The sequence below is a fragment of the Chaetodon trifascialis genome, chromosome 4 (assembly GCF_039877785.1).
Source record: "Chaetodon trifascialis isolate fChaTrf1 chromosome 4, fChaTrf1.hap1, whole genome shotgun sequence".
Lineage (NCBI taxonomy): Eukaryota > Metazoa > Chordata > Actinopteri > Chaetodontiformes > Chaetodontidae > Chaetodon > Chaetodon trifascialis.
Window position 1 is genome coordinate 7,501,159 of NC_092059.1, and position 283,948 is coordinate 7,785,106.

Sequence of the window (283,948 nt, forward strand, 5' to 3'; positions counted from 1 at the left end):
AAATCTTCTTGCAAGGTGTCAATACAGGCGCAAAAATCGACAGCTGACTAAAAATAAGAAGCCTCCTCTCGTCTGAAATCAAGGACTCATCAGAATTTCAGGTGTTGAATCTCGTAGTCGTCATTGTCAGCAGTTTGACAGGCACGGCAGCAGAAACTAAAGAGGGCCGGGCTGAGCGAAAGGCAAACTTTTGCTCTTGTTTTTTAATATTAAGTGTACAACATGTACTGCCTGTATTTGTTTATGTCTTGACGACACTTGTTTTTACTTTGAGAGGATCTAATTAGTTTTTTTTTTTTGGTTGTTGTTCTATTATATTTAATTTCACGCTGAGATTTCAGGTGAGCGTTCTAAAATGCCCTTTTTTTTTGTTTTCTCTCACCTTGCCGGTTTTTATATGTTGTGTGAAAAGAAAATTACATCGGTGTTTCTGCGTGCTGCAGCAACCACCATCTGCCGCCTCTGAGACACAAGCTCACCCAAAGTCAGTTTCCTCTGACTTGTTTGTATCATTGCTGTCACAATGATTCGACGAGTCACGCACTTCCTCACAACATACGCAGCAAATTTAACCGAGCTGTGCTCCTGCTGTCGCCGTTTAGACGGAGCGCAATCAAACAGTCACAGCTGCACGCACTCAGAGGTGTAGCTGCGCCCCCAGCACTCCCATTCTTATCTCTGCTGAGCTCAAAAGGCTTCGGCCGTGAGCTGCGAGCGAGCGGGGTGACCCGGTCACAATTAGGATCGGTGGCTGAGGCTGAGAAGAGGCCGGCTGGATGTGAAGACGTTCGCTGCTCTCCCCTCAGGCGAGGTGCTCGCCGCTGAGCCGAGAGACAGCTGGCAGCAACCTCTGGAAAGTCACTAATCTTAATAATTAAGACTCACAATTATAAAGCTTCGTCACTGTCTGTCTGCCTGCCCTCAGGGCTCCCAGCAGAAAGACCGCAGCGGGGAGGAGATGAAAAAGGGGGAGCCGAGAGCAAAGACGGACACTTCTGAGAGTGAGGATCAATGTGTTTGAAAGCTGGAAAGTGCGAAGAAGAAGTTGTGTGCTTTTGCATGAATTCAATGCTGAAAGCGTTACTGTGGGAGCGCAGCAGAGATGCAGCGAGAAAGCTTTGCACCTTCAAAAAACAGCAGAAACTCCCCAGAGGACGTGCCCATGAGCAAGTTTCCCCCTTACAGAGGCAGCACGCACGCACGCGCGCACGCACAGCCCTGGGTTGACCATCACCATCACAAACACATCTTTTATGTGCTGTTTATTTTATTTCAGGCTGTTTGGTCACAGAAGAAGCTCAAACTTCTCAAACTTTGTTGGTGGAAAATCCATTCAGTGTGTGTTTTTCTGTGGTGTGCTAATAATCTCTGCAGAGGCAAAGAAAAACGACAGAGCAGCAGATTAAACATCAGTTCGAGGGGTGGATTTTTTCTAACCTTAACAAATGTGGGTAGATTTTTGTCTGTTTTGCAGCCCAAATTCACTTCCTGACATCATTTTTTAGAGAGTTTTCTCATGCTGTCACACTGCTGAATCTCCACACAGCTATAATTACACTGTCTGCGGGCATCAGTTCTGATTTGAATTACTGTGAGAGGGGCTTCTGTCTGCCTTTTCATTCATCCACCAGTGCTCAATCCATTTTCACGGACAGAAAAAAAAGAGGCTGACATCTAAGAAACGACGGGGGTTTGACGGCTGTGACAGTTCTCCGGGCCTCCCGTCTGTCACCCTAAACCTTCCACTGGCTGTCCGTCAACCTAACCCTTCCCTTGTCATCACAGCTCAGTGGGTCTGCAGATAATGCAACTTGTTAATTAGGCATGCAGCAGATTAATTAAACTGATACGGAGGTGTAGGTTCACTATTCTTCTCCGTGTGGAGGAGTGTTGTCATTGCCAAGGTGAGAAGAGACAAACAAAGGCAGCAAATTAATGTGCACAGGACGGGATTTTCTCACCTCATGTGGCTTTATATAACCTCATGCTGCTTTAATGTTCTTTTTCTAAGATGTTAAAGGCTGAGCTCTCTCTTTCACCAATAAAAAGCTGGTTAAACTGATATTTAATTGTGCCCATGCTCCAAAAGACACTGACGGAGAAAAGAATGTCCACTGAGGAAGATGAATGAACTGTGCTAAAGTGAGAAAAAGCAGAACAAGACGGAGAACTATGAGGGATAAAAGCGCCGGTGTCAGTGTTTGGGACGTAATCCCAGCAGCTCCCGACCTCAACTGCTGGCTTTAAAAAACACCAATTTAACTCAGCAGTAAAAGGGGAAGGAAAAGAGAGCAAAGCGCTCGTTCTATCCGTCTCAATCCCCGCTTTAAAGCAGGACACGCGCCAGCAGCGGGCGCAGGTGTGAACAGCTGTGAGCGCCGTGGGACCCGGCCTGCCCCAGAAATGAGACGCCTTAATCTCTGCTGACCCTCACCGTCATCATCCGCTGGGACTCCAGCCGCTGTCAACATCCTCCATCATCAACACGCACGCACACACACACGCATGAGATCTCAACATCTCCGTCTCGTCTTCCTCACATTGATCCTCGCCCTGCTTTGATTTATGATCATGATCATTAGGCTCTCCTGGTTTTCATGCCTGTTCTTCAGCTCGTTCTGGTTTACAGAGCTGTTGCTGCTGCACACTGCAAAAAAATCTACATTTTAACAAGTGTTTTAATCTAATATTTAAAGGCTGCTGTAAGAAAAGCGATGCTTGCTGTGACCAACCCACGGAGAACCTCTGCGGCTCCCCTCAGCGTGAGGAACTGTGTTATTCTTCTTGCTGTTTTTGCTTCCGGCCAATAGCTTAAATGCTTTGGTGCAGCCTCTGCTCACATCAGGGTTGTTTCCAGCCACAGCAAACAGCAGATAGACAAAATTAGCCATTAGCTGGTGAACATGGTGAAGCATTTAGCAGCTAAAGGGCCCAAAAACAGAGCTAAACGTTAGCTAAAAGTCCAGGTTAAACGTTGGACTTGATGACACATGGATGCTAACGTTGCTGCAGGTCTTCTGGATGTAACAGTAAGTAGGTGTTTGCTAACATGTTCACCACAACAGCCTTATAAGGTGATATGTAAATGTAAAAACAGCCCCAAAAACTATCAATTAATGCAAAGTTTAAGCTTTTAAGAATCCAAAATTACCGTTTTCTGTCATCCAGTGTGACGACGGCACACCAAACTCACAGTGGAAAGAACAGAAGGCAAGAACTATCTCACTACAACTGCACAATCAATTTCACTTTAAGACGAAGTTTTGAAAGGCTGAACGTAAAATTCAGACTCTTCTTTAAGGACACAGTGTACCCAAACCCTGCGCAGAGACTTGTTATATCTTGTGCTTGCTGACACATATGAGGAGGCTCCTGGATCTACATACATAACCCGCTCCGTCCCTCACTGTTCCTCTCACGCCTGGCGTGATTTCGCCTCATCGGACCAGAGGGGTGAAACTTCGTTGTGCTGCGTCACCTTCATTAATTCACGGCACGCATTGTTCGGGCGACACATGAGAAAAGGCAAAGCAAACGTGGGATTGCTGAGCGGAGTTGAGACAAATCAAAGGTTCAGATTAACCCTTGACAATGACGGCGGTGGATGTCTGACACAAGAGCAGCTTGAGGTTCGACACTTCTGAAAAGTGACAGGTGTGTGATATGATGCGACGAAGCTGAACTGATATGCGGTGTGTTTTTCATTTTCCTCTGGGGGGGTTTAGCATCTGATCTAAAGTAACTGTCTCACACTGACAAGAAGATACAACGCTAACAATCAAATAATTCAATTACGACTGCCTCTGATTCAAAGAAAGTGAATTAAACCTGCTCCAGAATAACTCGCTTTAAGTCAAGCACAAATCTTACAAAGGGTAAACCAAAAGCAGCAGAGTCAAGAAATCAACACTGAATATTTGTAAAAAATAATGTGTGTTCAACAGACAAAAGGCTCAAGTCAACAACATGGATGTGTCCCTCGACACGTCTGATTTTGATACGGCGTTTTCAATGATGTCGTCCCTATTAATAGTTTGTACTAAACCTCTTCTCTCAGAAGAATGTTCAGTGTGGATCTCAAAGGTATTTTCTTTTCAAAAACAGGTCAGCGTAGCCCCATGTTTCAGGTCATCGTTGAGCTCGGAGGGGGAGTAACTGGGTCGAGTTAGAGGGCGGGCGAGAGACAGACGGCGTAAGACGGGGAAGGGAAGCGGAGGAAGGAAAGTAAAAAGAGTACAAAGGGATTCTGTTATTGTCCCGGTGAGGCCTGGCAGCACGTTGGCAGGCCTCGGAGTTGACTATGATACAGGCTGACTCGGAGAGCCAGGGGTGGAGCTGAGGGCGGTGCGGGGGGGGCCTGGGCAGAGAGTTCTGGGCTGTAAGGTGTGAGGTGTTATCAGAGGAGGGGACGACAGGGAGACAGGCAAACTGCAGTTGGCAGCAGAGGAGAAAAGGAAAGGTGGTGGGGGGTTTTTTTTGGTTCAGAAGCGGGCGTGGTTGTGGCCCTGGCCCGGCTCTCCTCCGTGGTGCCCTCCCTCTCGGTGGCCGTGCCTCTTGTGCTTCCTGCGCTCCCTCCTGCCCTTGTGGTGGTGGCGCCGGTAGCGGTGGGCTCGTCGGGCTGGCGGAGCAAACAGAGCGGAAGAGAGAGACGGTGAAACGGGAGAAAAGGGCAGACGATTTATTAAAGAAGCAAGTCAGACACAGAACAAGATGAAAGGCGAGAGCGGAAAACTGATGTAAGAGCGAGATGAACCGCTGACAAGCATCAGAAGCGCTCAGACAGATAGTCAGAGGGAGGTGAAAGCAGGTAAGAGGCGAGGGAAAAGGGATCAAAAAGCAGGAAGGTCAAAACCACATGTTCCATCTGTAGAGGGTTTAACTGTTTCCACCACACTGAGGGAATCTGTTTTATCTCACATCCAGTCAACTGGGCGCCTTTAGCGAGAGCACACTGAGCTAGCCTCCCACTCACAGCCTCAGCATAAGCTTGTTCCTGAGGTGTGCTGCCAAATTAGGTTGCTCCGTCCTTTCTGCAAGTGCCAACAAAGAAATGTTGTCTGCAATGAATGATAACGACACTGTAACGCCGAGCCGTAAAAACAACTCCGTCCAAAGATAAAGAGTCGTCGGAAAAATAATTCTTATCACTTTGAGCAGGGGTTGCATTATTTCAGCATTTCATCATCACTGTCACTGAGTGGAAGGAAATACAAGGTGCAGTTTGCTGATTATTTATATATATCAGCACTTTATATCTCCTCTGAGGAGGGAAGAAATTATGCTGAAAAGTTCCGACATCTATTCTGTCTGTTCTGTCATAGTCGGAGTGAGTCCTCTAAAGGTAATCAAATAAATAAAGTTTATTCTAAGGCTCAAAGGAGATAAGGTGCATGAAAGTTGCACAAAAAAAGCCTAGTTATCACGATGCTGGAAGCCAAACGGCTCTAAAATAAGAGGCTTCAACGATGAATGAAAGACTGCAGCGACACTGTCGTCATTTCACTCCATCTGAAAACCTCTGAGGGACGATATTATATTTATACATATATATAAAGCTTTTTTTTGCAGGTGTTTTATTCTTTAGGCACTAAAGAGGCACTGTGTGATGTGAAGAATAAAATTTTACTTTGGTAGAACATTTTTAGTTTTTAGCCAACATCCTTAATATCGAATAAACGGTCAAGCCAAAAAAAATGTTTTGAAAAGCAAAAAAAAAAAATAAAAAAAAAAAATCCCACCTCCAGCATGAAACACTTCAAAGGAGACCCGACCACTTCTAAGTAAGCCCAGGCGATTTTTAATTCAGTCTGCAACCACAGTAATCTTTTTGCTTGCAATTATTAATAATGAGAGCAGAGATGGCGAGCCTGAATGCGCGTGGTGACAGGAGCTCCCGAGGGCGCTTAATGTAGGAGGCTCGTCTTACGGACCTGTGGTGGTGTGCATGCTAAAAATAAGAAAATGCAAATGTGAAAATGACCTAACAAATAGAAATACTGCTCTGAGTCTTGTAGTCTGCCTGCTGCTCTGTGCAGAATCCTGCTGTGTAAAACTCACATTTTATGCAGATGATTTTAGGCCGGTCCCACTTGCCGTTGGCACGACACTTAGCAGTGGGCACGTGGCGCTGCAGGAAGCCATCGGCGCACTGGTAGCGCACCACAGAGTGGATGTCGTAGTGGGAACGCTTCCGACCAATCAGGAAGGCATTATCCACGGTGGGTGGGGCTCCGCAAAGCACTGCAGAGTGAAGGAAAGACACAGAACAAGAGAGAACATTAATCAGAGCGTCCACTCTTATTTCTGTTCATATCCTCGTGTGTGAAGGTCCATATTTAATAAATCATCAGTGTGCTTGATTAAAACAGATAAAAGTACGGTGGCTGAGAGGGATCAGCGCACTGCAACTTCAGAAAACACGTGCAAAGAGACGAAACACAAGCAAAGCATCAACCACGCGCACACAACACAACCACACACAGAAGCACGCTGTGTAGAGCTTTGTGTTGTGTGTATGTGCAGCGTGTTGTGTGTATTTGGTCGTGTTGTGTGTATGTACAGCATGTTTTGCGTGTTTGGTTGAGTTATGTGTATTTGCAGTGTGCTTGTGTATTTGGCTGTGTTGTGTGTATCTGAGTTGTGTGTATGTGCAAAATGTTTGTGTGTTTGGCTGTGTTGTGTGTATTTGGTTGAGTTGTGTGTATTTTGTTGTGTGTATTTGGTTGTGTTGTGTGTATGTGCAGCGTGTTGTGTGTATTTGGTCGTGTTGTGTGTATGTACAGCATGTTTTGCGTGTTTGGTTGAGTTATGTGTATTTGCAGTGTGCTTGTGTATTTGGCTGTGTTGTGTGTATCTGAGTTGTGTGTATGTGCAAAATGTTTGTGTGTTTGGCTGTGTTGTGTGTATTTGGTTGAGTTGTGTGTATTTTGTTGTGTGTATTTGGTTGTGTTGTGTGTATGTGCAGCGTGTTTGTGTATTTGGTTGTGTTGTGTGTATGTGCAGCATGTTTGTGTGCTTGGCCGTGTTGTGTGTGTGTGCAGCATGTTTGTATGTTTAATTGAGTTGTGTGTATTTCCAGCGTGCTTGTGTGTTTGGCTGTGTTGTGTGTGTTTGGTTGAATTGTGTGTATGTGCAGCGTGTTTGTGTGTTTGGTTGTTGTGTGTATGTGCAGCGTGTTTGTGTATTTGGCTGTGTTGTGTGTGTTTGGTTGAGTTGTGTGTATATGCAGCGTGTTTGTGTGTTTGGTTAGGTTGTGTGTATTTGGTTGAGTTGTGTGTCTGTATGTGTTTCCTCAAGCTGCAGTCTGTTGAACTCTCTCAGCCACTGTATTAAAAGCCCCTCATGCTTCCCACATTCGCCGTTCACTCTGACTTGTGAAGGCGTTCGCGTTTAAAAAACACCCCACAGCACAAACATCAAAATGTGAATGTAGCGTCTGCAGGACGGCGTGTCCGTCCAAGGCTGCGAGCGAGTGGGCAGCTGTCAGAGTAACACAGCGTTTCAGACACAGAAAGAGTCGAAGCAGAATCAGAAAAATGTTTACACGAGCTGAGATGGAGAGAGGACTGACACTCCGGTCGGAGACTGACAGCACAGACGACCCTCAAGGAGACACTCAGACAACTTCACACATTTACTTTACTCTCCTGTCAGGGGTTGCTGGTGTCCTTGGAGGCAGCAGGTGGATGTGTGGCACATAATGTGAAATCATGGAAAAGTTTGAGAGAGTTTTTGATACACGATAATGTCCGATATAAAGTAGCTACATGGACAATATCCCTTTTATTAGCCGTTACAGTGCAGAGCTGCCGAGCCCATTGTCAGGCAGGCAGAGGTGGAGGAAGCTCTCACCGGTTCAATGCACCGCTAGAGAGATCTCCACCGAGAGCTGTGACACTGAAGGACTATCTACGCAATCTCCAGTGCGGCAGCCCCCAAACTGTTTCTATCAACTTTATCAAAAGCAAAACTGGTGACAAAAGCAGCCAAGTTGAATTAGCAAGTGAATTGCATGTTTCTTTTCATGCGTTTCCCACACGTTTCTGTCGTTTCTGTGAGTCTGCTGCCACATTCACAGGGAACGCAAGAGAAAGAGACGTTTCTGTGCGTTTTGGATTTGACTGATGAACAGTTTTGTCTTCTCTTCCTTCTTGAAAAGTTTACACTCCTCACGTCCTTCTTGTTAAATAAATTACACTGTGACCTGAAGCTTGGTGGCCTTGCTAGCATCAGAGCGCTCTTCTTTTTTGATGGTTGCAAAATGATTCAAATCATTTTTCACTGCAGACATTTTGACTTGCAGGAAAAGCACCGGTGGAACTGATAATGCCAACGATGGTTCCACTATCACAACGCAACGCAGCAATTAATCAAGTTAGCTACACCTGTGTTAGCCAGTGTGACGTCTGCGTGGGAAAAAGAGTTTATTCGACTCCACTTTGACTCCACATTTTCCAGCCTGGTGAAGCGATGGCTCTGCAACTCCCAGAGGTGTCCACCCTCAAGTGTAGGAACCACAGCTGGAGTGGAATACCCATTGGTTTGGGGAGCAATATCACTCTACCATGCGGTCTTTACGCAGTTTTTAGCTGCATCATCTATTAAAACTGAGTACTGTATGTGTTGTGAAAAACAATAACCTATGAAGCACTTAGCAGCAACAAAATAAAGCTTTTTATACGAAACACATCACAGACAAGTCACAATAGCCTGAAGGGTTAAAAGTTGTGATACTAACTGTATTTTGCCAAAAACTACCATTGATTCCACCCTTGGATGTGATTTATACACTTCAGTGCTAAAAGCGCTCATAAGAAGACATAATCAGCCATCAGAGAATGTTTACAATCCCTCTTAATTCCCTTGTCCTTGTCTTAATACCTCTTAAATTCTTAATAAGGGGAAGCAATGTCATTAACTCTGGTGAAAGGTTTAATGCCACATTTACAGTTTAATGTGTTGTGGAAGGAGGGGGCAAGAAGCTCTTACCACCTCACTTGAGACGACGACTGACTCAACACAAATGGAAGGCTAAGAGGTAGCTTTCCATTGGGCCTCACCTATGTTCACTGTTGAATGATTTCTCACAGTGGGGGCAAGCGAAGGCAGAATGTAGTGAAGTAAGGATGAAAGAAAATGTCACTAAGCTCAGAAAAAGCAAATGGAGCTGTGAGTTTTATGGGAGACAGTTTAAGTGAGAAAAGGTCTTTTGTAGAATAAAGCCTGAAGGACGTAAAGGGCCGCTACCGGGAGCGGAACAAGGTTTCTCCGAAAAAGCCCATAAAAATGTACTTTTCAAAATACTCCAAAGCTGCTTCTCAATCCTTTAAGCTGTGACTTAAATCTTTAAAATACAAGTATGGATTTCTTGGTAAACCACTGATTTTTTAAGACTGTAAACATTTAGCCACTGCTGCCGCCTCTGTGTGAGTCTGATAGCAGATGAGTCATAAACACACTGTGAGACATAAAGCAAAAGTTTGCTTACACGATGTGATCGGCTCACAGAAGCGATGCAGCTGCATAATGTTTACGGACTCTGCTGCTGTGGGTTGGTTTCTGTGTACAGGTCTGAAATTCCCAGTACTCTCAAGATGTTTAAAGCTGCAAAAATCTGTTTCTGTATAGATTCAAGCAATGGATGAAGTGATTACCGGCACTCCACAGCTCCACTTGGCTCTGCGAAGCATTTTTGCATCTTTCAGCTCGTTGTTTTGGTTTTATGTCGTGCAATTTTACTGCTCAAATAAACACGTTGCAGCTAGCAGTTAAAGTTAGCAACTAGCTAGCTAACATATTGGAGAATTTAGCAGCTAAAGAGACAGATGTTTCGCTCAGGAGCAGGTGGAGACCAAAAACAGAGCCAGAAGAAAGCAAATATTGGACTTTTTGTTGAGGGGCTCAAGACGCTACTTCAAACAATTGCCAAGATTACTGTGTGTGTTCTAGATGGAGATATAGGCAAGTGTTTGCTAACATGCTGGATATCAACTTAATGAGGTGAAAATATGTCTCTTTATGTTTACACCTTGTTCTGCTGCCCCAAAGTAGCCAAAGAAGCACTTTTACCCACCGTTACCTGGACAGGTATGCTGGAGTGAGTAGACACATTGTGTTTGGAACGCTGATGAGCAAAAACTCATTCAGCTCATTCAAAGTGTCCGGACCAAAACGTGGGAGAAGAAAAGGGAAGAAATCGAGAAATTTGGGTGAAGAGCTGGAAAACAAGTGAGCTGGAGAAGAAAGACAGAGGATGAGGAGAAAAGAGAGGAAGCTGAATAGGAGAGGTGATTAACTTTGGCAGATTCCTGATATTCAAAATCGAGAATAAATAATTTGTGTGGCTATATGTAAAGCTCACAGAAGGCAAAGGTGTTTTAATTTCCAAACGGGTATTTTGGTTTAGCCAACATTAGAGGCTCAGAGGCGGTTACTCCCGCCTGCAGGCTGCATCCGGTATGCGTGCTTCAGCTGCATACTTGACAACAGGATGTTTCTAGAGGTGTTTTCTGTCACTGTGTGCCTGCGTCTGTGTGGCAGGGGGTAGTCAGTGTGAGTTAGTGGCATGGGGAGCGCTGCAGACAGTTAGATGCTGCTTCCTCTCAGCACTCCTCCATGGCCTCAAAGCATCCGCACACCTACTGCCAATCCTGTTAGAACGAATCAGAGAGGCATGAAGGTGCGTGTGCGAAGAGCTGCTGGGAGCGAGTCTCACGTGGAAACAGTAGATGCGGACTGATTCAGTCGTGTTTATTAGATAACAAACTGCAGCGGTTGTTTGTGCGATTGCGTGCTGACAGCCACCAGAGAGAAAATGGTTTAGACCACGCTGAGTATTGAGTGCTATCGAATGCTGTGAATCCAAAAAATGTGGGCATTAGGCTACAGAGAGGATGACAGAAGTGAGATGTACAGTTGGATTTTTCAAACTTTGCAACCCAACTGGCCTTTTCACAGCAAACATTTCAGACTGCAACAGCATTTAAAAACCCCAACAGCATTATCGATGACTCAGTTCCAATTAGGAGTGTCAGTAAACACTGAGCCAACGTGCACAACATCAGAGCCACGTAAGTAGCGCACCTCATTCAGCTGCAGCCATTATTAAAAGAATAGTTCAACATTTCGTGGAATAACCTTATTTGCTTTAGATGAGAAGATCGATACCACTCTCATGCTTAATTTAGTAGAACGGCTGGAAACAGGGGGAATCGCTGCAGAATAAACAACAATTTGTGGCTTTAAAAGAAATGATGGAGTGGCATTGATAAAGCACTTATCTGTGCATCCAACACCTCTGCATAACAACTCCACAGTGACGGCTCAGGGAAGTCAGACTCATGGCTGCCGTTCGCCAAGAAATGGTAAAAGCATGCACCTCGCCATAGATTCACTTGTTAAAATTATTATTTTTGCGCATCTGTTTGTGTGCAGTAAGACTAATAAGACTTGGCATTTTAATTAGTGAGTTTTACAGGTGCTCAGGTGGATTTTTGAAAAGCGTCAGGCCAACTGTTTCCTCCGTCTGTCAAACTTTAGAATAATAAAAATACCACCAGCACCACCACCACTACTACTACAACCACTAATGATAATAAATTCATTATAGCACGTTTCATGCAAAGATGCGGCTCAAAAGTGCTTAAAAAAGAGTTTGATCACAATTCGATAAAACATTAACAGTGATGCCAGCAAACTCTCCACAAGAAAGTGAATAAACATAGAATTTCCCTAAATGTCAACTTGTTTTTTAATTAGCTGCTCCTGTGTTTAGCAAAAATTTCCTCCCATGCAGTGAATTTAAATTGCTGCAGAAAATGCAGGCGAGAAGCGGAGTGCAGTGAGAGAGGAGCTCCTCCGAGGCCTGGTGGGTCATGGACTTCTGCTGTGTCCCTGCAACACACCTCCCTGTGGAGGATGTAACTATCTGTAGCAGCAATGTCAACAAAACGATAAGACAGGGTCCTGTGAGGAGGCCTGTGGCTGCTCGGGTGGGGCTGGTGAGGAGGACCTGCACCTTCTCCTTCCTGTCTGTCTGGCACTAAACACAAATCGATCTGTTAATACGCAAAATGTTTGCAGCCATCTGGCCTTCATCACTCACTACGTTTACATGCAGTCAGTATTCGGGTTATGGTCAATATTCCGGTTTCTGAAACATTCGGAATAACCTGTTTACGTGCGTAATCAATTGGGATATCCCGATCAAAACAGCGACACACAGACAACGTGGTGACGCACGGAGAACGTCATGACGCAATGCGCGTCATTTCAGCTTCTCCTTCCTGTATCCATGAACAACAACAACAATAGCAGCTCGGCGGATAATGAACAGCCCGGGGCTGGTGCTGACCCACCACCAGTGCTTGACACTATTCTGTCTCACTTTCTTCATTAATGGAAGGCGAGAACATGAAGAAATAAGATATGGAGCCGGAGCCGTGCCATCCATATCCATGCTCCCTGCACTCAAAAGACCAAGATTCCTAGCGAATAGAACACGCGCAGAACACAAATTAATGTTCCGTTCGATGGGGATATTCCGTATACATGACCAAATATTCAGGTTAGAAAAGGAGTAACCCAGGGGTCATATTCGGGTTTTTAAAAGGGTTACTGGTGTTTACATGGCTGTGCGCAACCAGGTTATTGCTGATATTCCGGTTATGAAAGAGTTACTTGACTGCAGGTAAACCTACTTAAAGGTCCCAGCTAAGTTAGCAGGTGAATGAAATTGGCAATCACTGTGACTCCACCCAGAATGGAGAAGCATTAAAAACTGGAGCAAAACTGTTGCACTTTTTATTTTGTCCCCATTGAATAAAGGTGTTCGTCGTTTGTTTTGGTTTTTCATCCCTCAGCATTTCTTTCATTTTCTCATTACGTATAATTATACACATCATGGCCGCGACCTGTCGGTCATCACATGGCTTCATAGTGACGTCCCTGTTCTTTCAGTATGTGTGGAGATTACAGGTGCAACTGCTTTCCTTATCAAGGCTGATTACCATAGTTGTTTAGTAGAGTTTTATACTTTTTGATGCTTCTTATTTGAGACTGTTTCTGTTTTCTGTTTGAAACCGCAAAGAGTTTTAATGTATAGCAATGATTCACTTTGAGGTTACTGCACTTCCACTTTGGGTGGAGTCACAGTGTTTGATGGTCATGCTGACCAGCCTGTTGATTGGCAGTTTCATTTACCTGTTAACTTACCTGGCACCCTTCAGTAGGGGTGGTATCCCTGATGAAGGCCAGATGGCTGAACATGTTTTGTGTGCTGCCAGACAGATGAGTGAGTGCACTTTTTAAACAGCACATAGCTCAGCGTGACTCTCTCCCCTTTCTAAATGTACCTTTTCAACTCAGACACACAAATACCCTCCTTCCCCTGTGGCTTCCTCACACACAGGTGAACCTGTCTTTCCCCCACAGCCCTCTCTGCACAAAAATGTCAATTATTCAGGGGATTGTGCATAACAGCACCAGCTGGAACGGACACAGCTGCATGTGCACAGAAAGGACTGCAAACATCCACACTGTACGCAGTCGCTGGTAATTTCTAATTTTCAAAATACATTTCAGCAGCGACAGTTTCACTCTGCACAGTGTGCATCCAACAGTGATGACATTACACGGCAATGGACACATCATCTACTAAAGGCACTGACAACAGTCTACCATTTCCCAAAGCACTGTGAGAGCGCGCTGAGCATGTCATGCGAAATTAGATTTCCTACCTCTGTACATAATAACGCATCAAAAATACTGGAATAATTTCATAACACACGTCCTGTCGTGGGTAAATTCCCTCTCTTCATCGCTGGAAGAGCTCAGAGGCAGAAGACTCTCTCGTCACTATAATCCAAATGTAAATGTATAACTTGATGTGCACCAAAGTTTTCAGTTAAATCTATTTTTTCTTCCTTTATCCTTGTTCATACAATACTGATCCAGCAATCAAATACTGCTCCTGAATGCTGAAACCTGCTATAAAATATATCGCTCATCAATAACAAAGGGCAAAAGTCACAAAAGTATATATTCTTTCTTGGGAACGTTGTGTATTTTGAAGGGCCCGCAGACTTCACGTCATGTTTTAATGATAATATTTGTAGATAAAATCATTGCAACACGGTGCATCATTTGGAGGAGTCAGTGTGGATTTATTTTACAACTTTACACACATGTTTAGCTGGCTCAGTGGCTCAAGGTAAAGATTGTTGGCCAGAATTTGGAGGAAATCAGAGGTGGGGCCAAATGTGTGACTGATCTGTCTCATCAGATAAACCGTCTCACCTCTTTTCAGCTACATAAATAAAATGATCACCATCTGTACGACATGCCGCCCTGACTGGCCCCTGAATGATGATTCAACTTAAATATACATTTGACCGCCTGTGAAGGTCACCATGAACAAATAGGGGGCAGCAACTGTCACTCACTGGACTCTGTGCTGAAGCTACCTTTGGCTGCCGCTATTAGCTACCGTTAGCTATTTAGCTCAGTTTGTGATGCAGGTAGTGGCCCTATCAGCTGACTGGAGTCTGCCCGGGGGATTGATGGTGTTTACGTCGCGGCCAACCTGAACACGGCAGGATCGGGACGGAAGACAGCCTCTGAGACCAGAGGAGGCCAGTTTAATGACAGGGAAAACAATACGGAGGTGATTTACAGCGGCTCCAGCCAGGACTCTGACTCCAAGGACGGTGAAGACACAGCAGGCCATTAATTGACCAAAGCAGAGTTGGTGAGTGTTGTGACAGTAGGCAGGTCTATTTTGTTTCTGTCCACTCTGACCAAAGTTTTGGTTTTGACAGTGAGTTAACAAGGCAATTCAGCTCGTCTTAGCTCAGGTAAAGGGTTTAGACAGTGCTTGGTTGTATTTCTCTGTTTAAGAAGGAAAATAGGTTTCAGATTTCCTTTCTTGACATTCATAAAAAAGCTCTTGAGGTATAAAGTGGTAATGCAAGACAGGACGAGCTAGCTGGTTAGCATGCTAACTTCAGTAGATATCTCTGCAACACAATGCAGAAGTTTTTGACACATAAGGATCAAAACTATTTCCTCACATTTTGTTGATAATGTTGGTAATTTTTTGAACGTTTTAAACTAAAATTCCTCCCACATCTACATTTAACACTTTAAAGTGTCTGATATGCTCACATGGCGCCGTTAACACCTAAGCAGGCCCAGGGGCCGTCGATGAGCAGACTAACAGATCACGTGAGGTGCGACTGTGAGCATTAGAAACCAGGCGGAGAATAATCAGCATGGAGCTGACAGACTCCACTGATAGGACAAGACATAACATGGGGTAACTGAGCGAGGAAGAGGCTGACGGGGGAAGAGGGGGGAAGATGAAAAGATGCTGGTGATTGTAACTGACTGATTAAGGTCAGAGGTGGGCTGGATGCTGGGGACTTGTGACAGTGTGCATGAGAGGTGGTGCAACACCTTGCTTGTGAGGGAAATACCTTTCCTTTCATACTGTACAAGAGGTGGGTGTTTCTGGTTGGCTTTAGAGGCACATTCTCTGTGCTTGTGACAAATCATCTGTTAAAGGACAAATAATTTGCTTAAGTTGTGACCATCAGTGAGGCTTTTATGTTAAGGTTCATCCAGCAATCAGCGATGAAGAGGGACGATAAAGGAAGCTGTTTCATTTAGTTCTACAAGGGAGTCAAACACACCCAGCAGGGCCACCATCATTGCTTAAGGTCACAGAGCTGACCATGAATCCCCTTATTTCCTGTCAAGTTCTTCATCACGACCTACATTTTGTACAGTCACTCCAAACACGTCTCAAAAGGTGTGTGCTCACCTCTGTTTCTGCACTGCAGTCTTGTGGGATCTGATACAGAGATTTCAGTCTTAAGTTTGCACGTAGGAGTAACTGTGAAGGATTTTTGCTTTGGTCTTTCATTTCTTCCCAAGATGCAACTTTTAGCAGTTTGCTAAAGACGGGTTAAGACCTACAGCTACAGCTGAAAGCGTGTCCTCTTCACAGCCACCGGCAGCATCTTGTCTCTCCACCTCACTATTAATATGTCTTTCTTCTTGCCATTGGTCTTGAGTCTGACCTGTATGCAAATGTCTGGCAAAAATAAGCTCTAATAAGCTCTCAGAGGAGAAGGTGGTGGCCTAACTTTGGCGACAAGAAGGGGCGGCTGCAGCAGGGGACACGGAGCGGAGGTATGCTGGAGCTTAACCAACCAATAAGTTGGCTCACCTCGTTTGTTTCCTGGACGTGAAGCAGAAAGTACTTTCTGTCTCAAGTCGCAGCTCACTTCACGGAAACAGAGCATTCGGCAGAGGAGGAAACGGAGCCGTGACACGGGGAGCACGTGGAGAACTTTTCAAAGTCGAGCCAGAGGATGATGGGAGACGGAAGGAGTGCTGGTGAGCGGTGAATGTGGAGTGCGTGGACTGAGTGAAGAGGTTCAGTGCTAATCTCTTCCGCTGCGCAGAGACGTGTATAATGTAAAGTGTGACATACCCGGGAAGTTGAGAATCCCCTGAAGGTACACGCTGTCAGTCTCTGAGGTTTTACAGAAATAGGCTGCAACGCTTGTGAGCTGCTTTACATAAAAAACAGGTTTAAGAACATTTTCATATATCTCATGATTCTCCTCATAGCAGCACAGCAGGGTTGTTTCTCCTTTACTCTTTTTTCCCAGTCTCACTCCTTCTGTCCGATTCCTCGCCGCCTCACGCTTTAAGTGTCTCTCACTCCTCGCAGCCTCCTCCTCTTTCTCAGCGTTCCTCTTTTACATTCTGCTACTCTCTGCCTCCTTACCTCTCTGTCAGTCATCTTAATCACCTGTTGAAGCTGCAGCACACTCCATGCCACTCTCTCCTCTCCTCCATCCATCCATCCATCCATCCATCCATCCATCCATCCATCCATCCATCCATCCATCCATCCATCCATCCATCCACCTCGCTGTTCTCACCTGTTCCCTTCTTGCAGACGTAGGGCAGATTGTAGTTGCAGGGCACATCATTCCACTTGGCGTTCTCGTGAGCAATCATCACCACGCAGTCTTCTCCTCCAGCAAAGAAGTTGTCGGGCTGGTTTTCACGCCAGTTCTCATATTGCTGCACACACACAAAGCACTTATTAGGAAAACCTAAAAAAACATCCAATTAAACAGAATTTTCTTGACATCAGACACAAATGGTGTACTTCTTTTATTATGATCAATTCTGTGCAACATTTATGTTTGGATGTGATGTTTTTTGTTCTGTTTTTCTGAAGGAACACGAGAACACAACTCTTGCTGGTCGTAAAAAAAAACAGTGAGGTGCATGCTGACGATACGATGAAGCCGTATCGCACAAAACAAAAGAAGTCATGAAAATCTAAAGGCAGAGGTAAGAGTAAAGATATTTTCTTGGGATCCCGATGAAAAGCAAATTTGCGTATTTATATTTCTTTTTCAGCAAACAGCTGGTTCCTCACCAAGTCCATCTTGTCGGTCCACTGGAAGTCATCCTCCACTGTACGATCATTCAACCCGATCCAGGTGTTGTCGTGGCTCAGACCTGAGTAAAAGGTGAAGAACAGAGGAAATTAATATGGGGAACACACACACACACACACACACACACACACACACACACACACACACACACACACACACACACACACACACACACACACAAAAAAAAAACAGGCAGAAAAGCAGTCCAAGAAATAGCACCTAAGAACACATTACTTTCTCATAATACAACCTTCTTCTTATTATTATTAGAAAACTCTGTGGGTCCAGAGACTTTGTATGAAAGTGATTTAACACTTTGCTGGCACCAAAGGAAGTATCTTTTTAAGGGCTTTGGTCAGGTTTCCATTCAAACGCAGCCTGATTTTTAACCAAATTTCCAGCTATTTGCAAAGGAAAATGTGAAATGATGCACATTTCCACTCACTGCTGTTATATATATCATTTGGTGCATCAATGTAAACAGTTGGTGGCGCTAACTCTCCAGTCAGATGCCATTAAAACATCACAGAATCAAAAGAACACCAGTCAGACTTCAAACATACAACAAGTGTACGTCCTCATTTATCCGCTAAGTTTGTTTCCATTGCACTTTGCCACATTTTGCTGTTATCGATTTTCATTTTTCTTCCCCTCCTCAGCCACGTATAAAAATATTTTTTTTCCAATATTTCGACTGTTTTTCCTTACACCTCTGGGTTCTTGTGGGAAAATTGAAAATGTGCATAAAAACAGATCAATGGAAGCACACAGTTCAAGATATTGAATTCTCTACATGAAACCATTGTATATAGTGTACGCCGCATTGCTCTGTGGGTGCGGGCTGAAAGCAACTACGTGTGAAAAACAGGGGTTTAACTCTCTTTAATGCATTAGAAATACGTGCACTCATGCTAACACACATCCAGTAAAAGTATCCGTGAAGTAGTATTTCCTGACTTTTAGATCCTACTATGGGTCAAGCTGTAAAAATGCTGGATCTTAGACTTTTTTCATCACTCCATCCGTGCCCAGTAAAAACCTCCACCTGTTGGACTCCACACCCCCGGTTTGTCTCCACACAGCACAGCTCTGAGATCTCCCCTCTCTGGCTTCAGCTGAACAGTAATGAAGATACGCTCTTTCCGTCTCTGATGCACTGGTGATGAGATTTTTGTTTGTGGGAACGGAAATTTCACTAATGGTGTTTTGGGTTAATCGCATTTGCATGTTTGGGGGCGTCCGTGTGCACGGTTGTACAGGCACGTGCACGTGCATGCACACATGTAATGGAATTTCAATCACGGTGTATGTGATTAACATCATTACCAGGACCATTAATTTTCCTAATGGCTCTGATCCCCTTATTGCAGGGGTGGAGACGTCCATTTTCGAGGCAATTAAACACACTTTTTGGTAACCATGAGCGTGTAGAAGAAAGATGGATGCTAGATGGATGACACCGATCTGGCATCTGTCCGAGACAGAAGGTGGATCCAATATTACAGGGGCATGCTGCTGGCGATCTTGGCTTACGCATGTGGCTGTGGAGCACGGCCAGGGGGCGAAAAGCTAAGAATGAGGAGGTGAAGGTTTTTGAGACACCAAAGAAAGACTGTATGACACATGACAATTTCCCATCTTTTGCACACAAATCAAAAAGAATCCAAATTAAATCAAGTGTCATTTTTGTCTTGACACTGGTTCTATTCAATCCAGCTTCAACATATTGACACCTGCATTTTCCTTAAGTGGAAGCAAATGGAGTTACCTCACCCGCTGCAGGGAGTTTTCACCTGTTCCAAGACAAATCACATCCTTAGAAAGAATATTATGGTATATTAAATGCTCTGTCACGGACACTTATGTCAGAGCCTACATGCACCACCATTTCATTGCAACAAATGGTGATACACATTTATTTGGCTGAACAGACACAACTCCTGAGGGTGTTTTTCAACGGGGAACGCAATAAACCCCTTTAAGGGCTGTTCAGAGCCGAACCATACAGACATTCATCACTGAGTTATGGAATGCACATAACGCAAGAGCTGCCGCTGCCAAGAATGGTAATAATAAGGTAGAAGAGTAGATATCAATCAACAGCCGGGAAAATCAGCACGCAGCAGGATGGCAGAGTGATAGCTGGTTAGCCTATAAAGGCTAAGTAATTGTTATTTAAATTGATTGGTGACCTGTTTAAATGTGATTGGTGGCTGTGAGAGTCACCAGGTATTTCTTGAGTTACAGAGCTGAGAAGTAGGAAGAGCCGCTGACGCCATAAATATTTCACTTGCAATTTCCATTTGAAAGCCTCCTCTTATATCCTCGACAGTCACAAAGAACGCGAGTCTCCTGGATAGTTTTACAGTTCTGTAGGTTGCTGATCAGTTCTGCTTATTTCACCTTTGTTCCTGAGAAATCCGGTTTTGTTTTTGTCAGTTTGGTATGGCGGCTGGCTCTAAATGCCAAAGTACCCATGAGCCTCAGCTGCAGTTGCTAATGAGAAAAAGCTAATCAGAAATGAAAGTGTAGCAAATTCATGCATTTGTTGTTGCAATGGGAAGCAAAAAACTTGGAGCCAAATTATGGACCCAGGATCTGAAATTGAAGTGATTTGAAGTGCAGAATCAGGTTCTTACAATGCATAATCATTAGTGTCAGTTCACCCAGCTCGCCAGTGGCAAAGCAGGAAAATCCAAGACTGGATATTTCTTACCAAAAGCGTCATAGTTGACTTCTCCCCTTACATTTTTACAACTATGTGCACAGACATTTTAATCAAAGAACCAGAGGTTTTATATCTCTCTTGCTAATCTGTTTTTAGCCATACTAGCATCATGGCTCCCTGGACGACAGTGTTCACTGCTGACTGGACAACCTCAACAACATATATTGCTATGAAAATTGTTGCAGACATTCATGTTTACCTCGGGATCAGGTCAAAATGTAGCTTGTCCAGTGTGTGAAAACATAATGACATTTTCATCATCCTCAGCTGTACTTTGTGTTTAGCACCATCATCACATGCTAAACTAAGATGGTGAACACGGTAAGCATTTTACCCTCAAAACATTAAAGTTCTAGCATTGTGAGCGTGTTGCCCTGATAGCATTAGCATTTAGCTTAAAGAACCACCAGCTGTTAGTCCAGCCATACAAAGCTGCTCATACGGCTGTTTACTGAAGATTCAGCTGGGAGATTTTTATGCCCATCGAGCCGTGGAAGCGCTCCAACTAGCACTTACCCAACGCTGCAGAAAACAAACAGGGCTTTTATGAACAAAACGCTACATGTCCAAACCTGCCTAATTTAAGACATCCTGCTGCGTAATCAGTTTAGATAAAAAACACCAAGAAGCATTTCAGGCCACACTGTCTGTGCCAAGTCTGTCCTCTCTTTCTCCTCAACCTCCGCCCACCTCTGATGAAGTTCTGCTCGGCCAGGCTGTGGATGCTCGCCAGGTGGCCGCTGTGCTCCCTGCAGTCCTTCTCGGCGTCCTCCCAAGTGTGTCTCCGGCTGAAGTACCTGTAGCAGTGGCCGTGGAACTTCCTCCATGTGTGCTCGCAGCCCTCCGTGTCTGCAGGTGTGTAGAGGCGGATTGTGACAAAGAAGGGGGAGGTAATTTAAAAAGGCAGTGATTAGTCAATGGAAAATCCATACGGGAAGAGAAATGCGTTTTTCGTAATCACCCACAGCCGACAGATGCAAGAGAATGATAACGGAAACGAGTAGGAGGATTTAGGACTTTTTGTATCCACACACAGCAAATTCCCATCTTGCAGCACACAGGATCCACATATTGCCCCCCCCCCCCCGTCCCTCTCCTTCCTTTATTTTGTTGATCCCATCTTGCCTTAAGTGCCCTTTGTGACACTCCTCTCCGTCTCCATCCTCTCACTGTCTCCTCCTCTCTTTGATTTGACTTGGACTTTTAATCCACAGCAGAGGCAAGCCGGCGGTGAGATGGCTTAGTCCAGTGAGAGGGCGTTTTAATCTATTCAAATGACAACAATCCTTAGAAATTGCTTCCAGTGCACAGCGCTCGCTTGGTAATTAAGCCCTGTCACAGTCCTGTCAGCACACCGACTCTCCCTCCACACATCCCTCCATCCCTTCCTCCTCCTCTCCCCTCATCTCTCTCATCTATCTGACTGGGGGTTAGCTGTGTGACTGTGAGCTATACGTGTCAAACGTGATGCATGCTTGTGTGCACAGATGTGTGTTTGTATCTGAAGATGTGGAAATGCACGTATGCTTCAGGCTCGATCTGTCGGCTAAGCCACCTCGAGTTTCCCCTCCTGCTCACCCCCCTCTTGTGCCCCCTCCCTCCCTGCAGTGTAGGGATCAGGGAAAAGGCCTCAGCTTTTCCTCCAACAAATCTGAAGCGACACCAGTAAATTGGGCGGTGCAAATTGGGCCGTATGGGGTTCTGTTTAGTATGCAGAGAGATGCAGTTTTGGCCGCTGAAAGAAAAGGAAGAGAGGAGGGGAGTCCATTATGAAAGTCCTTCTATACTGTAATGTGAAATAGGGGCCTAAAAACCTTCATACTCGATGAGAGTGTAAGTGCTTTTCAGACTGTTAAGCTCTCCTCCATTCACGATGTTGTTGAGGCACAATGCTGTGACACCGTTTCATAAAATGCAGTGCGCAGGGTCAAAGCAGCACTGGCTCCTCAGGAGGAGCTGCATTTGGTCTCCCACTGTGAGCTTTGGCAAAACTCTCTCAAATCTGCTTTGATTCAATATGTATTTCTGTATTTTCTGTCCTGCAGCTCAGCGCATCAGCTAGCTCAGAGGCGGTACATGAATGCCTCCGGTGCAGAAAGTGTGAGTGACAAACACACTGACAGTGAGTGATGATGATGAGGGACGTGTGAGAAAACCCCACAGTCTGTCCAACACGCACTACAGCGTGTTACTGAGGGCAATGTCTTTGTCGTGTCTCATACAGGGAACATAAAGCTCTGACAGGTCAAAATCCAGATGCAGATGGATGCGTACCCGCTGCAGCATTCACACGCGCATGTTGGCTGCAGATCGAAAGAAATGAAGGATGAAGAGAGTAATGTTTGCATATATCTGGGAAATTTATGGAGGCAGGTGTCTGTCCGGTTTTATCACTATTCGATGCTCTGGTGCAATTCAGCAGCGTTTGAAATTCATCTTTCATCCACTTTCCTGTTTGACATGCAGCCATTTAGTCCCGCACAGCACTGCAGGTCTGGTGGAAATGGAGCCCTACACACAGCAAAGAAGCAGCCAATCCCCACGATGACAGTGAGTCACAGGCAGGGCTGAAGAAGGAACCTCAAGATTTTTGGTATCGACTGAACGTGTCTGTCAAGTACCAAAAGCTGCCGCCCGATTGGATTTGCTGTCTTTTTTTAATGTTGTTTGATCAGATACTCAGAAATTGGCCAATTCTACAATATTTTATAGTTACAAATACGTAAGAATTGGATCAACTAATGTTCACAGATCATTTTTAGCAGTTCTTTATATATAAAACGAGGTTTCTATCACACCACGGACATTTTGAGAACATAAATCCATGTCAATCACATTAAAGATATGACAAAACTGACATTAAAATTCATTCCTGTCATTCAGCTGAGCAAACCGAATACTATACCGAGCACTCAGAGAGATTATTAGACCGAAATCTGTCACACACTCAAACTACAGCAATAAACCATCACCCCAGTGTTTTGCTTTAATAGAACTACTTGAGTACTACTTTTAGCTGTTGCATACTGGGTCCCTAATGCAACAAGCACGTGATGACAGATGACTGATTTTATTCAAAACACAGCAAAAGATATGAGCTCTCATGTCCGTTTGTTGTCCGATGCAGCTTTAGAACTTCAGGTCAGACAGTCGGTGGGGACACTGGACATCTGTTCTAACTCGATCTTGTCCTCTGAGCAGTGATGTAAGCTGCTCTGACGGTTATTGTAAATGCAAATGTGGACAATTGCTTCATTACTTCGCCAGCTCAACTTTCTCCTGATCGTCTGGGGATTTAATCTGATGGCCTCGAAACACGTTGATGACATGAAACCCAATTAGCCACTTTCACATTTTCAGCCTCCTCTGGGTGGCTCGGTGGATCAGCGGTCAGCTCTGTTACCTTAACAGCAAGACGAGCCTGGGTTTAACTTCCCATTTGAACTGCCCTTCTCATTTCTCATAGGTTTCCTTTCACAACGCGCAGTGGGAGCGTTGATCCACTCGTGCTTCTGAATATGAGCACAGCGTCTGTCCGTCATGCGTTGGCAATCACTTGATAGAAAAAACTGGGTACATGTAAGGAAAGTATAGCAAAGATGATTTCATTCTATTGTGTGGCGACAAGAGAAAACCCTTTTACATGTGAGCTCAGCTGACAATGTAGGAAAATCTTGTCACCCTGAAAACAACTTTTTCATATAAATGAACGCCTGTTCCATTCAAGCCCTCGTTAAATGAGTTCACACAATGCTGATTAAGCCTATCACCACCAGTTAAATCTCTCTGTGTTTGACAGCGTGATTGGTTTTGCCAGAGCTGAAGGGGGAAGAAATGGTAGCGACAGAATAGACTTCAACAGTTAAGAGGAAACACATCGACAGTGTGTAATTACACTCACTGCCAGAGGGGGGAGACAAAAGCTCCATTTAAATTACTGATGATCCTGGAAAAAATATGGCATCTTCAGAAATGTATTGAAAATTTTCTTCCTTCAGGCAACAGTTGCAGTATGACTGCCTATATATCAGTATTATGCTTCAGGTAAGAACACAACCCATTTCACTGTGCAGGGACCACTTAAAGCTTTGTTTTGCTGTATTTTGTTCCAACCACATTATGATTTCTGCTTTATTAATAAGGTCACCTTTGTCCAAACTAATTAATTTTGCATTAATGAATATGTGTATTGTGACAACTTAAAAACATCATAGTTATAGGATGGCAGTTAAACTCAGAAAAAAAGAAATATCTTATATGTAATATTTGTTTTGAGCTGTCAGTTAGCTTTAGCCTTTTGCACGTCAGTGTTTCTTTCTTTAGCACAAGGAACGGTGACCAGGGCTGGTTCCTTCCCTGTTTGTTCCAGTTTGCAGAAATACATTTCAGGGTCCTGTTTCAGAATTCCTACTAATGTTAAATGACCAGATTTGACAATTATGGAAGCGTTTATGTTATATTGGATGTTTTCACAGTTTGCTGTGCTGCACTGTCTCTGCTTCAGGATCAGCATTCTGCAGCCACGCTCCTCCATGTAACACCAACAATATGCTTCTGAACAAAGAGCAGTGGATTAGCATTAGGTAGAACAGTGTTACTACTGTCATATCTACTCTTATGGGACCATCCACAGTCGCTGCCGCTGTAATATTCTCCTCTGCTGACTCTTTCACTCTGTCATCGGACCTGGAAGCTACCTGCTCAGAATATTTGCGCCCATGGCAGCTGCTACCATTGTATTAGTAGTGGGAGAGGGTCCAGTTTGGCTCATGATGGTGGACAGCGGGTTGTTATCTACAGGAACAGGGACAGGAAAGGTGTCACACAGACAGAAAAAACACATTCATCCGTAAATTAAACATCCACACCTTCAGTGAGTCACACGCCGACTGCCGTGGGGTCCAGAGCGGCAGTATAAGGCGCAGGTGGGGGACTCAAGTCACATGACTTGGAAATTTGGGAGGAGAGGGGAGACTTGCACAGGAAGTGTCAAGTCCTCAAACATGAGCAAATCACTGCAACAGGATTCAGTGATTTCTAGCACAATGCATGAAACCTGGCAACCTTGCAGGATGCAGAAGACCAGCAGAGGCCAATGCATGGGGCAGCTCTCCTGGAGGGGGCTCGTCCAAAAATAATAAAATTTGGATTCATGGATTATGCTGTTGAAGAGGGTGTTAACAGAGAACAGCAGTGTGCACGGCCGCTGTGAGACGACCACCACAACGTCCATCACTACAACACTCACACAGAAGGTACCTGAATGTGCACTTTTTGGCAACTTGTTGGCTGGTAAAACTTTAGCTAGAACGCAAACACAGAGTCATAAGAACTTTGTATGACCTGACTCGTGACTTGCTTGATTCTCTCCATTAATTTCCGATCCCTGCCTTAAGTTCATTTGTCTATTTGATTATATGAGACACTTGCATGTGAGCTCTTTGTTGTAAAGCACTTTGCGCTGCCATGCTTTAATGAAAGGCGCTTTACAAATAACAAATAAAGTTCATTATTATTATCATAATGTGTGACTTGTGCTGGAACTGCAAACTGTAGACTGACTGTGACTTTGCATACATATATAAAGCAATTCGGCGTCCGAGGAAGACAAAAAAGCAAAGGCAGACAAACTAAGTGCATCAAACACGGTAAGATCAAGAGTGGGAGGACAGAAAAGGGAAAGAGACAGAATGAGAAAGTGAAACAGTCATAGAAACAGAGAGCGAGATGGAGAGAGAGAAAGAAAAGCAGAGATAAAAAAATAAACAGGCGTGCGTTCTCCCCCTCAGATCTTCAACCTAGTCTCTGCTGATTTCTTCTCCCACTCGCTGACAGTGAGGCTCAAAGCCCGACATCACATCAACCTCTTCAAATATTTAGACATTATTCAAGCCGTCTTCTTTTTCCCGTTTTCCCTCTGTCAGCCGAGCAGAGAGGTGGGGGGTATGTTTCAGCGATTAATATTCCCACAGACTTTAGTGAGCGGCAGTTAGGAAATAAAAGGCCATACACTTCCAGCTGACTGATTGGGTCGTTTATCCACATCACCGAGTGATATTTCTGCTGCTCGCCTTTTTTTTTTAGATCCCCTGAATGATGAAGCGGTGTGTGTTTGCACGTGTGTGCGCGCTGCCATTTTGCCTCCTCCCCGTGTGACTCTTTGAAGGCTGACAGCTCAGTGTGCCATTTGCAAGAGGGCAGATGACAGCGGTCCAGAGAGAGAGGGAGTAAGTGAGAGCGAGGGAGATGAGGGAGAATCTGCTGATTGCCAGCGACAAAAGGTGAGAATGTGAGGAGACTGCGAGAGCGGCTGCGGAATTATTAACGGTTATTATGAGTGCAGTGTTGATTAATGGAACGTCCTAATAGTGTGATTCCCACAATTAGGAGTAATGGATTTTACAGTAAAACAGCTTCAGAGTGCAACATAATGACTGATGCCAGTCTGAAGGCTCACTCTGCATAATTAGCCCATAGACGTGTTTTTGCAGATCGATGCTGATGGAAGAGGTAAAAGCGAGGGCAGCGCGGGCTCTTATGGTAAACAGACAAAAAGTTGGTCCAGTTTATTCAAATGGGCTGTGTAATTGGTATAAAGTCAAGACGGCACACACGACTGAAGCATCTGCGTGGATCCACTGTCTGCATCTTTGCTTGTGCCACTGTAGAAAGTATGGGCAGGTAATGGTCTGTCAGCATGCAGCTAATGTAAAGCTCACACATAAACGAACACGAGTGAGATCAGTTTCTTCTCCGCGCGCTCTGAGGACAAACCGCTGCAGGATGCATTAGTCTCACACAAGGGCGGGAGGTGTGGGAGGCTGTTAGCCTCTACCATAAGAGGAGAAGTCAGTAACACTCAGAAGTTGTGTTATTTACATGCGTGCTCTCAGCCGCCTGTCAGCCGGCGATAACTTTGCCTCCACACGGCTTCAGTCGAGGACGGGACTTCTCTGGAGTGCTGCACGGGGTCAGTCACTGGAGTTAAGCTAATGTTAACAAGCAGAGAGGCTGCTTGATAAAGCATAATGTCTCGTTTTCTGTTTCTACACATTTTTAAATATGCAACGCGTGGGTGTGCAGGCTTTGGCGCCGTGCCAAGCAGTAACAGCAATATAAGACAAACTGATGATATTCTTCAGTTTGTCACTAAGAATTAAACTCTGGAACAACATTTGAACTTTCAGACAAACTGTGAGCTAGTTAGACCAATAAAGGACGAAAAGGCAATGACAAGATAACTGAGTCATCGTGTTTATCGCTGTAAGTAACTGATGTGAGACTGTGACGGATGCTGGAAAAAGGAGACATTCATGGATGATGCCATTAAAATAATAAGCAAATAAAGAACATTTTTCTATTTCTCTGTGCTTCTTTCTAGATCGGGAGGTCAGCTTTCTTTACAAACATCCTATTGATACTCACAGCATGCAGCCACCATTAGAGGTCTGTGTCAGCGTCAATGGAAAGTAATACGATAGGAGCAGGAACCAAAACTGGAGCAATTTTCCTGTGGCTGAAATGCCAGTTCCTGACTTCCTGAAAGGGTTGCTGTGCATTACTGTGGTGGAAATGGCCGCGGGATGACAGTAAATGAAAGACAAATGGATGTGCGATACCACAAGCCTGGCATCATGAATCGGATAATAGTTTTCTTGGGGAAAATTAGAGGAAGTACAGGAGCATGTTACACCTCTCGCACAGCTCCAAGTGCTGTTTAGCACCTCTCCATCACAAATGTTCATGAAACATTAATGCACGGTGGAGGAACGCTCTCCCTCCGTCTCTCCCTCTCTTTTCATCTATTGTAACGCCTCCTCTGATGCTTCCTTTCTCTCTCTTTTATTCACCCTTTTTTTCCCCCTCATTTGCTCGGGAGAAGAGAATCACTGTTGCTTCAGGAACATTGTCTAATTAAGCACCTTGGATGAAAATAAGTTACTCCCTCATCTCTCCTGCTTTCCTTTTAAGGGAGAGAATTGGCAAGTGTTGAACACAATAGCATATGGAGCGAGATGCTGCCTTGCTGTTATTCCATTTGAATAGCCTCTGCCAGGCTTCAGCAAAACTTCAGGGATATTTTATGTGTGTACCTGCCTGTGAGTGTGTTTGTGCACCTGAGTCCCTCTTCAGGAGGCCACTGTGGGCAACGCAAGCCTTGAAGCTCAGGCTCCTCTGTTCTCGGTCTTGGCAGGTGTCCCTCTCGACGCGTTATTAGAATGCATGAATCTTCATTAGCATTAATACCCTCTAAAGACCCCGAGGATGCACAAAAATTAATTTTGAGCTGAGCTTTCTGCTGAGTCGCCGGCGTAGACAGCGGCGGCTGGGCAGGTAAGTGTTGAAGCAAAAGTTGGCGAACTCAGACGCATTCTTTCTCAGCCTCTGGGGGTCAACTCTGAAAGCCGATGCTGAGTCACAAAGCCACCCACTCCGACAACGAGAACGGAGAAAAGAAAATAACCAACAAGCAAAGGACGAGGGACTAATATTAAACAGCAAACTGGAGCTTTTAGACCACACGTTCAGCCAAAGTGCTCAGTGGGCTGTGGGTTAAAAAGAAAAAAAGTGACCAATGGGATTTCAAGAATGGGCACCTCCAGCAAACAGCACGAAGGGGGCAAAGGAGCTGACACCTATGATAGCCTGGTCTGTACCCTGATCAGCAGAAAGCTTCAGCTGAATTTCAAGCAAGAGTACCATAAAAAGAACATTAATACGACTGCAGTATATCTCCATTTCTCCACTTAAAAGAGCGCTCCTCTGATTTAGCATTGCACCCATTCGACCAACAATAGACTGCACAAAAACACACATATCATCCCCTTTATTGCACTCATCACCTGGCACCTACATTACCCACAATGCTTGACCTCTGACAGTTCAGCTTGTTATGCTAATAGTCGCAAATGTAGCCTGGAGCCTCTAGCTTTAAGCAGACATGAGGAGCGAGCTACAGAGATTTTTTCATTTTCAAACATGTACTCTTTGGCCTCAACTGGCTCTGACTCAAGCGACATTATTCGAGGACAGGCTGCACACAGCTCCCTCTGGAGCCTCTTAGTACTGCCCTGTGCAATGCTTAAAATCAGCACACCTCCTCTTTAAGATGAGGGAAGAACTGTGGTTAAGGGAAATTAGCTATGCTTAGGAAATGGATAAAGTTAGGCAATTAAAACACTGAGATGAGGTTGGGGAAACTGTGTGGTTACGGTTCGTAATAAATGATTTTTGCAGGTTTGAAATAGGATGCCAAATCCATTCTCCTGCAAGATATCAGATCAGATACGCCCTATATGAAATATACACGACCTCATGCATGAGCTTGTGAAAGCAGCTCCCTGGGCTGAGCTGTTTCAACAGGGCTGTTTAATCCAAAGCACACTCAATATGCTCCCAATTTCTTTAATTCATTCACTGCTAACGACTCGAAATTAGAAGTAAATTGCCTTCACTGTGAGCGTGAGAAGATGAATATGTGAAAGAGAAGGTAGGATAAGAAATGGGATGGGTTTGAGTGAGACAGTGATAAAAAGTGCACAGTGATGGAGTGACAGAAGGACTGCATCTGGTGCTTTCCAAAGCACTTCCCAGCGCTGTTAGTCAGCTCAGTCTGCTCTCTCCCTCATTAGTCTCAGTGTGTAAGCCACAAGACATCGTCTGCAGCGCTGCTGTTTGCTGTTGGCGTCAATGTGCTCAAAAGTCTTCCTATCTGTGTGCCCCAGATTCACCCGCCGTCCTCTTTTTTGGGGGAAGTTGTGCTCTACTTTTCTTTAGGTTCCTTGTAACACTGTCTAGTTTTTGTTTTCTTGCCTGCAACAATTTGACTTATACTGGATTTACACTGGTTTCAATGGACAGTGGTGGTGTATAATGGTCTCAGTGCGCTTTTTTGAAGGCTGCAAACCCCGGCAACACACTTCCAGGCTAAACTCATTAGCTTGCTCGCCTGCGTTAGCCTCTGTGTGCCGCTCAACCAGTTGCCAGTCATACTTGCCAGTAGCAACTGTGCAGCCTACTGGGGGATTTCTCCCAAAACCAAACGTCAAATAAAAATGAAGAAGTATGAATGATTTGACGAGGGGAGCGGGGCAAAGAACAGAGGAGGTGCAGAAGAAGATGGATGAAATGCTGGTCTTGTCTGTGAGCTTAGGGTGGAGGCAAACATATTCCTCACAGATAACCAAGCAACAGCCAGACACCTTGGGATTAATTAGCTGCACAATCCTTTTAACACAGGCTTTCTGTTTCCAATTTGTAGATTATTTGTTCTGTTAGGAAACAAGGGGAGAGAGGCTGCAAGAGAAGGGAGGAGGGCTTATTTCCGGTGGATTGGATTATTGTTTTATTAAACTGGCTGTTTTGTAACTATGAGTCGGAGTGATGAGTGAAGCTGCTGTTGGATAAGAGAGGGAAGACATCTTTTCATATTTATAAGGGTTCAAGGGTAGGTAGAGTGTGTTTGTTTGTTTGTTTGTGTGTGTGTGTGTGTGTGTGTGTGTGTGTGTGTGTGTGTGTGACAAATAGTGTATCAGCGTGCCACCAAAGCAGAAAAGAAACAGAACAAATAGCTTTCGTGCTTCTGCTTTTGTGAGGACAAATGTGACTTTTAGACCTTGAACAGTGAGGAATTTTTGGAAAAGTGAAGACATTTTGCAGAGACCTCATGTCTCCAAAGGGCTGTTTGAGGGTTAGACTTTACGGTTAAGATTAGAGGAACGGGTTGGACACGCGGTGTCGATGGCTATGAGGTTCCAGGCTGAAGAATTCATTATGCCATTGAGAGTCTTCACAATAGGAAAATGTGTGTATGTGTGGCTGTGTTAGCTGAAAGATCTCCAACTTCACAGCTCTGCGAAACGTGAAAGCATCACACAAGCATCCACACACACACACACACACACACACACACACACACACACACACACACACACACACACACACACACACACACACACACACACACACACACACACACACACACACACACACACAGTCACTGTAAAACAGCAGATGCATCCTGTACACACACACACTCACACAGCGACACACAAACACACACAGTGTGACAAAAACCCCTGCTGTGCATCAGAGATGAGAGGCACAAAAAGATGCAAGAAGTGCAGGGAGTGACAGCAGAAAGGTAGACGGAGAAATGAAAAAGGGAAGGCAACATGAAACACAGGTGTCTACAGTAGCGGAATAGCAAAGTCACAAATCCACACTTACACATTATGTCGTTTTTCTCCCTAGAAAGAGACGGATAAAACGACAGACTGGAGGAAAGGAGCTGATGAGAAGAAACCAGCTAATGCTTCCTCTGTCACTTTTCACTTCAGTCAGGCTGAGAGAGATTTGGTTTCTGCCTCCGCTGATTAGGCAGCGAGCCAAAAAAACAGCAGGACAGACTCAACAGTCAGTCTCTGCTGGGATGAGAGCAGAGTGACTGATGTCTGTGTTGCTTTAATCACAACTGCCTTTTCTTTTCAGCAAATATCACTTCATTAGCGACACAGAGCTGATGAAAACGCAATTGCGAGAGGATGGACCGTGGTTCCGCATAGCTGCATTTACAGAGCTGATCATTAAAATAACAAGAATACGGCTGAAAAAAATCATCAATTTCTGAAGCTCAGAAATTTCAAACAGCGTTCAGGACAAAAACAGCTTTAAACCAAACTCCTCATCAGCGACAAGAAGCAGAAAAATGTTAATATAATTGTAAAAAATCCAGAATAACAAGCGGTCCCCTCCACTCACTCAGAGCCTTCGCTGGAGGACCTTCAGCCCTGTCAACTTGCTATTATTGACTCTCAGATGGGATCACCATGGTAACGGGCCAGAGGGAGCCAGCAGCCGACCGGATCTACCCAGCATCCGTGGCTGTTAGCTCACATCGCATGCACCTGAACGTGGCCAAACACACGCGCTGAAGAACACACAGCAAATGAGACGGGGAGCTGAACCACTTTGGACAGGCAGGGGCCAATCGGGTGACATTTAAATGGACGGAGGCCTCGGCGGAACGAAAGAGTTCATTTCCACCGCTCACGTCTCTGCTCAGACGCCCACCCCCCACGCACCGCCCCGCTCTGGATATCAAACTGAGATCACGCCGAAATGGCAGAGCGACGCCTGTTGCGAATTGTACTTTTCACAGCTGAATCCTATATTTCTGCGAGAGCTGAGCAGCGAGAGACAAAAGCGACAAGAAAACAGAGACTTCAGATTTACACAATCAGACCTGCTGCTCCCAATCAGCCATTCAGGCGGCGCCGCAGCAGGAGAGGAAGCGTACGCGCAGCCCCGGCGCATGTCAAATTGAGAGGTGCACTCTGGAGTTGTGTGTTCGGGAAAGAGGAAAGAAATGCAACAGTGAAGGCGGGTGACGCCGGAGCCTGTGAGGCTTGATAGACCAAGTGTTTCTACCACTCACGCTTTAATGACCTGCCTTGACTTAAACAAGCTGCCCACTCAAGGTGAGCTTTAACCTGCCTGAAGTTAAAACACAGCAGCCACGTACAACTCATATACTGTGCAGCCTCTGTGGCTTTTGAATGTTTGTTTATGTATGATCTGCACCGCAGGAGGGGCATGAATATTAAAGAGGCAAACATGACCACGGGGAAATTACAAAAAGCAGCGAGTTAAGTTACACTCGCTGTGGTGAAAGATCAAAAAGGGCAGCTAAGATTAAAGAGCGCTTCGAGAAAGTTGGAGGACTTTCAAGAAACACAGCGATCAAAGTGAGGCGGCAAAGGCCGAGATATCCAGATGTTTAGTCCCTAAAACTGCTCCAGCACCAAAATCACTGGATCATACGTTTCCCATAATGCAACTCACAGCATCTTCTGTTACACCCTCCCTGCCTGGTAACTGCTCTCAATGTCAGTTTGTAACTGCACCTGAGCACCCTGATGACGTCAGAGTGACATCGTGTGACTGTGAGTTCAACCACAGAGTGACTTCTGTTGGCCTGAAGTGAACCATCCAACATTTCACAGGAAGCCAGCCGAGATAAAAGAAAAGTGTGAGGAAAAGAACATCTTCCCGTGTCCCAGAAACACATTTTCCCCTTTTCCTCCTCACCAGTTAATCCTCCTGTGACTCCTCACCAACTTGTGGTGAGGTCTGGGCCAGCAGGCTGCGTTAGAGAGTTTAGCAACAGATGTGAGCGCAGAGATGTAAACAAAGGCGACGAGGGCTTTTCCACCAGTCAGCTCGAGCAGAGATGTGACAGTTTAAGTCAGCGGCTGATGTGTGTCTGTAGGCGCTGGTGTGCCAAACCGTTCTGGTTCAGCCAACAAGCCTGCACACATGAAAGGAAGTGAAAAGATAATTTGGTGGTGAGTTCTTTGTGTTGTGAACGTGTAATTTTCTCTGTTAGAGGCTGCCAAAACTGCTTTGGTTTCGACGCCATTTAAAATGTCCTGCTTTCGTCGGCTGCCTCTCTCTCTTCACTCCCTCCTCCCTCTATCGATTGCTCGGCCCTTGGAGTCCCGGATCAGACCAGAGCGCGGCAGTAAAAAGCAGAGCGAGAAAAAACACATATTCAAAGTCGCAACTCTTCTGAAAGCTGAGGTCAAAGGTCACGCCGGGCCGATAGGCCTTTGCATGCCTTTACGTAATTCAGAGCAGCTCCTTAACCTCCCTCCTCGCTCTCTTACCCGTCTCCTAAAAGTCTCTCCTCGTCTCTCCGGCTCTCTTTCTTTGTTTCCGTTCTTTCATTTTTAATTGTGCTATTTCAAATCTTGTGTTTTAAGAGATGTAGAGTTTGCATAATTCAGTAATTGCGCAGCTCGCTGGAAAGGAAACTCCAAACACACACATTTATTACATCCCTCTATTCTATCTATTTAAAGACAAGATACCTGGGAATTGAGAGGTTTTTTTTATGATCAAAAAGTCAAAAAAAGCTCAAAATCAGATCAAAGAAATTGAATAATTTGGGTGAGTGGTGACTTTTTGCAGCTCAAATGGTTTGTGGTTTAACTGTTTAACCAGGTAATGTGGCTCACGATTGGCTGATGTGCACTTACTCACCAATTTTTCTTTTCCCTGTCTATTACTGGAAGAATTTTCTCAACAAGCAGGACACATGAAACATTTTGGCTGCACGATGAAATGAAATGCAGGCGAACACTGTCCTGATCCAATCGACTCCTTTTAAAAAATCCGGGCGTCTTTCCATTTAGATTGTCAAAAACCCAAACGTTCAGCTGTAACGGATGCACCAGCTGCCGCTTTTCCTCGGCGCTTTGCTCTGGCACGTCGGCATTGTTTGCGTGTAACGTGCGGTTTGTGAACAGCCTCCTTCACGGCCGCCTTCTCACAAGGGAATTCCCGTAATGAGAGACGAAACCAGCTGGACGCAGGTGTTCTGCACAAACCTGATACATTATTCCAAAGGGCTTCCCTCACCCTCCTCCTCTTCCTCCACCACCTCTTTGTCTACATTCATATCTTCATCCTCCCCTGTGCCACTGTTTCCATTTACACATCCTCATTAACTCCATCTTCCCCAACCTGGTTGTTTTCTCTCCACCTCTGTCTCCATATGCTGCTCTTCCAGCATCACCTTCTCATAAACCCCCCTCCCCTTTATCTCTTTATCTTCATCCTCCACTGTCACATCACCTCGCTTCTCCACCTTCTTTGTCTCCTCCTTCACTGCCTTCATTTTTACCATCTCCTCACACTAGTCTTAATCATTTCCTCCATCACTCCGCTTCCCCCATCCTCCTCTTTCCCCCCTCTCCGCTTCCTCCCACCTACTTTTCATCCACATTGTTACCTTTCTCACACGTAGCTCCTCCATAGCTGGGCAGACAAAGACAGACAAAGGAGTTGATCTCATCGATGCAGGTTCCTCCATTCTGGCATGGATTAGACTGGCAGTCGTCAATGTCTGGAGGGAGAGAAAGGGGGAGAGAGAAGGAGATGGGGGGAGTCAGATGCTATACACTTGAACACACTTTCCTACGGCTACTTTTTAAACTACCTGCCGCAGCTTGTTACCGAACAAACCCCTGAGAGATCAAAACTTTTGGAGAGATTAGAGGCGTTTCTGTGAAAGTTATAATTAAAGCGAATTGATTGAACTTCATCAGTGAGCGGTTTGGGATGCACTGAAGCGCATGATGCTAATTGCAATGTGTTTGCAGGACGTGCCGCTGTTCTGCCGTCAAACCTGAGCTGAGAGAGCGAGGGAGAGTACGGAGCCGGGCGGAAGGTAGAAAGAGAAAGATGTGGAGATTAGAGGGAGGAAGACGTTCAGCTGGATGAGCTTGAACGCTGCCAGCACTGATGCACGAGTCGCCTTGCTGGTAGCAAGAAAAACTGCACGCAAATCCATTTTAACGTCTGCAAAAGTGACCAAAACGATCTCTTAGATCTAATGTCAAAATCAGCTCTGAATATTTGAATACACAACACACACACTCGCACGCAAATTCACACATATTTCGTAGAGGAGCTGCAGGGGTGAAAGTTCTCACTCTGTTGAAAAATGGTAACTGTATTTCACCGGCTGATCTGGGCCTGGGGGCAAAATCATTAAAACTGCAGCTGGTATCCCACAACTGAGTGAGTCCCTGGGGCCTTGGCAAGAGGTCATGGGAGGGGAGGGAAGCAGAGGGGGAAGTGAATGGAGATGGGGGAGGCTGGAGAGAGTCTGAAGAGAAAGAGCGATGCGGGGATAGATGCTCAAAAACAGAGAACAGCAGTGTGAAGGAGAGGTAATGAAAACATGGGTGGGGGGGAGAGAAAGACAGAGGTGATATGCTGCTGCGAGTCTGGGAAGTTGGCAAGTTTCAGGGTTGGATTACAGGGGCTTTGCAGGCAGACAGTGTTTGGGGCGGAAGAGTCTGTTCGGATAAAACAGCGTGACAGCTTCATTGCTGGTGCCCCGCTTTGGGCTGGCTGATATTAAAGGCTGAATTAGATGCAGGAGGTAGAGACGCAGCCAGAGGAGCCAGAATGAGATGGTGTTCGTGTTGGTTTAGCGAATCGCTGCATATCCGTGTATAACTGCCTGTCTGTCTGACTCGTGACGGGCCGAGAAAGTAAAATATAGAAAGAGGAGAAAATAACAGGCTAGCAAGAGAGTGGCACACACAGCGCACAGCATGGAAATGACAACGAGCTTTAAGTCCCGTTCAGATAATCTGACATCAACGGGACAGCCGATCCACATTTTTAGGAGGAAGCAATAACAAAGGCTTGTTAAGTTTTTCGCTTTATAGGCCGCGCCACTGATTTTATACATGTTTACTTGTCACAGGGAGTAAAAGTCAGCCAGTGAAAACAGTTGCGTAACGTCTTCAGTGGTTCTTCAAAGTTTGAAAAAGAAAAAAACCCGGGTTATGTCAAAGTGAGGTAATCAGTTATCTCAATTTGGCTGGACTTTTAGAAAGCAGAGAAGGTTTAACGAAAGATGCTGATGAGTTATGAGATTCATCTGTCAGGTCTGGAGCTTGACTCATATCAGGGAGTGAAAGTCAGGATATCTCAGACTCTGATGCTTCAGTTTCCACCGCTTTTTTTTTTTTTTTTAATGTGTCTGTCTTTAAGAGACGTGTCATTCAAAATTGCTGGAGGACCCCTTTAATCTTGTATAAATGCATGATCAAGAGCACTTTGTTAAAGGCTCTAATAGTTGGGAGATACATGCCTCTACAGTAGATTGACATCAGTACCATCAGTCACAAAGCAAACAGCTGCTGACAGGCTGAAGCATTTCTGATAAAGCTACTGGAAACTGAATGAAAAGGTTTGGCTGATTAATAATAATGAGGTGTCCTGTGACAGCCACGCTAATCCCAGGCCTTTATGAAATCTTAACATGAAATCATCTTTAAAGTTTCAACACTGAGAGCAGTGAGTGAAAACGTCTCTCTGCAGGATTATTGGCCAAACAAGAGGCTCCAGTCAAATGCAAAGCTGTACAGTGACGACACACCACGCTGAATTAATGCTGTTAAATGGTGCAGGAGTCAAGGTGTGATTGGAAAACGAAAACACAATTGAAATAATCTCCTTTGCAATTTAATTCTACTTACAGTAAAATACCTCAAGCATTTGAAACCATATCATTTCTCTCTCAGTGTTTCAGCAGCAAATTACCAGGACAGCTGGACAAAACAGAGCGATACGACCCGTAAAGATCCACATGATTTATGACTACATGAATACAGATCCCTCTGAGGCTCTCCATGTAATTGAAATATGACGTCTGATGAATGACGGACACTGAAAACATTCCTCCCTCTACGCTGTGAAGCAACAGATGAGCAGTTTGCTGGTACAGCTGTTCAAAAAAAAAACCAAAAAAAACAACCAACTTCTGGGCCTAATATGGGCCAGCATCTGGCCTCATTAAGCACTGCAGCACTGAGGTAAGGAGTCGAGGAATTTTAGGAGCACTGGGGTCAATAAAGTACAGCTCTGAACATCAGCTATTAGGAGGTCCACAGTAGGCGGGTAGACGTTATCTATCACAGCAGCCAACATGGTGATACTCTCGATACGAGCAGCTGGCGCAGGCTGACCTTGATCTCATCAAGTTGACAGATGTCTGAAGAAATTCAAGCATAAAAGCGGTCAATAACTACCAGACTAATCCTTGCAGGCCGATCGATACTACAGGTAGCTTGACTGCACGAGATGGGCATTGTCACTCACAACCAATCACATGGCTGGTGTCTTTGGGCTCGATGAGATAAAGCTCTGCCAACGCAAGATTAACAGCTGAGGAACGAACAGCAGCTTCAGATTTAGAGCCGACTGGCGTCACTCATGTTTGCTGTCTTCATACAAAAAAGTATAGAGATCATAAAAGCTAGAGCAAAGAAAACTGCAGCACAGGTCAGCCAAAGATGTTAGTTTGTCCGCCAGAGACGACCAAACGTCCCACTCCGTACAAATCATGGTCACAGTTTAACTGCATTCAAGGGATCAGAGTCAAAAATGTCCAGTATCATTCAGGCTGCAACAACCTTGACTTAAAGTCCACCTGCAAGCTTGTTCGGTCACTTGCAAGTGAAACCTCTGAGAAACGCCAGTGAGCTTTTCATTTTTTGGTTTAACTTCTATTTCAAGAATTAAAGATCCCCTCCAGACGCGTTTTAAAACACATAAAATGACTCAGAATAATAAAAAATAATGGTTTATGGTATTTATTTTGGGCAAAAAAGTGTATTTACCTCATTAAAATCAACTCATTCTTCCTGATGGAAAAATTCTGACTCTATGAACAACAAACCTTGTTAATTTTATAAACTTCAGGATGCAACACATCTTCAGTGAAAGGTTTATTTTCAGTTTATGTGCACTGGATGCTTCACGCCTCACACAGGGTGCATAGTCTAGTTCATACTGACACACGTCAAACTCAGATTTGACTTTCCCTCTTCAGCAGATAAATGTGTCATCCAAGTGAACGTAAACTAAATAGCTGATTTTATAAAATGTTATTGTTACCGCTGTGTACCATATGGCCGTGGCAACACATTGTTCCTTAGGGGCTGTTGATGTCCACCTGCCTCACTTCTGCTCAAACGGCGCGATGAGGCCACTCAAAGTCCACACTGCCAATTTTTTTTTATTCTCAGGATGGCGAAGTCATCCTACTCGGCTTCTGATTGGGGCGTATTCATTGCCATTGTTGGTTGGGTTAATTAGGTTTCGGCATCCTGGTTTTGGATTGGATAGGGTTAGTGTGAGACTATCAGGAGGAGCCAATCAGAGGCAGAGCAGGGAGGGTCATGCCTTCACTATCCTTGAAAAAAAAAAAAAATGAGAGAACGGTCCAACTTAAGCAGGTGGCAGTGTGTGACTGTATTCGTGTGTGTGTGTGTCTGCCGCTCTCTGGCTCACTCCCTGTACAACAAAATCAGGCCTGGGCACTAGTGCGGCCTCCAGGGAGTCGAGGAGAGCAGTGCTCCACTTATCTTCTGGCAGACGAATGGATGGAGGGATAAACAGGTGCCAGCCGCTGTGGTAATTGCTGGGTGCAGCTAACACACTAGCGACGCTACCGGCTTTTCTTTGAGCCAACATTATTAATTTGAATCTGTCAGGGGAGGCGGCAAATGAATGTAAAAGTTGATGTGGTTAACAAAATGACAGAGAGGCCACAGATATGAAATTGAGGTTTTAACATGGTTCAGTGGTGATTGAAAAACACATAGTTTGGATGGGGATGTTTGATTGCAGGATAAATATGTAACCGGCTCTTGTTGTTTATCCCCCGCCTCTCTGTGAGTGTCTGAGGTTGCTGACGAGTTTGAGGACAGAGGACGTGGAAATAGAGACGCAGGAATATGGGGGAGGATAGTGAGAGAGCAGCCAGACAAACCGGGGGTGGTGTCGCTTGACAGAATATCTGGAGGCTTACTGGAGGCATGTGTCGAAACCAGGGTATGAATAATTGAAAAGGGACGGAAAAGGAGACAGAGAGACGGGAGAAAGACGGAGACGGAGAGCAAACAGGAATCGGATGGGAGAAGGTCCTGGGTCAGCCTTTCCCTTCTCCCTTTTGGGACTATTTGCCTGTCGAATAGGTCAGATTTAATTCCGATCATCTGACCGGAGCTACTTTCAGCCCAAGATCCAGCCACCGCCTGCCTGTCCTGCTCCAAGCACAGCCGCCCCCCTTCCGTCTCTATGACTTTGCCACCACTGAAGGGTCTTTTTCCACTTTACAACAGTGAGATTTATGCTTTCAATTCTCGGCCCAGCCATGGCGTTTGTGAATGCTCAGGCCAAATAAAAAAGTAAACAGCCCATTCTCCATTTTATAAATGAGACCTCAACCGTAATCAGCAATTTCATGGCTATGAATCCTCGTGGGTTTAGCCGGGAAGAGGCCAGCAGAGAGAGAGAGGGGGTCCGCTCAGATGGTAATAAAGGCTTGGAGAGAAGAATCGATACTTCAGCCAAGGACTGGCATGGTATATTATTTTAGTGGTCGAGTAACGAGGTCATAAAAAGTACAGGGTGGTAACCAGAGACTAACTTTCTGCTGCTGTCCTCCATTGTTCAGTCAGAAATTATTTATTATTTATGACATTCCACATTATATACTGTTTGCCTTTTAATAATGATGAATTGGAGAACATCCTGCGCTCAAATAATAAGGCAGAATCCAGATTAAAAGTGGCTGATTTAAGATGATTTAAGAGGTTTTTTTCATCTCCGGATAAAAGATGTTCACTTTAAATAATATGACAGGACTCTAAGTGAGTATTAGAGCATCCTGAGAGGTCTATGGATTAATTAAAAACCCACATTAGACAAAAATGACAACATAAAAGCAGCACTCAATGGATTTGAAGCTGCTGGTAATTTCTCACTTCACAGATTCCTGCTATTAAGGTGTCAATTGAGCAGTATGAGGTGAGAGATTTTGTCTAAGATTGATCAAATCAAAAGTTTTTCTTGCAAGTTTCCGAGCAAATTTCAATGACTTTTGATATGACGTGATGCTGTGGATTATGAAGATTAGAAAGTCTACAATTGATGGTTTAAAGACACTCTTCTTGCCCTTCAGTGGTCAAGCGAGGGCCTCATAAAGATCAACTTTAAGAGGTTCATTTTCTCAATCAGCTTCTTAATTTTAGCGATTGGGTCCTACATGAACGGTCTTTTCGGTTAAAGTTTGAATTTAATGCTTCTTAAACTCTGATTAAGGCTTATTTGAATATTTAACGTTACAGAGAAAGGCTGGAGATTTGAAGTATTTGACCCAGTGCGTGGTTAAATATCTCATTCGGGCTGCAGGGATGTGGAAGTGAGCTCCGGTGTCAGTCCACTGTTACAACACTGCTGGGTGTGCTGGCACAAAAGACTGGCTGTCAGAGACTTTTAATCTTAAGAATTCCCCTGCTAGACCTTTTTCAGGCGAGTAAAAGGTGAGTTTGATGAGTGTTTGAAGACACCTTTTCAAATCAGATGGGATTTCCGTTTGTAGCCTTTAGCTTGTCGCGGTATCGGAGCGTCACACACGCTGCAGCGGTGCGACATCGGAAACTTCCGCTGCTCCCAGCTGGCTGCTCCTCCGAACGCGGAGTCGAAGCGTTTAACGGTCAAAATCTTTTTCTTCGGGGAAAAGTGAGTCAGCACGAACCCGCTGGATTAAAGTTCGGCTTCTCGGCGACGGTTCAGGAAATGTCCTTTTCTCCACTCCGAACACTCATAAATATTCACCCACAACATCAAATAAAAGAAAATGTCAAAGCGAGATGCATTTAAGATTTTTTTTTTCTTTTAGTTTTTGCAATTGTTGACTTTGACACAAAAATAGCTACAATTTCCTCTGCACGAGGTTCATTCTGAACGTGATTTTAAGTGATTGTTGTTCCCGTGTTTAGGTGTTTGTGATGTAGCTGGAGTGCAGTGGAAAGAGAGTAAAGATGACAGCTGCCCATTTGCAAAGCCAAAACTACTACAAACATCTATTGAGATGGTCAAGATTGCAGCCATTTGCCTGTCAACCGAATGAGGGCTGTGGGAGCAATGACATTCAGTGTTATGTCTGACTTTTTTTTTTTTTTTTTTTAAGAGCTATTTAACATTTAAGGGAAACTTGTGAAGGAGTGAGAGTCCAGTTTCTGTAGGCGTAATTGCCTCTGGAAATAGTGAAAAACTGGTCAAAAAGTGCTTCATTACGCGAAAAGATGAAGCAGTAACAATGGAAAAAAGAGACAAAAAAGGTTAAAGAGAAGAAGAAAGGCAGACAAAGAATGGAGGAAAAAAATCCATTGGAGAGAGGAATTAAAAACATTACTGCGCACACATTCACACCCAGGCCCACCCTTTTTGTACATCGCGGTTGTGTTGAGTCACTACGAGCGCAGAGGTGAGCAAAGCAAATCTCATTATGCGTTGTCTGTAATCCATCCACGCCAAACGTCTGCCGGTTGCGGCTACGGGCATTTGAAAGAACAGAGCCGGAAAAGCACAGTTTCCTATGCAGACTAAATGCCAGCCGTGCAGATCAAACAGCAGCCTGATCAATTACACAGAGAACCTTTGAACCAGTAAATGCCATTCCGAGACTTTGCATCTGACAGGGTTGTATGGAGGGCATGAAGGGACAATATTAATGCGACGGAGGAAGATTTTTTTCTTTGTCAGCGACATGGAAGAAAACTTACACTCATTCAGGCTCTATCTGTGACACACACCCATAGAGAAACACACTCTGGGTGCCAGTCTGCCCCCTTATCAACCAACAGCAGTGACGGATCTGGTCACCCTTTTTACATTCTCCTAATTGCCTCCGAACCACAGCCGACATTATGTAAAAATAAATTGACATGACATCCTGTAAAATGAAGCCTTTGAAATGGAAATGTTTGTCACACAAAGGTTTTCGCTGAAAGGCTCTTTGTGTTTGTCATCCTTCATTGTGCGAGACCCTGGATGATTGACTTCCTTTAGCTGGCTGAGGGGCATTGACATTTCCATGCCCTTCTACAAAGATGGATACCTTTCTATTGAACCGCCGCTCGTCCAAACAGCATGCCCACTCAATGGACCATGTTGTGTTGTGTCGATAACTATAAGGCTGGTGTGTGCTACAGTAGCATTAATGAGCATGAGCCTAAAATTAATGCATTTCTGCGTTTAAGTGGAAGTATGTGAAAACACTGCGTGCGGGAAAGAACCACAGTCCTCAAATGTTTGTATTCTTGAGTGTGTGTTGGCAGAACACATCGTGTGTCTCTGTGTGTGTGTGTGTGTGTGTGTGTGTGTGTGTGTGTGTGTATACATGCACTCACACTGTGCATATCCACAGCTGCAAGCATAAACTTGATGTATGTGTGTTTTAGTATGTGTGTGGCTGCCGGCTCTTGCTAACAGAGTGCTCTTGCCTCCAACTTCTAACTCTTTTTGGCTCCGGCGCATGTTGATGACTTCTGGCAACATTGACTTAAAGCTGCACTAATCAATATCTTTATATTGCCAATAGATCAAATAAATATGTGGAAGGTGAAAGGAGTCATGATTAGTGGACCCACACAGATTTATTGCCTGACCCTGCAGTTCCCCTCAGCTCTACAGTGTTTTAGCGCCTTTCAGCTCATTGTTTTGGTTTCCCGAGCCGCCGCTTTAATATTCTGCTTCAGTCTCACCTGTTAAACTGCAGGTCCACACACCGCTGATGTCAGGACCATCAAATTGTACCATTAGACCTCCTTCCCTCGCAGCAGCTGAAAAATAAGAGTTTCCTGTGTGGAAATAGATTTTTGTCCTGAGATTAGTCTCTTTTGCTATCTCAGAAAAAAAGATGTTAGGGCAGCCCAGGAGAGCAGATTTGAGAGTAGAGTTTAATAATTGTACGTTTTGAGCTTTTCACTTGAAAATACCTTCCACATTTTGTGCACCTTAAATTCTTGCAACAAGAAGGCTTAAGAAACATAACGATTGACTTCAAAGATATGAGACCTTGGTTTCTAACCCATAAAAACTACAGGATTACTGTGAGGATAGTACAGAGTTTGTGATTATTATCCTAATAAAAATCCTACCATAATAGGGATACAAGTTCCCTCGCGGTCTTCATAATCTCAGAGATACTTGAAAATGATTGCAGAATGAGAGATGAATTCAGTTTTTATAAAGAGGCCATATTAAGAGAAAAAATCCTGCAAAACTCCAAGCACGCTGGATATCCAGTGGAAATGTTTCTTCAGCCACTTTAATTAACTCCTCTTACATGAAATTAGATATTTCTGTTTAGCAAATAGCAAAGGAAGGTGAGTAAACTGTGTTCAGCTTATAAAAGCATGTGTGGGATATGATATTACATACAGAGGAAACTAAAATGTGATTAGTTGACAGTATTTAGTAGTATCACATGATCAGAACGGCTGTTAAAGGGACCCTGTGGGGAGATTACTTTATCAACTGCTGCTTCTATGATCAAGAACATCAGCCTCAACCTTTAAGGACAAGAGAACGGAGAATTGAACAATCTATCCATGACAGCTGGAAAAAGTCTCTGCTGGTGAAGATTATGTGATATGATTGAAAACTCCTCAACAGCTACTCAATGGAGGCGGTATTTTTTTCCCTCTCAACTGCTGCTTTCAAGGTTAAGAATCAGCACTGGTGCTCAACTATGACACGATTCACTTTTTACCTCATTCAGATGTTCAGTGTAATACGAGATGCGCACTGCACACATCTGCATGTGCACCTGTGAGCGCGCTTATCTGAGGGGACGGTGTGAGGTGTGTGTGTGCGTGTGTGCATGTGTTCGTGCGTCTGTGCCAGCAGTGTGCTATAGAGTCCCGGGCCTTCAGCTGTGTTTGGGTGCGGGTGGATTACAAAGGGATCAGGATCAGCAGGGAGAAGAGGAAACAGACAGACTACACAGCAGCTCTGGTACAGCCCAAGGCTCTGCGCTGCTCTCCAGAGAGCTCAGTGCAGTGCTGATCAACCTATCAGACGATCCAGCGTCTGGAGAAAAGTCCTTCATCCTGGGGTTTCTGGTGAAAATACAGAAAATGCTTCATCCCTTTTTCTTGGCTAAGATGTTCGGATGAACAGGGATATGTTACCTCTCCACTAGCCCCAGACACAATTACATCTTGGAGCCCCGACGATGTACCGAGAGCCGCGCGCAGGCAGCGATCCAAATCGTCTGGGTTTACCAGACTTTCTTGTGCGTCGAGGGGAAGCGAGCAAAGTGAGCCTGAAACCTGCCTTGTAGACATCTCCAAAAATCACACTGCGACGTGAAATGTAAACACAGCCAAAGATTCATCTTAATTCATGTGTTGCAATGTGAATGTGTGAATGTGCATGCGTCGGCGAGCGCGGATGCGTGTGCCCACAGTATGTTTCAGACAGGTCTTTGCTTTGGTTGACAGCGCTGCTGCAACATTCATAACAGCCTGGGAAAATGTAATGAGGTAAAGTGTCACAACATCTCACATCGCTCTGCTAGCCTTCAGTTCTGACAGCCTGACTCACCAACGCTCTGCGTGTGTGTGTGTGTGTTCACTGGCTCCTTCTTGAGTGTCTGTTTATATTTTGTGTGGGAGAGGGCCAGTGGCCAGGAGAAAGAAGCCAGGGACAGAAGAAGCCAAAGCAAGCTGCCACTGTGCCACCAGCATCATACAGCCTCCCTCCCTATTTCTGGCCTCCTCACAGAAGGGGAGACAGGGAAACAGGAGATAGTGGAGGACTTTAAAATAACAGGAAATGCAGAATAGATCCAGAGAATCCTCAGCATTCGTACCCATGCCCTTCATTTTTTAACTTCTCCTCATTTCTCTCCCTCCTCAGTCATTTCCTTCCCTCGCTGCCTTCCATACTCCTTTTTCATTAGTCACTTCCAAGTCTCTTCACCTTCTATTTTCTCTCCCTCCCTCTGGAGATCTCTAAATGGCAAGTTTATCCTCCTTTGCCCCATGGGTCTTACCAGGCTAATTTCCTTTTAGTCAGGAGGGTTTACAGGTGTCCCTTACGGGCTCCCGGTGTTAGCAGAGGCACCGTCCCTCTGGGCCGTGTGGGGTTTTGGCCTGTTCCCTGACAACTTTATCTGCCTGAGACACCCCAGGTGTGATCATTAACACACCTCACCCCGGCTTAAAGGAGCTACATGAGTCACTCTTAAAATGGATTCACACTAACTTCCTTCCCTTCATTCTCGCCTCTCTCAGTTTGCTCATCTTCCATCTGTCTTCCTCCTTTTCTTCCTTCCTTTACTGTACTTCATCCTATCCACCCTCCTGATCTGTTCCTTTCTCTACCACTTTCTTCCTCCTTCCTCCCTCGCTTCCTTCTCTCTCGGTCCTTACTTATGCGAGCGTTCACACTTAAAAAATACAATAACTCTACTCTTAAAGTAGAGCAGTTCCCAGGGGGGGTGAATGACAGGCTATTCTCTGCCTCCTGTCGCTATTTCTGACATACTTAAAGAGGAAATAGTAGAGTGAAATTATCTATTTTTTCCTTAGTGCTGTCAGAATCAATTAATCACTGACGGTGAAATTATACAAGGATGTGTTTCTGAGCGCTGCGAGCTCTGATGTGGAATCTTTAAAACTAAAAACGGTCTCTGGTAAACCTTTAAGAAGAATTGTTTACTATTTTCCAGCTACTTCGTGTTTGACTGTCACTCATGCTCAGGCCTGGTCAAGGACTTCATCCTCTCAATCATCTTCCTTCTGTCTCTTCCTCTTTCATGCTTTCGTGCTCCATTGCTCTCTGTCTCATTCTTGCCTCTGTCTATTTTTTTTAATCTCTGGCTTGCTGCCATGGAGATAAGAAAAAAACCCCTTCATACTGTTGAGCTAGGTCACTACAGTGTGTACAGTGTGTGTGTACATGTATAGACTGTATTATATATCTGTTAGGATCCTCACAAGGACAGAAAGAAGAAGACTATGCAGCATATAATGTTCTTACAGAGGATGTTGAGGACTAGTCGGTTTTGAAACTGCATTTATTTTCCGATAATTAAAATCAGGCACATACAGTATTTCCAAATATTTAACAATTCTTAATATTAAAATACAATCGTGACATTCAAAAGTGCTAAATGTCGATCCAGGCGACTTAGCTGGTTATAATAATCATGATTAACCGCCGGTGAGTTGAGCAACAATGTTTTGACACTTGCTGTTGAAAACTCTGCATATTAGCTGCCTAAGCTAACATTAGCTAATGTTAGCTTCACAGGCCAACAGGAAACGCTGCCTCACACTTCTGAATCCACAGAAATGTTTAAATTCAGAGCTTTTAACGTTTACCTGGTAGAATAAAACAACTCTGCTTGCCACTGTTTGTCTTTTATACTTTATAGCTACCATGCTAACTGCTAGCGATAGCTCTGAAACCAACAAGAGGCGATCATGCAGATTGTTTACGCATGTAAAGACCACTCTGCTGGTCTTTCATTAACAGAATCAACATTAATGAATGCAACCAACTTGCAAAAACCAGACAACAGCTACAGCTGAGTGCCACTAACCCTTTTCACAGCCAGCCTTTTGGCATGTCACAACAGGTGTTATGGATAACATTAACACCGCATTACATTTAGCTGAGCTCAGGCTGCTAATATTGTGCCGGCTGACTCACTGTCATGGTGTACTGGGACACTTAATGGAACAGAGCCATCGTTAACAAAATGTTTTTCACCTGTGCTTTTCCTGATACGGCGCTCAAAATGTCTGCAGTGAAAAATGTCTGTTATTGCCAGTGAAATAAACAGGTGCCACTTCGACCGTGTCATGATAATGTCTTACAGAAGTAGGCATGAATTGGGCTGAATGAGAGGAGTTTGGTTCACATTTTAACATGCACACACATGCCTCCGCGGCAGACCAGGAGCGGTGGGCTGCCAGCCGACCGGTGCTCGGGGATCCAGTTCCTTTTTCATCACCATTGGTCAGGTGGTGATCTTCTTGCATGTTCTTTCTTATGGAGGATACCCCAGGTGAACACAGGGAAAACATGCAAACTCCACACAGAAAGGCCCCTTTCCTTGAGATAAAGGGCAGCAGGCACCGAAGGCATGGTGGAGGACACGCCCTCTGGCGTGAATCGAACGCAGGACCTTCTAGCTGTGAGGCGACGTTGTAGCTGTGATACCACTGTTCCACCGTGCCACCAGGCTGTGTTCACATTTAGAGTTGCTTCAAACTCATTGTGCGTATTCTGAAGATCTCTCTCTCCATTCTGAGAAGGTGCTGAGCGCTTCCTCTTTGAACATTTGCAACGCTGTTTTTTTTAATTTTTTAAAAATTGGTGCATTGTTTATGTTAGCTAGCTAGCAGTCTTCTTCTTCACTGCCTTTGTTGGCGCATTGCCACATTCAGTGGTATAGCGTGAAATAGATGGCGGCAGGTCAATGAACACTCTTGTGCTCTATAGCGCTACTAGTGGTCACAAAAGCAACTGCGTACCTTTACAGGTGAGGAGTCATTGAATGAGTGTAGTCTGGGAAGAATACAGGTGTGCTTATTGCCGTGTGAGTATGTGTTCATGCTTTTTTTATGTTTGTGCACACTCTCACATGTGCGGCACAGTGTGATCCATATTTATATTATATCCCAGTGTGCAAGGGTTGGTGTGTTCGTATGTGTGTGTTGTATTTGTGCGTCTGGAATGTAAAACCCACTTAACCATCTTCATGAGAAATCAATTTGTGCCATGTTCCACGTGGCCAACCTTTACATGCTTCACTTCCTCCTACAGCTGCCACCTAGTCTATACAGAGTCATTGCCTCCATCCATCCAGCACAACACACACAAACACAAACACACACACACACACACACACTGAGATAAACCAAATACATATCAGGCACACGCATGCATATTCATTCAGTGTACCTGGCACTTCAATTGACGAGTAAATTACTAGGAAGAGCAGTAAAGATGAGGCAACTCAAGATGGCAAGTATGTCAATGTGTGTATATGGGAGAGTGGAAATGGGTGTGTGTGTGTGTGTGTGCGTGTGTGTGTGTTGGAGAGAGGGAGAGTGACAAGGAGATAAAGAGAGAGAGGTGAGTCCTGGCAACTTGGCCAGCAGCTCATTAATCTGCAGGTGTGTTTATACCAAAGAGATGCAGCACTCACACACAGCGCGTGCGCGCGCACACACACACATATGCACACACAAAGAGCCCTGCAGCTCATTGTCATTCAACTCTGCAGCCAGAACGTCCTTTGTTTCTCATTGTCCTGAGGAGTTTGGAGAGGAAGGAGTGCCAACGCTGATTGAAAATGGGAAAATTATGCTATCTTAGAGTGAATAGAGTTTAACAGCAAACCGGTGCACACCTGCAGGCGCTCGAGCTTCTATTTGTGTGAGCTTGTACCTGTGTGTCGGTGTTTGTTGTTGAATTTTTGCGTGAGAGATCATGACTGCGTTTGTGTGTCCTGACCAGTTTTTGTGTCTGTGTGTAAGTGTGAGCAGCTCATTGTGTGTATGACTGCTTTCGTGTCTCTGTATCGCTGCCTGAGCCAGCGGCGGGCCGAGCAGCTCCAATCAGGCACTCCTGGTGGTGTTGGTATGACTCGGGCAAGAGTAGTGGTGGTGGTGGGGGAGGGTACAGCCAATCATGATGCTGATTGAGGAATCCAGTGGCATGGATGAATTAATGAGGCATATCGATACAGCCTGAGCCAGCCAATCATAGCCCTTTAAGAGCTCCTCAGCTGCTGGCAAACTGTGACAAACTGCTGGTCATCAATCACACAAAAGACACGTATGAGCTGTCGCATCCAGCCTCGTGCACGGTTCATCCCAGACACTCTGCTGAATCATGTGCTGTTATATCATCGCCAGGCTGCTTTAGCTGTTTAGAAAAACATTTTCAGCACATACTCTTATCCCCTTCATCACGTCTGAGTGGTTATATGGAGCATATGAGCATCTTTGAAGTGCTGACCTGAGGTTATTACTGTGTGCAGATGGGAAGAAAATCTGTCACATGCATCCATTTTGGCATGCTGTACCATGATTTGAGGCACTGTCCTTGGATGTGTTCGAAATATTAAAGATATTTTATGCTCCACCTGTTGAATGGCACTTTTTGGGGGGGGCTGCATATACAGATACTGTTCAAGTTTGGGGAATATGCTCCTTCACTTTCCTCCCAAGAGGTAGAAGAGAAGATAGATATCATTCATGTCTGTGTATCAGGCGATTAGCTCATCTTAGAATAAAAACTGGCTAATAAATGTGCTATTTCTTGGCTATTTGCTGCTCCAGAGGAGAAGCCAGGACAACATGTAGCCAAGAAATATTCCTGTACAAACCAACAACGTTGTGTTTCTACACGTTCATTTTTGTCTGGATTAGACATGTTAAGCAGTGCAGATTTTGTTTCCTAGCTAGCTGTTTCCCCTATTTCCAGTCTTTATGCTAAGCTAAGCTAAGTGGCAACTGATGGTTTCTTATACTGAGTGTATTTACCGGACAGCCATGAGAGTGGAATCGACCTCTAACTCTGGTCAAGAAAGGAAATAAACATATTTCCCAAAACTTTTCCTTTAAGCCACTTGTTGAAATCCCTGCAAAGTTTATATCTACTGACATTTGCACATATTCTAATCAGTGTTTGGCCACACAGCTGTCACAGCAGTAAGTAATCGGAATTAACTACTGCAGATGAAACACTGATCCAATTATAATGCTGAAAAACATTTTAAGGTAAGACTGTTATAGAGTAGCTATGAAGGAGTTTTAAAGGAGGCGTTTCAGTGCAGTGCACACAAAAGAGCGCACAGACACATGTACAACAAAGATGTAAATGCTAGTTTTCTGGAGATATAATGCTGGGAGTAAATACCAGACTCTCCATTTCCCAGGATTCATGTTCACCTGTGCGCTACCTTATGTGACCAATGAAATTTCTCATCATTATATGAATCATTTATAATTTGATAATGCTTATTTTTATATAATGCTTATTTTTATTATACTCTTTTGTATATACTTGCTGTTTTTTTTTTTTACCTAATTCTGTCTTTTACTGATGCTGCTGTAGATTGTTATTTCCCCTTGCGGGACAAATAAAGGTATATTGAATTGAATTGAATCATTTTCTATCGGTGTGTTCTTCCACCCTTTGACCAGCACTGGATGTTACACTGCAGGAAAAGCAGAAGCCAAGACACAGTAGTAAAACTCTACAACTTATTGACCCAACCACTACAACTTGGAGGATTTGGAGCCAAACACATAAATCCATTCCATCATTAATGAAGGAATGAATGGGATGTCCTGCGGGGAGCAGCATGGCAGCACAGGCTCTTTCCATCCATCTTCTCCTACATACCCTTGCAACTGTCTCTGAATCTATCTATCTATCTATCTGCAGCGTTGTTTCCTTCCCTCTTCTTCCTGGTTATAACTCAGCTTCAGCACACACGGTACCTCCAGCTTTAAGAATACCGATTTCACTTTCTGCCTCAATTCCCCTCAAATCACCAGATTTTCTCATCTGCTGACAAATGTCTCAGCTGCCTGTGTGTATCTACACTAAAACACCCATTATCCTCAGCCACAGCCTGTCCCCCACCGCCATCCTCTTTGACCTCATCGCTCAGATCCGTGGACACACTGGTAAGGTGGGTTAGAGGCCTGTGATATTAATAGCCTCAACCTCATGAATCTTTCAAGCTCAGTCGTATAAGCTCATGTGAAAGGAGTGGGTCTCAGAGGATGAATTAGTTAATGCAGAAGCCCAGAGGGGGTGTTCCTCTTGGCCTCTTTAAACATGAGTTATGCATTAGCTCTTCATATAGTCTTGAGCACATATTGGCCACGACTGGACCCAAACAGGTGTGTGGGAGTGTGTGTGGGAGGCCAGATCTGTGCGAGGAGAAGAGAGTTATTTTAAAAAAATAAGGGAGAATGTATTTTGTGCGAGCATATTTGGCAATTCGAGTATGCAGGTGAGTGAGCGTGTGAGCTTGAATAAGTTTCATTTTATGCATGAGTACAGAGACATTTCTGTATGAATAATTGTATTGGCCTTTGACAGGGAAATACAGAGCAAGAGAAAGAAAGAGACGGAAGCATGGAGCCAGAGAGAGGAAGGAGGGGAGAGGTTAGGGGTTGCGGGGGAGTGAGGAAGTATGGCAGGAAATGAAATGTGTTATTTGGAGGAATGTTGGGGGGGCTACAGTCTTGTTTTCGCCCCAAATCTCTGCACTGCGGAGCAATTTCAATCCAGCGATGTACTGTAGGTCTTGCCAAAGAGCAACATGCTGGAGGGAGGGGGAGGAAAAATGAATAAAAGAGTGATAGAAGGGGACATGGGAAATTATAGAGAAAGATGAAGAATTAATAAAAGAAGAGAGTGAGAAGAAGGGCGAGAGAAAGAGAGGCAGCGGGGGTGAGGATATGAAGATGTGGTCACAGGAAAAGAAAAGTCACATTTGATAAAGAAAAAAAAAGGTGCAGAGCAGCGATGGAGGGGAGAGAGGGAGGAAGTGGGAGCAAAAACTCAGATCTAATCACCATGATTGGAAATGAGGCCAGAGTGTGTGTGGAAGTGCGAAATAATTTGAAAAAAACATCAGGTGTGCTTCCAACTGGAGGACATTGCTGTGTGCACAGATAGAGGATGTTGCTATTCAATTTATTTTGCTGAAATTGACCTGGGAGTTCTTCAAACCACCCGCGAGCCAGACTGAATGTTACTGTAGTTTGTTAGATGGCGACAGGAAGGCGTAGGCGTGCATGCCTTTTTCACAGGTGTTACTCTACGCCCACCTGCACTCTGGCTGTTGGAGAAATTGAAATGCTGGGGAGGAGGAAGAAGCGAGACAACCTCTCGGCCGTGTCGTTGAGACTCTTCTGACGCACAGCAGTTACTGTTGTCTCCTCTGATTCAGCATTCAAACGATGGAGAAAAAGGAGGAGCGACACGGATCGACAGACAGGAAGAGAGAACTGCCTGATCAGAGTAATTTCCTCCTTTTAAGAGGATCATTTTCCGTCTTGACCTCGCGGCACACTCTGCATAAAGCATGTGTCCATCAGCTATTAGTTTCGATTCTGCGGCGAAAAGCCATGAAGAAAACACCGCATTTACGAGTCCGTCTCCGGCTAATCCGGATGCGTATGACTGTCTTGCAGCTCGAAATCATTTATCTGCCTGCTCTCTTTCTTCCTCCTGACTGACAGCCTGCCTGATGGGCTGATTGAGGTCTTTCTGAAGAGCAAACAGCAGTCGACCAGAAATAATTTCCCTAACTCCCGCTCCGGTTAGAATCACAGTGATTTGTTGACCTGCGCTCAGCGATAGACTGCGACAGGTTAATGCGTTTCCTTCACAACAAACCACATCTGAGCTAAACAGAAATAGCTGCTGCTGTCAAAGAGAATGAGATTTCATTTTCAAGAAGCACGAAGGAAAAAAATATATAAATGTAAAACAAGGATGTATCTTAACCTTAAAACAAATCACTCAGCAGTGGCGACCTCATCACTCTATTTGTGGGTTCTTGACTCTAAATAAATTAAAATCATTGTACTTACAAACCAATTTCAAACCTGTTATAAGGTTATAAAATGAAGTGCGTGGCTATAAAGAAGGCCCATTCAAGAAAAGTGCCATCAAAGCTCCTTATCAGCTTGATCGACATGTCAAAGTCAGGCAATGATTTGCTGAGTTCCCGCGCTTTCCGTGTGTGGGGAGTGGTCGCGTTTAAAGAAAAAACAATTATCAGCAATATTTTATGAGGAAATCAGAGAAAAAAGTGAAAAAGAGTGCGTTTTCTCAGATGTCATCGAGCTGAAAATGTTCAAACTTTCCTCTTCAATCTGCCGATGAGGACCATGTGAAACAGCTGAAAGCTCCAGAACCAGTAAGTCAGTGGACCTTCATTTGTCAACTACAGTCGCTGAAGTCCAAAAATGAAGTGTCAACCTGCAGAAATCAACCAGAAAGATGTTTTTTCCTGCTGCGATACATCAAAATGTCTCCCTGAGAATGCATCAAACGCAGTAAAAACACTGTTTCTCAAGCCGCTGCTGTACACGCGTAGTTTCAGCAAGCAAAGTTTCAAATGTGGAAACTGTGGAAATGAGAGAGAAATCCATAATTTGTTTTGGTTACACACAGTTAGTGCTATTTCCCAATGTTTACATGCCATGTGCTCCTGCATACTGAACCGCTTGTTTGATCTGAGCCATGCACAAAATCTGCCGAATATTTTGGGGGATGCGTCACACATTTTGAGTGATACTTGGGCTGTGCTGTGCAGCTTGATTGATCTTCAGTCCACTTAAAGGCTCTGCACACCCACAGGGCTGATTTCAATTACTCTGACTGATTAGACTTCTGCTCAGGTTGAAGTTGGGTGAAACCAAGCTGGGAATTACTACTACGACTACTACTACTAATACTACTACTACGACGAACGGTGGAGTTGTAAGTTCTCCTATCATAACGACTTCAACAAAACTAACAGAAAGGTGAAACAGATCTCAGCCTGTGATTGGCCACACAGTCCTGAGTAAAGGCATAACCAGGAGAAGCTGATTCACTGAAGCTGAAGGGCATGTCACTGCCAACTTGCTGTTTTGTGTAAACACCACAAGGATTAGAGACTGAAATATTTGAACTAGGGGCGGCACGGTGGAGCAGCAGGTAGTGCGCGTGCCTCACAGCAAGAAGGTCGCCGGTTTGATCCCTGGGTCGGATGGGGCCTTTCTGTGTGAAGCTTGCATGTTCTTCCCGTGCGGGTTCTCTCCGAGCACTCTGGCTTCCTCCCACAGACCAAAAACATGCTCATTAGGTTAATTGGTGACTCTAAATTGCCCTTAGGTGTGAGCGTGGATGGTTGTATGTCTGTGTATGTTGCCCTGCAATCGACTGACGACCGGTTCAGGGTGTACCCCGCCTCTCGCCCGTTGACAGCTGGGATAGGCTCCAGCCCCCCCACACCCCTGAAAGGGATAGTCGGTTTAGAAAATGGATGGATGGATGGATGGATATTTGAACGATTTCATCTGGACATAATCAGCATCAGAGGATTCGCTGTCTTTATCTATATATCTTTTGTTTTATTCTCTTATATGTGTGCAAATCATTATTGTGTCAACACGGTCGTCAAACTGACGGGCTGTGTTGTGCCTCATTAATCACTTATTCTGCTGCAGGATCCCCACTTAACCAAACGGTCCTGATGATCAATGGGATGCTATAACTTATAGCTTCGATTTGTAACGGGGGTGTGACACATTATTGTCCACGTGTCCATGTCCTGACAGCCCTGAATAAATTAAGATTAAGTCAGGAATACGGATGAGGAGAGGGACTTTCTGAAGATGAGGATCTGGTGGAGTTGGAGTGCTAACACTGAGATGGCCACAGCTTCCACTTCTCTCTACCCTAAACTCATAAATATTAACAACGGACCAGAGTAGAAACACAGGCCATCAATAATGCAGCTCCCCAAAACGCTTCTTCCCAAATAATTGCAGCTCCACGCCAAGTCCTGCAGACAGCCTCTTGCAGCTGTGGTGCGACTGCCTCATTCTGCCTAAATAATCTGTTCGCATGGAGAGCAGAGGCAGTGCAGGGGAAATCAGTCTGTATGCCTCTCCTGCTATAACGTGGCTGTGGTGGATGCTCCTTTGTGTGGAACTGAAGGAGAGAGAAAGAACCTTCAATAAGATGTTCATATTAGCGATGAACTGAAGGAAACAGGAGCTGCAGACGTGAAATACACCACAGGAATCAAAGCATCATTGGGCAAAAAAATTCATAATAACCTTTCAGTTTATTATTATGCATGTGGCCTTAGAGAAAACTAGTCTCTTGGCCAGTGTTGTGCCCGAATGCGTTCATTGAACGATAGTTCATGAACTCGTTCATAATTTGGGCGAACGTGAACTGGACGTACTGTGAACTCGTTCATTCTGGTGTCTGTGAATGGCACGCTCTCTCCGTTTAACTTCGTTCAATAGGGTGCCAGATTTCTGTAGAGTCTTACAGGCGAAAACCCGGCTAAAACACACCGTAAACAGGCCTTAATATGTAGTGGAAAAAACACCCAATCTGGCAACACCAGCCACCAGTGTCGCACCGCCGCATAACTTAACTGCGTACAGTAGCGGCCCCGTTTTCAGCCGCAGCTGGACAACCTGGTGGTGCAGTACATTGTCGGAGACCTGCAGCCTTTGAGTAAAGTGAAAACCCAGCTTTCATAAACTTTAAAATGGAAAATTCTTGAAATTGAAAAACATTTGCACCCGAAGGACTACTGTCCTGTTTTTCTTTTAACAATTCCTCATTTAAAAAGACCATTCAAGCAGCAAGTTTCTCCTCATGTTTTTGAGAATATACAGTAGGGGTGAAAGCTGCAGCTGCTACTAGTGGACTGAATGGACATGCTGTACCCTCAATGCTAATGTCAACCCTGGTCGGATAAGGATTCAAAATTGGATATGAAGATGAAATCTGAAGCATAGTTACAGAGTTAAATCTGATAAAATAATTGCTGTCTGTGGTTCTATCTGGGCTGTGGCAATAATTTAGAAAAATAATAGCTTACAGCAACATATGGAAAAAAATTAACTAGTTCATTTTTGGGACATGGAACTTAGTTCAAAATTTGGACTTATGAACTAAGAACTGAACTAGTCCATGTAGAAAGTGAACTTTCCCAACACTGCTCTTGGCTCTGTTTTCAGGCTTTTTCTGGTGAAAACCCAGCCTCACATACCCAAGCCTCCACATTTATTTCTAGATACAGGGCGAAAGCCTGATTCAATGGCGGAAAATCCTCCTTGTGATAAATTTCCAATACTTCCTCCGCCTGCAGCGGAGTATAAAACACGAGTGTGAACACATTCCGGCTCCACAAGCAGCTTTGAGCTCATTATATTCGATGCCATGGTGCTTGTATCGACAAGTGGAAAAGAGGCATGATGACAAACAGCGGGGAATAACTTTTGAGGGTGGACAGTGGTGTGTGTCTGCGTATGGCATGCAAGCTAGCACTCTCATCCTGCTGTTAGATGGCATCGCAGCTGCCTCTGAAGCCTGCGGCGCTCTGGCCCGGGGCTGCGACACACCGGAGGGGCATCTTTGAGAAGATGAGTTGTGGTGAGAGGGACCTTGGTGTTTGCGAGACTCACACCGTGGATAGTTGGCCCTACGAGGCACGATGTTTAGCGGGGCAGCCGACTCCTTCTGTTGCTGTTTGAGCTTGTGGGTTTGGTGGGAGGGATTTAGTGGAGTGACAGGCGGCAGCAGACAGAGAGGTGGACAGTTTTACATTGTTTATGTTCAGTTGTTGCCAGAACAGTTTTCTTATAGCCTAATGCCTCTAAAACAGCACTGTGTTAACCAATAATTGTGGTCAAGCATTTGCTGTTTCAGGCAATTGACCTTTTTGCCTTTGCCCATAATTAATATCAAAAACATCAGATATGCAGCTGTTTAGCAACATGATCAACATCACAACACTTTAGTAACACTGGGAAAGGTAATTAAACACTCCTGAGAGAAGAAAGCCGAAGGACATACACACAAGTGCAGAAGAAATCTGTAAATAACAAATATTTTATGAATGTGCTTCTGAATGTCATCATTTATTCCAGTTGCTTCTAAAAAAACACATTAACTTTGGTCTGATTCTATAACAAACTCAAACCAAATCGACTGCAAACAGCACATCACCGCAAGCTATACTGTGTGTGTGCTGTTAACATGCATTTGTCACAAATTATTGATCCAACAGCAGATTGCTGATTGATCTCCGGTGGTGTTAATGCAGAGGCACACCTAAGTGTTGCATAATATGTACTTTTGGGTATAAGCCAGAAGGTAATTGAGAATCAGACCCAGGACAATATCCCTCCCATGACCCCTGACCCCTGATCTATGACCTCTTTCCATGAGTAATGATCCTTAAAACCTCATCTCAGCCTGTTGTCTCTGTATGCATAAATAAAAACACGCTGATCTTGAGAAGTTGGACTAATTCGGGATTCAACATGCTCGGTGGTCTCTTTTAATTCAGGAGGTTCAGGAAATTAATTCTGCTGATGCATCTGTTTATTAACTGATTACTTGATTCTTACAGTGATTCCACTTGGATAAACACCAGACCAGCTTCTGTACGCAATCAAATATTTACTAAGGTTTAACCCACAGTTCTTCGGCCACGACCCAGTGTCAATGTGCCTGAGCGCCGTCAACAACAACTTCGCTCCAGCTGTGATGTGTTAAAGCTCAATCGAACCCTGTGGGGTTCATGTTGCTGAATTTCTTCAAGTCTCTTTGATATTTTCTGCCAATGCAATATATACTTCTTCTTTTCTTTATTTCCCCGTCCTCCCTCATCGGCGGCAGCACGTGCTGCCGCTCCAGCACTTTAATCAGCTGCACCACCCCTCAATGAGCTCACGGCTCCTTTGTGGCCCGTGTGTCCTTGCATGTCTCTGTCACACACACGTGCGCACACACACACGCACACCAAAAACAGTGCACAACCATTTTCTGACAGCCACATTCTCCCATTAGACAGCTGAGGGCAATGATGAGCTGCATGCTACTCCTGGGGCCGAAGGTGAAAGCACACACACACACACACACACACACACACACACACACACACACACACACAAACACACATACACGCAGGATGCGTACAGCACACATTCAGCAACCTCTGTCACAACTGGCTGACTTGCAGCATATGGATATTCCCTGTTCACTCTCAGTCAAGGAGCTTGATCCAAGACTAGTGGAGCTGAGAGGAAAGCTCCTCTTGGCTTTGACTGCACTGAGATTGGATCCAGTCCTATTAACAAAGAAGCAAACAAAACCCACTTGGGAAAACTCCCTGGTGTCTTCCTCCTGAATTCATTGCACAGTGGAGCCCATGTGGTAAATGCTATCCCAACATATGCCTGTGTCTCTTTCCCCTGTGCCTCGGTGACACAGCAATCTGTCTGCAGCTGCTGACCTCTGAGGCTTCCCTGCTCGGCCCTGACCTGGCAGTGACTCACCGATCTCGCAGCTCTCTCCAGAGAAGCCCTGAGGACAGTAGCAGCTATAGCCATCCCCTTCCTGCAGGCAGCTCCCTCCGTGGAGACAGGGGTTGGTCTGGCATGGGTTATTCTCCACTGTAAAGACAGGAAGGAGGGTTAACTGATAACTGGGAATTTAGAATGTATTTTACAGAGAAAGAGCATCATGAAAGCGCTTCGGCTGTTGACAAACTACGATGGGCAGTGGGCCAGAATTATGCCCCTCTCATTATCCTCACTGAGCCCAATCTCTCGCTGCTCTCTGACAGAGACAGGGGGAGAGTAGCGTGGGCAGACAGTACATAGACTCGTCTCTGTCTCTGTGACTTTCTACAAGGTGACGGATTGGCTGGTGTTGCGTCTGTCATGCCCCTGTTTATCATGACTGATGCTCGCCAGGTGAAGGACAATGTGCTGAGTCGACCCCCTCCTGCCGTTCTCTCTCCTCCTCATCGCAGGTCCTCCTGATGAGCCAAGGTCCTCATAAATTAGCTGATCATCGCCCGTTCATGCACACCGGTGTGGGCACCTATTTTTATGGCACATTACAGCATTGCAGCGGAGGTAATAAACCTCATTTTACGTTGCTGGGCTATAACTCCATGCCTCTTCTTAGGAAATGTTTTGGCGGGTGAACGGTGGAGATTGAGGAGATTAAGTCATAATTATTGCTCTTATATTTTAGGATTGGACAGAGGGTGGAGGCGAATTCGACAAGGACGTTACGAGCGCAGAGCAGGCGTCAGGATTTTTTATTCTGTGTGCAAAGGACTGTAGGGAACTGGCTAGATTAACTGTCTTTTTATTATCCAATCCTGATAGGATTGCAGCCCCCTGACACAATCTGTCAGGCCATCTAACACAGTGCATCTTCTCCATAATAACATCCAGACTCACTTAATGATGTATGAGCAGAGAGATACTGTGCAGAGCACAGAGTGTGGTTCCCCTGAAAGTCTGGGAATACTGTCATTTGTGTATGTGAGTGTGTTTAAGCATATGAGTGCAAGCATGACGGTGTGTATTTCTGAATGTTTGTCTGACCCTGACTCATTGCAGTCCGGTGATATATACAGTAATGTGTATGTGTTCAATTTCCTGTGAAACAGGGAGATAGACTCCCGCTGCCGCTGAGGGGCTGCTGTTGATACACTGGGCAGAAGAGATGATGGAAAGGCTGCCTTTGAAAATGCATAAAAGTGATTCGCTGAATGGGAAAAACCATTAGAGACAGGCTCATTTCTTAAATCAACAGCGGGGAGGAAGAAAACAACACCGTACGTGCTTTGAAAACATACATTGCTTAAAGGTTAACGATGTACTGATGGAGATAGTAAAATGTGCGAGTGGTGAGCAGTGCATGATGTGGAAAATAAAAAAAAACCCACACAGGGTTTGGTCAATGTGAGCGCCTGGTTGGGTCGAAAAATGTCAGGTAATGGGGGTGAGAAAATGGAGAAAAGAGGTGATGGAAAGGAGCTGTGTGAGTCATTATCCACCCGCCCACCCATCCATCCATCCATCATGAGTGGAAATAAATTGGTATGGAACTGTCATTTAGTCCCTGTAAATACTTCCAACATACATGTAACAAACTTCAACCTCAGACTTCAACCATCAAACTACAGCAGAAATACATTATGAGAACTGCATTTTCATGGTAAATTACAGATAAAATATGAGTAAGTCTTGCAATAAGTCTTGAGGCTACTGCTTTAGCCACATTTTGCCAGTATCGTATTTTCAAAATCATGTCATGTCTCTAGTTGCAAGCAAATTTTTCCACTAAGCAGTAGTGTGTTTCCCCGGTCTACCAGCCTGACTACACACTACATGCCTGCCTACCTGGCACACTCTGCCCATGCGCTCACTGACATATTGCTACAGCTAATACAAGAATGGCAGAGACAGTGCTGCCAAAATCTCTCCAAACTAACATGCTAGCTCGAGTACAAACAATAGCCATTTTGTTGTGTTTGGTGATTTGTTACATGTGAATGAGACGTGAGGTAGTTAGGATACAGTAAGTGATGGCAGTGATGTGCAGCAGCAGCTAACACAGTCGCACAAAGCACACACCCACAGCAGTGAGCAGTATCTGTAGTGAGCACTCAGGCACTGCGTGCTCATGTGTTTTGGGGAGGGGGCTTTGGAGGGAGGCCTGATGGGAGGGGGTGGCATTTTTCAGTTTCAAAATCCATCTTTTCTCCAGCATTACCAACCCCAGCTTTGACCCCTACCACTTATCTGTGTGACACCTCACAATGATCCAACCTGAGTCTTTACCCCAACCTCGGAGAGCAACAGTACAGCAAATGTTCGAGACAGACTTCGACTCAATGCTGCTTCCGACTCCCTGCTCCACTCTGCCGACCTCCCACTGCAGCTGAGATAAACTTGTCACCCTTCAAGAGCACCGCATGCACATTCACGCTTTGAGTATTTGAATGACAGTCATTTAATGAGTTCAAAAAACAGACAGAACTGAAATATTAATGAAACATTATCTGGTTACTGTGTGATGTAATTGTGAGCAATCAGTGAAGTGTATGGAAGCCGTCTGACAACCAGAATAAACGGCTTTGTAGTGTAGAAAGTTACACCACATTTATTAATTACATTGCCTTATTACAAGTGTGGTTTGTTACTTTCAGCAAAAGTGTACTTTACCATAATTATGTCCAGTGAAGAGTAGCTTCCCTAGCAACAGTGTCAAGGTTGCTTCCCCATCAGACTTTCAGTAAATCATGATGTTGATCTGTTTCCAGCGACATAGAAAACACACTATTTGATGTGACTTGCTAATGTGTGTTGTTGACGCTTGCTCAAATGATCGATTTGCTGTTGCCACATTTTCGTGACGTGATTATGTTCTCCATCCTGCCATCGCACAAAGCAGGAGTGGATAAAAGCATGTCGCAAACCGTACCTTCAGTGTGCTTTGGTGAGGGAAAATGGACGGAGGAGGGAGATTAGTAGCAAGAACCTCAATCTGCTTCCACCACGAATGTCCACAGCAACCCTTCAGGTAGATTAGGACAAATTTGGACGACGCTCAGTGTGGGTGACATATCCCAAATGATACGCTTTTGGAGAATATGCTTTTCAATGAAGCTTTTGTATCACTTTTATTTAAAAGAATGCTTACAGGGACTACAGCCTCTCTAATGCACTGCGAAATTCAGTGTCTGTGTTGAAAGATCAAGGTGACATTTTCCGGGGTTTGAAATAGTGTGTGCGTGCGTGTGTGCGTGCGTGCGTGCGTGCGTGCGCGTGTGTGTGTGTGATTTGAAGTACCATAAGCATAAGACACAGTATATCACAGTGGAAATTTAGCAGTAACTAAATCAAATCAGCTAAAAGGTTGCCAGCCTGCATTAAAAGAGTAACACAACTGTCATATCCGAAACAGAAACACACTTTAGATTATTGATTGTTCATAGTCATGGAGACCATGATTGTCTGTGCAATGAATACTACATGCGACATGGCTAAAAACAACATGACTGTGTTTCTTCTGATCATGATGCTCAACCAGTTAAGCTATTAAAAATAGCTCCCAGTCTTCTGCAATGCTGCTGCTCAGTGTTAAAAGATACAGGTGTTAATGAACGATGTATTCAAAGAAGTGAAAGATGCACTCTGCCTGAGAAATAACCAACATATTAATCTCACTCCGATGGAAATGAGGATATGTTGTTAACAAATTCCGCCAATATAAAAACACCAAAGGTCAGTCTGGTCACATCAAAAGCAAAACTCAAATATGCTGAGGTAAAGATCAAACTGCCTGAGGCAAGAGTTCAGTGAAAAAAAATATATATATAAAACTACATGGATTTTCTTCAAAATATCATTATATATCTTTTTCAAATGCTTACATTTAATTTGGGAACATCTCAGAACTTTCTACAAAGCCGTCCCTTCGCATTCAAATGCCTGAGTCAGATTAGCAGTGCCAGAGATAAGTCTGACATCTGAGTATCTCTGCATGCTGTTGTGCTATTAAAGCTCAGCTCCACAAACGCCTCTCTACTTTGAATCACAGCCCAGGCGAACGTGTATCTTCTGCAGTGCAAAAGGCAGCCATGCTCCCAGTGTAACTGGCAGCTGAGGACCAGGTCATCAAGTAACCTCAGCGAGGAAGACTTTAGGAGCCAAACGGTGAACTTCTAATGCCCATTCTGCCCGTCAATCACACCACAGACGGTAACACTGTGGCTCTGGCTTGTCTTGCTATCTGCATTAATACTGCACAGGATTTTCTTTGCCATCGTGGAAAATGAGTGACATATCTTGAAAAGAAATCCATAAGCTCCTTAGGATTTAAGTGGATGGCATCACCAACTCATGGGAAAACTTAGAGCAAAGCTAGTGTGTGACAACTATTTATTCATGTGTGTGCCTTAAGAACCCCAAAAAGTGCACTCCTATTGGTCCTTTTCACTCCACAGAAGAAACAATTTATAGACACAATTTGCCCAGTTCCTGCAAAATTGCCTTAATAATGAGATGAAAGGACTTTTCCTCAGCTCCCATCTACCAGCACTGATAAATGGCGCCTGTGCTGTCTGTGGTAACACAGACTGAGAGCTGAGCTGTAGCAGGAGAGGACATTGATCCAATCTGCAGACAATTAGTAACGACTTATTACACACAAATGAGACTGCGTTCTTCACCAGCTGTCCACAAACAGTAGCCCGCAGTGTTAGCGGTGACATCACACGTACAGTGCACAGAAATGAGGCAGCAGTTCGGGATCGTGTGGCTACAGCAGTCCACAGAAATGTTCTGCATGAGTGGACGAACACAGATGGAGTCAGCCATGTAACAGGTAACGGAAAATGAGATGTGACTGGTTTAGTGGATAAACATTCATTTCTCCGGATGACATTTTGCTGTTTTCATAATTAGAAATGTGCATGCGTGTGCAAATGTGAAACTGGAATTATTATGCAAATGAAAAAAGGCACGGGGGGGGGGGGCAGGAAGGATAGAGAGACCCTGTCCATGGGAAAGGGGGGGTACAAATTAAAATTTAGCATAGAGATGCACAAGTATGAGCGAGAGAGGTGGACTGAGAGTGAGAGAGAGAGAGGAAAACGTCAGCTAAGGAGGGACAGAAAGTCACAGTGGGAGCTATCATACATTTCCTGCTCTCTTAATGCTGGCTGCTAGCTTATGATTAATTACACAGTGGTCTTAAAATAGGTCGCTTCTTCCATTCCTTCTGTGCGTCTTTCTCTTTGAGGCAGGGAGGAAAAGAGGAAGAGAGGAGGTCTGAGGAAGAGAGAGGGACACTCCAGTTTATGAACCAGACACATGGAGATGAGCAGATACAACGAAAGAGAGAGGACTTACATGGTTTCAGCTTTCAGGTCAGAGCTCTGCAGTCAAACTCGCAGAATAGATAATGTAAAGTCTTTTCCCCTCACACTGAGCAGATACTGCAACATCTCTTCAATCCTGTGCAGAGTTTCTTGAAATATGTTCCTCTGTGTGACATTTCACTGCTCTATGGGGTCATCTTAAGTTTTTTCTAAGCCTCTCAGGAGAGAGATTATCGTAACGTCGTGGCATATTTGGGAAGCTACTCCCTGATGACAACTCATACATGCACCCGGGATTTAGAACGGACCATAAAAGAGGATTGCGATAAGGGAAATGTCTTGCATCCCATGAAGTCTGAAGCTGAGCGGTTAGCAAATTCAACATAATGGAAGCCTGCAGAAAAGCTTGTGCTGACAGAAACACTGAACTTCGCGTGAATGAAAGTGCAACACACACACACACACGCGCACAGGAAAACTGCACACACATGCACTTACATTTACTGTATGTACACCTGCTTATCGCCTGCCGCGTTGCTGTGCTTGGACTCACTGAACCTTGTAATAGCTTGCTGAGACAGAGATCATGCCTCTGCCTGTTCAAGTGTTCCCCATCTATGAGCGTGATAAGCCATCACCTGGGCCTGGCAAGAGCTGCCCCGTTAAAATTTAATGCTACAGTACATCCCTAAAAGGTACGGAGACACACAGAGCAGTTAGCGCCGTATGGATGGCTGCTGAGCTGCAAAGTAAAGGCAGTCGTTTTCGTCATCACTGCGATGGCTCGATAAGTCTTCAGCGTGAAATATTCATATTGTCACTTGCACGGTTGCAAGTTGCAAGTGAACACGTGTTTTTTGCGTTTAGTGATGATACAGAGCAAAAAAAGGCATATATAATACATTAGCGTAAGTGGCTTTGCCAGTGTTGGATGTCACGCCAGGTCCAGCAACGCAACTGGAGAGCAGGTCTACATTAAGACGTTTCTGCACATAATTCAGTTATTTCACATGTACTGATGTTCTGATGGCGTTGTGTTTGCCAAAGTGCAATCTGGAAACGCAACGACGTTGTTACAGCAAAGGCCGAGAAGACAAGAAATCAATGGTGAGACGATAGATCACACATGTCGTGACACAGTTTACACAGATTGTCTTAACCGCATAATCATTCATTCAGCAAGTATGATCGGGTCACGTTAGGTCACAGTTGAACCAGGAAGTTGTTCCATCAACTGTTGTTTACAACAGCGGGATTTGGTAAAAATTCGACCCTCTCTTTGTCTGAAGGAGCTGATTTTTTTATTTTCACCCTGCCTGGCTAGCTGATAGTACAGAGGCAAACAGGAAATGAAGGGAGAGTGAGATGGTGTACCATGAAACAAAGGTTCATTAGATTAGATTAGATTAGATTAGATTCAACTTTATTGTCATCGTCAGAGTGCAACACAGAGACGACGAAATGCAGTTTAGCATCCAACCAGAAGTGCAAACAGTCATAATATCCAAAAAAATATAAATCATACCATGAGGTGGTATGAGAGTGGGTAAGTGTCAATCAAAGGGAGGGTGGTGGGGGTTGGAGGGGGCGCTGCAGGTGCACAGAGTTCAGCAGGGCGACAGCTCTTCATGGCTGGAATCAAACCATAATCATTCAGATACCAGTGCACCGCAGCCTGTTTTTCGACTTGACTTCTTTTTATCACCGTGTTCTCAGATCTCAGCAGTAAGCACAATTATACCATTAAACATGAGAATGCTAGCTTAAACTATGAAAGTAAGAGCCAGTTTTTGCAAAACTACAAAGTTAACAACAGAAATGTGTCACAGCAGGATTTGATCCATGAAGACAATTATATGCATGTGGAACTTCATCCTTGAGTCCAAGTTTCCATCGCTGCCCTGATAGGATGGACAGAGGCAGACAGACGCGCGGGTAGGAATATGATCCATGTATCAACGTGTCCCCAGACAGGCAAGTCACTCACTGCGGATGAGCTACAATTACTGCCATGCAAGCTGAATACACACCGGGGATATATGAAACCTATTTCTGCTGAAATATAGATAACATCTCTCTCTGGCACAAAGATGCAGACCCCACTGCAGTCTCAGATTACTTCAAAGTGATTGATTTACAGAGGTGAGCTACACGAGGGCAGGGAGGGACAGCGAGGAGGTGTTGGAGGAAAGAAGAGGAGATGGAGAGGAGGCAGAGGTTACGTTTACTCGTTGGTGGAGCCGCTCTGGTTTGGTGCTGATGATGTCAGCGCCCCGGCAGTCAGTCTGCAGAATCTAATGTGAGCAGAGGCCGACAGTCTGCAGAGTGTGGAGCGTTACACCAAATTCTCCAACCCTACGGTCCATTAGGTCATACACACATCGGGGAGGGTCAGCGGCGCTTCGCCTCTCTGAAACCAAGCTTCCACCTCTACCTTTTAACCCACTGCACCGGCTGTCAGTCCAAACCGGTGCTGTGCAAGATAAATCCGACGGGTCGCGAGATGATCAATAGAAAACAGGGAAAGACATGTTCTGCTACACATGTTCTTTGTCCATTTATTTCTACTATTTGCTACATTTTCAAGCCTCTTATCAATTACTTAAATCAGCAATTTCAGGTTAGAAGGAAAGCCACTGCAAATATATTTTTTCTAAGGGGTCACATGGCAACAAGGTTGAGAACCACTGGTCCAAAACGTGGAAAAACTCTGTAACTCCAGTCCCAATCAGGTATAAACTCATGGTGCCTATAGAAGGTGCCTTAAATACAGCTGTATGGTCTTCCATTGCATGTCACACTGTGCGAGGCAGGTCTAATAAAATCCTGGTTGCCCCAAACAGCACAATGTGATAAAATGACTCTGGACACGAGGTTGGAAGGGACACAAAACTACTTCACTATTAATCCAAGTGGTCGCACAGTATAAAGTCAGCTGTTGTAAAGAATAATAATGAAATACTCTATTGATCTCCGCACCACGGGGAGATCAGAGCCCCTGGTCAGCCGCTGAGCTGGCGGGAAGTCAAGGACAACTGACAGCTTAGATACTTGCTGAATGGCGGCTTGAACCCAGCTCGACCACTTGAGAGGCTGCCATCCTTTGAGAATGTGCTCATATCTTAGAGGGGAAGGTTGTAGATGGAGCAGGTGTAGCGATGTGATTATTGTGCCCAGTCTGAGCAGAGCTCCTCTGACAAACTAGGATTTATGAGCACTGCAGGGGAGGGAGCAGCTATTTCTGTCTGTCTGACCACATGCGGTGCCCTGTGTCTGGCTTCATATACGGGACACCACCTTTGTGTGTGTGTGTGAGGGAGGGAGTGTGTGTCCAGGGGTGAAAACAAACAACACTGGATGCAGGTTGCAGTCTGTAACGTCAAACATCTCACATGTAATCCATTACAGTGGTGCATTAATTATTACTGAGCGCGCTGAAAGTTGCAATCAACGCTGGATTACTCAGATGACTAAGACGACCATGCCAATATATTAAGCTGCTCCAAGTTATTATTTATTTACATGGAGGTATCATTAATTGACAGTCTTATGTTTATGGTGTAAATCAACCCTGCAGGTGTAGATGACATAAAGAGATGCCAGTCTCATAAATTAGAATGTACCTCCACACCAAAGAAACACCAAAATACAATAATAAAAAATCCACATAGACAATTTTAGAGCAAACTTTTCCATACAGAGCACTTTCCATTTTCAGCTTCACCTCTTTTCAACTTCAGAAAATGTTTTCCTCCTCTCTGCACAAGCAAACACACGCACACACAGACACGCATGCACGCACGCACACACACTCTGAAAAAGCATGAAACTTGCAATTAGCTACAGTGCCAGAAGCCTGAGACAGCAGAAAGGAGCCGATGTGCTCTTAGTGAGCACCTCAAGAACCCGGCGTCACACTGAATCAGCCTGGAGAGGACCGGGGAGGAGCAACATGCCAGCAATTCAATACAACCCGATTCAGCGAGCCTGCACGGCGAGACTGATGAAGAAATTGAGGGTCTATTGTTACAAGAGTGGCACTTGTAGCGTCTCCGTTCGTCCTAAATAAATTGCATTATCTGGGCTGTCAGAGTGGCAGGAAAATAATCCATCCGGGCTTATCATCACAAACACATTCGATCCACCTTGATTTTCTCCCCTCTTCTCTCCAATGTGTCTTTTCGCTCATTTTTTAGGGCTTCGTGAAATGAGAATATTGAATCAGCCTCATTCCCCTTTTCCATAGAATTATCCAGCAATATTCTGTATGCACAGAATGAAGGTAAACAGACAAGAAGCGGCTGGAAGAGTCGCCGTCATGAATTATTCATATTTGACTTACATGTTGACTGAGGAGAACATATGTTGTTACACATCATGTGAAATGAGCACACAGGGAGGACGAAGGATTAACATGCCTTCTAGTTAAGTGGGGGTTGTACACACAGATGGAGGCTCTTACAGGTACAATTAGACAAGTACTCATACACTTGAGATTTCCACAGTGGTGCAAAAAGTGGTGTAAGAAGCACACTGACAAATGACCTTGAAATTCATTTGCTAATCAGTCTGGTATCTGTACAGTGCAGCAGATAAGAGCTAAAAGGAGACGTGTTGCTGTTTGGGCTAAAATTGTGTCTGTGTGTCACTCACTTGACAATTTTAAGATAACAGCTTATACTACAAACCGGCATTACATAATCATCCAGAACAATGGACATAAACACTGTGATTAGATACGGAGCAACCACCCTTTACAACTGTTATCTGTTATCTCTTCCACCACAAGAAGACTGTATGAAAGTTCAGCTGATCAACTGAAGGCAGCAGGACAGACGTGCATCTGCACCTTCTAGCTGAAAAGCATCAAATTCCACAACGATCCACTGTGGTTACCCTGATCATAAGTCATACACAACCAACACCAGACTGCTGCAAAACAACCACACGAGCACCTGAAGCATCTGTGTACATCATATTAGCTGCATATTACTGCAAGTTAGAGCAGCATTTATGTTTTAAATCTCCTCTTTCCAGCCACTCTTTTTCATGAACATACCTGCATTTTGCGTGCATTTTGGATTTTTTAAATTACAATACACTGTGACTGTGTAATTGGTTTAATCTGATAGGAGTAGTTCAGGGATCAAGCATAGATTAGTTAGTGCCTGGATCAAAATAAAAGCATGCATCAACTATAGAGAACAACCTGACCAGACTTTTCATATCTCCACAAATACAAATTCAGCTCACAAAGGCATATCATCCGCCACCGGCCAAACAATTGTGGCGTCGTATATATTTGTGTATTGAAAGTCTGCAGCTCACAGAAAAGAACGCTTCCTTGTTTGGAAAAGCTGATTTGCACTCTCTGAGCCATTTCCATCCCACTGTGATTGGCACAGCCGCTTAAAAGGGACGAGAGCAACGATGTGATTGGCTGAGAAGACAATGATTAATCAAAATCAGACCTTCCTATTTATATTCTGCTTCTCCCAAATCCCTTGCTCATACTGGGCTGCACAAACAAGAACAAAAATAACACATATACCCAGACACACCTTCACTGATCTCGCACACAGGACCAAACATGTTGTGTGTTGCACTTTGCAGCTAATATGCCATTCAAAAAGAGGCCTACATCAGAAAGCAGGAAACACACACACACAGGAAACACACACACAGACAGATTAGGGATCTCATACTCTCTTGCCTGTGTGTTTGTATTCCACTGTGGTTACTATCAAGAAGTTGTTCTGACAGCAGGGCAGCACTATTAGGAGAAGCAAGCTGTGGGCAGGAGGGTTTGCCTGGAGACCTGTTTAAAACTCAACAAGGAAGAACTACTTTGCATGACCTCACAGCGCCTCTGCCAGCAGAAACTCTGAAAAGAAGCTTGCATCCCAAAATTCCTCCAAGCCACCATTTCCAACTTGCAAACATATCTTTTCTCTTTATGGCTCACCAGATTGTATAATTTACAGCTTTCTTTCCAACACCCCCACCATTTAAGAAACCTTCCTCCTCTTGAGACCCTTCATTTTTTTTTCCCCCCGTCGGAGTCCTCCCCCGCCGGGACAGATGTGTGGGTGTGTCTGACAAGCCCTACATGAAGAGACCCCTCAACCCTTCCACCCGCTGTGGGCTGGCTGCTGCATGATGCGTTGTGACTGACGCTGGGAGCCACTGCTCCGCTCTGCCTTCAGCGCCGGCGAGAGTGAGAGGGAGTGAAGTCAGTCAGGCAATCTGGCAGCTCAAAAAACCCCAGCTGGGTGCACTCATCCTCTCCGCTGCCACTCCTCTGTAGCTAGAAAATGCCTCAATTTGAAATCATACATTTCACTGTTAACCTTGATGGCAGGTGGCTCCATTTTCGACGGCGTGCGCCTGCATGTGTGACTGGCTGAGTCGCTGACGGATGCGTGTGTCTCACTGCAAATGGAGAATGAAAATGTGAGAGTAATGTCTCAGGGACGCTGCTATTTACATCTTGTTGGGGGTGCTACTGGCTTAATAGACCCTCTATTTCCACTATGTCTGCTGAGCAGTTTTACATCATACATATATACACTGAGTATATCCAGATCATTCTCCTTCAGAGGTAATAAAAGCAACATGTTGGCGCAGAGAGAAACTGATCTGAAAAACAACACGGCTGTGTGCTGCTAGTTTGTCTGTGCCCTCTTAGAGGACAGACCTGTTGGGTAGAGATACAGAGGTGAAATATTCTTTCAATAAAAGGAAGCGGATTCCTGACGTCTGATCTGATAGCGCCTGAATGCCCCATTGTAACAGTAACCCGCATAACCCGACCAGGTTGGTCTCTCACTGCTCCGCACAGCCACACAGTGAGTCCACACAGAGGATTATATGCCTTCTGACAGCACCCTGCCAAGCTCTCTGTCTCCATCCATCCATCCCATCGTTTCCCAATCGGTGGCACACAGAGGTGATGTTGTTCATTGCTTTATGGAACTCTACGCACCCTCAGGGGCGCTGAGGGTGTACCTGACAACAAAAGCTCAGATAGGAAGTCATCAGGGGAGGAAATAAAAAAAAAAACAACTCTTGTCAGTGAATCCACAACTGTGTTTTTAATGGGGTGACACATGGGCTCAGCAGAGGTCTTCTCTTATCTGGTTTACAAACGTGTCCATGACTAAAATAAAATCAGAGGACATGATGATGCCTGAATGCTCTGACAAGCATCTGATGGTTTCATCTGCTGCGTGGCTGCACGTTTTACGTTGCAGCCAGTTGGTTCGACCGTGTCTCCAAAAGCCAAGAGGAGTAAACGTTCATTACATTTGGCTGGTATGACTTCCAATCCGAAAATGGAAAGTTATGGAAAGTTGGATGTTGGATGACGACTGAATCTCTCACGACAATGCTCTATGCATATGTGAGCGCCGCGCTAACAAAACAAATCCATGATTAAAAGGCATACTATGTTGTGCCAAGGGAAACAGAAAACTGGAGCTTAGCATCCACTGTTACTGAAGTTCACACAGCACTTTGGTCTGCTGCCCAACTGATCTTTAGAGGGCCATGAGATGAAAAAATATTCATAAAAACAACAACAAAAGTTGTTTTTCAGTTCTGCTGTAGATCTGCTACCAGTAACAGCCAAGAGATTCAGTCATTCATCTGCCATAATGGGAGCTCTGGGTCATACAAACTAGAAAATAAAATACAGCAGCCTGTGATGGGGCTCCTAGAGGCTGAATAATCACCAAGTTTTGTTGTGGCAGCAAAGATAATAAAGCATTTTTATGATGCCATAAAAATGCCTGTTTAAGACAGCTTTTCGGTGTTTTTTCAGGCTGACTGTAGAATATTAAACCAAAATTCTGATGGTGCATTAGCTTTACAAACATAGCTGTTTGTTTCATTGACTTTTACATGTATAAATCAACACTTTCCATTGCTTCCCCTCTCTGATAACGGATATTTTGCTCGAGCGTTTCGCCTGCTACACAGAAAATCCCTCACTGAATTATTTAGTCACAGCGTGTTTTGCTTTTAACAGTTTAAAAACCAACCGCACGTTGCAGAAGTGCAAATATTCGCTGCTCATTCTGCTGCTTGCTGCACCGTTCCATGACCTTTACAGGCACAGCTCCTGACTTGGTCCACGGAGCGAATGAGTATCACGGCATCATAGACAACACTTCCTGAATGCTGAAAACTGCTGTGAAAACATATTAAAATGGAAAATTCGACATGACGTACAGCCTCGTAACACATGTCTAGAATTCCTTGAGACTGAGATAACTTACATACATGCTCTCCCCCTCCTCAATATTCTGTTTTACAAGTCCTGCATTAAAGGTCCTATGTAAAAGCGCATTCAGTATTAAACTAAAAGTCTGAGTTTGGTCCCTCTGACTGATACTATATATAACATCTTTAGGTAATTAATACAGAAGCATCAGCGTGTTTGCAGCATGTTAATACTGTTACAGCTGGATTACTTTGAACTACTTCATATGAAGCTGCAACCTCTGAGGCTGACAAATATATTGATTTATTGCTTCCAATCCATGCTTTGGATACAGTTTTATATACATGGACATCAGATAAATCTGAAGGGTAGTCAGATGATTCTTACTGTAGGAGAGGAAGTTCCTATCTAAAAAATCTATCTTCAGCTTTTGGACCTTTTCTCTAATCTTTAAATTTCGGTGAGCAATTGGCTCACTTGAACATTTATTGAAATGAAACCATGTGAGAAGCTTAGAGGGAAAAAACACTATTTGGTGGAGCTGTTAACAGCTGACATCTGAGACATGGCCCCGACAGCACACTGCTTTTTGTAAGATGTTAGAAGCCCAAAAAAATTTAAAACTGGGCTAGTCTTTAATAGTGTGCTATATTTTAAAAGCTTGTTATATCATGCACTATGTAAAAGCTTCAGCTTAAAAGCAACTAGTAAATAAAGCTGTCAAATCAGTGTAGTGGAGAACAGAGTACAATATTTCACTCTGAAATGAAGCAGAGGGAGTGATTAAGTAGCATAAAATGGAACTCAACTACTCAAGTAAAGTACAAGTACCTCAATACTGCACTTAAGTACAATACTTGAGTGAATATACTTAGTTACTTTCCACCACTGCAGGCCTGTTAGATGGTCTGCATTCACCCATTCACACACAGCCACCTGCTCATTACGAGCATTAACCAGCCATGCACACTCACACACCGACGGCACGGCATCTGGAACAATTTGGGGTTTCAGTATCTTGGCCAACGATACTTCGACATGTAGACAAGAATCAAACAACTGACCTTCTGATAGGTGCCCGGCCACTCTACCTCCTGAGCCACAGCCACCCCCCAATGATGCCATTAGCATGAACTCAGTGGCAGGTGATACAGAGTTATCCCTGTTCTGCACAGTGAGGGAGAGCAACCAGTTATGGGGACTGGTCTGCAGTCAACCATCCCATCTGCAACCTGGTTTTGAAAGCAGCCCTGTCCTGTTGGCTAGTGTGCTGCATCCAACCCTGTAAACAGGGTTAAACAACACATGCCAGTAATAGTGGACTCCATTACCCGTAAATATCAGATTAGCATCACAAGCCACAGTCTGCTGTTTACCCGGGGCCAGAGCTGAGAAAGGCACCACCATTGAATGCAGGAATACAGACAAGTATTACAGACTTCCAGTGTACTTTCAACTGGTGTGCACAAAAGGCTCGGTGTGATTCCTCCGCACAGAGAACTTAGTCTCATTTTCAACACTTTAGTTAGCTTCAATATTTCCCTGGTTGACAGAATACAAAGAGCCTATGCTCAGTCAGCACAGAGTGGTGTGTAACGCCGTTTCATCCCACACCAGGATGACGCTCAGCGTCCCTCAAGGCTGTTCTTTAACAAATCCCATTCATTTAATATACGGCAGCCAATAGCACAGGATTAGATTCAGCAGGAGTGTTTGATATGGAAAAATGGTGGAATTACACCATGAAAAGAAAGAAGAGAAACTTGGAGAAGCGAAGCAGATAGAAGGATGACAGATTAGGCAGCGTCGGATTTAAGGGAGGTGACTCTTTTTTAAAAGGCAGCGACGGGGATCCTGCTGAGGCTGAGGATCGTACAGGGGACAGATACGGTTAGATGGCAATTGACTGCCTTGTGTTGTACCACATTGGAGTTCAAGAGGCTATCAAAACATTATGCCGGAGAGAGTCATAACAATGAACAGAGGAGTAATAAAAGACATAAAGTCAGGGAGACGGGGAGCGAGGGAAGGCGAAAAAAAAATCCTGTAAGGGAGAGGCAGAAGCGCGAGGAGAGGAAGATGGAATAGAGGAAAAAAGATGGGAGACAGAGGGAAGGGGAGGCAGGGAAATCAATAGACTCCTATATGCAGCATTGAGAATGTGCCCTCTCGCTGCTCCAGACAGCCTATCCAAGGACTCCAACAGCCAGCAGACGAACTGAACATCTATCCACAGACACATACGGATAATATGCCACCCCAGCCTGTCCCCGTCTCCATTTATCTCCTCCATTCCCCCTCCATCCTCAAATACACACACACACACACACACACACACACTTCAACCTACTGGCTTTTCTCCTCCAAATTTAACACTCTAATTTGGTTGAGGGCTGCCTGCCGTGTTATTGATGCTGCCAGAGGTCTGATCCATCTTGAGGCCGGGACAAGGCTTTAGTCAAGATGGCTATAACTCAGAGGCATCCCGCTCCCTGTTTGCCAGAGTATAAGACTGACATTGGTAATTTAAAGGCTGGACAGACAGTCGACATTACTGTATCAACCCAACTTGCTTCGTCACCCCGAGCGGCTGGATGCCAGCGCTCTGAATCATTTGGTACATTTCCACGCTTGTTGGGATTCTCCGGACTAGAAAGTGCTTTTGTTACTTTTTTGTGGTGTTGCAAACTTCCATAAACGCTGTCTTTAGGATTACACAATATGGAAATGAGGATACGAGTAATTGAAAAAGAAATAAAATGAAACGTGTTTACTTTCTCGCAGCGTTCACAGTGAGGGATTAAGACATATTCAGTCGTGTGTGTGTGTGTATTTGCATGTGCTGGTGCGACATGTGGGATGGATTAACGCGGTTTACTCCCGAGCGAGCTTGGCATGCTGGTGCTTCCTCACTTATATTCAGTTTTTTATGTGTGTGTGTGTGTCCACCCATCTGTGTGGGTTTAGCTGGAGGCCAGAGTGATGGGGAATTGGAAAGCTGGATGTGGCATTATATACCAGCATCTTATCACTCTGATATATGGCCAAATAGGACACAGAGGGGCTGAGACTGTTCTGATAACAAACAATGAATGAAGATTGGAAGGAGGTGAAGAAGTAAAGAAAGAAAGGAGGAGGGAGCTACGGGGGGGGGGATGAGGATGAACAATGTGATCTCTGGAGGCCCATGGGACTGTGTTAGTGTAGTCTCTGATCATTGATTACAGAGGTTTATGTACTCCCACCTACAGCATCGTAGAGGACACACTCACCCTTCTCTCCCCCCCCCCCATTCTCTCTCTCCCAGAGCTGTCCATCCTTGTGCCCTTTCCCTCCTCTCGGTCTCTATCTCTGTGCTTTAATGGGCAGGCAACCATTGCTGTAATTTTCCCTGTACTATAACTGACAAAAGGTCACTCGGAGGGGGAGGTCTCATGCCTCTAATCACTCAACAAGAGCGGGACCACTCATCTCATTCAAATGTCAGCGTGTCACAAAGACTGATAAAGACAAAAATGTGCTGCTGTACTTATGTGCTGTTTTCTTTTCATTTCCTTGTGTAATAAACAGGCTGCCGTTCAATCTGAAGAAAGCAAGTGTCCTTGAGCTGCAATTACATAAACCGAGATTTTCTTTTTCTGACCAGAATCTGAATTACATGTTTACTAAATTAAATGATAAAATGAGTTTCATGGTTGTGCTTCACTGCATGCATTCAATAAAGCAATCCACCTCAAGCAAAGAAGACGCTCCTGTGTTGAGCCTTTGCACTGGTTTGTTATTGGTTTGCTGTTGAGCTTTCTACGGAAGACAGTTTTATCAGAATATCCTCCTCCTGCTGCTGTTATTAAAAGGAAGAAGGCAAGTCCCCCGCTTCACAATCTCCTGTAAACCTGAAAACATCACCTGAACAAAAAATGGCTCCTCTGGGAACGACATACTTCTCTGATAACGGTCACGATTGGTAAAAAGTGGTCATAAATGACTAAACAATGAAGGCAATCAAGTGGTGAATGAAGGAGCAAGTCAAATGGGCAAGAAGGCACAAAAACATAAAGTAGTTGGAAGTCCAAAAAAGTTGCAATGCTGTGTAAAATGTAAACAAAAACTGAATGCAATCACTTGCAAACAAACTGTGTTTACTGACTGAGCCCATGTATTAATCTCCTTTATCCAATCATGTGTTCACAAGTTGGTGAACCTCGCTCCATTCTTGCTTGTGAACAACTTTCCTAACCCTAACCCTAACCCAACCCTAACCCTAACCCTGACCCTGACCCTGACCCTAACCCTAACTTTACAGGATGCCCCTTTCATACCCAATCATGATCCTCTCACCTGTTACCAATGAACCTGTTTACCTGTAGAATGCTCAGGTTTTTTTTGGAGCATTCCACACACTTTTGTTGCTCTTTTCCCAACTTGCTTGAAACATATTGCTCCATTAAATTCAGAATGAGCAGATATTTACAAAAATCAATGAAGCCGATGAGGTCAAACATTTAATATATCGTCTTTGTGCTGTTTTCAATTGAGTATATTCCAAAAAAAGACATTCTGCAAAATGGTTCCCAGAGGTGTATGTGTTCTGAATAGGCTGTTATCCTCATTATTAGTGGCATAATAGGCTTCATGTAAATGCAGCTGCTGAATACCCACCAGCTCTGACCTCTACATGTGATGACTTAAGAGGAAAATCTTTAGAAATGTGTTTTACAGAGCAGAGTGACTAATGATCCAAGTCATGATTTAAAAAATGTATTTTCAAAACCCGGAAAACACCAGACGCCCGGAGCTGAGGATGGATGAGTGGCATTAGTTTTGCAGTAATACACAACAAATACTGCAGTAATTGTCGACGGACACATTAAATTTTAAAGCAAACACATTCTGGTTGTTAAGATTACAAATTTAGACAAGGAAGAGACGATTGGCCTTTATGTTCATTTACTCTGTGGTTTTCTGCCACAGCAGCAGGTCCATTAACCATCAAAAGAAATCAATGCGAGCACGCTGAGACAAACAGCGCAGACACTGCTATTATTGTGAACGACAAGCTCGGGGATGGAGTGTGAGGGAGGAAAGTTGAGCCGAACGTGAGAGCAGCAGCCGAGCGAACATGGACAAACTTGAAAATGAGAAAGCAGACCGCAGTCAATTACAAGTCCCATCTTGTAGTTTGTGTCTACATTGATTTGTTGGGAACTAGAATCTCTGCTTCTCCCTCGTTCACCTAATTGCACTCTGTCTGACCTGCTAATTACTTCACGGGGGGACCTAGTTGGTCTCACCTCAGTGCACTGCCTTGCTGTCTGGAGCTGTCTATCTACACCACTGTGGGAGGAAGAGGGAGAGGAAGAGGATGCGAAGGCAAAAAGCAAGAACAAGCCGGGATTAAGAATGCATGATGCATGTCAGCGCAGGGGAGAGAGTGGAGATGTAGAATGAAACAACAAGAGACAGAGAGTCAGAAAATAGAGGTGTATATATTGGAGATGGTTTGAACTCAGGTGGAGGGCATGTAGCCGTGTTAACACACTGCTGCTACTCTACTGTATGTCACCTCAGGACAGTGATGATTTGAATGATGTTCCTCGCTCTCACTGAGCTGCATACATAATTAAATAAATTGCTACTGATTAGATAATCACTCATAATTATGAAGATAATAGTGACAGTGAAGTTCATTCATCGGGAACACGGGGGAGCTCACGTACCTGATGGGATGATCCCAAAGGCCCAGTTGGGTACGAGAATGCCGAACGGGTTGTTTGTGTCTTTGTTGTCTGTTGTCTCTGATGCTTTGTGCTCCTCTGACTTTGGGCTCGTGCTTTTGAAAGGTGTCCACCGACTTCCAACCACGAAGGACTCAGACACTGCAGACCTGGATTCCATTTCTGTGGCGCCGACGTTGGAGCCTGACGTGAGGGTGGTCAACTGAATGACACTCATAGTGGTTTGAGATCCCTCGCTGGGTGCTGGAGTCGCTGAGAGGATGCCCTGCAGGTTTGGTGTGCTTGTTGTTCCCTCGGGCTCTTCCTGAACCCAGGAAATGGAAATCGAAGGCTCCTTGGTGGTGGCGCTGTCTGAGGGCTTTTCTGTGCTCGGTGCAGTGGTGGGAGGATCCGTCCTCTGTGTGTCTCCGGTTGTCAGGAGTTCAACCGTGGTCACTTCAGAGGTTGTCAGCACCTCCATCAGGGCTTCAGGTGTGGAAGTCACCACCTCCTTTCTGCTTGTGCCTTTGCTGTGCTTCCTAAAAACAGGAGTGAAACCTGAGCTACCCTCTCCTCTTCGTGAGGAAGCAGAGGAGAGGTTGTCAGAAGGCCGGCGGACGTAGAGGATCTCCCCCCTGGCCTCCTCCGCTGTGTTGGGCTCCTGGGAGCCCTGAGGTGAGATGGTTGGCTGCTCCACAAGCTGCCACTGGGACAGAGTAGTGTGCTCTGCCACTGTCACAGGCTCAGTCTGGCTTTGGCTGAGTGAAGACTCCATGTCAGGACTCAGTTTTACACCACTGCTGTCCACGTTGCCAGCTTTCAGTGCAAATCCAACAGGAAAGTTGCTCCCTTCACCGCTCACCTCGACCTCCCTCTCCTCCCCTGATGCAGCTCTGGCAGCTGATGGAGTGTTAGCATCTTCTCCGTCCTGGTCCCTCCCCTGGCCTGAATAGTTTTCTGGGTTGTCCTGTCGAAGGGAGGTGGGCAGGGTCATCACCTCGAGTGGCCCTGCTTTGGCTTCCATTGGCTCCCAGGTGGGACGTTTGCCCACATAGGCTACATTTCCAGGGGGGCCTAGTTTGGACCCACGCATGGACTTGACAGCCCAACGAAAGTGGCTGCTGGGGGCAGGAGCAAAGGCTGCGCCTCCTTTGGGACCCTGAGGACCGGATACGTTGACATGTTCGCTGGGAGGTGATCTCTCATTGGGACCTGATGCAGTGAATTCTGAAGGGAATAAAGAGACAGAATAGACTAATTAATACGATTCCATTATGAGGTGGGGAGGGTGGGGGTGGATTTAATTTTATGGATGTGTAATTAGCAAATTAAAACTCAAGCCTGGCTTACATGAGCCCCATATAACTCTTACAGCACAGTTTGGAAATTATGATGAAAGCATGAGTCAGCTTGGATCAGGTTTTGTAGCACATGTTCTTTTTTTCTGCTCACACACTACAAAGCATTTTTTATTTTGTTAGTAAAGTTGTTTAATATAAAGAAAAACCTTCATAGAGCTTACCACGGAACTTGAAGGTTTTTCTGGATAACAGTATGTACTCATAACTAACAACCGCAGCTCAAACTTAAAAAAATACATCCTTAGGTATTATTTATAGAGAGCTTAAAACTTAAAACTCAGCTTCATCAGAACTGGGATCAGATGTAACTGAGGGTGGGCGGACATCATTAGCAAACATCAGAACTGTCACCACATTTTGATTTGTATATTGCCAAATCTTGACTGTCACATGACCTTTTTCCAACAGAGAAAACATAAATACAAAAACCTTTGATGTGAAATAAGCCCCCCAAATTGTGTTAACCTAGGAACCAGTTGGTCCAATATCTGATCCCTGCAATATTTCCTTTAAAAAAAAAAACAACAACTGAAGAATAGCTTGACAAATGTTCCAGTCACTTATGCTTTTAGCCTTAAACGATCCAATTCAGAACCAACGCTGTGAAGCCAGATCAAACTAAATCAGTCCTTAAGCCTACCAACAATAAAACCTGTACCTTCCCCAAAGCTGTCTTCTAAGGCAGCTCTAACAAGCAACCTCCAAAAAACAACACTTGCAACTTTTAGCTGTGACCTTGCAGTTTTTAATAATCTTTGCAGTTACTCAATGAATAGAAAAAACTCTATGAATATGTATAAAAGTGTATTGTATTTAGTGTGTCAAATATAAAGGTGTGCTTATCGTTGAAGGTGCACTTACAGAAATACAGCAGAAAGTTATACTGTGGTTCAGTTTGCCTTCTATGTTCAGACAAACTCTACCTTTTTTCGGTGAACTAGCAGTTAACTGTTATTTACTGTGAGCTGGATGTTTTGGACTTCTTTCCCCATCAGTGGAGCAGATCAGTGCGGCTACTAAAGTTGCTGGAGTTTGGAGACAAAGATGGGAGCCATCCCTGGAGGGAGCCCGTAAACACACATGCGCATGCACCGAGAGGCACAAACACAGCAAAAGGATGGAAGGATGTATTCAAAGTAATTTCACACTTCTCTTCTCTGTCCCTGTTTTCTTATTCCCCCTGGATTCTTTTACCCCAAACAACCTCCTGTAGGGACACGCTTGCCTGTGGTGAGAGAAGCCATGTGGAAAAACGCAGGAGCACTTGCAACACGATAAGCAAATGACTTGCTCCACAACAAGCTCCATCTAGACCTGTTTATTTAGATGAAGTGGTCCACTGTACCTTATCAGCTTACGGCTTTAAACCAGACACTGTCTACACCATCAATAATTCATTCAGTCTGCACGTGTGACTCACGGCTGGTGTGTTTTTTGTTTTGGTTTTTTTAGGGCAGCGGTGCAGCTGCGTTACTGAGAGGCCCGGCTAGTGTTGCTACCATCATCATCGCTCAGTTCGGTTTGGCTGTCCTCACTTCTGTCAACATGTCTGAAAAGTACAGCAATACAGCGGGGGGTGTGCAACACAACCCGGCACAACAAATTACCACGAGAGGGAGAACATACACAAATATGTCCATGCATAAAATATTAAAATGAATGTAAATTATTCAGGAGGTCCGCTGCTGCCTTACACCCCAGCAAGGTTTATGAGCCCGAGGTTCATTTCCATAAGAGCCATGTAGACCGGCATAATTATCCTATTAATAATACAAATGGCTAATTACATACTTTTACTACACACACTGATGAAAGTGAGAATAATTAAGCACATTAATCTGGTTTGATCATCTATGTAATGACCCATGTAATAAATAAAATGAGACAATTTGACAGCGGTTTGGATTTTTAGAGTTCGGCTTCGACGCTGCAAATCTGTTGGTGGAAAAGACACAACTCAACAGTGAAATGCTACAAAACACATTTATAATAAACCCCGTTCAGACAGTAATTGTGTGCTTCCACCGTGAGTGGTTCTGCTGTGTTGACTCCACTTTACTGGAGTAAACGGGCTGAGAGAATCCCTCGGGTCAGGCAGACATGATATTAAATTGTGAGAGTGGAGGCTGACAATGAGAGACACATACAGAGAGAGAGAGAGCGCTGGTGCCAGTGCCACCTCGGCCCATCTGCAGATATGGCATCTAATAATAGATTCTGAGGAGAAGTTATTGCATGGCCACGTGAATGGTGTCAGGAGCATCTACACTGAGTGTCGGCGCACAGACCCCATGTTTTCCATCACATGAATTCAGTCTGTGGGGTTGACGAGGCCGGCGTGAAGCAGACGTGTATTTCCTTGACAGGCAGTAGAGCTGCTTCGAATTGCTTTAACTGGAGGCAGATCGCTCCACTAGGAGCTCAAAAAAAGAATACTTAATTCGATAAAATGTTCTAAACATTTTGATTTGCAGGGGGAATAATTGAAATTATCACTCTACATTCAGAGACCCTTTTTCACATTTTCCAAAAAAAAGTGACATGAATTCTAATCTTTCGTGTGGATGCGCCGTCTACCGTGAAAAGCTTTGCATCCCCCTCAATCAAAGAGGCAACATGACACCATCAGTTACTAAGAAGTGCTGAGATCCAAGGGATTGCCTGCGGTGTGCAATAAGAGAGTTAATTCAGCCCACTGATGCTAGTTTAAGAAGAGACATCAGTTGGGCAGCTTTCCATCACGGCAACATTAAAGAAAGGAACGACTATTCCTCACCCCTCTTTCTGCGTCTTCCCCTTTTCTCCCTCATTCTCGCTCCACTCATCCCCCCTCTTGTGTGCCGCAGTGATCATTACCGCCTACCTTCAGAGAGCTGGGGCCTAATTGGCAGAGACATAGATGGAGGTGAGAGTGAACGGCAGTGCAGCCAAACCTCCACGTTAATTGGATACGGCTGTGAATAATGCATGTGGTCTAAGGCTTGGATTTTCATTAATACCTTGGGGGTTGGCATCGGATTCCAGGTAGCACAGCAGTGAGTATTTATATTAATAAAGCCGGCAATTGCTAGGTGAGAAAAGCCTATCACCTTTATTGAATCATTCTTCTGGCTGTCTGTGGGCGAGTCTTAAGCCTTTCTGTGTGTCCTCCCCTTTAGCTGATGCCAAGAATGTGTTATTTGTTGTGGCTATTAAAAGAAAAACTGCTTCCTTCCACACAAGGCTGTGGTGCACTTTCTTTTAGGCTCCTGTCGGCTACGTTTCTCTATCTTTGGCCGATGATGAGTTTCTGAGCTGTAATTTAGGATCCACTGTAGGTGCATTGCTCTGGTATTTATTGATCCAGCAATTTTCCAGTCATGAGCTGCTCCTCTCATCTTCAGTCCACCTTTATAAACTACAGGAAGTGATTTTGGGTTTGGAGCTTTCGAGAAGACACGAGCTGAAAACAGTGACCTCATGACCTTTTCAGATCCTTGCATGAGTTGTACCGCATCATTCCCGAGGGTAAATCACTCCACTGTGGATGTTACCTGTCTGACAGGGCCTCCAGGTTCCTCACCTCGCACACAAACACACACACTCCCTCTCTTTGTGTGTGAACACAGACTTGTTAAACTGCCATCCATGTCTGGTCAAGTTGCTTTGTTTTTCCTCATCTGCTTAATTTATTCTCCACGGCTAATACAAGTCAATTTTTCAGTCTAATAAGTCTTTGACTCGTAAAAATAAGCTGTAATTTGCGCTGCAGGTCTGCTTTGTTCTAAATAAACAATACATATGCGAGGAAACCTTTTATGGCATCAAAGTAGATTAAAATTCAAGCTTGGTTTGTGTTCTTTCAGACAGCTTGCACTGTGAGCACGACACACTCAATAAATATGAGAATAAAGGCAAAACAGTCTCCACTCCAACGTTTTGCAGTACTGTATGCGGTATGCCCCCTGTGTTTGTTTACAATTACTGTTTAATTAAATCTACAGCAATACTTCAAATCGCCCTGCGGAGGAATACATTATAGCATTCTTGAGGGAAAAGAAGAGAGAGTGGAATAGAGAGACAGACTGTTTACAAAGCATGACATGAACAGATCCTATAGTGGCCAGCGACATTTTAAATGCGGCACGCCTCTATTTGAAACGCTACAGCATCAATTCATCCTCATTTCTTTCCCAATTTCACACTCAGTTATGAGTTTTAAAGGTTAAAGGTGAACCCTAAACACACACAAATACACAGACATGAGCTCATACCGTTAACAGTGGACGGAGGGCTGGAGGCTCGTTCCCCTGGCTGTGTCGTGGTGTCTCTTTGCCCTGTGCTTTGGACTGCAGGCACTAATCGAATCAGTGGCATCACCTCTTTCTCCTGCTCAGACAGGCCTTCCTCTGGGCTCTGCATCGCACTGGTAGGAGCCCCGAAGGAAAAACTATCACTCCTGTCCTCCATGATGGCATTGTCAATGCTTCCCTTGTTTCCACTGGGTTTTGCTATACTCAGGTTTCTGCTGGATGCTTCTCCCTGCATCTGGTTTTCTTCTGCTTTTTCCTCTGATAGTCCATTTTCTGTCCCCTCCAACTCCTTCTGTCCAGTCCAGTACCTAAAGGGCCTCATCAGAGTGTTCACAAACTCAGCCAGCACACCGTTACTAGTCTGAGGTTGAGGAGTGGAAGAAGGTATGGAGGATACTGTTGGGGTGTCAGATGATCCAAAATAACCATCATCTTCTTCTTCGTGAGCAGAACCCCCATGGCTCTCCTCGTTCTTCAGGTCAGATTCCTCCTGGCTGGATTGGCTGCTTCTCGGCCCGTCTTGTTTCTCATCCCAGCTCTCCTCTGGCCGTAAGTGGATGACCACGTGTTCTTCAGAGATCTCAGAGGAGTTGTTGCTTCCAGTGATGGAGTGGACTCCCGTGTTGTTCAAGTCCACCAGACCGGTCCAGGTGGACGTCTTGGAAAAAGAAGCACTACGCTGGGCTTCTGTGGCAGCCGGGTTGGCGGTCTGGTATAAAGCCTGCGCTTCTGCAGCCTGGACCCCCGCTGGCTGGCGGGCTGCAACACACAACAGCCACATTTCATCAAAAGCAACAACACTGTTTTGTCATTTGACCTGCCTAATCTGCTGCTGCACAGCACAGCTCTGAACCTCACTTTACCTCCCTCCTCCTACTGCTGCTCAAACAAGATTAGATACAGAGCATGCTGCACGGCCATACTAATGAGATTGTATTGACAATATTATTTACATGAAACAAATTTTTGCTATTAAATAAAACATATTAGCATTTTTATGTAATTTTAGCTATCTGAAAGACATCATTTGTTTTAAACATTAATGTAAATGTGCATACAACTGTTGGTGCCATGAAGAGATTCATCTATCAGCTGTTTGCTTTGACAAATGCACTGCTCCTCTGCTCTCATGCTGTTCTTGTTTACTTAAAAAGATTGGGTTATGCAGATGTTTCCCTTCAATAAAACTTTCATAAGCTAACACTGTGAAAGATGAAAATGTCATTCTTTTTTCCCCCCTTATCTGTGGAAATATCAGTCTGTAGTCTGCTACCAAAAAGCTCTAGGTGCAAAGTCAGAGGTTTGATACATTATGAAATGCACAATACGAGCGAACAGAATGTGTTAATCCAAAGGGAAGATGAAACAAACTTATTCCACTCTCAGTTGGTACATGATAAAAGACAAGGTCAGACACAGAGTCACTGCAAACCCCAGTTGGTCTCATTCATGCTCTCGTTCTTTCTGTTTGTCTCCCTTTCTACCTCACTTTCCCTCCTCCTCCTCCTCTTCCTCCTCCCTCTCTCAGGGTTCACTACACCCAACATACAAGCCCTCAAATCCACCAGGGGGAACAAAAAATGTCACACAATCTCTGTGCAACCACTTCATGTGTGACACAAACATCTCGCACTAATTAATAACCAGAATGCAATGCGAGTCCCCAGACCCGCCTCTCGTTGCCATGGCAATTAGCACGACGATGGTGCATGGAGTATGCCAGTACCTCCGTAGCAGTAGGCGTCGAACAGGGCTGTGGTGTCGGGGAAGCCGGTGCGGTTGGGGTTGTTGTAGACAGTCCGCACCCCGGGCTCGTCTCCGCCGCAGTTCTTCCGGGGGACGTTGATCGGGTAGCGGACGCTGCTGTCGGCCAGCCAGCCGGGGTCACACTGGTCCAGGCCGGCCTGCCAGGCGAGGTAGAGCTGCCCGACGGTGGCCAGCTGGGCTCCCAGGGAATGGCAGTGGGTGGAGGCCGTGGCCAGGCTCAACTTCTCCGGCACTGCGGAATGGAAGACTTCACCTGGGAGACGAGAGACAAGGAGCTCAATTTAGTGTGTTAGACGGGTGAGAGCTCCAGGGTATTTTTATCCCTCAAATAAACACTGCTTTTCTTCAGCTGTCTTGTGATTGTCGCTTTTTGAGTTAGTTTTTCTTTTTTGGGGTTGTACAAAGTGATGTAGGGACATTTGAGCCTGCGTCTGTGTTTTGTTGTGCGCACGCGCGCACGCACACGCACACACACACACACACACACACACACACACACACACACACACACACACACACACACACACACAATAAAGTCTGTCAGTATTTTACTGGAAAACCAATGAGTTCTCGCCATTTTGTTTTTCTCCTTTGTCAACTTTGTCAAAGCAATAAGAGGAGTGGAGACTTGAAATAAAGTTTTGCTTGCTATGCATATGAATGCACTTCATTTTTGCATAAAAATAAGCAACATCAGTGATTCAAGGAACAGACTATATAAAGACAATTCCTTGAATTCAAAGCGGTTGCAAAGACGCATCTAACAGAAAGACAAGTACACAGACTGCGACTGAAGAAGAAGAAGAAGAAAGGAGAAGCTGAAGAAAGGTGCAGCCGGTTTGGATAAAATACAGCAGTGATGCAAAAATAGGGCTTTAGCAAGCAAGATGGAGAGACCTCAAGAGGACCGCTGTGTCTGCGCAGCACAAATAAGATTATATGATCAGAAAATCCACTGGCAGTTCAGTGTGTGATGAAAAAAATATAAGCTTTAGGAGTGGACAGAGAGAATGAGGAGCGGAGAACAGATGAACAGGTTCGATATGAGGATCCAGGAGATTTTTGCCAAGAGTAGAATGGTGTTGCTGAGTTATTGAACTGAGATGAGGAGGTGAGGGGTAAAGGGTGAAGATGTGAACAAAATGAAAGGAGCACGAAGCACAATGGGATTATGTGAGGAACAGTGTGCGAGAAGAAAAACTTGAAGATGACTGAAATATTTACAGGCGGGCTGGTGAAAAGTTGAAAAGAGTTTGACCATATTAAACGATAAACCGAAGCATGCTAACGTATGTGCGGCACAAGTGAAATTTAAATTCACTCAGGTCTGTTCCAGAACACCGTTGTGTATCAAACAACAGGGTTTACTAATCAAGCTTCTAATTGTTTTGTTTTTACAAAATACAAGAGAAAACAAGTAGTCATTTTAGTTTGAAGATAATTATCTGCTGATTGTTTCAATCAGCTTGTTAATTTCACTGAATTATACTGGAAACTCACAGGTAAATACACAGCTAACTGGCGGTCATGTAATGTTCTCCGCTTTGGATTTTAGTCACATATCAGCTGTTCAAACTGTCTACTGAGAGCTCCTGTAACTCCCACTATTATTATGCTTAATAACAGTCGCGGTCATACTGCCACATAACAAGTGACCCACATAAACTAACCCCTGTAGTGATTTTGATTGTGGTGTTAAAATCCCGCTGTGCTTATGATTGTTCTGTGGGATATGCAAATATAACAAACACCTGACAGGTATTTCAGTCTGTCAGCTGTCCTGGACGTTGATTTGGATTGAACCTGAATCATAACGTGATGGTTGAATATCTGCAGTGTTAAACTCTGACCCCGTCACTCCCCACAGTGCTCAGAAGGGAGTGATGATAATTTTGCCCTGCGTGGACTTAAACTCAGAGTCGGCAGGTGGATTCTGGGGGAAGAGGCTCACGAAATGCTGGAAGTGATGACACGGGTTTCGACGAGTGTTCAGACCTTTGACGGCTTAAACAGCCTGCCAAAACAGAAAGGGTGCGTTGGATATATGTTTCAGTGAAAGGAGTATGTCACGTATGAGTGGCAGTGGACTTGAGTTGACTGAACGATCTAAGTATTTAAGGAGTAGCAAGAGCGAACACAAAGCCTCAGTTGCCCATTGAATTAATCGTAATCTGTAATTAGTGGGAGGTAAGCTAGAGGAACAAGGCCTCCAGAAGGAGTAAATTCATAAATTCCCATAAAGCAGTGATGGTCAACTGACAACCCACGGGCCACATCTGGCCTGCCAAAGCTTCCCATCCAGCCTGTAGAATATTATTATTATTAATATTATTAATATTATTAAACCTGCTCATCTCACAGGCCCAGTCCGTCCTGAGACTGATCACTGATTAGCTTGTCAATGCCTGGCAACGAGCCAAAAAGTCAATAATTCACAGTTAACCTGTGGTACAAAATCTCTAACTCCATCCCATCCACTCTGTGGAACCACCATCAAACCGTTCGGCTCTCAGGCTCTCAGGCTCGTCATTCCCTGGAGCCGACAGCCGACGGCACACTGGCCGGACGATGGGACGTAACTCTGGAGTATTTTTGTTTGCTTCCTGGGATGAGTAGTCTGTTCACACTGATGTCGGCTTATAAAAATAACATTAATTTTGTAAGAAAGCAAAAATATAATATTTTTATTTGAAACTCTGGTCACAGTGTTTGTTGAGAAAAATTCTGGCCCCGGGATAAATTTAATTGAGGAGCTCTGCCAAAAAGGCCGTTTAGACAGTGGAGCTTTGATCGATCTGGCTGTGATTGGCTGTGCCCAGCAGACACCTTAACTTTAATACGCCTTACCTGCTTAGTTACTGTTACTATGGCTGTCAAGCTTTCCTCTCGAGCACATCGCAAATGCAGTTTCCAAGGACAATGGTGGCAGATTTACCGCTCAAGACGACTAAAACAATGGGTTTTAGATTTCCAACAGATGTAAGCAACAGCAGCTTTCTCACTTCTAGCTGACAGCTCTTGAGTTTGATGGCTGAAATGCCAACTGTTGCTGGCAGATTTCATCAGCTGCAGCTATCCACTTAATGACAACTCAAAGAGGTGCTTGTGCTGGTTTCTCTCCAGCTGATTTGGTAATACTCCTAGCTAACTCTTTTTTAAATACAAGCTTTGTAAAAGGTCCTTAAAAATGTATTTGGTGGCTACATACTATACATGACATCATGCTAAAGTGAGCATCGTCACTCATTGATGATCCACATGGGATACAAAGAAATGAAGGAGCAGCATTAATCTTGATATAATATGGTGCTCCCTCTTAGCCCGTGAAGCATTGCTGAATTAAGTTATTTCTGTATACAGAAAGCTAATTAGCTGGACATGCTAACATTTGCAGCTTACCTTAGAACAAATGAACACACTGTGTGATCCATCCCTTCAACTCTTTTGTGTTTGGCTCCAAAAACTACCCTCCAAACTCTTTGCTCCATGTGGAAAAACCCAAAGCTTGACAAGCCTGCCATCCCTAATTATGCTTGCTAATGGATGAGCTGTTCAGGGGAGGGGTGAGCCAGATATGAGTTCATCAAAGTCAAAGACATTTTGTCCATCTGTTGTAGATCTGTGTCTCCTTTGCCTGTGGAACTGCGAATCAAAAAGTAAAGTTTTAGGATAACACTACTGACCCACTTATCTTCTGCCTGAAGGAGGTATTGTCTCTCATTTCCACGGGCTCTCCTCCCCCTCCGTCTCCCACTGCCCTCTTCCTTTCTGCGCTAACAGAGTATTAAGTCCTGGTCACAGCGTTCTTGCGCTGCACACCAACGACTTAGTGGATCCATGCATGACTAAACCCAAATTTACGATTGAAGCTCCTGACTCCTACCTTGAAGCTGCTTAGCAAAGCAGTAGACATCAAACAGCTCATCAGGGGACCTATTGCCGTAGTTACGGACTCCAGGTGAGTCCTCGCGATCGCCATAGCAACCAGGCCGAGGCGACTGGATGGGATACCTGCAGAGAAAAGCAAGAGACAGAGGGAGTGAGGGAGGGAGATTAATACAGCCTGGCCATGAAAACGGCAGCCACAGACAAACTTGGCTCCCCGGGGATGAGTCTGTGTTCACACGCATGCAAAATAAGATGAAACTGAACTACACTTTTATCATCTCCTGCCCTGCATACAATGACTTTAAGTATATCCTCCTCCCAGAGATTACCCAAATATATTACTCACAGAATAACAAAAATAAACACAAAAATATCCCCCCTGAAACTGGCTGAAACGCCAAAGCGAGTTATACAATAACATTCATTCCATTTCAAAACAACCTCAGGACAACAATCGCAAAGCAATTCAATAGATACAAGATCTTTCTTCTTTTAATTATTCTGCCCTCAGTGTGAGTTTCACAGAATAATTACCCGACCGTTTTACTTAAAACTGTTTTGAAATGTGCTTAATGCTCTGGCAACGCAAGAACTCCAGTAACGCTACAGCTTTAGAGAGAGAGAGGAAGAGAGGGAGGGAGAGGTAGGAAGTCAAGGAGAGGTTAAAAGAATCAGGAATTCCTTCGCTGGCTTGGCATGCCTGTGGGGCTGAAAAAACAGCGATCTATATTCAGGCTCCAACTGGGCAATTATTCCGCAAGAACATTGATTCCTGCAGCACCGGGGCACAGGCAAAGAGGCTGATTAAAAGATTACGCTGGGCATACAGGGACTTATGAAGTACTTGGAACACACACACTCACAAACACACATGCAGAAGCCACACATGCCTGCACATAACCGTAAACCCGCAGCAACCTGTTTTCATCAAAGTGTAACAAGAGAGCTAAGTCTTGTAGAGTCTCCGCCCTCAGCCTCTTTATTTCTGCTTGGTGGCTCGTGAAGCGACGGCTGATGTCTGTATTTTTTTGCGCGGTATTAATTGGACACTTTCCTCCTGGCTGATGTGCAGTCGGAGCCGACTGGATCTGGACCAATTAGATAGCTCCCAAGTGAAAGCAACAGGAGCTAAGGACAGAAGGGAAAAAAAAAGAAACAGCGAAGGGGGCCGAGCCGCAGGAAGGCTGTGAAAAAACTGTCAGGAGGACAACAGCCAATCTGCTGGGCTACTGGAGCAACAGCGATTTGAAATTAAAATGGAGATATGGAGAATGTGCTGAGAGATGAGCTCAGACTGGTAATGTTAACAGAGACTCCATGGAAGGTGGCAAGCTGAAGCACACGCAGCAGCCTGACAGACAGCTCTGAGGGGGCAGATGTAGTTAACTGCCTTTCCAGCGTGCAAACAAACAATTAGGTCCAATTATGTAGCACAGTTTTGTGTGTATAAAAACACCAAAAAGATTAAAATGACTATCACGCTGGCATTCTTCATATTTCATTAAGCTTTCTGTTTTTCTGAACATATTTTTAACAACGGGGTGCGTTTATTTTTCGTTTGACCATGTGGCAAATTATCTGAAATCTTGGGCTGAAAGTGACGTCTGATAGAGATTTTCAAAAAGCAACCTGGTCCCACAAACAAGAGCTGTCAGCAAACCTGAGGCCAAAGACTGCGAGTGACTGTCCGGCCCAGGACACTCACATGCAGCTGGGACTCCAGGTGAAGTGATGGTCTGCCTCTGGACTTCACATTTCATTTGCTTCTCATTAAATCAAAGGAACTGTCTCAGCATTGGCTGGTGCTCGGTGTGCATATATGACATGAAGTGCTTTTAGTATTTAGAGGCGAGCTCATAATTGCGCTCATAACTCCCACAATGCACGGGGAACTGTGTCTTATTTGTTGACATGCCATCTCTCACCAGAGGGCTAATTAGTCTTCTTCATAATTTCTCTCCTGTTCTACTGTATACATACCATTCTAATTGAAATCGCCCTTGAGGATGCACTTTACTACAAACTTAGTGATCGCCGTTATGCTGCCTGTATCAAAGACACTGCTCTGTATCTCCATAGTAGCCATAGTAACAGGAAAGAGTGTCTCTGTTTGTCAACAGATGTTGAACTTGACGAGGTGTAAGTATGCGCTGATGAAAAACTCACCGCACAGTCTGGTCAGACAGCCAGCCGGCGTCACAGTTGTCGTAACCGTCAGCGAAGGTGGCCTGCAGCTGGCCTGGTGTTGCGATGACCGCTGAGTTCTCCAGACACACCCTCTTGGCGTCAGCGAAGGTCAGGGTGTAGCGGTCATGGGGCGCCCGGTAGTGAAATACCACACCTGGTGCAAAGAGATACAGCACAACTCTGAAAACTAAGCGCATGCATTCAAGGCCTGCAACCGGCAGGTCACAGAAAAATTTATGAACCACAACCTTGAACCGTTAAAAGACGAGCATGTACACGCTCACAGGTACGCGAACGCAAAGCCCTCATCATGTACTGACATCGTTCCATCTGTGCAGGAGCAAACAACAGCATTCAGGTTCAGCAACACGCACACGTGAGTCTAATTTGCATCAGGCACTCGGCCGGCTTATCATTAGAGAAAAGAGATGTTGCCCTTGGATACGGTGGATGACAAACAGCGGTGATGTTTATTTTACTGCTTTAACAGTACACACACAATGTCACCCCGCTGCACACTGCCCGCTGTCGCACTCATGATGGAGAGACAAAGAAGGCTGACAGCGAAACACAGAGACGCTGCATTCAGGGAGATGCATGTAATGAAGCACAGAGACAGTGAGAGGTAGACAGGAATAGAAAAAAATCAGGTTAGAACAATTGGAAGTGGCAAAAAATAAATCAACTGGGAATAAAGTGAGACAAAATTCTCTTAGCCGTGAAAGGAGCATATATTCCACTTAAATGGGAAAGGGAACGCTTCAGAAGTGTCCATCTAATGTTCCCTCACCTCCCACCTCTGCCTGCCAGTCACGCAGTGCTGCTCCCCCGAGGAGCATCCAGCGACATGAAAGCCAGTGGGCGTCCGGCTACTAACACGGACCCTTTATCTTCGCTGGCTTTGTCTGGGAGAGTGACAGAGATTCCTGCGAGATGGAGGCCCGCGTGGCAATTTGAGCATTAGTACTCCAGGCTATGGGCGAAGAAAGCAAGCTGGGGCCATGTGTGTGTGTGTGTGTGTGTGTGTGTGTGTGTGTGTGTGTGTGTGTGTGTGTGTCACAGTTCCCATAATCCCAGCAGTCCATCAATCCATTCTGTCATACTGGTCTCAGTCTCTTTTTCACATAAATGTGGAGCAGGGATCTTTTTTTGCTCCTTTTCTTTTCTCGTAAATTCTCAGTTTCCATCCTTTCTCCTTTGAGGCTGTGGGACTGTCCAAACAGAGATGCTAGCTTGCTGGCTAATACGTACACTAGAGAGAACAAATGGGTTTCCTCTTGGTATGGGAGACCCAGTCCTATTCCACATGAGGGTTGAATGCCTGATACCTCATGCCTCTATTTTTACCCTCTGCATCCTCACACATCCCCGCACAGTCTCCGGGGAGAAGAACAGGAAGACAGCGTTTGTGTGTAGGCCGTATGCTTTATGACTGCATGATGCCCTCATTGTAGCACTGAGCAGTTGGTGTCCCTTGGCACTACACCACGCTTCATTTTAACATTGGCTTTTTTAAAGTCAAACTAGAATTTGATTCATTCTTTGTGTGCATGAAAGTGTAACTACAACAAACCTGTAGCTAAAAGCGTTTTTGTGCAGATCTTTAAAAACATCGTCCAATCGTTCTGGTTGGAAGTTTGGCATAATCCCAACTCACAGTGAAACTTTAGAGCTTTGGATTTACAATTTTGACCAAAGCACATAAGTCAAAACAAGGAGATACTAATAAGGTATGGATTTCTTAGCAAAAAATCATTTTAATATTAGTTTTTGCCATCAACTACCCTATCCCTTATCGTATTAACAATATTACAAAGGAACACATATATACTGCATTAATGATGCTAATATATTTGAACCAGTTTAAGTTGTTTAACTACGAAGAACCATGCTGAAGCTATCTGCACAGTATACTTCCCAACATGCCCAGTTCTGATGTATTATCTATTGTCCTCACACCAGTTAATAGCGGACCGCCATATCTCACCACAGACAACGGCTGACACATGCAATCAATGGCGCTGCGTTCTAATTGGTGAGACACAGCCAATTGACCAGTCAATATGTGCCACCACAAAACAAAATACAGACAAAACAGGGAGTGAGGAAGACAGAGGCAGCATGGGAGAAATTAAGAAAGAGATGGCAAGAAAGGAAGGACATCTCATCGGGGCTTAGGCACGCACAAATGAGTCTATGAGAAGAGCAGCGTGGATTAATATGATATTGATATAGCTAAGCAGTATCAATACCTGCTAATTAATACGTTAAGCACTCTGTAGAATTAGTGTGGGGACGGCTTTGGTCCACCATGTAGCGTGACTGCCAATTAAGACTAAGCCCTGGAGATGGCTACTCCTCGCCAGCTACGTAATTGGTTTCTCTCTGAAGGAGTGGTTTTCATAGCGTGTTAATCGATTGGCCAAGAGGGGGAGGACGCAGGGTCTCCCAAGCATTGTGACAGGGGTCTTGCTTACAAAATGTAAACGGCTTTAATGGAGAAAGATGAGGTGCTCCACTTGCTTGAGAAAACCAGCTGGCATCCTCGTTGAAATGTTGAAATTATAGAGACGTAGTGGCCCGTGTGAACATGCACACGCAAGCGCTCCCACACGCAAACGCACGCTCGCACATTCTCATCTGAGCTCCATGCAGGCGATGCAATGGAGGCTGCTGTATGTGTGTTACTCTCAGCGAGACACGGAGTAGCCACTGTAGCGTGCTGTGTCTGAGTAAAAGAATGAGGCTACTGGGCTTTTAGAGCTGATGTTAGCAACACTAGAATGGATTTGTGGAAGCGGCAGCATGGCGTACGGTGGCTAATGCATCGTGTGATTCCCTGTGGTCATTATGATAATAGCTTATTATTAAAAATAGTGAGTGACCTGGAAAGAATCTGACGAAAGCTCTGCGGCTGAAATACCCTGACACAGTAATTATGGTTCTACTACACTGAACCACCTCCAGGTAGTCTGGTAATTCCACAAATACGGATGTCCTGGATACAGATAATGCAGTAAATGGTTTGTCCATTTAGTTAAGCCACCGAGAGCCATACAAGCTCTCGGATTAACTCGATTTGACAAACAGTGCACTGCTGGGTTCCACCCTTGTTGGTTTCATTAGGCTTCCAGTGCATGAACAACACCTGAGTGGCCCAGGTCAATGATGTTTAATGTGTTCTAGTTCCCTCACCTTTTCCCCATCATCATACATTCTACACGGACAGTAAACAGGCCTGGGTGTAATGGCTGTATTAGGCTGACATGGAAAGCAGGGTCATTATTATTCATAGTGGCAAACCTTGGGAGCAGTTGGGGAGCTGTACACAACCAACGAGTGGAGTCTTGACTGGCTGAGACAACACTCTGTGTAGCTGAAAACAGGCATAACTTCCACTATGACATAAATGGTGTTTATGACTTTGTACATCAACACTGATCAGTTGACGGTAATATTAAATTTGCTCAGTGATAAAATTGAATCATAGAAATCAGCAGGTTTATGAGGGTGGTAGCTGATTCTTACTCTTTCTTTCTCTATTTCAATAATGCTTCAGTGGTGTGACTGTCCATTATTTCAGTGTATCACACTTTAACACAGCTATCAGATTCAAACAAATCCCACTATGGGTGCTGACTTTGGTAATTAATGACAGAAAGTAGTCATTAACTCATCTTGCTCCCTCAGCTCCTGTGTTGAAAAGATGGATGAAGTACAGGCGGATGAAGTATTTTTTGTTTAAAACTCTTGAAACTTGTAGTTTGGTTTGAATTTTAACAATGTGTAAAGCATGACCTGCCATGACTGTGACGGTTTATTCGCAATGAAGCTCTTCCCTTTCAGTAAAACTTTAGCTTCTGCAGTGAATTAGTTATTTGACGCTAACCGCATTACTGTAGCTGCACGTGCCATTTGGCACAGCAAATGTGAAAATTTATTACCTGACAACGGGCCGACTTGTTGTTTGTTTCTCTCAATGAGTTTGCAAAAATTACTTAATACTGCTAAAGAATGACTCCTGGGAAGCTAGCAAGTGCACTAGCATGTAGCAGCTAGCTACCCTAACAACGAATAGCATGTTTGTCCAAAATATGCACCAACACTATTTGGTCTCCAGGTTATTGGGATTAAAACATTTTTATTCCGTTGGGCAGAACATTAAATAGTTTCAAAATCCTGACGTTTACTTAATGCAACTCGCACACAGCTAGGTTTGCTCTAGCATGAAATTCCCCACAGCGAGTGCAACTTAAATTAGAAATGGGAGATGTCCACATTTTATTCACCTGTGACCTCCAGGGGAACCGTGTCCTGCTCGTCGTTGATGCCCACCACGACCTCGCAGCGGTACAGACCAGAGTCGCTAGAACGTAGCCCTGACAGAGCGAGACTGGCGTTGTAGCGGTTCTCATTATAACCGGGCAGCGTTACACGACCCTGGAAGGCCTTCTTCACCTGCGGGAGGGGGGGGTGGGATGATGAAAATGAGAGAGGGAAACCCCACTGAGCTATTTGTACTTTTGCAAAAACGTAGCCTTTACTGTACCTTGACCACATTGTCTTTGGCCACCAGGACCGACTGTTCCTTCTGCAGGCCGTCGGAGCCTCTCTGGCCCCAGACCTTAGTCCACTTGATCCTGGGGGGCTCATGGGATGAACTGGGGCGGAGGGTGAAGAGGCAGGGGAGCAGAACGGTTTTGGACAGCTCCTCGCTAATGGTCTGATGGGTCACCTTCCGCATGTTCACCACAGTGTCGGCATTGGTTAAGCCTGAGGAGAGGAGGGGGGAGGAAGAGGAGAAGGGGAGACAATCAATGCTGTCTTTTAAATGACACCACATGACGTTATTTCTCATTACCTTGAAAAAAGGTTCTTTAATTGCTTTGTGTAGAAGAGAACACACTGTCCTTCCAGGTTCTTTGTTCCATCAGACTGTCCTGGTTGTGGAGTAAAAGGGAAAGAACAGAGGCTCGCTGTGTTTGCCTGATTATTGGTCATTGATCCAACAGGCCATTACTGTGCTACCTGAACAGTGGGAGGCAGGGAAAGACTACGGAGGGAAGATATCAAAAGTCCTTTTGTGAGCCATACATCAAACCTGCATATGCATTATGGAATCAATATCAACAACCTCTTTGCAGCTTGAAGCAGCACCACCATAGAGATAAAAACGTTACTTTCATCAAAACATCTAATGACGGAGAGGAGTGTCATTATAAGAAATCCAGAGTGTGGTGCATTCAGAGGAGCTCTGTGACGTTTTTTACTTTATTTTTTATTTTTTTGTCTTTTCTCCCAACCAGTGTAAAACTAATTTTACACTGGTGGAGTCATATCATACATTATGATTACACTCTAATCCCGTGTCACCTTGCCTGAGAAGACAGAGGGTTCTCATTTACATTGTGAAATGCGAATTCCACCCTTACAAAACAGTAATACAGGTTATCATCTCTGAGCTCAATCTGCTTCTGTTTATCCAGCGTGTTCAGCTTGCGAATAAGATTTACCTGTAAGGCCTTAAGCCTCCTCCCGCTTTGTCCTATGGCCCTTATCAGTCATGCTTCCCTTTCTTCTCGCGACCGGGAACGCTGGCGAAAACATGTCACTACGTCTTATTTGCCCCAAAGCCTAGCATCAACATGCATTTTCAATCAGCTAGCCACTTTTTAGCCACACAAGCAGCATAGCTGGAGGTAAAGCAACAACGGTCTGTCAGTCAGCCCACCACTTTGGGTCCAGACTTAAATATCTGAGCAAATATTAAATGGACTGCCTGTAAATTTACATTGATGGTGCCCAGAGGATAAATCATAATAACTTCTCTTCTTGTGCCACCATGAGATTAAAATATGCAGTTTTGGTGAAATTTCTCAACCACTGCTCGCCATGAAATTTGGTTCAGACATTCATATCCCCCTCAGGATGAAATATAATTCGGACTTTATGTTATGTTGGTTATGGCGACGATCAGGCGGGCAGTGTAGTTGGAGAGCTCCCAAAGCGTTTCGTTATTTCCCTTTCCTCAGAGTGATTAACGTGTTTAGAACTGACAAATTCTTACGGGGAAACATCAATTAAGAAAAGCTAAGACCACAACGAGTCAAGAAAGTGAGACAAATGAAAATATGGCGACAAAAAATGTCAATGAATGAATGCCAATGAAGCTAATGCTACTATGGACGCTCTGCAGGCTGGCATAGGTGCTATCCGTGCTGACACTAAAGCAGGACACTTTGAAAAGAAAAGAGAAATGAGCGGATTTTGTGAGACATGAAGGAAGAGCTCAGAAACTTCAAAGAAGAAGTTAACAAGAAATTGAGCGAGATCGGTGCAGAACTTAAGAACACAGAGGCTAAGGTGGATGAGCTAAGCTAAGGTGGAGAACCGAGTGGCAGAGGTGGAAGAGTGGACTGCTAAAGCTAAAGACGTGCCTCTACAGGCTTTGGAAGAACAAGAGCGTATTCAGTCCAAGTTAACGGATTTAGAAACACACTCCTGCAGATATAATCTCCGCATCTTTGGGATTTCCGAGCTAGAGGAAGGGAATGATGCATGCAAGTTTCTGGAAAAGTTTATTAAGTCAGAGTTGCAGCTACAGGATGAAATATAATTCATTCATATCTAACCCTAACCCTCCATCATCAGGTCCGGGCTCAGCTGCAATTTTTTGTTTTGTGCTAATTAGCAAATGTTACCATGCTAAGCCAAGATGGTGACCATAGTAAACATTCCCTGCTAAACGTCGTCATTGTGAGCACGTGTGCATGCTGCAGTCGCATTATTCTCAAGGCACCGCTGTGCACAGCCGCTAGCATGGCGAGTCTTGTTCCAACTTCCTTTACCTGAGAGTTCCTTTATCAATAAAACAAACTTATTTTTAAATCTCCCAAAGTGCCAGACAGAAACCATATCATTGTGAATATAATTTGATCTGGAGAAAAATTATACTCGAGCTGTAATAACCGGGCAGAGGAAATGTAAGGTGAAGCTGTATGAATGGATGAAGTGAAAGAAAATGACAGGAAGAGAGAGCAAAACATGAAAGAATGAAAGAAGAGAAAGGAGCACTACCTAGGTGGGCGGAACAGACAGAGTGATTGAACGGTGGAGAAAATGAGCCTATTGATTTCTTTTCATCAGTGTCAGTTCACAGCACGCCGCGCGTCCTTCTCCACTCCCGTTTGTTTGGACGCATGTTAAAGTGCTACACACTACAGGGGCGGCCCCTCCTGTCTGTAATTAAATGGCAGATTGGTGGAACAACGTTTTTGCAGCGGTCACAGGCACACCGCTGCGCGAGTCCCTAAACCTCTCTATCCTTCCCTCTGCTCTGTCATTTCTCTCCCCATCTCCTGCCATTCTCTTTCTCCTCTTCCTCCCCGACAGCGCGACCACCTGCCAGCTTTCAGATGAGCATTTTCAGCTTTTCTACTCACCGACTGTACCATCACGCGCCCTCCATCTGGAAATCTTAAGTTTGTTTTATCTTCAGACTCTATACAAAGATTCAGCGTCTTTTTCTTTTGGGGGATTTGATTTTTTCCTCTGTCGCACCGAGGAACAATTCACTTTATCATTCAGATTCAACTTTGAATCAGTTTCCTCATCTTTGCCAATTTTGCCAATAGTGGATATGCTGTATGAGGTGTGTGTGTGTGTGTGTCCTGGTATGCTCTCACAAGTGAAAACATCTCATCTCTCATCTGTTATTCATGGAACACCAAATGCACGCCCACCACACACACGCACGCACGCACGCACGCACGCACGCACGCACGCACGCACGCACGCACGCACACACACACACACACACACACACACCTTTGAAGGCACCATTTCTCATTCCTTACTGGATGGTTAATGTGCCTTTGAGCACACACAAACAGCAGACTCGCGAGTAGCTGTCATTGCTCATTCCTGCAGCCGTTGATGCTCAAGCTAAGAGGCTGAGTGTCTCTTCCCTGATAGCTTAACATCAGCCCTCCTACCACATTTTCCCCTCCCTGCAGACACGTAAACACACATAAATACCCACTTCTCTGCTTCTCGCAGTGACATCGTCTTAGACAAGCGCTACTTGTCTAACTCCCTCACCAAGTGATCTATGGTGCTCTACACGGCGGCATCAAACTGGATTTGTGCTCTGAAATGGCCTCTCGTTTCGCACTCGAGAGGAGCTCAGCCCTGCGAGTGAGGTGACCTGTGAAACAAAATGCATGAGGCTTTCAAAGGCAGAAGGATAAGAGGAGACAAGAGAGGAGGTGGGGATTAAAGAAGCAAAGCAGTGTGGGTGGCCAACAATGACTACCCTGATTGAGACCGGTGCTTCTGATTTTTGTTCTTGTGCATATGGAAAATTAAAGCAGCAGTCGAATGAGAAAATTTACTCCACTCTCATATCTGGCTATTAAACATAAGGTTACATTCAGCAGTTGGTTAGATTATCTTATCTTATCTTATCTTATCTTATCTTATCTTATCTTATCTTATCTTATCTTATCACACAGACTGCAAACGGGGAAAACAGCAGGCCTGGATCTGTCTACCGGTAACAAAGCCTGCATATTAGCAAAGCTACTTGATGTTTCATATGTGTATTTTGTTACAAATTGACATAGCCAGGCCAGCTGTTCCCTCTGTGTCCAGTGTTTATGCTAAGCTAAGCTAACTCAATGTAGTTTCAACATTACCATAGAGACACAAGAGTTAGGTGAGAAGATTAATACCACTCTTGGGTTTCTATGGTAATGATGAAACTATATTGAGTTAGCTTAGCTTAGCATAAAGACTGGACACAGGGGGAAACAGCTGGCCTGGATCTGTCTAAAGGTAACAAAACCTGCATATTAGCAAAGCTACTTCATGATTCATATATGTATTTTGTTACAAATTGACATAGCCAGGCTAGCTTGTTTCCCCCCTGTGTCCAGTCTTTATGCTAAGCTAAGCTAACTCAATGTAGTTTCATCATTACCATAGAAACACAAGTATGGTATCAATCTTCTCACCTTACTCTTGGCAGGAAGGTGAAAACGGGTGTTTTCCAAAATGCTGAACTATTGCTTTAAGTTAATTACAGAATATCTGTAGGTTACTTACTATAATCGGCATTATTATTGATCAATTGGTGCATATTTTGCAGGATTCAAATTCTTCACTTAATCAACAAAGGCACTGTGCAGGTTAAAATGACAATTCTGTGTGTTACACAAACACTGTTGATGGCAAAGTGGCTCTCTGAAAACAGTTTGTGGTCTGCAAGGCCAGCACAGAAATGTGCTCTGCAATGGGAGAAGTTGTAGAGGAAAATTGATTCACCTTTGAATTTGTTTTACTTGATAGCAGCAGCAATGCACTTTTCTCTCACCAACAGAGGAAAAAACAGGCTCCACAGAAAAGATGAACAAGCACAATTGACTCCAGCATAACACAGCGTAGGATTGTGAGTGGTGGAAGGAGGCGAGGGATGGGAAAAAAAAAACATAAACAAAAAAATGGAAGTGGGGAAAAAAGCTAGAGGCTTGTGTAACGGAGGAAATTGGAGTGATGTGATGTGGAAAAGGAGTCAAGAGGATATGATGGAAAAAAAGGGGAGATGTCCTTTTGTGATTCAGCAGGAGGTGTGTGAAGACTGACATAGTGACACGTTGATGCTCTGTCTCTCACACACACACACACACACACACACACACACACACACACACACACACACACACACACACACACACACACAACCTCACTTAAAGAACACATCTTTCATAAGAGTCTATCAGATTCCACTCCCTGCTGTCACTCTCTTTGCTTTATCCCCCTCGAGGATGTGGCACTCATCTTTGTTTACCACATACTCACGCATGTGCCCCTCCTGTTCAAACACACACACACACACACACACACACACACACACACACACACACACACACACACACACACACACACACACACACACACACGCGCAATCAAACTCCAATTTCTTAACCACCTTGCCCAGAGCTTGCTAGAAACAAAGAACAGGCAAATTTATTCTTTAGCTAAAAGGCATCGATAACATTCAATCTGCTTGCCAGTTTCTTGCCAGGTTCCACCTGGATAAGCACCATTTGGGTAACATTATGCTACTTATGTTGCCAATAGCAAGACAGCAGCACAAATGAAGCCAACCAAGCTTTACAATCACAATCACATTCTCCCTCTCTCTCTCTCCCTTTCACTCTTTCTGTCCACTTTATTTAGACAAATGTTTATCTTTGTTTCCCGGCCGGTGCTGCAATTTGCACAACTGCATCAAACGAAATCAATTGCACATCCTTTCTTTGAAAAGCCGAATTACATCGTGGAGGAGAGCAGGTGAAAATATAAAAAATAAACATTGCTCTCCTCCTCTGAGGTAATGAATGTAAACTAGAGAGGGTGCCCACTGCCATTGCTATATCAAATCTGCATTTAGATGGAAATGTTATCACAAGCGTAACCCCCAAAAGATTGTTCTTTGTTTGGATATCTATCTGTGTTTCATGGTGCCCTTTGTCACCCTTTCCTAAACAAGGCTCCCCTTGCTGCTGGGTGATAAAACGGAGAGGAAATACTGGCGTTGAATGTCAATGCGTGGCAAGGAAAGTCCCGATAAAGAGCATGCACGCTCAGTGAAACTCCTCCTTTGGAAGACACCGGAGAGCAGAATCCAAGCCAGTACAGTGGGACTGTGTTAAATGTTAACAGGTGATCTTTCATTGACCTCATCCTCTGTCTTTGTGCGTCAGTCTGAGTGTTGAGAAGGGCAGGGCGTGAGAGGACACACCCTTCACCTCCTCCTGGGAGCTCCTCAGCCAACGGCGTGCAGATAGAGCTCAGATTTTCTTATTTCCTTTCTGCTGGTTCGCAGTGGCGTCTACGTGAACATCACCGTTGGCCCATCTGTCTTCACTTTGCTCCAGAATTATTAAACACAGTTGGAGAGCTTTTATGTGGCTGGCACAGAGCTGCACACAGACACAGGGTGGGCTGTAATGGGCATTTTCACTGTAATCAGAACACAATTGCGAACATCATTCCTTGTTCTCTGCCTCTCTTTCTCATTCTTCCCCTCTCTCTCGCTCTTTTCTGAGGCTTCTGCAATGGGTTTTTCCAATGATAAAGGCCCCTTTGTCTTCAATTTGCCCGCATCAACCCCGTCAACCTGCCAGTCAAGAGCTACCAGGACTGATCGAGTGCATCCCCTCCTGTCGCCGCCGCTCCACTCCCGCTGCCTGCGTGTCAGCTGATAATGTGTTTGTGCATGTGTGCGTGATTGTGCAGAAGTGTGTGTAGGTCATAAATCATGACAGATGAGCTAACTGACAGAGGCTTGCCACTATTAGTTGATGACTGTGTTAAGAAACGACAGCTGATACAACACAAACGATGGCGCGGCGGGCTCAGGTCAGACCGGTTTTGTAATTCTCACAGTTGGTTTTAATCTGGAGGGCAGAACATGAGAGGAGTGTAAATTTGACTCAGTGGTAATGCTTTCACAGGTCCATCACTTTCAAATACATACAGTCCCTTCCAGCCATCATAAGTACTCCTCCATGAAGTAAAAGTAGTGAATCTCAAAATCTGTATTCACCCATTTGCAGTACAGTGGCGAGGTCAGCTGCTCATTACGAGCATTAACCATTCACACACACTCACACACCATTGGAGCACTTTAGGGTTCAGTATCTTGCCCAAGGACACTTCAATATTTAGACTGCCCAGGCCAGGGATCGAACCACCGACCTTCTGATAACGATACAGTAGATGACAGCCCGACCCCCTGAGTCACAGCCGCCCCAAGCAACACAACAGCATACAAATACACTGTTGGTATAAAAAGTTCTAGTTCTATTTGGAATTTTACTTAATAAAACTAGAGAAGTGTTACCTGCGAAACTGATTTGATCAGAAGTAAAAGTACACTCTGAGAGGTGTTATGAAATATGACACCTTTCAGAGTGTCTGTATCTGTATCAGTATCACGTCTGTATCTTATTATTAGCTCATTATTATTGAAGCATTAACACATAAGAAGTATTTTAATGTTGTAGCAGGAGGAGGTAGAGCCAGTCTTAACTACTTTTCAATACTGTTTTGCAGTCTAATCCATAAAAATGTATGTAAAATCTAAACCTGTAGAATAATTACAGCTGTCAAACGAATCAGTTGAAGGATAAAGTAGAATCAAATGTCAAAATTGTGTTCACATTGCTTAGGTAAATGTAGTGGAGCTGCACCGAAGTTACCACTACGGCTTTCCATTGAACTTTCCATGAATTTCTATTTACATTTCAGCTTCCTCCTAAGGAATGATATGAAACCATGAGTGTTACTGGCTCGAGCCCCGTAACAAATACACAAAAACAAAAAGTATTCCCATGCTGAACAGTTTTGTTACACAAGTCAGCTGATCTTATTTTATCATCTAAAGGAAATGTTACAAACCAAAGATGAAAAAAACAAAAACTTAGCTGAAAAGAGTAAAGTGAAACTGTTTGGAAGGAGAAGGAACAAGTTGAATCATTTTTATCTCCTGATATGAATAAAACATCTCAAGGACGGCGGCAGCAAAGTGTGGGCTTGTTTCTTGTGTGAGCGGCTGGTCTGGCAAAACTGCTCGCCGCCTTTATTGTGCTGTTGCGGGATGTGGAGAAATGCATTCTTTTAAAAAGACCCTGGATGATGCACAGAGACAAATGGAGAAAACAAGGGGTATGGTGAAAATGACATGAAAAGAGCACCAGCAGCTCTTTAACACTGGTAAGTTATCGTTTAGGAAGAGAGAGAGATGCTGAGGCTGAGACTGGCCAGATCGAGGCCGGAAATGATAACCAACAGAGGCACCACAAATGGAAAAAAAGGGGGGAAAGGGCATCACACACGCACGCACGCACACTTAACGATGTGCTTTGGGGGTGGCCTCTTCAAAGAACAGATCTGAGGCCACGTGCGGTCTAATGTAAAGTGAATGAGGGGAGGCTGCTTTCCTCCGTCTTCCTCTGCTGTGTTTGATCACTGGTCTGTGTTTCACTGCAGTGCAGCTGCCTCTCCCCCCACAGGAAGCACACACACTCTTAAATATGCAAAGATGCACACATGCACGCGCAACTGAAGATGCAAAGTTACACATAAAGCATACCGAGAGAAGTTTTCTGCATCTGTGTGTGCGTGTGCGTACACTCATGTTGCCTGTCTGAGCGCAGCAGGTCTGCCAAGCAGACATCACGCAGGGTTTGGAAATGATGTCTCCATGCTGACTTTCTCTCTCACATGAGATCCTCCCTCCCAAAAATCCCTCCAACTCTCACCTGCCTCCTCCTTCCTTCCCTGTACTCCTCCTCTCATCTCCCTCATGTTTCTTCTATTGCGCTCTATTTCTCCTCTCAGCACATTCCTGTCTTATCTTGTCTTTCTCTCGTTCACTCGTTTCCTTTCTCCTTGACTCTCTCCCCCTCCTGTTTCACCTCTTGTAAACCCCGGGTTCCCTCAGCTAAACTTTATCCTCTTTCCTCTCGTCCTCACCTGCATCGATTTCGGCAACAGGAACAACAATGAAACAATATTTGTTCCCTTAATGCTTTTCATGAGAAACAGGATGAAAACAAAATAAAAAGAAGCCTCTGAAAACAAAAACTACCACAAAATGTGTTACGATTTTAACAGACGAATAAAAACCAAACAATAACGCGAAAGATGGACGAGTGGACAAATGCACTAATTGCCAATAAAATGACCAGCATGCATCTGCAGAATCAGGCGTTGTTTGCTCAGCTAACATTAAGCCAACATTATGAATATGGAGACGATGTTAATGTTACTTTCAGTTGAGTGTATTTTGTGTTTAGGGGATAGAAATCAGTGCAGGGCCAGAAAACGCACTGAAATGCTCTTTTTGGGGCTAAAAGTAACAATGATTAAATCCTAAAAATAATATACATTTCAGTCAAATGTCTATTACTGAGGACTAAATCAAAATAAGGTGCCAAACGTAACTCTGCCACTTCACCTCTCACACCTCCCTCTTTGGTCTTTAGGGATATTCTCCCAATTTCACAATTCCTCCACACTAACTGTGCGCTCTAACCATCCGTCAAACCCTTTGTGACCCAGACTGCCTCCTCTTGTCTCCTTCCTCCTCTCTTAGTGACAAATATTAACCATCTCACTGCAGCTCTCTGCCTGTTTGAGGTGACTCCCACCAGGCCATGTCAGGCTTCACAGGAACCTCCCGCAGGGCTGCTGCCGTGACTAATTTCGTATCTTCTGAAGCATAATGATACGTTTATCTCATGTGGCACGCAGCCAACATCGTGAAATGCATAAACACGCGTGCAAAAACTCACTCCTAATGTGTCCCCCCACCCCCACATCCCACCCTCTTTCCAATCTCGGGGTCGTCAAGCAGAGCGTCACAGAGCGAGATTTAGCGCCAGCCCACCCCATAGTCCTCTACCTCCCATTGACTATTTCTAGAGTCACACAGCAGAAAAGAGACCACACAAACAAAATGCAAGAGTGGAGAGGGAGAGGAAGCAATAACAGGAGGCGTTAATGCCCTCAAAATCCACAAACTAAACTCCTGCAGAAGCAGGGAGGGTGTATTTGCATGACATACACACTCCGAAAGGCACATGTGAGTGTGTTATCAGGCTCCTCTGAGAAGCTCTGTGTGTGTGTGTGTGTGTGTGTGTGTGTGTGTGTGTGTGTGTGTGTGTGTGTGTGTGTGTGTGTGTGTGTGTGTGTGTAGGCTACAGTGTGTGCTGCTTGGTGAGTTGGCTGCAAACTACCTGGCAGATGTAACCTGAGGGTTTCCACACAAACGTGTACACACATAGAGAAAGAAAGAGGAGTTGGCTTCATTTTCATCATCTCTCTGCGAATCTGAGCCCTGAGTCACAGAAAGGCCCCGGTGCCAGGTTTTACCTCCACAGAAGGCAGAAACAATACAATACAGAGAGGAGCAGACGGTCGGGGAGGCCACTGAGGGCACTGAGGGGGTGTGCGGTCTGTCCTGTATACGCACAAACACATGTAGATACACACCGGTACACAGTAGGGGAGTACAAGGAGAGTATAGAGAGGGTGAAGAAGGACTCAGCCATGTCAATGCTTGTATTGCATACATTTCCCTGCAGACTTCTGTGCAATAAAGGCTGCCAAATAGACAGATTGGGGGCTGTTGAGCAACTGGGGATGAGGTACCGATAGACAAATTACTCACACAAGTCTGTGTAAGTCGCTGTATGACACTGAAGCCTCCATGACTGTGTTTTCATTAACCCAGCTCCATGTTTCCCTGTCCTTCTTTCAGCTGAATCGGGGGTTTAAGGAAGTCAGTAAAAGAGATGTGCAAATACATGCAAAATGTCAAGTCCCTCTCCAGAGTTTGGATAACTTGCTGACACATAATGAGAGGATTAAGATCCTAAACTCGGGCTTTTCATCCAAATCAAAGCAAGTTTTAATGAGCTCTCCAAATATACATTTGAAATAAATATCTTGGAGATTTAACAAAATATCAAAATCCTTTTCGCGCTCTTCCAAATGGCTGAGAAGATGAATGTGAGCTTTGGAGATCTCAGATTTGTTTTTCTTCTTTACCTCTCATATTTTCGCCTCTTCTTGGAAGTGCTGTTGGGGGTAATTATGAGCAGATGAAACAAGACGAATTAGAAGGCTGCTAGCTAAGCTGCCAAGGTCTGCCAAGTGTTCAAGATATGAAAATGGAGAATAACGATACAAACAAAGAGCGGACAGACTGACGAGCAAAGCTATCATCAACGTTACTGAGGAGATCTGAAACGTCTCACAGTGCAGACTGCTGCTGTGGCTGCTGATCACAAATTGCGACCATTCATTCGCTGACACTCGGTGGGTCATTCATTTTGCTAAACCTGATGGTCACTCTCTCATCAATGTGCGTTTGTTTTCCAGTTTGGCTGCGTGGTGTGTGACAGTGTGAGCTATAATTGTGCCAATAAATGAACCAGAAGGTGGTGTCACATAAAGTACAAATTAAAAATTATACTTAAAGTTGCAGTAAGTAACTTGTCTAAAAGTAATTTTTGTCATATTTGCTAAAACTGTCTCTATGCCCAGACAGCAGCACATGAAACATGTAATCTGTGAAAAAAAACGGCTCCATTGGTCCCACCTACTGCTCCTACTGCGATTTGCAAGAATCCACCTCGCCCGACACAAAACAGCCAATCAGAGACAGGGAGTGTCTGACATCTGTCAATCACTACTCCAACACGCTGTGAATCGCCAGCTCCCTCCGCTCACACTGCCGGCTGCTGCTCAGTCAAACAGCTCTGTGAGTGGCGTCAGGAGGCTAGTGAAAGCTATGGTGGAGCAACAGCCAATCACAAAGGAGAAACTGCTCATACTGCCGCTGCCAACAGCAGCAGATACAGCTAAGACAACAAATAACCATAAAGCTAATATGGTGATTGTTAGAGTAACACTCCGCAGCGCACATGATATGTTGGCAACTGTGATGTAGCAGCTGGGCAGAGTTAGCTTGTTTCCGATGCTTCGGCTAACGTTACTGGTTATCACGGCAGCAGCGCAAGTGCCGCAGGGAGGAGGGGCTTTGAGGCAGGGCATGAGCGGAGAGGGAGGGGGAGTGACGTGAACTTGTGTTGGTTCAAATTTTCAGGCTAAGTCTGCTCTCTTCTCCATCTCCATCAAGCATCTTATCATCTGTCTGTCCTTGGTGGAAATCCACTCAGTATGATTTATACCAACTACGAATGTAAAGCAATTCCCATTACTCATTATTTTGCAATGTCGTAATAAAAGACGGAAACATATGAACATCAGCGGAGGTCAAGTCGAATGTGTTTTAACCATGTGTTTCGCCTTGTTGCCTGAATGAAGCGTGTTCGTATATCACGCTCTTTATATTATTGCTGGAGCAGTTTTGACCTCTAACCCAGATCCTTCCAGATCAGAGCATGCAGACGAACACCTGAGACTTTAATTATTCTGCACAAATACAGTCCCGCAAAAGTTTTTTATCGATATCTTCCTTATATTTCCTCCTTTTTGAGTCATTCTCAACAGTTCTTGGCTGAGAGTACAAAAGACGGTGATTGCGTGCTTCCAGGAGGTTTTGCTTATCTTTGATTGGAAGGACATGCTTGATTACCTTTATCACACATCACTCTTCCTCTCACCCTGTCCCCCTGCCTCCCTCCGTGCTCTACAACCAAGTTTTAAACAGATATATTCATCCCTCTATAACTGCACCAGGGATGCCATTTATCACATCCTGCGCATTGAAGTTGGTGCGTGACAGGAGGTGGATCCAAACTCACAGCACTGACCTACAGAGGGTATTTTGATGGGGGAGATTTGAGGAGATCAACATTCTGCTTTGCAGGAGGGTTGTGACAGTAGTCTATAAAATGTACAATTTAATAGTTAAGCACTGAGTTAAACGTAATTTTTATTAATGATGACCATGAATAATGTGGCAGATTGACTGCACACAGCGGAATCTCATATATCAGAGGTAATGGCTGGAAACTGGCTCCAATCAAATAAGACCAGGACTTATTAATAGGCTGGAATTCAGCTGGTAAAAACTGAGAGAGACCAGTCTGCAGTTCTTCTGTGCACATGATTATCTGCAGCTACGGACTGTATAGACTGCAGGTCAGGTGACGGCGACCGCCCACAGTTTAATGAGGACTCACCACAGCCCACAGCTTGAAGCAGAAGGAGGGCCAGCAGGGGCTGCAGTCCACACACCGGCAGTACGCCCTGCATCCTGCTGCACCTGGAGACAAAGAGGAAGAGGGAGGCAGGGAACGTGAGTACACAAAGGAAGCTGAAATCAACACGTCGCTCTGATGAGGCTCGCCCAACAAACAGGCATGCTTGGATGAGGCGCCGTTTGTACTTTCTTTTCATGACATTTTTTTCCCTAATTCTCAGTTTTAGATTAGCGAGGTATCAATTCATTCTTCAGTTCAATTTATAATGTAAGAATTATTGTGTGAGGAAGTCTTCTGAAGCACTCTGGGACTGTAACGGTGATTAAGGGCTTTTAAATGGCGATACAAATAAACTTAATGTGACCACTCTTTTTCAAGTATAATAAAGAAATATGGTGTTATCCTTACACTTCACAGGCACGTAGTGAGCCTAATGAAATTTTAAAAGGCCTCACTCCTCCATTGTCTGTATCCTTTTGTTTCTCTTCAGGGTCACAGGGTTGTTAAACCTATCCCAGCATGCACTGGGGAGAAGGTAGAGAGAAACCAGACTGACTGTGGTAGACTGGCATCTTTCCCAGGGTGTTTCATGGACACAGATGCTCACTTTATACCCATGCTCTCCAAAACCACCTGCCTTGCATATCTTTGGACTGAAATCTAGTCTTACATAGATCCAATAGCCCTGAACACTGAGCCGCCAACGTCAAAGTTTTCCCTGTGAAAAAACAGTTGAATTGTTCTTTACTAAAGCACCGCCATCGTAAAGGTTAGATTTTGGATAGAGAGCTGCTGCATGAGAGCGAATCTCCTGTAGAAAAATTCCATATACAGTTTACCTTGTAAATAAAAGCTTGTTTATTGATGTGTGGTGTGGGATTAGCAGAGAATACAGACTCAGCTGTGTGCAGAAAAACAAGAGATTGTTTGTTGCACAACAGGGAAAGACACTGATGCAATTCAACAATAGAAGCAGCCAGATAAGAGCACCGGAGCCAAATCTAACATGATGGACTCTGGGCTCCCTTGTTGCATACGGTGTGCTGGAAACTCTGCCGAGCAGAAAAATATCAAAGCAGAGTCAATGCTGTCACATTAAACATACAAAAATACCTATTTGAGAGCCAGGTTGACAGCAGCCGTCTATGGCATGTCTACTGGACGAATATATATATATATATATTTTTTTTTTTTCTGAAGTACCTGGGAATTTTGTTCAAGTCTTAAATAAAGATGCATGCACACACACAGGCTTGGTTTTCATTTTAATTCCTCGAGGGAAGTGACTTGTTTTGATGTGGAGTGTAAAAATTATATTATGAAGTGACGCTCTCCATGTACATCGTGGAGCTGAATGTTTTTTTTTAGCAAAAAGTATTCAGTGTCACACAACCCTTCAGTTTCAGAGAACCAATGAGAGGCAGAAAAAAAACAAACAGCAAGTACATTTCTTGCATCTACGTGTGTGTGTGTGTGTGTGTGCGTGCGTGTGTGTGTGCGTGTGTGTGTGTGCATTTATGTGTATTTGACGAACAGCTAATATGTGTGGTACAAAAGCCAGGCGACAGAGACCGAATGAGGCTGGCCGGCCCCTGCCGTGGGGCTCGAGAAACCCTGAGTGTAAGTAATGAATATGGCATCTCTGGGGACATGGCGGGGCGAGCAGACCTGAGGGCAGGAGAGGAAGCGGGGGGGCAGAGATGAGGGGATTTGGCGGCTGGGAGTGGAGATGCTGGACACAGATAGCCAGTGTCAGTTACAGCAGCGCCGGCCGCTCTGACTCGGTCTCAAAGGTACAGCCAAGGACAAAACACCGACCTCATACCAAATACCTGCGCTGTGCCCCGGCTGAATGGAAGCTGATTCAAGGGTCTCTGGACATTCTGGTGTAGACTGACAGCATTTGTGACATATTAACATCACATCACTTCACAAATCATTTAGTCCATTTAAGAGATGAAAATAACTATCATGGGTTACTTATTATAACAGCTTAATTGACTCATCTGCTTTCAAGCCCATTTTAAAGTAAGTTATTTTACATTTTACTTTACAAGACTTTTGATGAGGCTCCAGCTACAGCTTTAATGAACCGTACAGGAAGTGTTCTTCTTTTAGGTTTGCTTTGATCCTCTTTTCCTCCATCAGTAAATTGGACAGAGATTTGAAGGGAGGATGTGCGTTTCACTGAAGGTGACATTTTGACCCCTTTAGGCTGACAATGCTGTATGTAAGTAAATAACTGCTCTCTTCAAAGCGGCAACTTCTGACGCTGAAAAATGAAGCCACCGAGGAAGTGCCAAAACTGCAGTTCCTCAAATGGCCACTTGAGGCTGGCCTTATAAGCAATGGTGGGTGATGTCATGGAGGTTTCAATGCTTTATTCATACTCTACGCTATCATCAGAGCCGTCTGCACTTTTGCCACTCTGGTGATGAGTTTTCTTCTAATCATTCCTTCAGTTTTTTTAGTTTAATTGTGTGTTTTCCTGCTTTCTTACAAGCGCATGAATGCAGCCAGAAACCAACAGTTAAGGCTCTCAACTGCCCTGTAATGATTGTTGTCAGCAATAACTTGGACAAGAGGATATACCTCGAGAAGACAAGAAAAATTCTACCAAAAATCTTGTGTGTTGCTGTGTGGGGGGCTATTTGACCGTCATCTCCATGCTTCTTCTCTGTTATCTCCTCGTGCTTTCCTTTGGACCCTCTTACATGTCACATCGAGGCATTTACTGTACTGTAGCACCAGTGAATTAAAATTGCAACAGGAGAAAAACGTTTTCTTCAGTTTTTCTTGCCATGCCCTATTTGTCCTTTGGCTATTTTTCCTCTTCCAGGAGCACAGCAGTGGTTCACTTGAAGGCTCTGACCTGCGTGTTGCCAGTTCTGTGCCCTCCCTCCCTTTTCGATGGTCTTTTCAATGTTGACTCAGAATCTAGAGAAAAAGTTTTTCTGTGTGTGTGTGTGTGTGTGTGTGTGTGTGTGTGTGTGTGTGTGTGTGTGTGTGTGTGTGTGAGACATGGCACAGGCAACATGCTGAGTGTCCTTTGAAAACATCAGCTCACTTGAGTCAGTCATTACGTTACACACCCACATGAGTCTAAATTCAGCTGCACACACATTAGCCTGTACAGGATGTAGCACATCCACCATTAGCTGGATCTTGAAGGATGTGGAATGCATTTTCCATTGCATATGTACAGTGTGGATGCGGATCTACATTACAGAGGTCTGACTCAAGGATTTGGATTTGTATAAATTGATGCTCATCAAACCCCACCCCTGAACAGCTTGCAGGTTTTTTTTTTTTTTACAAAACCAAAAACACAAAAGCAAAAGTGTATGGTATGCATTAAAATGTGTGTTTGCTCTAACGTAAGCTGCAAGTATTAGCGTGCCCAGCTAGCTAGCTTACTACCTAGAAACCAATGTCTATACAGTAGCATTATTTCCAAAGAAAGCTATTAAGTTAGCTTCTTTGGAGTCAGCCTATTATTTTTAGGGTTACAGTTTACGATAAAAATATCCCTATTCAGGACTAGAACAGGTTTGTGGAAGCCAAGATGCTAATTCATTGGAAATTATCAATAATACACAAACAGATCCTTATCAGCTGGCGAGGATACTGACTTTGGGACATGTAGCTTTAGCATCAATCTTTAAGCATTTCATCATGAACTGCAGCCATTATGTGCGTACTTAAGACCCCATCAGATGCTTCTCATTTAAAATTATCTGGAAACATTCAAAAGTCATCAGGAGATGGAGTTTCCGACCAACTCTTGCTAGCGTAGCAACAGTTGCCACTTCAGTTGACAAAATTATTAGATCTGCCAGCTTCTGTTCACTTCCATATGACCTCTAAGACCCATTACTACCCAAATTTGTAGTACTGCTATCCTCGAAAACTGTCAGAACTGAGTACTTGACAAGCGTAGCAACAGTAAATGAGATGGGAGGGGCAATTTTCAATTTTCATCGACTTCACCCCTTCAGCGCTCTCCTGACCACAGTCGTGTGATCTCCAGCTGAAAGTCAGTATGAGCTCTCCTGCTGTGTGTGTAATACCAGTCAGAAAGATCCAGCCAGATCTCAACATGTCAGACGAGTGCACTGTTCCCTATCCGGCCTGTCACAGATACTGTAGATGTGACAGACGGGCTGAGAGACAGTCAGCTAGACAGTCTCAGACAGACAGGCAGACAAAAGCACATACACTGAAAAACGGTGGAGAGCCAAGCTGTCACATTTTGTCTTCTGTCCCAGACCTTTGGTCTGACCATCTGTCATCTCATCTTCATCTCACCTTTTACCTCATTCTGTCTACCTGGGTTTAGCTGCGACCCTGCATCTGCAACCAGCTAAACACTTTCTTAGGTGTTTGTTCCTCCTTTCTTCTCTTTTCTTTCTCTGCTTCTCTCAAATTGTCCCATCACTCTTTCCTCAGCATGGTGCATTATTAAGAGGGCTCATTAATCACTCAGGCCGCCTGTCTGTCACTCTGTCAGTGCATGCGGCTGTTGTTTCTGCAACACACATGCACGCACACTCATGCACCCTGGTTTCACAGGGGGAGTTAGCCCCATCATTGTCCGTGTATAAGTCCCTTAGAGTGAAAAATGAGGCTACACTTCGAGTGACAAAAGACTGTTTTCCTTCCAGGAGGATATTACCAAGGTTTTAGCAAGGAACCTGTCACACTGTGTCATACGTAAAGGGCTTTAGCGATTCACATTTTTGGCACAGGCGGAGCTGTGTTTGCACCTGTCTTACAGCATGCATCTTCCTTAGGTGGTTTCTTTTGTTGTGTGGGAGTTACAGTATAAAAGCACCTAAATGAGAACTATGGCTGATGAGTGAGCGGCTATATTCTGTCTTATAAACCTGTATGAGGTGGAGCACAAGACCATGGGTCTCTAAAATAACATTCTGTGGGCCAAAACATGCTGTACAAATCAGATGAGTTGCTGATAACTCATGAACTACTCAATTACAATCCATATAGGGAGAGGAAGAAAGACGGGCCAGAGATCACAGACAGGAGGAGGAAAGGTAAAGATAGAGAGGAAGAGGAAGACAGAAGAAGAGCAGGTAGTAAAAGAGAGAGAGGGAGTAAAAGCAGGAGGAAGTACAGCAAAGACAGTGTGGAAAGAGACAGAGACGGGAAGACAGATAGAGGTGTGCAGGAAAGCCGACGCTTATTTCAGCCCCACTCAAATGCCAAGCCTGAGTGGATGAGGGGGCAACTTGAATCTTAAGCAGCCATAAATTTCCCCTGATGCTTTGCTGGGCCTGCCGCTGTATGTATACGCTTGGAAGGGAATGGGAGCTGGTATACTAACATGAGGGAAGATGGCAGGGTTCCCAAAAAAGAAGAAATTGCCATCAGATTCAGAGCCCACCATATGGGCTTCGACACATTGCGTAAGCCAGAGACAGTTTCATTCCATCACACACACACACACACACACACACACACACACACACACACACACACACACACACACACACACACACACACACACACACACACACACACACACACACACACATAAACACACAGGGCATGCTCAGGCAATAACATTTTCCTTACTGCTTGAGAGGCTGAAGAAGACGGAGGTTATGAGGGAGGCGAACTTGAAACAGCTCTGCATTATAATGAAGACGTCTGTATCATGAAAACTGAAACCTTTGGGATAAAATACCTACGGGAAAGCTCTTAGAGTGTGAATGAAGTGTAAACGACATGGCAGATGCATGCTCAGGCACACATGCATGCATGCGCATGATGCATGCTCATTAGTGCATACATCTGTGCGTACAGCTCAACCCAAGACACACTTGAATGCTTTCAGTAGATTTGTGGTAAAGGCCTGAATATACTCCCAAACGGACATGCATAGACAGCTGCAGGCACCCCAGACATGCAGCAGTTCTGGTTAAAGTACCTTTGAGAGCACAGATGTATTCCATAGTTTGTTGTAGCGTAGTGGCCGTGCAAACACATTGGAGGTATGCAGAGATCCTCACAGAGCCTGCATGCACACCCTCTGATGAAGTTTACCTCATGAGAACGCAGAAATGTATAATCTTGGCTTAACTCAGAGCTTTTATTGTAGAGGATTTTGTTCCTATTTTAATGTCATTGTATTATTATTTTCTCATTGTTATATTGCAATGGATGCATTTTAGCTTTTTCACTTTCTTAATTGTTACTTTGAAAGGTGTTCCACAAATGCAAGATTACCATTAATAAGCTCTGCTGTGCATGAACGAGGAGCCACTCATGCTCACATGAAAAGGTGCAGCTAATCAGGAGTTGGGAAAAGAGGGATGGAGGGATGAAAGGAAGGAAGGAAGAGGGAATAAGAGTAAGGATGAGCCTGTGCTTGTTCTAGCGTTATCACTATGGTGCTGAAAAGTGCTGTCAATTACAGTGAAGTGTTTCACTGCACAGCCTGCATGCACGTGCACACCCAAACCCACACAATGTGCATTACGTGCTTTTATTAAGTGCTTGTGGTGGACTAAGTGTGTGTATTCAGATGCTTTTCTGCTTTAATTCTTCAATTTTTAAATAAGCGTGATGGCCCAGATGGCAAAGCAGTGAGAAAAAGAGAGACTGTGCACTGCACAATGCTGACCAGGCTCCACCATACAGTACAAAGTGGGGGTGACATTGCTAAGCACCCTGATGGTGCAGAGTGGGAATAAGCTTCAGGACTGCCCAGAACTATATAGAAACCCATTACTTACAGCTAAAAGCAACACAGTTCTCCCTTATTCATTCAACGCACCCGCCCACCAGCCTGCAGCAAACACATCCAGGCATCCTGTTGAGGATTTGGCTGGGAGCAGAGTATCACCCATTCTTTTTTGTAAAACATATTAACTTTCTCTGTGGCCAAAAAAGGTGAGCTCAACCTACAGCACACGTGAATAAAAAAGGGTGAGAGTGAGAGATGGAAGTACAAAGATACAGTACGGAGAAAGGCAAAGCGAAGGGGCAAAGCAGAGGGATAGTAGAGAGGGAGGAACGGGGAGGGAGATTCTCCTGAAAAATGAGGTGACATAAAGCTTTTTACGTGCGGGGAGGGTGGCCAGGCAATTTTCAAATGTCTGAGGCTTCTCATTTGCTGGGCTGCAAAGCCACTTTATACGGTGGCAAATGTTAAACTTGTTCTGGGCACATCAAGGTCCCCTTGGCCGATCGCTTGTCTTCGGCTGGAATATTAATGTGGCTTGAGACGAGGGTACAGGGAAAAAATAGTTTCGACACCTTGTACACAAGGGCTTAAAAAGGCAGAGCGGCGAATGCCTTCAGGGTCCACACGTTGAAAAGACGGTCTTAGTCCATGCATATGTTTATCTGGATTTGGATGAAGGACAAATGTCTGAATTCTGTGCTTCTCTCTCTCTGTCTCATTGAAGCATTAAACAGCGGTTTTAAGGCTGCAGCTGATGATTGTTGTCCTGATCTATTCATTCCATCGATTATTTTTTTTAGATTAGTTAGTTCATTCTTTCATCTATAAAACAGCAGAAAAGGTGAAAAACGAAAACCATCCAAGGTGACAGCTTCAAATCTGCTCTATTTTTGATCAAAAGTCCAAACACCCAAATTTACAATGAAATAAAACAGGAAAAGCAGGAAGTCATGACATTTTTTTTTTTTTGTTTCAAAGCAGCAGAGCACTATTCGAGACATGTTTGTGGAGACAAAAACGAGTATTTTTAACAAGACGTCTGGACATTTTCCAGCTCTGTTTTGCATGCCCAGATATTTTCAGCCAAATGTGATCTTTCCTAACCCTGACCAAGTGCTTTTAGTGCCTAAAACTAACTTTACCTTAACTACTGCTTTGTCCCAACATAAAACTGAAAACCGTAAAGTTTCAACAGAAATGCCCAATGTCAACGCTTATTCTGCCGATTGGGTTGATAAAACACACAATGGAGCACGAAAACATGACATACTGATCCCTCTGTGATCGCCTCTGGCCTTATAGACCGGCTACGAGCACATCCACCCAACACCACACACACAAGCTCAAACATATACTACAGCTGTACACAAGTGTGGTGAAAGGATGCTATCAGTTTATTACAGAAGGTCTGGGAGCGGGACATATTTCACTGGGAAGGCTGCCAGGCTTTTCCTCTCTACACCTCTCTCTCCTCTCTACATTGTTTCTTGTCTCTGTTGCTCCACTCCAGCCTGTACGTCTCTGTATTCCCACTCTCTCTCTCTCACTTTAATGTCTCCCTCTCTCTGTTTTTGTCTGCCGGCAGGATCCGGGGACGTATGGGATTCAGTAAATCGTCACTGTTGACTGCAGGTTGTAAAGACTCCTCAGTTCATCAAAGTAAGAGGTGCAGGCACACTGATTCATGCTGGGTCAAAGGCCTAGGAGCTGGTCAGTAAACTGGCATTATCAGTCCTGCGCCAGAACCCCCCCCATCAGAATAAATATAGTGGCAGCCTATAGATTAGTGGGATTGTACATGTAGTGTCGTGGTTGGCTTGAGCTTGGCTCCTGACCTGAAGCCATATGCTCATGTAGGAGTACAGAGAAGGGTCAGCTGTGCTGTGGCTTATTGTCTTTTAATTGTATCACATCGTAATGATACTGTCACACTGTGTTACCGTGTGACAGATTATATTGTCCAAATCAATGATTTAAACTAAACTCCAATATAAAAAAACTAACAGTGTTGTTATTTAGAAGATTTGTTTCATACATCTGAAGAGTTTTGTGACACAGTGGAACAAAGTTAACTGCAGTGAACATAAATTGGATCATTTTACATGAAGTTTTAGTTGAGCATGCATAGCAACCTTTGCTAATTAGTGCTAAGTTGAATTTTGACTTGATGATGGTGCTAGATGAAAAGTCAGGGGATAATGAATGTCTGTGGACACTGTAATGGCAATCCATCCAATAGATGACGAGACTTTTGACTAAAAAACACATAAGCGAAATTGCTGTTGGTGCAAAAGTCAAATGCTCAGCCAGGACAGTAGCTTCATCCTGTGAGATATTTCAGGGAGTTTGCATAGAATGTGGAAAATCATAGAGGGGTGTATTTAGAGATACTCGTATATGGCACCCAGTCAGGGAAGGTGTGTGTGTGTGTGTGTGTGTGTGTGTGTGTGTGCGTGTGTGTGTCTGTTTCCTCTCCTGTCCAATATCTCAGCTTCAAGTTCCAAATTCCATCCAATCCCCTTATATTGCTCATTAAATCATCTCACAAGTAGACGACACACTGGGAAGCATATGTGTCTGTGGCCCATGTGTCCTGGACACACAAACACAAACACATGCCAGCACGCTCACACAAAGAGATGCACACAAAAGCCCAGTGGTGGGGGGTGGGGGGGTGGGGTGATCTGCTGCTTTGATGTGCAGTTAAATCAGTCTGTATCTCATCACAGTCACAGCATCAGTGACTGCCAGATACAGACATCCATCTGAGGCACCTTGGAGGACACACACACACAAGCACATGCATGCGTACACACACTCACACAAACAATCATGAAGTCACCAGGATGCAGACAGACAGATGGTGTGTTTATATCATGTTCATGGGGGCAGGATGTGTGTGTGTGTGTGCTCCGTCTCATCCAACTCTGCGGCCACCTGAGAGGAGGCTTCTGAGCCAGCGAGGACCCAGACAGACTGGACTGTGTCCTGTTACCCTCAGTGCAACAGCTACTGGCTGACTGACAGCTAACGACCAAACAATCTGGCTCCAACAACACAATACAAGACTGGGTGATCGGGTAACAAAAAAGAAATAAAAAGGAAAGAAAATATATGTGTGATTAAAATAACTGAGTGTTAAACTCAAAATAAAAAGACAGAAAATGAAAAGAATGAAGTGCCATGCTAGCCATGCGACTCTCTATGAGGCTGTATTTAAACACTGCGGTGCTGTGAGCTAAATGCTAATGCCACACAGTGATACTGCTAACATGCTGATATTTAACAGCTGTACTGTTTATCATGTTCACCTCTTAGCTTAGTGTGCTAGCTCTTGCAAATTAGCAGTAAAAATGATGGCTAAAAATCTCGATTGTTTAAAATAACAAGGTGCTGAAGTCAAACAAAGACAGTAAAGCGAAGACAGTGAACTGCCTAAAAAGCCTAAAATATGTAAGAGTGTGTGTTTAAGAATACACCCACCACTTCAGGATGAAAAATTAACAAGGAGAGTGTGTGACTTAGGAATAAAAAGTACTGCTGTCTGTTAGCAATCTGGCTATTTATCTAATCTAAACTTATACTTTTGCTTTATAAAACAGAATTTCTTAACAATGAAGGTTAGTAGCAAGTGAGAAGTGAGATGAAATTCATAAACGGCAATGCAAATACATGAGAGATGTATTTCATTTTGCATAAAATAAGATTCACTCCAGCTTTTGATTATAAAGTCAACTACCCAGGATGACTTAAACTGCAGCAATACATCATAATTCTACAGTTGTTTAAAAAAGCTACCATTCATATTGGCCTGATCCTATTATAAATAGAATAAATGAGTGAGTCGTGAGTAGTCAGATTTGACTGAAGGATTTCAGGGCTGGAAAGGCAGAGTGGAGGTAATCTCAGGCTATAAATGGAGCTGAGGAGGAGAGCAGAAGCAAGAAGACTGATTTAACAGGTAGACAGACTGACAGACAAATAAAGAAAGAGAAGAGCGAGATTAGTGAGTAGACTCTGACAATGCATCAGCTCTGACAAAACGTACCACACTGTGGATGTCAGGAAACGGTATGGAAAAGAAACTGGAATTCACAGAGAGAAATGTGCCAGAAAAGGGAGGTTTCAAAACTGATGAGCGACAGAAACAAGAGTGTCGAGGTACGCTGAATAAATTGAGCAGAAATTGGAACTGGAGCACACTGCAGCCCAAGAAAAGGAAACCTGAGAGGAGAGGGGAAAGAAACACCGTGGAGGAGAAAGACACTGTGATGTGACGGCCGAAGTGTGAGAATGAAGGAGGAGGAAATCAGAAACACTGAGGGGGAAAAAGGGAGGATGAATAGAAAGCAAGCATGCTGATAGCGGCAGTAGCTTCTGCCTGCTCTGTACTTATTAAATAATAATGCTTTAGAATGGCTAATAAGTCGTGAAAGTTTGCAGATGTTTCCGGTATCCTGCTAGGACTGGCAAAACAGCCAGAGTGCTGCTGAAGTGTAAAGAGGGTGAGGAAGGTGTGAGATGGCGATGGGGAGTGCAGCCGTGGGGGATGCAGAGAAGAGGAACGACTGCGGGGAGAGTGAAGACACCGCGGTGAAAAAAGAAGATAACGGCAGAGATTGAGGAAGGGAACGAGCTATAGACGGCGAGAGAGGCTGGCAGGGGTTTGATGCCGCGCGATGGCTATTTACAGCTTCATTGCAGAGCGGCGTGGTCCGGCCTCAGTCCGAGCACGATCCCCCGGTCTGAGATGGAGACAGACTGGGATCCCCTAGGTATATCGATTCTCAGGCACACTCATTTGGGAGAATCAGAATTGATGAGACCTGCCTAAGGCCAAGGTTTATTTACTTATTTATCTGGTGCTTGCTCTGGCCGCGGCCCCATCTGTCTGAGAATATGGGGCTACCTGCTGGGCCCAGCAGCTTCAAATGTCCAGGCATGACAACTAATTTGAGGGCGTGTGTGTGCGTGTGTGTGTGCGTGTGTGTGTGTGTGTGTGTGTGTGTGTGTGTGTGTGTGTGTGTGTGTGTGTGTGTGTGTGTGTGTGTGTGTGTGAGAAAGAGAGAGATACTGAGCATGCAGCAGGCCACCTACACCGTCCGTGTCCTCCATAAATCAAGACAGGGCAGAACACAAACTGGCATTTCACAGAGGGGCGTAGTTTCATTCGAGGTGCGCTTGATTGTTAGTTTTGGGCTGTTTTTTTGCAATGTCATCATGAGCCGGCTACCAGAGGGATCAATTTAAAGCAGGCTATGTCCTTCACTCCCTGCTGCACAGTTTACAGTCACTTCTTAATCAACAATGGAGATTTCCAGAGGGTTTTTCACACTTTGACACTACAAGAACCTGTACGAAGTGTGAAAACTACAACTCGCTGTTTTACTGGTGATTACTGTATATGTCAGACTATTTCTCAGCTGGTAATAGCAAGGAAATTGTAGTTTTACACTTTGGATGACACAAAGGAGATATAACGTGTTAATTAGTGAGTCTTAGAGGTGTTGGAAGTTGGATTTTGTCTCTGTTGAACAGTGGCAGGCTTGCTGTGTCAACTTGCTTTTTTATGCTAAGATAACTGGCTCCTGGCTATGGTCTTACATTTGATGGACAGACATCAGAGCGGTATCAATCTGCTCATCTAACTCTCTGCCAGAAAGCTAATATGCGTGTTTCCCAGAATGTCAAACTATTGCTTTAAGCTCATGCTGTTATCTGGTGACTGAAAGGTAAAGAAACCATAGCCACATTTAAAATAAACAGGCGTTTCTCAGCATCCTGTTTGGAGGTTTTCCTTGAATGAAATTCTTCATATCTCACAGTCAGACAGTGTGTTTCCTCGCAACTTGCTATCTCTCTCTCAGCCCTTCCAATTCTCCCCTCCCCTCGTCACCGCCCCAATCTTGTAAGCTACACAGACGGCCTGATAATTGGATTTCAACAGACAGTTCAAACGGCGGCATAAAATAATTAGCGACAAACCTCGGAATCAATCTCAGGCTTGGTGATCATCTCTCTGGCCTTGGCAGGTCTCTCTGCGAGTGCGACGGGGAAATGCATGATATCACTTTTACACAGTTTGAATCTTTTTGTGCGCCTGCGTGCGTGTACGACCATGACAGACGCGTGGCGTGATGAATCCCTGGGCGTCCTCATGTTCGGATGAGTGAGCCGGTACATACGTGTTTGGGGAGTTTGTGTGCACCCGTGTGCACTCAATTTACGTTTGCTCTCTGAACTGGACAAATACTGTATGAGTGTGTGTGTGTGTATGCAGTGATGAGAAGCCCTTGGAGTGTGAACCAGATGTAGCAGAGCATTGAACCCCCACCCCTCCTTCCCCCGTCCCTCGAGACAGGAACAAAGAGGCCAGACTACATCAGGCAGGCCTTTGATCAGCTCGGCTCTATCGTGTTCCTATCGGTAATTGACAGCCCTCGGATCCCAGATTCTTCCTCTGCAATGTGCACACATGAAAAGTCTCCATGTCGTCCGATACATCAAATGGCACTTGTGTTTCATGTACACAACAATCACTTGTGTCGCACGACTGTCACAATATGTTCGTGCGACTGTCATTTAAAGCATCTACTACAGCAAAGAACCCATATTTTAGAAATACAAACAACATTTTAAGCCATGTTTTCTCTGTTTTGCAACACGTGAACAGTTTAGGGCAAAGCTATGCAGAGCTACACACTCCTCTTTCTGCACAGGCTCCCAGGTGGCCTTATCACCTGAGTTAATGTAATGAAACAGATTAGTACCTGCAGCCTAACACTTGACCAGGGAAAATTAGAGCCAGCCATAAAGTGCTTATTCATCTCTGCTGAATCCACCTTCAGAAGTAAAGTCAGGAAAGAATTAAGGCGCTGCACCCTGAATGTAAAGTAATAAAGTGATTTAGTTTCTACTGCTTCTCTATTGGAAGCAAATTAACCTGCTTTACAGTGTTAGCAGCCTGTAAATTTGATCACATTTATTATATATTCGCCCGGCTCAAGAGAAGAGGGGGGGGGGCTTTCAGATTTTCACTCAGTGAGCTGACTAAATGAGAATCATTTCAGCTAAACCAATTCACTCAGAAGTGCTGTTTCTTCTTGATGAGTCAACAGTGGCGGCATGTTTCCCCAATCATACTTCACACCATATGAACACACTCATGCACAGGTCCAAGAGGGAAGTGCACAGCTGCTGAGCTCCGAATTCATGACAATGTAAACCAAACAAATAAAAAAAAAAGAAAAGAAACCAAACTGTGTTAATTGTGCATTACAGTCACTCATTTTTAAGTCTACATTATGACAAGCTGCCATTTATACTACAATGCAACTTGTTCTGCTAATCTTGTTTGATAATAGCTTAATGGTCCTTATTGTTGTTCTACAGCATCGGTGCTGGAGTGCAGAGCTATTAGCCTGTCATATATCAAGCCCTCAGTGTCATGTGTAATGGTTAAGTGTTTTGAACCAACTAGCTCATGGCAGCATGAATCTTCCTGAAGGCTGGTGATTATTAATGACGGTGGCAGTGCAGAGCAGCCACCTTCAATCACACCGCAGGTAAATCCTGCTCCCGCGACAAAGACGATGGCAGGGAAGCGCCCTTTAATTCCTTTTTGCCAGGAATTAATCAGACCCGTTTCTAATTTCTAACCCGACCGATGTTAATGCCTTTCCCGTCTGATACTCTAAATAAGAGATTAGACGCCACATGGGCAGGCATACACAAACACACGCACACACACACACACATACCATTGAACTGATGACAAACGAGTATGCAGCGGCTCATTTGAATATCAGAGAGAAAGAGTGCCAGCGTGCCAACGTAACCTCCTCCAGCCTGTACAGTAATTACTCAGCACTGGAACACAAGGGGCACGCACAGGGTTTATGAAGGATCAAAGAGGGTTTGAAGACAATGAGAGCAGGTGAAGGAGCTGCAGGAGCAGTACGGAGGGAAGGGGGGAGAAGTAAGGGGAGAAGGAGGCGAGCGTAAGTGGGAAAAAGGAGGAGAAGGGAAGTTAAGAAAGTTGGAAATGATTTAGGAGGAGAGGCGTTGTGTGAAGTTAACACCATCTTTCTCCTTTTTATCAGGCTAACCTGATGGGACAGAGATGCAGGGCAGTTTCCTCGGACCATCTATTACAAGAAAACCCAATTGTACACAAGAGCCATAAACGGAGAGCCAATTTCTCTAGATAACGCCCTACTTATTGGGCTGTTTAAATGAGCCTCTCTCCTTTCCTTTATCTGTATTTCTTCACCTAAATGTGTTCGGAAGCATTATACTCAAACAACTGTTCTTTTGTTATAGCCTTTCTGCCTTTATTTCTAATTCGGGGTCAATTTACCGCTTGCCCATCCCTCAACATCTTCTTCCAACTTCACACCTACATGACAAAACAGGCTGCATGTAGTTGCTTTCTGAAGTGAACCAGCATTTCAATCTGGCGCCCCGATCAGCAGGAAGACGTAGCAAACAAGCCCCCACATCTACACGGTAAGACGGGCTGCTCTCGAACCGCTTTCCATAATGACCATTAAAAAGCATTCACGGGAGTGTTTTCTGATTTACCACTTTGATAGTTCATCTTTTGGTAAATTTGAGCAGCTGCGACTGTCAAAGGGAAACAGGACCAAGAGTCCATGCTCACAGCTCTGTGAGGCAATGTTTGGATGGTCTTTATGTGCTAATTTGCTAGTTAGCATAAAACACAAAGTGTGGCTCAGGCTGATTGTTGATTGTTGGTAAAACGTTCCACTGCATCCTCCTCAAGAAATACTACTGCTTTTGCATCTGAGTAGCCAGTCATCAATCCCATGACCGTAAATAGTTACTTCTCAGGGAAATGCAAAAGTCATTTGAAGCATGTGAACAAACTGCGAATGCTGTTGCTTATCTGGTGAGAACAGCCTTCCATCACAATGTTGAAAAGATATTTGACATCACCTGTTATTCAAGCAAACATTATGTTTTGGGAGGAGGATTCCTCAAGGATGTCAAGTGTTTAACAAAGGCTTTTCCCTCAATCCGACTGTTTACTGTGCAGTGCTTAGAAATTAGACCTGCACAGAAAATATCACAAACTGTATTTTACGACTGGAACTAAATTTCATATAGACATTATCTATTTTTCATTCGCTGTTGTGAAAATATTTGTGCAGACGAAGTCACATTACCTTCAAGAATGACGCTTAACCTATCATATATCTAAATATCTGCCTCATACGCTGCTCCTTCTCTTCATCTCGTTTCTTTCATCCACATTTCTCTCCCGCTCTCCTCCACCTTTCTCTTTCTCTCTCTCTCTCCATCCAATTTCCTGCCCCATCCCTCTCTGTGGGAGTGCTGATGAGTGTCTTGGCAGAAGTAGACCCAGTGAAGGTTTCACTCCAGGGGCCTGTCAGAATTCCCCTCAACAGCCACACATGCACACACACATACGCACACACAGCCACACACACACACACACACACACACACACACACACACACACACACACACACACACACACACACACACACACCGAGTCCTGCTTCCAGCACTTCAGAACACATTACCTTCATTTACATTCACTTACACTTGCATGATTACCTTAACCACTAGTTGCCTAACCCTAACCCTTCACCCAAGTCATCTCACATCATGAGAACTTGCATTTTGTCCCCAAAAGCAAGGCGAGTCCCCACAATTGGACCATATAAACAGATTTAGTCCCCACAGCATGAGTAATACACGTCCACACACGGCCAGAGTGGGCTGCATGATGAATTAACATTGCTTTCTTGTAGCAATATTACTTATTTCATAAGCATAATTAGGTTTGATTCATTGTTAGTTTATGTGCCGTTTAAAACAACACAATCAATACTTTCCTCCTCTCTCCCTCTCATTCACTCTCCCCACCTCTTTCTCTTTGTGACTCTCTCAGAGACCCTGCAGGTGTCAGCTCTCGGTTCCAACTCAACACTTAATGACTAAATTGGAGCAATTAATTACCCTGATCGGTGATGTTAACCTCCACCTCTTCCACCTGGACTCTTGGCGGTGCAAACAAACCGGCTGATTCATACTGTAGCCTTGTACCCTGCTTGCTGTTTATTCCCAATATTGCAGCAGTTCTCGAAGCACTGCTTAGACAGACTTGATGACAATTACCCTGAATTACTAAATTAGGAACAGAGTGTAGTTTATATAAAGAGAGAAAGTTGAGATATGGGTCTGGCATTGAGATGGAGATAAAACAATGAAATATGATTGCCACAAAACCTTGAATTTTATAGGCTACAATAACCTCTCCTTTCCTCTCTCTTCTCTCCTCCTCACCTCACCTCTCCTCTCCCCTCCTCTGACCTCTCTCCTGGCTCATTTCCCTTCATCTCTCATGCACCTGCAGCAGTTTGTCAGGCTGCTTTGGCTAATTACACATCTCATCACAACCACACACAGCCAAAGGCTCTCAGCAGTCCTCATGCATTACCACTGTAGTGGGACTTCACAGGCATGGATCTGCAATTCTGACAGAGGAGTCATGCATCGAATAAAAGGTCCCACTACAACAATGGGGGAAAATTACAGACGTGGTTGCCAGGAAAAAACAACCTGCTTTTAATATTTCACGAGCAGTGATGGGTTAAATATTGGGGTATATTTGTGGATGACTGTACATCGGTGCCTCCTGCTCTCTCTCTGGTAACCTGCCGTCGCCCATCAAGCCCTGATGGATGCTGTCCTGTCAGTGCAGCCAACTGTTCAAGCAATGGCTGCTTCTTACCCCTCCTTTCCCAGCTTCTCCCCAAACGTAGTGCCGGCAGCCCAGGGACACATTCTGTGTTTAATAGCTACTTCCCGCATGTTCAATTAATTTTCAAAAATGAATGTGAAGATTCGAGTCCTTCAGGTTATAGAATATCTAGGCAACAGGTACAACTTTTGAACTGCTGGTCAGGTTTCTACCAAAAAGTGAGTTCAGTTGCCTCTGAATTTGCATTTCTATACATTTCTAAAAATGTTTTCTCTCTTGTTTTTTTGTTTTCTACTTCTTCTTCTTCTTCCTCTGCTCTGACTGATACTGACTCACTGTCTGGTGAATGATGGCGAGGGAATTGTCTGGAGGAACAGAGGAACTCAAAGGGGAAGGTAAAGCCCAAAGGAGTGCAGGATGCATTGAACAAATCAGAAACTGGACACATTTCCCAGCCTGTGGTGTGGGTAATGTGTTGCTAATAGCAGTTCAGGCTCAGTACCTTAGTACCATCTGCAGACTCTTCACAGACAATAATTTGAAAAGAAAGCGTCAGGACCAGCTCACGACATATCACAACAACATAACAGTTAACAGAAAGATAGAGGGAGCATTTTGGCACAATGTCAACGTGTCACAATGTTGAGAGACACGAGTGGAAGTAGAGGGAAGGAAGTGCTGTGTCAAGAGGACTGCAATATATCAAAAGGACACTTCGACATTTAGGGAAATACACTTATTTGTGTTCTTGCCGATAGTTAGATGAGAAGATTGATACCACTCTTGAGTCTGTTTGCTAAATAAATTCTCTTTATTTACCTCAGTGGCAGAGAGAGACTTTTATTTGTACCTTGCATTAGAGACAGGCTTTTAATCCGAACTTCACCTGCTCCCCGGTTAATGCAAACTCAAACCATCCTCCGTGTTTACCTGCTGTCTTGAGAAATTCAGCGTTATGTACATTTCCACAGCGCTAATCCCATCTGTACAATCATTTGTCATGCCCGAGCAGAAATGCCACCTTCATTCACCAATTAATTCCAGTCCTTTCACTTTTGCCTTTTTCAAGGTGCCGTCAGTGAGCTGCAACACTTCCTGCAGATTTTTCACTTTAAAAATATCCCCCCATTCCCATTATTGATGGCTTTTAATGTGAAAAATCTACAAGAAGATCAGGAGAGAAAGCTATAGCTATACTGTAAACATTCTCACCTTTGGACAGAGCCAAGCTGGCCGTTTCCCTGATTGCAGTCTTTATGCTAAGCTAACTGGCTGCTTATGTATTAGGCGTAAAGACATGCAAGTGGTATCAATCTTCTCATGTAACGTGCAGCATGACATCGAACAAGCGCATTTCCCAAAAAGCGAAATATTCCTTTAAACACATAACAAAAAGCATATTACGTGAATCTGGAGTGCTGCCCCTGGCTCAGGAGCCTTTGGGTGTTATTTCACTCGATTTCTCTAGTACTCTCTAAATACAACTTGCCAGGCAACATCTTTTCATCTTTCAAATCGTATCTTTATTGGATTAAAAAGATGGTCTGGATGTGGACTGGACATTTTCTACCTAAAAATATGTTTCTCCTCATCCCCTGTGACAGCTACAAGACCACAGAAGAATACCTGCTACCACCTGACAAGAGATGGAGTCAAGGTACGGTAGCTGCATGCGCCGTGCTGTGGGGCAGAGAAAATACTACTTCTCTGAGGCAGAGATGGTGGAAAAAGGGTGTGAAAGGTGGTGCAAAGTGCTGTGGTGCAGTGTGCCCACACAAAATAATACAGGTGGCTGTCGTGACACACGTGGTATGCCATCAGTGTATTTGGGAAATGAGAGGAAACAGACAGACAGATGGAGTTTGGAGGTTACTGTTACAACCTTCTCTTACTGTATTATATGTGATATTTGTAAGAAATAAAAGCTTTTGTTTGTAGCATATTGCTAATGTTATGCTACAGAAGAAGAAGAAGCAGAGAGACAAAGCTAAGAGCTGCAAGGTTTCCATGTTAATGCTATGAGCTCCTTACATGCTCACTTATTACACAGTCTTGTATAATTAATGGCAACGAACATGAAAGCTGCTCCAACATAATGAGTCACAGAGGAAGCTAGCTGCACACCAAGGCTAGTTCCAGAGCAACAGAGAAATAAACGTTACCTGAGGAAAAATTCTCCAGTGAGGCCACAGAATGAGCAAAACCACAAAGGGCACCAAAGTGTGAACAGTTTTTTCTACACTACGAGCTAATCAGAGATTGACCGTGAACTCCATGAATGAAGTCTTGCTGTTCAAGCCTGTCCAGGGCCCTTCGGTTACCCTGTTGTTCAGCCTCCTCTCTGCAGAAGGAGGCCTCAGCAAAGCTAATTTAACTCATCAAACAATGTTTACTGAGAGGGGAAAAACAAACACCTGGCGCTAATTCAAAACGCACTTCCACGCAGAGGCTGAGCGGAGTGACGGGGGGCCGGAGGGAGCTTTGTTAAGTAAATGATCAGCCGGAAGGTTTAATTGAAAGGAACTGAAGAGGGGGGGAAATATGGAGCTGCGGATAAATGGATGAGTGGCGGATTGATGCAGCACAGAGAAGCAAAAAAATACAAAACATCTGTTTACTGGAGGAGACGTGCCGACTGAGGATGTCGGCACAAAAAAGACGTCGCTTGAATTCCACTGAAAGGAAGAACTCAGCAAGATTCTTACACACGGGCTGTATCCAGGTTGACCCACTGGCAGAATAAATGTCTCCCAGCTCCAAATGTTTTGTAGTTTCAAATTTTACATTTCCTTTCTAAATGTGGAGTTGAATTTGCAGTTCAATCGGGCACCTTGGTGGCCTGGGGGGTTTGAGACGACTAGAATAGAATCCAGCCGGAAACCTCTGTCGTATGTCATCCGATGTGAGCTCTCTACTCGACAAGGGCAAGAAGTTTTCACATCATCCTGGGGGAGACATGACTGACTGATCCAAATTTTATGGCGGCCCGTCCAACGGTTGCTGAGACATTTCACTCAGAACCATAAATCAACCTCACGGTAGCACAAGGATGTCGGGCAGAGAATCACCAAAGTCACTGGGATTGTCTTGGCAGCATGTGTTTTGTACCAATCCAAGAAAAACATGCTGGTGGTGCTGAAAGAAAAGTCAGACGATCACCAAAATCATCAGGATTCACCCTCTGCGATCATGAATATCTGTACAAAATTTCAGGGCAACTCATCCAGCTCTTCGGGCTCCTCAGTGTGGACCAAAGTGGTGGACAGACTGACCAAACAGCAGACAGACATTGTCAGAAAAGAGCCATGCTGCTAGCGTGGCTAAAAGCACACAGTGTGCTTTTGGAATAATGTCCAACCTTCTGGGAGGCCTTTGTTTTCAGCCTGTGCCAGCTCACTCTCAGAAATCTCTTGACTCTTGAAAACTCTGCTTGGTAATTTGTGAAGGGAACAGCGTTTTTCAGGGCTGCAAAACAAACGATTCAAGGATGGAGATTGGAAGGGCAATACTGTAATTTTGGTAGTTTTGAGCTGAAAACCTTAAGAGATTTGCAGCTGATACAGATCTTGAATGCTGCACCTTCCATGAAAGTACAAGTGCAAGTTTTACAATTTCATGAAAACAAGATGGTTAGACTAAATGTTCACCTTGTTGTTTCACTGAAGTCAAACAATTTTAAGGTTTATCTAAGTTGATTTTTATCCTGTTCAGCAGTAGAACCAGATGGCGTGCATAAGGTAAGAAATCTATCTACATACTTATAATCATAAGTGGTTGACGGTAACTTAAAGCATACATGATTTGCAGTTAATGGGCTAACACATTCAGAACTGCTGGTCCTTTCAAGAGCTGAGTTTTGAGTCACATCAACAGAGCTCACTTTCCCCAGCGAAGCCACCCCAGCTGACCTTCTGAAAGGCACCGCTCTGCCGAAGAAAAGCAAACACCTCATTTATCTGGCGGCCAATGCAAAGAGCAGATGCCACGGCGGACCCGTAGAGACAGCAGTCAGATCAGCGGCGGTGACAAGATGAGCAGCCGGAGCTCTTGGCTTCAGGTAAAGGCAATAGCCGCTCGGACATACGCAGATGCTGGATGGCGTGCAGGTCGGCAATTTAAGCGCAGCTCAGCCCAGACATAAAACCCGTCAGGGCAGGGGACACACAACACGGAGTGAAGTAGAGCACATCCATCTAAAAACCACCATTTACTGCAGCCATCTATCAATGACACTTACAGTCAAACCGCGATCTTGAGAATTCATTCACAATTACGTAATTTCAGTCTGCATTTAAAAAGGTGCAATTAATCTTGAGCAGCTTCTTCGACAGCAGCAGCGGCAGCAGGGTGGTTGGAGGGAGAAACAGCAGCCAATTAAGGCTATTCGTAGCAATACATAAGGAATGACAAACGCTGTGATTGCTGCGGTGTGCGGTGATGGGCTGCTGAAGACGCTGTCCTGTCTGAGATCCTGATTAAGCGCAATCAAGAAGCGTGATTGCAGGATTGGCCTCTTAAACGTGCCAAAGTTCAACTGTGACCTTGATGCATTACATTCAGAGGGATGCAAGGGAGGAGGAAGAGGGAGACAGAAGAGGGAAGAAAGAGGGGATGATTTCCTCATCTCGAGATTTAATGATGTTTCCACCATTTTGAGTACACACCAGTGGTTGAATGTGACGAGGGATATTTACTCAAGTACTCTACTCTAAGTACAAATTTGAGGTACCTGTATTTTACTTGAGTCTTTTCTTTTCAGGCAAAGCTACTTCAAAAATTAAGATTTTTGCATACAAAGTATACAAAAAGCTTGTAAAATATGATGTTTTGGCCGGTTTTTGAACCCCTGGTTTGACAAAACAAGCATTCATCATTTGATCAATGGAGAAAGTAATCAGCAGATGAATCCATAATAAAAATAATCATTAGTTACAGTACCTCAACAACTGCAACAGTAAAATCCCACTTTTATATTGATGCATGAGTAATAATAATCAATGATATACACTCAATGGCCACTTTGTTGGGTACACCTTGCTAGTACCGGGTTGGACCCCCTTTTGCCTTCAGACATGCCTCAGTTCTTTGTGGCATACTTTCAACGAGGTGTCAGTAACATTCCTCAGAGATTTAGGTCTATATTGACATGATAGCATCACGCAGTTGCTGCAGTTTTGTCGACTGCACATCCATGATGCAACGTCCCATTCCACCACATCCCAATGGTCTATTGGATTGAGATCTGGTGACTGTGGAGGCCATTGGAGTACAGTGAACTCATTGTACCTAATAAAGTGGTCAGTGAGTGTATATAATAATCTAACAGTCACATGGGCCATTTTTCTGATTTGAGTACTTTTAATACTTTAAGTACATTTTCCTGGTTACACGAGCATACTTTCACTAATGACAAATTTTCAGAGCAGAGAGTATTCTTACAGTGTGGTATGAGTACTTTATCTTGAGTAAAGAATCTGAATACCTCCTCCACCACTGCCACACACAAGCATATTCTTACGCACACAATTCAGTGGAGAGCATCTAAAGCAATGATCCACTGTGAATCTCCGCTGGCCACTTTAAATCCACTCCAAATTGCTCTCCTGCTACCTCAGCACTGAGTGTGCGACTGTGTGCAAACTCTGTATCTATAGGTTCTAAGGCAGCGAAGTGAGGGTGGGCGGTCTAAAGAAATGTTTTCCTAATAAATCACGAGGGAGCTTTTAAAATCAGTGTGCAGTGCAGCGGGGAGTATTTCTTTCTCCATTCCCTCTGAGAACACCTGAAGCACACACAGCTTGACTGCTAATGGCTCAATGGTAAATCACATCACGCACTGTGGAGCTGACTCGCTGTTTGGCCCATCTTGAAATTCTCAGGTGTTCGCCTTGAGCTACCACGACAGGACAAGAGCAAAACAGACATACATTTGAGCAGATGCACATAAACCCCCAGACTGCCCACTGAGGTGAGTGCTAACCATCCACTCCACAGCTTCAGACAGCTTTGACCCTCTTGGAAAAACTTTGGGAGCAGCTAATGGCTGCTCCAACATGCCTCCTCTACTGTTGAGCCTGGTGGTTTGACATGGAGAGCAGAGGAGGGGAGGGGAAGGGGAAGGAGAGAGGAGATAACCTCAGCTTTCCAGTGTCTCCCTCTGATCCCCTCTGTCAAAACAATGAAGGTCACGCTAAGACAAGGCCCAATTAGGGCTCGGCCTCAGACGCCTGCGGTGCCCGCGGCCCTGCGAGCTCGGAGAAAAAGCCTGGTGTTTTTCTGTGCGTGTTGGCATGTGTGCTTTTAGTATGTGCATGACAAAATCGGCAAGCAAGCGGGCAACCGAGCATTATGAGAGCACACGTCCCAGCGTGCATGAAAGCAAAGAAAGGACATCAGCAGAGAGAAGCCTCTTACTACAGTTCCTCAAGAAACGAGCCGCTCTGTTTTCTCTGCTGCTCTCCACTAAGCCGATGGGACCCTAATGTAGCGGCTGGACTGAGCAAGTAAACACAGATAAGAAGAGTCAGAGTAAAACAATGATTATTTATTAATGAACGTACACACACTCACAAAGTGCAGCTACACTAACCCCTGCACAGTGAAAGACACTGGTCAGTGATCAGCAGCTGAGCCAAAAGTCCAGTGCAGAGAGTGATCCATCACGGACAGCAGTCCCCAATCAATCTGAGCACAGAGTTGGACAGTTGGGGATAGCAGTGCTCTTGGATGAAGCTCTCTATCTCACACACACACAGAGGAACACACACAAGTCTCAGGCATCTACAGTCGCTAGAGGTGCCTCTCCAGGTTCTGGAGAGCAGTTGCCAAATTTATCAAAGAGGTCCGGGAGCAAACTGGAGGGTTCCAGCACTCCTCACCAAGGGTAATTATCAGGCCAGAGAGGAGGACAGACGGACGGGCTTTAATTACAGCTGAGGGGAAAAGCCCAGAGAAAGGGGACAAAGAAAGGACACAAGGGGATGTATCTCATTGTGGTTTAACGTTTGATATCTTAGTTGCGATTGAGGGATGAGGTGAACAGCAGGTGTGCGCTCCTGCAGATTCGCGCACGGAAACAAAGGCAAACACACACACACAACACACAAATCATTAGTATCATTCTTGCCTGACTACTGATTGAGTGGCTGCAGCAACGTCTCTTCATTTTCTGCATTTACCACGACATATTGTCTTCTCTATTAATTTTGCAGTGTGACATTTAATTAGAAAACAGAACGGGTAACCACGCCAACAGTTCATTTTGAATTTGCCAGAGCAGAGCAGAGCAGAAAGGCTTCTCTGAACCACCATGGGGGATTTGTGTGCAGAGCTAAAAAAGAAAAGGTAATTGTTTAACAGCCTTGTACATTAAAATCTGTGCCCACAAAGAGTGACCTCCGTATTCAGTCGGCTGACCGGGTGACTGACTCGTTTTCTCCTGATTTGGAAAGACACAAAACACAACTGTGTTTTTATTTCTTGCTCTGTGCTGACAAAATGCAAGAAAAGCAATCTGAATGGCAATTCCACTTAAAAAAAATGTAATTTTCTCATAAACAATGCCAGAAATGCTGGCAAAATAAATGCCCTCTCTCCTCAAAAATTGTTAGTCCCTATACAAACTAATTCGCACATTAGGCACAGTCCTTGAGCAAAAGTTTCAAGCCTTTACTTGCTCTCTCCCTCTGTCTCTCTGTGTCTCTCTGTGTCTCTCTGTGTCTCTCTGTGTCTCTCTCTCTCTCTCTCTCTCTCTCTCTCTCTCTCTCTCTCTCTCTCTCTCTCTCTCTCTCTCTCTCTCTCTCTCTCTCTCTCTCTCTCTCTCTCTCTCTCTCTCTCTCTCTCTCTCACACACACACACACACACACACACACACACACACACACACACACACACACACACACACACACCTGCACATCCACTGGCGCCCCACTTCTACCATCGACTCTAATGCCTCTGAGCTTTGAAGGCAGCATGCTTCAGAGCTCCATGTAAAAACCACTTTGGTGGAGCACTGGCAATCTTAACTGACTGCAAAACGACTAGCGACTCTACTGGCAGGACATCTGACCTGCTATGAGCCTTGCAAATTCCATATTAAAATCAATTTGATGATGTCTCCAGTTTTTCATTGAGCAACCCGACGACGACCCGGCGAGGAGGAGACAAAGAGAAATATCGGTGTGGGTAATTTCCCTTCTGTTTACCGTAGAGAGACAGAGGACTAGAAAGCTAGCTAGACAGATAGACAGACAGACAGACAGAGAGATAAGATAAGATATTCCTTTATTAGTCCATTATTTCCAAGAGAGAGATAGATGTCTTGCAGTTAAAGGATGATCACTGCCAACATGAAGGTAGCTCCGCGTTGGCCTTTTCACCCTCTTTCTAAGCTTGCCGGCTCATTCTATTCAGCTCAGCACATCTCTGGATTCCACTGACGTGTCCACTCACACACACACTCTCTCACAAAAGTGCTCACACACAACCACATGTATACACACACAGGGCTAAACCTCTGAAGGAGAAGATTTGCTGGTATCTGTCAGGTGGCTAAAACGACATGGACTACAAATCCAAGTGTCACCCAAAGGCTGAGTTTGGACACAATTGACTAAATCCACCTGGTGAGGGCTGCAGGTCGGCCAGCTGCCGCTGCTCACTCTGGCTGTTTCTCCGTCTACAGTATCTGTGTCTGTATCTCCATCTGTCTCTCATCTGTTTGAATCCCCACTGATGGCTTTTTTCACCAAAGTGATTCATTCTTTGTTGTTCTTAGCCATGTTGGCCACATAGCTGTAGGGACGGCTGTGTCGGATGATTTTCCACGTAAGTTTGTACGGACACTCTCACGGGATGTAGCCTTTCCATAGAGCTGGGTGCAGAGATCCGTAGTCCCCAAAGCACCATCATCAGGTTCATTTGCACAGTCGTTTGAGTGATGACGAATTACCTGCAAAACTAACGACGTTCCATCAGCCTCAGCTGTACTTTGTGTTTAGTTCTGGTGGTAACATTAAGCTGAAAGCACATTAACTCCCTGCTGTTAACGCCACAGTATCAACACCATCCTGTGTCCCTGGTGAAACACCAAATTTTCATCTGTGATCTTCTGAGCAGATTTGGTGGTAAAATATATTTATCACATATTAAGTTTCAGTAAGTCGACACACCTGTCAAGCATTTGTCCATGTCACTGACCAGTTGTTGTGTTTTAGTCTATCTACTTCAGTGTTTGCATGTATGCATGTCTTTATTAGAATGTATGAACATCGATGATGTGCAAACATTAAAAGGCAGTATTACCAACAATAAAAAAAAACCTTTAAGAAAAATATGATTCACAGCTCTGTGCCTACAGGGAGACAGACGGGAGGATTAGAGAAACCTGTTTTTTTCTGCTTGGTGCATGGAATAAAAAGCAAAACCGATTTTCTTTTTCCAGAACAAAATACACCAACAACAAACCTTTTGAAGGCACAATATTTTACAGTAATTATGCACTAAGGCATTCTATGCATAATGTTCTTCCAGCATTCACCTTTCACTATTTGTTTGACTAACACAAAGGAGGGAGAGTCAGGTTGTGTCTTATTCTGTGCACCGAAAAACATTTATCAATATCAATGGCAACAGAAGTCAAACACTGCACTGGCACACATGCAAACCCCGCACATGGCGACAAGGCCATGGTGTAATATGGGAAGTTAGCATGCATGGATCGGCCCGACCTAGGTGCAAGGGATCTGAATGAAATTAATTATACTACTTTCCTATTCTCTCCCATAAATCCCTGTGATTGGTTTCAGCAACCCCAGAGCTAGATCTCTGATTAGCAAGAAGAGCTTTATAAGTATCACACTGGTGCCTCGGCTTCATAAATAGCCCCGCTGTGTTGAATTCAGAAAGGCGAGGCAAGTCAGTGGAAGACAGACAGAAATCACAGTCCCTTTCTCTTCTTCTACCCTCTTCTGTCTTGCTTTCCTTTAGCTTTAGTTCCCCTTTTTCATATCCTTTGTACCTCCACAAATTAAAACCCAACACTTGCGCAAACACAACAAAATGCACTTCTTCTTTGGGAACCGCGGCACACGCGAGCGGAAAACATTGGCCATCTGTAGGCCTTTCAAGCACTCCCTGTTTACCAGCTCATCAGAGTCTGACAGATAGGAGCTTGTACAACAGTGATGCGAACATTACATACTTGATATCCTTCAGTGATGCGTCTTTCAGTCAATCACTGTGCGTGAAGATGTGCCCTGTCAAGCTTTTTGTTAACCAGGAAAGAGAGAGCGCGAGGTAGACGAGACAGGCAATGCTTCAGGAGCTGTCCGGTGCTGAAACCACACAAAGAGCCAACGGGGAGCTTTTCTCTTTCTGAGGATTAGCTCAGACAGGAGAACACTGGCATAAGGGTGAAATAAACAGCTATGTAGTATCTGCTTCTCTTCCAGGGTGACTGACAGAGACGCAATCCAGTTCAGCTCTGCTGACGCTCTACTGGCGACTTCAACAAAGGAAGCATCGCACCCAACTGATGAGACAAAGGAAAGGCCAGCAGAGGAAAGGTAGCTGAAAGGAAATCCCCCCTCCACACCCCCTCCTCCAATCACTGGAAGATACTCGACTGTGGCCCTGTCATTAATTCAGCAGACAAAAACTGTTACCAGATGTCATTATTTATTTATGGTATTTAATAGGGAAAATGCTTCCTTTGAATAATACATTTGGTGGGAGAGGGGTGCAGAGCTGGGTTTGGGGAGGAGAGGGGAGGGGGGGCCCTGATGAATATTCACGAGCTGCGTCTGGAGGGATTGTGGTAAACTACCTTTTTTTCTGCCTCTGTGCCTTCTGGGCTTTGTCTGCTCCGCCACTGGCCATGAGGGCCCCAGCTGCACTGCTCATTTGCTTGGCTCTAGGTGTGGTGGCTAGTTCAATATGGCTAATGCCAGGCTATTATATTATTAGCCAAGGCAAAGCTACCAGCAGCCCACTTAGGCTCTGCTCCATCTGCTCAGCGGTGTCAGGCTGGAGGAGCAGAATGACACGGAGCTGTCGATCAAGCAGACTGACGTCCTCCAGTGAGCAAAGGTACAGCCTTCATTAAGCCGATGAAACCACCCCTTGACTGGGGGAATGGAGGTGCCAAGCCTACACGATGAACTACGTCATATGTGCTAACAGGCTTCATACATGTGCACAGACAAAGCTGAACTTTAACAGATGGCACAGAGCACACACTCTATCATTTATACAGACAGGATCAAATATGTGTGTAAGCTGCTGTGAGTGTTTTCACTGCTTAATTGGATCAGGGTTATCCAAGTCTGTAAATTAGTCTCTCTCTGCAGGAATCTTCTAGCATCCCTCCTACCTTTGCACCACTACATCCAAAAAAGCTGCATCCATTTACAAAAGCACAAAAAAAACCCAATCAATAATAAATATCTCCTTTTCCACTGGAGAATTATGAGGACTAAAGCCAGCTATTAGCAACTGTGGGATCACAACGGTCTCATAGCACCACACGTTTCCAACGATAGGATTTGTAGCTGGAGGCCCTCACCAGTCAAACAGCCAAACTCAAGCCCAGAGATCCTCTGCACTGATACTGTGCAGTTGCTTGGCTGCTCTCCCTTGTTTCATCCTGAGCCAGGGTGGCTTTGTTTGTTTTAAGCACAGCAGAAGGTTCATTGTAGGAATATTAATGTCTTACGTTTGCAAAATCTCTGTAAAAATTCACAGTTTTCTATTCACTTGCTTGGACACTGCTCAAGTGCAAAATTGAATTCTTTCCCATTCACGTCTTCCGCTACAAGTGTCTGCACTAAGCTGAGCGCAGCCAGGCAGAAAAGACACATTATTGAAATGTGTGACAACACAACCTCATGCAAAGAGCAGATAATTCAGTAAAATTCTCTGTCCCTCCTTCCCTCAATCACTCCCTCACTTTCTTCCTTTCTTTCTTTCTTTGCACCTTTCTTTCTGTTGCTTTTCCCAAGGTGGGATGACAACATTTCTGAGCAGCATTTGGCCTTGGCCACAGTTGGAGCAGAGCCACTAAGAAGCAATGAACCCCTCTCTAAAGGAATATTGTTCATCCATTGTAATGCCTCATCACACAGAAAATGTGAAAATAGGGGCAGTGAACTGGCAATACCACAGAAAGGAACACCTCTTCTGAGAACAATGGTGTTAACGGCACAAGCCTGTGATCCAGTGCAAGAGTGATAGAGTTCAAACAGAGCGAGACGAGAGAAAGAAACTGACAGACGGGAGGGGAGGAAGACAGAAAGACAAACACAGAGGCCTTCTACAATATGCATGAGAGTGCAAGAGGCAGAAAGAAGCAAAAGGCAGCAGAATGACTTAAAGAACAGTTAAATGCACAGCCAGATCCTATTAGTGCAACAGGAGCTGACACAATTCAGGAACTGGCAAGAGAGGTGACCAGCAGCTCACACACACACGAGCATCACAAACACACACTCATACAAAGGCATGCACATGGCTGCTCAACCAGTGAGAAGGGAACATTTTATCTCCAGTCAGTCACAGAATGAAAATGAAGCTGGGTGTTTTGTGATCTCTGTGGTGCCACTCTGCATCAACGGGGAAACAAAAGCTCCTGATCCATCAGCCAGCCTCTCTGCAGGTACTGGCTCTGCACTGCACATTAATGATCACCCTGCCAACGATAAGGCCAAACTCAGGATCACACGTGCAAAGGCCAACAGGAGGGTGGGAGGGTTGAAACGCCAGGGAAAAGGGGAGTGGGGTTGCAGCCATGTGTGTGAACATATCCGACACATACACAGAGAGGAAGAAAGACAGAAGACGCTGAAAGAGAGCAAGAGGGAGACAAGGAGAGAGACTAGTCTAGTAACCATTTCACAAACTGCTTGGTTGAATCTCTGCTTAATTTCCCAGGGGGTCATGAGCAAGCCCGCTCCTCCTCTTGCTGCCATTCTCTATCTGACACACTGCCATACACTTCTAAAATGAAGACAAACAGAACAAAAAAAAAAAAAAAAAAAGCCAACGTTTTCTTTTCTACCCTCAACAAAAACATCCCTCAGTGCTAGATAGCCCACTGAAGGCATGATGCGGTTCACGATTGTGGCTGCCCAGCCGTGCCCAGACCCCCTTCACTTATATCAGTTTGTAGCCTAGAGGTGCTGCTGTGTGGCGGGGGCAAAGTTTCCACCAGCAGAAATAATTGAGAGACCCATTTGGCGGACTGTAAGTGCCATCGAAGATAATGTCTCGGGTTTCCCTCGTTGGTTCACTGACAGCATCGACAGCCCTGCCTGCACTGCCTATCGACTTTCACCTGAGCCAGCAGCTCCCTCCATCCCTGTCTGCCTCACCTGGAGGCTTACATGGGTTTTCACTACAAGAAGTGGACTGATGATCACACAGATCCAAATTCTACAGTGAGCCTGTAGCTGCTCAACATAAGTGGCTTCCAAAGAGGGACATGATACTTTAGCCTGCCACATTTATTACGTGTTAACAGATGCAGCATAATTGGACAGTCATTACATCATGCAAACAGGCAGAAAATGACAAAAGGGTACACCGTGGTCAGAAAGCAGTAGATTTTCCCTGTGCCAAGTGGTAAAATGAATTTAGATAAACTGGAAAAAAAAAAGAGTGGAAATAAAGGTCTGTTTAAATTAAAATACATTTCCAACATGGAAACACATCCAACATTTTTTTCTGAAAATCATCCCTTTGTCAGCATTAAACAGAGCAATATAAAGTCATTTTAAGAGTGAATGAACAACGCTCTTAAAAATGTCTTCGTGCACCTGTAATTCTGATGATGGACCTTTGTCTTTGAACAGCATTGACAAGCTCCTCTCCAATTCATCACTGACTGTAGTGAACATAAGCTGTAAAACACCCTTTTTTCCTTGAGTACGTGGGAGTACAGCAACATTGAATGCACTTTGCTGATTCTACATGCAAAATGCCAAACAAAAAGCGGCTGAAACAACTCGCCTTCACCTTTCGGATGAAGTCCAGTCCACAGGAATGTAGAGCGATGCTGGAGCCTTACAGGAGCGTCGGTCTGACACGGTGCAGGTGGTAGCGCCACAGACGGGGGAGCTGGACCATCCAGCGATGCGTAAAAGCCCTGCAAGTGCGGGTGTAAAAACGCAGCGGTTCTGGGTGTCGGGTGGGGGAGGCAGAGACCGGAGAGCGCGGTGTCGTCTTTGCATGCAGCCGGTGACTGTCTCGAGCAGTGCGTCTTTCGGAGACGAGTCGAGGCAGCCGCCGCGATGAGTGGATGAGCGCCAGAGTGGTGCTCACCTCTCCAGCAGCTGAGCGCTACTGAACAAAAGAGTGCTCCGCAGGCTCTCTATTCAAATATCAGGAGAGGGATGGAGGGGGATAGAAGAGGAGGGAGGAGGAGGAGGAGGGGGGGGACGGAGGAGGAGGAGGGGGGGTGCTCTGGTCCTGAGGTTGACGTAAAGACCAGAAGTTCCTGCATCAAATGCCAAAACTTCATTCAAATCCGCCTCATGTAAGTGCATTTGCGGGGACAATCTGGCCGATGATCCGCTGTTGTGTTATTGTTTGTTCGGTGTGATAAATTATCTCACGTGGGACACCCACACAGCTATTAGTCCTGATCCCTGATGTAATCTGTGAGACAGGAAGGGAGGGAGAGGGTTTGGATAGAAAGACGTGATTTGGCATCTCTGTCCCACTGTAGGACCTATAATCCCGTTTTGCCTTTTGTCTGGGGCGCTAATTAATAACCTCGGGGATAGAATTACCTTGTTTGGCGGTGCAGCATGACCTCGACCTGCACTCAGCTAACTATCAAATGAGATCAGCCTAAAAGCTCAAATTGCCTCGGACTGAGTTGGCAGGCTTGAGCAACAAACGTTGAATCAACATTTTTTCACCTGACTGAGAATTTGACCTGAAATATGCAGCAGGGCCCGCGCGCCTTCAAGGTGATGCGATCTTTGCGTGGGTTAGGGTTAACATGGAGATCACGGTTATGGTCCTTATATGTATATAAAAAAAATAAAAAATAATAGTAGCTGGCAGTTAAAGAGTCCTGCCTGCGGTCATTTAAGAGAGCTCCAGAGTGGTGTTGGTACACATAGGCAGCGTGAGCGACCCACCGCTTTGTAAAGAATAATGATCCCCCACGAGACGCCACGCCGCGTGCAGGGAGATTAACGCTTTGTTCAGCAGAGTTGTATAATTTACGCGGGCTTTTTTTTTTTTTTTTTTTAAACAAAAAACTGCTCTTTCTTTCGATAGGCCTTGTGATTTCTCTGTGAGCATGCAGCCTCTCAAGACTCAAGCTGCTGTCCATGGTGCTGAGGAGGTTTAGTTCTCATTGCTAATAAAAGTTTCAAAAGATCTACCTTGAAAAACAGAAGGTGCCAATTGAAAATACTGCTGTTCGTCATTTAAAAATCACATCTTTCTAATCTTTCCATATGTTGTCTCTGTAGCACAGGATGATCCGGTGCCCACTCCACCTGACTATTTTGCATACAGTTAGTAATATTATTGTTTGTCAATACATGGTACTGGAGAGCCCATGTGGACTTAAAAGACACCAGAAGTAGGACTGCACTGGTAGCATCTGTGAAGCAACAGCACAACTTCTTATACACAGCATTACCATACCAACAAAGAACTTTGTATTCTGTCCCCGGGTGTGTGAATGAAATCCCTTTCTAAATCACAACTCAATATTACTCAACGGCGTAGCCTGAAAAATCATATCATAAGCAATAAAACATGAAACTGAGTGCACCTTCAGTCTCACCTGGTTCACATAATAAACAAAGCCTTTTTCTTTTCCCTGAGATAATTAAACCCAGCCTGTTCTGTGGTAATAACAGAAATCTTTGACTTTGATTGCTGACACATTGCAGCATGAAGATGACTCCTGATGGTTCTGGTGACCTTCTGACGACTTGTTTGGCATCACCATCAGGTCCAAATTCCCTCTTGACACTCATGGTACTGCTATCTCAAAAAGCAAAGGGCAGATTTTCATGACGTGAGCAGCTGGGCGGCATATTTATTTGTCAAAGAATATCAAGAAAAGGACAACTGATAAAAGTCATCATGGAGTGGAAATTAAAAAATACTTAATGCTGACCTCTTCTGATGTATGCCACTATGTAAATGCCAAGCTATAAACTAATACTTGAAATTGTGTTTGAAGATGTCAGCAGGTTCTGATGCCCTTTGGTTGGTTGGCTGGCTGAGTTCTAGAGAAGACCATGACACTAAAGCCCGCCTCAGCACAGGTATTAGTCCTGGACCAGGATCAACTAAAAGGAAAAATAATAGCAGGATCTAGACCAGACTTAAGCCTATAAGCATAAGCGTTATGCATTCAGGTGCTAGTCCCCTGAGGGCTTTAAAAAATGAGCAGTATCTTAAAGTATATTAGAAAAAACAACAGAAAATAAAGGGACTTTAAAACACGTGTAATGTATTCTGTTCTTCTGGCCGCAGTCAGCAGTTGCAATGCTGCATTTTGTATGGTCTGCAGTTTATTCAAAGCTTTGTTAGAGCAGAAAAGACACCATTAGTCGAGCCCGGTAGAGTTAAAAAGCATGCAAAAGTTATTCATTAACGGACCGCGAGAGAAATGCACATTTCCTGGACCACAAAAGACAGTTTAAGGATAAAAAATCTGAAGAACTACGCTGTGACATTAAGCATTATGTGACGCTGTCACAGATCATGAGCCTGTTTTTCAGCATCAAAGTGAGCGAACTCCCAATACGATGCCTTTTTTTAGCACTTTTAGTCACCTCACATGCACACAAACACACACACACACTGAGAATATTAACCAAGCACACAGTGATGACATGCATGACATGATATAGCAGATATATAGAGTAGAACGATAGCGGGAATATCATTTGATTTAAGATGAGATTAAAAAACATGAGACGCAAATATAATGATGACTGCGGGAGAAGACGTTTGAAGGCGCAGCTCATCACTTGCTACAAATCATCTGATGTTTTCAGACAGTTTGTTGATGGCATAATTGCGGTGCTGCGGGGACAGCTCAAGTCCTCGTCCTGCTCAAAGCGGCACATGCGAGTTACGCTCAAACTATTGTTGGCTGTGTGCTTGAGACTGTCGTCTGCATTAAAGAAAAGCTGAAGCCAGACAGTCTCTCCAGTGGGTTTGACACCAAAAGCACTCCAGCGCCACAAACCCCAAAGCTCATGCTTATCAGATCTCTTCGCACACAGACTCTTCAAAAGGCCAAGACCTTTTGATGATGATGATGGTGGTTGAGATGATGATGAAGACGACTGAGATGCTGCTGCCTTTTTCTCTGCTTACTCTTTCTCACTCTTTACCTCTATGCTCTTTCTGCTTCTCTACTTCCCGGAATGACCAGAAGGCAATCAAACTACAAACAAGAGAGTAAACAAAGAAACAGCTTATATCGATCCGTGGGCTTTATAGCTCTGGGTAAATGTGTTTATCTTGTGTAGCCACTACATTATACTTAGATTAAATACATATTTGATGTGGTGGCTGGAGCTATAAGCAACGCACTGCTTGGAAGCATCCTCTGGCAAGAGTTTATTACATTTTGTTAATACCTTAATTAGGCAAAGCATGAGAGAAATTAATCCCTGCAGAACTGGCTTCTTAAAACACTGTCCAGCCACCCCTGAAACCCAAAAGAATAATTAGGCACAGCACAGAAATGTGTTTGTCCCTGAGAGGATTTTGGAATAAAGTTTACTCCTACCTCCTCGTCTGAGACAGGGGCTGTGCTTTTGTTTGCGCGAAGATTCAATTCTGAAGGCGTAACGATCATAAAGCCTAAATCAGCTTTAATGGCAACAACAGAGCATTTCACATCCCCAAAAACTCACTGAAAATATCTCAAGATACAGCATGTGGGCGAGCGTCGTCAACACAAAGCCCCACAAAGCCACGACATTCATTTACAATGAACATAAGATATATTTGTTGGGTAATAAACCGCCACATGTTTTATGTCTGTGAGGGAGTGGAAATGAACGAAAAGGTCAGCAGACATACCGACGTTCTGCTGTTCGAGCTTTATATTCACATTTGTTTTCCAGTCTGAAATGCTCTGTCTTCTCTGCAGCTTCAATAAAAAACCATAACAGTGTTTAAACCCAATGAGTGAGCTTTAGCGACAATTACTTGACAGCACCAATGACTCTTTTTGGCTATGCATCAAAGAATTTACCTGCGGTGTACCTCTTGTTACATAAAGTCATCTTCATTTTAACAAGTCTACAGACGTGCAGCAGCTGTGAGGCTGTACAGAGCAGAGCAGCGCTTGGAGCAAAATGCTAGCATTAGCATACTAACATGCTCACAATGATAATAGCTGATGTTTAGCAGCTATAAGATTTACCATGTTCATCTGAGTTTAGGGTGCTGCAAGCTAACACTGGCTAATTAGCAATGAAGACAAGGTACAGCTGAGGCTCATTGGAATGTCATTAGCTTTGACCTGATGATGGCGCTACAGGAAGTTGACAGTTACAGTTATTAGAACCCACTCTAAGGAGAACATGAACGTCTGAACAAAATTTCATGACAACCCATCCAATAGTAGTTGGTGGTGGTAATAGAGGAAAAGTCAGAGGGTCACCAAAATCATCAGGATTCATCCTCTGGACCAAACCTCCATTCAATATGCGTGGAGGTATTTCAGTGAGAACCAGAGATGTCAGCCTCATGGTGGTGCTAGATGCAAAATGACCTATGGAGAATTCATCCCCCACGAATGTCTGTACAGAAGTTCATGAGGTCTGGCTGAAGGTGGTGGCGGACCAACAATGCCACCCACAAAGAAACGTCGCTGGAGCGGTTACAAAACGCAATTACAAGATTTGTTGTTCTGAGTTTAAAGTAGTTCAGCGGAATACAAAAACATCTGATGCAGCCAACCTCGACTCTCTGCTGCTCCTAATTAGCCTGAGAAATCCTTGCATTTTCACTGTCATGGAGATGTGTTAAATAAGTTACGTAACCATCCTGAAGAATGGATGCTATTGTTTTGAAGGAGCAGGGTGCAGACTCACAGCAGCTGCCTTCATTTAAAGAAGGCTGAAGCTGATGCACATCCAGGCAGTGCAAACAAGAAGGTAAACGTGGGGCAGGTCGAGGTGGTTTTACGGCATTTTAATTCACTTTCCATCAGCGAAACTACACACATATATACACACACACTGCCAACCTTGCACAACTAGCATTTACTTATGACAGTGATACAGTCATACGCTTATTCTACGTCTAGTACAAAACAAGGTCAACGAAAAGACCAACAAGAAACAACTCCTAGAGACCGACAGAATTTGGACAGGGATGAATTCAATATGGGGATCTTATCAAAGAATATCTAAGCAGTAATTATGCTTGATTATAGGTCAATTAGTTTGCTATTTTTATTGTAATATTACACCCCCATGTGCATGGATAAGCTCTATTTAATTGAGGCAGGAAAAGGATTCTGGGCCTGTGTGCCAATAATTGTAGGCGTTGTGTTTTTTTTCTATTAAATTATTGGCTTTGTTAATTCATCGGAGAGCCTTGTGGTTAGCAACACTGGTGAGCAACTCAGCAGAGGGAGGGAAACAGTGCTGGGTTGAGGTTGTAAACAGTTGCATGTGAGCCTCATATGTGGGGGATCACTCATGGTGCCGACAACCGCAGCTCACTGGCCCGGAAACGACTGACACAAGCATTAAAAGGTAATCAACAAACTGCACGCGGACATATACAGCAACATCGCTTGCAAACTGCCTGTGTGAAGGGTTAAACTGCATCAGGGGGGCTGTGATGCACCGTGAAAAAAAAGAAGAGTCAGCAGACCAGAGAAGCTGTAAATGAGAGAGTAATGAAGCCGTGCAGGTGGGGGCAGGTGATCTATTAATGAAGCTGAGAGGGGAGGAGACGGTAGACTATTAGCTGGGCTTTGCTCGGTCTATAATAAACAGATGACCAGCCAGAGAGCCACTGACGGCCTGGTGGAGGGGTGGGGAGCAGAGGAAGTTTGGCTTGATGTTTAATGATCCTCCCATGCAGAGTACTGTTACAAAGCAGCCAAACCAAAACCAGCCTGTACCAACATGATTCTAATATGTGTTTTTGTTGGGGGTCTTAGTACAAATGTACAGATGTGGACATAATAGTACAATCCTGCATGGTACAGCCTCAAAAGTGAGGAGTTAAATGAAGTTTCAACTTGACTGATCTTATGCAGCCTTCCCATTTTTGTGCTCATTCAATGTCTGCTTTTATCTCTTAATTTCCAGTTGCTCTTGCCAGCTACAGTAAACTCAAACTAAAAACTCTTTCACATAATGCACTACAAATTTCTCAAAATTGGGACCACATCTGCATATTTATAGGTGGTCATATGGCCTGAAATGACCACATTTGCGGCAGAAATAAAAAAGACAATCGTTGGTGTAAACCTGCCACTGGATGCTCCACTAGCTTACTTTGTGGCGTAACAATAACTAGTTTACGTGTTTTTTTCACGACAAATGTCAACAGCGCTGCTGCTTATGTGACAAGGAATAAACAGAATGTGCATTCTTCACAAACAAACCGTGAACGAGCTGGAAGTCAATCTGGAAGCTGATTTATGAACAACTTATACCATACTACTACTATACTATATATCATCTATTTTCCTGACAACATTCTACAATTATAACTTCGTGTCACGCAGAACTGGACTGATCTTGTTTATCTCTATTTCACTGAATCTCCTACAGACATTTGATGGCAGGAAAATGTGCCTTTTTCCCCAAAACATGTGGAAAACGCTTCCTGAGGGCTTTAACTATATTTAACTTATAAATATAGCTAATAATGGTCAGTGGTTGTAAGACTACTATGGAAGGTGTCTCATTTTCCAGTTGTGGCAGTTCTCAACACTAAACTGTCTCACTGTGAAACCGGTCCAATGTTTGCTAAAACACAGCTGCGATGTGATCACAAGCAGCGGATGATCACGTCGTAAGAGAAAACATTTTGCTGACAAATCAAAGGCCCACGATGGAAATTCCACGTTTTGGCAGATTTCATCCTGAAAGTCCACTTGCCAGATCTGTTTTCATGGCACTCAAACAGCAACATGTGTCATTTCCAAGGGCATTACTCTGGAACCACCTCTTGGCCGTGTTTCTACCGGCAGCCCTTATCCAAAACTAACGACAGTTCTCCCCTCCTGTCTTGTCGGCTGACAGATGGAAAGTGTGAGAAAATCACACTCTGTGCATAAATAGCTGCAATGTATTTAATTGTGATTCCCTGGAAACAGACTCAATGTGTCATTAGAAAAGAAATTCTGGGATGAGAGAACAACATGCAAACCTGTTTTATATTTCACTTTACTGAGGGCCAAGTCGATATTATCTTGTCAAGGCTCTTACATGTTAATTAAAAGCATCAGTCATACCATAATGATTGTGGCTCAATTGTAAAAAGATTACGAAGACAGTAAACCAAAACCATCTCGTACGGGGTTCAATCTGCTGGAGAGCGCTGCTAAAGCACTCCGTCCACTCTGGCCAACACTGACAGAAGCCTTGACTGACACAGAGGTGTTCAGTGCTGCAGACAAAACTCCATTTCAAACAATAGCTGTGAGCAGAGAGACAATGTCATGATCAAAGGCTGCATCCTGAGGCCTGGTTGTATTACAAACCAAAGCAGGAGATGCTTAGCTTTTACCGCCCCATCAGCAGTAACACCAAAGACCCCTGCCTCTCTGTTTCGCTTCTCTCCGCCTCTACAGGCGATGCTGTCATCTTACTGTTTAAAGGCTGCCTTATCACCCAAACAACAGCTTCTGTAGAGGGAGCGGGACCTCCTCATCCTCCAGCACTCTACGCGGCCTTCAAATGCACAGGTGCTGACTGTTACAGTAAACTGTAAAGAGGACAGTTCATTGAAAAAGCCAGCTGTAAATGTGTCTGTCACGGTCCACAGGGCGAGGAGTTTGATGTCAGCCAATATCTTGAGCTACAAATCCAGGAAGCTTGGTGATAAGGCGGTGGCGAGATCAGATGGCAGCTTCACAGTTTTCTTACAGAATATCAACACATTCGTGGTGTCATATTTGCATAAGTGCGGCCCACTGCCCAAAATGAAATCCTAACCGTTTTAGAATTTAATGTATGTATGATCAGTAGGCATTTTCTGGCATTTGGTTGTGCAAATTGTTTCGCGAAGGGATTACAAAGTAGCAGCTGTTGTTATTGAAGTAATGTCATCGCAGTAGTTTGCATATTTTAGACCATTAACTATAAATTGCATATGTTTTACATCCCTGCTAACCATTTCCTAAGCCTTTTGGACTGTTTCCCTACATTTCGTTTTATTTCACTGATTTCAATTTATTTCAGTATGTAGATTTTTCCTTAAGGGATGGAACAATAGCAGCCATTGTTCCACAGTGGTCAGTACTGTTGCCTTATAGCTAGAAGGTCCTGGGTTTGATTCCCGACTGGTGGCAGGTTATCGCCTTCCAGCGCTTTCATGTGTTTACTCCCACGCTTGTGAGGGGGTTACCACTGCCAAAAACATTTATCTTTGGTCAATTCCCTTGCTGAAGGCACTGGCTTAGAGCTGGAGTTGCATGTGACAGAGGAATCTTCAAATGCTGAACCCAGGTGACTGTAATACACCACAAAAGCATCCACCATGTGTGCTAAATGTGTAAACAGGCAGACGTTCGCCAACATGAACACCATATCAACTTTATAGGGTAATGATATGTCACTGATGGATGTGTCATTGGGGGCTTTGCACACATAGTGATTTAAATCCAGGTTTAAAGTTCATGTGGTTCAAGGTTCATCTGGGATCGGGAGGCGGTTGGCTCTATTCATCTATTCGCTTCAGACTCCATAATTAGCTCGTGCATATCATTTCAGCCCTGCTCGCCTTTTCCACTCCTCTTGCATCACACTTTTCTTTTCTCTGACCTCCAGCAGTTTCTGCCGCTACATTTAGCATATTAAGTTTCTTGGCTCTCTGCTGTCATTAAATCCAACTAAAAGACACAGTTATTGGCTCAAATAATGCAACAAATCAATGAATCATATCTTAAATAATCTTAAATACTCTTTGGAAAATTCCCAACTTTTCTGCCTCCAGTGGAAGTAGCAAAAAAAAGTTACTGCAATGTAACCTGCACAGTATTTTTAAGGCATATAATTACCAAGTTTAATTTGCATTTCCTTATATGCTGGGATTTGATTTCTGACTACTGAGTCTCCCTAAAAGCTCCAGCAAGAAAAGTTTTTAAAATGCTCACTAATGAATTACTACACAATAATAAGTGAGAGTGTAACCCAAAAAATGTGGGTGCATGTTCACTGTGATGGATTATCTCTTGCAAATTTCAAGTCTCTAATCTACATAGCTTATGAAGGAGACCACTGGCTGACTGAAAAGTAGGAAATCAAAGTTATGGTTTAGAAAATGGGCAGCAGTAATGTTAAGTATACATGATTTGCAGTTAATGAGCCAAAATGTGCAAAATCACCGGTATGATACTCTGGTGATTTAGTTTTAAACTTTTATGATATAGATTTATCATCATGACACTGCAAAAAATCTAGAATGAAACAAAGCCTCACTGATCCTGAAAACAGAGAGGGAGAGCTACGCTACCATCGTCACGTCTTTTCATGGAGCCAACTCGTTTTTTTTCTACAGCCAGTCAACAGCACTCCTGTAGCCCTGTTATAAATCAACATAATGAGGCATAAATCAGCATTAATTAGCATATGGGTTGGGGGCACACAGTAAGATACATAATGGCACATGGCATATATTCTCCATTATCGACTCTCACAGAGCAGCAGCAATCACCACCTCATCTCTCCCTCTGCCTCTCTTCGCCAGCTCATCATTATTGGCAATCAGTGTACTGTGCGACTTCTACAAATCGCAGGCGCCGGCGCAGAGAGCCAGACGGACGATGCCCGCCACGGTTTCATACCGCAGAGGACTCGTGCACAAACACGCCAATGACTCTGATGAGGAAGAGGGTAGGGAAGTGATGATAGAGAAAAAGCATCTGTTAAATGGAAGTCGACACCTGGCAGTACGTATTTAGCCTTGCTCGCTGCACTGACAAGGCTGAAAGTTGTAAAGTCGGACCCTGGGGAAAGGCAGGAAGAAAAATGAAACGGAAACAAGTAAAGCAGAACCTGCAGTTGGTATTATAAGGATGCGTTTCGCTAAAAACACTTCAACCAACTGTATGTTCCTCTATCCATCCCCCTTTTTTTGTTGTTTCTACCCAGTAATCTCTTCACCCATTTCCCTCCTTATCTTCGTCCCGCTCCCCGCAGACAGCTCAGTCAATCCATGGGGGGGAGGAGGCCTTTTGAGCGTCGCCAGTCAACAAGTAAGCGGTTCTGTCGCTGATGCTCGGCTGCTGGACGGCAAACACACAACCCGTAGAGGCCCAGCAGTGATCTGTCTGCTGAAGCGTCTCCAAATGCCTCACTCAGTCTGCCACTCGCCATAATCAAGCCTCCAAATGCAACACACCGTCCTGGCCCCCCTGGCTTGGCTTTATCTGAAAAGACAGCATGTGTAGATAGACCAGCGCAGGGAACAATTTGTACAATCGGTGGCCAGAAAAGAGTGGATATATTTCAGCCCAAAGGCCGGGTGTCCAGCTGTAGGGCCCCTCATTCATCTGGGACTGGGAGGCGGTTGGCTCTATTCATCTATTCACTTCAGACTCCATAATTACCTCGTGCGTATCATTTCACTCCTGCCCTCCTTTTCCACTCCTCTTGCATCACTTTACTTTTCTCTGACCTCCAGCAGTTCCTGCCACTACATTCAGCATATTAAGTTTCTTGGATCTTTACTGTCATCAAATTCAACTGACAGACACAGTTGTGGGCTCAATAACATAAAATAATGCAGCAAATGTGCTTTCCCTTAAATGATCCTAGAAATGTAAAGAATTGTATGTTGTGAGATAGGAATATACTGCTCTTATTCATTTACCTTCCCTCATAAAGACAGATATTCTTCTGCAGTCAGTCATAGAAATACTCCGCTAAAAAGCATCTTAAGCCGCACTTTGTGTAAAATCAAATCATCTTGCTCCATTAGTTTCCATAGAGAGAGGCAGGCATAATAATCACAGCTTCCTATGCATATTTTAGCGTGGCAAAGCATGCCTGGGGCCATATGAATTTGCTTCTTTTTCATGTTGATCTTTCTCTTGTCTTCTGGAGTCAAACGAAACAACAGAGCAGCCGAGTTGCTGTTTCAGTGGCTCCATTATGCCACCGTTAAAGCAAGTGGTGATCATGCCGTTACAATAATGCATGATGTCAGATACATGTCATATAGATCTGTTTGGATGTTGGTATTTGAATGCTAAAACATCTGCTCAAACGAGCTGTTTATGCAGGATTAAAGCGAAAAATGATCCTCTGATCTCCAAATATACCAACGGGCTGATGACTCAAAGAGAAAAGAGCTATGGTGAATGCAGTCATGTCAGGTCAAACAGCAGTTTCGGGGCAAATTTGCAACCTTTTTGCTTTCTTTCAGACAGTTACGTCTGTCTATTCATGACATTTCTAATAAAGGTGACTGCGCTCGCTTGCACCAGTATTGCATGTCATTGTTATTCAGCTCTTGTATTTGGCTCTGTGGTGTCATCTTTTTAACTGGAAAAATATTCAAGTCAATGTGACCCCCATTGGCAAAAAAAGCAAAAATGTCCTGTATTCCTTTTGTCTTCAACCAAACCAAAATTATGCCAAAATTAATTATTCAGCTATGGGTATTCTCCTAATTTAAATGTCACTTTGCTTATACATGCCCATCACTGTCATGTGCTCGTGCCAGCTCATGCAGAGCCGACTGGTGGCGTATACCAGGTTCTTTATTTAAATAATGGACTGAGCTGAACTGCAGTCGAGTCTATATGGTCGCCTCCAGCTCTTCCTCCTCTAATGATCTCATTGGAGAATAAATATCAGGACTCAGTCGCTCACGGGGGAGAGGCTCTGTGTACCCTCTACTTTCTTAGGGAGGGATTTATGCCGCCGAGGAGCTATGCTGGTTCAATAGACACCTTTAGGTGAGGAAGTATAGAGCACTTTACCAAAGCAGGAGCAGACAACCGGCAGCTGAAATGGCTCTACATGCCATTTACATACCGGTGCCATCGCACATCTTCAGAGGTGACATTTCCTTAAAAGATGTTGTGTTCCCTCTTAATGTGCCTTTTGTTAACCTGTCAGTTCCCCTTATGCATAAACTTTGAAACTTCCCAAGCTCGAGAGAGATGTCTCGTATATGTAAAGATCTAAGTGTGCTGAGAATTGCATTTCTGCGACTGACACTGCTGGTTGGAAGAGTTTATGAAAGGAAGCTTGCTGTGTATTATGACTGCGTCTGGAGTGTTAAATGTCATTTTGATAGCATTATAATACTGTCCTTAGGTGAATAAATGTCACATCCTGAAGGATTGCCTGGAAATCACTCAACATTATTGTTAATCAGTTTCAGGTTATCACAATGTTCGTGTAAATATCTGTGCTTTAATAAAGCAAGAGAGTCTATAAAGCTCAGCCGAGACTTGAGCATCAGGGAATTGACTATTTATTGGTTATGCAGCTAAGTGTTAACGGCTCTGCTCCTTGTGGGAGCAAGCACAAGGATTTGGCTGGAAGAACTGCTCCCCCAGAATAACAAGCACATGATTTGTTGTGTGCAGACTCTGGAGACAACTGCAAACATACGTGAGCATCAGATTTCAGATGTGTCAATCAAGATTTCTTGAGATACAGGTAGATATAGAAAATTAAGGGGCCATTTTATGAATAGTGCGCACTGGCCTCTACATAGATATGAACAGTGTGCTTAAAATGACTGTGGATGCATGTAGCCAGGTCAAACCTTTGGTCATCTCAGGTAGAAGATGCATTTAAAACATCATACTACTAACTCAGTCAGTATAGAGACGATTCACCTGGAGGATCCAGAGCAGACGGCTAACAATCCAAATAAAGGCAGCTGTGGCGGCCTGGAAGCAAACTACAGTAAACTTCATGTTTATGCTAAAGCCTGTGTGGGACAATATAAATGCAGTCATAAAAGGTATTATGGGATATGCCATTCCAAACAATTGCGCTGTGGTCTACCTGGGGAACATTGAGGAGGCTGTACAAGGAAGAGACAGAAATCTGGCAAAGATTTTGCTCGTAGCCAGCAAAAAAATAAATAAAAATTAAAAAAAAAAAAAAACAAGCACAACAAGAAAATGGCTTCAGGCAATGACTTAATAATGTTCAGGAAATTCATTAAATGGAAAAGTTTAGCATTACTTTAGCAGAAAACAGAAAGCGGGATATTTTCATGAGCTGATCACATGTGAATTTTGCTGTTTCCAGCTTTGAAACCCCAAGAAAAAGTTAAAATATAAGAACTAAATACATATTGGCTGCACTGCACACCTGCATACAGATGCATGAATACCTGTGACTATGAGTGGATGTGATGAGTCAGCAGGTAGCCAATCAGCTGATATGCAAGAGTAACTTTTATATTCTCAAAGCTCCATTTGTGGTTCGGGTGATGCCGGCCTTGTTTCCTCAAAGCGAAAATCTACTCAAAGACGTATTTTGCCAGAATGTCTTGCATGCATGTTAAATGAAACTGAATGAGAGATGAAATGATGGTTAAGAGTGTTGAAGTGTTTATAGATAAAATATCAGATGGGAATGTTTCTGTTTTGGGCAAAATCAAATACCTGACAAATCAACGCGCTTCCACACACTGATGCAAAATACACCTAGAGGTATTCAAGGGTTGGATTATTCATCATGCTGACCAACCACATTCATCTGAACATAGATCATTTTATTTGGGGAGCGTGAGTGCTGAGAGAATCAAAAGGCAAGATGGACAGAGAGGGATAAGTCGGAGAGACGAGGCTCGAGGGGAGCCGAGAGGGCAAAAAGGAAAAAAAAAACAAACGCCGCCAGCTGAGACCAGAAGGGAGAGAGAGAAAAAACATTGTGAAGAAAGGAGACAGAAGATGAGTAAGAGGGTAGGTGGCAGGGGACTATGTTTGGGGAGGCAGAGGAAGAGGGGGAGGTAAAAGGCAAAGAGTTAGTGAGACAGAAGTGGCAGAGGGGAATCTACAATTCAGGTCCACTGGGACCAGCATTATTCTTTGTAGTCCTGTCCTGAAACAGCCACAGTGTGTGTGTGTGTGTGTGTGTGTGTGTGTGTGTGTGTGTGTCTCCCTGACTTGTTAAACTCCAGACAACCTCCGCTTTCTGTCAAATCAACATAGCTTTAATCTCGCATGCAGAGCCCTCTCTTCGCACTGTGTTTCACCTCGTTTTAGCATTGTGGAATAAACAGGAGAGTGGTCTGGCATGAGGTGTCTGTCAGGGCGAATTAAACTGGAGGAGAGAAGATGCTCTGTTTACATCACAGTTTAAGTCCTCATGCTTTTATCTGGCCTGGCTAATTAATGCAAATACTTAAATACAACACTGAAGCCTTCAGCATAAGCTTGAGCACCAGGAATGGCTGCTACTTGAAATATTATTTAAACCCTTGTAAGTAGCCTAAGCTTCACACCCACAGTTCACTTTACAGGTCAATCACTCTATTAATAAGTAGAGAAAGTGGAAGGTTTTCGCAGTAAAACAATGTGTTTCGATGCTGAAATCTCAAATCCTGAACTGACTGTTTGCTAAGCTTGCCCCCCTATTTACTGCTGCTACTACCTGGTCGTGGTCTCTGTGTTTCTGAAGAGCCATTGTGAAGCTGTGACTGTGGCTCTGGCCATCGCCACCTTGGCAGTGACTCCACCAAACTCTCAGCTAATCCAAAAATGGGCAAAGAGGTGGAGTGTGGGTGGAGTTGCAGCAGGTGGAATGAAGCCTGATTGCTGAAACCTAGCAGTTAGCAATCACTCAAAGCAGCCAAGACCGTAATTCTGCAAAACTTTGAGGCCTAATATAGTTTAAACAGATGAGTTATATAAAAAGTGCAGTTGTCATAAGGGAAATTCACTATATAAACATTTTTTCTACCAGGCTGTAAACACTTTTATTTCTGCTGTAAAGTTGGCATTTTAATATGGGGATCTATGGGGATTGACATGCAGTATCGGCATATGGAGAAAAATTATGGTTGTTATGCAATGATTGGACAATCACTACTCGGGGGAGGGGTTTAGAACATCAGGTTTGTTCCACAAAATGCTCTTGGCCAGATAGCAAATACTGCAAGTGTCTCTTTCTGCCATTAGGCAAAGGCAAGAAGAAACTCTGGTGGCTGTGAGGAGATTCCACCGAGCTAGCAGATGATTTTTAAAGAGCTTGTTGTGTTTTGTCTTGACATTAAAGCCCAAACATGGAGGTGCATGAAAAGACAAATTGCAAATCAAGCAGTCATAAGAGAATAGAAATCCTTCTGGGCTATTCATTAACACAAAATATATTGCTATTGATAGTTAAACTGGCTATGGCTATAGGTGCTGCAATGATTAAAAGTGGTACACAAGACAAAAGAAGCTCATTAGAATAATCCTGCTCGCTAACATTATCACATATATGTACACGCTGGCAGCAACTCTACAGACAAGTTGCCAAAGTGCATTAGTCTAGCACAAACAGAGTAACAGTTTTTCATTTATTGGCAAGGAAAACTTGTCTGTGGCTGCAGCCATGTACTTGCATTACTTTATGTCTCATTTATTATTTAAAGGGTTGATGAAGTAGCTGATTGGTGCCACTGGAAATCAGCTGCTTGAAAATGCCATAAGACGGCTGCAATGCGATGTAGCTCCTGGCAAAGTGAATGAACAATCAGTCTGTTGGTGCAGCTACACAGAGTGGAATCAGATACTGTGGGTTCAGAGGGGAACTCTAACAATGACTTGAAAGTTCACACACACACTCACACACACGGGGCTCATACATATACAAAAATAGACGTATAAATGTCTATTCAAGGCAGCGCTATCACGAATGCGGCCATTGTTTCTTGAGATATGTATAATCTAAAAACTGTGCTAAAGCTGACAAAAATTATCTGAACGGTTTCCTCTGACGGCATTTTTATTAGTAGCGGAAAAAGCCATAGAGAGTAATTAAACGCATAAGCAATCCTCCATATGAATGACTGTACTCACCACGGGGGCTCCTGTCTGGGCCGCATCATTATCCAACTTCAAGTAAAAAAAAAAATTCACACTTAAGACTTAATTGAGTTTAAATTCTTAATTGGCTCCACCGCTGGGGGCAATTAAACAAATTGTTTCTTTGATCAAAGAGTTTCCATTGGGTGAGAGAGAAAGGAGCTATACAGCATCTGTCTGAGTTACAGGAAATATCACAGGAAGTGTGAGAGTCGCCGTTCAGAGACACATCAGAACGTAATATTGATCGTTTCCATCATTAGTTTATCTCTCGGTGACCATTTTTAACTCTTACTAATCGAGCACACAGCCTCCTGTTCTTTCTCCATCCTCTTATCATGTTACCTCTGCTTTATTTATGCATTGTTTTATTTATGCAACTGTCCACAGCACACTGTTGAGCTGCATTTGAAATTATGAAGTCTCTTTCAAGGTGCCATCTCATACGCCGTGTCCTGCTCTGTTTGATGTTGGCAGGGGAAGACAATTACGGATGTATGCAACGCGCATTTTTCTTGTCTTTCCTGTTTTCTCGCGCTCTGTATCTGTCGCTCATTATCCTCTCTGCGGCACACACGCGCGCACACACATATTGTACAAACAGCACTAAAATTGCAGCATTCAGATCAGCTCAGAACAACTGATAAAATAGCGTCTGGCATCGTAATATGGTAGTTCTGATATGTGTTTTAGCTGTCTGCACGCATATATGCATTTCTGAATGAGTCTGCAGGCTGACACGGAGTAGCAGGGGCCATGTCAGAACTAATGTTTGCTTGGAAACACAAGCACTGTGATGATATGCATGCATCTGGAGCCTAAGAAGATACACTGCAGCATACAGACCAGCAACATCAAACTGCATATATACATCTATGATCAAACTCGTATAACCCAAGTGCTTTAAGACATCACATTCCTAACACACATCTAAAGCAGCGTCATGCCCTCCTGCACATGAAGAATAAAAGAAAAGCACGGTCAGAGAGGGAATATCTGGGTATCTCCTGATGCTATGATTCCATTACAAAAACGATTCTTGGTGCATTTTCATGAAAGCCATTATCCATTCCTTCTATTACTGTAGACCACACTCACAAATGCATAAACATGAATACTGATGAGGTAAAAAGTGAAATGATTTTACTCCCATTATCATTTATTAAGGTTACAGAAGCTTGCCAACTGGCACATTAGGGTTACAGCATACTGGTGAGTTAAAAACATGCTACATTGTCCTGGGGATAGCTCGCCCATCTTATCTTAAAGTTGAAGTTTTATGGGATTAAAGCATCACTCGAAATATTCCGATGGATGCAGAAACATGGATCAGGCGGCATGCGGCGGCAGAGTGTCCTTCTTGATTCTGGATGGCATAAAAGTGATGAATTTTCAAATCCCCCATTCGGCCTTCGCAAATGGACCAGTTAATACTGTCATTGTTATTTCCAGTTTGATTAATGTTAAACCGCTTTCAACAGAATTCACATATTTCCCTGACATTGTTTGTTCTCCACACGCTGTAGCTACTCTTTTGTTCTGTGCTTACTTCTCAATAAATAAAATAATGCGCTCTCCAAGAAGCACTATTTTAAATTCCAAATAGAGAGTTTTGTGCATGCTGAATGGTTCACGACACAATCGCAATGCATCTAAGAATCTATTATTTTTCCCTCCACAACTCATGGCTGCGCCATGTGGATGTGTGCGCACGTACCAGAGGGAGAGAAAGAGTGAGAGAGGGAGAAATAAATAGAGAAATGGGCAACAAAGAAAGCCTACAATTGGCATTGCTCTCCTTAAACCCTGCTGCTATAGAAATACCCCTGCAGCCCAGTGTGCTTCATAACTGTTGAAGGAATCAATAACAATGTGACCGGGCAGACAATATATGGTGCTGTGACGGATTGTTTCTATGAATGACATCAGGAGTAATCAACTTGATAAGCTCCCTCTGGTCTAAAAAGAAGTCTGTTAGCTGATTGGTTGATGAACAGAAAATGAGCTGCCATCAATTTTGATGATCATTTATCAAGCAAAAAAAAAAAACTCTGGTTCCAGCGCCTCAAATGTGAGAATTTGGTACTTCGCTCTGTTTTATATTATGTAGAGCGCATATCTTTTGTTTTTGCTCTTTGCTCATTTGAATACATTAGTTTGGGCTAAGATGGGAATTGTTTTTGGGCTAAAGAAGAAACAAGAACAGAGCAGACTACACTGGACCCGTCTGGGCAGGGATGGACTCACCCAGACTAAACACAAATACAGAAGGTAGAGCTTTATCGCTAAACTGAATACAAATGAGCATGTACAGATGAGGAACGTGAGCATGAAATAATGTTTGAAGAAGGAGCTCCGCGGACTTTGAGTGTAGCCAGGATCCTCGTTGCATCCCACCAATCTGCATATCAGTGTTTTTGCAGTAAAATTCAATTACCTTCCCGCCATGGATGATGCTACTGTTGTTGTTAACACCTCGGTCTGTTACAGAGAATAAACAGCTATTCTTGGGCATAATGTATACCTTCAAGGTGTTTTTCAGCATTGCAAAAAAAAGGTGTGTAGTGTGTAGACAGGTGGCAAATCACACACAAGGATGAGGAGGTGCACACACAGGAATGATACCTCTTCAGTGTGATTTGCACTATGTCTCAGTTAAGTGAGCTCCATTCAGGTTACTGGCCCTCGTAAGGTTTTTACAGGTTGTACATGGACAAAGGGAAATGGCCTGTGGTCGAGGTGATGTGGAGACAATGTGAGGGACATGAGCCAAAAAGGGCAAGAATAAAAGACAAAAAAAAGCCATTACTTTCCTCTGAGTTCCAATTATTTGACAACTTTCATTGAACATCACCATAATAAAATGTCTGCAGTTCGGCAATTACTGTTTTTATGGCATTTTGTAGCTGCTATTGCATAACGAGAGCAAGGGACACAGCAAAGATATGAGAGAGAGAGAGAGAATGGCATTGTGCTCTTTGTATAACTTATGCCCTTTTTTCTGCACTGCAGGAGTTTCACAAAATGCTACTTCTGCTGCTCTCATCATCGCATTTTAAAACCATTTTCTGTGTTGCAGCAGGACCATTCAAGTGTTAGCAAGCTGGTTTTAATATCAAAACACGCAGATAAACTTGCTTCCCTCCGAACTATAGCACGAAGCTCAGTCACGAGAGAGATGAAACTGCAAATCCAATTTCTTTTTATAATCTTATTCACTAGTAAAGTACATGGAGTCCTGGAGTCCCAGATCCATCTGTAATGTCTTTGCCTTCCTGTGGGCCAAGCATATTCTTCACTACTTCCTGTAGATGTGAGGTACATCAAGTTATTTCTTCGATTTTTTATCAATTTACCCACTGTCCACATCCACCATCTGGTAAATGGGCCGTGGCTGGCAAATATAGCAGTTTATTTTCATTTTACTGAGTTGGGAACTTATTTCTACAGATAGAGAGAAAATCATATTTCACCAGCAGATCTCAGTCCTGCTTGACAGTGATGTATTACTTTGGTCTCGAGCATTCCCATTCACTACTCAGGTAATTGCATTTAGATTCCAGCACCTGCATACAGGAAGAAAGATCTGAAATGTAAACACACCAGAAAAATACAATTATGCAGTTCTGAAAATGTGCCAGAGGGGGCACGTGTAAGATAATACTGTCTGCGACGATAATGTGTTTGATGGCAGGAGACCCTGCTGGAGCTCACGGCGACGCGGATCATTCATTGTGAGCTGTGCTGAGGGAGAACATTGACAGAAATCGAGTCTAAACTGTTATACATGAAAGAACACACTGAAGATGTGTTCCTTCAACCTATGCCTAGATAATTGAACAGTAAGCAATATCACACATTTGGTGATAACAAGCCTATAATTACCTGCAGGGTTTCAACAACAATTATTTCTATTATCGGCTATCTTTCATGTTAACTGATTGTTAGCATTTTGGCCTTTATTGGACAGCAAACAGTATAGAGGCAGACGGGAAACAAGAGAAGAATGACATATGCAACAAAGGTCACCTGCCACAATCGAAGCGGGGTTGTTGCTGTTATGTGATATGCCCCTTAACCATTTGTTTCTCTGGATGAATCTCTCTGTGGCTTTTTCAAATTTCTGCTGCCTGTGCTGACAAAGAAATATATAAGCCATAGTGACTCTGGTGATGGCAGTGTCTGTCTGTTGATCCACCACTGTATTAACTGTGCTGATTTTATACAGACAGTCATGGCCTCCATTGGATTAACTGTAACAAGTCTGGTGATCTGGCCTTCATGGTGGACATGACCAAGTACTTCTCAGAGCTGAACATCAAGTTTCAAGAGCCAGAAAGCTTCTCAGCTCTCTGCTTTCAAATACGACATCATTTGAAGAGAAATTAAAGCTGTGATGTGCAACTGGAAAGGAGTAACACTGCATTTTTCTACTGCCCAGGAACAAAAGCCTGCTATGACATCTGAATATGCTGGCGAGTGTGCACAAGTCCTTTTGGTGAGGGGCTTCAGGACATGAAAGGCAAAGAAAAGAAACTGAACATAGCTGCTACACCATTTAATGTGGAACCAGCTGATGTGCCTGACATCCATCAACACAAAATCACTGCGCTGCAAAGCAACGATACAACAAAGCTTGGTATAACAATGCACCTCTGCTGAACTATACACTGTATGTACGCCCTGAGGATTTTGCCATTCTGAGGACACATGGACTGAAGTTTGCATCTCTGTTTGGGACAACCTACAGCTACTGAAAGCAGCTATTTTCAAAGCTGACTCTCACAAAGACTCTGTTCTGCTCAAGAATGACTGATTCAAACCTTGAACAGAAGCTGCGAGTAGCGTCATCATCACTACCGTCTGACATCAGACACCTTGCCAAAGGGAAGCAGTCCCAGACATCACACTGAGGCAAGTGTGATATATGTGTTTGATAATTTAGTACGGCCCCTGAAGGATATCATAAAAAAGAAATGATCCTTGATAGGAAAAAGATTCCCCACCCCGGTTTAAGTGGAAATGGCCTGTTAGTGGAACACTGCTTTGTTGTTTCGCAACTATTCACTGAATAACACATGGGAGGAATTAGATAGATTACAAAGATAGATTATCAATTTGCTCTTATATGTATGAAATTGGGCGGCACGGTGGATCAGCAGGTAGTGCGTGTGCCTCACAGCAAGAAGGTCGCCAGTTCGATCCCCGGGTCGGGCAGGGCCTTTCTGTGTGAAGCTTGCATGTTTTCCCATGCATGCGTGGGTTCTCTCCGGGCACTCCGGCTTCCTCCCACAGACCAAAAACATGCTCATTAATTGGTGATTGGTCTAAAATTGTCCTTAGGTGTGTGTGAGCGCGAATGGTTGTTTGACCCAAAAGTACTCGAAAGATAGAATGATGAGTTCTGATGTGTTAGGTCTCAAGCATTGGATCAGTTTCCATATCGACCACTGAGATGCTAAACTTGGTATTGGTATCAAAGTCAAAAAACACAAGAACACACCCTGCTCCAGCCAGGAATCGAACCCAGGACTTTTTTCCTGCTAACCACTGAGACCAGACCTGTCATGGTCTAGATCTTCTAAAGCACAAAAGCAGAGCCAGGAGGATGGGCAGAATCCTATTTTCCTCTCAGACCCATGTTTGCCCAATGATGCCAAAAATCAACTAACAATGCTAACACGCTGATGTTAAACCCTGTCATTGTGAGACTGTAAGCATGCTGGTGTTACTACAGCCTCTCTGAGTCGTTAGCATAGCTGCTGACTCTGAGTCTCATTTTAAAATGGAATATTCTTGAGTGTCTGAGTGCCCTCAGGGTTGAAGGCACCAACCAACAGCAACATCCCCAGTGTGAGTCTGTCCGAAGATACATGTTGCATGTCATCCTCCATCTCTCTCCTGCATAAAATGTCCCACCAACTATAAATAAATGGAACACGCTGATACTAGTACAGCAGAGTTAGTACATTAAGATACACTACTCAGTTATGTAAGGAGGAGGAGCAGATACTGTATGAAAGTGGTCCAAACCGCCAAAACGTTTTGGCTGCAAATTTTGAAACGTGCAGCCAACTGGATTCAAGACAAGGCAAAGAGGCTCTGCACACAAGTACACACACACACACACACACACATAATGTCGAAAGCAGTAAAGCAGCAAGTAATGCCCCGCTCTCTCATGGTTCATTTCCACTCTAGATGACAGTTTTCAAGTCCAGACCCTTTTGATGTCAGCATGTACAAATCCTCTTCATCCTCATTTAGAAAGCTGACGTAAAAAAAAAAAAAAAAAAAATACCCCTCAAAACACAGGTTACCACTTAGTGAGAGGAGCAGAATCGCATCAAATACAACAACTGAGAATCAGGCAAGAGCAGTGAAGGCTGGGGAGCTGCAGCTGACTTCAACTGACTTCGCAAATTTACAATCCAAATCAGAATCTCTGTGTTCACTGAGTAAAATAATTACCTGAGTTTCATGAAAAATTTGGATGAATAACAGCTTGTACACAAAGGAGAAAAAAAAATTTTCCTTGAAGCATAAAGATGTTTGGATGTAAGTATTTATTTGGTAAATAGATACTACAGGCACATTTACGCATACTGGACTGTGGATGTCAAGTGAGTTGATTGTGTGTTTCCTAAACCACAAAATTCATTCTTATTCCCTCAAGGATATTCTCCTCAGTATTATCACAAAAGCCATTTGTATCTTCACGTTCTGTAAATGGGGTGTGCATTAGTGTGATCAAAGATTAAACCGCAGCATAAACTCTCTGTTCTGCTTTGTAACGAGTGACAGCAGCAACATTTAAACAACCTGACCCGTCTTTACAAACAGCGATACAAAGCTTTTAATGTGACATTTAATCGCCATATCAATTTTATGCTGTATGCTTTCCTGTCACTGTTTGGTAATCAGACACACAGTAAGTGTTTTACAAGAAACCGTATCTGATGTAAAAGCCCCGAGTGGTTGCGAGTAAATTCTCCTTCATGAAGCAATTAACCGAATAGAGCAGTCCTTCGGGTCGCTGCTGCTGTACTTCCTGCTGTCACTGCACCGCTGTAAGCTTAGCTGCAGCAGTAACTGGGTTACTTGTGCTACCTGTGCACTACAGTAATTCTCTGACCATATGTTCTGCAGGATGACCTGAGATGGATGGATCTCTCAGCCACTCCTCCTGATTGATAGCTCTTTTTTACGCAGACGTTAATTAGGCTCGACCAGGGGCCGTCTGTGTTGGCCAACTAGCAGATCTCCGCATACCGCCTGAGCTGATCATGAGGAACGTCTGAGGAGTTGCTGCTAGTCAGCCTCGCTCGACATATATAGGGACTAGGTGGTTGCTTTAGGAGAACATGGGATACCCTTTTAGTTACAGATCAGTGCTGGGGCTTAACTATTTTAAAAGTGGTATCATTTATTCTTTTATTGCAGAGGAATGGCTGTGTTATTCTCCAGCCCGATACCTGTCTATCTGGAATCATATAAAAATAAGCAATCAGACTGCACTCATACCATTTGTGTAAAATGAACACTGCCGCCTGCTCACTTGCATATGGTCCAGTCTTTTTTATTACAACCTTTATGACAGACATCTCCCTAACAGTTGCATAATATGCAATGCTCTTCCAATTTAAAATGTGCTTCTTTTGTGAACACGTTCAAATGGAAGCACTCTCCTCCGCTAGCTTGAACATTAAAGGACCTGACAGAGACAGAGAGGAGAGAGAGGGAGGGAGGGAAGGTGGGAGGAGGGGGCAGGGGGGAGTTGTTGAGTGTCTGCTGATGGGCTAACTCAATTTCAGGGAACACAATGGAGCCAGAGGCTGATTTCCAAAAGGCAAATTGTCATTCTGAGCGGTATGGCACCTGTCTGGTGAGTTCATCTCCTGTGCGGTGGTGGCTGTACTCAGGGGAGGAGGCCAGGACCTGAGGAGAGGGCCACATTATGGCGGGGGCCGCAATGGGAGAGAATTGAAAGTGAAACTGTTTGAAATGCGTTTGAAATGCACTGAAATGAAAATCGGGGAGCCTCTTATGGCTGCCATTGGAATGCATTGAGAAAGGCTCTCAATTGGTTTTGACCAGATTGAGTGGGTGAACGGGCAGGGATCGAGTGAATTGACCCAGACAATGATGCCGTTGCCTCGGTGATGGACTGAGGACCCCGATCCCCAGGACTTCTGCCGCCAGTCCTTGTACTCTCCACACCAACCACCCCCAAACATCATTGCAGAAACACACACACACACACACACACACACACACACACACACACACACACACACACACACACACACACACACACACACACACACACACACACACACACACACACACACACACAACCATCCTCCACCTCTATTATTTCTCCATCTTTCAGACTGCGGGTGCACCATCAGCTGCAGGTCCCCCCACTTCATCCAGTGCTCCAATTACAAAGCTGTCTGCACAGATTAACGAGGTAGCGCGTCTGACAGCAGCTAAACACTTCAACATACACACAAAACACACAAACTGTGCTGTGCAAGCAAAGCAGTGCATCTATCCCCATCAATGTACGGAGACGTCTGCACGTGTGCATCCCCTGACTGCTCTGCTCTGTAGCAACATATCTAACACTCTCAATGACACATGCACATATCCGTCAGCCCGACACAATTGACCCAATCGACTGTGTACACACACCTACGCACAAAAAACCCCCCGCAGGTGCTTACTGCTGATGTCTGTCACATCCAGGAAGGAACAACAAGCCGTAATGAGAATGAGAGCTCCTAATTGAAGGTGCCATCTTCTTTAATTGTTGTAAAAACAATTTGCCATGGTTACACTAAGCAGTCCTGCATGTTCAGGTGTCTGCACCATCACAGCCGCCTGAAAGGTTTTCCCTGAGCTCGCTCTGCGGCAGGTACTCTGATGCTGAGACACGACCTCAAGCAAGCAGGCTAATCTTCTTCACTATTACTTTTTATACCTCCCATCATTCACTCGCCTGTCTCTTAAATCATTATCTTCTGTATGTGTGAATAACAGCCTTGTGCTTGAAAAAACAATTTACCTTGTATGCCCTCAATGTTTTTTACTTTAGTCCGCTGTGATAAATAAATCAGAGTGAAATGGCCCTATTAGGGTTAGGGCGGCAGACCCTCCTCTAAATTCAAAATAACTGCCAAAAATGGCAGCACCACAGTTGTTGGGTCAGTATGGTGATGATAATGAAGATGGGGAACATGATGCTTCCCTGGCAATGGTGGACCACTTTTCTTTTTTTTTTTTTTTTTTTTTACTGCATCCATAGCCTTCATACTGACATGATGGCATCACTGCCTTTTGCCCCTTAAAACCTTTTTCCTGGTTGGGGTTTCCTCTCCTCTACAAACAAGATTAACGTGTGCTTTCATCCATTATAACAGGCTTGCCAGCCAGTGAAAAGTGAAGTGAAGCAACTACATTCAAATCAAGGATACCGGCAGTCTTGTGTGCATTCTAACACGGAAACAGGTATGACAGGAAGAGTGCCGATTGAAGAGTCGAGCTTTCAGTTCTAGTCAGGATTTCTCAAGTTAAGACAGGAGGTTTGAAATCGGATAGGACTTAGCCATGAGTTTGGAAATTGCTTCTGTAATGAGATCGGACAAGCAGTTGGGAAATGTTTCTGTAATGAGGCCCCAGACCTTTAAATCCCACCCTGAGAGGGTGATTTAGTATAACTTCTTCTACTTTTTATTCTTACCATACCTAATGAAAATCTCTGTACACCATGAAGTCTGACAGGTGTGTCCTAGGCCGGCATAACTTGAATACGATTTATCTGAATGGTTATATGTGTTTTTCTGAAAGCATTTCATCTCCCTTACGAACTCATTGACCTAGCATCTTTGTATATAAATGGAACTGTAGTGATACTTACTAACTAACTCACTTTGCACATTTACTGGATACTTTGTCTGAAACATCATATTAAACCTGCATTAACTGATTTTTGGGCCACAATATTAACTGTAATAAGGGACTGACCACAGTTTTGTTTTGGTCTGCACTAACTCCTAGGGTAAATATCTTGCTCTTTAGCTGTTAGATGCTTCATTAGCTGTCTGCATGTGCTGTTTGATGCTGGGGAGGTAACGCACATTATACATTTTTCAGACCTCTTTCCTGAAAACAGCTCCTTGTTGCATGTGGAAATGAGGGTGATGAATGTGGTAACATTAAACCAAATCAGTAAAGTTGAGGGCCATAAAATCAAAACATAGTCGAAACACACTAATGCACTTCTGAGTTTTCCCATTGTTAATATAAAAATATTGATTACTGCAGCTTCAAGAAAAATACACCAGCAGTAAGAGGGAAAATAAGTGGATCTTTTCAACACGACAAAATTAATTTTTATCTGCTGTATGGTGCTTTATGGTGGTATGAGGGTCATTATTTTTGCATCGTGACAAAATAACAACCACAACAAACCAGCATTAGTTCTCCCTGTTATGAAGTGAGTTAATGCAGTAGACTGCAGCTAAAGATACGCAGCCTACAACCACTCACCAACCTAAGACCACCCACACTCTCTCACACATCTTTCTTCCTGTCACCACTGCTTCAGACTGTTCCATCCACATAACAAAACAGAAGTACTTTGGGTGCAGAAATTGAGTGAATTATTAAAAGAAAGTGCATCAAGTCGCTGCTAAGACAAGTGCATTATTGTACATTATCACTCATGGTACAAGAAGAGGCTGTTACCTGTCTGATTCAGCTTCTCATGGTGGTAAACCTGGATTAAAGTCATGCCAAACCACTGAGCTGCAGCAGGTAAATAAAGTTAAAGGGATCTGCACTTACAAGTTGTCTGCTTCATCTGACACCGAGCACTGGTGAGAGAACAGGGAGGAGGAGGAGGAGGGTCTATGAAGTGCTGCTCTGATGCTCGGCTGCTCATGTTCACAAGGTGTGTTGCTGTGAATAAAGTGAGACAAAGAGATTAAGAGGATGGGAGGCGGGGTCCTGCATGCAGCTGGGCTAGCATGCTGGAATACAGAGTGTGCGGATTACTTCTCCTCGTCTAGACAACTAGAGCTGAAGGCAGGTGAAAAGATTGACATTTAAGACTTCAAAGAACAAAACATCTCCATCTAGCACCACTCATATAGTCTTATCATTATTATGTAATACCTTCTAAAAACAACAATGTCACATCTTTGCAAAGCCAACTCATTTCTCTTCATTGTTCTAGTCTCAAGCTATAACCTGAACCTGAACATTCAAGCGAAAGTCCCTCAACCATGAGATCCCCTGCTATTCCTCATGACAAATCCCCGTGACCTCCCCATAAAATGATACGCTCTTGCTTCTCTTTACACTGCGGTCTCCAGTGGGCGCCCGCTAGTGCTCAGGTCATTACTACAGGCCCATTTCCTCGCTCAGATATCAGAAGCCGGGCATGCGGTTGTGGTAGTGAGGTTGCAGGCTGAGAGGGGTGACTGAGGCATGTCCTGGGGGCCTCCAACCACATCATGAGCAAGCAGGGATTCTGACTGCTGGAGCATGAAGTGGAAGCAGCCACACTTTATAAATCCTGCCCATCGCGATGCTGCACATAGTTTGGGTTGCAAAGCCGGGGGGAACAAAAGAATTGCAGTTCTTACATGCTGTGTTCAGCTATACAATAATAATAGTGGGGATACACCTGCATTATAGCTGTCTTCAGGCGGCACATGTATTATGTTGCTATAGCTTGCCATAGAAAACAAGCTTGAATAATGTAAACCAATATTTGGAACGTGTGTTCTACATTTGCATGTCACCCTGCATTGCATGTGTCCACATATACATTTTTACAGTATATTCTCTCTTTAAGTCTGCCAGCAAACTGCATCCAACCTCTTGGACACAACACTAATTAATCCCAGACTTCCATTATCCTCCCGTCATTCATCAATCTTTCAGTAATTTAAAGCTGTGTAAGCATGCGCGTCCACCTTTACACCGCCTGGAAGAATAACACACAACCAAGAAGAGAGTGAACTCTCTGTGTTCGCACAAGCAGAGCGACAGACAGCGAATCAAATCAAGTGATCGTGCTTTGTAATGAAGGCAGTGGAGCATATTGTGCAAATGCACTGCTTTTTAATGATTTAATTAGAGAACCTCAGTCAAAACTGGAGCAGAAAATTTCAGCACGGTGATGAATGAGGAGCTCTGCCAGAAAACGGCACGGCGACTCAAGATCCTGTGTTAATTGCTGCAGCAGCCGGCAGATGTGCCTCACGTTTCTGCCCGTTTCCTGCTTTATTAAAATTAGTTGGACCCCAAAGAACGCCAACTGTTGTCTTCCTAAACTAAATGATTTACGACCACTAAGCAATATCATGTCATTCTAATTTCCGACATACTCTACGCAATTTACAAAGGATGCTGTCTGTGGTTTCAGGCAGCCGAGCTTGTGTTAAATCATTAACCACAGCATCATCAACTGCTGATTTGTCCCAGAATGACAAATGTAATAGGTACAACTTCCATCAACCAACTTGAAGTTTGGTTTCAGATCTATTTTCTTTCGCCTCAACTTACACCACCAAGCAAGCAAAGTCTATTTATCAAGCACCTTTCACAGAAGTCAGTCACAGTGCTTCACTGTGTCAAATGGACACAAAACAAATTAAACAAGGATAAAGCACCAGATAAAATATACAAAGGGAACAGACATAAGACACAGGTTAGAACAGAATATACCACATGCCTCTTAAACGCCTTTCTGAACAGATGGGATTTTAGCTGATTTTTAAATAAGTCCAAAGAGACCAAAGACCTGGAGCTTATTAGGAGACTATTCCAAAGCTTAGGGGCTACAGATGGGAAAGCATGACCTCTGTGAGTCTTACAAAGTGTCCAAGGTACACTTAGAAAACCCTGGGTAGAAGACTTAAGAGCTCAGCTAGTGGTGCGGGAGTGCAGAAGATCCAGATGGTGGAGAAAGTACTCTGAGGTTACACCACTGACAGAGATGGAGGTTCCCGGGGCTGAGTGTGGACTGTACAGTCAGGTGGAGACAGTGGAGAGGACTGTACAGTGTGCTGTAAATTGGCCACTAGCATTCTGCTAACCAGCCTGTGGGGGAAGACCCCGTCACATCAGAGGAGTAGGAAACAACGCCTAAATAAAACTGTCAATAATGCTTCAATTGTAAGCACTGCAGGCGGCCTAGAGCCAAGTGTGGAGACCGAGGATTCTGCCGAAACGTCCTGCTCCACAGGCCAGATACTTTCCACAACTACTTAAAAGGTTAAAAAGGTCATTAAAATCCATCTTGGTCAGCTCAGACCACTGTCAAGCTGTGTCATCTCTCCAGGGAAGCAGTGAGTGGCTGTGTTGAAGAAGCGGATGTTCCTGATAATATGGAGAAAATAGGATGGAGATGGCGCTTGTTGGTTCTCATGGCAGGCCAGAGCTTGGTCTGCATCCATGCTTTGTGCTGAAGTTGAGTTTGAGGTCGCTGACTGAGGATGGGGTGCCCAGACAGGTGGGTGTAGTGACAACATCTACTATTTCAACACTGACCCTAACATCGCCACAGAACGGCTTTCCAGGTGGGTGTCTCCTTAATCAAACCAAACTACAAAAAAGAAAATAAAAAGTTCAGTAAAGTCAGTGCAGTCAGTCTGTCTTGTGGACAAAAGGGGACAGCTCGATGTGCTGTTGTGCTGCCCCAGAAGAAGCGCTGTCCCTCCGCTGAAAGCAGCAGAAGCATTAATCAGCCAACTCATTAAGACGATCTGCACAAGTGCCCAGAGCTCATAAACTCTGGAATAGGCCACAGTGACTGTTTTACCTCCTGAAGCATCTGCTTATTTACCTTTCACTACAGTCAACCCACCCGTACAACCATTTCCGATGGCACAGGGCTGTTTATCTCCATTACCTTTATTCACAGTCTAAGTTTACGCAGAAATTTACAATTGGTTATTTCCCCCAAAATACCACTGCTATGCCAATTAGTTGGCCACTTAAAGTCGGGGTAGGCAGTTTATTTTTTAAATCATTGGGCAAAAATTTGATAATAATCTTTGGGGCTTTTGAAAATCTAGTCGATGACGGGGGACTCTGGCCAATCGCAGGGGTGTTCCCATTGGCTGCCCTGCAAGTGCAGATCTGTGTCCGTTCAGATGGTGCAAGCCTGACTCAAATCCTGCAGAGACTTGAGATACATTTCAAATACCCCCTTTGTCTACAACAGTGTCTAGAACAAAACATGTGTCAACAGGTCCTGGTTCCACACAGAGCTTCAGACTCATTACGCTCAGTGCCGTTCAGTGCCGCGTGGCGCTCGTATCGACAAGTGGCGAAGAGGCATGATGACAAACAGAGGGGAAGGACCTTTGTGGGAGGACAGTTATGTGTGTGTCTGTGTGTGCGGTGGACTAGTCACAGCTTTCACTGGCGCAAAGCTAAACGTCCTATTGCCTTTTCTGTGTTAACAGAGGTCGGTGTGTCACTGTAATAATATGGCGGCCCGCAATGTCGAAGCAGAGTGTTGCTGAGGCAGACGAAAAGGATGCCTGAACCATGCTTTCATTCCGTTGTTAAATGGCGTCACAGCTTCCTCTGAAGCCTGGGGCGCTCTGCCCCGGGGCCCTGAAGCGCTGGAGGGGCGCCTTTGAGAAGCTGAGTCACGGGGAGAGGGACCGGGGTCTTGGTGAGACTCACGCTGTGGAGAGCGGGCCCTACAAGACACGAGGTTCCGCAGGGCAACCGACTCCTGCTGCCGTTCGGTTTGATGGGGCTTAGAGGAGCGATACGAGGCCGCGGGGAGTGAGGAGGAAGGTTTTGTGTACGTTTGCACATGTTTGGCCTCCTGCAGCTTTACTGAACTGTAAATCTTAACAGTTTGTCTTTAATGTTGAATCACCCAAGTAATAATAAGTACATTGCAAATACAAGAGAGGAAATGATTTTTAACTTAAATTCTCTTCAGTCAAAAAGAACGATTATAATGAAAAAAAAAGAGCAATATGAGTGACCCTGATTGTCTTTCCAAGGGTGGAGAGGACGGCTGGAGGTAATCTGCAGACAGTGCAGCCTAAATGCTTATCACTTCATCAGACTTTGTTGATGCAGAGCAGCGAAAGCTCACACACAAAAAAGGCAGCTCACACAACAGCACGCTCCAAGGTCCCAACTTCAATAGACAGACTTTTCTAATGCGTCTCACTGCTCCATCATCCAGGCACGGTGGGCGTACTTTTCATTGAAACAATATTTAATGGTCACATTGAGGCTATGAAAAGATATCCTGCTCACACGCACAGCTTCATGTTCTCCCAAGGCTGCATTAAAGGGAACATTACGTGCAATCTATTGCCATGATCGCTCATGGGAAAGCGGTGAGTAAAAATTTCAACAACGGAGTAAAAAAGTTTGTTGATTATTAAACCATTCTATCACTAGATAAAGGCTCTTTGTAAAAAGTCAGAGCGAGCAAATGCACTGGAAAAACTGCAGCAAAGACTCATCATTTCATCACAGATTAACTGCAAAAAGACCTTGTTTAAATCTCTGTCTGAGGTGACAGAAATGTCTAAAAATGGCAATAAAATTCTCTCATAGTGTTAATTGGCGAGGAGTCAGACTTTCATAATATGAAAGTCAAACATATTATGTTTGTATGTGATAGCCCGCAGGTTACACGTACCACCTGAGTTACCATGGCGATATACAAAGGGTGAAAAGCAACTCATCACAATAAGACCAAAAAGCCAGCGAGGGTTAGGCCCAAAGTTCGTTTGCAAACCACGAATCCTGCCTCATGGGGCATCAACCAAAAACAGAGGGGACAAAAACTCAGAGAGCAACAGCAACTGCTGCGGTGAGAGAGCGACAATGACGGCTGAGGGGACACGAGGATTTAAGCTGTATCAGTGACAGAGGTGAAGATAATCCTCTGACAAGTTCAGTCAGAAAGAAAGGCCAGAAATGTTTTACTGAGGCAAAGTTGACCGTGAGATGCTCGAACAACAAATCTATACGAGAGATAAGTGGTCAAAACAGTTTTGTCAACAATAAAGATCCACCTTTTAGTCCAGCTGTGCCCAAGCTAAGGGATTAGATGAACATTCATGACCAGTTAGCTTAGCATAAATCTGGAAATAGGGGGAAACAGCTAACCTGGCTCTGTCCAAAGGTTAGAAAATAAAAATCAGCCCACCAGCATCTCTAAAGCTCCCTAACAAACACATCCTATCTCATTTGTTTAATCTGAACAAAAACCAGAGTAAAAACATCAAGTTGTGGTTTTACAGGGCGTTCAGCACCGGACTATTTCTCAGGTGGGTTCTTAGCATGATTGCACATATGGGCCCCACTTGCAGCCCACACTGGCATTATTAGCAGCCCACTTTGGTAAAACAAACATGCAACCTTTATGGAGCCAGCAGACAACATTTTATGTCCCCCCTCATTATTCACCAATGTGAGGCCCACATGGCTTTGTTGGCCAGGTGGGCTCCAAAATGGCTACAGGCCAGAATCTGAGTACCTAGCAAATGAATTGTGGAGCCAACGTTTCTGATTAACAACCCTACAAAACCTCCAATGATGTACATCAGTCATTCACAGATATGGGACAGTACAAGTATTACAGCAGCTTTTTCAAATAATTGACAAAAGGCTGTAAAACCTGCCTGATGAACCAAGATTATGATGTACGTGCAGGGCCCACAAAGTCATCGTGTGTGTGCGTGCGCATGTGTGTGTGTGAGCGTGGAGCTGATTGTGGGAGAGGTAAGGGGGTGTGTGTCCAAACCTTACAATCTGGTCACTCTCCCCAGCCCCCTGTGCAATTTTTACGGAGGCTGGGTTTCATCAGGTTTTGTATTTCAGACCTATTGATTATCTGCAGTGAGGGGGCCCTGTGACAAAACCTCAGCAGGAGTTCTCCATCTGCAATAAGCCATGTGCCAAATACAGGCTCTCCTGCTCACACACACACACACATTTGCACTGCTATGTTACTGCCCCCCTGGTTATGATATATGTATGTGTGTGTGTGTGTGTGTGTGTGTGTGTGTGTGTGTGTGTGTGTGTGTGTGTGTGTGTGTGTGTGTGTGTGTGTGTGTTTGTGTGTCTGTCTGTCTATAAAGAAAATGAGAGAGGTGCTCACTAATAAAACCAATAACGCTCGTGCTGGTATTGTTCTTTTATGGGATTATCCAATCTGCTCTGAATCAACAACAAAAACATTCAGTCTCATTTTAACACACGTAACGTTTAGAGCTGCTTTCCCTCTGTTATTATTATTATTCACGTTTCATTTGAAGGTTGCTATCGGTTGGCTGGTCGATTCACCTTTAGTGAGGCCCGGTGTCTGTAACGTTAGTCGCTCCTAATCGATTCTTATCTCCCTGACCTTCCTGTAGACAACAGTGAGACACGCAGGTACAAACAAGATGGAGAGCAGCACCTTACTGGCAAGACTACTGGCCACGCGGATTAGAAAGAGTCGAATTAAGTTTAATGTTTTATGCTCTTAATTATTAATTTTGAGCCGCCGGGAGCTTCCATGAAGACCTTACCTGCATCTGGAGCATCAAACACTGCCTCTCAACATTACGACGGAACGCGACTTCCATCTAGTGGCGGGAAAAAGAAACGGCCACGAGAACGTCACTGTCGTAAAACAAAAGCAGTTTAGCAGCGTCGCTTTACGGCAGCGTTAAAATTCCAATATGGCGTCCTCATTGATTTGCAGCGAAATTCAGAGCAGGTAAAGAACAACTGTAAATGAATGATGTTTATTGACGAAGACATAGACAAAGGACTTAACTGTAATGTCCGAGCGACTCTCTCGTTTGTACAAAACGACTCGTAAGTGACATATATTCTGCTGTCTGTTATTTAAGGTAAACCTCTGTTAGCTAGTAGAGGTGTAAACTAAACTGTGTTTTCTGTCATTCCAATTTCAGGGTGAGTTCAGTACTAAACAGAGATGTTAAACAGTATGGCAAGAAGTACATGTTTGACAGCAATGAGGAGACATGCTGGAACTCAGACCAGGTAAAACTACAGCTGTGTCCCATTACCATGCTACTAATGACTGTATACACTGTACTGTATCTATGTATTCTGTTCTTCCAGTTAATGTACAAGAAATCAACATACTGCATAGGCAATGAGAATGCTCAAATGGCAACTTTTCAATGAACATAAACTCATACAGACTATTCTTAAACTCCACAATAAGAGCTGATTTTTTTTCTCTGGAAATAGCATAGTTATGTTTAGTTTGTTCATGAGTCTCTTTCACCTCCATCCACATTTTAATATTTTGCAGCTGTGAGCAGCTCCTTTTGTCTTTATTGCATTATGGGTGTAGTGGTGTGCATGCTGACTGCTTTGAGTCACATTTATTCTGTGAGTTTTCCCGTGTGAGAACGCTAGATACTCAAAACCCACAAACAAATGCCATGTGGTATGATATCAAGATAAATAACTACACTCACAGACTTCCCACAGGCACCTGAGTGCTCTACTGTTCACAGTGAATCATTGTCAGTATCTTTGACAGGGTGAATGTCAGTGGGTGTTGCTGGAGTTCCCCCAGTCTGTGAGGGTGTCAGAGTTAAAGCTCCAGTTCCAGGGAGGCTTCTCAGCAAAAACATGCAGACTAGAAGGTAAAACCCAGAAACTACATTTTCCAGCTGTAAGCCTCATCCCAGATGATTTCCTGATGGGATTATCCACCTCCTTCACATCTGAGTGTTTCCCAGTGCACAGACATTAGGTGTGACAAGATAAATGATTTTTCCCTTGTGCTTTCTGCAGGTTGCCCAAAAGAGGGAGACTTTACAGTGATCAGCCATTTTTATCCAGAGGACAACAGCTCTCTTCAGATATCCTTCAGTCTTACTACGCAGCATGTGACAGATTTGATTGATAACGGGGTAAATGCGACAGCAAAAATGAGACCAATCCTGCAGTAAATATAGTTTGCAACCAATGACGTGTACATTAAATAATCTTTAGGATGAATAAAACTATTCATCAGAGAAATATTGGTATTCCATCACTGATTTTTATTTTTTTTTTTTTAAGACAGTTACACTCAAAGCAGCTCTGCTTTAATACACTAAGTTATAGTCTGCAGTAGCTGCACCTGTCACTCTTGGAACAGTGCGTTTCCTGTTACCAAGACTTAGATGGTTCATAATAAGTATCAGACAATATTTTCCTGGAAATACTTTTCATTGGTACCATGCTTATCTTCTTAACTCCACACCCACAGCTTTCCCATACAGGAGGCCCCTGCAGTGGACAAAGTAAAAATAATGTTTGAGAATAGTGCCGACTTTTTTGGGAGAATTATTGTTTATTCCTTGGACGTCCTGGGGGAGAAAGCCTCCTGACCACTTTTTTTGAATCCACTCATGAGAGAGGAAATGACCCGATAAAAGCATCGGGTGCAGGATGGTGTGGTGGCACTTGGGAAGCATGTTATCTGTACTGCCACCTCATGAACTGATGTGAATATGGCCTTTTTTGGTATGGACGCTTTCAGGGATCTGTCAAGCCATCTCACCCATGATCACTTAAACACAGAAGGCTTGGCATGAAGTCTGAATCTTGGTGTTTCGTAACGGGTTTCGTATGATTTTATATAATTTTTGTCATGCTCTTGATAGATTGTGCCTTTGAGGTGAAGTGCCATTCCAGTGGAACACACGGTATAAAAATACATTTTTATTAAAACTTGTTTACAGTCCTTTTTGCTGCCCTTCAGTCAAACAAAATAATTCTACTGTACACAACTGTCACATTTAAGTCCTTGCTTGTACAAAGTTTCAGTCCACTGTAATGCATACAAAGGGAATAAACTGTTTATAAAATAGCAAATGCAGTTTGCTCAGTGTAAATGTATCTGCATATGTCCTGGTCTATTACAATGACTTTTCATTGTGACAGAGGTCTTCGTCATCTCACCAACGATGAAGGCTGGTTCTGGATCTGTGATCAACAGTGACAGACTGCATTTATTCATTTTAACTAGTGTCATGTTGGTGACTTGTAGAGTTTCAGAATATGGTCCTCCAACACTTTCTGAACTAGGAAACAAAAGAAATTAAAATGTTAATTCTGCAAAGCATTTCTTTTTCTTTTTTTTTTACAGTAGCCTCTTTAGAAAAAGAAACATTTGTTGGATATAAGGGGACAACACATACTCTTTTTGTGTCCAAGGGCAACAGCTAAGGCCATTGGACTGTACCCAGAATCAGACTCAATGGTCATGTCTGCCCCGTTGGCTGCAAGAGAGTGCAGTAATGGCAATTAAAAAGCATTCAAACAGAATTTGCTAGAATTTATCACGACTTTACATTGTAGACATGCGTTATACCCAAGAGTGCCTCTACACATTTGATATGGTTCCCTCGTACAGCATAAAGAAGAGGAGTCCCACCATTCTGAGATTAAAATACAAGAGGGTTCATCAACAAAAAACAACACACTGTAGTTATATTTCAATATTTAATAATGTGTGTTGTCTATCCATAGCTAATAATTCTAGTGGATGATAAGTCTGACACAAAGAAAGTCATTACGTACCCAGTCATATGTGTTGATGTCCACTCCATGTCTGAGAAGAGACTCCACGATGTCCACGTAACCTCCAGAGCTGGCCAGAGTCAGGGCGCTCTCTCGCTCCCTCGCAATTGTTTTGGGGTCTGCACCCTTAATGAAAAACGCCACAAACATCAGAGAGATGATGCATTCTGTCTTAATGTCTGCATGTCTTTCTGGACAGCGTTCGCTTGTGTCTAACCTTTTCCAGGAGAAAATCCACCATTGCTTTCTCTCCAAACGCTGCTGCCCACATGAGAGGCGTAAAGCCCCGTTCATCCTGTTTGCTGAGCAGCGAGCTGTCTGCAGAACGGGACAGGTCACAGCTCATCAGGAGGAATTTTGCATCCAATGCTGGAAAATGTCTGGCAGTGACATCCCAGTTACTCACCTTTACTCAGGTGCGCAGCCACTTGTGAAACCTCACCTTGCGCTGCCAACTGGTGGATGGACAGAGCTGGTGGAAATAAAGTCTCAATAACCTCACAGGAAAACACCAAGTTTGCTGATCAAACACAACATTTAGCTCAGTCTTTGCCATCAGAGCATCTGTGCCAGCACTTACAGTCTAGTGTTGCTGGGCGTACTGTAACCTCATTCCCACGCTGCTTGTTGGTCAGAGTGGTGGAGTGTTTGAACAGACCCTCTTCATCCACATCCATGTTCTCTGGAGAGAATGGCCCAGTCAGGTGAACCACAGCAAGATATTCACTGTTTAATGATTTTAAAGCTGCAAACATCGCGCGATTGCAGATGTTACACAGAAAAGGATAAACCGTGTGAAGAAACGGATCACATAACGGAAGCTTGAGTTGAGAGATGAAATGTAAAAGGCGCGGGTACCATTGGACCTCTCATCTGTGGACTCGGAAGGACAAACATTAGCGTTAGATGGCTGAATATTTTGGCCATCTACAACCTCTTCGGCCTCCATGATCACTGCAATAAAAACAAGACATCAACTACTGGACGGTGTGGTACTGGCATAAAAAAGTAGCCAAAATTAGTTTATAAAGCAAATTACGCTGTCCACTCACCACATCCAGTCACACAGTCTAATTTGCGCTAACTTCCTTTTGGGAAAACTGAAAGTAAATTATTTCAGATCACACGATGGATCTTGCTGTCCACCGAAATGTACCGAGACACATTACTCATCGCTTAGCTGATTAGCTATTCAATTAAGCAGATATTTTAGCGAAAACAATTGAAAACACGTTTGATTCAACCCGCCTAACGTATCACGGCATTTGGTACTGTTTGAAGGAAGAACTGTTTTTTAATCAGCGGGATTTCAGTCCGGAACATTCTCGTGTAGCACACGACAACAAAAAATACGGAAGAGGTAAGAAATCAGCTGACACGACCCGCGTTCAGCTGCATTGTGTTATCAGTTTACCCCCTTTCATGATGGAGGACCAGGAGATGCAACTGAAAGTCAGACGAGGTAAACATTAATTAAATAAATCAGCATACAACTTACCTCATTGTTACCTTGCTACTAAGCGTTAGCTCACATTAGCCGCTAAGCTAATGCTATGCTAGCACTGTGTTTACATCGCCGTTTGTCCATGTCCCCTTGCTGCTGGATGTTCTCCGGTCATTTATAAACACGGGTCGTGGATTTTATGCATTTGCCTGTATTTTTTGAACCCGCAGTGTCTGATAAATTCACGGAGAGCATGTACGTCCTGGCTAACGAGCCGTCGGTGGCTCTCTACAGACTGCAGGAACACGTCAGAAGGTCCCTGCCTGAACTGGTGCAGCACAAGGTAATTCACCCTGAGTCATACAGCGACGTGGAAAACAACTTGGACATTTAAGGAAAATCAGAGTTATATAGATGACTAAACTGTGGCACACAATAATAACTACATAACTTGTATGGATTCTGGTTTAATTTCTGTTTTTGCTTTCTGACTTGTTTTCAAGCCTTTGCAGTCTTTGCTGTTGAAGTTGTCCTGCAGGAGGCATGGCATCAGCCCTGTGTGCTTGTGTGTTGGTGGCTTTTTCTCCTGAACGTGTTTTCTGTTCTATCTCCCACAGACAGACATGCAGAGCTGGGAGGAGCAGAGTCAAGGAGCCATCTACACCGTAGAGTATGCATGCAGGTGAGATGAAGCGCTGACCTGCGTGTTTGCGCTGCTCCACAGTCATGACTGGTGAGACTTTCATTGGTCTGTTGGGTTTTGCAGTGCCGTGAAGAGCATGACCAACAGCAGCATGTACTTCAAAAACGTGGACAGCCTCCTCCGTCAAGCCATCAGCATGAAGGAACAGATTAGCAGCTCTCAGGGACGCAGGTAGGAGGCAGCAATGAGATTATAACGATGTCACACACACATATCCATAAAGCCATCAGGCATTGATCATTTTTTATCCCCCTTGGCATTAATGTGATTATTTGTCTGTTCTCTCGATAAGAGCATCACTGTTTCTGGTTCTTGCCCTTTTGCTGTACTTTAAATTTTCCTGAAAGCAATGCAAATCACTTAGAAAAACAACAAAATATGCAAATTTAGACACATTGCCACATTTCTCAAGCTGTGAAGTCAGTTCAGTTTGTTAACGCGACTCTTTGATACGCGGCACATGCTTATAGCTGCTTCAAAGTATTAGCCTTTCAGCACTATTTAGGAGTGACCGTCCCTTGACTTTAGCTCGGTATTTAAAATTAGGAAACTATTGGCAAAAAATATTTGAATTATTAATTATGTCTGACAGCAGTCATAAAACATATCTACAAATCTCAATGCATCGTGTTTCCCACTTTGCCAAATGCTTGTGCCTTTCCTCATTAGTTCAGCATTTTGAAGAGTCATGGTCATTATTGAACTGGATTTTCGCACACAGTTATCCTTCAAAAGAAATATAGTTATTGATGTAATCATTGTCACTATCACAACAAGCCAGAGTATTTTAGGATGTCACTTTTTGTCCGTAACACCCATCCCAGGACACTGCCAGTGTCTGGAGTTTTACCCAGTTTGGATTCATTTTTTGATCCATATCATACCTTTGCTCATGTAAAACCCTCACGTCTGTTCATTTTATTTAATCCCTCATTTATGATCATTTGTATCAGTTGAAGTGGTGACCTCAAAACTAAACAAACTGTTGTTGTATTTATAAAGAAATCAGGCATTTATTGGCCTTTTTTCCATCATCCTGTGAGCAACCGTGATCTGATTTTATGCTGCTTATGGCGCCACTCTGCAGACAGCAGAGTGAAACTGAGAGGAGGTGTTTACCTCACTGAGGAGTTGGAGGTGTGCAGCCTGCCGCCTGCAGCTCTGCATCTAACAGCTCACTGCGGCTGCTCCTTCTTGTTCCATTTCTCCCTACAATAGTTCAAACTGGTCCGCTGTCAGCAAATAATGAATAGGACCATTATCTTGTTTTGTAGACTCAAAGTGCAAAGCTCGCTGACAAACATTGCATTTCCTGTGACTACTTCAGAATAAAAATCAACACGGGTTCCACTAGTTAAATGCTTTTAATGTGAAGCAGCAAAATGTCCGGTTTGTATTAGCAGTAACATAATACAGCATTTTCTTCTAGGCCACCACCCAGATCATAATATTGCAAATGTAGAAATATTGTAATACTTTCATCAGGCCATAGGCTCCAGCACCATTGTGTTACCTCATTCGGCAATGGAGAGTGACTTAACATTTATTTAAATAAAAATTCTAACTTAAATGTTTTGTAGTCAGCTGATCCAACTTTTTCCTTTGAGTTTCTGGCACTTGATTCCCAAATAACTGCAAAACATTGATCAGGCCTTTGTAGTTAACAGGAGATTCATGTTTTCCGTTTTATTTCTCTGTGCTGTTTTTTTGTTTCCCACTGACACCTGCATGAAGCTTATGTGACGTGACCCCCTCTCCCAGTCCCCTTGTCTCTGCTCCACATGCCCCACCCACTTCCTCATGACCCCTGGACTGAGGTGTCCAAGGTTAGTAGTTCCTCCAGACATGATATAATCCCAACGATCTCTTTCAGGAATTCTTGAAATGTGCATTTAAGTGACGTTTAAAGTTAACAGCTTTTTGTGAACATCATTTTAATGTCTAATTTAGCCACCGAAAACATCCTACTTTTAAACTGAATTATGTCTTCTCGAATGAATTTAAAGTTGATATGAAATCATTTTGAACTGCACATAACAAAACACATCTGCACAAATATTTGGCAAAATGCCTCCATATACAGCAGAATAACGTATTTACATTATTACAATGAAAGCTCTACATTTTGTCTGATTGATACTTGGGCGATATTGGTGTGTATAATGAGATTTAAATCAAGTTTATTCATACAAAACACTACGAATGATACAAAAGGTGTGCTCATTGTGTTCAAATCAAATAGAAAATGCTTCATGATCTGAGCAGCAGAAATCAGTTGGTAAAGGTGAACACTTGGGTATGTTTTTCAATCTCTGCCCCGTGTTGTCTGCAGTCAGTCAGGATAAACCTGATGAGCGTAAAAAGGTACAAACTGACAGTTCTGTATGTGTTCGAGATGACACTTGTTCTTAGTCCGCAAATCATGAGCTCAGCTTCCTTCATGTCACACAAGAGTAGAGTCTTTTGCGGAAATCCCTGACTTGCGTGCCAGGACGCTCCTCATCTCATTGTTGACCCCATTCCAGGGTTTAGCCTGGGCCTGCAGTAAGCCAGATTCAGTCGACAGAGTCCTGTGCATTCGGGGACAACTCCCGCCACTGCTGTAGCCATCTTTATCGCTACCGTGGCCCTGGGAGCCTCCAGCCGGAGAGTACTGCTGTGGCTGGTACTGCTCTCGCTGTCTAGGGTTGCTACAGTGAGGGAAGGAGACCGGGTGCTGCAGGTGAGACTGGCTGCGGTGCATCCGGGGTTTGTCCACGCCAACTTTGAGCTCGCAGGGTCGGGAGACGGGTATGCTGCCGCTCCCGTGGTCGTTCTGGTAGAGGGTGTCGAGGTGGTCGCCGTGATAGCGCTTGGCACTACGGGAAGCTTTGACCAGAGAGTGGATCACCACGACCAGGAGGATTAAGATCCCAGAGGAGAGTACGCAGGCGCTTGCAATGCCCGTCTCCACCTCAAATATCAGGAGCATGAAGATGGACATAGCTGCAAGGAAGAGAAGCAGAATTTATATACGCAGAAAAACTAAGTGACATCTGTCATTTGCTGCATTTGTAACAGGCCAGATAACTAATAAGTTATTTTTGCTTTAACTCTCAGTTTTTTCTTCATTTTTCTGTTCACATTACATTTCCCACATCACAGCAATGGCTTGACAAAAATGTACTTAATGTTGTTGAAATGTCATGTAAAAGTAAAGCTGTTCTGAGCTGAGTTGTCCTGTGTTTATCTCCAGGAAGAGGACTATGGACTCAGGCATGTTAAAGGAAGTGGGAGAAAAACACAGCTCCGGGATGTGACGTGACTTCCTGAGCTGGAGGCGTTGCTTCAGCGCTCCCTTCCACCTCTAGATTGAGGCCGAAGGGGGGCCGTAAGGGCGACACCTCCTCATCACAATGGAGTGACTTCCTCCACTGACCCCCACAGTGCAAGCCGCTGAGTGGAACAGCATACCGCAGCGCTGCCATGTTCAGCATTAAAAACACTTAAGTCATGGACGCTGCTCAAAGAATGCATTGTTCTCTTGGACTCGCCGGAGGGACCAGAGAGAAAGCGGCCGTGCCGGTTTCGCCTCTGCTGTTGAAAACCCACTTCACCGCCAGTGTTTGGACACTAGTTTTCAGGTCTTTGTGAGTCTGTTTTCAAAAGCTAAAGACTAAAAAGTACCCTGCATGCAAATTATACAAACTTAACACGTAGAAGAGGAAAACATACACGTGTGTGCTAGAAGGCAGTAACAGAAGCTCAGTTCTGACCTGGATTTCAGGATTAAACATCTGCACATGTCAGATTGGGAAACATGTTCTTGAAGAGAAAATCTTACAAATTACAAAAATCTTAAGTCTCACTCTATTCTTCTTACCTGCCAAATAGACAGAAACCCCCAGGCAGAACAGTCCAATAGCCACATGTCGCACAGCTCTGCTATCCAGAAGGAACCAGTCTGCTCTGTGGAAACGAACGTCAAATGTTTGTGGCTCAGACATGTTGACGCTTTAACAGTGTGACTGCAGTTTTCTCATCATTGAATAAATGAAGACAGTTTTCTGCAACATCATATCTGTGTTGACAGTTTTCTTTTGTTTCAGCTCATTGCACCTTTTTTTGATATACAATCAAACTTCTGTTGGTTGTTCCCCCGATAGGTTTTAATATCAGAACTGTAAGCATTTGATTAATGGTTTATTTAGGTGTCTTTAAACGCTAGATATTTTGTGAAGCTCATTATTATTCACATTTTCTTGGAATGTCCCCTCTGTCAGTCAGGAGGTCCTGGGGTGTGCTGTTGGATTTGTATACCGACGTGGGAAAGGGCCAGCTAGAGGCCGTGCGCTGGGTGCATAATGAGAGTAAGGCCATTGTTTAGATGGGATTCATAGGGTTTGAGAGGTGGGGGTTGACCAACAACACCGCAGCGAGGGCCTCTGCACTCTGACACACAAGGAGGGCCCTTTTATGCTTCTGAAACTATATTTTCTTTAAATGAAACTTAAAAATGGCCGACCAGGATCCGCTGTGGTTAACAGAGAACAATTAAAGAAGATTGTGTGGGCTCAGGCAGAAACGCGCACTAAACTGATTAAATGCTGTTTTCCGCTCAGAGCATGAGGTGTACACTGCTGACCCGAACACTGAACGTACGCAGGATGTAATGCACTGCTATAGCCTTTCGAAAATCATCATTTTCCTTAAAATGTAATGTTTTTAAAAGGCATTAATTCAATCTGGAGTAAGAGGCTGTCCTCTGTGGTGGTGTTTATATTGTGAAATGTAATGTGCTTTTCTCATTTACGTAAACAGACTAACATACACCACAGCCCACAGCCTCCGAATTAGACTATGGTTGAATTAGCATCCATAGTGTCAACAACAGTTAAAAATTAAGCCATTCTAGATCAATTTTTATTACAGGGTTGTTTCATTCATTGCACTTTAACAAGTACTTCGAGTGAAACTATGCAACTTATGTTTAACAGTAGCCACTGCAGCCACAAGAGACAATTACAGCATAATATTACATTAACAAAGCGAAACAGCACAACAAGTAAACTGCATGATGGCTGTTACATAACACCTATGTAATGTTTACTAACATTAGCCACTTAGGCTACTGGTCGTACCAGACCAAGTGAGGCTGGAGCAGCAAAAGTACTGAGTGTACTGAATCGAGGCATGGTGCGTTTTATTGCTTTTAAATTAAACTTTTATTCGTTAGAGAGGGATGTGGTTATTTCTTCTTTTAAAGCGCACATAGGCGTCCTTTAAAGGTCGCTTTGCAGCACGAGCGTGGCGCGTATTAATATTGTAATTAACAGTAAGCCGTCAAACGTGACCCAGCCTGTGAGACCTGACCGGAACTATCTCCGGATCATCAGCAGCTTCACACCACCGGACTGGCAGGGCTGTGGCAGCTTCAGGTGTGTTTTGTTCAACAGGTGGTAGAAGAGCCGCGTGACATGCGGGTGAAATACCTGTCAGTGTCCTGCTCGCCTCTGCAGACCTCTGTCGAAAAGTAGCTGTGCAGCAGACACACCACCACAGAGCTCAGGTGAAGGGTGAGGGACAGGGCGGACAGCACCGTGGAGACCGGCAGCAGGACGGCCCAGACATGAGCCGGCAGGACCGAGGAGGTGGAAGGGGGAGACTCCTTCACTGCCGTCTGTTGAGCCTGGAGCTGGAAAATCAAAATGACCGATAAAACACACATGATGGCCGATAAAATCCCCAGCAAAGACAGAACTATTAGAGAGCGCTGGCTGTACTTGAGCGTCATTTTTTAAAATATCCGAAATGTCCAGGTTTCTCCAGAGAATAAACACTTTCCCTCTGCCTGTCGGACTTTTCAAACACGCTTCTCCGGCGACCCTAAGCTGCCAGAAAGTGCGCAGGCATCGCAGTGAGCATGAAGTGTTTTCGTCGGTGCTTTCGGGATGAATAGTTTTGCTCCACAGCGTGGATTTTTGCAGCAGTTCGCCTGTTGTGCCGGAGCGCCCCGCTGCACAGTCCGAGCATGTGATGTGCTTTAAATCCCCAGATTAAAAACTCCGCAACAACAATGGACTTTTTCTCCTGGATCCTCGGAAACAATGCGTTGACACGCTCCTGGGAGAGGCAGAGCTCACTGAATACACACAAAACCCCGTGAACAAAGGACATTAAAACACTAAGATGAAACCACTTGCACCTCTGAAAAGCCTTTCTGTAATGAGTGAACTGCATGGAAATATATATAGAAAGTATTATCTTCTGCCCCACAGGAAAAACACACCTGAAATGACTCAAACATCTCATGACAGTGAGCTAATAGATTAGCCTACTTCTTATGCCACAATGTAGCCTGCTCTCCTCATAAAGTGATTAAAGGATTACAAAAGGCTATTTGATCATCTACAGTGGAAGAAACGAGCAAAAACTGTCCTCCACCTCACAGAATAAAGCAAAATCGAAATGCAGAATGAGACCCCAGCAGGTGTACGTTACAGCCAACTTTTGAGGAATTTGCAGCGGCGGCCACCTCAGATGACCCCTCTTCATTGCAGAATACCCCTTTTATTCTTGGGCCAGCTCCTCAGACTCTCCGAATCTAATTAACTTTGCACCAGTTGCTGTGGAAACATGCACACTTTAACAGGGATGCATCCACTTCTCATATGAATGGCTGCACTGTCACCTATAATTTAATGCGCACATGTAACAAAATAAGTTGTCTAATATCTGCCTGCTTGAACAGAATTAATATTCACTTTATACACACACCTTGACACACTTGTAGAGGAACACAGAGGCCTTATTGTTCTCTTCAGGGTTGGGGTTTGCTGTATGGGGGGAGGGGGGAGTAAAGGTGTAACCCTTATTCTGTTGAGATGTAGATAAGACTGTAGCTATAAAGGTACACAATGTGAACAATTGCTCTCACACATGTACACTGACCAGGCAGGCTATTTCTGAATTCGACAGCCTCACCACATGCTCTAAAAGGGTCGAGGCTGATCTTGTCGAAAGCAGAAGTGAGAAGTTTCAGGAAAATGAAAAAAAAAAATGGACTTGATACGGAAAGTTCTCAAAGGCGCATTTGTGTCTGTATTTTCTGCCTAATGGCTTCTTGTCTCATGTGTCTCACGGTAATATTTAAAAACTGTGCTTGCAGTTCGGCCTTCAGTCTCGATTGATGGAGCTTTCAAAGGAGGAATGTATGAAGATTACACTTGCATACGTAACAGACAGTGAATTACATGATTTCCCCTTCGCTGCAGGTGATTAGCTCGCTGTATTTACAGGTTTTGCACTATCCTCTGTCGGATTGCCGGGGCCCACGCAGGTGAATCCTGGAGGTAACAACTGTGGCAGTCTGCAGGGATGTTGCTAAGTATTGCATCAGATGCACAGTTTGAGCTACCTCGTGGGGATCTCAGAGTGTGTGTGTTTGTGAGTGCATAGCTCTGTGTCTCCATGTCTGTGTCGATATGTTTGTCTGCGTGTGAGAGAGAGAGAGAAACAGAGCTGTTGTCCACACTTCCACAGATGATCTGTGCTAATAAATTCTCACTATATTATTTTTAGGAGTACATTGTGTCACGTCCCAAAAATAGTCAATAATGCAGCTCATGCAGTGATTCAGTTATTACCTCTAAATATATCTATTAAGATGACAGCATGTCTGCTTTCCATTAGTGTCTCAGCTTTGCTTTTCTGACCATTTTATTTCTCCTTTTTTTCCCTTTACCTCTGTCACCCCATTCGCTTTCATTAGTGATATCGAGGGATGGCTAATATAATCATGCATAATAATAGAAAATCTACAGTGGAGCACGCAGCAGTTTGGACACACTGCACTCAGACACCAAGATTGTATATGATAGTTGTTTTCCTGCTTAAATTGTGAGTTTTTGATCTTAAATGCACAGTGACTGAACACAATAATAACTGTACAGTTTGATGCAGTCTAATGCAAATGTACGTTGAGACTATCAAAGAGTTGTTGCTTGAACTCTGCTCGTCTGGGGGGGCTGTAATTTGCGGCGGTGCTGTGATACATTATAGCCTGTTTTTAGGTGTTTCTATAATTTTGTCCAACCCACAGGCCTGCACGTACGGAGGTGGACAAAGATTACAATTCTGTTTCAATTCTCTGCCTCAGTTTGGATTCAGTTTAATAAGCAAATTAAAGTGGAATGCATGTTGACTGATCTAATGATAGCAGCAGCAGACTTCAGCCATGATGCAGGGGAGAGGCGACTGTAACCTGATCGTATACTGATGAAACTGAGATGCTAAACATACAGTTATATGACACTTAATTAATCTGTAGGGATTCAGTGAATTGCCAAAGGACACTTTAGCATACAGCCTGTCGTATACTTGAAGCTTCCTCCTTTGTTTGAAGGCCACCCTGATGTGCACATCCCCTTCACGAATAACGCGGCTTTTCTTACAATGTGTATTATTTATTTAATAAAACTTAAGTGCATCAAGAAATTATAGATCCACTATTGAAAAGCACACAACGTGCACCAAGATTAAAATCAGACATTTCCTGTCAGAGCACAGTTGATGTTTTATGATAAGTTGAAATTTGGTTTGTACTAAAAAAAAGAAAAAAAAAAAGTACTTTCAACCCAAATTTCATGCTGCATCCTGTAACTAAAGCACATGATTTAAACAGAGAAAGTGTCCGTGGGGCAAGGGTCACCATCCTGGGGATTGAGACCCCCGTACAGGGCCTAGAGATGAGTCTAAGGGGTCATGATATTATTAACAGGGTGGGAAACACGAAGAAGCAACGTTCTGCTGCATAAATTGCACAGATCTTTCGGCCTTTAATCTTTTCCTTACTCTCAAGTTTCATATCGCATAGTTTTATCTCTAAAAATAAACAAGTCAAAGAGTCTCAAACGGAAAATAACTCTCACTACTCGTGCAGTCTGTGATGAGGGCTCACAAGCAGGCCTTTTTCTGTGGCTACGCTCTTTGACTCACTTACACTTGGCAGTGATCACACGCCCTGAGCTCATCGTCTCTTTCCTCTAATCTAAACACCATATAATCTCATTTCATACATCATTCAATCATTTTCTCCCCGAAGAGACACTACTGCAATTTAAATTCCTCCTGAGTTAGAGAGGGTTGAAGAACACTTATGAATGGCATTACTCACAGCAAATGGTAATAATCCCAAAGAAGAAATTCTGTCATAAGAGTATTTTAGTCTCACCACAATCCTTAATAATTCCTCTGGATTGATGTCATTTAAGAAATGTCAAAACGTTATGAGGAAATCAATAACGATGCCAGTCTGCGGAGTGGTGGTTTCCAAAATGAGGTCGTAGAACCTCCGAGGGTCCAAGAGGGAGCTTTAGGTGGTCTCTATTAAAATGAAAAATGCTTCAATCTTATTTTTACACTTTTTCATGTAATATCATGTAGCTGTGATGGTTTGGATGCTGTTTTGAGGACATTTCCAAACTTATATATATCACTCTGATTTAAAAAAAAAAAAAAAGTCTTTTGCAAATGAGCTTTCGCTGACAGCAGCTTTTACGAAGTCTTCCTGAGCTCATGTAGTAACATCCTTCATACAGTCACGTGTTCACAAAGTGGTGAACCTCACTTCATCCTTGCTCCTGAACAACTGAGCCTTTCCAGGATGCCCCATCCATACCCCATCATGATTCTCTCACCTGTTACCAATCAACCTGTTTACCTGTGGAATGATCCAAACAGGTGTTTTTGGAGCATTCCACATCTTTCCCAGTCTTTAGCTGCTCCCGTCCCAACGTGTCTGAAACACGTTGCTGCATCAAATTCACAATAAGCAGATATTTACAAAATCAACCAAGCTGATGAGCTCAAACAAGAAACATATTGTCTTTGTACGATTCCATACATATGACATTTCTGTTTTACTTATGCTGGAAATATATGAATCTGGGTTGTTTGCAGATATATACAGCATATAGATTGTTTTTCCTTTTTTCCACAGAAACTATGCAAATTGTGCATCACAAGACAGCTCTTTCCACTGTCTCCTCTGCACCCCTCCACGGATGAAATTCTACACAAAATCAAAACTGCATTGAAAAGGGCTCCTTTGGGACACGGTCTTATCAAACAGCTGGTGTCCGCGCTGTGATTCTTCCAGCAGCCCTGAACGTAACGCGCACGCGGCGTAACTTCTGCTGTGATCTCGCGGACAGCCTTGACTGACTGGCGCGCTCGAAGGCGGATGGGAGGCGGAGGAGTGTGTCCAATGGCACGGCTGAGGAGGCGGCGTGTGGTGACAGGGGGAGGCGGGCTGCGGCAGCCAGCTGTTGGAAAGCTGCTCTCCTGAACCATCCGCTGACTGCACCAGGTGAATGTCCGCGCATCACGGCACGAGACCAGAACGCCAGACAAGACCTGTGCGCGATCAGACACCCGCTCGCTGCGTTTTTGCTTTTTCTTCCTTTCAATCTGCGACTTTTCCTGTTTGATTGGTCGAGACTCAGAGGCACACAGATCGAGAGCAGGTGAGATCACATGTGTTTTTGTTTTTGAAGCGTTTAGTTTTTCGGTGTTTTCAGCGTTAAAGCAAATGCAGTTCCCTGTGTGTCAGTAGCTGCGATTGAGCTGTAAATAAAGTACCTGTTGCTGTGTTATTGGCAGCAGCCTATAGATGAGGCTATATTAGACAGGGATGCTTGGCAACTCGGGGACAGGCGGGCTATTCTTAAACGGTCTATTTTGGATGACGTCAGCAATTATTAGGCCTAATTATCCGCAAACATTTTTTTTAAGCCATGTATTTTTGCAGTTTTTATTTTTAGTGCCGCGTATCTCGCAGTGCAAAATGAATCCGTGTCATTTGGATGCGGACACATGACTCCCTGAATCCAGCCAGCATGGACTGAATTCATCAACCTGTTGCCCTTCCAGTCAGCACAGCTGCTCGGTCTCAGTCCCTGCGGTGATAACTCTCATGATGGGAGTCTGAGATCAAGATGTTACCGTTCGCATTGAATTTCAGTGAAAAGAGCGCTCAGGTGTCATCTCACATCAAGCCATGAACAACTTTTTTCCTCTCTTCGTGGAAAGATCAAATGCTCAGCTCCCGCCGGCGTGTAGTACTGCTATTCTGGCTCTATCAGAAATATCAAGGCAATTCAATTATCTCCATGTTAAAATTAGACAAAAATTTCCTCACCATTGCTCTGCAAAGGGCCGGCGAGCGCGTGAACTGTCTGACCCTGAGAATGACACACACACACACACACACACACACACACACACACACACACACACACACACACACACACACACACACACACAGAAAACACTTGTTTATCCTGGTGTGCTGATGCTGTGTGATAAAACTTTTAACACAAACCTCGGTAAGAAATGATTTGCACCGGCTTCCTCTTCTTTCAGCACGTTTCAGTTGTGATTTGAACGGGTAAGGCTCTGCCTCTGACATTTCAGAAATACATTTTTTGGTCATCATCCCTTTTGACTTGAGTTTGGGAGGATTTATGTATTGGTTCGTGCAAAACTTGGTTCCAGTCTTGTGTTTCTGGAGAGTTTTTGGACCCGGTTTCATGTTTTTAGCACCTCAACACAGGACTTTGACTGACACACAGGCGACTGAAATGACTAAAACAGTGAAAACAAGGCTGTGCACCAGCTCGGTAGGGTGTCATCCACTGCTCAGTTACTACTAGAGTTCAGTGTATCAGTGCTCCAGTCACAGCTTCTCTGTTTGATTGCTTTTATCCTACAATCAATATATGACTGAAGGGAAAGGATGAAACGTAATATTTCACTGCAGCAGCAGCAGCACAGAGGTGCAGGGAGAGTTCACTAAATGGATTATTGTTGCGGTATTTATTTTCACTTTGGGAAACTGACAACTTCAGCCTTTGATTAATCTGACTGTTATATTTACACAGATTCAACATACAATCCTGAAAGTGGACCAGAAAATGTGATTAGGTGTTCTAGGCTTTGCCACCACAGATTAAGCCATTAGCTCCTCTGGCTAATATCTTTACACGTGCTTACCATGTTTTTGAAACACTTTCAGGCCATTGTGCTCTGAATGACTCATGGAAACAAAACCATTGAAGCAGAACCCTCAATATTCTAGAAATGCCCTACTTATTTTCCCCTTCTCTTTCATGCATACAGCTCACTGCAGCAAGAAAAACATCCAGTGTGCGATCCATTAATGAGTGCCACCAGTACTGAAATCATCTCGTCCGTTGATGCACAAGCTTTTAGTTTTCTGTGCATGTGCGTTGTTGTCCCAGTGACGTCCCCAGTGATCAGTCTGGAGCTCCCAGGGTATGTCAGAGAGCCGGGCTGCTGTGTGCTGCTGCCTGCTGTGTGTCTTTTTCCACTGTCTTGCCTCTGGGAAGGCGCCTGACAAAGGTACCGTCTTTCCCCATAGAAGCCTGAGACCCAGGGGCAAGTGTGCAAGTGTGCAATTATTGCACTATTAAAGGACAGCACAGCAATTCTGCTTTACATTCATATCTTGTGATTGTGCTTTTGGGATCAGTTGATGACAAGAAGCAGTGAGAGTTGGAGATGAAAGGTCACAGACTGTAGGTGTGTGCTGCCTTTTCTGGTGTATTCACAGACCTCAAACAGCGGTTGTTGTATGGGAAAAATGTACAATTAGCTGATATGTGAGGCACAGCCAGGCTTTATCTTCCTGTCTCGGCGTTTAGGCCTTTGACAAACCAACTAAACCACATACGGTTCTATAGCTAACCCCCACACTGTTTGGCTGGAGGTGGAGCTATATTTACCCAGCTAGTCATGTGTCTTAACAGTGCTGTCTGCGGCGGTGATAGTCGCCGTTTGGTTATATCTGAGAGGAGAGGAACTCTCTATAAAACCCTGAGATAAAGATCTTTCTGCCCTGTTAAGACCATATGTCCCACTTCCCTCTCTCCTCACCATTAATATGCCTTGATATGAGGTTCAGTTGTCTCACTTCTGGTCCAAAAAACAGAACAGCGTGGCCCGAGTTCAGTTCTTTGCAGTAGCTGTTAGTGAGACAGACCAATGCTGGTTTTTGTGGTCCCTCTTACAAGCAAGAGCTACGTCTCCGCAGTGTCCCCCTGTTTACCATCGAGGCATTGGCAAGGACGGGTTCCTCTGCAGCTGTCAGTGTTGAGGTGTGTCTTGTCTCTGCAGTATATTCAGCACAGTGGAGATCACAGGACTTTATAAGGTAATAAAAAGGGCAAAGAGGTGGATTCCTCCAGAAATGCCCCAGATGCCTGTGTGCCAAGCTTACGTTGAGGGACAGCGGGCACTTCAGGGGTCGTGGGAACACAGGCGCCATATCCGCTCAGGCACCATCAGGAGGGACAGCGGACTAAATATAGAGAAGTCCAATACATGTTCAGGATTAAGGGGAAAAACCAGTGAAAACTCCTCTGGGCTTTGGAGAAGCACTATACGGTCAGGTCAGAGGAGTCAGAGCACCACTTAATGTAGTCGTTTGACTGATAGTGGAGTGTAAAATGGAGATAACTGACACAAAGGGCAAATTTATGCATGCATTTGATTTAGTGTTTTATGGTTCTGCAGCAAAGTCACTTCATGGTTGTCTCCCATAATGCAAAGAGTGAAAGTAATTTCACATTTTTCCGCAGTGTCCCGCTCCACACGGTGCTGCAGGGGCAGGGAAAGTACAGGGGCTTCTGTAGACCAAGAGAAACAGAAAAACAGCGGGTGTGACTCTCAAAAATGGACATTCTCAAGCCAGCCGCAATCCATCCATGCCTCTGCCGTCTGCCCCTCCAAAGCCTGCTTTTTTTCCTGACCTGGCTGTGCATGAGAGAGGAGTGGGTGGCTTTTAGCTGCAGCCATCTTTCAAAAACACACCGTTTTCCTTCTACTGTTTGGCTTTAGCTATTGCCTGATGAACCTTTAAAAGGAGCTATCCGCTGTATTTTTAACCCTGTCTCTTGGGGCTGTGCGGTGCAGCCGGGCGCTGTGCTGCTGGCCCGGGGGTAACCCAGACTGTGGGGGTGTCAGACTGTGCGGACTGCTGGCCCAGCGAGGGCCGCTCTAACTTTAGACCGCATCGCCTCATGGTGGTAAAAATAAACACCCTGGTCTTACCAAGGGGGAAGGGACGAGTCACTTAAACCAAATGGATGACATTTTCCCACCAGAATTATATGAAAGTGAAGAGGAGAATTGTTGAATATTTGTACAGTTGTTATTATAAAATTTAGATGCATATAAGCAAGAATAAACCAGTGAGGCCTCTGCGTACGAATGACGAGACATTTTTCATTCAACTTTTATTTTCTTTTCTAGAGAAGGAAAGAGTTTGTTTAATATTACTTTTATTTCTAGATGCTCACTGCAGCAGTGCGAATGCATACAACACAAACATGTCGTCTGCTAGTATGACATTGTTTTTCTTTTTTCAGGGGTTTTCCGAGTGTCTGACGGCAGAAAAAATGGGAAGGAAGAAAATACAAATTTCTCGTATACTGGACCAGAGGAACAGACAGGTGGGTCAATATCCAATGTTTAATTTAAATGCTATAAGAATCAAAGCCGTAAGCTTTTCTTCTGCGGTATGTTTGCTTCAGTGATATTTGCAGTACGGTACAATGTGGTAGTTGTACAGATTTGGATATAAAAACATGTTTTGTGCATGATGTGGCAGGGACGTAGCTCCCGGGGCTAATGTGTGTTGCTGCGATTTCTTAATGCAGCAAGATAGTGGAGGAAATATGGCATTATGGTATTTACAATGATAAAAGGCAGTAAGGGATCATAGCTGCGTTTTGCAGTAATTAAAGAACACATGCTTCGTTTGCTCACTTGCATGTCGAGGGCCAAACTGCAAATGCGACACTGGGGGGCTGTGAGAATTACTTTCTGAAAGTTAGAGCTGAAGAAGGACAATATTTCTAAGTTCGATGGAAGGTGAATGTGATAACACAGATTATAAATACAGAAATCTGGACGTCAGAAGAAGACGTCGATTTTTCTGCCACAGATTGAGGTGATTTCAGGGTGAGACTGCAACATGAGGACACGGTTGACGTTGCGCTCATAACCTATTAATATGTTGATCAGTATGTTTGAAAAAACACGTAAGGAATCAATGTAAACCACAAGAGTATTAAACTGTGCGATTTCTTTCCCGTATCTGATCTTTAGGACTGAGTGTTTTTTTAGTGATAAGGTTTGTTTTTTGGAGTTTTTTCTTATCTGAACTGAGAGTCTGACGATAGACAGCGTTGTGTGCTGAACAGACTTTAAAGCCTTCTGGGACAAACTTGTGATTTTAGGCTGTGTAAACGCACCTGACTGTCAGCACTGTTGGTATTTGCTCGCGGTCAGCTTGGATTTGTGCGCTGTGTTTTTCTATTGAAAAAAGAAGTGACTTTTTTAGCAGTATTATTATTATTAAACATTACTCTGATATCACAAAAAAGTTGTATTTTTAGGCTGATTGTATGCAAGTACTTGTGTAAATCGCTATTGTACACCATTTTAATTTATTCCCATCATTCATTCCTCCAGAGATATTCAAGTTAATACAAATACTTCTACATATTTGACTTTAGATTGAGCTAAATATGTAGGAGGTGTGCGTTCGTCTAAGCCGTCAGTAATCGGCTGAGGTCAAAGCTCAGGCGGCACTAACCTCGGTGCGTTTTTCCCGCCGTAGGTGACTTTCACCAAGCGTAAGTTTGGTCTGATGAAGAAGGCCTATGAGCTGAGCGTGCTGTGCGACTGCGAGATCGCCCTCATCATCTTCAACAGCACCAACCGTCTGTTCCAGTACGCCAGCACAGACATGGACAAAGTGCTGCTCAAGTACACAGAGTACAGCGAGCCGCACGAGAGTCGCACCAACACGGACATACTGGAGGTACGTTCCAAGCTGCTGCGAGAGGAAACGACAGGACGGCGTGATTATTTCAGGGCAGGAGGCATGAAAGGGAATTTCAGGTCGCAAGCTCTTCCAAAAAATGATATGAGTTGTGTTTTTCTAAATCTTCATGCTCTCTTTGTGGCTAATTTTCCACGCGTACTTTCTGTTCTGTATCAGACTCTGCGTAGGAAGGGCCTCGGCCTCGAAGGCGCTGAGCTCGACAGCGAGGAGAGCATGCAGGTGGCTGCAGATAAATATCCTCTCAGCGAGGGCATGGATCTCTCTATGGCTCGCCAGCGCTTCTATGTCAGTCCACACACACTCCTGCCACAGCACATTCAGCACACACACAAGCATGACGAGACACGCGTGCTCAAAATGTCCAGAAAGACACTGTCTTTTCTCACAAATGTGACGTTTTTCTTCACAGTTTTCAGACTTTAATTGTTACTCTCTCATCACACCTGGACTTTACTCTTCAGGCTCCGTCGCTCCTCTCTCCGGAGGCTCAGTTCCTGGTGTCTGCAGGCTGTGAGAACGGCTTCCCCAACTCCTCCGGATCCAGCATGCCGTCACACAGACCCCCGGGCTTTAAATCTCTGAGCTCCAGACCCGGCTCTGCCAGCCCAGCTGCACCACACTCCCACACCGCATTCATGTCTCCGCACTCGGGTGAGCAGAAGCAGCAGCTGGTCCTACGGCATGAGACATTATCAGAACTGCTTCAATCACAAAGGGAAAGATTTACAGGACGATTTGTTTTAAAAAAGCTGTTAATTCAAGAACAGATAAGAAAGAGACCCACGATTCCACATTATGTTACCATACTGAGGAAAGTAACCTAGATAAATTATTATAATGTACATGTGTGTATTAGTATATACTTGTGCCATAATTGCAGCCTTAAATGGCATTTTTATGAAAAAAGAAATGAAGTTTAATAGTGAACTCTATAAGAAAATGCTGACTGCCATTAAATTAAAACTCTGCTGACTAAAACTGTCCATTTATAAATTGGCAATGTGTCACAGAATATTACCATTTTCTTACCATATGTTTGAAATAATGGGCAAAGGACATTTTGCTGCTTAGAAATAAATGGGAGACATTCAGAATGACAATCCATCAAACGCTCTTGGAGGGTCTCGCTCAATGCTCGCTGTAAAACTCACATGTCTGCCGTCAGCCCTCTGTGCAGCTGGCTGTGAACTCACAGGAAGTGTGTGTACGTGCGTGTGTGTGCTCACTAATCCACACATGCTGTCAGTCTGCTTTGTGAAACTGGCCCTCCACCAGTTCTGTGGTTTCTGTACAGAATGTAGCACACCTGCCAGTTATGTCAGCCTCTTATACAAACTATCTGGATGCAGCATGATGTCATTCAGTCACAGTGTTTTTTAAATGTATTATCACTGTTTTAATAGTAATTGACACTGACCAGTTCAAAAAGGATTCTGTCAGGTCAGCCCATGCATGTACAGTTTTGGCCCAGAAAGGTCAGCTACTAACTCAAAGGTCAAACCAAAAGAAGAAGTTCATTTTTATCACACTTGCAGAGAACCAGCGGGAGGTGATGAATGTATCACAGAGAATAAATTATTCCTCTGTGGGTGAAACAAGCTCACATCTCTTTTCACTTCCTGCTCCTTTCTTTCGCTGTGTAGGTATTGGCTACTCCGTGTTTTCCCATGGCGGCCTGAACCGAGCTCTGGACATGAAAAGCCCTCCTCCTCTCAACCTGGGCGGTGAGCTCCTGCGGGGAGATGCTGCTAGTCAGGGCATGGGGGCCACACGTGCTAACCACAGCTCTGCTGTAAGTAGCCTAGCTGTGACTCTCCAGCGTGATCTGCGCTGAAAGATGTCAGTGAATCTAACACACTGTACGTTCTTTGGAAACTTGACATGATGTGACAGGAGATGTTATTTGCTCTGCCAGTTTAGACAAGCAGTTTCACAGTTCTTCTCTCACCTCTCACAGATATGATGTATGCACTGATGTCACTGTATCAGGGCAAGCGTGTGATTTTACTTCTCTTTCCTTGCTCATCAGAGGGGTGTCTTGTACCAGGGCCTGCACAGCGGCAGCTCGATGGTAGCCATGGGCAAGGCGGGGCTGCTGGGTCACAGTTTGGGAGGCTACGGCCTCCCTTCTCCTGGAGCCTCTGGTACGTCTGCTGTGCATCATCTTTTCTGTGGTCAATTAGGGTGGATAGTATTCAATAAGTGCATTAAAAGTATTGTAAAGCAATGCATTTATTTGCTTTCTTGACGAGGGTTAGATGGGAGGATTAATGCCACTCTTGCATCTGTCTGCTGAAAATTAAGCTTCAGCCAGTAGCTGTTCAGCTTAGCTTAGCAAAAAGGCTGAAAACAGGGGTAAATAGCTAGCCTGGCTCAGTCCAAAGAAGCAAAATCTGCCTTCCAGCACAAAAATAGAGTTGCAAAACCGACAAGGGGGGTTTGCTGTGACCTCACTGAGTCTGCACTGGATGCCTGACACCCTCACAGTGGGGTCAAGATTACAAGAAGTTACTCCAAGAAATAGTCCCATGCAGAACTCCCATTCATATGAATTAAACAAGCAAAATATGAAGTGAAGTAATGAGTTTTAGAGCCAGGCTAGCTGTTTCCCCGTTTCCAGTCATTGTGCTAAGCTAAGCTAACCGACGGCTGGCTGTACAGTAGCTTCATGTTTACAGCACAGAGGTGAGAGTGGTATCAATCCCCTCCTCTAACTCTCAAGAAAGCAAATATGTGTATTTCCTGAGATGTCAGTCGATCCTCTTAGAGAGAAGATAAAATATGCGATCACTCACTGATTCTGGTTTATTAAAGTCTTTCCTTCTGGCCTTTTTTCATCTTTTAATTTATATCCACGTCTTTTCTTTCCTTCCAGAGTACAGCCAACCTGGTTTTTATCACTCCGTTAGTCTTCAGCGAGGAGCAGTGAACCCCTGGCAGCCAGCACAGCCGCCTCAGGAGCCCCACGGGCCTCATATAAGCCCAGGGTAAGGACATTAATGTGTAATAAGGTCCCTCTGTGTGGATAAAATACAGAACCGTGGCAGGAAGTTGAACCTGCACACTCGTCTTAGCTCCAGCGGTGCTTTTTTTATTCATTCCTGCTTTGCAGAGTTTCAGTCATCCAGATCTTGATCAGACGCAAAACTGCAGTAGCGACTGTCACAAGACAAGACAAGACAAGACAAGATAAGATAAGATAAGATAAGATAAGATAAGATAAGATAAGATAAGATAAGATAAGATAAGATAAGATTTAATTGATCCCACACCACGGAAATTTAGTTGTTACAGACAGCAAGAATGAAAAGGAGGGGTAGAAAAGAACAAATAGACAATAAAAAGGATAGAAAATGAAATTTAATGAACAGATAAGAAAAAGATGAAAAAATAGAAAAAACATGACAAGAAAATAAAAAAGAAAATACATGGATAAAATATAAGTTATAAAAGGAATAAAAAGTAAAAAAAAAAAAGAATAGAATTGGGAAATAATGTAATAATAATAATAATAATAATAATGACAACAAATGGAAAATGAATATGTATATAAATAATAACTAAGAATGTGAAGATATACATAGAATGAGGAAAATATATTTAGGCGTGTTGAAGTGAACTTCGGGGCTCTTCTCTCTGAACGCAGTCACTCATTAATGTCTGTTCCTGGGTCACGTCTGCTCCTCCACTGCTTTCATTCCACGTGCTGTTGTTAATGTTTGGGGTGTAGAAGCTGTTCACACTGTTAATGTTCATAACCTGTAACACTGGATGGATTTCACATTCAGTCTTTTCATTGATTTCTCACCATCGTGCTGTCGTTTCTTTTGTCTCCCCTCTTGCTGTTTCTAGGATGTCCAGCGGAGGGTGCTCCTTCCCCTCCCAGTCCTGCTCCTCAACGTCTCCACATCTGCCCTCCCTCAACCTCAGCATCAAATCGGAGCGTAGCTCTCCTGAGCACATGTCCTCACCCACCTCCCCTCCTCTACACCACCTCAGGCAGCACTCTCCAATGAGCAACCCCGACTCGGCTCGCCATACCCCTCCGGAAGCCGGTCTGGCCAATGAGACGAAGGAGTTTCCCAAAGCCGGCTACCCACAAACCGAGGAGGATGGGGGGCAGCCGCTCCGGCAGTTAGAGATAAGTGATGGGTGGCAGAGATAGCTGGCTGCTGCGGTCTAACGCCATCTCCCATTCAATCAGCTATCTTCCATCAAAACCAGTCCTCTCTCTCTCTCTCACACACACACACACACACACACACACACAGATAAAACACAGAAGATAGCAGGATGGGGTCAATTTGTCCCCATCATCCCAAAGAGGAACGCCTCTCTTTGTCTCCTCACACAGAGCTGGTCTCTCCTGGGCTCGATCGACCCCACGAGGAGACGGAAACAGACATTTGCTTTTTGTTTGCTTAGGTTTAGTTTTCTGTGTGGAGCTAATGTGAGTCACACATGCAATTTGAAGTTGGTTCTGTTCTGTGACTTTGTTGAAGTTAGCGGTCAGCAGCACATCGGGACCAGCTGAATTTCTCCAAAAATGCGAAACCGCATTAGGTTTTAGCCCCAAATCAGTGGCACGGTCTCCCCATGTTAAACCGTTTAGATGCACGGAGCTTTGGCCTCTTTTGAAACACACTAGAACGTTTTAAAAGTTCACATTTTTCCAAGTCTGTCTTAACACTTTACTGACGTGACCATGTGTATAATGGAATAGATCATAGCTGTAAATCTTCCTCCTGTCCGTACCGGCAATGCAACTCTCGACGAAACCCACAGTTTGTGCAAAAATGGAGTCAAAAATTCAGCTGACAGGAGGCTTCAGCAGTCAGAGTTAATCAAATCAAGTTGATATTTTTAAAATTTTGTCTTTTTTACTACAAAATTCCCTCTTTGCATTTCATTGCTGAGCTTCGGTGCAGCGATAGTCAAATTCATTTGTGGTGCACAGAAGCAAGTCAAAGTGCTTTAAAGAGTAACACAAAGAGGAAGTCTTGCACTAAAATACTGTCACTGTGCAAGATGTCCACTTGATTTGTCTGACACGACTCTGCCGAAGCCTCATATTAGCTCCAGATTAACTTAAAAATGCATTTTTACACGATCTCTCATAGCCGGTAAAGACTGGAGGAACAATGACAGCAAGCCAAAAACTGTCAATGCACATACGGACATGCGAGCTTTGAGACAGGTTTGAAAAATGTGGATTTTTCCTTTAAAATTCTGGGCCTCACTCTGTCTCAGGGACTTGGATTATGGTTTCTTTGAGAGGTTTCTCTGGTTGTTTGTAAGACTTTAATTATGGACACGATTTAGTTGTATTATTCGTACAACTAGTGCTAGTTTATGTTTTCACTTCTACCAAAATCTATGGCAGTCAACAGACGGCCTATGCATTACACAGCCAAAGACATCACGTGTTTGTCTATATTGGGTCTAATTTAAGTAACTTAAAATGGTACAAGTTGTTTTTTCTGAAGGGCTTTGTTTAGTAACTGCATGTCGTAGATATCACTGAGCTTTACCGCCATCATTGTCTAATGATACTTTCAGATGTATGAGACACTGTGTAATGAATGAGTCCAAATATTCACAGGATGTTTCATGAAAGCCCCACGCGGTTTTTTTTTTTTTAAATGGAGGAATGTTTGGTTTGCATTATATCTGTAAATGTACTTTGCACTGTATTTCTGTGCACTGGATTTTTGTGTGTTTTAGTTTTGCATATTCAACTTTAGTTCTGCAACTGTACTCGGGTCTGATTGAACTTCCCCTCATTGTCCACAAGGGGTCGTCTTACGTCACAAAATGTGGATTTGAACGAGAAAGTGCAGAGCAGGGAAGACCAGCCTGAACTATTGATGATTAATTATCTGTTGAATCTCTGTGACGAGGCACAGGTTCTCTGGTTCGCCCTGTAGACCTCGAACAAACCCATCACGACGGACTCTGCAGAGAGGCAGCCGGCCGGCGGACGCCTTCAGGTTCAAGTGCTGCTGTGGAAGAAACTCTGTTTTCATGTTTTTATGCAGCAGTGTGGATTAATATCAGCATGAAAAACCAAATTATCAGTATTCTGATGTTTTGGGTTGAGTTTTTATACGTTTGCAGAACGCTTCACTAACAGAACAGAGACAGATTTTTATTTGACATTTGTTGTGATTCCTTTTAAATAAAACCCGGTTTGATTTGTACATTTCGCCCTGGCCTGCTTTTTTTTTTCTTCTCCTATGAAGGACGTTCAGTTTATTATCTTTCCTTTGAGAGAAAAATGTGATTTTGTCGCCTCTGTTTTTTCATGTACGCTCAATCTGAAGACAGATAAAATGCCGGCCGCTGTGTAGCCATCAGGCTTTCATGTGTCCATTTATTTAGTCTTATTCACCTCGGTTCCGTCTTTTGAACACACACACACTCCCTCATTATCATGTCTGGCCCCTGTCAGGCAGCTCACCACGCAGCCACCAAACGAGAGGAACAAGAATGGACCACTTAAAAGCCTGGAGACCTTTATGTCTTCAAAAAAAAAAAAAACATTCAGCACAAAAAGGCTCATTTCCACAGCTGGTTGTCTCACACTAACTACGCCGGAACGTTTTCTTACTCCACCACTGTGCAACATTTCAGTCGAGCCCCGGTCCACCTCTGTCGCCTCTCCTCCCTAAATGAAAAGAGTCTCACTGGGGTCATGTCTGGTCTGCTCCCCTGAGACCAGGCCAGCCCAGTCTGTAGGGCATGTCTGGGTCCTGCACACGCCCTGGTTTCTATAGCAACCACAGCCCACCATGGCCGCCTGCCTCGGCCCGCCGCAGTCCGCAGAGCAGGCCGGGGGGGGGGGGGCCCGGGGCCTCCGGCGCAGACGCACATAATAAACGTGATGATATAGATATGTCAGCCGTGTCAGTGTCAGTGCGTGAGGCCCGCAGCTCTGCCCGTCAGGCTGGATGAGGATGCTTCTTACCAACACTCCTCAATCATGCTGTCTAACAATAGAAACTCCTTCCCTGGAAGTTTTCCCCATCCCAGCGCCACATCTCAAACAGCCACAATATATGACTGAGGATTGTTAACCAGTGCCCTCCCAAATTTCTTCACTTTCTCAGCGCCTTTGTGATCGCCGATATCCTCCAGTGAAGCGTGTCCCAGCGCACATAAAAGCCAGCGAGGTGGCCATCCCTCCCTAAATAAGAGAACCTTTGTGGCTTCTGATTGGACGTGGAAGTCAAATGATATCACCAATTAATCATGTCGACTTCCAGACAAAGAGCCTCTCCAGGCTGAGTCTGCCGAAAGGTCACGTTCCTTAACTGTTGTTGAACGACTGCCATGTAAAACGTGAATGTTCTGATGATGTCATAAAGCTTATAAAGTTTATTAAGTTTGAATGTTGTCTGACGAACGGAGAGGATTTGGAAGATTTCCAGAGTTTGTAACTGTTGCTATGGCCAAGCTGAGCTTCCACAAACAGTGTCTTGAGGGGCATCGGGTTCATAGTAATTATCAGTGATTAAAGAATGATCTTCTCAGGAGGTTGGGGGGTCAGAGATCAGGACCCGGCACAGCGGCGAGACACTCCATTGTCATGCACGACGTCTTTTGTGAATTGGAGCACAGGTTTTTAAAAGGAAACGTTTCATTGGCAGCATCTCCCACGCTCGGGGGAGAGCCGAGCAGAGAGTCGAGTGGGAACACCAACCCGACGTGAAAATAACAAACGTTTTATTGAGCCACACCAACGTTCAGGTTACATCTGAGAGCTTGCACACCATGCATTCAGAAAATCTCAAAAAGCAACATTTTCATTTGAGCCTCACAGTATAATGATTTCAGAGCATTCAGTTCAAATAGACTATCTAGGAAAAGAAAACACTAAAAATCAAAAAATGTACAGAACTGCAGCGTCCGCTTCATGTCTAACTAACATTGTCTCATAAATAAATAAATAAAGTCCACTGACACAAAACTGATTCTATCACTGATTGATTAATCTCACGTGACTGATCGGCTACAAAAACAGCAGGAATATGAAAAGCTGCTGCAGCTGATTAAGACACCGCAACGAAAACTGTTGCCAGTGATTAGTGTTTGAGAATAAATAGGAAAACAAAAAATGCATTTGGAGCGTTAATGTCACCTCTTAACAGATTCGATCTAAATATGCACGATGAGGGAGGAGGGTGTTTGGAAAGTGACTCCAAACCCCTGAACTCGCAGGCACTTAGGAATTCTGGAGGAAACTCTTTAGATAAAAGCAACAGCTCTTCAGCTCTGGGCTGATACAACAGCCACAACCAAACCTTCAAACTGGGCTTAAATCAACGGGATGGATCTGAGCTCCGCCTCTTATTTGCAAGCGAAATCTTTAAAGCACAAAAAGATAAAACAAACAAACAACCAACCAAACATTTAGCACTCTTGAATCGGTTCCTTAAGGAGGACAAACAGTCCTGCACAAAAATAATCTTATCTACACAGGGACTAAGCACTAATACTTATCCTGGTACCACTTCAACATCTTATATGCAGCATTAAAATGTTCTAGAAAGAACAATCCAGGTAACACTGGCATAGATACATCTGAAACACTGCAGAAAAATGTTCTGCTGAAAAAGCTGCGAGATGAGCCGGGGCCGGCATCACGAAGCCACGGCGGCTAACAACGTTAGCTGGACATCTTTACAAACCTGGACCCTGCTCGCACATACTCTGCTATCTAAATGACTAATGGGAATAACAAGTTTCATGAACTGATCCAGTAGATCACCTCAGCCGGCATCTATGAAATGGGCTGCGCTGTAAAAGCATGTCTCAGATTGTTAGAAGTGTCTGAACGCCAAAGACACACAATAACGCCAACAGACTAACCGATCAAGGCAGCGGTAGAGCAGCAACGCTCTTATTAAAATGACTGTTTTTGTCAATGGAGTCTGGTGCCTTTGGCCAGAGCGATACAGCAGCTGTTTCCAGTTAAACTCTTACTCTTCAACAAAAAGGTCCATCTCTGTAAGAGGGCGGCAAAAACAAGAACTTTGACAGACACAGCTGCCATCGAGGACGATGCTGCAGTCATTGCAGCCCGTTTCATGGCTGTCGGCTGAGAAGAAGTCCAATTCAAACACTGTTTGTACCAAATTATGTAGAAATATGGCCCTGATTTAATAATATCAGAATTACCCTTTAAGTCTTGTATCACAAAGCTGGTTCACTTTTAACCAGGATACAGTTCAGGTTAGCTTCAGAGGCTCAGATCAAAACCTGCCAACAGGCCGACCGCTGACCAATCGGATCACTCGGAAAACTGAGTCATCATTTCTACGGGATCCTGACACGGACAAAAGCACTGACTTTACAATAAAAAGCCATTTTTACAGGGTCAGATGAACCTCATTACTCGGCATGTATTTCGTTTCATCCTTTTGTCTGTCTGCTTCAGCAGGAGGGGCTTTTGAAGCGTTTGTTCACAATGACACACACACACACACACACACACACACACACACACACACACACACACACACACACACACACACACACACACACACACACACACACACACACACACACACAAAAAAAAAAAACACCAAAATGTCACTCCTCTAAAGTGAACATGTTGGAAATGCCAAACATATTTAAAAAGGCCTTTAAAAAGAGCCTCATATGGATGATTTGGAAATTCTTCCTCCTGTTTCTACCTCTTTTTTTTTTTTTTAATCCTACTCCACTTTATCACCTTTTGTTACCACAATAACCTAATTTCCCTGTGGGAATCACAGACTTCTATTTACTACTTAGTATTTAGTAATTAAAACTCTTATTTGAGCATACCTGTGGCTGGATCAATAAACCCTGAGCCAGCTGATAACCAGCTTTGTGATGGCTGTAATTAAGGACCGTCTGTGTTACTCAGTGAAGCCGGACTAAGGTGAACTTGCTTTGTAACACGGGCCCCGGCTCTCTCTGTACAGTTGTGTTGTTGAAACCAGAAGCCTGCTGGTCACAAAAACCTTGATCTAAACGTCTCTTACACAAACAAGGTGCACTCTCTCTGTAGCTGTCTTCTAATGGACTGTCCTGATCGCTGTCTGCAGCTAGCCTTGGCAACAGCTGAGGGGTGGGGTTGCATTGCAGGTAGAGCTGTTTGGCGCTCCTCAGTTAGTTCTGCATAAGGTACTGGTGGAAGTAGATGCCAAAGAGAGAGCTGATGACCTGGCAGGCAGCCACCCACCATGTGAGGAAGGCGAAGAAACCTCGGAAGAAAAGTGGAGTGAGGACGGTCCGCAGTGCGGCGAAGGTCTCTGACAGGCGTGCTACTGTGGCCTGGATGTCCTCCTCCATATCCTCCACCCCCTCTTCATCTTCATCCAGACCACTGGGCAGCACAGGCGCTGCCGTGGGCATCACCAGTGCCGGTGTCACCCCGGGGGTCTCCTCTACTCCGGTCCCCCAGGAGAAGTCCCCTGTAGAGAACAGGCATTTAGATTTTAGAGGAAAGAGAAAGATCTTGGAAAGGAAACACTGATGTGGATTCTTCCTCGTATGCAGTGATGATGGTGGTGGAGGTATTTTACTTACCTAGAGCTTTGAGCGCCAGCGTGGAGAACAGGATGAGAAAAATAGGAACCAGATACTGGAGAGTCACCACAGTCAGGTAGCAAAAGATACGAGTGACCTGAAAAACAGCACATTTACTCTCAGGTAAACCTGCAGTTAGGTTCTGGATTTAAAGGTTCGGAGCTACAATTGAACGTTGTTCGGACAGCTGACCTTCCTCTGAATGTCAATCGCAGCGATACGTCCCGCCTCCTTCTTCATCTGCTGCACCCACTTCTGAGCCAGATTGAGGTAGGCCTGCATGTGGTAACGAGTGAGTGCTAGCCGCAGCACACACAACGCCACGATGATCCACAGGCGCATGCTGTCGAACGCTGCACTGGAAACTCTGCAGGCACGTGATTACGAAAGGTCGTTTATGTCTTACGCCTTGAGAGATTAGTTATAATGGGTAAAATAAGCAAAGATGGACAGGCGCTCACATTGTGACAGAGGTCTTCCCCATCGGTGCATTGGCCAGGAAGTCCCTTGCGATGGGTTTTACCCACAGAACCAACACGACGACTGGAGACAGGAAACTCATGTGCAGCAGAATCCTGGAGGGACATCAAAGAGAGCTGAGTACTAACATTGTTAACAAAGAGTACATTGTGTGTTGCAGTACTAAAAGAATCAGCTCCTACTGGATGAGGGGGCGGTCTGAATTCATCTGCACAGCATCTAGATGAGTCTGAGCCAGACGCAGGCCGGGGAAGGCCATGAGAGAACCGATGTAAGCGCAGACAGCAGCCAGACCGAGCTTCACTGTCAGCTTAGTCACCGGGATTCTGAAGAAGGTCAAAACAACCAAAGGTTACGCTGCGTCTAGAACAGATATCTGTCAAGTCTGTTACTGGCTCAGACACAGCACTTCAACCTGGGTGGTGTCTCTTAATGCATGACGCGCTGTCAGTCAATATGACATTAACACGGATACTTACGACCAGTCGGCGTAGCCCTGCTGTTTGGCAAACACTTCCAAATTGTCAAAGAGGCTGGAAAAGCCTGAGTCCAGGCCGAACTCCAGGTAGTCCTCTTTGACCACCAGCACCAGCATGGCCACGAGCAGAGACAGGAAGCCAAAGGCAAGGCACACCGAGCGCTCGCCGCCCTCCTCAGAGCGGAAGTAGTGGCTCATCAGAGTGTGAAGGGTCTTTCTGAGGGCGGCTTGTTAAATGGAAACAACCACTGAGAGAAAAACAGCATTCATCCAGTCTAAGACATCTAAATGACACTGTGACATACATAACATGTTACTATCTGCCAACTGTCCAAACCAATCATGCAAGTTAGAGACTGCATCTGCAGAAAATGATGATTTGATTATCTGTCGTGACGTAAGTGTCTTCACAGTTGAGGGATACAGGCCGAAGAGAACAGTCAGGACACACCAGATGGCTCCGATATTGACCTCCTTTCTGGCATCTACCACACTGTAGTAACACTCAGTGAACAGGAAGACACCCATCGCATAGACGGCAAAATCTACCAGCCACTGGTACTCCAGGAAAAAACGCAACACTGAAAGTAGAAACGAGGAAAGAGAAACATTAGTGGGCTCAGGATTTTCTTTTATGGTCTACCAGTTAATCAAAATTACAATCCACACATAGTTTTGATAAAAATAGGGATAAAAATGTGGAAATAGTGTAAATGTATGTGGGGTCAGTTGCGAATCAACAGCTGAGCGTGAGCAGTGTTTGTTCCTGCACGGCGTCACTGTGGTGTAGACACAGGAACGTTTGTTTTACCAAGAGCGTCGATGGTGTTGACTGGAGCTTTCTCCAGGTGAAGGTCGATGTCTTTGGGCACAGTGAGAGGCTTGCTCTCCCCATTCTGTCTCCTGGAAACACAGCACAGACGCCATATGACCATGTTAAAAAGGAAAAGAAGAAGAAACAAACATGTCTTCTGTTAATGAGTCGTAAATGACTTTGTGCTGCTGATCTCAGCCGCTGCAATAGCACATACATGTGTATTAGCTGTTGTCTTTGCGAGCTGTTAGCAGAAGTTAACAATATCTGAACACAAGTGGTCAGCTGGGCCCCGTGGAGACACACGATGGACACAGCTATGTGTCTCTGCTGGATGCAAACATGGTCTATTAATAAGAGTTTTGTTTTTTTTAAAGCCAGTTTCTTCCTCTTGGCAGCATTACAGAAGTGACCCTCTCCTGCAGCATCAGACCCTCCCCAGCTCCCACCTGTCTCTCCTGTTCTGTTTGGGCATCTGCTTCCCCGCCAGTGCACACAGCTCTCCTTCAGACGGATGTTTGAACCTGAACAAACTGGAAGGAACAACAGGGACATGTGTGTAAACAGACAACAGCACAGTACGTGTGCGGTGTATAATCTGACTGTCAGGGCGAGAATACCTTCCATTGCAGAGGAGCCAGCGTGCAAATGAGCAATGCGGAGCCATCCTCTGCATAATGCTGGCAGCCAGCAAGCTGACCACCAGCTGAATCCCCATCAGCGCCTGTGGGAGCAAACACACTCATGTTTAAGTATGAGATCCAACTCTGAAACTCCCGTCTTGCACATGAGAACAGTTCATGTTGTGTGTCTGTAGGTAATGCATCAGAGACGGTCAGAGAGCAGGTGTGCCTTCTCTACAACTGTGACAGTCAGTCAAGACAGCGTTTCATGTTGACTCGGCAGACCAGACCCAAGAAACTCTCAAGAACAGATAGTTTTAGCTGCACCAGAGGCGAGTTACAACAGACTGCGGTACAAACTAAGTCACACGCCACGCTAACATGCTAACAATAGCACAACCTTAAATATAGGATGTGTCGAAAGGCCCTGCAAAATGAATGAAAGTTAGCAAATGGCTATCGTGCTAAATTTAGCTAAACTTCACCACCTGTCAGTGTTGCTGCAAGCGTTAGCTCGCTAGCTACCTAGCTAGCTAGCACTAGCACCCCAGCTCTTACAGTAGTTAGTTAACCGATACAGGCAAAATGAGCGCGCTGGCGATTTTTACTGCAGGTTGTTAAGACCGGTAACTTCATGCAAGTGTACTGGGATATGAATTAAGTTACCATCTCTTCTCTCGAACGATGAGGTTGAAACCAAAGGAGCCGCCGGAGCTTCTTCACATGTAAGAAAGTCTCAGACAGCTGAAGCGACTGACATGTGAAACTGCTCAATGTCCCGGATGTAGTAGTGGTGACTGGCGGTGCCTTCCAGTGATGCTCGAAAGCTCCGTAAATCGCGCTTCTTGAAATTTCCATCAGCAAACCAACTGACGCCACCGCTGCTTCGACTCAGAGACTGGAAGTAAAGTAAATTAGCGTTTCTGAGGTACTGTACTTGTTTCAGAGTTAATGGTATTTTAAATGTGGGTCTGTGCTCCATGCGTTTATTCGACAGCTGAAGTGAGTGACTTAATTGAGACCTGTTTCATATTGAAAACACGACGTCATATAAATTGTTAAATTACGCAGCAACCTGTGACGCAGTTAGACGGAGCAACACCTGGATCAACCTGGACCAGGTGAACATGTAGTAATTTCACTATCTATCTATCACTACTATTGATTTCTTGCCACGTTTAGTTACTGTAATCATTTAAGAAATTGTAATTTTTTCTGATGCTGCTAATAATACACTAATACCTTTGTGTCTTTCTAATGTGCTCATTGACAATACACAATATTAACAGGGTTGATCTTTTGGACTTTGTTTTGTATTGCAAATAAAGCAGCTGGAGTTTAACTCTACACTTTCTCCTTAATTTAGCCACTAAAATCGCTCAAAACAGTCTCATAATGTACAGCCACCAGTTTTCAGATTAGAGATAACAATATTTTTTTTAGAAAGAAAGAAAATAGTCTTATTTATAGTCTTGTTTGTAGTCAACAGTCTCCCAAAATAATGTAAGAAGTGGACATATGACAGTAAAGAAACAGTGGTGTCCTTGTGCTATTTGTAGTAAAAACGCATATACAACATTTAAAGTATGAGGCCTCCATTAATAAAAAAAAACATGTAACTTCAATTGGAATTAGTTATTAATACCACAGCAATGAACATGCCAGACAGTCACTGATGTAAATGCAGGAAACAACATTCAGACTGACTTAATGTGTTTCCTCCCCTTGTGAAACCAAACTTACGCCCTCAAGGTTCAAAACTTTATGGAAACATGCAACAAATGAGAATGACCAATACTGACATCTGGAAGCTCGCTGGTCTCATCAGCTGTCCTCAGCCTCAATATGATAAACAATATTTCCGATGTTTGTGAAGTCATCACAGCAGCCACAGAGAAACAGTGGTTTCATTGGCTCCAAGCAACACCGACCTAAAGTATATTAGTATGATACTTAAGATATTATTAAAAATGCATAATTTTTCAATAAAAACACTGTTTAACAACATTTGTCTCAAAAATACTGAGCCCATGTCTTATTTAAGACTTGTTCTCCTCCAAAAAAAAAAAAAGAAAATATGCAAAAGATCATATACTTGGCCTATTAAGGTATCCAGTGGAGCAGTTTTAATTTCAACATGCTCCCTCTCCTCATCTGTAATTAAAATGGAAAACTGCATCCGTCTTAGTTCCTTGTTCTTCCTCAATACCCCTGAACACCTCTGTGAGATCCCGCTAATGATAATCTCCATGTTTCATGCTGCCACCATCATGTATCTTAACATTTCATTGGATGGAAACAAACATTATGCAAATAGTGAAGCTTAAAGTCTCAGATATGTTCCTCAGCTTACACTCCGCTTTGGCGTTAAAACACACCAGGGAGGGGCAGAGGCGAGCGGGGCGCACGTTTTCATGTAATCATGAACTTAAGCATTATTTTTCCATTTAGATGGATAAGAATAAGGAAATACTTTATAATGCCACCGTGGTTATGTTCAAACCTGTAGACAGCATTTATGTCTTTGTAATTTCGTGCTGTATTATGTTGTATGATCTCTGAGCCTCAGATTATTATAAACCACGGGGTGTTTGGGGAATACTGCAGTACAAGGGCTGCAGCTCCGGGTGCAGTGGTGCATCCTCTATGTGTGGCATGCTTGGTCACTCAGGATGAGAATCATTGTCCAAACACACACACACACACACACACTGGCCTGTACATGCATTATAATGTCAGCTCATCCTCTGTAAAGCAGAGGCCCGTATGCCTCCAACAGTGCGGAGTGTTCCCAACCGCACGCCCTCTAAAAGATCTTTCACCAAATCCATTCACCACATTCAAATCTGCGTTTAGCGTGTGCGTTTGTGTTATTTGGGTGGTCTGCTGAAGTTGATTGAATTCCCACTTTTTGCTAATTGGTGGCACCCCTTCTGCCGAAGATGTGTCTGGTCCTTTGGCCTGTGAATTTGCGCACGCGAGCATGACATTTCAATGAGAGCTGTGAATTTGATCAAATGGAGCTTTGTGCGATGAAGCAACAGCATCTCTGGTGGGCATGTACGCACCAGCGGGCAGGCATCTGTAAACATAAATCACACAAATTAGTTGTTGGGCTCAATATCAAACTCTGTGTGGTTGCTTGATCTTTATGAGTCTTGTGGATGCAACTCCAGCCTAATGCAATTAGTTTGTGAGATTTTGAGCAAGGGGAAACAGAGAGATCACATTTTAATTAGGATTTCACTTTTGCTTATTACCTTTAAGGAAATAAAGGTGCCTGCTTGTCCATATGTTGCTGCTGCTGAAGATAAAATATGCACTGCATGTATGGACTGATATGATGAATTAAAGCGTGTGTATGACCTCTTTACATGTGGAGTACAACATAAAGTGATGTATATTGTTGTATTCACTGCCTCATTATCATCCTAACATCATCCAGCATGTACTTTTTTTAATGCCAACATTTTTAAAGCCATCGATCACAAGCAGCAAAAAAAAAATCTGCAGAAAAAAGTCAGATATTGTGTATTTGCCCGACATTAAAATGTCAGTCACACTGTGAGAAGAAATGTCTCTGTCTGGGTGGAAAAACACTTCCATAATCATCATCTTTGACACAAATGCTAATCCCTCTGCCATGTTAGCCATCTGTGGCTGAAGTGGCGGGGCAGAAATTACTGAGGAAAATGGACACAAATAAAATGCTAATTCGCCACGGGCTACAAGTGGCTCCCCTCCCTCTGCTCAGCTCGGGGGGCCTCTCGGTTCCCACACCACTTCCCTGTGTCTCTCCCAGGGAGCTGCTTGGATACCGGCGGCTGCTTCTGAGGCCTCAGCAGGGATGCAGCCCCCCCCCCGTTGGCTTGTCTTTGTTTGCCCCCATGCATGGTATTCACCATCTGATTTGAATATATGCAAATGTTGCAATGGTGCCCTGTCAAAGGAAACTCCCACCACCACCACCAATGTTTTTTTTTTTTTTTAGCCTCCCCGTCTTCCTTCATTTTCCCCGCTCTTTTCCTTTTTGTCTCTTTCCTAACTGCTGCCTCCTCTGCAGTGAGGGTGATAGCTGTGGGAACCAGATCTGCTTTGTCACAGGGATTATTTAAAGGAGTGAGACTCATGACTGTTAATTACCGAACATACAGTATTTTATAAGGAGGGGAGACAAAGGGTCTGTAAAGGTGATTCTGTGGTTGCACTCTATCCTTCCACCTGGTCGCTCCTTCCTGCTCTATACAGTCAGACCAGATATCATGATCACGAGTGGTGGTGCCAGAGGTGCCTTCATGTCTTTCTAGTCAAACATGGAACCTGTCATGTGGCAAGAAAACATGTTATATGTCTTCAGTGGAAATGCGTTCACGTGTTGGTTTAGATGTGCAGTTTTTACTGTAAAAAAAGCCTCACGAATTTGAAAAGCTTAGTTTTAGAAAAGCCTTTTTTCACAGCACATGTTTAGATTCATCATAGAAAAGCACAAATAATAAGATTAACTATGGCTCTGCTTTAGAGAGTGACAATGAGTCAGCATGCACAATACCTGGGCTCTTCAGCTGAAGCAACTAAAGGGAATCCAGCCGTTATTCACTGGCTCATTTATACCTGAGCTTTTCTACTGAAAAAGAGCCTGTTGAAATAATAAGTTATCCCACAACAGCAGCATTCCTGGCGTCATTTACAGAGTTTACAGAGTCTTGTGTGACATCATAACTGCAGATACTGACCTTCCTCGGTCATGGCCTGCATGCACCACCAGCGCAGAGAACTGAGGCTGTGGATTTCTAAAATAAGATGCATATACGAACAACACTACGTGCAAGACATACATGCAAATGAAGGCTATCTGCTTATAGGCTTCATACCCGCATAATGACCGACTGTATCTGGCTTCAGATTCAAACGGGAGAATTAGCTCAGCCTGATTCTGCTGCGATGCGTTAAGCCGTTGCTCTGGCTTGTCCTCACACAGATTCTGGATTTGGACGACATGTATCGTTGCACACTTATACTGTAATTACGCAAATGTATGCTGCTAATTCAATTTCAGTGAGTGTTTGTGGCATAGATGATCCCACGGATGATCCAGGCCAGCATGCACAGATGGGTGATGTAGATGCACACACAAAGACAAGCACAAATGTAATTTGGCTCCTGCAATAGGTTTTATTTTACATTATTCTCTTTTCCCTCCCTGTCAAATGAACATACAGTGTGTTTGCACAAGTGCTCATTTACAATAAAGCAGCAAAAATATTACTTTCCTGATGCTGATGTGCAGCTTCTGCCCACAATCTCTTATTCTTTTATCTTAAACCTCCATTTTTCATACATCTCCTCCTTCATGATGGATATACTGTAGGCTATAGGAAACATGTGAAATAATATCTGGATTCATCCCATCATCCTCATGCTTCATTAAGAGGAAAATCTCCTCTTATTTTGTCAATCCAGCCAAGCACTGCATGCCAAGGAGGCGATTTTTGACAACAGGCCGCTCAACAGAGTCCAGCCTTCAGGCTGCGCTGGATTTGCAAGAATACTTTCCAGGAAAAAGTAAAAACACAACTGAATACAAATATTTTGCTAAGTTTTAAACCAGATATATACTTTCCTTTATTCGTGGATTTATCAAAAGTCAAAGGTGTTTGTCTGCTTTTGCTTATTTTTCGTGGACAATCTCGTGGACAAGTGGACCCGCGGCTAATTTTCTCATTTTGTCTCGACAGTCTTTTATAGAAAACCACCGCGATTGTGAAATTGATAAACTGATATCATAACTGATAAACCACCGCATTCCAAGAGCTTCACGTATTAAGCTAAATGGGTTTGCAGGCCTCCCACCTCCCCCAGTGAATTTGCTCTGTGCATTAACGTGCTTTGAATGACAATCGTGCGCACTGGCGCTGCGCTTGAACTTGACCGGCGGAATTGCCTGGGAAAGGAGGCGCGACTTTGGCCCTTTGCTCCTCTCCTTTATGGAGTGGAGGCTGTTGAGACTGATGTCAGCGCTCATTAGCATAAACTTCAGCCTGTTCCCAATTAAACCAGCAAAGCAGCAAGAACACCAGTCTGTTTTCACGTGGCGGGGAATGAACCCACATCTCCCCCTCACTCTGAGCGCCTGGAGAAGCTGCTGCAATGTAAGTTGATTTTAAGTTGTTGAAGGGTTTTCATTTATTTTATTCACTCTGATTTTATTTTTTTAATTTAATTAGAAACTGAATATCGGTCTATCCTTCATATGCTGGGATTCCTCTGCAGACATAGCTCAGATTTTAGTTTCTTTTTTGCTTTCCGTTGCTCAAAGTGATGCTCGTTCCTTTGGAGTAATGATGGACACGTGACACCTGCAGTCTGTCTCCTGCTCCCACCTGAACACGAGAGAAATGTGCAGCATGGCCCAGCATCTATTTTAGGACTCTGGAGGTGTCTATTTATTCCAGGTTTGCCTGATTCCTTGTTGATACAGTGAGGTGCTGGTGGCCAATAGGGCATTTCTGCTCAGTGTATCTACAGTACAGCATCCTTCACCTACTGCGTAGCTCGTGTCAGCATAACGCAGCAGGCCGTGAGTGAGTGCGTCTTTACGGTTACTGGCAAGCTGACCCTCAGTGGTGACTTCTCCTTACTCACCTGTTTGACAATCTGACTCCGTCATTAGTTTTTTTGTGTGTCTTCAGTGGCAAAAATAACCGCTGTGGCATTATTTAACGTGGAGCCAATGCGTTTGCTCTAATACTTTTCTAAACTGCCCAGCGTAAGGAACGCATCTTTACTCTCAATGCAAAGTGCTCCCGATCTGCAAGATTAAAGATCAGCAGATCAATAATGTTGCTCTGGTGGCAGAAATAACAGCAAGATTTTTTTTTATTTTTTTTTTTAAGTTTTAGAAAGAGCTAAGAGAGTTGATGCTGTTGCTGCTCTTGATATGAAGTTCAGCTGGTAACAGACAAAAACGCTGTGAAGTGTTTCATCCTCTCTTTGATTTACTCCACACTCAGCAATCAGTTAATACTTCAGCTGAATAAGACACATCTGTGGAATTCACAGTTCTGAGGATTTGTCTGGATTTTAAAATCCACAGTAATACCACTTCACCTGGAAGAAGAAAACAAAAACTAAGTGCAATTAACTGCCATTAGGTGCTAATTTGGGGGCATGACAGAGGGAAGGACAAACATTTGCTCCCTGTTGGTCTTCGTGCGTGACCTCTGACACCTTCATGTCCCCGTGTCAGGTCAAGCCCCTTTGAAGAGCGGCCATTACAATTCCCAGAAGTGGCCACTTGAATCGGTCAGTTATTAACAATTGAACCCAACAGGGCTCAGAGCGGTCATGCATGGCGACATAACAGTCACATAAATGTGACAGAAATGAATGAATTTAAAGGTGGAAGCGGTTTAATTTGGAGAATTAGGATTTGAATTTCTTTGCTCGGTTTTGTATGAGTGGCGTCACAATGTCAACTAACATATTCAAAAAGGTATAAAAAGATGTGAGTTATGAGTGAGGATGTTTCATTTCATTATCATTATTATTGAGATTATCTGAATATCAGACTACATGATAGTTAATCAGCTCTTTTATCATTTAAAAACTGAAGAATCTTTTTAAAATATTTCCTCGCATCAATGAAAAGGGCAATTTTCCGAGTTCCAATAAATACACCAAACATTTTTCCTGCAAGCGGTGCTTAATAAATGACTGAATAAATGGATGCATTCGGTTATTAAATAAATAAATAATAAATGATTTTCTTTTTGAATAAGGGGAGAGCAGCAAAACCTGCTTTGGCTTTCTACAAACAAAAGCAAAAATAAACAAAATAAATAACATAACTGAGAAACACAGTTAATGCTCCTCCTTCCTTAAATGTCCGTTTGAGCTGAATAAGCTCTGATCGTTTAGTGCGCGCAGTTTTTACGTTTTACTGCTTTTACAGCCCCAAATTCCTTCAGTTCTCATTTCTAATGTGTTTTTATAACGAATGACGTTCCTTCTTTATAAAATCATAATTCCCGCTGAAGTTTAAAGACAGGATTGAAGTATAATTTTGATTGTTGCTACAAAAAAACAAAAAACAAAAAGACCTCAAACACATTATTACTTCTATTTAGTCATCGGCTACACTTCCGCCATGAAGACAATATTTCCGTGATGAAGCTATTTATTTATTCACTCCAGAAATGCACAATTATACAGGCTAATGATAAGCCAAATAAATCCAGATTATATTTAGATTTGGATCCATCAGTAACTCAGAATCGGTCAACAGGATTTATTGGATTCTAACAATTTAAAATCGTATCATTAAGATTTTAGATTTAAACTTAAACGGAAAATCTTTGTGAATCCTTGCTGCAGTTTTGGGGCTTTTTGATGAAGTTATTCAATGAACTGCTGGATTCCTCATAACTTCTCATAAAATAGAAACGCTCTTCGGTAAATAAAACCACGCAAACACAAACAAATAAAAGAAATAAGCACAATTTCTCCATTAGTTTATTTCTAAAGTCAAAGCATCCCGTCAGATTATTACACGGTATACGTGTCATTGCACAGCTCTGAGGATGAGAGGACCCCACTGATGGTGTTGTTTTGATGGCGTTATGATGACTGCGGGCTTTTAGATCACACTGTTTTATACTCTCAGAGATGAAGCTCTCCAGCTCCGTCATTGTTTCAACGTGAATCACACGTTTCCAGCAAAGATGCACGTTTGTAGACTGTTTTCTTCGATTCTGCTCCATCACGAAGGCCTCGACTGCCACGATGTGGGGATGATTATGGAATATTCATCCTTTTGCATCCTGTTACTCTTACACACATTGGTTTTTAAGTATTTTCACATTTCATTATCATTTCTGTGTTAATAGATTAAGAACATGTAGAAAAAGGCCTCCACTTCCTCCGTCAGACGCACGAGCACTTTCTCTGCAAAGCTCTGCAGTTTGACATCCATCTGCATCTGTTTATGGGCTGTATTTCTCTTGTATTGTTACGTGATCATAAGCCGTTTCATGGAGTTTTGAGAGGCTCGTGGATTTAGGCCAGTCGCACCTGACGCAGGCCTGAGCGTCACTTCCGCCTTTCAGCCAATAGGTGTCACTGTTCAGCTCGAATATTACTGCTGTTCACTGAGGTCATCGCTCATTCTCGCCTGTTTTCTGCGAGGTGGAGTTTCCAGAAGACACTAAATGTGTTGTCTTTACTTATATTAATATAATAATTTAGTGTAATGTAGAAGAAAATAATCCCGTTTCTCTAAACTGTGTGAATTTGGAGGCCTTGTAACACCTGCAGGTCACCGCGCGTGCAAAACACGACGCTCCTTACTGAGTTTGGACGTCACACAGGAAAATCTGGACAATGTTCATATATCAAGAACCCAATTAACAGCCGGCTGGTCATTTAAATCTCTCTGATTTCACCGTGCACGTTTGTGGCTTATAGAGAGAAAATGAAAATAAAAGATAAATGTAGGTCTATAAAATATAAATTCTATCAAATTTCTCAGGTGTTATTTTGCAGGTAGAGTTAACCTTCACTTTTAATGTCGTCATAAATTCCCCGAAGAGGTAAAATATCTCCTTCATTTAATTCCACGTGGCAGCCTGGATCCTGCTCGGGGAGGCTGTGGGCCTAATATTGTTGTATTGTAATAATAATGATAATAACCTTTATTAGGGGGCCATAAAATGTTGAATCAGTGAAAGTGGAATAAAGACAAACTGTGATTTATCTCATCTTGGATGTTGGAGGCTTCATTTTCCTAATTGTCATTTGCGTCAAACAGCTTTTGGGCTTCCAGGTGCAGAAAACTGTTGTTCCTTAAATTTTTTATCAAGTTCCAGTGATCATAAAATTCTAACTTTTGTTAAATTTGCATCAGTCGTACACACACAAAACACACGCTTTTTATCGGGAAAGAAAATGTTTTATTTCTTCTCAAAAAATAATGCATCAAATCGAGGATTCGCCCATAAATGCAGCAGCGGTAATAAAGCAGACTTATTGCACAAGAGACCCCACGGAGGAGCCTCTACCGCGGATCCCACCCCACGCACAGGCGTATTGGATAACATATGACACGCACAGCTCCTACACATAACCTATCCCGGCACCTGACGTCAGCACGCAAACAACCACGTTCATTTCAAAGGCGAGATTTGTTGCACGCAGCGTTGACTCTCATCTGTCTGCATCTACAGCCCTCAGCTCTCTCTTTAAAGACTTAATTCAGGTATTACTCTCTTTATGCTTGACATTTGCCACACGAGTGTCCACAGCGCGCTCCGTTACGCACAGAGAGGAAGGGGACGTCGCACCACGTAAAGCAACGTGACCCGCAGGAGCTCCGGAGAAGCGCCTGCTTCTCCTGGCGCTGCTGAGGCTGCGGCAACGGCATCACACGCCGCTCTTTGACCGTCCCCATCTCTCTCAAACCGTTTCTCTTGCACGCCTTTCCCCCCGCAGCCTGCTTAGCAACGTGTGGAAACTACAATATTTAACTCTGCAGCCGTTTCTGCTGGTTAGTGGCTCGTTCTGGCTCGGTCTTCTTGTTGACTCAGGTGATTCAGTCAAGCAAGGTGCAGGTTCGGAGATCACTGCCCAGTCGAGGTCTCTCTCCCGCCGGCTTCACTGCCCAAGACTGACTCTGTGCCCGGTGCCATCAGGACTTCACCTGCCGCTGAGTGTGAGGGGGGCAGGGGTGGGATGCTGTGCGCTGGGGATGTGGAGTGTGGGTATCTTCCATGGCACGTTAGTGATAACACCCTCTGCCAGGCAGCGTGCTGCTATGATGTGCTTTAACATCACGTGGCGTCGAGCTGAAGCTTTTTTTGATGCATTCTCCCCCCCCCCACCCACCCGACAAAATCCAAATTTCGGGTCTGCTGCAACTGTCCCCCAAGGGTCCTCAGAGGTGCCTTCCTCCGCCCCGTCCTCCACTGAAGTGCGGCCACAGAGGCTGCGGGCACAGGGGCTGCGCGTCGCTCACCACGTCTGTCAAATGCTGCCAAAAAGAAAAAAATACATGCTGGCTGCAACTAAAGAGAGAGAGACGCGTCATTCAAAGAGAACAATGGACACCAGTTCACTGTGGTCAATGCATAAGGGTACGAAATGTGTTTGAGTTTCGGTACACGTCGTCCACAGCAGCCGGTAATGTGTGTGTGTGTGTGTGTGTGTGTGTGTGTGTGTGTGTGTGTGTGTGTGTGTGTGTGTGTGTGTGTGTGTGTGTGTGAGAGAGAGAGAGAGAGAGAGAGAGAGAGAGAGAGAGAGAGAGAGAGAGAGAGAGAGAGAGAGAGAGAGAGAGAGAGAGAGAGAGAGATGAGGGGAGAGGAGGGGAGCAGCGACGCAGCAGCTCGGCGCACACTGTCATCCGAGGCTGGTGAGGAGACGTTGGGATGCGGGAGCGGATGCTAGCAGCAGTGTCTCGCCTCGGCCTCGGCTGGTCTCTGGCCACTGAAGCAAAAGCAATGCCGGCTTTTGAAAAAGCAACACGTCCGCGTGTTGGATCCACTCACTGCGCAGGTTTACTCTCAGTCAGCGAGGGCTCGCTGCGTTTTGGGTTTCTCCCCGGACTCCTGGCTCCTGCAGTTTGCTTACACTTGCGAGGTGATGCTAGAAACTTGTGTTAAAAACCTGAGTGGACTTGAACCGGAGATGCGGGATTTATTCAAAGTTGATGGCTTGTAAGTATGATTTTTGAATGAATTTTTGACTCTTTTAGTTTTTATCCTTTTGGCTCGTGATAAATGTGAATACTTGGTTATTAGTTATAAAGGAAGAAGAACAACAATCGTAATAATAATAATAATAATAATAAGCAACAAAAGAAAAATAGTAGAAATAATGTACAATAATAATACAGCACCTCACAAAGTTTGACATGATAGTTGAGGTAAAAGAGAAACACGGTGCACCCTGACGTGAGGAGTGGCAGCAGGCTGCTCCGTGCCACATTAGCGGGAGCATCCATTGAGCGGTGATGAGGCGGGCTGAGTGGCCCCAGAGCTGGCGTTTATAAAGCAAACAGTTGTGTGATTGTTAGCAGAGCCTGGGAAAATGTCCCCTTGGCTGGGAGGTGGAGGGACTTGACGCCAGAGCCTCTTGTTAAGAAGACTTGTGTGCTCCCAGACAGCATTGTGATGCTAATGAGCACCAGCACGTTGTTGAACTTGATGTTGACTTTTTTCTTTCTTTCTTTGGGCGATTTTTTTTTCTTTCTCCTTTCTTTTCTTTCTTCTGTCTTTTTTTTTTTTTTGGCCACTTGTTTGTGGGAAAATCTTCTCCGGAGCTACAGTGTGAAATTAATTAATCAGGCCTTTGCAGCTAACTACAATAGAAAGCCATCAAATTCTTGGAAACATACAAAGTCACTTTTATTCTTCAGTGTTTGGTGTTTAAGTTTATTTTGCCAAACCTGTTGTAAAGAGGGAGATGAGACACTTCCTGGGACATTTCAATTGTCATGGATGAGAAATTCTTTTTTCTTTCTTTCTTTCTTTTTTTTTTACAAAACCGAAATTAATAGATAAGCAAAATTAGTAAAATATCTGACACCTTTGTATTTTACATTTTTAACATTAAATATAAGAATAATGTTTGAATACATAAATGTGAGTGTGTTGTCAAAATAAAGGTTTCCATTTAAATGATAACTAAAACAGAATTCTATAATTTATTTTTTTATTGAAAAAAACCTTTCTTTCTTTCTTTCTTTCTTTCTTTCTTTCTTTCTTTCTTTCTTTCTTTCTTTCTTTCTTTCTTTCTTTCTTTCTATACTGCACAGTGCAACAGGTGTAGGCCTACTGTAAATTCAGTTGCCAGGACTTGATCTCCTCTTTACCAACATCTGTGCTGAAAATACACAACTTCTCATGTCACGTGTAATCAAACGCACACACCACTGGCGTTGTTAATTTTAAAGCGATAAATTCTATGACGAGATTTAACTTAAATCAACTCGAGCACACACAGTTTCGTCATGAAATCAACAACTAATGTCGACATAATAACTAATATAACCAGATGTAAAATTCGGCTGATATAAAGCTTACATTTTAATAAATATTACAGTTAGATCGTGTTTCTTTTCCTGCCTAATAATCCAGTTACAGCAAAGAAAACAGGCTCAATGTTGGCTTCGCTTGTTGAAGTCCATCTGCAGATTTAGGTCATTATTCTCAGTGTAATTTATTTCATGTTTTTCACTGAGAAATTGTGAAAAGCTCGGAAAAGTGTCTCTAGATGAGCTGCTCTGTCTGAATGCTGTGATCGTCGATCAGGATATGAAAAATATTTTCCCACGTTCATACGGTTGCTCAGTTTTAATTTGTTTTTTATTTATTTTATTGCAGTTTATTAGATCCGGGCAGGTTTAGATTTGCCTGAATAAAGCGTTTTTCTTTACGCCCTCTGATTTCAAAACAGCGCCGTGAATTAATCTCATTCGTTTCAGCACCAAGGACAGAGACTGTACTTTTGACTGGAGGTCTGAACTTGAGCCAGATTTCTTCAGCCGCTTTAATGCAGTTAAACTCAAACATTTTTCCAGGCATATTTTAGTCACTGCTGGTGCATCTTTGCTCTTTTAGATTTTGTTCTGAAGTTTCGCTAAAACAGAAACAAAAGAAAGAATATTTTCGCCGTTATTGTCAAATCTAGACGCGCGTGGAACAAACAGCTAAAACAAAATAATTCAGCAGGTAACGTCATTGATGTGACTGATTTTATTTAAATACGAGCATATTAATAAAAGCAAAGGAGAACACGTGCAGACTGCAGCAGAGCAGGAACACAAAGCTGTTAGTTAGTCGGTGTAAGGTGTCACTGCACACCTGACTGTACTGTACGTCTGACAGGACGTGACGCAGCCAGGGGGGCGTGTTCAGATGGCTTCACGTGAGGCTGATGAAAGGCAGAGCTGAGAGTCAATCACTATTAATGTACAGTACAATCATGCAGAGAGAGAGAAAGAGGGAGAGAGAGCAAAAAAAAATGAGAGCGTCCACACACGCACGCACGCACGCACACACACACACACACACACACACACACACACACACACACACACACACACACACTTTCAAACACTTTCTTTTGAGCATAAAAATTGAGAGCGATGCAGCAGTCTGGTTCTTTCTACTTAATTTAGACACATTTAGAAATAAATCATATTTCTGCTCTTGCTATGAATGTTTTGTAATAAAATAAAAATAACTATTTATGTCTCATTTACAGCAGTGATGGCATGAAATGAAAGTTGAGATAATTTGAAAGAAAAAAGGAAATTGTCCACCTTATTTTTTTTAGGTTTTCAAACAAGGGCGAGTGGCACGATGCCTTGATAATTATGGAGTCGTTGAGGATTATTTTGAAAGGATGAAAAATATTTCCTGGTGTTGAGGAAGCCTACAGGCCGCAGCTTCAGAGAGCCTACATGCTAATTTCCTAAAATTTGCCCAGCTCTTTCCTGAAAATTTCCTGAAAAATTCCCCCGCATAGCGACTTTATTAGCAGGCCTACAGAAAAGTGGCAGAGCTCATTAAAATTCAAATTAGTAGTAAATTGTAGGTCACACACACACACACACACACACACACACACACACACACACACACACACACACACACACACACACACACACATTACCGGCTGTAACTATACTGGAAATATCAGACAAGCTCGTTATTTCGCATTTGAAACGGAATTTTGCGCCATTATTAATTTCTGTGTGAGATTTTAGCCCACAGAGTGAATCGTATGGGGCTGTATTTGAGATGTAAAGCTAAAGGTGGTTGGCCACGCTGACACATCATAGGCTTATATTAATAAAGCAGCAGAGGCTGTGATGTCAAGCTGTAATGCCTCAGTCATTCTTTGCATTTTGTCCATGGCGCTCTCAGATAATCACATCCCTGAAATTACTAATTACAACACAAATGTGGCGCCTATTGTGGAGCCGTTTAAGCCAGTAAGGAAAAAGCAAAAACATACAAAATGCGTGAATAGCATTATTTGTTTTCTTTGTAAAGAAAAAATAAGATGATTTAGATTTTTTAGAAAACGGTGAACATTAGAGCACTAACCCCCTCCCTTTGCCATTGTACAGCTTTGTCCTGTAACCCTGCAGCTTGTTATCGGTTCAGTCCACGTGACTCACTGCTGGCTCAGTGTGTCTTTATGGGGACAAACTTTGTGTCCTTACACAGACAGGGTGTGGCTGAGAGACAGATAGTTCATTGTCAACAAATGCTTAAACATGGCCAGCTGTGTGATGTATTGCCCAGGGCCTCTCTCCAGTCAGGTGACTGCGCTGTTGGTGCACACTGTTGCACTCTGCACCTCCCTTTAAGACAAAGCAGTTATGGTTCATATTGATTTGAATTCTGTTCGTCTGTGTATCATAGTGGATTTTGGAAGAGTCCTCGGGCCTCATATTGAGATCCAGCAGGCATTTACTGAAGCGTTGTTGCTTCTGCTGTTCGTGTTGGTGGATAAGTTTGATTGCTTTTAAAAGCTGTATCATCATGTCGCCTTCCTTTGAGAATCTCCCAGTGGCCGTCTAGTTTCTACCTTCTGTTTTCCCCACATGTCCGTTGTGTTCACGTCATATCTCTGGCGCGCACCCATGTGTGCGTGCCAATGAGCATGCCTAATTCTGTGGACGCCGCGCGTCTCTCCGAGCAGTCTGACCTGGAGGCCCCCGGGCGGCCCTCCTCCTCCTGCGCCTCCTGCGCGCCACATCTGACACTCTGATAGCCGAGGCGCTTTCTCCTCACTCTCATTTTGTCCTCCTCGGGTTTGCTGCAGCGCTTTTGACAGCCCGGAATGGACGTTATTCCTCGACTATTCCTTCAAGGATACACTGGCACACACCGACGGTAGCGCTGTGCGTAAAATGGGCTTTGTCCTCGCATGTGCCGGCATCCCGCATGGTTGAAGACAGGGAGCATCACGGCCGGAGAGAGCCGAGGAGACAGGCTCCCATCCCGGATTGGGTGTAGAACAATATCTCGGCTGCCTTTCAGCCTGGTGGATTTGAATAATGGTGTCTGTATTTAATAACGAAGCACACATGGCTGTCCGATTATGGAAACTGCTGTTTCAAATAGGCTGAACATGTGAGTATGTTGTATGTTTATTCTCAGTTCAAGGCTATAGTAGAAAAGGTCGTTTCAGCAACATTTAAAACGTTTTGTTGAAGGCTCGGATACATTTAAGGTTAAATTACCTGCTTTCATTTGCTTTATCTTGCTTATAATATGATGTGAGTTCCAAACTTGTGAACTCTTCACAGAATCACTTGTGCCAACAGATATTAGTCATGTTTAGACGGATGTCAAATTGCAGTATTTTATCCTGACGTTTGCCCTAATGTTTATCTGTGATCCGCATTTTTTCCTGCAGAAGAATTTAGATTTAAACGCTCAGAATTCGTTTTCTCGGAAATACATATTTACGCAGCACAATAGCCATATTTTGGTGATTACAAAGGATTATAAAGCCTAGTTTGTCCTACTTGAACTTGTCAGCATGTCACCATCTAATCCAAAGCGCACAGCGACATTCAGTGAGGCTGGACTTGCTCCACTTGATCATGTTGTTGACATTTAGCCGGAAGCCCCTCTACTGTAGGCTAGATGGGCCTTTGGTAGTTTGTCATGCTTTCAAACAATTCATGGATTAATTCACTCAACGCGGAAACTATGGTCTGAAATGGGTCGATGTGAGCTGGCATTTAAAACAACAATAAGCTGGTTGTTTGTGGGAGCCTGCGAGTGTTTTCTTTGAGGAGACAGTGCAAGTAACAGTGTCTCTCATCTCAGACTATGAGCAGCGTTACAGGAGCTCAGACTGGACATGATACGGTCTTATTAGTCATGTAAATGTATGCTATACTAAGGTTATTAGTGGTATGGAGCCCGGCTTCCTCTCCTGTTAAGCTTGTCCACGGATGACAGGCGAATGTGTCATCATCCTCCTGCAGCTGGATGACTTCACCCTGCAGATGCTAGTCAGGACTCAGGCTTGTCGTAGTGGGAGGAAGTTCATCTCTGGGTTAGAAGAATAGAAGTGATGGCGTGGATCCATAATCTTCCGAGACGTGTAGCTGCAAGACGAGACTACTTTTGTTTAGAACAGCACAGCTTGCAGCCTGTTGCTTATGATGATCTCATGGTGATGGAGGTTATGGAGTGACATTTTTATGTCCCCCACTACCACCACCGCGCAGACACACGCGCGCTAACGCACACAGCCTATACCACTGCCCTGCAGTCAGTTGTTAGCTAGACCTATTCCAATTCCAAAGCAGTCTGAGGACACGTTTTATTTTTTTGTGAAAGACACAGAGTCTTCGTTTAAAGACAACAGGACCTTACCTATAACCTAAAGCTTTGTGTGTGCGCACAGTTATGTTGTGTGTATTAGAGATAGGTGGACAGAGACAGGGAGCGCAGAGGAGGAGGATGAAGAAGACGAAGAAGGAGAGAGAGAGAGAGAGAGAGAGAGAGAGAGAGAGAGAGAGAGAGAGAGAGAGAGAGGCGTGCGCATGCAGGCGGAATGCGATGGCTCCATGTGACCACAACACAAGCAGCTCCGGCGGCGGCGGCGGCCCCTTTAAGAGACGTGGGTTAGTTTTTCTCTTTGGTTATCTAGCTGTATGAGTTTATGTAATATCATAAAGCTAGAGAACCGAATGTATAAACTAATTCTACAGTCGTCATGGCGGAGCGAGCCGGAACCGGGACCGATGAGGAGGTTTGGGAGGAGGGGGGGTTCTGCCGGAGCGGATGGATGGATGGATGCAGCCTGCACGGAGGACCGGGAGCCCGCGGCAGCGTTCGCGCATCGCACCGAGAAACGCCTCCTCCTTCCTTGGACGTGTACCGGTGCTGAGGAGAACGCAGCCCCCCTGAACGACTGGATTCATGGCGCTAGATTTCTCTCACGGGGGACGCGTGGACTGACAGTTAGCAACCGGAGACAGGCTCCATTCATAGAGTGATGATGATGAGGAGGAGGAGGAGGAGGAGAAGGAGGAGGAGGAGGAGGGCGACTCGGCAGTGGTGCTGTCTCTGTTAATGGGACATACCTGCCTTTTAGTCACAGCATAGAAGCTCGTAACAGGCGTGCTTTGCATGCTTTTCTGCTGGTTGTGTAGTTAGTTGGATGCTTAACCAGGAGGTGAGAGGAACATGGTTTGTAGCTGGAGAAGCACCTGATTGGACGACTCGTGGGAGTCACGTGTTCCACCAGTAGCCCCCATATCTCCTTGCTACTGGCCTCTCTATGTAGTGATATGGAAAAGAGCTTCAACAATCAAAGCTAACGCACCTGCAGACGGCTCTTATATGCGTCTATGCAAAAATGCGTGTTGCTTTATTTTTGTGTCTAAAAAGTGGATAATGCAATTTTTCACCATACTGTGCTACCTGCAGGATGCCATGAGAAATAATGTCCCTATCAGATGTATTTTCAGGGCTTAGTTTGTCTGGTACAGTAGAGCAGGTGCAGCAGAGATCGGGAGAATGTGTGGCAGGTCATCACAGTAATGTGTCACAGGTTATGAAGTGCAGAAGAAGACGATATCAAGATTCAGTAGGTGTTTGTCAAAGGGATCATCTTACATCCCTGGATTTAGCTTGATTGATGCGCTTATTAACAGCAGCTTCAGGCATCTTGCACGAGGAAGAGAGAGCAAAACGATGTCTCACAGTGCTGAGGAAAAGACCTGTAGGACATCAGGGAGACACATTCACCTATGTGTCCTTTTTTTAGCAAATGCATTGCTAGTTAACATGCTATATGTTACAAGGCTGATTACACTGCAAGTGCATTTTCTCTAATGAAAGATACCGTAACTCTGCAAGTGATTGGGGACCATGTCAACACACATGCACAGATGCTACACATCACCAGTAAGCGCATTTCCATCGCTGATGCACAGTAACAGGCCAAGCAGAGATTTTGGAGGCAGCATTAGGGGCAGGGCAGGGCCGGCTGGGTCGTCCAGAGACCGGGCTGATTTTCAGGCCTGTTTTACAATGCTGTTTGGGCTGCACATCACCTCTTCTTTCTCTACTCCATCCGAGCCAGAGAGGAGCCCCTGTCTGGTTCCAGGACTGCCTGAGTGATAGGTTGTACTCTGAAGTGGAGCCTGTTGAATTTTAAACAAGCCAATTCTGTGTTAGCTGCTAAAGCTGTAGCTGCTCTGTGTGGTGGCTTTGCTCTGCTCAGTATAAAGTGTGTGTGTGTGTGTGTGTGTGTGTGTGTGTGTGTGTGTGTGTGTGTGTGTGTGTGTGTGTGTGTGTGTGTGTGTGTGTGTGTGTGTGTGTGTGTGTGTGTAACAGCACAGAGCCTGGTGCTACTGTTAGTAGGCCCCAGCTTACTGCGTCACAGACAAGGGCAGGTGGAAAAGAAGCTAGCATGGAAATATCTCTGCTTTCTCTTGCTTTTTGTAGTGACATGCTACCATGCAGCTGTATGTGTTAATACACACTGTCTGGCAGTGTGAATATATGCCAGTGCCGTGTCTGATGTGAAACAATAGGCTATCTGCTTTTGTAATTATGATGATAATGATAATTTGAGGCTATCAGTGTGAGCAGTGCAGCTGTACTTTTGTTAGTTTAATAGACCGTGGTGCAGATGAATGTTTTCATCAAGGAAACTCTGCAGGAGCGTCAGGATACCCATGTCTCAATTTTAATGCGACAGGAACCAGCTAATGGTAATGTCCCATTGAGACAATATTTTAACACACAGAATTAAAAGCTGCATTGTTTCAGCCATACAGTCGTTGTGGCTGCAGAAATACTTGAAAAACCCTCATTTCAGGATTATGTGTGTGTAGAATTTGTCCCCTTTTTTTGCAAATGCACCTCCATTCCATTTTTTTTTGAAGGTTAATTGCAATATTAAGCTAAAGCATTAATAATACGGCCTGTTTCCAATTGCATTTGACAATGGCGTTTTGTGCTGTGACTACACCACATGCCACGCCGACAGAAGTGCCCTCCCAGCGTTCGCCCAGTTGCAGCAGAAATGAATGCGTTGCTGAGGGGTAATAAATGGAGGATATGGGGAGAGCCCTTTGAGATTGAAATGCAGTCTGAGAGGCAGGCTAGACGTCGGTTTTCCCACATTAATATGTGTCTGTCTGGGCCCTCTCCACCATCAGGAGGAGGCCCTCAACACCAGATGGAGCCCAGTCTAGTCTACGTCTAGCCTACCAACACCTGCCATAAGGCTGCATTACACCTCCCATTGTCTTGCATAGTGATTTATCTATTTGTAAATGTATTTGAAATTTTGTTGTTGGACCAGATTTATTCTGCACGCTGTCACAATAGAGAAATTAAGAAATAAATGCAGCCAAAAAAATCGTCAGACTAGAGAGAATAGAAGGACTGAGGTGAGAAGATAAGAGACTAGGAGAGGAGATGCATGCATGCCGTGCATTTCTAACCAACCTGTCATGTCTGCAGCCTTTCCTGCTGAAGCGTAGATATGTCAGTACGTCCCCCCCATCTCCCCCTCTTCCTTCCCCACTCTCTCTCTCTCTCTCTCTGTCTCTGCGCTGTATTGATAACGTTGAATATTTTCACGTTGTAGTTCTGGCTGTTGCATGAGTGTTGTTTGTTGAACAAAGCAGTCACCCCATGCACTGTCACAGCAGAGCCATTGTTTTAGCTTTACAGCCCAGCTGTGTTTTCCAGGCTACCATCCTATAGATGTTATCTTGTTTGTGTCACACTTGGCCACTGGATTGCAGAGCTTTGTGTATATGAGTGTGTGTGTTTGTGTGTGTGTGCACATGTTTTTGAGCATTTATACATGTGCTTCTCTGCATGTGCACGTTGTTACTGCACCCTCAGCGCCTCATTTTCCGTCTCAACAGAGTACAATAAACATGACAGCGTACTGTCGATTACAGAATAGGTGTTTTTTTACTATGCAAGATCAGGCTGCGCAGCTTTGTATTTTACTCGACTGCAAGAACTGTGCTCATTTTCGGGGTGTCTGACTTGTATTATCGCAAAATCTGCTCCTGTAATCTCTGTCTTTATGGAGAAAATTACAGAATTTTTGATTCAGAGTACCTCCTGGAAAGCATTTTCCCATGGTTTTCATCATTTCATAACGCTGGGAGAATTGTATTGTATTTCAAGTATATGTCGATGAATTTACTAAAAAAATAGCTTTTCATTTTTTTTTATTTAAGATATATACACACGACTATTATTATTATTTATATGTTATTATTCTTATTATTACATTTTGATGCAGATCTGAAACAATTTATGGTTCATGGTCTATTTGATTCCATATCATCAAAATCCATATTCCAGCACTATCAATCTTCTATTATCATTTTACCTTGAGTTGCAGTGGCCTATATAAACCTTTTCTCTGAACTTATGAATTCTGGGCTTGGTAGCCTAGCAACAGCCTCTGACCCATGCAAGTGAAAGAGGAAAAAAAAAAATTGAAAGGCTGACATGCAGGCTTTAAGCCCGCAAAGGACATCAGGTTTCAGCGGATGTAATCTTACAGTATTTTGTGTAATCGCTTGTGAAGTGTGTGTGTGTTTGTGTGTGTGTGTGTGTTGAAGAGATTGGTATTGCCATGCATTTACGATTTACGACAGTTGAAATAGGAAATATAAGAAACTTTTCTCTCCTGAGTCTAACATTGTGACACCACTGATTTTTTTCCCCAGTGTTACGATACACACTCTTCATTATGCCATTAGGCCACATTAATGCGTCGTCATTAATTACAGTAGATTTATCCGTTTGGTGTTTCCTGTTTTCCTTTGCCAGTTTAACTTATACGTCCTAATATGTGTCACATAGTTTGTTTTGCAAGCCTGATGCTATTTCTGTATGAATAGAAGTCCTGATAATATAAGAAAGTGGCCCCCAACCAAATGTTATTCAATTTCTATTTGACAAAGAGCATTAAAACTTGAATTTGATGCATTTAATTTATGATTTTAGATTTGATCTTATTTTATCTTTAAGTGTGAATCTTGTCTGTCGGATGCCAGGTAGAATTTTAGTATTAATAATGCTTAAAGTTTATTTTTAAATCGATGTAACACACATGAAAAGATCTCAAGTAGCCAAAAATGTTAAATGTGGTTGAAGAGGGTTGTGTCAGAGAGAATGAAGGTAGATCAGAGGACGCTCTGGGGAGTGAGGTTGTGACCTGCTGCAGGAGTGGACCCTCCCTCTTAACTCAATGCTTTGTGCTTTTGCAGGAATGTGTGGAGTGCAGACAGAAGCACGGTCCCACAGAAACGCACACACCCCACCTGCAGGCCTGTGTCTGAACCTGCAGGACGTCAGCTCAACAGAGACACGCGCCACCTCTTGCTCTGAGGGTCAGCGGTCACAGACTGGGTCCTCCAAAGTTACAGGTGAGACTTCAAAATAATCTTCCTGCGTGTGCTATCTATGCCACTGGTTTGTAAACATCCTTGAACTTGAACTATTCTCACACTGCTTACATATAATTGCACTTGAACTGGTGAACCTGTTTGTTTTGAGGCCTTAACAGTTGCGCAGTTTCGCTAACATTGCGCTTTAGAAAGTCCTGATTCATTTCCTCACATAAGAGCAGCGACATGGACGTGCCTCTCATTCTTTGCGTGTGCACTTCCTGGTTTGCCTTCCTCACCCTCTCACTCGCCTCTCACCCCCTGCTCTATAAAGTCTGATCCAATTTGTTAGATTCTTTGGTTTTGGCAGATAAGACGCAGGGTGGCCACTTGTGTAATCTATATTTTAATTCCTTTGTCCGTGCTTTTTATCCCTTTAAGGATACATGGGGGTGGGGGGTGCTTGGCCTTGTGTGTGCACAAGGTGTGCTCATGTGGAAAGACTGCCAGGGTGGCTAAGTCCCTCACGCCTCTAATTCCCCTCCCTCCACTCCCCCCCCCCTCTCCCAAAACTACTTACTTTCCTGTCCTCTGCTCTCTGTCCAGGACTTGTACCCCCATTCCACACACTCTTTTTTAGTTTTAAGTTTGTGGCTTCAACCCTTTCATGATGTGAAGAAGCAGTATTATTATTTTCATCAAATTTCCTAAAAGATTATCGCAAAAGCAGAGTAATCATTAGCTGTTTGCTGCATTACATATTAACCAACTTACATGGTATATTTGTTGCCATAAACTAGCATCCATGTGGACTTTTGGCCCCAGCTGTCTGTGGTTAGAAAAACCTTAAAGAGCTGCCGGTTTTATAACAGACTATAATGCTTAGGATGATGGAGGGCTGAAACTAGAACTAGGTGACTCACTCACTTCCCTCTCAGCTTCCCTCACAGTGTTGAGTGACACGCCTAAAGATTACCTTCGCTCTCTTAATAGCTGCTATAGCGGGCCATCAAGGCCGAGAATGCTGCTCAGCTCGTGCATGTTCAACCTCCTACAGAGAACAAAGTAGACGGAGTGATGGAGGGAACGCTGGAGAGGGGAGGAGAGGGAGATGGAGCCCCATCCGTGGAGATTGAGGTCCGTCATCGGGGAGAAACAGAAGGAGTGATTTTTTTTTTATTTCCCTCCAGGGTTAGATGAGCGTTCGGTGACATTGGCCTAGTTCTATATCAGCATGCCCCCCCAGAGAAAGAGTTGCGTTTGAGAATCAGACAAGGGAAGATCAGAGGAGATTTCACAGCCTGTGGCTATCCTCCTCCATCGCGTTCGACCACCTCTTAAACCTCCTTCGCTTTGCTTCAACTCGATAAGGGCTGCCGGTCTACTTAGTCAATATCATATCCACAAACTAGATAAATCGATGCAAACAAGCTTTGGTTGGACATGGGCTTTAGAAGTGGAGGCATAGCTACAGGCTAAATTTGACGCAGAGACGCATCAATCCAGAAGTGACACTCTTCACATCCTCTTTGTATTCATAACAGCAATTAAGAGCTAGCACGTACCAGTCTGCCTAGCTTTAGCCTTACAGGACCCGTGTTACAGTATGTGCATTCATTACAATTGTTCGTATAGGAAGTGTGGGCCGGAGGATGTGTGATTTCACACATAGCAGTGTTGTTTCCACAGCCGAGTACTCTCATGTATATGGAAAGACCTGAAGAGAGGGAAGCAGTAATCCGCTCATTTACAGTACCTCAGATCCGGTCTGCTATCTCTCTCTCTCTCTCCCTCTCTCTCCTTCTCTCTCTTATACTCTCTCTCTCAAACACACATACCTCAGTGTACTGTATCCCCCCACCCCCCCAACCCCCACCCCCTGCAGTCCCCCACCCCTTTCCATCCCCATTCGGGCTCATCTTGCCATCACCTCTCCAGCGCCGCCACCCCAGAGAAACCAATTCAGACTGCTGCTCCACACCGTCATGGCATGTTGGCCAAGGGAGATGGAGTCCTTTCAGGTTCTCGGCTACAACCTCCCTCCCTCCTCCTCCTCCCCCGTCGCAGCCCCCTCGCTGCTTCTCAACATTTCCTCAACACGCCTGGTGTATCAGCAGGGTAGCTAGACAGCACGATAGCACTGCTCCTGAGAATCTGTCGGAGTTATTCTGCACATTATGTGACCTTTTAAAGTTTCTCTAAAATTGCGTGTGGGTGTGTGTGTTTTGTGATTCCGCTCCGAGACCAAGCCTTTGCATGCTTATACTGCCAGATTAGTAAGACTATCTGAAAGAAATGAAGCCTGCATTATGTGTTTAAACAGGTTGAGGTTTATCAGTAATAGGTTATCGTTAATGGCAAAACCAAACACCCACCGCCCACCCATGGCTTCTTAAAGTTGGCAATGTGCTTTTAACACCCTGCTGTTAGCTGGGAAATTTTTAACACGGCTCTCTAGATTTGTATACATAAACTGCACTGCTTGGCTGTTCTTAAAAGTTGATTTGAATTATACCCACTGCATTATGCGGCTTGATAGGAAATAAATCTCTTCAAATGAATACACTGGATGGAGGGAGGTGGTGAATGTGTGTTGGGGGGGGGGGTAGGCACTGAGTGTAGAGTGGTGGCGTATGTTAACATAAATTAAAGTCTATCTGCAGAGGGGCTCGGAGAAGGAAAGAGAGAAGAAAATGTGAGAAAAATAGAATTGAGGCTTTGAAGAACAAAGAGGAATAAACACATGAGGTGAAGGAGAAGTGTGAGATGAGGCAGGAGCTCTGCTAAGTTTTGGTGAGTCAGTGTAAGATGCACATAAGCTAATTAGCTTCGTTAGTTACTTATTTTGCATTGGTATTAGTCGCTTTATTTCACTGGCTGGTCAGCTGTGTTGTTTTTCTTTACCTCCTTAAAGCCCAGAGGCCTCTGGCATCTCAATGCGCACTGGCTGAATGGCGAGGTGGCTGTATTAAAGGTTGGTGGTGGCTGCAATGGTGGGGTGCAGCAAGGTGACGAACAGAGCGCGGGAGGGAGGGACGGGGGTCCGCTGAAAGGCAGCAGGCTGCGGAGTGAATGGGAAAAAGGGGGGAGGGAGGGGGGCATTAGCGGCGGAGGCAGGTTGGGGGTGGCGGGGGCCTCCATTGGTTCAATGCAACGGCCGGAGCAGCTGTGAAAAGAGGTCTCCCCTTTTTCCCACGCCCAGTACGACGCAGAAACCCTGCTTCAGCCTGCCAGGGTCAAGTCACATTTCTAATATATACACTGGGCCTGTGGACTCGCACAATGCATACGCACAGCTCATTTATTTTATGTATGCACACAGACAGACACACACTTGTATGCACACAGCGAGTAGACAGCCTCTCAGACAGAGGCAGAGGTGGGGGCCACAGCAGAGAGAGAGAGAGAGGGAGTATTATGACACTGATTTCTATCCCGTTGGCACCATTGTTTTCGTCTTGGATCCTGCGAATTAACAAGCTGCAAGTGACGTGCCCAAACACACACAAACACGCAGATTTCACCGTTATACCTGCGAGCTGGAGCAGTTTCAGTGTCTGTTTGTGCTAACAAAAAAAACAGAACAGCGGCGTGAAAAATATTCATTAAGATTTGGCAGTTTTTGGATTGAGATTTTCCATTAAGACATTCATGAGTATCCCAAAGTCCTCGTCATACTCTTGGACTAATACATCTGTTGGTGTTTTCACTGTATGTGTCCATGACTGTGTCATCCACCCACCCTCCCGCCGCCGCCGCCGCATCTCAGCCCTTTTCTTCTCCTCACACGTTTACGTCTCAGCCGCCATTTACAAACTATAATCATATTCCAGGGAGGGGGATGTAAACGCTTTGTCCTGACAGACCCCCACCCCGTCCCCCACCACCACCCCAGTGCCAGATGCCCTGCTGTATTGTGTGGGTGCTGGGGGCAGACAGGCAGGCAGCCCCCTTCCTCTGTCTCTCTCCCTCTCTGCACCATGATGTCACCCTACTTGTCTGTCTGTCAGGGCCTTGACAGGAACTTGAGTGTGGGAAGGAAAGGCGCTCGGGTTGGGAAGGGGGAGATGGGGGCGGAAGGGGTTCAAGGAGGGGTTGAGGGTTGGGAGGTGATTTTCTTTAGAGGGGGATAGTTTGGGGGTTTGGTGTGCTGGGACGAGTGTCTGGCCTGAGAGGTCAGCAAGTGGACTTGAGCATGGAGCAAGTGTGTGTCTGTGTGTGCAGGGTTTTTTTGGAGGGGGTGGGGGCTCTCCAATAGCAACTCTAAAGAGATGTGGAATTTAGACGAGTCTGTTGGTCTGTGTCCTCCAATAATTCAGTTGTTCCAACCCCTCGGTCAGCGACACAAAAGGGCTGAACAGTGAGGAAATCAAGAAGAAGAGGAAACAAAAGCACCTGTTTTCACTTTTCTCTCTTTGTTCATTTTGGATTCCATCGAGCACTTCCACCGTCGCACAGATGTTATGAAGTCATGACAGTTTGAAGCTGATGTAGCCCAACTATTGCAGCAGACAGCGAAATGCATGGTGTGATATTAGGAAATATCCAGGATATTACACATAAGAGTGGAATTCAGTGCTCCCCTTGAATGAATTCACGTCTTTGTGAAGCTTCAGTCTCCAAAGTGAAATTATTAACATTTCCTTTGTATTTTATTTTATTGTATTCTATTTTTTTTAGACGTGGGAGGTGAGGGCAATTTTAGTTCAAACACCCCGGCTCACTCCTGGACCTGTTCCAGGATTACTTCCCGTAAGTGTTTCATTATAAGAATGACTCTTATTCAGATTTATATGGTGATATATAGTCCAACTGCACTGCAGCAGTTCTTTTTTTGTGCAGGGTGAGTGAGGCCAGTAAGGCTTTTTTCTGGATTAGGATGCCTCACTGAGCATAAGGGAAATAATGAGTAATGTTTGTCGTCAGCATAGGTGACATCAGATGTGCTTAAATGTCCCCTTGAGGCATGTTTAAATATATAAAAAATATATAAAATACTTTAATATGGGATTTCCACAAAAATGCTCAATTGCCTAATCAAAAATTATTTATGCAAATATTGTTAATTTCAAAATTTAGCAACTTCAGTGAAGTCCATTGTCTTTGCACAGGAGGTTTCAAGTTTTGACATCACACTTGTGTAAGTTGAATAAAAGAACAAAGATTGCCCTCCAATCTAGATGTGATTTTACAGATTATGGTTGTATATGCACGTTAAACTCAGATTTAAGATGAGCACAGAGAAACAGACGTGAAAAGCTGATGCAGGGGTGTCAGACTCTACCCATCAGTCTGCTCAGTGGAAACAGCGAAACAGTGCAGTGTTGTAGTTTATTCACTCCCTCTGAGCACATCCTCTTCATGACATGATCATCAGTCTAATAACTCACAATGTGAGGCCTGCGTTGGCATTTAACGGTCGTGAAAATGTTCTGGCTTCATGTTATCATTTTGAATGCATAGCTGTCAATCTAAAAGATTTCTTTTTTCTTAATTCCTGAAATGACTTTATGGAGAATGATTTTCTTCTGACAGCAGTAATGTGGTGTTTACACCTCACCGGCAAACACAGACAACAGGCACCTTATTCAGCAAACATTTACTAGGACACAGACACATGCCTTTGTCATTCATCCCCTCTCTATTTGGACTCCTGCTTTTGTATTTCTTCCACCCCTTTGCTCTTTCCATCTCTTGCTTTAATAGTTCTCTGTCTCTCTCTCTCCCTCTCTCTCTCTCTCTGGCTGTGTGAAGAGGTGATAGTATTGGGAGACAATGGGAAAGACTCACTTAATTAGCTGGATGAGAAGATGCATTGTGGCAATTACGGAGCACAAAGGGAGGGGAAGGTATGGCTCTGTAATGTGCTGCTGTGTGTATTTGCCTGGCTGTTGTAGCCTGGAGTGCAGCCAGGCCTTTATAGGGGAGAGTGAAAGCAGTAACAATGGAAGACAGGATGTACTCCACATGTAGAGCCATTTCCAGTCCTTTGACAAACAGGGACAATAGCTGCTACAGTCTCTTAATGGCTGGAAATGCAGAAACTGTATTCCCTTTTTATATGGATTGTGAGACTAAAATTTACAGGTGTGGCTGCACTGTGAAAGCGTAGGCCTTACTTATAGTTCTGTTATATTTTGGCACCACTTTCTAATGAGGTACCCACTACAGACATAACTGTATGTATGTTAAGAAATAAATTACTACCTTATAGATCAGTTATACTCAGTTATACTAAATTAAACAACTAGGATTGCAACTAATGGCTGTTTTCATTGTCAATTAACCTGTAGAATATTTTCTATTATGTTTGACTGCAGGGAAAGTCAGGTGGTCATGAAAGACCGCCCACAAACAGTGATTGTCCAATCATGGCGTAGCAACTGTAAGTAGGCAATAGATATGCCTGTTAGGTTTGTATTTTTCCTTATGTGGCGTTGCTGTTTGTGTGGCTGTAATTCTCGCTAGTATGGAGAATGGAGTGAAGGAAAAATGTAAGTAATGTATTAAACAGCGTGTTACAGGATTATAGCTTCAAAACGAGCCAGCTGGACGCACAAAACAGACGGCGTTTCAAGCAACTCACGGAGCTAAAGTTGGCTTATTTAGCGCGCTAGCTAGCTAGCTAGCTAGGCGGCTAGCTAGCTACATCGGATAATCTCACAAATGATACTTCGGTAATTTCGTTGACAGTTTATTTCTGTCAATCAACTACCAACTAACTGACAAATTGTTGTACCTCTAAAAGCAACTTTTGTTTTGCCAGGTTGTGTAAAGTCTCCTCCTTCAGTATGACGTGCTTTGTCTTTTAAGCTAATTTACTTCAGCTCTTGCCAAATGAAATGTTCGGCTGCTTGCCTTCTGGAGAAGTGCTGCAGTGCACCTGGCAACCCAAGTTGCTTTTATTAATGGCTCATAATCTATATTAGTAAAACATGTATTAAAATAACTGTTGAATGTCTCTTACAGATGTTATTCATTACAAATTGTCTTTTATAAATTGTGCCTTCTAAGAGAGTGGTACTGTAATGCTCATGTTTGACCTCGTTGTGTAACAGCAGTGACTAATTTTCTAATTTCCTCTTTCCGTGTCCATTCATCCATCCTCTTCATTTCTATTTCTGATTGTCCTGTTGCTGTGTACCAAACTGGACATGCTACTTTCTATTTCTGACTGGCTATGAGTGGGCCGCTGCTTGGTGCCACTGCATGTGGTGTGTGTGTATGTGTGTGTGTGCAGAGTTGGGTCTGGCAAAGAGCATCCTCCTCTAGTGGAGTGGCCTGAGGGGATTTCTTTCATGAAGTCAGATAACATCCAGGCGACCCCCTCTTCCCTTTTTTATAAGAGTTCTTTAACCTTGATAAATGAAGTAGAGGCGGAGAGGGAGGGAGGAAAAAGTTGCGGGCTGTGGTGGGGGATGAGGGTGTGATGGAGGGAGGAAAGATAGAGAGAGAGGGAGAGACACAAACTCCCTGGCCGGCTTGCTCTCAGGATCAATAACGTTCGGAGAGCTGCTGAGCACTCCTGTCTGGCAGCTCTACCATAGGGGATGGAAGGAACGGAGCGAGGGAGGGGGGAGGATGGGAGGGAAAGCAAGAAAAGGAGTGTTGAGAAAGCCTCTCTATCTCCCTCTTGTCACCCTTTTTTGCGAAGAGAGGCAATCGAGGCGGACGGCGATATAAAGATAGAAGGACGAGGGGATGGAGAGGAGCATACATAGATGGAGGGGACTTTAGACCAATGTACCTATCCAGCCGGACCATGCCACCCACCCACCTGCCTGCCTGCCTGCCTGCCAGGAAAATGCGCGCACACACACACTGTGGTCTCCTTTTACGGAGCCACAAGGTTACAGAGTGTCGATACAAACGCGCACAGCCCTCCGACAAATGGGATTTGGCATGTTCAATCAACAGTGCTGCCAAATCCCTGTTGTTAAGTATTGCAGAGCCATATCTGTCTGCAGTGGGCCTGAGCTATGCTACCAAGGCCCACTAACTGTCCCCTAAATATCCTCTATTAAAGTCCGCTGTAATAGAATTATCTGCTGTATTTGTCATTGGATTTGAATAGGTGTGTGTGCTGTGGCATAAATAGGGAACAGAGAGGTAGTTTTCACATGGTGCTCCTGTTATAGAAAAAAAAAAGGCCTCTTCCACCGATGCCTCTGGGTCATGGACTCCTGAGCTCTCTTCCTCTCTTCTTTCTCTCTCTTCTACTTGATTTCCTTGCTTGGAGTTTAAGTCACCGTTGGCCATCTCTCCTGGCCTTTTCCCTGTCCTCTGTTAGACCTGATCCTTTCATCTTCTCGCCCCCCCTAATCCTATGCTAGAGAAGCCTTCTCTTCACCCCACCGCTGCTTCCCATTGCTCTCTTTTTAACTCCGTGCCTCTTCTTATTTTAGCGTGTCCCTGTGCTCCTTGCGCTGCTTTCTTCTCCTTTCACTTTCTCTTTTTTTACTCCCCCTTTTATCACCCCTGCCTGTACTTCTTCTCAGTCTCCTTTTCTCTCCGTCTTCTGCATCACCCTTCCTCCTCCTCTTTTATTTTCCCCTGTCCTTAATTAAGTTAGTGATCAGTTGACTGCCCCTATCATCGGTAGAGAACAGGTTGGTCCTCCCACCTCAGGAGGGGGGTACATTGTCTGTGCTGGTTGACCAGTGTAATCCCTCCACTAGGGACAAAGGGCAGTACCCTCAGTACCTCAGCCACCCCTGAAGGGCATTAGCCCCCCGACGAGAGCAGTGCCCTGGCCTGCTCCTGCCTGCCTAACAGCCCAGCATCACACTGCTGACCCTCACACTCACACATATGCAGACATGTTGTATTAAGATCAGGAAGTCCTACTCTAAACCCCTCACACAACCCCACACACAGTACCTCTCTTCCTCTTTTTCTCTTTCACACACACACACACACTCACATGGGGACCGAATAGGTAAGGTTGCTATGGGAACGGTTGGTCAGAGTTTACCAGAGGGGAAACAAACAAAGTACTGTTCATGGAGGCAGAGGGTGCAGTGATGGTGTGTGTGTGTGTGTGTGTGTGTGTGTGTGTGTGTGTGTGTGTGTGTGTGTGTGTGTGTGTGTGTGTGTGTGTGTGTGTGTGTGTGTGTGTGTGTGTGTGTGTGTGTGTGTGTGTGTGTGTGTGTGTGTGTGTGTGTGTGTGTGTGTGTGATGTCTGGTGATTAGAAACATGTTTCTGAAGCTGTACACGCTGCTTTCTTTTTATATCTTTGTCCTCTTCACCAACACCTCACAGTTACTGTAGATCTCCTGTTCTTTACAGTGCCTTCATAAAACCTGTGAAGTGCTCAGTGGGAGGCAGATGTTCAGTGACTGCAGCTTGCGGAGGAATTTGACGTCTCTGGAAGCATAGTGTTGCCTGTTATATGTGAGGAACCAGAGTGTTATCATCATCAAGTTCACGTTAATGAAAGATGAGAACGCTTTCATCGTTTGACAGTGTTTCAAGGCTGCAACTGACCATCATTTTCATAAGTGATCAAGCTGCTGAATATTTTCTCAATTCGTCATTTAGTCTATATATCAAAAGAGTTAAAAACACCCTGGATCCCTGTCATTCAAAAATATTTAATGCGCTATAATGTTAAGACAAGGACCAACAGTAAATTTTCACATTTTACTAAAAAAATGGCTTAACCGATTAATTGATCATCGAAACAGTTGATTTAATTGACCAATAGTTGCAGGCTGGCATGATTTTGTATTTTGCGCTCTGCAGTCATCTGCTTCCTCTCAGCTATGTTTCAGTCCATGAAGGTGTATTTCTCTAAAGGCAATCTTTGCAAGTGCTTTCAACTTTCGAAAAGTCCAACATTTGTAAAAAGTTATTCTGCTTGGCTGAGGTGGAAATGTTAGCACATACTTAAATACTGTTTTCCACTGTTCAAGGTTTGATTCGCTGCCCGAACTGCGTCAACCAACAGCTGTTATTCGCACAACAGCTGTTGGTCTGGATGGAAACGTGAATTAATTCACATGTGAGATAGCTGATTTTCTGAAAATTCAATTCAGATTTGTGCTAAATTTGGGTGGAAATCTGACGACGTGCGCCAAAATTTCATATCCCGATGTAAGTAATTTTGCATCCAGGTAATGATACATATCACGATATAGCTCATTTTCTTTAAATTCGTTGAGTAAATAGTTTATATAAAATCTATTCCAAACCTTTCTCCAAATTTAAAATCAGTTAATTTGCACTCGACTGTACCTTTGTGACTCTTTTGTAGGTGTTTGAGTCTTTTGTGGGGACCTGTCTGCCACATAAAAGTACAGTTTTCTGGACCCCGTCAGACATTTCATACCCAAACCACATCCATGCAACAGAGGTAGCCCCTCTTTTAGGTGCGTGGCCCTCGTTTTATCTTTGTTTTGGATTAACCCGTTCAGTGTCATGTTCAGTCTCCTCCATGTTTGTTTGTGTTGCAGATTTCATGCCTGCATTCATGCCATGTGGAAGACTGCAAATGATGACATTTTGCTACAACAAGTGCAATTTGCAACACAATAAAATATGCAATAGAGCATAATGTGAGACGACGTTTTTCTGTCTTCATGCGGTGTATACAGTATTGTGATATTGCACAACCCTTCTTGTGTAGTGAAATGCAAGTAAATGCCTGCATTTCCCAGTGCCTGCTGTGCTGCTTCAGCTGTCTGTTTCTTTTCCCTTCGAATTATATGCTGTATCTCCCCTCCTCTCTGTTCCTCTTTTCTGCTCTCCTCTGGAAAAGTAGGTCTCGTGGTAGTTGGATGTCACCTCATCCGAGCCACAACCAGCAGCAACCTCCACAGTTCTCATTTTCTGTCATTCCCCTTTCTGCACTCCTCTCCACTCCCCCTCTTTTGAGGCGTATGAACAAAATGCATCTAAACTGTAAAGCAGCATACAAACCTGCTGCGTTTTTTCCCATAAAAATGCCACCATGCCTTCCTCGCTCCGTCTGCCTCCCCACCCCCTTTAATGCCTCCTCACCCTGCACTCGGCTGCTTGAGTAATATTTATTGCACAGTCTCTTTTAGTCTCAGTTTCTCCTTTTTATTTTTTCCCCCTGAAACAAACAAGTCCAATGCCATGGGGCAAAACACCCCTGACGCCACCACCTCCGCTACCCCTCCCCACCTTCTCCGCCCCCTGTTCCCTCTGCCCCTCGCTCCTTCAGCACTGACAGACAGACAAACGTACTGTTCTCTCTTTCTTTGCCTTTCACCTCTCAAACCTCCCTCCATCCATCCTGCCGGACGCGTACAATGCAGGCGCTCTATCCTGCGGCAGGGAGAATGCAGCCCTGAACTAACAATATCACCAAGGCTGCCTGAATGCCACCGAGTCCCATTGTGCTCTGTCAGAGGGGAGTTAACACCCATGTCTGAGCCCAATGAATAGTATTATTGTGTCTGAGACATGCACCGCACCCCCGGTCCCCATCCATGTCCCCCTAACTCAACTCGCCCCCCTCTCCCAAACTTGCCTCTCTTGTCCCAACAGTGTAACCCCCCACACCACTCTTGCACCCCCTCGCTCTTGTCTTAACAGGCAGCTCTAACTTCCAAAGACTTGCCGGCCCACCAACTCTAAACCTCTGCGCTTTACTTCTCTATTTCCCTGGCAGTCGGCCCGTGGGTTTTAGTCTCTTTTTCAGGCCTGCAGAGAGGTGGACAGAAAGGCTGTCACAGCTCTGTGGTGGCTGCGGCAAGGATATTTTGGAGATCGTGTGGTTGGTGTGGCGCGGTGCAATGTGGGCTGGTGGGGGTTGAATTCGGCCATGGCTCTTTCTCTGTTGAGGAACACAATGGGACCATGAATCCTCAAAGAAATGTCCCCCCAACTGCTATTATCATAAGAAGAGGGCTGCTGAACCCATTTGAATAATTCTAGATGATACAAAAGCTGAGATGTTTTCTTTGACAAAGTTTCTATAGAGCACCACTGGTCTGGCCAAAACATTTCCATTCCTTCACACTCACTAAACAGAGAAGGGTGAGGGAAGGGTAGTTTGAAATACCCGGTAAGTTTTAAATGTTGCTTTTGTTATTTATAACCATTAAGGCCAAATAAATATAAAACTCAGTGGTCATGTGCAGCCAAGGGAAAAGAGGGTGGTTGTTGAAGAGAAACTTTCCCTCTAAATATTTCTAATGTGTTCTATTGACGCAGTGGTGATTTTTATAATGGGCCCACTCTCGCTATATTTTGCTATCTGCAGCACATCAGAATCTAATAGCTGAGAGTACCTTTGGCAGACAGTAGCTCTCTGCCTGACACACTTAACTCTCAGGCCTCCAATCCCAGAAGTTTCTGCTCTCCAAGGTTAGCAGGTTCACATTACCGGCCGGGAGAGGATGCCAGAATCCTCACCCCTGACTTCTCGCTGATCAAAGACCAGGATTGACATTCAGACTGGGTAAAATGCTGAAAGTTAAGATTAACTTGTTTTTTCTCCACCTCTGTCTCTGGTTGTTTGTGTACAGCAGGAAGAGGAGGAGGAGGAGGCAGTGGAGGAGGAAAAAGAGAAGCAGAGTGGGTGGAAGGATGGAAGGAGAGAAGGATAGAAGCAGTTCGAGGAGGTGATTCGAAGCGGGTGAACCCAGAGCAGGTGAACACAGCTGTGGATCGCCATGGGCTCTCTGGCTGCCTTCCTCCTGTGGCCCCGGTGCTGCATACAGGGGTCCTGGGGAGCCAGCAGGGGCCAGCCAAAGCTGCGGCAGAGTGGGCAGGCTAGGCCAGCCAAGCCAGGAGAGAGGCAGGTGAGGCGGGTGAGCCGAGCTCTCATCCCCGCCGGCTAGGAGCCTCCGCGGCAGAGTGGATCAGCGCGGAGCAGCAGAAATCAATACAGAGGAGAGAGGCTAGCAGAGGTTGCCCAGCACCGCCTCCAGGCCTCAGAGCCCAGGGACCAACCACCACCACTGCTCCCAGCGCCTCTCTCCATCTCTCTTTCTATCTTTCTCCAACAGTCCCAGCACCAGCCAGGGCCAGGGCCCTAACCCTGCAACCGCCCCACACGCAGTGTGTGTGTGTGTGTGTGTGTGTGTGTGTGTGTGTGTGTGTGTGTGTGTGTGTGTGTGTGTGTGTGTGTGTGTGTGTGTCAGTAGGTGCACGTGTGTATAAAATAGAGAGAAAAAGGGAGAAGGAAGAGTCTGAGAGAGAGAGAAAGAGAGAGTCTTTGTGTGTGGTTCAGCCAGAGGGGTTTTTGCTGCGTCCAACACCACTTGATAAAACTTCGTCAGAGAGACATGGAGACATCGAGGGAGGGAGCGTAACGGAAGAAGAAGACAGGACGCTGAAGGTCTTTTTTCTTCCAGCTCCCTCCCTCTTATTACTCATTCCACCTTAACTGTTTGAATAAGGATCCATTGGCCTGTGTACCGCACACAGGACGTTTCCACTCTGTCCCACTTCCAAGCACGTAGCGCATATTATTCCTAAGATCTCATGAGCCAAGATGAAAGGACAATTTGAACTTTTTCTCTCATCCAGTGTATCAGACACAGCCTGTCTTTTCGCCTTATATTTTCTTACCCTCACTACAGCAGCTCCCATCAGAGGATATGGCAGTGCAGTATTGATCTATAAGGTGGAAGAGAGGAAGGCGGGCCCGGGCTTTCATACCTCTCTGTGCGTGTGTGTGTGGAAATAGCACCTGAAGTCCACTTACTGCTGTGCAGCAGGGATCCCACGGCAGCCCAAGTGAATGGCTGCTAATTGAATGAGAGATGAAAAGGACAGTAGTTGTACCTGCTCAGAGCCCCCCCTCCTTCTATCTGCTGCTACTTGGGTTTTCATCTGACGTTTTTCTCCTCCACGTTTACGAAAGTCCCTCTCCACTCAAAGAGACTCGCCCTTCAGATGTTTAAGCAAATTGGTGATGACTAAAGAAAAAATCCTCAGAGGAAGTGGTGGAAACATCCGGCTGAAAACTTCAGCCTCGAGAGGTCGTGCCGCAAAACCGTCTGTGCTGTGCATATTTGTGGACATGGAAGGACATTACAGGACAGACTGACAGTTTTCCAAGCGTGAAAACTTAACCGAGATTACAATGGGACTCATACCTCTTGGTGAGTACAATATCCTCATTTAATTGCTTCTTTTTGTAGTAAATAAAACCAATTATATGATTCTGAGAGATACATGTTGAACTAAGCACGGAGAATAACAGAAATAAGAATTTATTTCCCCTCCTGGTAACAGTGTTATGATAAGATACCATCTCTGCTCAGAGGTGCGAGTGTGTTTCTAAAGTGAACACAGACACGTTATGTTGTAGTTGATCTCAGTCGGCTCTCAACGGGAGCCCTGGGCTGTGATCATACTGTCACCGAGTGTTGGAGGAGTTCGTTGTTGTTGCCTGTACCAGGGAGGTATTAAAGCACAACTCCCCCTCGCCTGCCAATCTCCTGGCACACAGAGAGAGACTGGCGCCTCTCTACGCCTCAGCCTGGCAGCGACCCATGCTTACAAAATGGCCGATTCCTGTCTGCCAGCTGTCTCCCTCAGCCAAGATGGCGCTCAGTCGCTTTTTAATGCCCGCTGTTTGCCATCTGCCCTCTAATTGTTAACGGCTATGCAAATATCCTGTAATTGCATTTGCATGTGCTTGATACTTAACCCCTCCCCCTCGGTTGTAAATAATAGCGCTAGCATAAAGAAGGAAAAAAAGGAAACACAATCCTGTGAGTTTGCTGATTGAATACACAGCAGGACTAATTAGCCCTGTTGTTGCCCTCCTCTTTACTTTTCTTTAAGCTCACCTTATGCAAATCGCTGATGGCGTGTTCCTGCTTTTGATGCTAGCTGAAAAATGGAGCGTCACCCTGTCTTTCCCTGAGCGGCTCATTCGGAGACGCTCATGTGTCTTGTCATTGTGCCATATGTGACATCTGTGGTTGGCTGCATTACCAGGGTACCCTGCCTTCTCTGACAGGCAAAGCCCACACTGTAAAGGGGAGCGGGAGCGAGGGAGAGGCATAACATAATGACCTCATTAGCATGCTCAGCACTCCCTGCTATAGGCCCTGGTGCGCTGCTGCGCCGTGGGACCCACGGGTGTACGCCCTTCTCACAGCACTCAGCATGCAACATTGTGTTCTCCCCACACAATGCGGCGCTTCATACAGGCTTTATTACGCCTTGTCAAAGCGCAGGGGGATCAGGGGTATCAGTGCAGAAGCAGCAGGGTACGGGCTGTGTACGTGGAACAGGAGATGTATTGGTGCTTTATGGTCTTAATGTGGTGTTAGTTGTGCTGATGGATCCTCTGTTGCTGCTGTTGTGCATTGACGCGTGTGTTTATGTTTTTGTGTGCGTCCGGCTTCCATAGTGGTGTGTTTGTGCAATTGTCCGTTTCATTGTGAACTCCCGTGGCATTCGTGGCCGTTTTCACCTGTCAGTGCTAATTATTGGATAGAGCGATTTGGTGAATTGTGTCCTGGAAATAGGCTATCATCCACTCTGAAGACCTGCTGTATGGTATCTGTTGACTGTCTGTAGTAGTGTAGCCTTGAACTTCACAGCAAGGACTTGAGGACGAGGCACACGCAGTCTCTCTCCTTCAGGAAGTACCCATGACAAAGGGCTGTTTTTTCTAAATAGTTGCTTACCATACAGCAAATTACAGGCTATGTTTTGTCCTTGAAATCTGTGTGGAGATTTGGAAATAAATGATCTTTTTAAAGTCTTGCGGTAACAACTGCTGTCATTTACCCGTCCATCATGGGCTGATTCATCTTCTCCGTCAGACTCAGGCAGTTTTAATCAAGCTTCTCTGTCTAATCAGCCCATACTGACACTGATGAGGCTGAGGTGGAGAGCAGGTTAGTGTAAAGAGCCCACGCTAGCTGTATTTAGCCTGGAGGGCTTGCTGACTACTGTATCCTTTTGTGGGGGGAAAATGGCAGTCAAGAAGACAGACAGGCAGGCTCAAATCTGCTCTCATGGTACATTGAGGCAACAGCAGTCCAGACGTTCTAGATTTCATTGATTTTATGTGCGGATTTTTATTTAGCTATTTTTTTTCCCCAGGTTAATAAATCTAGTGGAAGTTAGGATGAGAAAAAGTTAGAAAAACAGGTCGATGAGACAGGGACAGAGAGTGAAAGAAGAAAATAAGAGCCCAATAGAGGAAAATCAGTTAAAAACATGTTAAAACTGTCATATAATCTTGAATGTGGATGCGTGTGTGGGCACTATAGAAGGGTGGGGTTCTGTTGGTGGCGGGAGAGGGATGGAGCACAAGCGCAGGGAGGAGGGTGCTAAGTCTTTCTCAGAAGAAAGACTATTTTGTCTGGATCATGCGAGATAGAGTGGGTGGAGCCGTTTCATCCTTCATTTGCATGTTCAAATCAAACACGGGGGACCATATGTTTTGTGAAGCGCCGGAGGAAGATAACACCCCGGCCCGTATGCTAGTCAGCCGCCATGACTGTTGCATGCACTCATATCAACACACGCGCACTGACTTGCAAGCTCATCCACATCACGTGGATGCGAATGTGTCCATTCGCGCTCACACTCGTGCACCCCAACACCATGTCCTGCGCAAAGCTTTTATCCTAATAACCATCGTCACTGTGTGTTACCTCGCTGCCGCAATTATGCATAATTCAACACAAGGAGAACAGGCGGGACGGTATAGAAGACCTGGCTTTAGGTGGACATATTGCATGCGTATGTCCATGCGTGTCAGTCGCTTCATAGGAGATGAGCAGAGTGACAATATCCATTTTTTCCACTGTCATAGGCTTTAAGTCCTTCAACAGCAAAGTCACACCTGGAGTGAACCAAATTATTTTCTTTTTTTTTCTTAATTACATAAATTATGGGCATATGCGTCGTACATAATTTGTGTCTTTCCATCAGAATTATGAGTGTTAATACTGGATTACGAACAGCATTTTGTTAAAGATGTTAAGAAAGATTTTTGCAGGATTGAAAACATGATTTGGTCCAGGCGAAATGGAAAAACTCCACCATACTCGGAAATAGGGTGATCAAACTTTGGATGTGGCCTCTACCCCTTAGAGTGAGACAGTTTTATCAGATTATACAAACTATATTTTGGGGTGTATTTGCTACTAATTTTGGCGAAGCGGCTTGAATGTGGACTGTTCATTTGTGTGTGTGATTGTCGTCCAGTCTGCTGCAGCTTTTCTCATTCAGACTGCCCACTGCTTTTTATTTGCTTAGGTATTGATTGAATGTGTTCCACCCACTAAAGTAATAGTTGCTGAAAGCATTTACAGCCATCGCTCAATTCATCCTGGCCCGTTCCACACGTCTTTCTTTCTTTGTTGTCTCGAAATGCTCCATCATTCAAATGAAAAACGAAATTTGAATAGGCGTGTTGATACCTGTTAAATAGAGCACCCAAGGTAAACTTGCCATTTTTGATTTGCCATTTTCAGATAACTTGTTCCTATGAAGATTTTCCTTATGTGAAGTTAAAATTACAGTAAATTGTGCATGTAATGATGTTTTATTTTGTAAAGATTAAGTGAGATTTTATTTTGAAGAGATTGCTAAACCCAGATGATCAGAAAAGCCTTTTTGAGATGCCCTTTTTTCCATATTTTTTATTTTTTATTTTTCACACATATATTTGAAATATATTTTGATAAAGATGTTCACTTTCTTTCCATTATTTCGACAAATTCCATTTTTTGACATTTTGTTTTGTGATCTTTCCAGTAATCCTGACAATTACAATATAAATTTGTTAAACAAATTGCTGATCTTTAATTAAATAATCCATATTTCTTTTACCAACGGCACTTTTTTATGTGTCTGTGAGTAACAGCAGCTGTTTTATTGGTAAGATGCACAGATAAATTCATTCCTTTGACACTCGACCAAATTCCTTATGCGAAACCAGCCTACTTAGGATGTAATTCCTGAGTCAAGTGCTGCTGCTGCTGCTGCTGCTGTTTCCACAGAGCTGCAACACTGAGCCCCAAGTCTGATTATAGACTCAGGGAAAAACAGTCAGGCATTTATCCAAGTCACTGATTATGTCATTTCAACAGGCTGCAAACACTCAGACGGGCTAGACAGCTCTGAGGGGAGAATTATGAAGCCGGAGTGGAATGGAGGCTGTATGAAAAGGAAATGAAAATGGAGTAGTGCCGTATGTGTGATTAAACTGCCTGCTCGCCAGCAAAAGGCCACGCTGCTGTAGCACAGGCCTGAGATTTGGCCGTAATGAAAATGTGAAAGTGGAGGGGTTTGAACCCCCTGAATGACGCGTATGAGCACGCACGCACACACGCACCCGTGCACCCGTGCACATACATTATATAGTATGCGTATGCACTCAGGCTGAATGGTTTATATGAGCGAGCATTGTGAGAGACTGCAGATGCAATTTGAGACATCAAGCAGAGAGGACAAATATTGTGCGGAAAGAAAGTAAAGCTTCCCGGATTGAAGATAAAACATTTAGATTAACGCTTAGCAGGTAATTCACACAAGCCGCCGATAATCCCGGAGTCGTTGTTGCCCTTAGAAACAGACAGACAAGACGAGCAACATAAATATTAAATTGCACCATTCAGATGCAGAGACAGCATCCCAGTCATCAAGCGTGGGAACAGGCTAAATGATTAGGCGATGAGGGGTCTGTGCAGTGGAGGGGGTTGTGGTTAGTTCATGGCTAGACGCCCCAGCTGCACTGACTTCCATTCAGAAACAGGTTAGGAAAGACCTCAAGGGTCAAGGTCAGGGGTGTGTGTATGTATGTGTGTGTGTGTGTGTGTGTAGGGGGGTATTAGTGCAGCATAGAGCTGTGTTTGTATGTGTGTGCGCGTGTGTGTGGTTCATCTGCTGTTCATCCCTGGCTGGCTGGCTGACTGTCTGTAAGCTGCCTCCGTGTTTGCTTATTTTATAAGCTGCTTCTTATTGCTTCGCTCCAGGGACAACTTGAGCTGAGAAGCAGGGGAACCCAACCCCCTTCAGTCAGCCTCTGGCCAGTCTCCAGCCGGCCCTGAGCCAAATCGAGCCAGAAATCAGTCCTGCAGCCCAGTCAGCCCCCTGGTCAAACAACCCCCAGCCAAACACACTCAAACCCAGTCAGACACTTTGACAGCCCCCCTTGTCTGTCTCAGTCTGCTGCCTCCTGTAATTTAACATGTCGGCTCGGGGTTCATCGTACGTGCGCGCCACAATCAGAATCGCATGTTGAACGCTTTGGTTGGATCCACGCGGACATCGTTTTAAATCATCACAGTTTAAATCTCAGATCAAATACCCGCTCAGATACAGTGCGCTTTAGTCCGGGCCATTTGCTGATTTCATACGTTGCTTTGCCATGTGTCACATTTTCTTGATGAGGCCGCCCATCAATAGCAATCCTCTTTACTGGTGAAACGCTGCTGGTCACTGTATCATTGCCATTTCATCAAATCATCTGAGAGGCGAGCGCGTGAGCTTGCGGCACATTACGCCTCTTTGAAATAAACAGTGTAAGCCCTTTAAGAGGAGGGACTGCAGTGCATGAGGAGAGGAGAAGAGAGGAGAGGAGAGGAGAGGAGAGGAGAGGAGAGGAGAAAGAGGGGACGTGGAGGGAGATGAGGAAAAAGAGAGGACAGAGGAAGAGAGGAGAAAAAGGGGAGAAATGGAGACACAAGCTAACCCACCCTGCGGTAGCCAGCCTCCATTCTTCATCTGGGACTTATGCTTCATTAGACTGTCTGAAAGAAAGACCCGCTTTCCCTCATCACCTCAATAGACTAGTCCCCCTTCTCTTCCATAGCCTAGAGGGCTCTCCTACAAAAACCCACCTCCCTTACCCCCTGTTTGCCTCCTCATTTCTGCCTCTGTCTCCTAATCATCTCAACTCGAGCTGAAATCAAGCTTAGTAACAGCAGTTTTGTGAGCCCCTCTGGTCTGCCCCCACCCACCCCCACCGCACCCCCTCCAAACCTCCTATCATCCTCCGATCCCCACCAGCTCCCCTTCTCTGCTCATTCACTCACCTTGGTCCGACACACCACCCACCCACTGCTTAAATCCCTATCAGCATGTCAAGTAAATGTCTGCCCAGCTGGGGTTGACACACACACACATATATATACACGCACACACACATGCTGAAATATAAATGCAGTGCACACACAATCTTTTGCTTGCTTCTGGGGTTTAGCCTTCCTCCCTGCTGACCCTTTTCACCCGTGTTTTGCTCTCTTCCCCTGCTCGCCGCCTCTCTTTCCCCCTCTGCCTCTCCTCAGGCACTGATCTGACAGGATGGTTTGGCTAGCTGACTATATCTGCAAGAGGTTTATCAGAGGGCTCCACCGCGCTCCTTCAGTTGCCTACCTGGTTTTATTTTCAAAATTAAAGTGCTTTCTCCAAACGCCGCTCGGTACCTAAGGCCACGCTCGCCTTTACATCCCATCTGTTTGATTAAAAGGTTACTGGAATCCTATCCTCTACATTTGTTACAGTAAAATCTGGTCAGTTTATCTCCTAATAAAATCTGGAGCTGAAATATCTGTGCCGTGTGTTACGAAATAAGGTCTCATATCTGCAGTATTTTCAAGTCACTCTACTACCAAATATCCTCGCGGGGTTTTTTTTTTTTTTTTGCCAGATGGAAGCAAAAAAAATTCACCCGAGAACATTCTTAACTCAAGTTTTCACTACGCTGTATTTTTTAAGATAAATTGTATTTAAGATATCTCCCTTGCCTCAGTCATTTTGAATAAAAGCCACCTGGATTACATCGTGATGAAGATATTTATTATACGTAGAGATCAGATTTGCCTGCTGGAGGAAGAGCTTTTGTGTTTGTCTCATGAGCGTTTGCGTATCTGTCCGCAATTGTGTCTACTTTAGCCTCTCAGTTAAGGCAAAGTGTTTTCCTTGTTTATCTAAATTGTCCCAAACTTATTCTTCTCTAAGTCTCAGTCTCGTGGGGTGTAAAAATTATTTATGTAATTCATGTTTATTTTGCTCCGTGTTATCCCCCTGCATGTGTCTGTGGTTCATATACTCTGCTGATGTCATTAACATAAAGGGGGACAGGGAACACTGAGCTCCTTGCAGACTATAAAAACCACACAGCTCCCCTGTTTCTTCTCAGAATGAAGTGACTGTTTCCCGCTTTATTGCCCTCCCCGCTGCGCCACATTTCAATCATTACTCTGATTTTTGGGAACAATGACGAGCACGGTGCATTCTCAGCAGCGCCTCTGTCAGCGTGGCACAATCTTTATGTAAATGTATTCAGATGCAGCCTCAGCTCCGTAGACCATCCTCTCTGCTGGGTGGTGGTGGAGGCTGTTCAGTCGCATTTTCTCCTGTTGCAGGCTAGCAGGCTGAAAACGTGCAACACGGCTGGTGAAGCACACACGGCGAGGTGGACCCCTGCCAACGCGCCTCAGAAACCCCTATTAAACCCTATGTTTATATTGCGGCTGTGATTTACAAATGTGCGTTTTCTTGCCTTTAGGCATGTGCACCCCCTATGTCGTTCTGCTTTTTCATCAGGCGCGCAGCAGACAGCGATAGAATTTGTGAGGACGGGGTCCTTGCTGCATGTGCGCGACGAGATGGGAAGGGGAGGGGAGCAAGAGAGCGAGAAGAGGAGGTGTGTGCGTGTGCATTTTCATCTTAGTGGGTGCTCTTCTCCGGAGCCCACTGCTCTGTTCATATTGAGATATTTCCTGAGCACATTGACACAATTATGCACGCGCACACACACACACACACACACACACACACACACACACACACACACACACACACACACACACACACACACACACACACACACACACACACACACACAGTTCTTTTATGTATGACTGTGCTCCTCAGCTCTGGTTCATCTCTAATGTTCTGAACTTGACTCTCAGCAAGTTCATTGTTATTCATTTCACTGTCATCCTGGGCGCCCTGTGAGACTGACTAAGTCTCCAGCCCAGGTTTCCCAGGCAGGACCGTGTTTGTCACACACACACACGCCCACACAAAGCTATTGTTTCAGCAGCAGGATGTCTGTAGTCCTCTGGGTAAAGGTGTGTGCTGACTGTATCAGAGGACACCGTGAGACGGTGCAGTTTGTCAATGACCCGGTTCTGCAGCATCCAGCTACTGCAAAGTTCAGTTCTCAGGTGATTCGATGCAGTGAGAGCAGGCGTACGGCGTGTTCTGCATGGGCTTGTATTGTCTTTATTTTGGTAGATTGGAAATATTAAAATGTCATTTTAGCTTTAGCAGCTATTTTCATCCATGTTCATCTCATATCACATAAAGCCAAGTAAAAAGCAATCTCTCAGTGGAACTTTTGTGGTGCTTGCTGTGATTGCTTTACAGTTTTCTTTTATCGAATGAAAAGCAAAAACAACCTCTTCAGCTTTCTTTCCCCCTCTTATTCTGTTGCCCTTCACTGTCTCCTTTCTTTCTCTTTTTTTTAACTTTCTCCTTCTGGCACAAGAAAACCGGGGGCTGCAGTTTGCTTAGCTGAGTCCATAAAGAGGCGTTTTAAAAAGCTGTGTTAACAGACCAACAAAGCTTTAAATGTGCCCCCCTCTGTGAGGGGGTGGTTCCCATAGGGATGTAGCGTGGCGCTCCATTGGTAGGCCTCTATCCGGCCTCTCATTCAGCCCAACGCTCAGTCACGGCCACTTATGGTAGGAGGGAAAATCACACAATTCAGCCCAGGCCTGATCCAATGACATGTTTTTTTAATGAGGTGGCTCTATGTCTTTGTTTGGGCACCAAATTCAAGTCCAGACCTGAGCAAGTCCTGCTGAATAAGATGCAAGGCCATGGCCAGGCACAACTCGCCAGGAAAGCACAAAGAGCTCGGCTTCTGTTGAGCCACTGAATGGCTCTTTACTTTGCACTGTTCCTCACTGGAATATTAGCAGTACCAGGCATGCACGTTCTGAGAAAGCATTCAGAAGTTTTGTTTCTTCCTCGCTTTGTGCGCTGCCATCTGTACAAATCCTGTTTAAAAACTGTGGGGTGAAAGGTGTAAATGTGCTGAAGGACAAGCTCAAAACTCTTGTTTATTTTTAACAGAATAAAAATGACGGTCAAGAGAAGCAGCCGTTAGTCATTTCTGGCTCCTCCAGTTATTTTTTTACAGGGTCATACCCAGAGAGATTTCTTTCTCTTTCATTTTCACCGGCGCAAGTGTCTTTTTCAGAAAACGCCACACCATATATCACACGTATATGTGCACGTGTCATACGGTGTGTGTACATCTGCGAGCGTGCCAGGCGCTCACTGCCTTGTATGTTCAGGGGTGAGGACTGTCATTAAACTGTCTACCTGCATCACCAGACTCAACCATCACCCTGCCTGGCTGTTCATCCTGCTTCTCGCCGGGCCCTCGAACAACACACACACACACACACACACACACGCACACACACAGTGTGGTGTGTGATTCACTTGGCCATCAGCCAGGATTCACATACACAAAGCATGCAGCATGTCTCCTCACACTTGACACGCAACTGATATAAGATTTGGAAGGCTGACATTCATACTGATATGTTGATGTTAAAGCTGCAGATAGCCGATACTTTGTGCCACTTTTCCTTTTTCTTTTTTTAGTTTCATTCCAAACGATTATACCCACAGAGAATTGAAACATGTCTTTGACACACTGGTCAAAATCAGTAGTTTATAGAATTTATATTTGAAGCATATTTGGAGCCAGAAACAAATTAAGTATTCATAAGAAAAAATGCAAAGAATTATATAGAATATAGAGTTTTAGTCATAAATATAGAAAAGTGTGAAAAAACATAAATGTCATTATGGTTAACAAAGATTTCCTTTTCATCCTGATGCCCTTACCCTCACCTGGGGACCCTTTGGATTTTTATAGGGACTCCTTTGGGGGTCTGACTTTGGGGTTTGGAGCTGGTTTAAATCTTTGTGTGACACTAAATGTTTATACTGAAGCCAGGGAACTGAAAGTGGATTCATAGTTTCATAAGGAAAGGTTACTTCCATCTGCAGCCTTTGACGTTTTCTTTTGATAACTACCAACAACAATAAACTACTGATACATTTTGCAAGTGCAATCTGTTTGAAAGCCTCCATTGTATGACCAGTTTAACACCGCGGCACGCTACTTTGGCCCAGTGAATGTGCCCGCCTGGATGCTGAAGTGCTCTTCTAGCCTCTCTTACAACCAGCCCATCAGCCAGGCTACTTGTCTCTGATTTAGTCCGACTCTGTTCTTTGCTCACGTTCAAGGTTGTGGTAATGGGGAATTAGTATGCACAGAAGCAGACAGACGGCCATGTGGATCTATTAGGTAGCCAGACTGGAGAAGAAGACTGGAGTGGGGTGGGGGGGGGCAGAGCATCTCTAACGGAGAGGGAGTTGAGCATGGCCTCTCCTCCTCCTGTCCCGCTCCCTTCCCTCTCCCCTTTATCGCCTCGTTCCCCATGCCCTGTCCCAAACCTTAATGGGACGTCAGACGGACAGCCTCGCCTGAATTGAGCAGGGAGAGCAGCCTCCACCCCCCTTGTTGTCTCTCCAAAAAAAAAAAAAAAAAAAAGAGACTCCCCCATCCCCCTACCTTCCCCGTTGCCCCTCTTGCTCTCACGCTGCTAGCACCCATAGCGGCTCCCCTTGCTTCTGAGGGGTATTGAAGGGGTCCCAGACACCCTCCGCTCCTCAGCCCCTCAGCCTAACTCTGCATAAATTAGGCACGTCTCCCTGGTGTCTCGTCAGCCGGTCGGGGCACCCCTGGCCCCGGGTCTCCCGTCTCCCAATCTGCTGCTCCTTCTCCCCTCATGCTGTCACCTTCTGTCTCCCCCCCGCCTCCCCCATCTACTGTATTCTGTCAATCCTCGACATCCTCAAGCTAAGAGAGCTCCTTTCTTGCGTTTGTTATTTCTTCCAAAATCACGATTACGTCCTCTCCTGCCTCTTTTTCATCAATCCTTCACTTCCTCGTTTTCTTTTTTCCCCCTAAATCCCTTGACACACTCGCTCCCACCTTACCTGCTTTATATTCTCCACATTCTCTCTCTCTATCTCTACTTTTCGTATCCTTCCAGCTCTGTTTTACCCAGATCAACCAAGCACTCTCCTCTCCTTTCCTCTCCTCTCCTTTTCAGCCAGGATATTGTTTACATCTGTCTTGCTAATCACTGGCAGAGCCTCTCTAGACCTCACAGATGTTGCAATAATACAGGGGATTAGCAGGCTTAACACTTGGTCTTATTTGGGGAGTTTCCCCGATGGCCTGGCAGTGAAGCTCCGTCAGCTCCTCTGAATTTGACCTTTTTCCTGTTTCACTCTGCGCTAAGATCCTGCAGTCCCACTTCTCTTTGATTTGTGATTTCTTTTTTTTTTTTTCTTTTTTTTTACAAGCGTCTGGCATGCTGATGTTGCTTTATCCAGATTGGTGCTCTGGGCTCTCACTTCTTGCAGCTACATCACTGCCTGGGTTAAATGCAATTACAGAGCTAAACTGCTTGACATATGACAGGGAGCAGTTTAGCAACAAGCAATGCTCTTTTTTAAGCAGCTCTTTCACCTGGTGAAAAATTTAAATGCCCATAAAATCGCCCATGAATATTCATATCCCTCATTTTAGCCTTTACAGCTGCCTTGCTGATTCTATTTATACTTCCCGGGTCTCCTCTATCCTCACAGCATTAACACTGCGATGTAGCTAGCTAGCTAGCACTGTGTTAGCTGCTCTCTCTGCTCACCACGGGGATGCTCCAGTCTTCCCGGTCTCCTCTGCTCTCCTCTTTAACTCAGCGCTGAAAGATAATTAGATGGCCTCCTCAGACTCAGCATCTCTGCTGCTGCTCTCTGCGTCATGCGCTGCAACCGAGTCCTGTTTTATGACCAAGCACATCCAGTGTGTGAGGCAGTCAGTGTGTGTGTGTGTGTGTTTGGGGGTCAATGTATTTCTGTCTGGATCCTAATCCCAAAGGTGATATTAGTCTGGTAGGGGGGCAACCCATCCCCCCCCCCACATGTGTGTTTATGTGTGTGTTTGTGCTGCAGGCGTTGGTTTCAGCCGTGAAGCCCAGACAGGCTCTACCTCGACCTTTGACCCATGACTGTCTGCTTGCTCAGGGGTCATGCACACCATTGATACAGACAGCTGATAGACGCCCCAACAAACGCACATGCACAAACGCGCCCCGGCAGTAAACATTAACAGTTTGGTGCGTCTGGAGGGATGATGACACAAACAGCGTCGTCCCAGCTAGCCGCATGCAGATAGCACATGTGATTTAAGCACAGATGGTGATTCCTCACTTTAGTCGTTCAGCTCCACCTGTCTACTCAAGCCTTTAGATTCCACAGGAAAGCCCTGGATCACGCTTAATTTAACTGAAGACTTAGAGGAATATGTCTGGATTTACTGCAGAATTTAAGAGTCCTCTTTTCACTAATCACTCTTTTTTTTAACTTGCTTATGTCTTCACAGATGCAGCCTCTCAGGAAAGCCACCGTGGAGATGAGAAGCAGCGACTGGGCTTCCATCGTTGGCGTTATTCTAGGAAAACACAGGCACTGTCTGTAGCCAATCTCTCTGAACACGTTCAGCCTCGGCCACATATGGAAAACGCCACTTCTACACCTGCAACAACAGAGGCTCGTCATTAGAGTGTGATTACAGTTGTCTAGACTGCAGTCTTTGTGCATGTGCACAGGTAAGTCGGAGCCACTTCTAAAAGGTAAGTTTAGAGGTTGAATCAATTTAACAGCTGTCTGAAGTGTAAAATAGAGCTTCTGAGCAATATTTCCCAAAATTAGTTTCATTAGATATGAATTACTGTTTTTGAGACCAATTTAAGGTCTGAGATTGGATGAGACCCCAAGGGGTCCTTCTTTAATTTACATCCAAGTATTTGACTGGAAAATCGGCTGACAAGTTTCTCTGTTACACCACTTTCGCCTTTTCTGTGGGATATTATGTACACATACGTACTCAAAGTCTTTTCATTGTGTCATGAACTAATCTATCGTAAAATGTTAAAATGAGATTGCTGAACGTGTTGCCCTGATGTATATTTTCAATAAAGTTGAACGATTTGTGAAATGAAAATCTGACTCAGTTTGTGTTTTTTCCTCTTCTGTTTAATTCTTGTTTGTTTTTATGTCAGTGATGTTTGTTGTGCTGCTGATATTAAAGCTGAACGTTGCAGCTAAAGTTTGGTGGTATTCTAAATTTCTCTTATTGTCGTGAAAAGACCAAAAGTAACAAGGAATTGTCCGAGACTTTCCTGCTTCTCCAGCTCTTGATATCTCTCTTACATTATTAAAACTATTAAAAACACATCAGCGAGACGCATCATTGCACTGGGTGACATGTTCCTGCATTACAGTAAACATGGGCACAGTCCCCCATATGTTCTGCTCTAGCTGTGAATAGGCTCCTCGCTAGAGATCCACATGCTGTATGTATTCATACGCAGCTAAAATTAGTCCCCAACAAATACAGTATTTACTCCTGTTTGCGTGACAGTTCCTAAAAATTACCACGACCAGCTGCTTTACTTTCCTTTTTTAAAAATGAAACCATGTATTTGTGAGCTGTTTTTAAAGGATTACACCTCTGTGGGAACCAATGGGCAACAGAGAGGGTAAAGAAGATGGAAAGTGCCGAGAGACGGTCTAACAAATTGTTGGTTTGGGATTTGTCGACAATAACAAACACACAAAGTATCGCCAGCCCCTTACGCTCCGCGTACGAGCGTCAGCTGAGACGTGCTCTGAGAAGCTGCAGGAGCCTGCTCACTTCGATTACTCTGATTATTCCAGCAGTGGCTGAAGGGTTGGAAGGGGAACAGTTAAAGCTAGTGGCCTAAATCTGTGGTGTCAATTAGGTGCCTTTGTGTGTGAGCAGCAGGGGTGTTGAAGCGAGTTGCTGGAGCTGAAGGAAACTCTGAACAATGATACACATTCATAACCACACACACACACACACACACACACACACACACACTGGTCCGATGTTTTCTGGGGATCACACCTCCTTTTGTTTGCCCCCAACAGCCAGTAGAGGCGATGCCCCAGTGCCCCCAGTGTGCTCCACTGCTCTGGCTGAAATGGGCTCCCTGCTCCCTCCCCCTGCCCCACACCCAAGCACTGTCCCCTCGCTCGCTCTGGGTCCCCATCCTTCGGCCTCCCCCTGACTGCTCCTGACCCGAAATAAGGGCCAGGCAAGCCTCCGTGGCCGGGCCGGCATAAAAGATCTGTGTGTGTGTGTGTGTGTGTTTGCGGGTGTGCACCATGGCCCTGAAAGAAAGTAGGAGATTATCCCATTCTGTGTGTCCAGTCACCAGTGCAGTATTGACCATGGTGGGCCACCCAGGGAGCGTCCAGCCAGCCGTGAGATGGCCTGATATACATGCTTACTGGCCATGCTAGATTCCCCCACTCACGCCAGGGAGAAGGCCGAACCCTACAGGCTGGACGCTTTCTAAAGACACCGGACTGACCCACCCTCCACACACACACACGCACGCACGCACACACACACCCTCTCGTGTTCCAGTGCTGCCTCTGTACAGTGAAAGGCATTGCCATCAGGTCGTTTTCTGTGTCCTGTGAGGCGAGGCGGAGGTCATTGGGAAGGTGGAAAACCTCTTTAATGGTGGGAATGATACCATAACACCTATAGATGGAGTTACGGATCATGTCACATACAGTCTGTATACAGTGTGCGGCTCTGACAGCGAGGCCCGCTCGCTCCTGATGGTGAATGTGAAGACGAGCGTGAAAAAAATGCAACTCGTGCTGAAAGATAGAATTACATGGGTCTTTTTTTTTCATGCTTTTTCATTTAGATTCTTTACAGTTTTTTATGTCCTTATAACATCCTTTCATCACTAAATTAGCTGTCTGTTTTCCTATGCTTTTGCTTTTCTACTTCTACCTCTTAGAGACTCAGAAATACAGTAAAAAAAAAAACATTCATATTTAGGTTTTGGTGAATTCGACCTTCGAAGCTTTTACCTCACAGACATGCAAATAAACGATTCTGAACGCAGCCTCTCAGGGTTAATGAAACTCTTTTTGGCCTGTCCACTTCAGGCTCTCTGAGTTGTAAAAGCAGCCCATTGGTGACCTTAACAAACCCTCAGGGGTCAGCTAATTGGCTTTTAATTGCTCAGCTGTTTGTTTGTGGACAGAGTCTCTAACATCCCGGTCTGTTAACAACACAAAGGCCTTAAACAGCAGGACAGAGCTGCAGGAAGCCTGCTGCTGAAAAACAAATAAGAGAACTGATGGGGAGGAGTGTGTTTTTTTTTTGTTTGTTTGTTTTTTACTGCGTATTAACTATGGCTAACGAGTCCCAATAAAGCTTTGGAAATAACACGTAATTTGTTCTTTGACTTGATTCGTTTTTCCTTTACAACATGACTGTGTTTGAAGAGGCTGCAACAAAACAACAACAGGCTGTCAATGAAAATGATCACATTCTTGATTTTACATGAAGTTGAAATCATTTTTTATCACATTTGTGACGTGAGGAATAAAACGCCTTCAAAATTTGGCTGTGATGAATGTGGGCCTTCAGGGTTTTTTTTTTTTGTTACATGAATGTTTCTCCACACGCACTCCTCTGATTGGCTAAATTCGCTCACGAGGCAAGTTACATAAACAGCCGAGAGATGCACAGAGGAAGAGAGATTTAATTAATTACACAGAAAGAGGAGAAGAAAGAAATCATCCGAGCGCATTGAATGATTTAATAAACACAACATAAAATGCTGTTATCAGCTCTGATGAGTAAAAAACTCTCGTGCTCAAACTGCGCTCACATTAGCTTTAATAACTAGCTCTAAATTTTTATGGTGGTTTTATGTTTCATCAATTTTTTTCATTTAAAATTTCAGAAATTATATTTTTTTCCCCACAGCTGTTGGACATTATTGCATCTTTTAAGACATTAAACATTAAAAAGAACGGATTGTAATTGTCTCCAAAATACTGCACAGTTTAATTCTCCAAATTGGGCTCGTTGAATTGTGTTATAATTGTCCATCATAAAGCAGAAAGAGCACATTAGCGTGGAGTGTATTCACGGCCCTCAGTGGGTGTTTCGCACTGAGAGCATTTACGCAAACACTGCAAGAACATATTATAATATACAGCTATGATTAACAAGGGTCCATTACACCCACCATAACATGAAGCATCAATTCACCTAAAGCAGTCCGGTGTTAATTGTATCTTTTTGTTTTACTCTTGCATCGTGGTGACGCTGACTCACTGTGAATTCATTAACACGATGAGCTTAAACGCCTGATGGTCAAACATTACGAGGAAGCAGAATGAGCTCGTGTGGCAAAACACGCCGTTTGTAAAACAATAGAACCGAGTGGAAATGAGGTGTTTTCTTTTCCCTGCATGGCCAAATCTTTTTTGTTTTACTTTGTGTTGATGCATCAAAATCCAAAGTGTGCGAGGTCAGAGAGTTCAGCTTTGGCCCACTGACGTGCCATCCCAGCATGCACACATACAAAATTAAGTAGTTATGTAAGAGCTCTAATTTCAGACCCCGGTGACTGTTCTCACATTCGTGTGATGAAAAGCTGACTCGGGAAGTGCATTGATGTGGCGTTGGGAGTGTAAGGAAGCAAACATTGAAAGAAAAACGGTCTTGAAAGACTGTGGATGAAACCTGCAGGCTTACCGACTGCGTGAGCTTGTTTAGATTTGGAGGAATCAAACATGGAAAAATTGATGGAAATAAAACCAGTGCTCAAAAGCTCTGTGTATCTGTGTGTGTGTGTGTGTGTGTGTGTGTGTGTGTGTGTGTGCTACCTGAACTTGGTAGCCCCCCAGACACCTCATAAAATCTGTAGGCTCAGCCCACAGTGCACACAGACGAGCAGGCTGAAGGTGAGGGGGTTTGCCAAAAAGGGGGTTACGGCGGAGTCAGGACATAGACGGGTGAGGTGGATGGAAGGAGGGGGAGGGGGTGGGGGCAGGCTGCTTGAAAAAGTCCGAGAACTTGGAGCCTAGTTTGTCATGCTAACTGCAGCGATGCCATTGAATGTGGACACAGGGAGCAGAAGGTTCACAGGACCCCGGCCATTCTCATGCAAAGTCTGTCAGAGCCTTCTCCCTCGTCCGTCCACCCACCATTCACCCACCCACCCAGCCAGCCAGCCCCCAGCCTTTACTCGTGCAGAAGAAATATACATGTTTATAAATGGGCACACACACTCCCTGAGGCCTGGTGGCCCTTTCCTTACATGTGCAAAAATAAGTGAAGTTGTACCGAGTAATAAATTCATTTACATGAGCAGAAAATGACAAGCGCTCACAAAATGTCATCACTGACATGAAAATTCATAGATAACGCTGTTATCTTACAGCGTTCATTCACAAGAGGCCGTATTTCAGACAAAACAGCTTATATTTTGAATATGAAGTGAGCGAATTAATGTCTCTCACTGAAATTGTAATTTTCAGGAGGAGGCTTTGGATTGAAGGCCTGCATCTCGGCAGCTTTCAGACCACAGAAAGACCCGAAAAAGAGGAAAATGAAGTCAGACGCAGGCACTTACATCATAATTACAGCATTCTGCTCATGAGAGAGGAACGCACTGCAGCTCACATTAACACTCAACTTCCCATGACCTTGACACACCTTGACAGGCCGTGGCAGGAGACTGACCTCCTCTCCAGACTGATTGCGGAAAATAATTTCCGTGCCGCGTATTCCACGCAAACACGAGCTCTATTTGAATTTCTGTTTTGGCAGCTCTATCAAATCAGCCTCGTTCCCCCGATTCTTATTTCTGCCTGCTGCTGGTCTCCACCCACTCACCTCTCATCTGTTTCACCTGATCCAGAGATCAGCGGAAGCTACGACTCATTTAGTGTTGAATCTGTTCAAATGCCAAGTGGTGAAAATGTCAGCCGCAGTACAAGCACGCGCACGCACACACACACACACACACACACACACACACACACACACACACACACACACACACACACACACACGCACCTGTACATTTATTCTCTTTAAATGCAAACACTTCATGCAAATGAATGCATTACCCCCCTCCGGGCTGGATACAGTGAAGACAAGCACATACTGTGTGTGTGTGTGTGTGTGTGTGTAGGTGCCTCGATTTATGTGCTCAGATTTATGCGTACTATAGCTCCACAACCAGAGATTGAAGGAGTCTCCATTTGTGTGTGCATGTGTGTGCATGTGTGTGTTTGTGCCCCCTCATCTGCACTTGGAGCAGCCGTTTGGAGCCTGTATTTGATTGAGTGAAGGCCAACGCAGCCTGAACACTCCCTCTAATGGAAGAGTGGAGCCCAGCAGCTCAGTAATGCACTGACCCCAGAGCTTTTACAACGCTGCCAGCCGATAAGTGGCAATATGCTGGATCTTATAAAATTAACAAGACTGAGCAATGGGGAGAGGGAGCGCTGAGGCTGTGTGGTGGGAGAGGATGATGTTCCTATAGCACTTGTAAATATCAGCATGCATACATGAAGGGATGGTGGTTGTTCTTTAGTTTTATAGCCACTGCAGCGTGATTAGTGATTTTTTCGCTCATTTCTTGGCTTTTTTTTTAACGGGGAAACGTTTACAGGCCTGTTTATGTTAGATAAAATGCCTCTCAGGGCGTTTTAATGCTGCTGAATTTATGGGAGATACAGTGGAGCCAGGTGCTGGAGGAGCTAACGCCGAGCTGACCTTCAAAGTGACGGCAGCTGCCGTGGAGCCCGGCCAACGTGGCTTTTGCAGGGCACCGCGGGGATGTGAACATGTGCGTACATGCATGTGTTTACTGTACGTTCTCTCCTTAGCCTCCTGTGGTGTGACATCCGCGGGATAAGCTCAAAGTCAAACAGCACCCATGCCTGGTTATGCACAGGCCTCGTCCAAACGGAATACATGCGAATTGATATTGCAGCCGCAGCCGAATCTGATTCAGCCCTGAGAAAGGCTTTATTCCTGTGTGCCGCCCAGTGTAACCCCCTCACCTTTCTCACACAGGATCAGCCTGGGTTTGCGGGTGCGGGAAAGCTGTGTTTGTGTGCGTTTTCGCCCATGTGCTGTGCATTTATGTGTGTGTGTGTGTGTGAGCAGCTATTGTCTGCCAGCGCTCCAGCAGGGGCTTCAAAGTGAATTATTCATGCGAGATTTGAATACATGCAAATGGTTCACTCCCCTCTCCTGGCACAGAGCCAGGTTACCTATGGCAACGGCGCCTTCAAGAAGCATCTTTCCACCCCTCCTCCTCCTTCTCCTCCTCCTCCTCCTCCAGCTCCAGGCACCCACCCTCCGACCATGTTATCCACCCAGTGGTATTGTTTCGATTGTTGCAATACCAGGCTGGGTGGCTGCACGCCGTGGGCTGGCAGGATATCCCATAATTCACAGTCAAGGTCATATAGGCAGGAAAGGGTGAGAGATGGAAGGATGGAGGGCGGACAGATGGAAGGAGGGCAGGATCCCTCCATCCAGCTGCTCGGACGTGAAGTTCAGGAGACGACACTGGTAAAGGAAAGGAAGCGGTTTCAGGTGGCGAGCGATGCTATCACCAATGCGACGGACCGGGCACACACACACACACACACACACACACACACACACACACACACACACTCTCACCTATTCAGATATAGTCACGGCTCATGCGCACTAACCAGTGCAGCAGAACAGGACGAGCATGGAAAAAATGACTACCTTTGAATGCACCACAGCGTAACTCAAATATCTTATTCATTTTTCTGTATTTAAAACACTAATCAGGATGATATTCATCAATGAAAAATACTGAAAACTTTTTAGAATATTATGTAGGATTAAGTAATGCTTCATCAAAAATAAAATGATTTTGATATTAGGATTTGGATTGATGCGTGAGGCTCTCTCCGTCATGTTTAATCTATTTGACGGGAAGATAAAAAATGAAAGTGAGCGTAAAAAATTAAAATTTCAATAAATGCAGAAAACAATTTTTCATGCTTGTCTATAATTGCTACTAATCTGTGTAATTTTTTGTTGACTGTGTAACCAGTTTTTAGTAATAGTTTTGTAAGTTTATAAAAATAATACAAAGATAAGAATATTATTCAAAGATGGGGCATGAGCTCTTTTTTCTTACAAATTTAAATTATTATCATTTTCTTTCAATTAAACCATCATGATTTTAACATCAGAACATCTGTGCATAAAAAAATGCAAAAAGACAATACATCAATTATTAATACAATGTGTCAGAGTGTAATCAGCCTTTGTAGTGTTTTATAATATAAATTCACTCATTTTATTTAGCAAATTTTCCCTTTGTAACTAAATTGCCACATGGAAATAAGTAACTGCATCATTGATACAGCAAACAGAAATTTACAGACTTTTTGAATTAATCAGAACACAGAAGAGTCAATGAGAATAAAAGTTGCCTCAGTGTGCAGAGGGCAGGTCAAGTTCAGGCCAGGAGGTGATCAGAGCCTAACTAACCTCCATGATGTCCAGGATGCACCGCGAGGAGCAGCCACTCAATGCTGCCATCTACTGAAAGTGAAGGGAGGGGCGGCCTCACACACACACACACACACACACACACACACACACACACACACACACACACACACACACACACACACACACTCATCAGATGTGATAAATCAAACTGATATATAGTAGATACACTCTAATTTCACATGACTGTGTAGGACATATTGCATGTCATCATTTATCCATATTTTCAGCCCAACTAAAACATCAGTGTTTAACAGACATAGTTGTAAATGCTCACAAATAAGAAATCATTTTTAAAGTGGAAATGTGATTGAATCCGATAATAAAAAAAAGTGATTACCATTAAAAATTGAGGCTCTTTGCGCTGTCAGTAAAAACATATTGTAACCACACATTCCAGTCCAAACGTCCAAATTAAGACCAGTCTTTAACGTCGCTGATGGTTCGATTGGGCTTGCTGATCACATGGCGCCCCCGAGTGGACAAAAGGACTCATTGCTCAGGTTTGTGGACGCAAACTTTATTGTACAGTCGAGTTTAACCTGTGACAACTTTAACCTCACGTTTTTGGAAACACAGCATGTTTGAAATGTACATCAGCGGTGAAAGCACAATTAGTCTTTATTCACATGACACATGAGTGAGTTTAGTGCTTTGGCATATTTAAAGTTTTCAGGTAAACAACTTGCAATCAAGTAAAAGCAACAATAGAATCTGCACAACAATGTGAGCACAGTAAGTAAAATTAGATCTTTATAATATAATATATCTCCACTTATTAGACATTTTAATAGTATAATCACACCTCCTCAGTGCTGACATGATCACCCTCCTACTGTACAATCATTCACTCCCTCGATTTAAAACAAACCACATTGGCACCATTGTAAAATTGAGAATGAAAACGTATTGCATAATCAGCCGCTCATTACAAATCATAAAAGTGCACGATCGAGCAATCTGACACAAACAAGAAGAAAGGAAAACAATGGGATTAAAAACAATCATTAAAAGCAATAAAACTCATTGAAAGTACTCTCTGTTGATACAGGATTAAGTTGAAAGAACATTACAGGTTTAATAAAGTGCAAGCGTTATGAACACAACACGCAAAATCATCCACATCCATCCTGCAAAACCCAAACAGTCTTCATCCTCTTTCATCACCCTGACTGACCGTTTCCAAGCAAAGTTCTGATTGTGTGAACGACGAGTTTAAGACACATCTTTGTCGCCTCCTCGCTCTCTGACAGCGAATCCTGACTGTGCGTTTAGCAAATGATGAGATACCGTTTCTTTGTGCACAACGTCTCTCCTGTGCGCTCGTCCACTCTGACCCCCCGTCTGAAAGGAGACAGGAGTGTGCGGGAGTCGGTCCTGCGCTGAGCGAGCGCAGAGACTTATTATTGCCGTATGAGATGACCGCCTCCCTCACATCAGTCTCATCTGCGCGCCTCCTTGTCCCTCTGTCGCCCCCAGCTGGTTCAGTGGGTGAAGTACCTCATCTGATGCGCTTTGAGCAGAAGGTTGTGCGTGATGTCAAATGTGGTCAAGCTGATGCCCACAGCGACGGGCCCTTTGAGCCAGTTCATGCTAAGGCCTTTGTACAGTCCACGTACGACTCCCTCGTGAGTTACGATCTCACGCATGGTCCCCACAATGGTGCTGTAGCATGAGCCTGTAACGCCGGCTGTCTGCATGCGCCGACGCACCACGTCCAGAGGGTACGAGGCGGACTGTCCGATCAGGCCTGCGCAGGCACCAAAAGCCAAGCGCTCGTAGGGGTACGGCTGAGATCGCTTCGTTTTTTCTAGAGTGAAAGAAAGTAAAAAAATTCAGCATCTGAATTTCACTTTTTTGCAGACATTCAAAGACGAGAAAAAGCAGTACCTGTGTGCAGCTTCTTGAGGGTCTCATAGGTGAAAAATGTGATCCCTGCATACGGGATGACACCCAGGATGGTGGGAGTGAAGCCTCTGTAAAGGGTCTTCACACCTTCCTCCTGGGAGATCCGCACAAAGACGTGCAAGATGTTGCTGTACCTGTGCGAAGAAAAACCAAGATCCAACGTTTACCATCATGCCTGGTGTTCTGTAACTGCTAAGCACCGCAGCGGTCCACTTTAATGTACAGCAAGGCAACAAAGGGACTGATACAAACAAAGGGTTAAAGTGCACAGAGAGGGGGTCGGCCCTCGTTACGCGGCAGTAGGTACTCACATTTCTTTGGCTGTGACCGCCATCCTGGCTCGCACCATGTCCAGAGGGTAGGTGAGCATAGCAGCGGTGGTGCCGGCCAGAGATCCAGCCAGGAAGCGTGGGAAAGGAGGCAGAGCTCTGAAACAAACGACACAATAATCAGGAGCAAATAATACAAAACGCTTCGTTTTGCAGATTTAAAAAAAGACGAGAGTCTGCAGTCACGCTTCAGTCTCTCTGGTGTTTTAAGCTAAACGCTAACAGCAGCGTGCAAACATGCCCACAGTGAAAATGCTAGCATGCTGGTGTTCAGCTGGTATATTCACCATGTTCAACACCTTTGTGTGTCTGCATGCTAACGTTTGCTAATCAGCGCGAAACAGAACGTACAGCTGAGGATGATGCTAACGTTACTCGTTCTGAAGGTATTTGGTATAAAGTATTGGACATGATGACGGCACCAAAGGAAAATGAATGTCAAATTTCACAACAATCTGTCCAATAGTTTTTCAGATACTTTGAGAGCAAAGACAATAGTTTTTTAGTTATTTCAGTCTGGATCAACGTGGTAGGCCGACTGACCGCCTGATCACACGACCATCCCTGAAGGCACCACAATGTCATATATTTGAATAAATAAATAAAATAATAATAGTGAAAGACAAACGTTCTACTCACTTTCCCTGGCAGCCGTAGTAGCCTCCCAGTTCCGTTTTGTACTTTTCATGTGAGCAGAACTGGATGGCAGCGTAGGGCATGACCCTCACCATGGTGGCAGAGTTCCCCCTCCACAGACTGAGGACCCCATCCTTCATGTAAGTGCCGTAGATGAGCCTGAAGGCCTCCTGAGGGTCGTGAATACGATGGGTTAGGAGCACAAATAGATGCATTTTCTGCATCTAATATATATCGAACATGATGAGCTTAATGTGTCCGGGGTGTCCAGTCATTGCTTTGGTGTTTGTAAAGATCAACCAGATGCTTTCTAGAGCTCCAAATAAGGTTGTTTTTGTTATTTATAGGTTTATTCTTTTTATTAATTTTTTAATATTGTATAGAAAATGTCAATCATTCCCAATTTTATCATATGACTTTAAAAATTGTGTCTGTTTTGCTTGTTTTCACGGTCACAAAAATACAAAATTTAGAGGTGTACAAATGAACAAAGATAATGCAGCTAATAAATGACTGAATAAGGTGAATCTAGAATACAGAAAGCTGAACTCACCTTCGCTGAGAACCTCTTTGAGGACACTGTGGATCAGCGAAAGCAGACACAGGGTTAAACGACACGCTCTCTCATGCATGCTAAACATCTACTAAGAGGATTAGCAATTAGCTGCGAACAGTAACAACAGTCAGTGAAAACTCTGGGACAAACAGAAAAGCAGCAGTTGCATTTTCTGTCCAGTTTAATACTCAGAACAGAATCGCTGCGGCCGCTCGTCTGTGTGGAGAGAAATCTTTGAGGAGTGTTGATCTTGCCTTGGAAAATGATCTTGGTGCGATCCAGAGGTGCAATGACTGTTTTGGCTATGGCTCCAGCAAACGCCCCACACAGCAGGGAGTCCAGCGCAGCAGATAAGGGCCTCAAGTCCTGTTTGGAAGCACACACACACACACACACACACACACACACACACACACACACACACACACACACACACACACACACACACACACACACACACACACACACACACACACACACACACACACACACACACACACACACACACACACACACGTTTGCACTGCATCACTTCAGATCACAGTTAGTCACGTTCCACTGATACAAACTGACCCGGGAGATAACAAAGATATCTCCAAGATATCTTCGAGGCCTTTCACCCACTGCTTTTTAAAGCCTGGACGAGGAAAGCAAGTTTAATAATGTGTATGCAGATTCATTTGCTGAGACACATTAATAAGGAGCTGTCACTCGTTAAGCTGCCGTTTGATCCTCACAAACGTGCAGCGCAGACGTCACATGACCATCAGCTCAAACACTCGCATCTATTCCTCAGTGAATTTACTGCAACAGAGCAGCAAAATCTGCACGTGGATTCAAGCCAGAGTGACTCAACTGTGACAAAATCACAGCAGATAACACCAACTGAAGTGTGTGTGTGTGTGTGTGTGTGTGTGTGTGTGTGTGTGTGTGTGTGTGTGTGTGTGTGTGTGTGTGTGTGTGTGGAAGGGACAGTTGAACCCAATAAACAATGCCACCAACTGATAAGAACATCTGACACAGATAATAAAACTGTTTTGCAACTCAAAGCGGGGGAAGGATGACACAGTTTCACTTATTTAAACACAGAATTTAGTTTTTAGTGAACTATTACAGCTTAACGTATAATCAAACTACAAATACTGAGATCAACTGCTGCCAATGAGTGGTGGAAAGTAAAGTACGTTTACTCAAGTAGGATTTTGAGGTACTTGCATTTCCATTGTCTGCCACTTTGTAGTAATATTCCACAACATTTCAGAGACAAATACCTTTCATTACTAGTTACTTCGCACGTTCAAGATGAATTAATACAAAATGTAACCAACAAAAAAACGATGCTATAATATTACAGATCGAGATAAAGCCTGATCGATCCCTGGTGGGAGATTCACAAGCTACCCAGGAAATGAAGCATCTAAAGTACTTAAAATGAACTCCACTTTTACCAGCTTCACCTTCAACGTACAAATTAATGCATATAAATAATTAAAATCCAATAATGTAATACACATTATTCTAAAATGGGCCTGCATAATGAGTACTTTTACTTGCTGTAATACTTGTGTACTTTTTGAACTCTGGACTTTTACTTGGAGCAGAGTATTTCTTCAGTGTGCGACTTTTTGGTAAATACTGGGTACACTTATACCTTAAAATAAGCTCATCTTAAGTTTTATCAAGAAGTCTACAGTCATTATTTGTTGTATGCTGTCAAACCCTGACCTGTGATACTACAGTAAACTCTGCCGTGATTCTCCCTCAGTGTACTACTGCACTGTAATGTAAACCAAGGCCAGCTTTAGATTATCTGGCATCTGCCTGCTATTTACAGCAATGTACCGACAGAGGCATGTCCTCTGAAGTATGTACAGCACCAGGAAAGCTCTGTCACAATAACAGGCCTCAAAGGCACACAGCGTGGCTTGTTTCAGGGCAGACTGCACAGAAATTCAACCACAGGGGAGCAAATTTCACAAACTTTCTTTGAAAAATTACTGTTACACTGCACATGACCACTTAAAACTGACAAATAATTGACAGGGTCAGAGCAAGGTTTCATTACTGTCTGACCGGTGACCAGGTTGCGCCATTAATTTCCAATTCAAGAGTTTGTAAACAGACCATGTCCCCTCCCCAACCACCCCACCCCACCCCACCCCACCCTGTACTGTACTAGAAACAGCACTCACCTGTGCTTGTCTGGGGGGCGGCAGGGCCAGCACGGTGGTCTGGCCCACAGGCAGGCCGCTCTGATGGTCGTTCACACGGTGAGCCATGTGTGCCCTTCAAGGACTACCGAGGCTATGAAGACGCTCAGCCGCTCATCCAGGTGGAGCCACTGCACACAGGAGGGCTTATTTAAGAGGGGGTGGCAATTACACAGGCACTTTATTTAAGAAAACAACAGGCCGCCGTGGCGCACTGCCTTGGTCTCTGTATCATAACGCAAGCGCACACCCGCGCACGCACGCACGCACACACCCTAAACAAACAGCCTGGCTTGCAAACATCGTGTTGCATTGCAAGCCGTCTTTACTTTCAGCATCTGACCAAACACACCGTTCACATTTACCAACCATTAACCTGACTAATGTGCGCAGAAAATAACTTCATGACCACACCTCAAATAAATAAACCGCGACTCTCAGACACACAAATCATTCAGAAAACAGCCCCGTGCATCGTTATTGCGCTTGAATCTGGACGTTCACTGATTACATGCTGCATTTGATTACCTTGAGAGGACCCCGTGTTTACGCTGCGCACTCGGTGTGCTCTCAGTCACCAGGCTGCCCTGCACACTCTTGCACACATAAGGGAGCTGCTCTTATGACTTGCGACGCGCTGTGAAGTGCCTGCACGTCTTTTTGCGTTGTTGACGATTCTGAAGGCTGTTGTTGAAGACAGGTGTCAGGCTGCAGCACAGCGTGCGGGCTATTTATAGTCGACGCCTGGGAGGAAAGTCTGCTTCTTCCGCCTGGTTCTGCGCACAAGCTTATTTGGGCTTTTCAAGGTCTTAAAGAAACTGGGGCAGTGTATGCGTGTATTTTGGACTACCCTTCCCATGAACGAGTGTCATTTCTCGGATGAAATCTCGCGAGTTTATGTACAACATTGGGTTGCCAGGTTTGCTAATTAGGCTATGTAGCATAGCGGTATTCATGTATTGTTCATGGAAATGTAACATTTTGAGTTTCGCGCAGTTTCGACTGCAACCACAGTCAAAATTGGAGTAAAAGAAAATAAATACACCAAATTTCTAAATATATGCTCATATTAATCGACCAATAAGTTCCCTGTTAGTAATCAAGTTAGTAATTTCAAGCAGGATCTCTTACAGAAAGTTGAATTATTAACTCTACATTAATCATAAAGTGATATGTTTGATGTTATGGGTGACCCACAGAGAACTCCATATGGTTTGCTGAAATTCAGTATATATTGACTTTACTGTATCTTCAGCATGCAAGACGAATGAAGTGAAAAATCCAATGTTTGAAATAAAATGAATGAAACATGATGAAGTAGGAGGAGTATATCTCACAAATTTGGATTATTCAAACCACCTGTGTCTTGAAAAAATAGCTGCAGCCCTTGATAAAATGTGTTAATCTGTACAGTCGTTGTTTTTTATAAATGTACTTCCTATATTAAATTATTTTTACTGGTAAAAAAGTAGTTTATTAAATCGTGTAGCAGTTGTTTGTCATACATGATTAAATGGTTACTTCAAAGAATAAAAGTAAACAAAAGGGATGGATTAAGGCTTTAGACGCTTTGGTTGTGGGTTCTACGTGACCGAACCTGGCAACCCGGGAGTCTGGCCATAGCGCTGAAAAACTTGTTGTTGTCGGGGAAAATGGCGTCAAACGTTGAGGCCCCGGAGCGCTGGTACCTCGCCCTTCTCGGCTTTGCGGAACATTTCCGAACCTCCAGTCCGCCCAAAATTCGGCTCTGTGTGCACTGTCTACAGGCAGTGTTTCAGTTTAAGCCTCCGCAGAGGATTGAGGCCCGAACACATCTTCAGTTGGGCTCGGTCCTCTATCACCACACCAAGAACAGCGAGCTGGCCCGCAGCCACCTGGAGAAAGCGGTGAGGGACGTTCGATGTAGGAAAGAACGGGGATGCAGCGGAGAAGCGCACGGGTGTAGGCCGTAGGCAGCGGAAACCGCAAACGGCGGAAATCCTTAAATAGCTGTATATTCAGGAAGGCTAATTTTGTAAAGAAGTTGAGATATACATTTTGTTTTTTTATATATTCGTCTCGAGGCGGCCGCTTTCGGTCTTTCTCTGGCGCGAGCCAAATAAACCGCTGTAACTGTAACGGGATTATAAACGTTACTGCTTCATAAAAGATAGCAAACGCCGACTACATGACGCCGCTGACATTTTGTACCTTTTGTTTTGCAGTGGTTTATATCTCAGCAAGTCCCTCAGTTTGAAGATGTCAAATTTGAAGCTGCCAGCATTTTGTCGGAACTCTTCTGCCAACAGGTAAGCTCGTTTTTGGTCACCAATGAAATAACGTTAACGTGAGTTGTTGTGAGGTTGAAATAACATTAACGCTAGCTTAGCTGTGCTTAGCTAACAGTGGAATTGACACAGTATTAGAAGTTGTGCATGCAGAGTAGGCTGTGTCTTGGTGTTACTGTCTTCTTGATCCATTTTAATCATCTCATTATCATCATTTCCAGAATTTGGTGGACTCTGCGAAACCCCTGCTGCGTAAGGCCATCCAGATTTCACAACAAACACCATACTGGCACTGCAGATTGTTGTTCCAGTTGGCGGTATGTATGAGTGCAATGGTAGAAGTGTGTCCCTACAGGGGTGACATTGTTTCACAAGTCACTTTCATGTGCAGGTCCAACAGTGTTTGAGTTTGTATGAGAGCAGCCTTGATAAGCTCCTGGCAGTCAGTCTGAGTGCTGTTTGCTCACACTTGCATTGTATCTGTTTTAGTTAGATTTTGCTGGAGTCCACACTTTGTGTCCAGCGGTAAAAGAGCCTCCAGTGACGTCAGGCATGTTCTCGTCTCTTTCAGCAACTTCATACTCTGGAAAAAGACTTGGTGTCAGCATGTGACCTGCTGGGAGTTGGAGCCGAGTACGCCCGAGTGGTTGGGTCAGAATATACCAGGTAAATGTCACCCAATCCTCTGCTGGCTGCATATTTAATGGTTTTAGTGTTTAGAATCAAACATTGCTGTTAATCTGCAATCTGCAAAAGTATTTATAGACCATTATGAGTAATTTATAATGCCTTACATTACACCCCCCCAGATCCACTTCCTTTTAGTTTGCACGTGTGTATCAATGGTTTGCCATCTCAAAGACTATCCCAAAGCAGATAATGGGAAGTGGACTATGAAACTCTGGACAGCAACTCTGTTTTGACACTGACTTTTCATTCCCAGTAGTCCTCTACAGAAGCTGAATCTGTGCTCTATTTAGCCACTATGTGAAATTCAATTTCGAGTAGCTAAAGCTACATCTTGTCACATTTCTTACGTTGTCTTTTCATTGTGAGCCCAGACAACCCACGTAATATGAAGTGAATTAAAGGAAAAACATCACAAAGTTCCCATTGCACAGAGAACAACTGTCTGTTGTTCATCTTCATGAACATGTGCACGAACAAGTGCTCTCCTCTCTCCAGATGAACGCATTTCACCAGCTCTCAGTACATTTTGACATGGTATTTGTCTTGACACTTGTGCGCCCTTTGCTCCCAATGCAAAAATGGCATAAAGTGTTTGTAAGCATAGATCATGAGAACTTGATGCTGTGAAGCTTATTTAATTTCTTTTGTTTTTTAGGGCTTTGTTTCTCCTCAGTAAAGGAATGGTGAGTCATCTGCTCTGCTTCACTTTGTTTTGTTGTTGTGCTCTTGCACCATGGCAGTATAAATGTTGACTCATGTCCCAACACAGCACACATAGCTTTCTTGCATCTTTGTTTTTTTTTAATCATATCAAAACTTAAATAGTGCCCAATAAAACGGCCTGTCAGGTTCTGATTGTGGCAATGTTTTTTTTTATCATCTTGTAGTTACTGCTAATGGAGAGGAAGCTCGGGGAGGTGCATCCTCTGCTCACACTGTGCGGAACTATTGTAGAAAACTGGCAGGGAAACCCCATCCAGAAGGAGTCCCTGAGGGTCTTCTTCCTGGTCCTCCAGGTCACACACTACCTGGATGCTGGACAGGTAGGAAAACCAGTCTGGAAGGGTTAGATAAACAGAGTTATTCACTGGAGCTTAAAAACAGCATTATTATCACGCGGGAAATGTATTAATTAGCATGTGGCCATATGCTGATAGCATGAAGGAATTAGGTGATAAACCTGTTTTGATGTCTGGTTTTCTCAGACTGCATGAAGCTGAGATGTGATATATTGTTGCGTCCATATCAGGTGAAGAGTGTGAAGCCGTGTCTGAAGCAGCTGCAGCAGTGCATCCAGACCATATCTACACTCCACGATGATGAGATTCTGCCCAGCAACCCAGCTGACCTCTTCCACTGGCTGCCCAAGGAGCACATGTGTGTCCTCGTCTATTTGGTAATGCCACTTCTCTCTTTGCCACATGTTTCGGTCATTGTGTAGCTCTTTTGTTTGACATGCACAGTCAGTGTTTAATGTGTCCTCTTTCTTGTCATGTTACAGGTGACAGTTATGCACTCCATGCAAGCAGGCTATTTGGAGAAAGCCCAGAAGTACACAGACAAGGCTCTTATGCAACTAGAGAAGCTGAAAAGTGAGTTACTCAACTTGTTCGTTTGCTTTTGTAAACAATATTAAAGTGTGAGTAACTATATAATGAGGAGCTGTTTAAAAAATTCACTAATTGCTTTTGTACACTTTTTAATTTTTATCTCCATTATTCAGTGTTGGACTGTAGCCCCATCCTCTCTACCTTTCAAGTCATTCTACTGGAACACATCATCATGTGTAGACTCGTCACGGGCCACAAGGCCACTGCATTACAGGAGGTGTGTTGTTTCTGTGTGCCTGGTCATTTCTTGAGTTTTGGTTTATTTATTATGCCGAAGTCGATCGTGCAGCAAAGTCCAGGAGCCTCAAGAGCTCTACTTTGTAACGTCACAAAAATCGATTTTCATGCTTGTAATGCCGGCTCCCTGTTCTGTCTATTCAGATCTCACAGGTGTGCCAGCTGTGCCAACAGTCCCCCAGGCTATTCACCAACCACGCTGCTCAGCTTCACACGCTACTAGTGAGTATTTTCAGCCTCGTGCTGTCTGTGCCTGTGAGTGATCGGGGATATTGCTGCAAGTCAAGACAAAACTCCAAGTTTCACAACATGGTCACAAATTCACACAAACAGATTTCTCTGTAAAGTCCGGTATAAACATATCTGTGAGACATATTTTCAGTGGTGAACGCTCATTGACTTTGTTTTTTAAGCTAAAAGAAATTGACCTTTCCCCAAACCCCTCCTCTGCACAGGAACTTGCTAATCATAGCTTAGTAACTGTAAATAGGTACCAGCAGGCATGTCAAGCTTTGCATTTCTCAACATGTTGATGCAGTGTGCATGACGTTGTAAGAAGAGCGATACTCAGAATGTGAAGAGTTCAGAGGGTGGCATCTTCTTTTATAGTCTTTCAAAAGCCTAAAACACAAGAGCCAATATGCTAGGAGTGGATTACACTTTGTCTGGCTAAAAACATACTACCTACAGTAGTAACTAACAGTTATATCCAAAGGCATGTTATTGGCTTTCTGCTTTATTTTGAGGAATTGCGTTGGAAAAATACCCATTCAGGACCGACAGATTCACTGTTTACTGGTTACGTCAATGTGAGCCAAGATGCAACTATGTCAGAATTTAGAGTAAAGATGGCAGCTCAGTCCTGCTCTGTGTTTGCTTTGAGGACGTTTGCACTCCCACAACTCCAGCTAAACATGCGTTAGAAACCATTACGTTTGCCAAACTTGTGGCTTGTAAACTTGAAGCACACTGACTGGAAATTATGAACAATAAAGTAAACCCTCAATCTCGTCACTGGGTTGCTTGCCCAACAAGGTTATTCCTCCATAGTAAGCATCCAAACAGTTCAAGTGTTATGTCAGAGGGAATAATATTTTCATTAGTCCACATTTTATTATTTTGACATCATATTTTGAATACCATGCTATGGGATGAATTGGCTCTACACTGAAAACAATGCTGCTCGCTTGTAGACATTACATGGATCAACAGCAGGAGAGGATGCTGATGATATGCCTGAGTCATGTAGCTTTAACCTCAATCTTATAGCATTATATCATGGATGCAGCCATCAAGTACATATTTAAGAGCCTTTTACAGGGTTCATTTAAAACTGTGTCACAAATGCTGTAGATACTGTAACAATATCCCTGTTTTGATGACAAATTGACATCTGTAATGGTCGATGTATTCTTTTGCTCCTTTCAAATCCCAGGGTCTCTACTGTATCTCCGTGAACTGCATGGATAATGCAGAGGCACAGTTTACCACAGCTTTGAGGGTGAGTACAGACAGCGATGTTGTTGCCTCCCTTCACATACTGTCCTTAGTGTCTTCCTCTCTTTTCTCTTCTTCTCTCTGCTGCAGCTGATTTCTCCTCCACTCTTAAACACGTCCATTCTGTTGCGTTTCAGCTCACCACACATCAGGAACTGTGGACATACATTGTAACCAACTTAGCCAGTGTCTACATTAGGGAAGGAAACCGACACCAGGAGGTACGTTAAGTAATAATGGGTCACAGCTTGAAATCACAACACAGTAATGCAATGAACCCTTCTAAAAGAAGCATTGGTACACATCATATGATGTTTGCTGTTAACTTCTCTGTACAGCCTGATGACATTGCTGATATCTTGGTATTGGCTTACATGTAGACCACAGAGTAACAGAAACAAGAAATTGCTGCATGAAAAGCCAAATATGCTACGTTTTTCTTGTAATTTAGAAACAGTGTTGCCATTATGTAGTTTGGCCACCAGAGGGCGGTGGCGAGTTACTCACGTGACTAAAAATCTTCCACTCAGTACAGTACTTTGATCATTTAAGTCACTGGGGAGGGCGCTAGAGATCGCAGGGGCTGTGCACAGTTTTGTCTCTGCTGAAGTTGTGAGGTTACCAAAATTATATTTGTGCACATTAAATTTATTATATTATTATTATATTATATAATAACACACCCAACTGGATAATCAACACTGTATAATCCAAATTAAAACATATTTTTGGCCAACATTTAAATTCATTAAGCTATTTATTACCTCTGACCTTTTATTTTTGCAAATAAAAGTTTGTAATTAATCACTTTATTCTTTTAGTGTGTGTATGCGGGTAGGAGGTGGGGTTGGAGGGGGGGCTGGCTTATCTTGGACACAGGCAAGGGGGACTTCAAGGAAAAAAGGTTGGGAACCACTGATTTCAGTGATCCTGATCTTCTTTATTTCAGAGCACAGTCAGTGGATTTAAGTTATTTTGCATGAAATCAGTATCTTGTTTTCAGAAAACAAACCTGAGTGCAGACAGCTCTTGCAATAATAACTAATAACAGATACATTTTAAGCTCATTTACTGTTTTAATTTCTTCTTCAGCTGTACAGCCTGCTAGAGAGAATAAATCCAGACCATAACTTCCCAGTAAGGTAAGAGTCATAAGGGGTTTTTTTTTCTTACAGTTTTTGTAAATAATACCGGATAATACAGCAATACGTCTTGTTAAAAACAGTTCAGACCATTAAAGGTGCAACTGTTGTCTTTGTTTTTGATTCAGCTCCCATTGCCTCCGCGCTGCAGCCTTCTACATCAGGGGACTCCTGTCCTTCTTTCAAGGACGCTACAACGAGGCCAAGTATGACAAATCTTAAATTATTTCATGCAAACACGCCAACAGATCCACCCTGCGCCTGCTTTTAAACATATTTTTCTTTTTTAGGCGTTTCCTAAGGGAGACCCTGAAGATGTCTAATGCTGAGGATCTGAACAGACTGACTGCCTGCTCCCTGGTTCTGCTGGGCCACATCTTCTATGTGCTGGGCAACCACAGAGTAAGACTAAACACATGGCCGATGTGCCTAATTTTCACATAGAAGCTTGATTTTTTAGCTTTTACTGTTTGGGCTGTGAATTGGTTTGAACGACAGGTGTTAAAACAGCTGGGTCACCACAACAGAACATGTTGTCGTATATTTTGTAATTGAATCAAGATAAAAAGAAAATGTTCTGATTTATCCAGCCCGTTCTTGTTCATCCCCTTGATGTGCCATGAGCTGCCATTAACAAAACCATTAACACATTTTGTACAAAATAAGAACATTTTGTACAAAATAAGAACATTTTGTACACTCGTACAAGTTTATTTTTTTTACATATCCAGACCTCATATCTTTACCAGTAAGCTCCTTTCAGTTATCCTTGTGTGGCTAATACTGCATCTATTGGTGAACATAGATTTGTTATGTCGGCTAAGGTTGAGGTCAGATGAGCTCTAAACCCGTTATTGTTGAAATGGTGGAGGCATATCAGTGCAGCGGTGATTGAAGCCGAGCCAGACGAGCTTAATCATCTTGAAACTAAAAAGTGCTGAGACGTTATACCTGAGGTGAGAAAGCATGCTGTTGTGCATCAGCAAAGCATGGGTACCATTGGTTGGGGTCAGAGCACAACCCCCCTCCGAACACCTTCGTTAATGGTGTTTTGCAGAGGGAGGTGCACTGGTGATAAATGGGACGTTCCATTCTTTTGCTCACCTAAGATGGCAGAGCAAAAAGAACGAGCCCTTTGGTAGAGATCCAGCATCAACTGACGGAGAAATACTGTGAGATCCTATCGGAATATTTGAAATATTCAGTGACTAATTCCAGTAAACTAGGAGCTGGCATTTTAAATAAAAATAGTATTTGATATTCGACTGTTCTTCAAAGAAAACTCTCTGCCCGTTGCATGTACTTTGATAACAGGCAGCAATTCTTGACTCACACACAAGAGATCTACTTCCCACAACACCCGATGAACTGAGTCACGCCAACACAGGTTACAAGTAAGGTTTTGATGTAAGGACAATTGGCAGCACCTCTGTACTAAAATATATCTACTAGTCAGCTGCTAACAGTCCAAGTGCTCCTCCCTAACTGACCAGAGTGGCCACAACAACTGTGAGCTTCAATCCCTTTGCAACAATAACCAGTTTGAGGCATCAAGTGTAATTCATTTGTTTCTGATTAAGTAACGTGAGTTTAAAAATGACAGATGTGTGCAGATTATTTATTATTTTGTGTGCAGAAATGATTACCTAGGGAGGACGAATGTCTTCTGCCCACACAGGATCCAAAATAGCTCAGCATACAAATGTTTCAAAACTCTCTTGATGCTTCCGGCCAAGATACATAGGGCACAGATGCAGCTCGGCAGGTCTGCTGCAGCATGCCCACAGTTGAACACGTCCATGATAATCAACTGAAGCCTCTACACTGACCACAGAAGCGTCACGCTGCTCATCTCTATTATTACATGCTTGGTCTATTGTTTTTAATTTATTTCTTCTTCTATGTGCAGCTCTGCCGCTCTACAGCAGATTAAAAACTGCATAAAATTGAAAGAAACGAGTACAATCTGTTTAAAAACTATAAAATAAATACTTCATTGCACAGGATATGATGCAACAGAACAGGCTTGTGGTGTTTTTACAATTCACAATAAAATCAACCAATCAAATCAAATGTGTGTCCATGATCCTGCAGTTAAGACCGCCAAGTGAATTCATTCAGTGCCAGTTACTAGAGCCCACGCTTCCAAACACCTGTAGAGCCAACTGCATTGTCACTTGGTAAAACTCATATTGAAGCTGGTGCACAACTGCACGCTACAAAGTGTGTAGCAGGTGAAACACCCAGCTCCACCCTGCCTGATGCATCTGTGCTCCATGTCTTTCTGCCATTACAGCCTTTATAAATGGAGACCGACACCTGTTTTGTTTTCTAAAAAGTTGACCTTTTGTCTTTCAGGAAAGCAACAACATGGTTGTACCTGCCATGCAGCTGGCCAGCAAGATCCCTGACATGTCTGTTCAGCTCTGGTCTTCAGCATTATTGAAAGGTACATTGTGACTTATCTCTTAACAAACATCACTTATGCTCTTAGATTTATTACCTGTTAACACTATTATAGAAAGCTCTGATCTTGCAGACCTTTTACAGTGAGAATACTTTGTCATGAGAAGCCTAATGGTTGAAAGCAGATTTCTGACTGTGTGTTGTGCTTGCAGACTTGAACAAGGCCCTTGGAAACACCATGGATGCCCATGAAGCAGCTCAGATGCATCAGAACTTCTCCCAGCAGCTGCTGCAGGACCACATTGCTGCCTGCAGCCTCCCCGAGCATAACCTCATCAGTGTATGTGAAGCAGATGAACGCGGTTCTTCAAGTTTACTTTTCATTACTTGTTATCTCTTTTTCTTTTGGTGTACATATTTACATGTCATTATCTGTTGTGTCCATGTTTTGTAGTGCTGAGATGACAGTATTTCTCTGTCTGTTTTTCAGTGGACTGATGGCCCCCCTCCTGTCCAGATCCAAGCCCAGAACGGCCCAACCACCAGCCTTGCAAGTCTGCTATGAGAAACCACCTGTCTGACCTAGCATGTGACGGTAGCTGGTACATTATCACAAGCAAGCAATCGATGCCTAACAACCTGCTGTCAGACCACTGTAGCTCAGATTTTAGAGGATTTTAACAGGTCATAGAGTTCAGGCCTTCACTTTATTTCCCTCTGAAGATTGCTTCCTGATTGTCTGCTTTCACATTTTTAATTGTTGTAAAACAGTTACTACTGTCATACATGTATTTCACGCTCTCTGATGACATGGATGCACACACAATGGCAGGGCCGGACTCTCGATTAGAGTAGCAAAGGACACAGCGACGTACAAATGGGCTTCTCCGCCTCGGATGAAGAGAAGCCTTCTCTGCGTTTGCCTGGTTTCTTTTCCATTTGTTGGAAAAACAAGACGGTAGATGGGTGGGCAGTAAAGAAATGTAGAGGAAATTAATTTATTCATGTTGATATTTTTGTAACTGTTGGTAAATATTTTACATCTTGCCTTTTTATTTGTATGGATCCTGTTTTTGTTTTGTTTTTTCATGCATGGATGTTACTGATGTGGACTCCTTGTACACTAGTTTCTGACCTGGGTTGATAACAATAATTTCTTGGTAGATAATTTTTGCACAAAATCCACATCTCGTAACATATTATCACGCAGTAATCAGTCGAAAGGTTTCATGACACAAATTGGCAGCGTACATTATGTCGGGACAGTGCACAGTCCACGGTGCGCGGTTCCTCTATGGACCAGAATATGCCTCTGTGGGGTCTCTTAATGAGCAATGATGAAATACTTGCAAATTTTGTATCATTTGGTGGCTGTGATACAGTAGCATGCAAAGGTTTGGCAACTCCTGGTCAACAGTGAAGGAAAAGGGGGAGAAGATGACCTCATTTCCAAAATCCGTGAAGTTGAAGATGACACATCTCTTAACAATTTTAAGCAAGATTACTTCATCTTCATATTTTACAGTATCAAAATAACACGAAAGGAAAAAGGCCTAAAGCAAAGGTTTGGCCACCCCGCACACTGAGCTGTTTGTTGCCAGCAAAGAGTCTTCAGTTCTTGTCGGGGTTTTTTCCCCATTCCTCCTTCAGAAAGCCGTCTCGCTCTGTCATATTCTTTGGCTGTCTCGCGTGCACTGCTCTTTTGAGGTCTATCCACAGATTTTAATGATGACGGGCCATGACAAAACCTTCAGCTTGCACCTCTTGAGGGCAAACTGTCGAGCGTTTGGGGCGTGTTTTGGATCATTGTCCGATTCTGAAAGCCACCCTTTTTTCATCTTCAGCTTTTTGTAGGATGTTTGCTTCCAGAATTTGCTGTTATTCAAAGTTTGAGGAGTCTGTTTAGAAAGTTTTAGATTTGTATCACCTGGCCTTTCTGGCTGATGATTGTGAACAAGTCAAAGCCCTGACAAGCGAAGTTAGGTCTGAGACTTTGGTTATGAGAGCTCAGACTCTTTTGTGCTCACTCTGAAGTTGTAGAAAACTGAAAACTAATTGACCAGTCTTGCTTAAAATGTTGAAGATGGTGTTTCCTCTCCAGTTTTATGCCTTTTGGAGATCAGCTCATCTTCCACTCACTTAAATCTTCACAGTAACAGGTTTTGACCAGGGCGGCCAAATGTTTGCATGCCACTTTATTAGATCCCGATTGATCTGTTCATTTTTACAAATTATTATATTTAGACTTTTGGAGCTTACCGTAATCTTCAGATATTCAAAAAAAATGAATTTATTTTATTTTGTTATATTTTAATTTCTCTTGATAGTTCTACTAAATGGTTTCTCTACACTATGTTTGTATAGACTTGCCACTTGTTGAACCTTTATTGTACAGTGACATTTTATAAAGTAAATTTAGAAAAGTGTGACATGTATTTTTAGCGATCCTATGTAGAAATCTCAATGCTTGGTATTTAAGGCACTCTGTAAGGACACAGTTAAAGCTTGAGTACTAGCCATATTCTATCCAATGCCTATGTTTTTGATGCTTACATTGTTTTCAATAATTTTCCAATAAAAATACAATTGAAATTTTGTAATTCACTGATCAGTTTGTAGATATTATTCCATCAGATTGAGTGGTGTTTTTTTTTTGCTTGCTTGTTTGTTTTTAAGGCGGTTCAGTGCCTGCACTCATGATTGCTTAATAATCCTGTTCAGTGGAGCCGTAGCCTCATAGTACGGATGACCTGCTGAAGTGGCAGACAATGCAAAACAATAGGAAGGAAACGGTGAATAGTGGTAGCTGTATGACGCACAAGAGTTATTTACCAACGACTGCAGCTGTTAGAAAGGGTTAGTGGTGAGCATGTTCTTTAAGTAGCCTTTAGGTGGTGCTAGAGTTTTCAAATGTGTCTACTCTTCAGGACAATTTATGCATATATCTAAATTTTGCTGCTAAATACTTTAATATATTTAACTTAATGTACTTTACTGTA

At 44.2% G+C, this 283,948-nt stretch overlaps 9 protein-coding genes and 1 long non-coding RNA gene across 23 annotated transcripts; 5 read left to right on the forward strand and 5 right to left on the reverse strand.

Moving 5' to 3' along the window:
• Positions 1 to 299: 299 nt before the first annotated feature.
• ncanb (neurocan b) lies at positions 300 to 141,052 on the reverse strand. The gene is made up of 16 exons (XM_070960763.1): positions 140,720 to 141,052; positions 109,226 to 109,308; positions 96,052 to 96,275; positions 95,792 to 95,960; positions 91,482 to 91,656; positions 89,311 to 89,438; positions 85,387 to 85,680; positions 83,622 to 84,419; positions 78,011 to 79,234; positions 58,719 to 58,835; positions 35,006 to 35,119; positions 20,902 to 21,060; positions 17,462 to 17,544; positions 16,953 to 17,097; positions 6,058 to 6,240; positions 300 to 4,618 (listed from the first exon to the last, which is right to left on the reverse strand). Exons 1-16 carry the CDS (start codon positions 140,932 to 140,934, stop codon positions 4,482 to 4,484), a joined length of 4,248 nt encoding a protein of 1,415 aa, XP_070816864.1. The 5' UTR covers positions 140,935 to 141,052; the 3' UTR covers positions 300 to 4,481.
• Positions 141,053 to 174,642: 33,590 nt separating this feature from the next.
• nr2c2ap (nuclear receptor 2C2-associated protein) lies at positions 174,643 to 176,633 on the forward strand. Of its 2 annotated transcripts, none has more exons than XM_070960579.1 (5): positions 174,643 to 174,705; positions 174,905 to 174,995; positions 175,507 to 175,612; positions 175,764 to 175,825; positions 176,216 to 176,633. In XM_070960579.1, exons 1-5 carry the CDS (start codon positions 174,668 to 174,670, stop codon positions 176,342 to 176,344), a joined length of 426 nt encoding a protein of 141 aa, XP_070816680.1. In that variant the 5' UTR covers positions 174,643 to 174,667; the 3' UTR covers positions 176,345 to 176,633. The 2 variants fall into 2 exon arrangements, with proteins under 2 accessions (XP_070816680.1, XP_070816679.1); XM_070960578.1 differs by having other exon boundaries at positions 174,678 to 174,806.
• Positions 176,634 to 176,665: 32 nt separating this feature from the next.
• rfxank (regulatory factor X-associated ankyrin-containing protein) lies at positions 176,666 to 179,321 on the reverse strand. 7 transcript variants are annotated; one of them, XM_070960575.1, is made up of 9 exons: positions 179,038 to 179,293; positions 178,398 to 178,493; positions 178,120 to 178,221; positions 177,946 to 178,011; positions 177,757 to 177,857; positions 177,540 to 177,665; positions 177,331 to 177,397; positions 177,158 to 177,238; positions 176,666 to 177,040 (listed from the first exon to the last, which is right to left on the reverse strand). In XM_070960575.1, exons 2-9 carry the CDS (start codon positions 178,486 to 178,488, stop codon positions 176,988 to 176,990), a joined length of 687 nt encoding a protein of 228 aa, XP_070816676.1. In that variant the 5' UTR covers positions 178,489 to 178,493; positions 179,038 to 179,293; the 3' UTR covers positions 176,666 to 176,987. The 7 variants fall into 7 exon arrangements, with proteins under 7 accessions (XP_070816676.1, XP_070816673.1, XP_070816675.1 ...); XM_070960572.1 differs by having other exon boundaries at positions 178,120 to 178,284; positions 179,038 to 179,218; XM_070960574.1 differs by lacking the exon at positions 179,038 to 179,293 and adding an exon at positions 178,592 to 178,891.
• On the forward strand, positions 178,871 to 183,743 carry borcs8 (BLOC-1 related complex subunit 8). Of its 5 annotated transcripts, XR_011602115.1 has the most exons (7): positions 178,871 to 179,001; positions 179,214 to 179,326; positions 179,601 to 179,665; positions 179,750 to 179,857; positions 181,448 to 181,512; positions 182,922 to 183,487; positions 183,529 to 183,743. XR_011602115.1 is itself a non-coding variant. In XM_070960581.1 (6 exons), exons 1-5 carry the CDS (start codon positions 178,962 to 178,964, stop codon positions 181,488 to 181,490), a joined length of 396 nt encoding a protein of 131 aa, XP_070816682.1. In that variant the 5' UTR covers positions 178,871 to 178,961; the 3' UTR covers positions 181,491 to 181,512; positions 182,922 to 183,743. The 5 variants fall into 5 exon arrangements, 3 of the variants coding, with proteins under 3 accessions (XP_070816682.1, XP_070816681.1, XP_070816684.1); XR_011602114.1 differs by having other exon boundaries at positions 181,448 to 183,487; XM_070960581.1 differs by having other exon boundaries at positions 181,421 to 181,512; positions 182,922 to 183,743.
• tmem221 (transmembrane protein 221) lies at positions 181,034 to 186,231 on the reverse strand. Its single transcript, XM_070960570.1, has 3 exons — positions 185,158 to 186,231; positions 183,549 to 183,634; positions 181,034 to 182,671 (listed from the first exon to the last, which is right to left on the reverse strand). Exons 1-3 carry the CDS (start codon positions 185,457 to 185,459, stop codon positions 182,130 to 182,132), a joined length of 930 nt encoding a protein of 309 aa, XP_070816671.1. The 5' UTR covers positions 185,460 to 186,231; the 3' UTR covers positions 181,034 to 182,129.
• Positions 186,232 to 189,865: 3,634 nt separating this feature from the next.
• Positions 189,866 to 201,798, forward strand: mef2b (myocyte enhancer factor 2b). Its single transcript, XM_070961191.1, has 9 exons — positions 189,866 to 190,191; positions 194,116 to 194,199; positions 195,372 to 195,575; positions 195,756 to 195,884; positions 196,061 to 196,250; positions 197,243 to 197,391; positions 197,629 to 197,743; positions 198,475 to 198,586; positions 199,452 to 201,798. Exons 2-9 carry the CDS (start codon positions 194,146 to 194,148, stop codon positions 199,762 to 199,764), a joined length of 1,266 nt encoding a protein of 421 aa, XP_070817292.1. The 5' UTR covers positions 189,866 to 190,191; positions 194,116 to 194,145; the 3' UTR covers positions 199,765 to 201,798.
• Positions 201,799 to 205,366: 3,568 nt separating this feature from the next.
• tmem161a (transmembrane protein 161A) lies at positions 205,367 to 209,353 on the reverse strand. Its single transcript, XM_070961747.1, has 11 exons — positions 209,239 to 209,353; positions 208,570 to 208,673; positions 208,399 to 208,482; positions 207,947 to 208,038; positions 207,560 to 207,716; positions 207,137 to 207,352; positions 206,840 to 206,983; positions 206,639 to 206,752; positions 206,370 to 206,544; positions 206,178 to 206,274; positions 205,367 to 206,062 (listed from the first exon to the last, which is right to left on the reverse strand). Exons 1-11 carry the CDS (start codon positions 209,239 to 209,241, stop codon positions 205,758 to 205,760), a joined length of 1,491 nt encoding a protein of 496 aa, XP_070817848.1. The 5' UTR covers positions 209,242 to 209,353; the 3' UTR covers positions 205,367 to 205,757.
• Positions 209,354 to 214,664: 5,311 nt separating this feature from the next.
• On the forward strand, positions 214,665 to 258,030 carry LOC139330024 (uncharacterized). 3 transcript variants are annotated; one of them, XR_011602119.1, is made up of 5 exons: positions 214,665 to 214,721; positions 230,858 to 231,016; positions 243,476 to 244,032; positions 244,097 to 245,059; positions 257,419 to 258,030. It is a non-coding gene; the product is annotated as an uncharacterized lncRNA (long non-coding RNA). The 3 variants fall into 3 exon arrangements; XR_011602117.1 differs by lacking the exon at positions 214,665 to 214,721 and adding an exon at positions 219,935 to 220,277; XR_011602118.1 differs by lacking the exon at positions 214,665 to 214,721 and adding an exon at positions 230,664 to 230,737 and having other exon boundaries at positions 230,773 to 231,016.
• Positions 258,031 to 265,960: 7,930 nt separating this feature from the next.
• Positions 265,961 to 271,920, reverse strand: LOC139329942 (mitochondrial coenzyme A transporter SLC25A42-like). Its single transcript, XM_070960605.1, has 8 exons — positions 271,629 to 271,920; positions 271,083 to 271,231; positions 269,145 to 269,256; positions 268,888 to 268,913; positions 268,338 to 268,504; positions 267,681 to 267,797; positions 267,352 to 267,503; positions 265,961 to 267,271 (listed from the first exon to the last, which is right to left on the reverse strand). The coding sequence occupies exons 2-8, from the start codon at positions 271,167 to 271,169 to the stop codon at positions 266,946 to 266,948; spliced, it is 987 nt and encodes a 328-aa protein (XP_070816706.1). The 5' UTR covers positions 271,170 to 271,231; positions 271,629 to 271,920; the 3' UTR covers positions 265,961 to 266,945.
• Positions 271,921 to 272,705: 785 nt separating this feature from the next.
• On the forward strand, positions 272,706 to 283,541 carry LOC139329943 (MAU2 chromatid cohesion factor homolog). Its single transcript, XM_070960608.1, has 18 exons — positions 272,706 to 272,986; positions 273,305 to 273,388; positions 273,589 to 273,684; positions 273,939 to 274,033; positions 274,713 to 274,740; positions 274,945 to 275,100; positions 275,307 to 275,453; positions 275,559 to 275,649; positions 275,781 to 275,884; positions 276,049 to 276,126; positions 277,340 to 277,405; positions 277,539 to 277,622; positions 278,494 to 278,543; positions 278,672 to 278,749; positions 278,834 to 278,945; positions 280,902 to 280,992; positions 281,162 to 281,289; positions 281,440 to 283,541. Exons 1-18 carry the CDS (start codon positions 272,753 to 272,755, stop codon positions 281,512 to 281,514), a joined length of 1,797 nt encoding a protein of 598 aa, XP_070816709.1. The 5' UTR covers positions 272,706 to 272,752; the 3' UTR covers positions 281,515 to 283,541.
• Positions 283,542 to 283,948: the final 407 nt, after the last annotated feature.

Excerpts from the sequence above, each read along its gene's own strand:
- ncanb (XM_070960763.1), bottom strand. The coding sequence starts at position 140,934 with ATGCAAAGACGACACCGCGCTCTCCGGTCTCTGCCTCCCCCACCCGAC. Across the intron at positions 109,309-140,719 it reads GACTGGACTTCATCCGAAAG|GTGCAGCAGGATGCAGGGCG; the intron begins GTGAAGGCGAGT and ends CTTTGTCTCCAG. Across the intron at positions 79,235-83,621 it reads CCCTCCGTCCACTGTTAACG|AATTCACTGCATCAGGTCCC; the intron begins GTATGAGCTCAT and ends TATTCCCTTCAG.
- nr2c2ap (XM_070960578.1), top strand. The coding sequence starts at position 174,727 with ATGATGTTTATTGACGAAGACATAGACAAAGGACTTAACTGTAATGTC. Across the intron at positions 174,996-175,506 it reads CATGCTGGAACTCAGACCAG|GGTGAATGTCAGTGGGTGTT; the intron begins GTAAAACTACAG and ends TATCTTTGACAG. Across the intron at positions 175,613-175,763 it reads AAAAACATGCAGACTAGAAG|GTTGCCCAAAAGAGGGAGAC; the intron begins GTAAAACCCAGA and ends TGCTTTCTGCAG.
- rfxank (XM_070960572.1), bottom strand. The coding sequence starts at position 178,488 with ATGGAGGCCGAAGAGGTTGTAGATGGCCAAAATATTCAGCCATCTAAC. Across the intron at positions 178,012-178,119 it reads ACGCCCAGCAACACTAGACT|CTCTGTCCATCCACCAGTTG; the intron begins GTAAGTGCTGGC and ends TATTTCCACCAG. Across the intron at positions 177,239-177,330 it reads ATGTGTAGAGGCACTCTTGG|CCAACGGGGCAGACATGACC; the intron begins GTATAACGCATG and ends ACTCTCTTGCAG.
- borcs8 (XM_070960580.1), top strand. The coding sequence starts at position 178,962 with ATGATGGAGGACCAGGAGATGCAACTGAAAGTCAGACGAG. Across the intron at positions 179,002-179,213 it reads GCAACTGAAAGTCAGACGAG|TGTCTGATAAATTCACGGAG; the intron begins GTAAACATTAAT and ends TTGAACCCGCAG. Across the intron at positions 179,858-181,420 it reads AGCAGCTCTCAGGGACGCAG|CTTATGTGACGTGACCCCCT; the intron begins GTAGGAGGCAGC and ends ACCTGCATGAAG.
- tmem221 (XM_070960570.1), bottom strand. The coding sequence starts at position 185,459 with ATGACGCTCAAGTACAGCCAGCGCTCTCTAATAGTTCTGTCTTTGCTG. Across the intron at positions 183,635-185,157 it reads GGCGAGCAGGACACTGACAG|AGCAGACTGGTTCCTTCTGG; the intron begins GTATTTCACCCG and ends TCGTTTCCACAG. Across the intron at positions 182,672-183,548 it reads GGTTTCTGTCTATTTGGCAG|CTATGTCCATCTTCATGCTC; the intron begins GTAAGAAGAATA and ends TCTTCCTTGCAG.
- mef2b (XM_070961191.1), top strand. The coding sequence starts at position 194,146 with ATGGGAAGGAAGAAAATACAAATTTCTCGTATACTGGACCAGAGGAAC. Across the intron at positions 195,576-195,755 it reads CCAACACGGACATACTGGAG|ACTCTGCGTAGGAAGGGCCT; the intron begins GTACGTTCCAAG and ends GTTCTGTATCAG. Across the intron at positions 195,885-196,060 it reads TGGCTCGCCAGCGCTTCTAT|GCTCCGTCGCTCCTCTCTCC; the intron begins GTCAGTCCACAC and ends TTTACTCTTCAG.
- tmem161a (XM_070961747.1), bottom strand. Across the intron at positions 207,717-207,946 it reads CAACACCATCGACGCTCTTG|TGTTGCGTTTTTTCCTGGAG; the intron begins GTAAAACAAACG and ends TTCTACTTTCAG. Across the intron at positions 207,353-207,559 it reads CTGACTGTTCTCTTCGGCCT|AAAGACCCTTCACACTCTGA; the intron begins GTATCCCTCAAC and ends AGCCGCCCTCAG.
- LOC139329942 (XM_070960605.1), bottom strand. The coding sequence starts at position 271,169 with ATGGCTCACCGTGTGAACGACCATCAGAGCGGCCTGCCTGTGGGCCAG. Across the intron at positions 268,914-269,144 it reads CACCAAGATCATTTTCCAAG|TGTCCTCAAAGAGGTTCTCA; the intron begins GCAAGATCAACA and ends GCTGATCCACAG. Across the intron at positions 267,504-267,680 it reads GCGGTCACAGCCAAAGAAAT|GTACAGCAACATCTTGCACG; the intron begins GTGAGTACCTAC and ends TTCTTCGCACAG.
- LOC139329943 (XM_070960608.1), top strand. The coding sequence starts at position 272,753 with ATGGCGTCAAACGTTGAGGCCCCGGAGCGCTGGTACCTCGCCCTTCTC. Across the intron at positions 272,987-273,304 it reads GCAGCCACCTGGAGAAAGCG|TGGTTTATATCTCAGCAAGT; the intron begins GTGAGGGACGTT and ends TTTGTTTTGCAG. Across the intron at positions 278,544-278,671 it reads GACCATAACTTCCCAGTAAG|CTCCCATTGCCTCCGCGCTG; the intron begins GTAAGAGTCATA and ends TTTTTGATTCAG.